The sequence below is a fragment of the Calonectris borealis genome, chromosome W, assembly GCF_964195595.1.
Source record: "Calonectris borealis chromosome W, bCalBor7.hap1.2, whole genome shotgun sequence".
NCBI classification, from domain to species: Eukaryota; Metazoa; Chordata; class Aves; order Procellariiformes; family Procellariidae; genus Calonectris; species Calonectris borealis.
The window spans coordinates 40,596,220-40,884,577 of NC_134351.1; the positions used below are offsets into that span (position 1 = coordinate 40,596,220).

General features: G+C 45.6%; 1 protein-coding gene across 1 annotated transcript; it reads left to right on the forward strand.

Annotated features, from left to right (window-relative positions):
- Positions 1-19,694: 19,694 nt before the first annotated feature.
- LOC142074982 (high affinity cAMP-specific and IBMX-insensitive 3',5'-cyclic phosphodiesterase 8B-like) lies at positions 19,695-217,990 on the forward strand. Its single transcript, XM_075135982.1, is given in 22 exon segments — positions 19,695-19,888; positions 19,890-19,986; positions 146,230-146,286; positions 155,108-155,298; positions 157,751-157,810; positions 166,479-166,557; positions 167,088-167,228; positions 169,898-169,986; positions 170,655-170,715; positions 182,935-183,022; positions 203,010-203,045; positions 203,643-203,720; positions 204,643-204,719; positions 205,967-206,131; positions 206,934-206,979; positions 207,401-207,536; positions 209,683-209,881; positions 210,502-210,716; positions 211,680-211,815; positions 214,861-215,028; positions 217,199-217,328; positions 217,878-217,990. Coding segments are annotated over 22 exon segments (2,556 nt in total).
- Positions 217,991-288,358: the final 70,368 nt, after the last annotated feature.

The window sequence follows — 288,358 nt, forward strand, 5'->3', positions numbered from 1 at the left end:
GAAGGAAACGTCTCTGCAGCTGATGACAAAGCAACAGGCCCTGTGGTTACCCCACCCCCACGGCAAGCACAGCGGCTCCACCACACCCCACTGCAAGGCATGGCAGCTACTCTGCCCCCTGCGACAGAGAACCAACCCATGCCGGAATCAGTCGCCCCTATACAAAAAAGAAAATGCACAAGAAAATCAGCTCGTTTAGTAAGGGATGAAGATGAACCAGGGCCATCAGGAGAACAGGAGGAGGAGGAGGCAGAACCCGTAAATAAGATGGTAACCACCCGATCCCTATTCCTGAGTGAACTGCAAGATATGCGAAAGGAATTCAGCTGTCGTCCAGGCGAGCACATTGTCACCTGGCTGCTCCGATGCTGGGATAACGGGGCCAGTAGCCTGGAATTAGAGGGTAGGGAAGCCAAACAGCTGAGATCCCTTTCTAGGGAAGGGGACATTGACAAAGCAATTGGACAAGGGGCACAAGTCCTCAGCCTCTGGAGGCGACTCCTGTCAGGCGTGAAGGAAAGGTATCCCTTCAAGGAAGATGTTATATGCCACCCAGGCAAGTGGACCACCATGGAGAGAGGTATCCAGTACCTGAGGGAATTAGCCATGCTGGAAGTGATTTATGATGACCTGGACAACGAGCAGTTATCCAAAGATCCAGATGAAGTCAAATGCACCCGACCCACGTGGCGGAAGTTTGTATGGAGCGCACCAGCATCATGTGCAAACTCATTGGCAGTAATGACCTGGAAAGATGGAGAGGAACAAACAGTGGATGAATTGGCTGGCCAACTCCGGCAATATGAAGAAAGTCTCTCTTCCTCCCTACGGGCCTGTGTCTCTGCTGTGGAGAAACTGTCTCAGGAGGTCCAGCAACTCAAAGAGGATACAGAATCATAGAATCATAGAATCATTAAGGTTGGAAAAGACCTCTAAGATCATCGAGTCCAACCATCAACGCAACACCACCATACCCACTACACCATGTCCCTAAGCGCCTCATCTACATGTCTTTTAAATACTTCCAGGGATGGTGACTCCACCACTTCCCTGGGCAGCCTGTTCCAAGGCCTGACCACTCTTTCAGTAAAGAAATTTTTCCTAATGTCCAGTCTAAACCTCCCTTGGCACAACTTGAGGCCATTTCCTCTCATCCTATCGCTAGTTACTTGGGAGAAGAGACCAACACCCACCTCGCTACAACCTCCTTCCAGGTAGTTGTAGAGCGCGATGAGGTCTCCCCTCAGCCTCCTCTTCTCCAGGCTAAACAACCCCAGTTCCCTCAGTCGCTCCTCATAAGACTTGTGCTCCAGGCCCTTCACCAGCTTCGTTGCCCTTCTCTGGACACGCTCCAGCAACTCAAAGTCCTTCTTGTAGTGAGGGGCCGAAAACGGAACACAGTATTCGAGGTGCGGCCTCACCAGTGCCGAGTACAGGGGCACGATCACCTCCCTGCTCCTGCTGGCCACACTATTTCTAATACAGGCCAGGATGCCATTGGCCTTCTTGGCCACCTGAGCACACTGCCGGCTCATGTTCAGCCGGCTGTCAACCAGTACCCCCAGGTCCTTTTCCTCTGGGCAGCTTTCCAGCCACTCTTCCCCAAGCCTGTAGCGTTGCCTGGGGTTGTTGTGGCCCAAGTGCAGGACCCGGCACTTGGCCTCGTTGAACCTCATACAGTTGGCCTCGGCCCATCGATCCAGCCTGTCCAGGTCCCTCTGCAGAGCCTTCCTACCCTCGAGCAGATCAACACTCCCGCCCAGCTTGGTGTCCTTCTCCCCACCTGCACGGGCCGGTATCTCAGCCATTAGGAGCAAGCGTCCCTCTGCTCAAGAGAGGAGACATCGTGGGTACACACCCCGGGGCACCCTGTGGTTTTACCTGCGTGACCACGGAGAAGACATGAGGAAGAGGGATGGAAAACCTACCTCAGTCCTACAGGCACGGGTACATGAGTTGCAAGGAAAAACAACCACAAAAGGGGGTTCTTCCAGGAAAACTGCTGCTCCAGTCTCCAGTGAGCAGTTCCCCAGACAGAGTAGAAGGGCTGATTCCACTTCTGACCTTAATAAAGGGACTTCTGATTCATACTTACAAGAAGTGGATAGTGAATATGATGACCAGGACTAGAGGGGCCCTGCCTCCAGCCAGGTGGAGGAAAGGGACAACCGGGTTTACTGGACTGTGTAGGCTCTCGTAGACACCAGGGCACAGTGTACCCTGATGCCATCAAGCTATAAAGGGGCAGAACCCATCTGTATTTCTGGAGTGACAGGGGGATCCCAAGAGTTAACTGTATTGGAGGCCAAAGTGAGCCTAACCGGGAATGACTGGCAGAAGCACCCCATTGTGACTGGCCCAGAGGCTCCGTGCATCCTTGGCATAGACTACCTCAGGAGAGGGTATTTCAAGGACCCAAAAAGGTACCGGTGGGCTTTTGGTATAGCTGCCCTGGAGACGGAGGAAATTAAACAGCTGTCCACCTTGCCTGGTCTCTCGGAGGACCCTTCTGTTGTGGGGTTGCTGAAGGTCCAAGAACAACAGGTACCAATCGCTACCACAACAGTGCACCGGCGACAATACCACACCAACCGAGACTCCCTGATCCCCATCAATGACCTGATTTGTCGACTGGAGAGCCAAGGAGTGATCAGCAAGACTCGCTCACCCTTTAACAGTCCCATATGGCCAGTACCAAAGTCCAATGGAGAGTGGAGACTAACAGTAGACTATCGTGGCCTGAACGAAGTCACACTGCCACTGAGTGCTGCCGTGCTGGACATGCTAGAACTCCAATACGAACTGGAGTCAAAGGCAGCCAAGTGGTACGCCACAAATGATATCGCTAATGCGTTCGTCTCAATCCCTTTGGCAGCAGAGTGCAGGCCACAGTTTGCTTTCACTTGCAGGGGTGTCCAGTACACCTGGAACCGACTGCCCCAGGGGTGGAAAAACAGCCCTACCATTTGCCATGGACTGAGCCACACTGCACTGGAACAGGATGAGGCTCCGGAACACCTGCAATACATTGATGACATCATTGTATGGGGCAGCACAGCAGAAGTCGTCTTTGAGAAAGGGAAGAAAATAATCCAAAACTTTCTGAAGGCCAGTTTTTCCATAAAACAAAGTAAGGTCAAGGGACCTGCACAGGAGATCCAGTTTTTAGGAATAAAATGGCAAGATGGACATCGTCAGATCCCAATGGATGTGATTAACAAAATAACAGCCATGTCCCCATCAACTAGCAAAAAGGGAAACACAAGCCTTCTTGGGCACTGTGGGCTTTTGGAGAATGCATATTCCAGATTACAGTCAGATCGTAAGCCCCCTCTATCAAGTGACTCGGAAGAAGAACGATTTCAAATGGGGCCCTGAACAACAACAAGCCTTTGAACAAATTAAACGGGAGATAGTTCATGCAGTAGCCCTTGGGCCAGTCCGGGCAGGACAAGATGTAAAGAATGTGCTCTACACTGCAGCTGGGGAGAACGGCCCTACTTGGAGCCTCTGGCAGAAAGCACCAGGGGAGACTTGAGGTCGACCCTTAGGGTTCTGGAGTCGAGGATACAGAGGATCCGAGCCCGCTACACTCCAACGGAGAAGGAGATATTGGCAGCATATGAAGGGGTTCAAGCTTCTTTGGAAGTGGTTGGTACTGAAGCACAGCTCCTCCTGGCACTGCCGGTGCTGGGCTGGATGTTCAAAGGGAGGTTCCCCTCTACACATCATGCAACCGATGCTATGTGGAGTAAGTGGGTCGCACTGATCACACAACGGGCCCGAATAGGAAACCCCAGTCGCCCAGGAATCTTGGAGGTGATCACGAACTGGCCAGAAGGCAAAGATTTCGGAATATCCCCAGAGGAGGAGGTGACACGTGCTGAAGAGGCCCCACTGTATAACAAACTCCAGAAAACGAGAAGCAATATGCCCTGTTCACTGATGGGTCCTGTCGCCTTGTGGGAAAGCATCGGAGATGGAAAGCTGCTGTATGGAGTCCTATACGCCAAGTTGCAGAAACTGCTGAAGGAGAAGGTGAATCGAGTCAGTTTGCAGAGGTGAAAGCCATCCAGCTGGCCTTGGACATTGCTGAACGAGGAAAATGGCCAGTACTTTATCTCTATACTGACTCATGGATGGTGGCAAATGCCCTGTGGGGGTGGTTGCAGCAGTGGAAGCAGAACTGGCAGCGCAGAGGTAAACCCATCTGGGCCGCCACGTTGTGGCAAGATATTGCTGCCCGAGTAGAGAACCTGGCTGTAAAAGTACATCTACAGTCATGTAGATGCTCACGTACCCAAGAGTCGGGCCACTGAAGAACACCAAAACAACCAGCAGGTGGACCAGGCTGCTAAGATTGAAGTGGCTCAGGTGGATCTGGACTGGCAACAGAAGGGTGAATTATTTATAGCCCAGTGGGCCCATGACACCTGAGGCCATCAAGGAAGAGACGCAACATATAGATGGGCTCGTGATCGAGGGGTGGACTTGACCATGGACGCTATTGCACAGGTTATCCATGATTGTGAAACATGCGCTGCCATCAAGCAAGCCAAGCGAGTGAAGCCTCTTTGGTATGGAGGATGATGGTTGAAATATAAATATGAGGAGGCCTGGCAGATTGATTATATCACGCTCCCACAAACCCGCCACGGTAAGCGCTATGTGCTCACCATGGTGGAAGCAACCACCGGATGTCTGGAAACATACCCTGTGCCCCATGCCACTGCCCGGAACACCATCCTGGGCCTTGAAAAGCAAGTCCTGTGGCGACATGGCACCCCAGAAAGAACTGAGTCAGACAACGGGACTCACTTCCGAAACACCCTCATAGACACCTGGGCCAACGAGCACGGCATTGAGTGGGTCTATCACATCCCCTACCATGCACCAGCCTCCGGGAAAATAGAACGATACAATGGGCTGTTAAAGACAACACTGAGAGCAATGGGTGGTGGGACATTCAAGCATTGGGACACACATTTAGCAAAGGCCACCTTGTTAGTCAACACTAGGGGATCTGTCACTCGAGCTGGCCCTGCCCAATCAAAACCCTTACGTACTGTAGAGGGGGATAAAGTCCCTGTCGTGCACATAAGAAATATGCTGGGGAAGACAGTCTGGGTTACTCCTGCCTCTGGCAAGGGAAAACCCATCCGTGGGATTGCTTTTGCTCAGGGACCTGGGTGCACTTGATGGGTAATGCGAAAGGATGGGGAAGTCCGTTGTGTACCTCAAGGGGATTTGATTTTGGGTGAAAATAGCCAATGAACTGAATTGTATGATGTTAGTTACTATATAATACTATATGTCATCACTTCTATGGTTACTGTGATAAACTGTGAACTGTTTTGTTCATCAAACTTTGTGTCAGATGCAATTAAGTCCTGTGATATGTGCTAGCAAAAAGTTAATTAAACCGCAGAGTGACATAATATCCTTTGAGCTGGCTGCAATCTATCTTGAATCTTGCATAACCATGTTTGCTAAAGTTCGCTAAAGTTTTCTTAGAGCATTAAAGTTTGGATGGTAATGCTAAGAATAAAGGAGCTGTGTAGTAAGATGGAATGGCGTGATAAGAAATCGTTGCTTAACACCTTGAATACCCCTGGCCACAAGAAAGAACATCCCTGGACATGTCTGGAAACAAGACAGAACCTGCCTGGCAACAAGACAGGACCTGAGGTGTAGGGGGGCGGAGTAGATTGCAATTGGAAGATTCGAAAGAAAACGCGAGTGAAACGGATTATGATTGGAGAAACTGACAACCGACAAGGAGACGAAAAGTATAAAGAGAGGACTGAAAGACTGTTAAGCTGCCGGCCGTTGGTGGAGCAGGAGACTCCCCGGCCGCCCAGCGCTGTTTTGCTTACTTGTCGCTTGCTTTAATAAATCAAAAAAAAAAATTTCTAATTGACTAGTCTCTGTCACTCAATTGGACAGGTAAACTATAACAGTTACCATATGCCATATCAACAGTATTACAGTAAGAATCACCCAGATTAATGTAGAATGAACTCTGATGAAACTGAGCAAAGTGAAACGATGATAGAACCAGACGAGCGCCCAGAACTGGCCTCCGCATGCATCAGTCCAACACCACACACCATCTCTCCTTCCCTGAAAGACTGTTACAATAGATGGAACCCGAAGTCATGGACTAAATGAAATAAATGGACATTTTAGAGGGATGGCCCATGGACTTAGGGAATGATATCTCTCTGTGCGTATGTATCAAAAGGCAGGGAAAAGTAGTGGTGACTAATTGGAATGTATGGGAAAATGTGAGACCTGGGCATGATGTAGATGGTATAGAATAAGGGGTGGATATTGTCCTGGTTCCGGCTGGGACAGAGTTAACTTTCTTCCCAGTAGCTTGGGGGGTGTGCTGTGTTTTGGGTTTAGTGTGAAAGGAGCATTGATGGCCCATTGATGCTTTGGCTGTTGCTGGGTGGTGCTTGCACGGGGGAGGGGGAACACAGCCAGGGTGGTGGACCCAGCTGACCAACAGGGTATTCTATACCATGTGACATCATGCTCAGTATAAAAACCAGGGGTGTGGGGGGGCTCGCCCCCATTCTTGACACGCGGTCGGCGGTCGGTGAGCAGTTGCATTGTGCATTGTCTGCTTTGTATATTCTGTTATTGTTGTTGTTCTCATTGTTATCATTACTCTTCTACTTTGTTTTATCTCAATTATTAAACTGCTTTTATCTCAACCCAGGAGTTTTCCTACTTGTGCCCTCCCGATTCTCTCCCCCATCCCACCCGAGTTGGGGGGTGAGCGAGCAGCTGGGTGGGGTTTATTTACTGGCTGATGTTAAACCACGACACTCTCACAAATCATGCTGATACAAAGGACAGTGCCAAGTTGGCCCATTCTAGGGAAAACGACTGCAGGTGTCTGTCCCCAGGAGGGAATCTGCATCCCTGGGGCAGCTTGCCACCTGGGCTTCTGTCCATGTCAGCAGTGAGGAGCAAAAGCCCAGGACTGCATCTTTTCCTGCTCCTGGGGAGAGAGAAACAGCTGCAGAGAGAGGAGGGGAGGAACTGTAGCTCTTCCTTGCTCACATAGAAAGGGTTGGAGAAGGTAGAGAGCAGAGGAAGGCCCCTGCCCCTCCATGCACTCTCAACATAATCTGTGCCTAGCAGCATTTACGGCAGCACAGACTGCTAGTGGAAAGGGAAAGGGACTGAGTTCCCTCTTCAGCTCTGCTCCCTCAAGTGAGCTTGGCAACAGACTTCTCTGTGACTCGGTTTCCCCACTTGCAAAATATCCATAGTGCAAAGTATTTTATGTACTTCTGGTGAAAACTGAGATAGCTGGTATTATCCAAGCCAGTCAAAATCTGCCTGTAAAAGAAGGCCAAAGTCAGGTTTTACAGTGTGATTAGCAAGCAAACCCATTCCATCTGAGCAATACCTACCTGAGGGTTTCTTATTGTAAGGTGTTGCTATTGGGAGATTTTTATTCATAGCACTCACAGAATTTAGTATGCAAACATAGTATAACAAACCTATGGTAAATTAAAACATAGTTTTGCTGCAACAAATAATTTTTCAAAGTTATGAAATTAAAGTAGCTTTGGGCAGGGAAAATATATAGGACTTGATTTTGCTTTTTGGTTGAGTTGGAGGAAGTTCATTGCTTTCAGTGAAGTTACTCTTGATTACATTGGTATGAGAGTCATCAGATTTGTGGACTGAAAAATACATTCTGCTCTTCCTCAGGCAAAATAAATAAGCTTCACCTCTTGTATTTAACATCTTTTTGTTTTCCAAGCACCATCATTTCTTGTATTGTTGATGAGTAAAAGCACGAGGTTAGCATTTGATAATCTATTATTATAGAGGTGGGTTTTTTTAACAAAATAGAGGTATACAGAGAAGGCTTCTATTCTAGCTGCCATGATTATTTTCCTTATATCTATTTTAAGTTAAAAACACAGCACGTAGTCTGGATAATTTAAATTATTTTTTAGCTATTTACTTTGCTCTAATCTGGGTATGCAGCATGTTAGTTTTTACTGTAGTTTAGAAATCTGTTGGACCAAAATGAAAGGACTGAGAAACTGCTGAGCCTCCTAAGAGCCTAGTATTTTTTTTTATACAGGCTTATTTATACATTCTTAAACTAGTTTTACAGTAAATGAACCGTGAATAGAGGTAACTGTCTTCAGAAGCTGGTTGTCAAGTACCAGATTTATAAGTCTCTGTAAAATGCGACCTCTGAAGTAGTATATTCTTACTGCAATGAACTGGGATTTACAGATGTTACTTCCAATAATGCCAACATAAACTTACCAATCTACTTGTAACATTGAGACTTAATATTGAGGTCAGAGTGAAGCCTATGACTGGCTTTGGAAGGGTTATAAAGTTTGGAGGCGTATATTTTCCTCATTGTGGAGGGATTTGCAGGTGTAAATGCCATACAGAATGTGTATCCACTGCTTTTTACTGGAAAAAAGAATAGATGCTTCAGGATTCCACTGATGGCTTCCAGAATCGCTCATATGCTTAAATTCATCATGCTGAAATTAGTCACGTGTAAGAAATCGGTTTCCTGTAAGTGTAAAATTTGTTAGGATTTATACAGTTGCAACTAAAGCCAGTGAAGGCTCTTAAGTAGTGGAAAAATTGGTGCATGTGAATATCTTCCAGTGGTCGGATGCACTGGCTTAATTCTGGGGCCATATTAAATATGCGTTTCTGAGGGCAGAGTCTGCTTCAGTACATTAACTGTCCCTCCTGTAAGCCCCTGGTTGAATTAGTATGTGCTGCTCACAGTAAGGCCTTCCGTTTTAGTGCACATCAGTCAGTGCAGACTGCAGCAAGATGACTGCAGGAGTATCATTTGGTGGGGAAGAGCATACTATAAGAGGTGGTGCAAGCGTGCATGCGTGTCTATTAAATATTCCCTCTTCCCCCCATGTCCAGTAAATCCAAAGTTGTCTTCTCACAGGCAAGATGCAGCAAGAGTACCGATGTTAGGAAGAAGAGAATCTTTAACTTTCCATTTCTTCACCTCCTATTTCAGCTGTAGACAGTCATCCTTCTCCTCTGCACCTGCTCACTTTGCCCCACTCCAGCCTCTGCTCATGCTAATCATCAATACTTGTACCATCTCTCAGTTCCTTCTGAGCATCTCGCGTATGAGGAGAGGTTGAGACAGCTGGAACTGTTCATCCTGGAGAAGGCTCGGGGGGGAATCTTATTAATGATCCATGATTGCAATGGACACCGGAGCAATGCGAGGAGCATCAGCAGCGTCGGCAGCAAGCAGCAGCGACAGACACACAAGGGATACGCGAAGACAAGGAGAGATTGCGACTGAACAGGGGGCGTTCCTTGAGCCACTGAGCCCGGACCCGCTGATTGGATGAGCCAGCAAGGGGCGGAGTGTGTACCAGGCTGCGTGGGTGATTTAAACAGGCTAAAATAATCAGCCCAGCTGATTGCAACGGATGCATATATTTTTCCCAGCAGGCAGGTGTGTGGCAAAAAGCCATGTCCTCTGCTTCTCCTGAGTGTCTAGCACCCGGTAGAACCAATACAGCCACACAGACAGAGCTCCTGTCAAAGCACGCGACCACCTAGGTTTCTGGCTGTGGGGTGTGTGCAGAGATATTCCTGGAGATGGAGGGTGATAGCAAGCAAGCCTGTGGGAGGTGTGACCAGGTAGATGAACTGCTCTGCAGGAGGAGGTGGGCAGACTAAGGGGCGTCCGAGAGCGAGATTGACCAATGGAGCTGTGCTCTGCCATCTCTGATGCACACAAGCCAACTCAGTGAGGCCACTACAGACACAGGTCCAGGATCTGTTTTGTGCTGGGAGGAAGGCAGCATTACGAGAGATAGGGAGGGGCGGAAGAAGGTTACTGCACAGAGCTGTAAGAGAAACTTCTTACAGTCTCAGATATCTTTACAGAATAGGTATGAGGCCCTGGCTATGGTAGACGAAGTGCATAATGAGATAGAAGAGGAGGAACTTATGCAAGCATTCTCGACAAGGTCAGATCGACCAACCCCTCGCAACAAGACCTGCATTAAGACCAGTGCTGAGAAGAAACAATGGCGAGTTATGGTCATCGGTGACTTCCTCCTGTGCAGAACGGAAGCATCCATTTGCAGACCGGGCCCTCTTTTCAGGGAAGTTTGCTGCCTCCCTGGGGCCCGAATCAGGGATGTCACCAGGTGACTGAAGAGCTTAGTACAGTCTTCGGACTATTATCTACTCTTGCTCTTTCATGTGGGTACTAATGATGTTGCAACAAAAATTCTAAGGTTGATCAAAAGAGATGTCAGGGCCCTGGGAAGAATGCTAAAAAATTCAGGAGCACAGGTAGCATTTTCCTCAATCCTCCTAGTAACGGGGAGAAACTTTGGAAGAAACAGGTGAGCCCAAAATATCAATACCTGGCTCCAGGAGCGGTGCCTCTGCCAAAAATTTGGGTTTTACAACCATGGGAGAGCCTTAGAGACACAAGGTATGCTGGGGCCTGATGGGATCCACCTGTCCCAATGGGGAAAACACGTCTTTGGATGTAAGCTAGCAGGACTGATTGAGAGGGCTTTAAACTAGAATTGATGGAGGAAGGGGATACCAACAGGAGAGCTGAAGGTAAGCCAAGGGTTGGCATGGCATTGCCTGAGCATAGCAATGATGCTGGGAACATTTACACTGCTCCAGGGAGCACGGAAGGTTCAGGAGCACATCTGAAATGCTTGTACACCAACGCACGCAGTATGAGAAACAAGCAGGATTAACTGGAAGCGTTGATCAGTTCCCAGAGCTATGATATCATTGGTATTAGCAAGACTTGGTGGAATGACTTCCACGACTGGAGTGCTGGGATGGAGGGCTACAGGCTGTTCAGGAGGGATATGCAGGGCAGGCGAGGTGGAGGAGTTGCACCATATGTAAGGGAGAGGTTTGATTGTACAGCCCTTACAGTTAGTGATGATGTGGTTGAGAGCCTCTGGGTGAGGATTAGGGGGATGGAAAACAAAGGAGATATTGTAGTGGGTGTCTGCTACCGATCGCCCAGCCAGGATGATAGAATCATAGAATCATAGAATCATAGAATCATAGAATCATACAGGTTGGAAAAGACCTCTAAGATCATCGTGTCCAACCGTCAACCCAACACCACCATGCCCACTACACCATGTCCCTAAGGGCCTCATCTACACGTCTTTTAAATACGTCCAGGGATGGTGACTCCACCACTTCCCTGGGCAGCCTGTTCCAAGGCCTAACCACTCTTTCAGTAAAGAAATTTTTCCTAATGTCCAATCTAAACCTCCCTTGGCGCAACTTGAAGCCATTTCCTCTTGTCCTATCGCTAGTTACTTGGGAGAAGAGACCAACACCCACCTCGCTACAACCTCCTTTCAGGTAGTTGTAGAGCACGATGAGGTCTCCCCTCAGCCTCCTCTTCTCCAGGCTAAACAACCCCAGTTCCCTCAGCCGCTCCTCATAAGACTTGTGCTCCAGGCCCTTCACCAGCTTCGTTGCCCTCCTCTGGACGCGCTCCAGCACCTCCATGTCTTTCTTGTAGTGAGGGGCCCAAAACTGAACACAGTATTCGAGGTGCGGCCTCACCAGTGCCGAGTACAGGGGCACGATCACCTCCCTGCTCCTGCTGGCCACACTATTTCTGATACAGGCCAGGATGCCGTTGGCCTTCTTGGCCGCCTGAGCACACTGCCGGCTCATGTTCAGCCGGCTGTCAACCAGTACCCCCAGGTCCTTTTCCTCTGGGCAGCTTTCCAGCCACTCTTCCCCAAGCCTGTAGCGTTGCCTGGGGTTGTTGTGGCCGAAGTGCAGGACCCGGCACTTGGCCTTGTTGAATCTCATACAGTTGGCCTCAGCCCATCGATCCAGCCTGTCCAGGTCCCTCTGCAGAGCCTTCCTACCCTCCAGCAGATCAACACTCCCGCCCAACTTGGTGTCGTCTGCAAACTTACTGAGGGAGCACTCGATCCCCTCGTCCAGATCATTGATGAAGATATTGAACAGGACCGGCCCCAGTACTGAGCCCTGGGGAACACCGCTCGTGACCGGCCGCCAACTGGATTTAACTCCGTTGACCACAACTCTCTGGGCTCGGCCGTCCAGCCAGTTTTTTACCCAGAGAAGAGTGTACCTGTCTAGGCCGTGAGCCACCAGCTTCTCTAGGAGAATGCTGTGGGAGACAGTGTCAAAGGCCTTACTGAAGTCCAAGTAGACCACATCCACTGCCTTTCCCTCATCCACTAGGCGGGTCACCTGGTCATAGAAGGAGATCAGGTTGGTCAAGCAGGACCTGCCTTCCATGAACCCGTGCTGGCTGGGCCTGATCCCCTGGTTGTCCTGGACTTGGCTCGTGAGCGCCCTCAAAACGAACCGCTCCATGATCTTCCCCGGCACCGAGGTCAGGCTGACCGGCCTGTAGTTCCCCGGATCCTCCCTCCGGCCCTTCTTGTAGATGGGCATCACATTGGCGAGCCTCCAGTCGTCCGGGACCTCCCCAGTTAACCAGGACTGCTGGTAAATGATGGAGAGCGGCTCGGCAAGCTCCTCCGCCAGCTCCCTCAGAACCCTCGGGTGGATCCCATCCGGCCCCATAGACTTGTGAACGTCCAGGTGGCATAGCAGGTCATGAACTTCATCCTCTTGAATTATGGGGGGTTTATCCTGCTCGTCGTCCCTGTCTTCCAGCTCAGGGGGCTGAGTACCCTGAGGATAACCACTCTGACTACTAAAGACTGAGGCAAAGAAGGCGTTGAGTACCTCAGCCTTTTCCTCGTCCTCGGTGGCAACGTTCCCCCCCGCATCCAATAGAGGATGGAGATTCTCCTTGGCTCTCCTTTTGTCATTAACATACTTATAAAAGCATTTTTTGTTGTCTCTCACGACAGTGGCCAGGTTGAATTCTAGCTGGGCTTTTGCCTTTCTAATTTCCTCTCTGCACGACCTAACGCGATCCCTGTACTCTTCCTGAGTTGCCTGACCCTTCCTCCACAAGTGATAAACTCTCCTTTTTTCCCTGAGTCCCAGCCAGAGCTCCCCGTTCAGCCAGGCCGGTCGCCTTCCCCGCCCGTTCTTCTTGCGGCACATGGGGACAGCCCGCTCCTGCGCCTTTAAGACTTCCTTCTTGAAGAACGTCCAGCCTTCCTGGACCCCTTTGCCCTTCAGGACCTCAGGAACTCATAGCACTGATGAGTTATTCTATAGGCAATTAGGAGAAATCTCTGGATCGGTAGTCCTTGTCCTTATGGGAGATTCAACTTCCCAGGCATCAACCGGGAATACCGTACTGCTGTGACGAGCAAGCCTGGGAAAAGACATGAAAGCAGAGAGAAGACACAAAAGGCCAAAGCTCAATTAGAGTTGAAAGTGGCCAGTGTCGTGTCAGACAACAAGAAGAGCTTTTTTAAGTACGTTGATAGCAAGAGGAGGTCTAAGGTAAACATTGGACTGATACTTGTTGAAGATGGTCATCTGACTAATAGGGACGAAGAAAAAGCGGAGGCATTCAATGCTTTTTTTGCCTCGGTCTTTAATAATACTGATAGACCTTGGGCTGTCCGGTCCCCTGAGTTGGAGGACCATGAGTGTGGGAACAGTGACTTTCCATTTGTGGACACTGAAATTGTAAGGGATCAGCTGTATCAGCTGAATGTTCACAAGTCCATGGGGCCTGATGGGATTCATCCCAGAGTACTGAAGGAGATAGTGGATGTTATGACAGGACCCCTCTCGATCATCTACCAGAGGTCTTGGGAGTCTGGGGAGGTCCCCGCTGGCTGGAAGCTAGCCAACGTTATTCCAATTTACAGGAAGGGCATGAGGGAAGACCCAGGGAACTACAGACCTGTTAGTCTAACCTCCGTTCCTGGAAAAATTATGGAGAAGATCATACTGGGTGCTATTGAAAAGCATTTAAACAATGCAATCATCAGGCACAGTCAACATGGGTTCACAAAGGGAAAGTCCTGTTTAACTAATTTGATATCCTTCTACGATAAGGTCACCCACCTCGTGGGTGAAGGGAAGGTGGTGGATGTGGTTTTTCTGGATTATAGTAAGGCTTTTGATACTGTTCCTCACAGCATCCTTCTGGACAAGTTGTCCAACTGTGAGATGAGCAGGTACGCAGTGCACTGGGTGAAGAACTGGCTGAACGGCAGGGCTCAAAGGGTTGTAGTGAAGGGGGCTACATCTGGCTGGCGACCATTCACCAGTGCGGTGTTCCTCAGGGTTCAATTCTAGGGCCAGTTCTGTTCAATATATTTATCAATGATCTGGATGCAGGAATTTAATGCACCATTAGTGAGTTTGCTGATGATACCAAACTGGGAGGTGCTGTTGACACTCTCTTGAGGGACGAGAGGCCTTGCAGAGGGATCTAGATAGGTTGGAGCACTGGGCAATGAAATTTAACAAGTCCAAATGCCAGATTCTGCACCTGGGATGGAGTAATGTCGGGCACAAGTATAGATTGGGAGAGGAGTGGCTGGAGAGCAGCCCTGCAGAAAGGGATCTGGGGGTGCTAACAGCAGGCTCAGTATGAGTCAGCAGTGTGCCCTGGCAGCCAAGAGGGCAAACCTCATCCTGGGGTGCATCAAACACAGTATAACCAGCCGGTCAAGAGAAGTGATTATCCTGCTGTATTTAGCATTGGTGTGGCCCCACCTTGAGTATTGTGTGCAGTTCTGGGCCCCACAATTTAAGAAGGATGTTCAGGTCCTTGAATGTGTGTCCAGAGGAGGGCAACAAAGCTGGTGAAAGGGCTGGAAGGAATGTCCTATGAGGAGTGGCTAAGGACTCTGGGCTTGTCTAGTTTGGAGAAAAGGAGGCTGAGGGGTGACCTCATTGCTCTCTGCAGCTTCCTGAGGAGGGGAAGTGGATAGGGAGGGGCTGAGCTCTTCTCCCTGGTATCCAGTGACAGGACGCATGGGAATGGTTCAAAGTTGTGTCAGGAGAGGTTCAGACTTGACATTAGGAAGCATTTCTTTACTGAGAGGGTGGTCAAACACTGGAACAGGCTTCCTAGAGAGGTGGTTGATGCCCCATGCCTGTCAGTGTTTAAGAGGCATTTGGACAGTGCCCTTAATAACATGCTTTAACTTTTGGTCAGCCCTGAATTGGTCAGGCAGTTGGACTAGATGATTGTTATAGGTCCCTTCCAACTGAAATATTCCTATACCTGAAGGGAGGGTGCAAAGAGGACGGAGCCAGGCTCTTTCCAGTGGTGCCCAGTGACAGGACCAGAGGCAATGGGCACAAACTGAAATATGGGAGGTTCCCTCTGAACATCAGGAGGGAACTGTGAGGGTGACTGAGCACTGGCACAGGTTGCCCAGGGAGGTTGTGGGGTCTCCATCCTTATAGATGTTAAAAAACTGTCTGGACATAGTCCTGGGCAACTGGCTCTAGGTGGCCCTGCTTGAGCAGGAGGGTTGGACCAGATGACCTCTAGAGGTCCCTTCCAACCTCAACCATTCTGTGATTCTGCTGTCAGACAAAGCATTAAGTTCCTCTCCCCTTTTCTGTTGCTTTTCGGCAGTCCACATAGTTCCCCATCCTGCAGCCTCCACTCCTCTCAAGCACTCTGGCACTTTGCACAGGCAGGCTTATACCCTTCAGTGGCAATCCTTCCCCGTTACCCTGAAATCAACAGCACAGGGAGAGCTACTCAAGAGCTGCATTTAGCAAAGATTCTCCAGAGCTGTGACCTCTTATTCCTATGACTTATTCTCAGACATCATCTCAAATGTTATACCCAAACAAGGGAAATCCACATGAGAATGGGCAGGTGCCTGCAATGCTGGCTGAAATCAATAGCAAAGTTGTTACGGAATTCAGTAGGAACAGGGCAGAAACTTGAGCATTGATGAAATAACGACACACTGATATCAATTTGGAAAAATGGACTGAATAGCTAACACCACAGTTTAGGGTGTGATGTGACATTTTCACCAAGCTCACTCTGCAAAGTCAAAATACAGTTCACTTTCACATTCTTTATTACAATTCTAGATGCTGTTGATACCTGGGGTGGGTAAATTCCTATGAACAAAGTCTCAAACTAGGTAGTCAACAACTCTTAGTGGTCTTTTTGGGCAACTTCATTTACAACCAATGTGTGGATTCTGAGTGGCATTCCTGACCTCTGCTCCTGGTTCTGTTGCAAATCTCAGGCGTGGCCTAGGGCAGGTAACTCAAATCCCCAACTTTAGTTTCCCAACCATTAACAGAAAGGTTAGTTCTTTAGTATAATAAAACTAAAATGAAGAGGGACTTGAAAATACTGCAAGGAATAGCATCCTGGCCTGTATCAGAAATAGTGTGGCCAGCAGCAGTAGGGAGGTGATCGTGCCCCTGTACTCGGCACTGGTGAGGCCACACCTCAAATACTGTGTTCCGTTTTGGGCCCCTCACTACAAGAAGGACATGGAGGTGCTGGAGTGCGTCTAGAGAAGGGCAACGAAGCTGGTGAAGGGTCTAGAGAACAAGTCTTATGAGGAGCGGCTGAGGGAACTGGGACTGTTTAGTCTGGAGAAGAGGAGGCTGAGGAGAGACCTTATTGTGCTCTACAACTACCTGAAAGGAGGTTGTATCGAGGTGGGTGTCAGTCTCTCTTCCCAAGTAACTAGCGATAGGATGAGAGGAAATGGCCTCAAGTTGCACCAAGGGAGGTTTAGATTGGACATTAGGAAAAACTTCTTCACCGAAAGGGTTGTCAAGCCTTGGAACAGGCTGCCCAGGGAAGTGGTTGAGTCACCATCCCTGGAGGTATTTAAAAGACGTGTAGATGTGGCACTTAAGGACATGGTTTAGTGGTGGACTTGGCAGTGTTAGGTTTACGGTTGGACTCGATGATCTTAAGGGTCTTTTCCAACCTAAATGATCCTATGATTCTATGAATACATACAACTTAAATCCAGTTGGCGGCCGGTCACGAGCGGTGTTCCCCAGGGCTCAGTACTGGGGCCAGTCTTGTTCAATATCTTTATCAATGATCTGGATGAGTGGATCGAGTGCTCCCTCAGTAAGTTTGCAGATGACACCAAGTTGGGCGGGAGTGTTGATCTGCTGGAGGGTAGGAAGGCTCTGCAGAGGGACCTGGACAGGCTGGATCGATGGGCCGAGGCCAACTGTATGAGGTTCAACAAGGCCAAGCGCCGGGTCCTGCACTTCGGCCATAACAACCCCAGGCAACGCTACAGGCTTGGGGAAGAGTGGCTGGAAAGCTGCCCAGAGGAAAAGGACCTGGGGGTGCTGATTGACAGCCGGCTGAACATGAGCCGGCAGTGTGCTCAGGTGGCCAAGAAGGCCAACGGCATCCTGGCCTGTATCAGAAATAGTGTGGCCAGCAGCAGTAGGGAGGTGATCGTGCCCCTGTACTCGGCATTGGTGAGGCCGCACCTCGAATACTGTGTTCCGTTTTGGGCCCCTCACTACAAGAAGGACATGGAGGTGCTGGAGCGTGTCCAGAGGAGGGCAACGAAGCTGGTGAAGGGCCTGGAGCACAAGTCTTATGAGGAGCGGCTGAGGGAACTGGGGTTGTTTAGCCTGGAGAAGAGGAGGCTGAGGGGAGACCTCATCGCGCTCTACAACTACCTGAAAGGAGGTTGTAGTGAGGTGGGTGTTGGTCCCTTCTCCCAAGTAACTAGCGATAGGATGAGAGGAAATGGCCTCAAGTTGCGCCAAGGGAGGTTTAGATTGGACATTAGGAGAAATTTCTTTACTGAAAGAGTGGTCAGGCCTTGGAACAGGCTGCCCAGGGAAGTGGTTGAGTCACCATCCCTGGAGGTATTTAAAAGACGTGTGGATGAGGCCCTTAGGGACATGGTGTAGTGGGCATGGTGTGTTGGGTTGACGGTTGGACACGATGATCTTAGAGGTCTTTTCCAACCTGTATGATTCTATGATTCTATAACTTGTTACTCTATTGATATTAAAGGCAATTTTAGGACATGTTCATCTGCAACTAAGTGCATTATGCTCTGGTAGACTGGAAGGTCTCATCCAGAACTGCAGCCTAAGCAGCAACAAAGGCTGCACAATTGGGTGATGAAGCATAGTCTGCTTCATTTCGCTCATACTGAGCCTGTCTTCAAGGTGGTCCTCAAAGACAGCCATCAGCAGAGCAGCGTGGAACCATGCAAACATGCAGCATATGCAGGATATGAGCCACAACTTGGTTTGTGAACTTTGACAACTAGTGGGGAAAAAAATTACCTAGAGAAATTTGATTACTAGGGCCAACACAGGCTCTCTCTGGTAACTGGAAAACCATAGTTTGTCAACTAGGTTGGTGATCTCAGTTCAGTTCTTGATGGATGAGTGAATATCCATATTGCTGACTGGATCAGCAGAGACGGAGGCGAAAGGCTCAAACAGTCTCTCTAAACTGAGGCATTTTAGCTGTGAAGCCATCACTTCTGAATAAACTGTTCTCTAATCATGAAAGCACTTTCAGGTCTGGATGACGCTCTTAGTCATATGGTTTAGTTTTAGGTAGTCCTGCAAGGAGCAGGGAGTTGGACTCTATGATCCTTATGGGTCCCTTTCAACTTGAGATATTCTATGAGTATTACGAGCCAAAATAAAATGCTCAGAGCATTTTGTCATTCAGCATCACAATCCTTGCACCAACTGTGCTTCATGTTTCTAGTATTTTTACATCACTTACTAAAAACTAGATGGGGAAACAGTGATCAAACATCAGGTAACATTCCAAGGAGAAGAAAAGGTGTATACAAAAGTTTTGGTTGGTAACTGGGTGTCAGAGAAATGCTTTATTAGGCAGGGAGCATACCACTTGGATGACTACCAATTCTTGAAAGATTTATAACGTGCCATTGAAAACAGAGGGATTTAAACTAAAATCTTGCAAAGACTTAAAAACCACATGTTTAGCTTTATACCTCATAGGTAGTTTCACTGAGGTCAATGAAACTATTCACTGTAGAAAGCTAAGAAGGTGTGTAAATCTCTGCAGGATTAAACATTTTGCTTGATTATCTCCTCAGGGACTGGAAACAGGGATTGGCAGCTATCAGACATATAGGCTAAAATAGCAGCTTGTGTTTTTGAATATTGGCCTAATTGAAAACCAGCATTAAAAATTGTTGAACAGTCCTGGCCTTTTTTCTAAACTTGCAGCGGGTGCTGTGTGTCTCCAAGCTCCTCCCCCAAACAATTGAAAATTGCTCACCCATGGCTAAGAAAAGTAGGCACGTTTTGACTTTCAAAATAAGTATTTTTAACAGCTTTAGAAAAGAAAAAAGTATTTGACATAATTGGGGGGGGGGGGCGGCATGTTGTACGTACCAAAGGCTTGAAACCAGGCCCTCCACCAGGGTCGGGAGGAGGCTGTACCACCGATGATGCCTCTCTTCCCCGGCAGAAGGACCCGGTGGCTGCACAGACGCGGCGCTTCATAAGACGCTTAACAGGTCTGGGGGCCCTGGAGGCAGCGCGGGGAGGCGGGGGTGCCGGGGAGGCGCCGCATGGGCGGGAGCGGCCGGGGCAGTGCCGCCGGCGCGGTGGCGTGGGGTGGTGGTGCTGGTGCCGCCGCGGGGTGCGCGGCGCAGGGGCGGTGGCCTCGCAGCCCGGGCGGGCGGCAGGTGTGAGCGGAGCGGGCTGGGCCAGGCGGCTAGCAGTGCAGCGGGGCGGCGTGGGGAAGGAAAGGGATGGGCTGCGCCCCCAGCATCCACGTCTCGCAGAGCGGCGTGATTTACTGCCGGGACTCGGATGAGTCCAATTCTCCTCACCAGACCACCTCCATCTCGCAGGGTACTGCCACCCTGCACGGCCTCTTCATCAAGACAGACGCGGCCGACTCCATCCCCTCCGTCCTCGCCTAACAGAGCTAGCGGCCGCCGCCGCAAGGAGCGCAGGGAGTCCGGCGCCTCCGCCCAGGCCAGGGCGCCCCGCTGCTACGGCATCGAGGCGGAGACCCAGACCAGCAACGCCAGCGTCAAGGTAAACCGCGGCCGCTCCAGAAGGGGTCCCCGGTGGCGTTAGGGGGGGAAGGGGGCCAAGCCTCTCCCCCTTCCCCGCCGGCCGCGGCAGAGGGAGGACGGAGCCACAGCATCCCCTGCCTCAACTGGTGAGGGAGATGCTTTGGCACACGGGATGCAGCTGCGAGGAGCGGTTTGCCCTGGTGCCCACTGACTCACCGCAGCTGCGGCGGCCGGGCCGGGCCGGGCCGGGCTGGCACTGCTGCGGGGGGGGGGCCGCGTCGGGGGATGGCTCGCCTGGATCCCCCCCGGGGGCGAGCACCGGCCGCCGGGCCTCTCGGGCTCCCTCCGCCCCACGTTCTCAGCCCTCGGGGTGGCATCGGTGTGCCCCTGTACTGAGATAGCTCATGGAGTTACAGCTAGGGGGAAATGGATTGTTTCGAGCTTTGTGGTTGATGGCAGGGAGTGGGTGTGTGGGAGAGGTGTTAATATGCAGGAATAAAATTTCCCCCAGCTTAATTCTCAACGGCAAAAAGCCTGTACTTACTGTTGGGTTTTCTTCATCCCTTTTTCTTCTCCCCGTATCTGGTTAAAATGAACTGTTGCTGCTAGGTGTGAATGTTCAGCTGAGAACCGAACCGTTTGGATTTGCACACATAGGGAAATACACTTTGCTTTTGTAGAGCTAGTGGTTACTCCAGGGAGGGGCGGACAGGGGCTGTGTCTGTAGGGTCTTCTCACTCCAAATCTGGAAGGCTTGTGTCCTCCCGTCCGTGGCTGGGGCAGGTGCTGCAGCAACCCGCACATCAACATCTTCACTTAAGTTTAGCAGTTAAAAGAGATGGTTGTTCTGATTTTTTTTTTTTTTTATAACATCACAGTAGATTTTTCATCAATTTCCCTGAAAGTTTTCCAAGAACTACATTTTGCTGTGTTGCCCTATTCCAAAGCTTGCTATCAAAACAAATGGTGTCATGATCCCAGCTGCACCTTAGGTTACTTTTCTGTTGTACTAATAAAGCGGGATATCATGTCACAAAGTAATTCCATGGGCTTAAATAGATCCTGGTATTTTGTTAGAATATAATTAAGAAATTAAAAGATTACTGTAAACAAAATATAAACAACTACTATAATTTAAAAAATCCAGAAATCATCTGAGGAAAACATAAGTGAGAGAGATCACAGAGGTGAAAAAAACCACCACCACAACCCGTAGTCAGTTTGTTTGTTCAAATGCTGAGAAACTTGCAGAATTGTCTGTGGTTACATGGACTGTTTTACTCATTCAGAAGCAGAACCTGTGTAATCAGCGATAAGGACAAAGTCTGAGCAGGACTGGAGTAAAAAAATTCGTTACATTTCTTGGATTTTTGGAAATTTTTTTACATTTCAGAGTGGAATACTTAAGACAAAAAATGATTTTTTTTTTAATGTAGAGGAGAGCAAAACAAATTTTTGCACAATTCTTTAAATTGAGAAAGTCGAGATTTGAAAAAAAGATTTTTTTTTTTTTTTTAAAGTGGTAATGCCCTTTTCTGTTCTTACGAATTGTTTATTATTTGTTATTACATCATGTGCTCTTATAAACAAATATTTGTCAACATTTCTGGTTATTAAAAGTGAATGTATTTCAGATGCTTTTGAACTTCATAATTGGCACTGTGATATCATTTTGGATAGTTTCAATTCTTTTAACAATTTTAGAGTCCCAAGCACCTAAGGGAAAGGATGCTTTTATTTATTTAACAACTGCTTCAATGATATAGTAGAAATGTTTCCATTCTTATAAGATTTAAGATCTGTAAAATATTTTATATCATTTTTAAACAGACTTAGAGCCTCCATTCTTGCTGCTACTCTTGCCACGATTTCCTACAGGGTCATATCATACTTAACTATTTGTGTGACCAAAGCGAGGTTTGAATATTACAGAACTATCATAAAGGCAAAATAGTACTTGATATCTGATGGGCTATAAGAAATGGAAAAGTATGGAACTATAGTTTTCCAATAGTACATAACAATATTTATTTCCATAGGAGTTAAAAGGTGAAGAAAAATAATAGTTATTTTGGTACAGAAAAAGTGTCTAGTAATACCTCATGGCTTTAACATCTATAGTGCTTGGTTGCACATATTAGCTGCGTTGAAATCTCATCTAACTGTATTTAGCGGGGGAAACAAATACACAGGTCAAGTGGCTGTTAGCACTATTATAAATTAATATAATATTCCAGTTGTGTAACTATTCAACCCACTTAAACCATGCTGCTTCATTTGTTTTCATTTTCTGTTCTAAACTGTTCTTTAGTTGTTTACACAGTCAAGTATTGCATTATTTGCATTTGACCCTATCTTTATAAAATGTTTTAAAACTCCTCCATATCATAATATTTAACTGGCATTAAAAGAAATCAACTTGTAATGATTTCAACCCAATGCAATTCAAATAAAAAAACAAAAAAGATCCCATGTTGCTTAAAATATGTCTTGCCTAAACCTTACCTTTTAAGTCTATCTAATCTATGCTCATTGGGGTGAGATCAGTGTTACGAAGATAATTTGTTTTGTTTTCTTTAATAAAAAGTTCTGAATTGTTCAGATGGTTGGTCACATCCTACTCATACTGGTTATGAGTAACCATTTAGTAGTTCTAGTGTGTATACATTTCTTTGTGGATCTCAAAAGCTTGGTAACAAATATCTACAAGCTAATTGAAAAAGATGTTAAGTGGATTTGTTAAGTATTACAAGATAAGTCTGCGCCATAATTTGAAATAGGACACACGGTTTCTGATGCCCAGTCATATGCTATGTTACTAAGGTACTAGGGCAGAAACACTCAAGTAGAAAACGGACATTCCTTGCCCACGTTCCCTCCTTAATAAAAATGAACAGTATCATGGCAGCAAACAGTATTAATATCTTAAACCCTACATTGGCTTTATATAAAGATACAAGGCATTTGACTTACATCATTGAAGCATAACACTGAGCATGAGATGATACTGAGTGTATAATGGCTGCTTGACCCATTGCTCAACTATTGCTGGTTCTGAAGTGCAACAGTACAGCTGTTTAGCAATAAGTAAAAAGCTTGTTGAACACTTCCTTGGGGATTTGAAAAGATAAAAGTTTACCTTATTTATATTTACAAATACATCTTTTAATTATGGCCAAATATAAATCTTAAGCAAAAGTGTGTGCATACATGTGATTTTCTTTAACATCTTAATACTTTAAGTTTGGCTAAAGTTTAAGACAAGAACAAACAAGTTTTAAAGGCTCTTATTGCTAACATGTAGCCTAGTGAAGAAAAAAACAAACCAAAAAACCCCAAAACCAACTCCGCAGCCTTCTTTTGATTACTTTACCTTCTTTTTCTTTAAATTACAAGAACACCACCAGATGTAATGGTTGGGGGGTTCTTATGTCATGTTCTTTGTGGAACAGAAGAATCTGTTTACGAAGCTCTCCTGAAAGTCAGTCACACTAGAAACAGTTTTTGACAGTATGGAGAGCATTGAGAAATCCAGGTACTGAGAAAGTTGCATCAGGTCCACAGGCCCTGGAGAAATGCAACCCTAAGCATTGCCTTGATTTAAAATATGATTCAAAGCAGTATCATGTCCAAGAAAAGTCACTGTACTTCTTGTACAGTTCAAACAAAACAAGAAGTGCTACTGTTTAACTGGCTACTAGTATGTTCTGCAAAGTGTGGAACATACTAGATGTAGGGTAAACTTGGAAAATAAATCTCCTGACTCTGACTTAGTGTGATGGAGGTCCATTTTGCAACTTGATATTGTTGTCCAAAAAGCAGATTCATGCCCAGCCTGCAAGTAACCAATTCCACATGCTCAGGAGAGATATTGTTTTATTCAGGCCTGGGTGCTCGGTGGACTTGCCACAAATCAAGCACACCTGGTCTAGTCACCTTTCTGTTTATATCCATGCTTCTCATACATATTTTAAATTTCTCTTTTACATATTCATTACATTTCCAAGAACTAATTATAATATTACATCATCCTAAACACATGCGCACTAAAGCCTTTAGGGTCTCCTTGAGGGTCTCTGGTGGTCGGCAGGGTAGTGAACTCTTCATGAACCTGTTCCTTTCTTTCCTTATAAGGTTGAGGTTTGTCTCCGAGCCATGTCTGGACCACGTTCATTTATGGTTCTTAATTTCAAGGTTAATCATTACTAGGGTCTAACAATACTACACACCTGCAAACACAATACCTGCTAGTTACCTAACTTCTAAGCAACAAGTCTTCATTGTTTAGAATTACAGAAGCGAGCAGTATGGAATAAGAGGTACTGTAACAGACTGTACCTACTGCATCAATTCCCCCCTTTGAGACTTATGATGTTGAGCATCACAACTCTCACACCATTCACTTATAAGCATTTGGTCTACAAAAAGACATACACTGAATCATACAACAAGTAATTATAGCTAAGATGATGACCAGTATTGCAAATAAGAACAACTGTCTGACTTCTCAGGCTAAAAGATCCCAGATATTTTGATTTCTATCCCATTTTGGCAATAGAAATTGGGATTCAGCTTTACTGATCACCATAACTAATATTAACAGGCTCCACATTTTCTACTCCTAAACCCACAATTCCTAATTAATTTGGTTTCCCTTCTAACAATAAATATTTTAAATATCACAAATAATTCAGCAACATCTCCGGTGACTCATCAAGTATGTCTTGAAGTTAATTTCAATGGTTCCTTAGTTGTAGATGTCCACGGTCTAGGAGGTATTTTCTTTATTCTGGTGTAATGAATCCAAGAGTCTATTTCTTCTAATTTTACAGCAGTGTTTGTTGTCAGTAACACTTGGAAGGGTCCTTTCCACTTTTCTCCAAAGGGGTCGTCCTTCCACATTCGCAGGTAGACTTGGTCTCCTGGACTGAATGAACGTACCAGAAATTCAAGGGGTAAAAGTGTCCTCAAAAGAACATATTAGTGTAAAGAACTCATCATCTTACTGAAAGACAAGAGATATTCAGTTAACACTTTTTCTCCTATTACGTGCATTTGTTCAAACCTCCCTGTTAGATTGACATTATAAGGTTTACCATACAGAATTTCAAATGGACTTATTTTTTCTCTAGCTCTCGGGGTCACCCTAATTCTTAACAAGGCAAGTGGTAAAGCTTCAATCCATTTCAACTGAGCTTCCTAACATATTTTAGAAATTTGTCTCTTTAATGTTTGGTTCATTCTCCCTATTTGTCTACTAAATTGCAATCTTCTTGGTGTCTTACACACATTCTTAATAACCTCCGCTACAAAATGTGGGCCTCTATCAGGACAAATGTCAAATGTGGACATCCCTAAAGGGACTCCAAATCTTGGAATAATTTCTTTTAATAAGTGTTTTGTTACCTCTTTTGCCTTGTTGGTTCGACACAGGAAAGCTAAATACCAATAAATATCGGTATTGGTTGCACCTTGGTAACTCTGAAAAAATCTATTTGCCAATACTCACCAGGAGTTATGCCTTTCCTTACCTCTCCAGGAGGGGGGCGGATTTGTATTTTCGGATTATTCCTAAGACAAATTTCACATTTATTACTCACACTCTTAGCAATCAATAACATTTTAGCCCCTATTGCATATCGTTTTACCGACTCAACCATTGCTTCTGCTCCCATATGTGTCTCAGCATGGGTTTTGACCATCAATTTCTTCATGATTTCAGGAGTTACTATACATTGTCCATGTGAAGTTATTCACCATCCTTGATCATTCTTTTTGCATTGTAGTAGTTCAGCCAACTTATTCTCTTTTTCGTTATAATTTGGGGATTCTAGATGAATTACTTTTGAGGGAATCAAAACATAGATTGTGATACTTAGCGCTACACACTTGGCAGCTTCATCTGCCTTTCAATTTCTTTGTATTACTTTTGAGTTTCCTCTTTGATGCGCTTTACAATGAATCACAGCAACTTCTTTGGGTTTTTTTTGTACTGCTTCCAATAAATTTAAAATCTCTGCTCCATACTTTATAGGTGAGCCACTGGCAGACAAAAGTCCTCGCTCTTTCCATATTGCTCCATGGGCATGAACAACTCCAAAAGCATATTTAGAGTCTGTATAAATATTAACTCTTTTACCTTTAGCCAGATCTGAAGCTCTTGTCAAAGCTATTATCTTCTGGGAGGATGTATTTGGAGGTAATGCTTTTACTTCTCGATCTTCAGTTAAAATTACCACAGCATAGCCAGCCCTCCTTTCTCTTTTCACAACAAAGCTGCTTCCATCAGTAAATAATTCTTCATCCAGAGTCTGGAGAGGGACATCTCTCAGGTCTGGCCTGCTGGCATATACCTGTTCAATGACTTGTAAACAATCATGGTTAAGATCACTCTCTTTTTCACTTGGCATTAAAGCAGCAGGATTTAAAATTGCACTTGCTTTCAAAATGATGTCATCCTGTTCCACTAACAGAGCTTGATATTGTAGATTGAGGGGGTGCCATCTTGCAAATGGCCTCTTTTCTATCATTTCCCAATCTTCGCCGTCCTTGGGAAATCTCAAACCCCAAATAAATTACAGTTTGTTTTGCAATTTGTGCTTTCTTCTCTGACACCCTATACCCGGCCATTCCCAAAAAGTTTAGGAGGCTAACAGTCTTTTCTTTGCAGATCTCAGTAGTATCTGCTCCCAATAGGATGTCATCAACATATTGAAGGAGGGTGATTTGATCTTCCTTATCGGACCACTGTTCCAGTTCCTTATTCAGGGCTGCTCTAAAGATGGTTGGGCCATCTTTAAACCCTTGTGGCAGCAAGGTCCAGCAGAGCTGAGTCCTCCTCCCAGGCAACGGATCTTCCCATTCAAAAGCAAAAATCTTTTGGCTGTTTTCTTCCAGAGTTATACAAAGGAAAGCATCTTTCAAATCTATAACAGAGAAATATGCATTTGATTCATTGATAGTTGTTAGCAGCGTATATGGATTAGGGACTACTGGATGAATGTCCACCACTAACTGGTTTATTGCTCTTAGATCTTGAGCCAACCTATATCCTTGGTTATGTGGCTTTTTCACTGGAAGGATAGGAGTATTATAATCAGATTGACATTCTCTTAAAAGTCCATATTTAAGAAAATTATTTATTATTGGTTCCAAACCTTTTCTGGCTTCTATACTAATAGGATATTGTTTCTTTCTTACCGGTCGAACTCCTGTTTTCAATTCAACTTTTACCAGTTCCACATTTTTCACTCTTCCTGGTTTTTCTGTTGCCCAAACAAAAGGGTAAACTGATTTCTTCAGATTCATCTGTGTTTGTCTGTAATAAATAAACTTGGGCTTGCCAGGCATTAGCTTCAGGAAAATGAACTTGGATTCTTCCTTTTTTAAAGTTAATTTGTGCTCCCAATTTATTCAATAAATCCCATCTGTGGCATCTGATAGATACATGCACAGCCTTTATCATAACAGGGCAACCCTACCACCTCTCTCTATTGCCTCTCACTCTCTCACCCAATTCATCTCCCTTATATCTTCCTCCCAGCAGCGATCACATGTCTGCTCACAATTCCCTTCACCTGTTTTGGCTCTTGAATCAGCTGGTGCTCATTAGGCCACCTCTTATTTCTTCTCCACATCTCCCCCTTTTTTGTTTATGATTTTGTAGCATTCTCAATTGCAAGCTGAAAAAAGCAACAACTCAGCAGCTTCAGAACAACCAAGTCAACCACCTGTGTAAGCACTTCACAAGGCAAGGCAGCTCATGCAGCAGGTGACACCCAATTCCCTTCACCTAACATTTCATCTTGCCCATGGGGTAGTTGCAAATTGTCCAAATTGTCCATTACATTCACAAGAACAAGTTCACAATACTCAGAAAACCATACAGAATACTGCACCACTGACAAAACAAGGCATAATGAGCATACTCTGGCACTCTGCCAGGTCAATAAATTACAGGCATTGCCTGGAGAAGCATTACATTCCCTTTTTTTTTTTACTTATTTTTTGCATTTTCCTGTTTTATTTCAGATTATTCTTCATGAAGTTTAACTCACATCTGATTTATCCATCCCCCCAGATGCCAAAGCAGATTTGAAAGATTTGGAGGTTTTTTTAATTATCAGAGTTGGCCAGAATACTTGACACAAAAAAACCCACAAAGTTTGAGCATTCAGAAAATTAAATGGAATCATCAACAATGTAAATTTACAAATATTAATCTTAACTTACTTAACACTTCTAATACAAAGACCTATTTCCTTTTTTAGCCAGACAAATATTAATCTTAACTTACTAAATCTATCTTCTTTTATACAAACTTACAAATATTATCTTAACTTACTAAACCTATCTTTTTATACAAACTTACAAATATTAATCTTAACTTACTTAACACAATCTTACCACTTAGCCAGACAAATATTAATCTTAACTTACTTAACACAATCTTACCACTTAGCCAGACAAATATTAATCTTAACTTACTAAACCTATCTTCTTTTATCATATAATGTTAGTCTACAGAAATTATTTGCGCTACAACACAAAAAAATCAATTCTACTAACAAAACAGCATACAAACTTAACACTTCTAATACAATGTTTAACTTACTAAACCTATTTTCTTTTATACAAACTTACAAATATTAATCTCAACTTACTAAACCTATTTTCTTTTATACATTTTATACAAACTCAACACTTCTAATACAGAGACCTTTCCTGTTCTCCATCACACAGTTCGCTTTCCTCTAGAACATCAGACTCTTTAACCAAAAAATAACAACAATATCAAGGAAGATCAAGTGTTAGATTTAGGATCACTCTACATCACTGAAACAGAACACAAAAAATACAGACACATCTCATCGCAACTGAGGGGGAGAAACGGTTTCCTGTATGCAGGGCTCTTTTAGCTTTTTAGAACAAAAGAAATGGTGTAGTTATTCTTTTTTTTTTACTGTACCTAAAGGCTGATGGGGGGGGGCTGCAAATCCCCACAGCAGATTTTCGGGGTGGGGGGGGGGGTGGGACACAAATGGTGCTGGTTTCACAATGGAAGACCGAAAAAGTGTCTTTAGTCTCTGTCACTGTAAGATTTCATCTGCTGTTGATGCAAGTTCAAACAAATCTTTCTTATCTTCCGATTCTCCCTCCAATATTGCTGAATCAGTCACATTTTGCAACACCTGCTCTGCAGGACACAGCTTCTGCAGAGCTGTATACACAATTTGCTAGGTCACAATAATTCTTCTGGAACTTCTAATTGTAAAGTTTTCTTCGTCTGCAGTTCTTTTCCCACCTTTTGCCATAGGGCTAAATCATAATACCCTATGGTTCCTTCAGAAAGAAACCAAGGACAGTGTTCTCAGCAAGTTGAAGCTTCTGTGACTGAGATGCCGACTGGCCCATAACTAATGTATAAAGTTCATATAACTTCCCCACAGCTGCTCACCTCTGTCCTGCAGAGACAATTATACAACATCACTATCCTGTTTCCTTTCAACAGCTTCTATCCCATTACCTTTTAACAGCTTTTTTCCTGTTTCTTTTCAACAGCTTCTATCCCATTTCCTTTTAACAGCTTTTTTCCTGTTTCTTTTCAACAGCTTCTATCCCATTTCCTTTCAACGGCTTATTTTCCTGTTTCTTTTGAACAGCTTTTGCAGTTCAGCAGGGCTCGCCACCAGATATTTCTATTTCCTTTCTTCAAGACCTTCTTTCTTCAGATTTTCTTCTTTCCGTCCCTGTTCAGGCACCAATTGTGGCATGTGATAGATACATGCACAGCCTTTATCATAACAGAGCAAACCCACAATTACTCTCTCCGTTGTCTCTCACCTCATTCATCTCCCTTATATCTTCCTTCTGGCAACGATCACATGTCTGCTCACAATTCCCTTCACCTGTTTTGGCTCTTGAATCAGCTGGTGCTCATTAGGCCACCTCTTAATTCTTCTCCACAACGTCCTAAGAGAGGCATGGTACATTCCCGTATATATAAAAATTCATGCATCAATGTTTTTCCTCCAATTTTACATTTTAAAGGTTTCAAAAAAGGCCTTACCTCTTTCTTTCCCGTGACCCCAACAATAGATACATTAAATTTACTCATTGGTCCTTTACATGTATTTATAACAGAATATTTTGCTCCAGTGTCCACTAAAAAATCAACTACTTTATTTCCCAGCTTTACTGGAACCAGGGGCTCAGCTGGGAGAATATAATTTTCTGCTCCTGGTCCCCATCATTCAGAATCCTCTCCCATCATAAGTAGATCAGCTTCAGGTGGAATTTGCTGTGGCCGAATCACAGCGACTTTCTTATTCTCTGGACACTCATTTTTCCAGTGTCCTTGCTTCTTACATACAGCACATTGATTGATCCCTGAGGGAGTAGACTGTTTAAATATATTTCCACATCCTCTACCTCTGCCCCTTCAGTACCCTTTGCTTTTACCTCTCAAATATCCTCTGCCACTACCTCCAGCAGATCCTTGGGCATTCACAAAAGCAGCCGCAAGAATAGCAGCTTTCTGTTTCCTATTTTTTTTTCTTTCATTTTCCATATTAGTTTTTTTCCAATACTTTTGTCCGAAAAGCGGATTCGTGCCCGGCGTGCAAGTAACCAATTCCACACGCTCAGGAGAGATATTGTTTTATTCAGGCCTGGGTGCTCGGTGGACTTGCCACAAATCAAGCACACCTGGTCTAGTCACCTTTCTGTTTATATCCATGCTTCTCATACATATTTTAAATTTCTCTTTTACATATTCATTACATTTCCGAGAACTAATTATAATATTACATCATCTTAAACACATGCGCACTAAAGCCTTTAGGGTCTCCTTGAGGGTCTCGGGTGGTCTCTGGTGGTCGTTAGGGTAGTGAACTCTTCATGAACTTATTTCCTCTTTACCTTATAGGGTCGCAATTTGTCCTTGAGCCATGCTTGGACCACGTTTGTTTATAGTTTCCAAGGTTACTCTTCACTAGAGTCTAACGATGCTTCCAGGATACACAATTTAGAATAGTTACAATTCTACACACCTGCAAACACAACACCTGCTACTTACCTAACTTCTAAGCAACAAGTCTTCATTGTTTAGAATTACAGAAGCGAACAGTAGAATTACAGAAGCAAGCAGTATGGAATAGTAGATACTGTACCTACTACATCAATTCCCCCCTTTGAGACTTATGATGTTGAGCATCATGAGTCTCACATCATTTACTTATAAGCATTTGGCCTACAAAAAGACATACATTAAATCATACAACAAATAATTATAACTAAGATGACGATCAGTATTGCAAATAAGAACAATTGTCTAAGCCAATTTAAATTTGGAATTTCTATCTTATTTTGGCAATAGAAATTAGGATTCAGCTTTACTGATCGTCATAATTAATATCAACAGGCTTTATATTTTCTATTCCTAAAACTACAATTTTTTAATTAATTTGTTTTTTTTTTTCCCCCTAACAATAAATATTTTAAATATCACAAATAATTTAACAACATCTCTGATAACTCATCAAGTACGCCTTAAAGTTAATTTCAATGGTCCCTTAGGTATAGATGTCCACAGTTTAGGATATATATTTTTTTTTTATTCTGGTGTAACATTTTTCTCCTATTACATGCATTTGTTTAGATCTTCCTGTTAGATTAAGGATCATAAGGTTTACCATACAAAATTTCAAATAAACTTACTTTTTCTCTAACTCTCGGGGTCACCCTAATTCTTAACAAGGCAAATGGTAAAGCTTCAATCTATTTCCACTGAGCTTCTGGATATATTTTAGGAATTTGTTTCTTTAATATTTGGTTCTTCACATTTTTAATAACCTCCGCTGCAAAATGTGGGCCTCTGTCAGAGGACATTCCTAAAGGGACTCCAAACCTTGAAATTATTTCTTTCAACAAATGTTTCACAACCTCTTTTGCCTTGTTGGTTCGACACGGGAAAGCTTCCGGCCATCCAGAGAAGGTATCTACCAATACCAATAGATATCGGTATTGGTTACATCGCGGTAACTCTGAAAAATCTCTTTGCCAATATTCACCGGGAGTTATGCTTTTCTTTACCTCTCCAGGAGGGGGTCGGATTTGTATTTTCGGATTGTTCCTAAGACAAATCTCACATTTATTACTCACACTTTTAGCAATCAATAACATTTTAGTTCCTGTCGCATATCGTTTTACTGATTCCACCATTGTCTCTGCTCCCATATGTGTTTCAGCATGGGTTTTGACCATTAATTTCTTCATAATTTCAGGGGTTACTATACATTGTCCATGTGAAGTTATCCACCATCCTTGATCATTGTTCTTACAATGTAATAGCATAGCTAATTTATTTTCTTTCTCACTATAACTTAGGGATTCCACCTGAATTTCTTTTGATGGAATTAAAACATAAATCATAGTATTTAATGCTACACATTTAGCAGCCTCATCTGCTTTCTGATTTCCTTGTATTACTTTTGAGTCCCTTTTTGATGAGCCTTAGAATGAATCACTGCAACTTCTTTAGGTTTCTGTACTGTTTCTAACAAATTTAAAATCTTTGTTTCATATTTTATAAGGGTACCACTGGCAGACAAAAGTCTTCGTTCCTTCCATATTGCTCCATGAGCATGCACAACTCCAAAAGCATATTTAGAATCTGTATAGATGTTGACTCTTTTACCTTTAGCCAAATTTAAGGCTTTTGTCAGGGTTATAATTTTTGCCGTCTGGGCAGATGTATTTGGAGGTAATGCTTTTATTTCTCAATCTTCAGTTAAAGTTACCACGGCATAGCCAGCCCTCCTTTCTCTTTTTACAACAAAGCTGCTTGCATCAGTAAATAATTCTTCATCCGGAGTTTGGAAAGGGACATCTTTCAAATCTGGCCTGCTGGCATATACCTGTTCAATGACTTGTAAACAATTATGGTTAAGATCACTCTCTTTTTCACTTGGCATTAAAGAGGCAGGATTTTCTTCAGGGCGTTTGGTTGCCTCATACAATGGTTTTGCCATCAAACCATAATTTGGAATCCAAAGGCGACACCATCCAGCCATTCCTAGAAATCCTCTCAACTCTCTTTTGGATTGTGGGGGTGCCATCCTGCAAATGGCTTCTTTTCTACCATTTCCCAATCTTCGCTGTCCTTGGGAAATCTCAAACCCCAAATAAATTACAGTTTGTTTTGCAATTTGTGCTTTCTTCTCTGACACCCTATACCCGGCCATTCCCAAAAAGTTTAGGAGGCTAACAGTCTTTTCTTTGCAGATCTCAGTAGTATCTGCTCCCAATAGGATGTCATCAACATACTGAAGGAGGGTGATTTGATCTTCCTTACCGGACCACTGTTCCAGTTCCTTATTCAGAGCTGCTCTAAAGATGGTTGGGCTATTTTTAAACCCTTGTGGCAGCAAGGTCCAGCAGAGCTGAGTCCTCCTCCCAGTCGACGGATCTTCCCATTCAAAAGCAAAAATCTTTTGGCTGTTTTCTTCCAGAGGTATACAAAGGAAAGCATCTTTCAAATCTATAACAGAGAAATATGCATTTGATTCATTGATAGTTGTTAGCAGCGTATATGGATTAGGGACTACTGGATGAATGTCCACCACTAACTGGTTTATTGCTCTTAGATCTTGAACCAGCCTATATCCTTGGTTATGTGGCTTTTTCACTGGAAGGATAGGAGTATTATAATCAGATTGACATTCTCTTAAAAGTCCATATTTAAGAAAATTATTTATTATTGGTTCCAAACCTTTTCTGGCTTCTATACTAATAGGATATTGTTTCTTTCTTACCGGTCGAACTCCTGTTTTCAATTCAACTTTTACTGGTTCCACATTTTTCGCTCTTCCTGGTTTCTCTGTTGCCCAAACAAAAGGGTAAACTGCATTTTTAATCTCTTCTGGAATTTCTTCAGATTCATCTGTGTTTGTCTGTAATAAATAAACTTGGGCTTGCCAGGCATTAGCTTCAGGAAAATGAACTTGGATTCTTCCTTTTTTAAAGTTGATTTGTGCTCCCAATTTATTCAATAAATCCCGTCCTAAGAGAGGCATGGTGCATTCCTGTATATATAAAAATTCATGCATCAATGTTTTTCCTCCAATTTTACATTTTAAAGGTTTCAAAAAAGGCCTTATCTCCTTCTTTCCCGTGACCCCAACAATAGATACATTAAATTTACTCATTGGTCCTTTACATGTATTTATAACAGAATATTTTGCTCCAGTATCTACTAAAAAATCGACTACTTCATCTCCCAGCTTTACTGGAACCAGGGGCTCAGCTGGGAAAATATCATTTTCTACCCCCGGTCCCCATCATTCAGAATCTCCTCCCATCATAAGTAAATCAGCTTCAGGTGGTATCTGCTGTGACTGAGTCACGACTGCTTCTTTGTTCTCTGGACACTCACTCTTCCAGTGTCCTTGTTTCTTACATACAGCACATTGATTAAATCCTAATGGGGTATATTGTTTAAACATATCTCTACCTCCTCTACCTTTTCCTCTCAAATATCCTCTACCTCTACCTCTCAAATATCTTCTACCTTTTCCTCCAGCTGATCCTTGGGCATTTACAAAAGCAGCTGCTAGAATAGCAGCTTTTTTGTTTCCTGTCTTTTATTTTTTCTTTTTCTTGATTTTTCTTTTCCTCCTCTTCCCTATTGTTATACACCTTATAAGCAATTTCAATTAACTGTGATATAGTCATTCCTGTAATCCCATCCACTTTCTGCAATTTCTTTTGAATATCTGGAGCAGCTTGCCCTACAAACAAAGTAGTAAATATTGCTCTATTCTCATCACTCTCAGGATCTAAGTCTGTCCATTTCCTAGCTGCCTCACATAATCATTCATAAAAGGTGGATGGGTCCTCTCTTTTTCCCTGAATTATTTGAGTCAATTTCGCCAAATTCTTTGGGCGGGATATTCCATTCTTTACTCCATACAAAATTAATTGTTGATACTGTTTAATCATCAATTTCCCATCATTACTATTAGGATTCCAATTTGGGTCTTGAGTTGGCATAAAATGAGCAGGACCTTTTCTTGCATTTATTCTCTCATTTTTTTATATTTGCTTTTTCTAATACTACCCTCTGTTCTTCAGGAGTAAACAAATTATTCAAAAGAATTTGAATATCTTGCCAATCTGGATTATGATTTTCAATAATTGTTCGAAAGGATCTATACACCTTTTCAGGATTCTTTCTATATGATCCTGCTAAATCCTTCCAATTCATTAAATCAGAAGTTGTAAATGGTACTTTCACAAATACTGGCTCCCCTCTTGGGCCCACTGCCTGGCGAAGGGGTGCTAACAATACAGACCCTTGCTGGGTTCTAGTCCTGCCAGCTATCGGACTAAAAGTATTGCTTCCTCTTGCTTCGGTTTCAGAAGTTTCATTTTTATTTGGTGGTACTAACATTTGTGTATCCTCCTCTTCTTCTCCTAGTTTTAAACATCATTTTCCTATGCTACAAGCAGAACAACAATGCACTTTTGGTTCCTTATTTTCCATCATCATCATCATCACATTAGAATCTGAATCTAAAAGCTTACATTTTTTCCGAATTTCATGATCATTTCTCAAAGAAAAAAACAAATATACATAAGGTACCTCATCCCATTTTCCTTGTCTTCTACAAAATAACATTAATTGTAAAATAGTATTATATTGCAAGGTTCCCAGTTCTGTCCATTTTTCCTCATCTTCCAATTTATACATTGGCCACCATCTAGTACAATATTCAATTAATTTATCCTTTCTCAAAGCATCACCCCCAAATTTTCCCCAATGTTTAATGATGCATCCTAAGGGGGAACAAGGTGTTACTTTTGAGGGTTGAGCTCCCATACCTTTACTTAAAAAGAACGTTCTTAACCACAACTTCATATACTCCAGTCGTCACTGTCAAACGCATATGAATATACCGGTTTACCCCTGGCGCCTACAACTTCATATACTCCAGTCGTCACTGTCAAACGCATATGAATATACCTCTTTACCTGTGGCCACAATTCCTTACCAAATGCATGCACAATTTTATACCCCAGAACAATATCTCATTTACCTTAGCGTTGCACCGTTGAGTCGCTCACCTGCTCTGGTTGGGGAGAATACTCACGGAGTCCCTGATCAAAAATTCGGTGCGCGCTGGAGTCCAGAGAGCAGGGTTTCCCCACCGAGAGCTGGCAAGTCGATCCGGGCAAGGCTTCACAGCAGTCCCACCTGGGTCGCCAAAAACTGTTGTCCGAAAAGCGGATTCGTGCCCGGCGTGCAAGTAACCAATTCCACACGCTCAGGAGAGATATTGTTTTATTCAGGCCTGGGTGCTCGGTGGACTTGCCACAAATCAAGCACACCTGGTCTAGTCACCTTTCTGTTTATATCCATGCTTCTCATACATATTTTAAATTTCTCTTTTACATATTCATTACATTTCCAAGAACTAATTATAATATTACATCATCTTAAACACATGCGCACTAAAGCCTTTAGGGTCTCCTTGAGGGTCTCTGGTGGTCGGCAGGGTAGTGAACTCTTCATGAACCTGTCCCTTTCTTTCCTTATAAGGTTGAGGTTTGTCTCCGAGCCATGTCTGGACCACGTTCATTTATGGTTCTTAATTTCAAGGTTAATCATTACTAGGGTCTAACAATACTACACACCTGCAAACACAATACCTGCTAGTTACCTAACTTCTAAGCAACAAGTCTTCATTGTTTAGAATTACAGAAGCGAGCAGTATGGAATAAGAGGTACTGTAACAGACTGTACCTACTGCATCAATATGACATCTAAGATGTCAGAGTCCTCTTGAATATACTCTGGGGCTGCAAAGCTGGCAGAAAAAAAATTTGTGGCAGGCCGAAAAGTGTTAGTACATTGAACTGTTACAGTGCAGAGCCTTTTCAATTTAGACTAGCTGTTCTCTGAGAGGTGCTGGCCTAAATAACTCTTACCGTAAAGAAGGTCGCTAATGGAGAAATACTTTTCTTGGACTAATCCCAGACTTCTAATGAGTACTGTCCTGGTTCCGGCTGGGACAGAGTTAACTTTCTTCCCAGTAGCTTGGGGGTGTGCTGTGTTTTGGGTTTGGTATGAGAGGAGCGTTGATGGCCCATTGATGCTTTGGTTGTTGCTGGGTGGTGCTTGCACGGGGTGAGGGTGGGGGGGGAAGACTTTTGGTTTCTCTTTTCGGCCTCCCATGCCCTGCCACGTGCAGGGGAAGCTCTAGGGTTGGGGGGAGCACAGCCGGGGTGGTCGACCCAGCTGGCCAATGGGGTATTCTATATCGTGACATCATGCTCAGTATAAAAAACAGGGGTGTGGGGGGCTCGCCCCCCCGTTCGTGACACGCGGTTGGCAGTCGGTGAGCAGTTGCATTGTGCATCGCCTGCTTTGTATATTCTGTTATTGTTATCATTGTTATTATTACTGTTCTACTTTGTTTTATTTCAATTATTAAACTGTTTTTATCTCAACCCAGGAGTTTTCCTACTTGTGCCCTTCCGATTCTCTCCCCCATCCCACCGGAGGGTGGGGGGTGAGTGAGCAGCTGCGTGGGGTTTATTTGCTGGCTGGGGTTAAACCACGACAGTACACTAAAAGGACTTTTGCAAAGATTTGCTGCTCTGTATCTGACCTTTCCATTCCTCCTTCAAATGGTTCAGGTAAACTTCAAGAAGCGCTGTAGTTGTGCTCTTAAGCAATGCTAGACAGGAGAAATGTGTGGATTGAAGTGTTACAGAATGGAGAAAACCATTTCCTTCGAAACAGAGCCGCCTGGTAGATTAAACTTACTTGGTATTGAGTCATAAAATATTCTGGACTTCCAAAACTGTTCTGGGTGACAGGCATTTCTATCATTAAATAGAAAATACATCTTTTTTTTTTTCTCCTTAGTTTGTATAGGAAAAGAGAAGCTTTGGAAACTTGTAAGAGAACAATGTGGCTCAACCATTTAGGTATTCAGAGTCAACAGCCATCTCAGGACCCCTGCACCCCTCTAAGACCTCCAGTAAAAAGTTATTTTGGAACATTTGCTTTCAGTGCCCAAAATACCAAACTGTTTTAGCTAAACTGGGTGTTATTAGCATCTGTTTTCTACTTTGTACCATTTACTATGTGCAAAATGAGACTCTGAGGTTTTACCTTCTGAGGAGTTTGATATGGATCTTTTGACAATTTCTAAAACTCCATGATCATGCTGAATGCAGAGCAGAGGGATTTCAAATAAAACTGCATGCTGAAAGACATAATGCAAGCTGAGATGTTGTCCCATATACCCTGGGGAATAGCACATGTTCTTGGGATGCAAGAGATGGATTTGAATTCCTGCAGCTGAGAATGCTTAATGATCACTAGGGTGTCATACAGAAAATGGGCACATTGTTTCCCCTTCCTCTCCTTCAGGAGAGGAATAATCTAGCCATCTATCATATTTTAAGTAATGGGTTAGACAGCAGAGTAATTGAGCAGTTTTAGGTTGTGAAACTAAACATCACACCTGCTCTGTGGGTAGTCTAAGAGAGAGGCAAGGATACCAGACATCTTTTGTAGGCATTTCCTTTCAGCTGGCTTGAGTGCTCCCTCCTCACCTTGGGCATCTTTCACATAGCTTGCCCTATTTGCTGTAATGAGCACTTAAGCACCTGACTCACAAAAATGTTTCCTGTTCCTGGTGGGGCTACTTCAACTTCTCAGGGAGTTTATTATTTCAGACAGGTTGCTGTACCTCTTCTACTTCCATGGGTTCCTAGATCAGGTAGTTGCACCAGGCTGTATTGTACAGTGCAGGCATTCCTAAAGGAGTAATGTAAGTGTGTATTTTCAATAACTTTGTAATGTTCTGTGAAGTAGTCTTGAATTTTGTGTGATGATATCTAAAGCCCGTAGAAGTTAAAAGGAGTATTTTTACTAGATCCTAGTGATTTCTGAAATGCTGTGTGCTCATGGGTAAGCCTGTCTGATTAATGCAACCAGAGCTGGGGACATTCATAAGCCTTAGTCCTATATGCAAAAAAGAAGTGGAGTTGGGTTTTTTTTTATGAATATCTTCATAGTACAAGGCAGACATGCTGTTTGAGTGACTACTGTATTCTCATTTTGGATTATTTGTGTACTCCCTTAAAGGTGGTGTTGCTTGAAAATTCAAGTCCAAGAGAATAAGATTTGGTGAAAGTGTAAGTAGTGATACGAAGGGGAACCAGAAATGAAAAAGCAACCGTGCTTTTGGTTAAATTTTCCTCTTGCACCACCTGCACTGCTGCCAGATCTCAGGATATTTTATTTTCCATGTAGATCATTCTCTGCTTGTATTTCCTGTCTACCTGTTGGTCACTTTTTTTTTTTTTTGAAAAAGCCTGTAACTGAGACAGACTTGAATCTTTCAAACGTAGCCCAAAGTGAAAGATGCATGGTGTATGTGGAATTTGTAGAATTATCTTTAATGTACATGTAACTTTTTTCTAAAATTGCCTTCAGTGAAGGCTCTATGTACCTGTGTGGTTGCTAGGAAATAGCATGTGAAGTGTTTTGTGGTGTAGCAGAGTTTAACTCTTTTTGGGGAGTGTTGTCATGGTAACCAAACCTGGTATTTTCTGGACTTCAAAATAAGTCAATGGTAGCAGGATTACGGCTTCAGAAAATCAATAGTCACCTTTACAGATGTAAAAATAAATGTATGGAGCATTGTGGAATGCAGCATGTGTGCTTAAAATGCATTATTTTGTGGTTGAGGGCATGAGTTTACAGTAATGAGTGCCACCTGATGATCTCTTGTGTAGTACTGTCTCCCTCTGGTCCAGTTTAGTAGTTGCATTTCTAGCTCAGTAAGTCACCTGTCTTGCAGGGCAGCAACAGCTGACTGTCCCCTCACTTCTCTGAGAGCATCTTCTTTGGGGCAATTCTCACAGGCCATAAAGTACAACGAGCTCATTCTATAGGAGCTCCCACTACTCCCCTAAAACACTCTGGTGCTTTTGAGTCCTGAGTCACCTTTCCTTTTGGGTGAGGAAGAAGTGCTGTCAAGTGCTGTCTGGAGATATGTTATTAATTTTGAGTGAGATAGCATGCTGCACAGCCTTCTGGAGGTAGTGTCTAGTTCAGGTAACTTTCTTCACTTGAGAGGAGCAGTTGGTCCTTTTACTCATGAGATGTATTTTTCCCTTGCAGGTCAACCATTTGTGTCAACCACTACCCCAGCCTTCAGCATCCAATTATTTGTAAACTTATTTCTCACCTGTATTATGTTGTGGTTTAACCTGGCAGGCAGCCAAATACCACGCAGCCGCTCACTCACTCCCCCCACCCCCCCAGTGGGACGGGGAGAGAATCGGAAGGGTAAGAGTGAGAAAAACTCGTGGGTTGAGATAAAGACAGTTTAACAGAACAGAAAAGGGAAAATAATGATAATAAATAATGATAGAATATACAAAATGAGTGATGCACAATGCAATTGCTCACCACCCGCGCTGACCGATAACCAAGTAGCGATCGCTACTTCCTGGATCACGCCTACCGTTCATATACTGAGCATGACGTCACATGGTATGGAATACCCCATTAGCCAGCTGGGCTGTCTGTCCTGATTATGTTCCCTCCCATCTTGTGTACCTAGCTCAGTCAGTAGGCATGGGAGCTGTCCTTGGACTAGGAGGGCACTTAGCAACAACTGAAAACATCAGTGTGTTATCAACATTCTCCTCATACTAAATCCAAAACACAGCACTAGGAAGAAATTTAACCCTATCCCAGCCGAAACCAGGACAATTATCAGCTATGAAAGAACAAAATGTATTAGAGACATTCTGTTCCTTTAGATTACCTCTGATTCTGTGAATAGAGTTACTCTGGAGAATTGTTCAAAAAATCCCTGTATATCTCTACCCACTGATTTGGCCATCCAGTGCCAAATATTTCATGTCTTGAATATAGAAAGGGTAGAGCTTAGATTTATTCTGAGAAGCCCCTCAGCTAAATGGTGCTACTTTAGAATCAGTCTCAATATTAAGCTGTTAATAACTTGGGTTACTCACTCTGAAAATACAGAACTAATTTTGATGTAGATATACAATTTGTTGACCTCTTGCCCTGGATTCATACCACATCTGAAGAGGCAGCATTCTTCCTAAAAGGATGGGAAAATTGGACCAATATCAGTTGGTTTCATAGCATGGAAGAGTGGAGTGGGAGTTGCAGAGATACAGGCCACCTGGACTCCAGTACATAAAATCCCAAGCAGAGCTATTCCAAAATCTAGAATGCCGCAGAGCCACTGTTTCTTCCCTGGTTCCTATGAATTCACAGAGAATGCAGCCAAGTGTGAGTGTGTGTACAGGTACCATTAAATTGCATTTAAATAAGAAATCCAAAGAAATGGCAGTTAGCTGAGAGACTCTGCATTAGTAGAGTCAGTAATGTCCACTGTGAGGTGAGGGAATGAGATGAAATAGGCAGAATGGAGTTTTGAAGCATTGTAGCTATTGGAAAACAAGCTATTAAACAGCTATTTATAAGCCTAGGACAAACTGTGCTCACAGCCAGTTTGCATGCAGAGCTGTAACCTGTTAGAGTTAATTACAATTTATTTGTTTATATTTGAAGGGGCAGGGTCTGATTCCTTTCTCATTTTATGCATGTTTTAATCAAAATAGTGGTATACTTACCAGCAGCATATGGTTTAGTGCTATAAAAAAATCAACTTAATTGAATGTGGAATTGGGCATGAGGTCTCTGAAGTTAGCTTTGGAGCTGCTTCCGGCAATCCATTTTCCTTTTGTTCTTAGGTCAGCTACATTTTTTGCTACAGGGACAGCAAAAGAGGCTTTCTCCTTCCCCTGTCGCTGATTTGGAAGGCTGTCTGAAGGCACTGTGAACTTGAATGTTGTCGGTGATCATCGTTCTCCTGCAGTTACGTTTAATAATCATTGTGTCCATTTATAAAATGCAACTTATCAAGCCATTGTGCTAACCATAAAACTAAGAAATCCCTTTTAGAAAAGGAGGGGAAAAATGAGGCTTTAACTTTTGTGTGTGTTCATTTCCAAAGTGAAGCAAATTTCTTTTGAAACTCTGAGATGGAGACTTTCCCCAGGGTAGGTGGTAACGTGGTGGCTAGGGTGCTTTCTGGAGATGAGATGCCCAGGTTCAATTCTCTGTCTTGAAAGAGTCTGCAGAGGTTCTCCCATATGAGTCCTCTGCCTCCTGTACTGTTGGCTATCACAGGTTTCTCTTTCTCTAGGCTCTGAGACAGCTTCCCTGAAATCCATCCATTTCCAAAGAGCCCTGTCCTGATGAACCACTACTTCCTCCTGTCGCAAAGAAAACTGTTTCCTAAACAGATCTTTAATTATATTGGAAAATAACACAGGCTTTCAGGAAAAGCTGACATGTTCCATTTCAGAACAAAACCATTCACGTACGTTAAATGGTTAGGGCTGTGTTTATGTGCCAGGCCGTGTTGTGACTCATGGAAGAGGTGAGTAACTGCCATGTTGAACACCTTGCCACGCCCTCGTTTCAGGCTGCTTCCCTTTACCTCAGAGAGCACAGTGAAGGAGGCCAGGATGGCAAGACAAGACATCTCAAAAGTTTTGATTTCTTAAGTTCTCGTGGATGTGGTGCAGTGGCGGTGGGGCTGGCTGCAGCTGCTGGACAGCACTTGCTCATGGAGCTCCGGCCAGTGGCTGCAGTGCGCTGGTGGAAACCTGGGAAATCTTTGGCTATCCGTGTTCTGGGGTTTTTTGCAGACATTAAAAGGTCAATTAGAGTACTATGAGGATGCAGTGGATGGTTAGAGAAAAGATAGACGAAGTGAAGATTTGAGATGGGCTAATGTCCTAGTTTCGGCAGGGATAGGGTTAAATTTCTTCCTAGTGCTGTGTTTTGGATTTAGTATGAGGAGAATGTTGATAACACACTGATGTTTTCAGTTGTTGCTAAGTGCCCTCCTAGTCCAAGGACAGCTCCCATGCCTACTGACTGAGCTAGGTACACGAGATGGGAGGGAACATAATCAGGACAGCCAGCCCAGCTGGCCAATGGGGTATTCCATACCATGTGACGTCATGCTCAGTATATGAACGGTAGGCGTGATCCAGGAAGTGCCGATCGCTACTTGGTTATCGGTCAGCGCGGGTGGTGAGCAATTGCATTGTGCATCACTCATTTTGTATATTCTATCATTATTATTATCATTATTTTCCCTTTTCTGTTCTGTTAAACTGTCTTTATCTCAACCCACGAGTTTTTCTCACTCTTACCCTTCCGATTCTCTCCCCGTCCCACTGAGGGGTGGGGGGAGTGAGTGAGCGGCTGCGTGGTATTTGGCTGCCTGCCAGATTAAACCACGACAGCTAAGCAGAGTGGGACATCATTGTTCAAATGAAAAGGAAGTAATCAATCTAGCCTAGGTTGGGGTGGTTGTGGGAAAAGCATCTCTTATGGGCTGGAGGAGGCCAGGACAGACGCTTAAGCCAAAGGGAGTGGGGCTGAAGAAGCACATGGGTAGAGAGGTGTTTTGGGAAAAAATATTTGCCTTGGTGGCACAGAATGCTGATGACACTTGGAAGTCTTGAGGAGATGTGATGTCTGAATCTAGTGATTTCTGTCCAGATCTTATAGCTACACAGCAAAAAAAAATAGCTTGCAACTCGGTGCTAAGAAATTTTGTGGATTATAACAATCGTCTTGAAAACGCTACTTCTGCAGTTTATTTGTGGTAGTCTTAATGAGCTTCTAAAACAATTCAATTATACATCTGTTTCACTGCAACAGGGAATGCATAGATGGTTGTCCTGGTTCTGGCTGGGACAGAGTTAACTTTCTTCACAGTAGCTGGGGGGTGTGTGTGTGTGTGCTGTGTTTTGGGTTTGGTGTGAGAGGAGCGTTGATGGCCCATTGATGTTTTGGTTGTTGCTGGGTGGTGCTTGCACTGGGGACTTTTTGGCCTCCCATGCTCTGCCAGGTGCAGGGGAAGCTGGGGGTGGGAGGGAGCATAGCCGGGGTGGTTGACCCAGCTGGCCAATGGGGTATTCCATACCATGTGATGTCATGCTCAGTATATAATTAGGAGGCATGGTCCGGGAAGGGAGGGCTCCCGTGGTTCGGGACACACGGGGCGTCGGTGGGCGGGTGGTGAGCAGTTGCATTGTGCATCGCCTGCTTTGTATATTCTGTTGTTGTTGTTGTTCTCATTGTTATTATTACTGTTCTACTTAGTTTTATTTCCATTATTAAACTGTTTTTATCTCAACCCGGGAGCTTTCCTACTTGTGCCCTCCCGATTCTCTCCCCCATCCCACCGGGGGGGGTGATCGAGCGGCTGCATGGTGTTTAGTTGCTGGCTGGGGTTAAACCACGACAATGGTGTTCTGTGTTACAAAGTTGTAGTAATGTATCCACTGCTGCCTAAAGTCACCTAATAGTCTGTGCTTTTCTGTGGTTTTATTTTTTCCCCTATCACAACAGCAGAGGACTCCTCCTAAATCTATACAATTTTATATTTGAGAGCAAGAGAGAAGTATCTAATATTTATCCAGACAAGTTGAAGGCTATTAACCAGTCAGTTTGCCCGTGCAAGCTGTACACTCTTGAAAGGAAAACATTTCTTAGCTTCATGTTTTCTGTTTTTTTTTTTTTTTTTTTTTTTTCCTTGTCTGGAGTACTGCTCCAGACAAACCATGCTGGTTTGTTGTAGGACTGTCGTGGTTTAACCCCAGCCAGCAACTAAACACCACGCATCTGCTCGCTCACCCCCCAACTCTGGTAGGATGGAGGAGAGAATCGGGAGGGCACAAGTAGGAAAACTCCCGGGTTGAGATAAGAACAGTTTAATAATTGAAATAAAACGAAGTAGAACAGTAATAATAACATTGAGAACAACAACAATAACAGAATATACAAAGCAGGCGATGCACAATGCAACTGCTCACCACTCACTGACCGTGTGTCATGAACGGGGGGCGAGCCCCCCTGCCCCACCCCTGTTTTTTATACTGAGCATGATGTCACATGATATAGAATACCCCATTGGCCAGCTGGGTCAACCGCCCTGACTATGCTCCCCCCCACCCCCAGCTTCCCCTGCACCTGGCAGAGTGTGGGAGGCCAAAAAGTCCCCGGTGCAAGCACCACCTAGCAACAACCGAAGCATCAATGGGCCATCAACGTTCCTCTCATACCAAACCCAAAACACTGCACCTCCCCCCTGCTACTGGGAAGGAAGTTAACTCTGTCCCAGCCGGAACCAGGACAAGTGTCATGATAGTTGGGGAAAAAATGTTTATAGCTATATGGGTGCTTTTACTATAAGACAGGAAAGGGAGCTTGCTGGGAGGGTCTTGTTGCCCCAAAGAGAGTGTTGAAAAAGCAAAAAAAAAAAAAAGAAAAACAAACCACACAAACCCCAAAACCACAAAGCAGGGTGTAAAAATCACAATTGTTGTAATATGGAGATACTTCTGGTACAACTTTGTGAAATGACAGCATGCACTCCTATATTGCAGGAGAGGACTTACACAGTGTATTGACTCTGTGGATCTGGTGCATGGGAATGAATTTAATCTTAATGGCAGTTTCTTCTTTCAAAAGTGACTTTGTATAAATTTTGTCACTTTCTTTGGTGCAACAGTTTCTTTGGTGCATTCTGGCATTTTTGCTCATTTCAGTGTGACAGAGCTACATTTTACTACTCTGGTCCTTCAGGTGAGCTTGGAATGAGCAACAGAACTTGTTTGTTTCTTGCACCATTAGTAGAATTGTTCACATTCCAAAAAGATCTTATTTTCTAATGTGATTGAAAACCATGCATTTGATAGATATTACTAAAGATGCAAGCTCAAGACAAGAGTTGTGCCAATCTTAAAAATATTATACTTAAAATTTCATCATTTTAAGTTAGGTTCTGTACATTCTGGTGTTATAGATATCAGACTTTTTCTTTCAGGCAGCAAGTTTAATTATTTAACTGAAATATTCAGGTATGAAGCCAGATGCTTAAGAAAGTGAAATATCATAACATCAGCAATAAAATAAAAACTAGTGGGACTGATCAGTGTTAGACTCAACCAGAAAGTGTGAGGATATTGTATAGTCTTTAGTAAGATCCTGCAGTGTATTAGATCTATATTGCTGCTTTTGGGGATTTGGGTCCCCACTAATGTATGTGGAATGAAGTCTTGTATTTCAGTGCGTTACTGGGTTTTGTCCTAATATCTACCATTTTGTCCCAACACATGCTTACAGAGTTGAGGAAAAAAACCTAGCAGGTGGTGAGAAACTCTCTTAAAAATAGTTCAAACAAACAGTTTTAGACTTTGAGCTTAAATTTGTTTGTTTCTTTCCTACCCTATCAACTTACAAGGTTCCTTTGTTGTCTGTTTGCAGATATCCATTAACTGAAACAGCTGATATACACAGAGAGCTTTTTTTGCCCTCTGGCGTTTGAGGCTTAGGGACCATCCATACAGTTCAAAGAGTTCAGTAATGAATCATCTTCAAAGAAGGGAATCCTTTTCATGGGTTCCACCAGATTTATACAAGAGGCTATTTTTAGATCAAGGATTTTTCCCCCTTAGAGCCATAAGACATCTGTGGCCTCACCTTAGATTTGAAAAATATCCTGTGTGGAAAATAAGTCCTTTACGGCTATTCCTTCATGTTCACTTTATTGTTATTTTTGATTTGATTGCAAATAGTCTGTAGACAGCTTAAAATTTAAAAGGGCTCAGTATTTCTATAGCTTGCATGTAAAGTCTTATCAGAGAACACTGGTTTCCTGTATGGTTAACTGTCGTGGTTTAACCTGGCAGGCAGCTAAATACCACGCAGCTGGTGGGACGGGGACAGAATAGGAAGGGTAAGAGTGAGTAAAACTCATGGGCTGAGATAAAGACAGTTTAATAGAACAGAAAAGGGAAAATGATAATGATAGAATATACAAAATGAGTGATGCACAATGCAATTGCTCACCACCCGCGCTGACCGATAACCAAGTAGCGATCGCTACTTCCTGGAACATGCCTACCATTCATATACTGAGCATGACGTCACATGGTATGGAATACTCCGTTGGCCAGCTGGGCTAGCTGTCCTGGCTGTGCTCCCTCCCAATGCTTGTTGTGTTGTGTGTTTTTTTTTTTTTTTTTTTTCTTAGCTGAATGTCCTTGATTAGCAGGGTACTTAGCAACAACTGAAAACATCAGTGTGTTATCAACATTCTTCTCATACTAAATCTAAAACACAGCACTAGGAAGAAATTTAACCCTATGCCAGCCGAAACCAGGACAGGATCCACCCCTTATTCCATACCATTTATGTCGTGCTTAGGGTTCAACAGTTTCTAATACATTCCAATTAATCACCACCACCTTTCTTGTCTTTATATATATATTTTATATATACACACAGAGATATCATTCCATTAGTCTATGGGCCATCCCTCTAAAATGTCAACTGAGTTCATTTAGTCCATGACTTTGGGCTCCATCTGTCATAACAGTCTTGCAGGGCAGGAGAGATGGTGTGTGGTGTTGGCTTCAGGATGCAACAGCCCAGTTCTGGTTTCATAGAAATAATGACATACAACATCATATAACAATTAACATCATACAATTCAGTTCATTGGCTATTTTCACCCAAAATCAAATCCCCTTGAGGTACACACCGGACCTCCCCATCCTTTCTCATCACCCACCAAGTGCACCCAGGTCCCTGAGCAAAAGCAATCCCACGGATGGGTTTTCCCTTGCCAGAGGCAGGAGTAACCCAGACTGTCTTCCCCAGCATATTTCTTATGGGCACGACAGGGACTTTATCTCCATCTACAGTACGTAAGGGTTTTGACTGGGCAGGGCCACCTCAATTGGCAGATCCCCTGGTGTTGACTAACCAGGTGGCTTCTGCTAAATGTGTATCCCATTGCTTGAATGTCCCACCACCCATTGCCCTCAGTGGGGTCTTTAGCAGTCCATTGTATTGTTCGATTTTCCCGGAGGCTGGTGCATGGTAGGGGATGTGATAGACCCACTCAATGCCATGCTCTTTGGCCCAGGTGTCTATGAGGATGTTTCAGAAATGAGTCCCGTTGTCTGACTCAATTCTTTCTGGGGTGCCATGTCGCCATAGGACTTGCTTTTCAAGGCCCAGGATGGTGCTCCAGGCGGTGGCATGGGGCACGGGATATGTTTCCAGCCATGCGGTGGTTGCCTCCACCATGGTGAGCACATAGCGCTTGCCGTGGCGGGTTTGTGGGAGTGTGATATAATCAATCTGCCAGGCCTCCCCATATTTATATTTCAGCCATCGTCCTCCATACCAAAGAGGCTTTACTCGCTTGGCTTGTTTGATTGCAGCGCATTTTTCACATTCATGGATAACCTGGGCAATAGCGTCCATGGTTAAGTCCACCCCTCGATCACAAGCCCATCTATATGTTGCATTTCTTCCCTGATGGCCTGAGCTGTCATAGGCCCACCAAGCTATAAACAGTTCACCCTTCTGTTGCCAGCCCAGATCCACCTGAGCCACTTCAATCTTAGCAGCCTGGTCCACCTGCTGGTTGTTTTGGTGTTCTTCAGTGGCCCGTCTCTTGGGTACGTGAGCATCTACGTGACGTACTTTTACAGTTAGGTTCTCTACCCGGGCAGCAATATCTTGCCACAATGCGGCAGCCCAGATGGGTTTACCTCTGCGCTGCCAGTTGTTCTGCTTCCACTGCTGCAACCACCCCCACAGGGCATTTGCCACCATCCATGAGTCAGTATAGAGATAAAGTACTGGCCATTTTCCTCGTTCAGCAATGTCCAAGGCCAGCTGGATGGCTTTCACCTCTGCAAACTGACTCGACTCACCTTCTCCTTCAGCAGTTTCTGCAACTTGGCGTATAGGACTCCATACAGCAGCTTTCCACCTCCGATGCTTTCCCACAAGGCGACAGGACCCATCAGTGAACAGGGCATATTGCTTCTCGTTTTCTGGTAGTTTGTTATACAGTGGGGCCTCTTCAGCACGTGTCCCCTCCTCCTCTGTGGATGTGTCAAAATCTTTGCCTTCTGGCCAGTTTGTGATCACCTCCAAGATTCCTGGGCGACTGGGGTTTCCTATTCGGGCCCGTTGTGTGATCAGTGCGACCCACTTACTCCACGTAGCATCGGTTGCATGATGTGTAGAGGGGACCCTCCCCTTGAACATCCAGCCCAGCACCGGCAGTTGGGGTGCCAGGAGGAGCTGTGCTTCAGTACCAACCACTTCCGAAGCAGCTCGAATCCCTTCATATGCTGCCAATATCTCCTGTAAGATAGGGCTTACGTAAGAGCCCTATTTTCTTCCCTTTCTCAAAAACTTCTTCTGCTGTGTTGCCCCATACTATGATGTCATCAATGTATTGCAGGTGTTCTGGAGCCTCACCCTGTTCCAGTGCAGTGTGGATCAGTCCATGGCAAATGGTAGGGCTGTGTTTCCACCCCTGGGGTAGTCGGTTCCAGATGTACTGGACGCCCCTCCAAGTGAAAGCAAACTGTGGCCTGCACTCCGCCGCCAAAGGGATTGAGAAGAACGCATTAGCAATATCAGTTGTGGAGTACCACTTGGCTGCCTTTGACTCCAGTTCGTATTGGAGTTCTAGCATGTCTGGCACGGCAGCACTCAGTGGCGGCGTGACTCCGTTCAGGCCACGGTAGTCTACTGTTAGTCTCCACTCTCCATTAGACTTTCGCACTGGCCATATGGGACTGTTAAAGGGTGAGCGAGTCTTGCTGATCACTCCTTGGCTCTCCAGTCGACAAATCAGCTCATGGATGGGGATCAGGGAGTCTCGGTTGGTGCAATATTGCCGCCGGTGCACTGTTGTGGTAGCGATTGGTACCTGTTGTTCTTGGACCTTCACCAACCCCACAACAGAAGGGTCCTCCGAGAGACCAGGCAAGGTGGACAGCTGTTTAATTTCCTCCGTCTCCAGGGCAGCTATACCAAAAGCCCACCGATACCCTTTTGGGTCCTTGAAATACCCTCTCCTGAGGTAGTCTATGCCAAGGATGCACAGAGCCTCTGGGCCAGTCACAATGGGGTGCTTCTGCCACTCATTCCCTGTTAGGCTCACTTCGGCCTCCAATACAGTTAACTCTTGGGATCCCCCTGTCACTCCAGAAATACAGATGGGTTCTGCCCCTTTATAGCTTGATGGCATCAGGGTACACTGTGCCCCGGTGTCTACGAGAGCCTTATACTCCTGTGGGTCTGATGTGCCAGGCCATCCAGTAAACCCGGTTGTCCCTTTCCTCCACCTGGCCAGAGGCAGGGCCTCTCTAGTTGTGGTCATAGTATCCGTTTCTCACTTCTTGCAAACGCGGGTCCAGAAATTCTTCATTACAATCCTAAGTAAGATCAGCCCTTCTACTCTGTCTGGGGAACTGTTCACTGGAAACTGGACCGTCATGAGACAGGTTTTTCCTGAAAACTGGAGCAGCAATTTTCCTGGGAGAACCCCCTTGTGTGATTGTTTTTCTTTGCAACTCACGTACACGTGCCTCTAGGGTCAAGGTAGGTTTTCCATCCCACTGCCTCATGTCCTCTCCGTGGTCACGCAGGTAAAACCACAGGGTGCCCCAGGCTGTGTACCTTCTATATCCTCTCTCTTGAGGAGAAAAACGCTGACTCCTAATGGCTGAGATACTGGTCCGTACAGGTGGAGAATAGGACATATCCTCTTTGAGTTGCTGGACCTTCCGCGACAGTTTCTCCACAGCCGAGACAAGGGAGGAGGAGACAGTTTCTTCGTATTCCCCGAGTCTGCCAACCACCTCATCCACCGTTGGTGCTTCTTCCTCTTTCCAGCACAGTGCTGCCAACGAATTGGCATGTGACGCTGGTGCGCTCCGTACTAATTTCCACCACATGGGTCGCATGCACTGGATTTCGTCTGGATCTTTGTGTACTTGCTCGTTGTCCAGGTCACTATAAACTACCTCCAGCATGGCTAATTCTCTCAGGTACTGGATACCTCTCTCCATAGTGGTCCATTTGCCTGGGCGATATATAACATCTTCCTTGAAGGGATACCTTTCCTTCATGCCTGACAGCAGTCGCCTCCAGAGGCTGAGGACCTGTGTCCCTTGTCCAATTGCTTTGTCAATGCCCCCTTCCCTAGCAAGGGATCCCAGCTGCTTGGCTTCCTTCCCCTCTAATTCCAGGCTACTGGCCCCATTATCCCAGCATCGGAGCAGCCAGGTAACAATGTGCTCGCCTGGACAACGGCTGAAATCTTTCCGCATATCTTGCAGCTCACTCAGGGATAGGGATCGGGTGGTTTCCGTCTCGTTTATGAGTTCTTCCTCTTCCTCCTCCTCTCCTCGTGATGGCCCTGCTTTTCCATCATCCCTTTCTAAACGACCTGACTTCTTCTTCAAAGATTTCTTCTTCTGTACAGGGGCGATGGATACCAGCAAGGGTTGGTCCTCTGGTTCAGCTGTAGTACCCATCGCGGGGATTTGGGTAGCCGCAGTGCTCGTCGCAGGGTTTGGAGTAGCCGCAGTGCCCGTCGTTTTTTCATCAGGTCTGGAGACCTTCTCTCCCCCTTGAGGGTTCTGAACAGTGTTGAACAGGGCTCGGTAGGCATGGGCCAGGCCCCAGCACGTTGCAGCAATCTGGGTCTCTCTGGAATTGCCAGGGTCACAGCATACTTTTTCGAAATATTCTACTAATTTTTCAGGATTCTGCACTTGTTCAGTGGTGAAGCTCCAAAACATTGGAGGTGCCCACCGTCCTAGGTACTTGCCTGTACTATCCCACACACACTGCCATTAGCAGGCTAATGATTACAGCAACATCAGCTGTAAAACACACACTGGGAGGCTGGATATATGCTTCAGCAGCTGGCTGCATGGCATACACCTAATTACAGCCCAACGATGTACGCTTTTGAGGGTGGAAGCATGGGACTCTTCTTACTGAGATACAGTCAGCCTTGTACTAAGGGGCCTGACCAGGTGCCTAAATACCTCAGTTTTGCCACTATTGTAAAGGACAAGTAGGTGGCCTTGGACAAATAGATCAGATCTACAAAGGCCCAGTGGCTCCACAAATAGGATTGCAGTGCTTGCTGCTGCTCTTCCTCCTCATTTGTTAACTGACTTGATTTTCTTACTTTTTGCAATGATGTATCTTGCATCTTTGGTAGAGGTTGCACTGTTAGATCAAAATTCAGAATGAAAAATAAAATGAGTGATTATTTACTCTTCTTACAGTCTGCCATAACATCATTTGTATTGTTACAGATTTGGCTTTGCTGTCTGTGTTGAATGCTTGCAAATGTGTTCAATGAGCACATATGGAAATGGAAAATCCTTCCCTTTGAAGGAAAAGATGAAGTGGAGCACTAAGGTGAAGAATTTAGAAAGCGATCTTTAAATAAATATGGTTTCTGACTTGGTTTGCATCTCAGTCCAAATCAGTCAAAAGAAGCCAAGCAAGGTTTCAAATTGGACTAGTAGGCTGTTACTCAATCTGTTGTTATGTTTCTTTTCATGGAGAACCTAGTCATATGAGGAAGCATATGAATGAAATGCTTATCTGCTATTACTGTCAGCAACAGAAATGTAAAGTGACTGACAGTCAATGGCGTGTGTTCTGCTGTACATAAAAATTCACAGACTTTTTTTATTGGGTTTGTGTGGCAAGGTTTTGGTACCGAGGGGGGCTACAGGGGTGGCTTCTGTGAGAAGCTGCTAGAAGCTTCCCTTATGTCCAATAGAGCCAATGCCAGCCGGCACCAAGACAGACCCGCCACTGGCCAAGGCTGAGCCAATCAGCGACGGTGGTAGCACCTCTGTGATAACATATTTAAGAAGGGGAAAAAACTATTGAGCAACAGCAACTGCAGCCAGAGAGAGGAGTGAGAATATGCGAGAGAAACAACTCTGCAGACACCAAGGTCAGTGAAGAAGGAGGGGGAGGAGGTGCTCCAGGCACCGGAGCAGAGATTCCCCTGCAGCCAGTGGTGAAGACCATGGTGAGGCAGGCTGTCCCCCTGCAGCCCGTGGAGGTTAACGGTGGAGCAGATATCCACCTGCAGCCCGTGGAGGACCCCACGCCGGAGCAGGTGGATGCCCAAAGGAGGCTGTGACCCCGTGGAGAGCCCGTGCTGGAGCAGGCTCCTGTCAAGACCTGTGACCCCATGGAGAGAGGAGCCCACGCTGGAGCAGGTTTGCTGGGAGGACTTGTGACCCCATGGGGGACCCACGCTGGAGCAATCTGTTCCTGAAGGACTGCACCCCGTGGAAAGGACACATGGGAAGGACCCACACTGGAGCAGTTAATGAAGAACTGCAGCCCGTGGGAAGGACCCACATTGGAGAAGTTTGTGGAGGACTGTCTCCCGTGGGAGAGACCCCACGCTGGAGCAGGGGAAGAGTGTGAGGAGGAAGGAGCGGCAGAGACAACGTGTGATGAACTGACTGCAACCCCCGTTCCCCGTCCCCCTGTGCCGCTATGGGGGGAGGAGGTAGAGAATTTGGGAGTGAAGTTGAGCCTGGGAAGAAGGGAGGGGTGGGGGGAAGGTGTTTTAAGATTTAGCTTTTATTTTCTCATTACCCTACTCTGATTTGATTGGTAATAAATTAAATTAATTTTCCTTAATTCAAGTCTCTTTTGCCCGTGACAGTAATTGGTGAGTGATCTCTCCCTGTCCTTTTCTTGACCCACGAGCCTTTCGTTATATTTTCTCTCCCCTGTCCAGTTGAGGAGGGAGAATGATAGACCGGCTTTGGTGGGCACCTGGCGTCCAGCCAGGGCCAACCCACCACACTTCTGTACTACTTCATGCTGTACACATTTTAGTGATAAATAATAATCTCAGATGGAAATGTCTGTAGTCTACCTTTCAACAGCAGCATAGACAATCGTTAAATCAAGCCATCTTAAATAAGATAGACGCTCTTGCAGCTTTTTCATTTTCTTAGAATGAGTCTTTTCACTAGAGCTCATTTATAAATCCTTGCCAAGTAGAGTGTATTTATTCTATTTCTTTACACAGTCACAGCATCTTCACTAGTCTTCCAAAGATAATAAAATAATTTGTGATGGGTACCAGTGAAATTACTTTGTTCATAGTATAATCTAGTTACTTGAACCTGCATACAATTTCATTGCAATTTATAGCAAGTGTCTTACGCAACAAAGAAAAACGCAAAGTAACTGAAATGCATGAGCAATGGAGGAACGGTTCTTATTTGCTGTGAGCATAGGTAAGGTTTCTATTCTAACATCATATTTTCACTTTCTTAATCTGATAACATGATCAATAACTAAAAAATCATAAGTTTTATTACATGTAGAAATAGGGTAACCTTTTTTCTGATCTGATATATGCAAAGTCAGTTCGAGACTTCTGTGTCTGAAGTTCTGAGATGGCCTGGTGTCTTAAATGCTGTGTCTTTTGCCTCCTCCAAGATGGCTGGCTGCAGAGAGAGTACCTGCTTTGCAATGAGGATTCCTGTGCCATCACAGAGGTTGTCTCAGTGTCGCTAAGTGGGAGGAAGATCCTAGCTGACTCCTGCTTGGCTGGAAGGATAGTTCCCAATCCAGAGATGAAGATCCCACTCTGGAGAAAAATGGGAACTGTGTGTAGAGTTGCTTATTCTCTGAAAACTTCCAAATGTATATTCCTTAGATGGCTCATGGTAAGTGTTCTGAAGCGATCATATTTTAAATGCGATAAGAGTGACTGTCCTGGTTTCGGCTGGGATAGGGTTAAATTTCTTCCTAGTGCTGTGTTTTGGATTTAGTATGAGGAGAATGTTGATAACACACTGATGTTTTCAGTTGTTGCTAAGTGCCCTCCTAGTCCAAGGACAGCTCCCGTGCCTACTGACTGAGCTAGGTACACGAGATGGGAGGGAACATAATCAGGACAGCCAGCCCAGCTGGCTAATGGGGTATTCCATACCATGTGACGTCATGCTCAGTATATGAAGGGTAGGCGTGATCCAGGAAGTACCGATCGCTACTTGGTTATCGGTCAGTGCAGGTGGTGAGCAATTGCATTGTGCATCACTCATTTTGTATATTTTATCATTATCATTATCATTATCATTATTATTTTCCCTTTTTTTTCCTGTTCTATTAAACTGTCTTTATCTCAACCCACGAGTTTTTCTCACTCTTACCCTTCCGATTCTCTCCCCGTCCTGCTGGGGGTGGGGGGAGTGAGTGAGCGGCTGCGTGGTATTTGGCTGCCTGCCAGATTAAACCACGACAGTCCTTTTTGGCGCCCAACGTGGGGCTCGAAGGGTTGAGATAACGACACATCTGACCCGAACGGGTTAAAACAAATTTGTTATAAGCATTCATTATATCAGTTTAGTACTCGATGTTCACAATGTTGATTTATTTGCTCTCAGAGTTTTTGGATCTGTTCTTGCAGTTGTGGTATATAGCACCTTACTGGCTGTCTATACTGCTGATTATCAGTTTTTATGTGGGGTTGGTCATCTCTGGGAAATGGATTAAGGTCATTGCTTTGCTATACTGTGTGACCTGGCTTTATGTTATGATAAAATTATTGGTCACGAGCCTGTACTCAGCACTGCCATCATTCCTGTTCTTTGGGAGCTATCTTTTGGAAACTATTAATAATTACACTTCTTACGTCTTCACCTCAGAGGATGAATTTAGGGGGGAGACAGGATGGGACACTTTCTCCCACTTGTTCACCTTCCCCTCCATATCTTCAGAAACTCCTTTTTCTTCTATCCTCTTCATGAAGACGTCTACAATATTCCCTGAGAATTTTGAATATCCTTGGGATGTTCAAACAAGCATGTTCATATTGCTATGTCTTCTGAATGTGGTTCAGGCCTTGTTTAGAGTTAAACAACTATTCAGGAATACTGTCCAGAGATCAACCCCAGCAACAGATACAGTGACTACTCAAACCCCCACGACAGGCACTGTAGCTCCTTCAACCCGCACGACAACCACTGTGGCTACTCAAACCCCTGCGACAGGCACCGTGGCTACTTCAACCCCCACAACAACCACTATGGCTACTCAGACCCCGGCAACAGTCACTACAGTTACTCCAACCCCCGCAACAGGCACTGCAGCCACTCAAACCCCGGCAACAGTCACTACAAATACTCCAACCCCCGCGACAGGCACTGCAGCTACCCAAACCCTCGCGACGGGTACTACAGCTGAACCAGAGGACCAACCCTTGCTGGTATCCGTCGCCCCTGTACAGAAGAAGAAATCTTTGAAGCGGAAGTCAGGTCGTGTAGAAAAGGATGATGGAAAACCAGGGCCATCACGAGGAGGGGAGGAGGAAGAGGAAGAACTCATAAACGAGACGGAAACCACCCGATCCTTATCCCTGAATGAGTTGCGAGATATGCGGAAAGATTTCGGCCGTCGTCCAGGCGAGCATATTGTTACCTGGCTGCTCCGATGCTGGGATAATGGGGCCAGTAGCCTGGAATTAGAGGGGAAGGAGGCCAAACAGCTGGGATCCCTTGCTAGGGAAGGAGACATTGACAAAGCAATTGGAAAAGGGACACAGGTCCTCAGCCGCTGGAGGCGACTGCTGTCAGGTGTGAAGGAAAGGTATCCCTTCAAGGAAGATGTTATATATCGCCTAGGCAAATGGACCACTATGGAGAGAGGTATCCAGTACCTGAGAGAACTAGGCGTGCTGGAGGTGGTTTATAGTGACCTGGATGACCCCCGAACACCCAAAGATCCAGATGACATCCAGTGCACGCGACCCATGTGGCGGAAGTTGGTACGGAGCGCACCAGCGTCGTATGCCAGTTCGTTGGCAGTACTGTGCTGGAAAGAGGAAGAAGCACCAACGGTGGATGAGGTGGTTAGCAGACTTCGGGATTTTGAAGAAACTATCTCCTCCTCCCTTGTCTCGGCTGTGGAGAAACTGTCCCGGGAGGTCCAGCAACTCAAAGAGGATATGTCTTATTCTCCACCTGTACGGACCAGTATCTCAGCCATTAGGAGTCAGCGTTTTTCTCCTCAAGAGAGAGGATATAGAAAGTACACACCACGGGGCACCCTGTGGTTTTACCTGCGTGACCACGGAGAGGACATGAGGCAGTGGGATGGAAAACCTACCTTCGTCCTAGAGGCACGTGTACGTGAGTTGCAAGGAAAAACAATCACACAAGGGGGTTCTCCCAGGAAAAATGCTGCTCCAGTTGTCAGGAAAAACCTGTCTCACGACGGTCCAGTTTCCAGTGAACAGTTCCCCAGACAGAGTAGAAGGGCTGATCTTACTTTGGATTGTAATTGCAATGAAGAAATTATTGACTCACGTTTGCAAGAAGTGAGAGATGGATACTATGACCAGAACTAGAGGGGCCCTGCCTCCAGCCAGGTGGAGGAAAGGGACAACCGGGTTTACTGGACTGTGTGGATTCGATGGCCTGGCACATCAGAGCCACAGGAGTAGAAGGCTCTCGTAGACACCGGTGCACAGTGTACCCTGATGCCATCAAACCATAAAGGGGCAGAACCCATTTGTATTTCTGGAGTGACAGGGGGATCCCAAGAGTTAACTGTATTGGAGGCTGAAGTGAGCCTGACTGGGAATGAGTGGCAGAAGCACCCCATTGTGACTGGCCCAGAGGCTCCGTGCATCCTTGGCATAGACTACCTCAGGAGAGGGTATTTCAAGGACCCAAAAGGGTACCGGTGGGCTTTTGGTATAGCTGCCCTGGAGACGGAGGAAATTAAACAGCTGTCCACCTTGCCCGGTCTCTCACAGGACCCTTCTGTTGTGGGGTTGCTGAGGGTTGAAGAACAACAGGTACCAATCGCTACCACAACAGTGCACCGGCGGCAATACCGCACCAACCGAGACTCTCTGATCCCCATCCATGAGCTGATTCGTCGACTGGAGAGCCAAGGAGTGATCAGCAAGACTCGCTCACCCTTCAACAGTCCCATATGGCCAGTGCGAAAGTCTAATGGAGAGTGGAGACTAACAGTAGACTATCGTGGCCTGAACGGAGTCACGCCGCCACTGAGTGCTGCCGTTCCGGACATGCTAGAACTTCAATACGAACTGGAGTCAAAGGCAGCCAAGTGGTACGCCACAACTGACATTGCTAATGCCTTCTTCTCCATCCCTTTGGCGGCAGAGTGCAGGCCACAGTTTGCTTTCACTTGGAGGGGCGTCCAGTACACCTGGAACCGACTGCCCCAGGGGTGGAAACACAGCCCTACCATTTGCCATGGACTGATCCACACCGCACTGGAACAGGGTGAGGCTCTGGAACACCTGCAGTACATTGATGACATCATCGTATGGGGCAGCACAGCAGAAGAAGTTTTTGAGAAAGGGAAGAAAATAATTCAAATCCTTCTGAAATCTGGTTTTGCCATAAAACAAAGTAAGGTCAAGGGACCTGCACAGGAGATCCAGTTTCTAGGAATAAAATGGCAAGATGGACGTCGTCAGATCCCAACAGATGTGATCAATAAAATAACAGCCATGTCTCCACCAACTAACAAAAAGGAAACGCAAGCTTTCTTAGGCGTTGTGGGTTTTTGGAGAATGCATATTCCAAATTACAGTCAGATCGTAAGCCCTCTCTATCACGTGACCAGGAAGAAGAACGACTTCAAATGGGGCCCTGAGCAACGACAAGCCTTTGAACAAATTAAACAGGAGATAGTTCATGCAGTAGCCCTTGGGCCAGTCCGGGCAGGACAAGATGTAAAGAATGTGCTCTACACCGCAGCCGGGGAGAATGGTCCTACCTGGAGCCTCTGGCAGAAAGCACCAGGGGAGACTCGAGGTCGACCCTTAGGGTTCTGGAGTCGGGGATACAGAGGATCCGAGGCCCGCTACACTCCAACTGAGAAGGAGATATTGGCAGCATATGAAGGGGTTCAAGCTGCTTCGGAAGTGGTTGGTACTGAAGCACAGCTCCTCCTGGCACCCCGACTGCCGGTGCTGGGCTGGATGTTCAAAGGGAGGGTCCCCTGTACACATCATGCAACCGATGCTACGTGGAGTAAGTGGGTCGCACTGATCACACAACGGGCCCGAATAGGAAACCCCAGTCGCCCAGGAATCTTGGAGGTGATCACAAACTGGCCAGAAGGCAAAGATTTTGACACATCCACAGAGGAGGTGATACGTGCTGAAGAAGCCCCACTGTATAATAAACTACCAGAAAACGAGAAGCAATATGCCCTGTTCACTGATGGGTCCTGTCACCTTGTGGGAAAACATCGGAGATGGAAAGCTGCTGTATGGAGTCCTATATGCCAAGTTGCAGAAACTGCTGAAGGAGAAGGTGAATCGAGCCAGTTTGCAGAGGTGAAAGCCATCCAACTGGCCTTGGACATTGCTGAATGAGAAAAATGGCCAGTACTTTATCTCTATACTGACTCATGGATGGTGGCAAATGCCCTGTGGGGGTGGTTGCAGCAGTGGAAGCAGAACAACTGGCAGCGCAGAGGTAAACCCATCTGGGCTGCCGCATTGTGGCAAGATATTGCTGCCCGGGTAGAGAACCTGACTGTAAAAGTACGTCACGTAGATGCTCACGTACCCAAGAGTCGGGCTACTGAGGAACATCAAAATAACGAGCAGGTGGACCAGGCTGCTAAGATTGAAGTGGCTCAGGTGGATTTGGACTGGCAACATAAGGGTGAACTATTTATAGCTCGGTGGGCCCATGACGCGTCAGGCCATCAAGGAAGAGATGCAACATATTGATGGGCTCGTGATCGAGGGGTGGACTTAACCATGGACGCTATTGCGCAGGTTATCCATGAATGTGAAACGTGCGCTGCAATCAAACAAGCCAAGCGAGTAAGGCCTCTTTGGTATGGAGGACGATGGTTGAAGTATAAATATGGGGAGGCCTGGCAGATTGATTATATCACGCTCCCACAAACCCGACACGGTAAGCGCTATGTGCTCACCATGGTGGAAGCAACCACCGGATGGCTGGAAACATATCCTGTGCCCCATGCCACTGCCCGGAACACCATCCTGGGCCTTGAAAAGCAAGTCCTGTGGCGACATGGCACCCCAGAAAGAATTGAGTCAGACAATGGGACTCACTTCCGAAACGCCCTCATAGACACCTGGGCCAAAGAGCATGGCATTGGGTGGGTCTATCACATCCCCTACCATGCACCAGCCTCTGGGAAAATCGAACGATACAATGGACTGCTAAAAACTACGCTGAGAGCAATGGGTGGTGGGACATTCAAACATTGGGACACACATTTAGCAAAGGCCACCTGATTAGTCAATACCAGGGGATCTGCCAATCGAGCTGGCCCTGCCCAATCAAGACTCTTACGTACTGTAGATGGAGATAAAGTCCCTGTCGTGCATATGAGAAATATGCTGGGGAAGACAGTCTGGGTTACTCCTGCCTCTGGCAAGGGAAAACCCATCCGTGGGATTGCTTTTGCTCAAGGACCTGGGTACACTTGGTGGGTGATGCGAAAGGATGGGGAGGTCCGGTGTGTACCTCAAGGGGATTTGATTTTGGGTGAAAATAGCCAATGAACTGAATTTTGATGTCAACTGTTACATGATATTGTATGTCATTATTTCTATGATATAGCAGTGGTATAGCAGTGAAAATCACCCAGATTAGTGAAGAATGAACTAACTCCGATGAAACCGAGCGAAGTGCAACGATGATAGAACTGGACGAGCGCAGCAGTACTGAAATGAGAACTGGCTTCAGGATGCAACGGCCCAACACCGCACACCATCTCTTCGGCCCTGAAAGACTGTTATAACAGATGGAGCCCAAAGTCATGGACTAAATGTACTCAGTGGACATTTTAGAGGGATAGTCCATAGACCGAGGGAATGATATCTGTGCGTGCATATATATATGTGTGTGTATATATAAAGAAAGATAGTGGTGGTTAATTGAAATGTATTAAAAAAGATGTGAGACCTAAGCACGACGTAAATGGTATGGAATAAGGGGTGGATACTGTCCTGGTTTCGGCTGGGATAGGGTTAAATTTCTTCCTAGTGCTGTGTTTTGGATTTAGTATGAGGAGAATGTTGATAACACACTGATGTTTTCAGTTGTTGCTAAGTGCCCTCCTAGTCCAAGGACAGCTCCCGTGCCTACTGACTGAGCTAGGTACACAAGATGGGAGGGAACATAATCAGGACAGCCAGCCCAGCTGGCTAATGGGGTATTCCATACCATGTGACGTCATGCTCAGTATATGAAGGGTAGGCGTGATCCAGGAAGTAGCGATCGCTACTTGGTTATCGGTCAGCGCGGGTGGTGAGCAATTGCATTGTGCATCACTCATTTTGTATATTTTATCATTATCATTATCATTATCATTATTATTTTCCCTTTTTTTTCCTGTTCTATTAAACTGTCTTTATCTCAACCCATGAGTTTTTCTCACTCTTACCCTTCCGATTCTCTCCCTGTCCCACTGGGAGGTGGGGGGAGTGAGTGAGCGGCTGCGTGGTATTTGGCTGCCTGCCAGGTTAAACCACGACAATCATTAAAAAATATTTCTGCATACATCATGATTGAAATTAAAATACCAGATTAAGGAATTACTTTTTTTATATATATTTTTAATGGCAAAGTGGATAAGGATATTTTTTTGGGCTCTTTTCATAAAGTAAAATACAAAAATGTCAGTTAATGCAAATGTATTTCATTAGAATTTTTACGGGAAGAACTGTATCTGCAAATGTATGTACTGGAAGCTGTGAGAGGAATTAAAAAACAAGAAACTTCTAAAACATGAAATATTAAGCATAACCCAGCACTCAGACTTTTATAGGGGAATGGCACTCTTTCAGCATTTTATATGTATTCATTGCACGTTTTTTAAAAAAATTGACCCTGAAATGGGTGAAAAAATGCACCCTTCTATAAACTCCCTACAGTTCTCGTCACTAGCAAAATGACTTCTTACCTTCTTTCTCATCTTATTGCTGACTTTTTGGGGTGCTCCTTTCCTAAGGTCTCCCTAAAATCAAATTATCCTAATTTGGATCAGAGGAGCAACCTTCTCAGTTTCCATTGGGAAAAAAAAAAACACTGGACAAGATGCACATAAGTGGTATATCAAGGGTGCTTTTCTTTTAGAGTACACAAGGCAAACTCCCATTTCAGAACAGAGCTATCTGCAAGTTAAGTTCATCGTGCTGACTGTTAAATTGCCTTAAAGGCTATCAGAGCTATTGTCTCAGACCTGCTGTAGTTTCAGGAATGTGTTGATTCATGCTAACTTTGAAAATGCAACTTTATCTACCTTGAGGACTTAAAAATGGCTTTGCTTTATTTTTAATGAAAGTTTTCTGAGTAATCTGTATCCCATATATGTCAGTTTCTGTGAAAAACATAATGATTGCAAATTATAGAATGTGTCAGACTGTGCCTTGTTTTATAGCTATAAATACAAAAAGGAGGTAGTGTTCCACAGAACACGTAATATGAGTTCACTGGGATACTGAAAAACTAAGTGAGAGAGAGATCTTTTGAGGATTAATAAAGCAAAAATTACTTCTATGTATTTAGGAAATCTCTGAGGCCTGCAGTGGGGAATGGATGCAGGAGGTATCATATGTGCTTGCCTCGGTCTTGTATGTGTTATCCAGTGTTGCCCATTCTCGGAGACACAATGTTAGTTTGGTGGTTTGATCTGACCCAGTACACCTGTTGTTATGTATTTGCAATCCTGGCCTCCATTGAAGCCTGACTTAGCAAAATATTTAAGCGCACGAGTAGAACCATTCAGCTTGACTGGAAAGACCAGAGCACCAGTTTGACTTTACATTTCTATAGGGTCATTGCACTTGGAAGAAGTCTAAAAGAACCTTGGTGTGGTTATAACCTGTGTCTGGCAGCTAAATATAGAACAGTCAGTTAGCTCTGTGTCACTACAAAGGTCTAAAAAGGAGTACAATGAAAAGTGGTATTTCTCCAAGAAAAGCTGCGTATGTGAAAATTTCTTGTTCTGATAATGTTCTGTGGATCTGAAGATTTGAGGTCTAAATTCTGTAGTGAGCAGTACTAATATATTTGCAATACCATGACGGAAATAATCAATGATGTTCTTGTGTTACTCAGTGTGGAGAATCCGGCTATCCATACTGCGTTATCACTTAATCACGAGGTTTCCGCAGACGTGACCAGTGAGCTAGTCAGACTGTTTTATATGTGCCCAGAAATGGGCTTTTTATGTTCAATGACCGTAACAATTACAGATATTTCATTACAGATGTATTTTGTTAGGAGGCCCCCAGCCCGACGTGTCACATTTATTTTTGGAAAAGCATTTAAACTTTAATGGTAACTTGCTATGTGAAGTAAAATGCAATTTCTGGAAAGGACTCTTCAGTCAGAGAGCTGGCCCCTGCAATTGTAGGAAGTCACCTTCTATAACCCCTTTAATTTTCTCAAAGCCTTGAAAAAGTTTACTTCTGGTCCTCTCTGACTTTACTGACAGGAGTCTCTGCTTTTTCTGTTGTATTCAGCTAAGAAGCTTCCAACATACAGTAACACACCTAAGTGCCCAGTGTGGCACTTGGTATTGTTTGAATTTTAGCCCATTTGTATGACTCCTGCCCTCAAGGTTCTCTGCTACCCTACCTACCTTACAGTTCTTTTATTCATCCCATTTACTGTAGCTTTTTTAATAGCTTTGCCTTTGGCATCCCAACAAATGCCTTTCAGCAGTCTTGAACAGGACAGGTTTATTAAGTTTCCTTTCTCTAGAAAATAATTTTTCTTCTATAAGCACTCATATTAGGCTGACCCAGTAAGTTTGGTAAAATGATATTGAATTGCATCTTCTGTTTAATATAACTCAATGTCTTTATTCTTCCATACAACTCTGGCACAGATTTTTAGCATGAATGCCAATATGATGGGCCTATGCTTGCCCAGATCACTTTTCCTGCTCTCTTGGCAGCTCATTTCCCCCAGCTTATGTCAATCAAATGTTTCTCAACTTCTTTAAAAACTGACTGTGACTCAGCAAGAAATTTATAGAAGTTACTATTTTCTGTATCGTGATATGCACTTGTGAATAAGTATAATATTAAGAGGAAATACAACATATTTCTCTTCAGAGCCTATCCAGAGACAGTTGTAAAATAAAGAGATATATGAGAGAGAACTCCGGCAATATATTTTTCTGTGGTAATCTCATAGACTGTAGTGTTAGACTGGGAATAATTTATGCATAAGTAGTTCTTCAGTGGAGCTGTATGTGATACTGAGTCTAATCCACTAAAAGGTGACATTACGGTGGGGGTCTGCTACAGGCCACCCGACCAGGAAGACCGAGCAGATGAGGCCCTCTATAGACAGATAGGAGCAGCCTCATGTTCACAAGCCCTGGTCCCCATGGGGGACTTCAACCACCCCAATATCTGTTGGAGGGACAACACGGCAGGGCATAAGCAGTCCAAGAGGTTCCTGGAATGCATCAATGATAACTTCCTTCTCCAAGTGGTAGAGGAGCCAACGAGGAGAGGTGCTATGCTGGACCTTGTTCTCACCAACAAGGAGGGGCTGGTGGGGAATGTGAAGGTCAAGGGCAGCCTTGGCTGCAGTGACCATGAAATAGTGGAGTTCAAGATCCTCAGGGCACCGAGGAGGGCGCACAGCAAGCTCACTACCCTGGACTTCAGGAGAGCAGACTTTGGCCTCTTCAGGGATCTGCTTGGTAGAGTGCCATGGGACAAAGCCCTGGAGGGAAGTGGGGCCCAAGAAAGCTGGTTAATATTCAAGGATCACCTCCTCCAAGCTCAGGAGCGATGCATCCCAACAAAGAGGAAATCGGGCAAAAAAGCCAGGAGGCCTGCATGGATGAACAAGGAGTTCCTGGACACACTCAAACACAAAAAGGAAGCCTGCAGAGGGTGGAAGCAAGGACAGGTAGCCTGGGAGGAATACAGAGAAATTCTCCGAGCAGCCAGGGATCAGGTTAGGAAAGCTAAAGCCCTGATAGAATTAAATCTGGCCAGGGACGTCAAGGGCAACAAGAAAAGCTTCTATAGGTACGTCGGGGATAAAAGGAAGACTAGGGAAAATGTGGGCCCTCTCCAGAATGAAATGGGAGACCAGGTTACCCGGGATATAGAGAAGGCTGAGGTACTCAATGACTTCTTTGCCTCGGTCTTCACTGGCAAGTGCTCGAGCCTCACCGCCCAAGCCACAGAAGGCAAAGGCGGGGACTGGGAGAATGAATAGCCACCCACTGTAGGAGAATCATAGAATCATAGAATCATTAAGGTTGGAAAAGACCTCTAAGATCATCGAGTCCAACCGTCAACCCAACACCACCATGCCCACTACACCATGTCCCTAAGCGCCTCATCTACACGTCTTTTAAATACTTCCAGGGATGGTGACTCAACCACTTCCCTGGGCAGCCTGTTCCAAGGCCTGATCACTCTTTCAGTAAAGAAATTTCTCCTAATGTCCAATCTAAACCTCCCTTGGCGCAACTTGAGGCCATTTCCTCTCATCCTAATGCTAGTTACTTGGGAGAAGAGACCAACACCCACCTCGCTACAACCTCCTTTCAGGTAGTTGTAGAGTGCGATGAGGTCTCCCCTCAGCCTCCTCTTCTCCAGACTAAGCAACCCCAGTTCCCTCAGCCGCTCCTCATAAGACTTGTGCTCCAAGCCCTTCACCAGCTTTGTTGCCCTTCTCTGGACACGCTCCAGCACCTCCATGTCTTTCTTGTAGTGAGGGGCCCAAAACTAAACACAGTATTTGAGGTGCGGCCTCACCAGTGCCGAGTACAGGGGCACGATCACCTCCCTGCTCCTGCTGGCCACACTATTTCTGATACAGGCCAGGATGCCGTTGGCCTTCTTGGCCACCTGAGCACACTGCCGGCTCATGTTCAGCCGGCTGTCAACCAGCACCCCCAGGTCCTTTTCCTCTGGGCAGCTTTCCAGCCACTCTTCCCCAAGCCTGTAGCGTTGCATGGGGTTGTTGTGGCCCAAGTGCAGGACCTGGCACTTGGCCTTGTTGAACCTCATACAATTGACCTCAGCCCATCGATCCAGCCTGTCCAGGTCCCTCTGCAGAGCCTTCCTACCCTCGAGCAGATCAACACTCCCGCCCAACTTGGTGTCGTCTGCAAACTTGCTGAGGGAGCACTCAATCCCCTCATCCAGATAATTGATAAAGATATTGAACAGGACCGGCCCCAATACTGAGCCTTGGGGAACACTGCTCGTGACCGGCCGCCAACTGGATTTAACTCCGTTGACCACAACTCTCTGGGCTCGGCCGTCCAGCCAGTTTTTTACCCAGCAAAGAGTGTACCTGTCTAGGCCGTGAGCCGCCAGCTTCTCTAGGAGAATGCTGTGGGAGACAGTGTCAAAGGCCTTACTGAAGTCCAAGTAGACCACATCCACTGTCTTTCCCTCATCCACTAGGAGGGTCACCTGGTCATAGAAGGAGATCAGGTTGGTCAAGCAGGACCTGCCTTCCATGAACCCGTGCTGGCTGGGCCTGATCCCCTGGTTGTCCCGGACATGGCTCGTGAGCGCCCTCAAAACCAACCGCTCCATGATCTTCCCCGGCACCGAGGTCAGGCTGACCGGCCTGTAGTTCCCCGGATCCTTCTTCCGGCCCTTCTTATAGATGGGCGTCACATTGGCAAGCCTCCAGTCGTCCGGGACCTCCCCAGTTAACCAGGACTGCTGGTAAATGATGGAGAGTGGCTCGGCAAGCTCCTCCGCCAGCTCCCTCAGTACCCTCGGGTGGATCCCATCCGGCCCCATAGACTTGTGAGCGTCCAGGTGGCATAGCAGGTTGTTAACTTCTTCCTCTTGGATTATGGAGGGTTTATCCTGCTCCCTGTCCCTGTCTTCCAGCTCAGGGGGCTGAGTACCCTGAGGATAACTGCTCTGACTATTAAAGACTGAGGCAAAGAAGGCGTTAAGTACCTCAGCCTTATCCTCGTCCTCGGTGGCAACGTTCCCCTGAGATCAGGTGCGAGACCATCTGTCCTGGTTCTGGCTGGGACAGAGTTAACTTTCTTCCCAGTTACTGGTGGGGGGTGCTGTGTTTTGGGTTTGGTATGAGAGGAGCGTTGATGGCCCACTGATGCTTTGTTTGTTGCTGGGTGGTGCTTGCACAGGTGACTTTTTGGCCTCCCATGCTCTGCCAAGTGCAGGGGAAGCTGCAGGGGGAGCATAGCTGGGGCAGTTGACCCAGGTGGCCAATGGGGTATTCAATACCATGTGACGTCATGCTCAGTATATAAACTAGGGGTGGGGGGAGGGGGCCTCCCCCTGTTCGCAACACGTGGGGTTTATTTGCTGTCTGGGGTTAAACCACGACAGTCCTTTTTTGGTGCCCAACGTGGGGCACGAAGGGTTGAGATAACAACAGATTAACTGGAGCGTATTAAGGAATTTATATCTGTTAACAGTTGCTGGTCACAATATTGATTGATCTGTTCTCGATATTAGTTTATCTGATCTGCACCATGCTCTTGTTTTTGCTGTACAGGCTAAAGATTGGTGTTGGGATTTGTAGTCTGCTGTGCTCTGCAATGATTTAGGATGTTTTGCCTGGGAGATTTGTTACTAAAATGCTGGCATTGGGGGTTATTATTTGGGATTTGTAATGAACCCATTACTGTATTTCAAGTACCACCTCATGGAGACCATTAGCAATTATACCTCATCCTCTGAGAGATTTTTTATGGAGGAAATAGAGAATGGCCCCTTCACTACCTTCCTCTATGATGTCATCTCCTTGGTTAAGATAACTTATCAGTACCTTGAACATCCCTGGGTAGTTAAGATATATCTATTGGTACTCCTTGGGAATATTATTTTGGTTTTGTCCAAGGCTAATAAGCAATTTAAGAATGTCATCCAGAGATCTGCCCCAAGGCTGGATAGTTATGAGTGGCAGGGTGAGTGGGATAGCATGGGCAAATGCCTAGGATGGTGAGTATTGTGGCATACATGCACAGCCTTTATCATAGCAGGGCAGCCCTCCCATCTCTTTCTCATTGCATCTCTCCCCTCTGTCTCTCTCCATTGCCTCTCTTATATCTTCCTTCCAGCAACAATCACATGCTCACAATTCCCTTTACCTGTTTCTGTTCTTGAATCAGCTGGTACTCATTAGGCCACCTCTTAATTCTTCTCCACATCTCCCCTTTTTTTGTTTATGGTTTTATAGCATTGCCAAAGTCCTCTCCGAAACTCCCGATTCCAGAATTCTTCTCCACATCACCCCCTTTTTTGTTCTCAATTGCCAAATTGTCCATTACATTCATTAGTACAAGTTCATATTCAAATGAAACCTGTGACCCATATTCTTTTATTGATTTGCGTACCTCCTTAATCACCTCATATGGTAGACAAACTTAACATTCCTAATTCCTTTTCCTATTCTCCATAACCCATATTCTTTTATTGATTTGCATACCTCCTTATACAAACTTAACATTTCTAACTCTTTTTCCTATTCTCCATCACACAGTTCACTTTCCTTTAGAACATCACTGATGTGTGTGTGTGTGGGTACGAATCCCCGCAGCAGATCTTCTTGGGGGGGGGAAGGCGGGAACAAATGGTGCTTTAGCCTCTACCACTGCAAAACTTCATCCACCATTGGCGCAAGTTCAAATAAACCTTTCTTATCTTTTGATTTTCCCTCCAGAATTGCTGCCATTACATTCACTAGAACAAGTTCATCTTTAGCCTCTGTTTCTGTAAAGCTTCATCCGCCATTGGCGCAAGTTCAAATGAATCTTTCTTATCTTTTGATTTTCCCTCCAGTATTGCTGAATCAGTCACGTTTTGCAACACCTGCTCTGCAGGACACAACTTCTGCAGAGCTGTATACACACAATATTCCTTCTAGAACTTCTAATTGCAAAGTTTTCCTCTTCTGCAGTTCTTCTGCTGAGATGCCGACTGCCCCATGACTAATGTATAAAGTTCATATAAATTCCCTGCGGCTGCTCACCTCTGTATCCGTTTCCTTTCAATGGCTTTTTTCTTTTATCCCATTTCCTTTCAACAGCTTTTTTCTTTTATCCCATTTCCTTTCAATGGCTTTTTTTCTGTTTCCTTTCAACAGCTTCTACCCCATTTCCTTTCAACGGCTTTTTTTCTGTTTCCTTTCAACAGCTTCTATCCCATTTCCTTTCAACAGCATTTTTCCTGTTTCTTTTCAACAGCTTTTGCAGTTCAGCGGGGCTCACCACCAGATATTTCTATTTCCTTTCTCCAAGACCTTCTTTCTTCAGGTTTATCTCTTTCAGTCCCTGTTCGGGCGCCATTTGTTGCGGCATACATGCAGAGCCTTTATCATAACAGGACAGACCACCTACCCCTCTCACTCTATTCACTGCATCTCTTCCCTCTGTCTCTCTCCGTTGCCTCTCTTATATCTTCCTTCCGGCAACGATCACATGCTCACAATTCCCTTCACCTGTTTCTGTTCTTGAATCAGCTGGTACTCATTAGGCCACCTCTTAATTCTTCTCCACAGGTGAGCACCGCCAGTGTTTTGGAACTTCACCCCTGAACAAGTGCAGAATCCTGAAAAATTAGTAGAATATTTCGAAAAAGTATGCTGTCACCCTGGCCATTCTAGGGAGACACAAATCACTACAATGTGCTGGGGCCTGGCCCACGCCTACTGAACCCTCTTCAACACCACTCAGAACCCTCAAGGGGAAGTAAAGGTCTCCGGATCTGATGACAAAACAACAGACCCTGTGGCTACCCCTCCCCCCACGTCAGGCACGGTGGCTACTCCAACCCCTGCAACAGAACCAACCCATGCCAGTATCAGTCGCCCCTATACAAAAAAGAAAACGCACAAGAAAATCAGCTCGTCTAGTAAGGGATGAAAATGAACCAGGGCCATCATGAGAACAGGAGGAGGAAGAGACAGAACCCGTAAATGAGATGGTAACCACCCAATCCCTATCCCTGAGTGAGCTGCGAGACATGCGAAAAGACTTCAGTCGTCGTCCAGGCAAAGCACATTGTCACCTGGCTGCTCCGATGCTGGGATAACGGGGCCAGTAGCCTGGAGTTAGAGGGTAGGGAAGCCAAGCAGCTGGGATCCCTTTCCAGGGAAGGGGGCATTGACAAAGCGATTGGACAAGGGGCACAAGTCCTCAGCCTCTGGAGGCGACTCCTGTCAGGCGTGAAGGAAAGGTATCCCTTCAAGGAAGATGTTATATATCGCCCAAGCAAATGGACCACCATGTAGAGAGGTATCCAGTACCTGAGGGAATTAGCCGTGCTGGAAGTGATTTATGATGACCTGAACAACGAGCAGTTATCCAAAGATCCAGATGAAGTCAAATGCACCCGACCCATGTGGCGGAAGTTTGTACGGAGCGCACCAGTGTCGCATGCAAACTCATGCAAGGCTCTGTGCATCACTGGCATATTAACTGTATTGAAGGCCGAAGTAAGCCTAACCGGGAATGAGTGGCAAAAGCACCCCATTGTGACTGGCCCAGAGGCTCCGTGCATCCTTGGCATAGACTACCTCAGGAGAGGGTATTTCAAGGACCCAAAAGGGTACCGGTGGGCTTTTGGTATAGCTGCCCTGGAGACGGAGGAAATTAAACAGCTGTCCACCTTGCCTGGTGTCTCGGAGGACCCTTCTGTTGGGGGATTGGTGAGGGTCGAAGAACAAGAGGTGCCCATCGCTACCACGACGCTGCACTGGTGGCAATATCGCACCAACCGAGACTCCCTGCTTCCCATCCATAAGCTGATTCGTCGACTGGAGAGCCAAGGAGTGATCAGCAAGACTCGCTCACCCTTTAACAGTCCCATATGGCCAGTGCGAAAGTCCAATGGAGAGTGGAGACTAACAGTAGACTGTCATGGCCTGAACGAAGTCACGCCGCCACTGAGTGCTGCCGTGCCGGACATGCTAGAACTTCAATACGAAATGGAGTGTTGTGGTTTAACCCCAGCCAGCAAATAAACCCCGCGCAGCCGCACGCTCACTCCCCACCTCCGGTGGGATGGGTAACAATCGGGAGGGCACAAGTAGGAAAACTCCCGGGTTGAGATAAAAACAGTTTAATAATTGAAATAAAACGAAGTAGAACAGTAATAATAACAATGAGAACAACAACAATAACAGAATACACAAAGCAGGCGATGCACAATGCAACTGCTCACCGACCGCCGACCGCGTGTCACAAACGGGGGCTGAGCCCCTGCCACACACCTGGTTTTTATACTGAGCATGATGTCACATGGTATAGAATACCCCGTTGGGCACCTGGGTCCACCACCCCGGCTGTGCTCCCCCTCCCCAGTGCAACCAGCACCCAGCAACAGCCAAAGCATCAATGGGTCATCAACGCTCCTTTCACACCAAACCCAAAACACAGCACACCCCCCAAGCTACTGGGAAGAAAGATAACCCTGTCCCAGCCAGAACCAGGACAATATCCACCCCTTATTCTATACCATCTACATCATGCCCAGGTCTCACATTTTCCCATACATTCCAATTAGTCATCACCACTTTTCCTGCCTTTTGATATATACAAACACAGAGATATTCCCTAAGTCCATGGGCCATCCCTCTAAAATGTCCATTGAGTTCATTTAGTCCATGACTTGGGGTTCCATCTGTCATAACAGTCTTGCAGGGCAGGAGAGATGGTGTGTGGTGTTGGGCTGTTGCATGCTGAGGCCAGTTCTGGGCGCTCGTCCAATTCTATCATCGTTTCACTTTGCTCAGTTTTATCGGAGTTCATTCTACATTAATCTGGGTGATTCTTACTGTAATACTGTTGATATGGCATATGGTAACCATAGAAGTGATGACATATAGTATTATACAGTAACTAACATCATACAATTGAGTTCATTGGCTATTTTCACCCAAAATTATATCCCCTTGAGGTACACACCGGAATTCCCCATCCTTTCACATTACCCACCAAGTGCACCCAGGTCCTTGAGCAAAAGCAATCCCACGGATGGGTTTTCCCTTGCCCGACGCAGGAGTAACCCAGACTGTCTTCCCCAGCATATTTCTCATATGCACGACAGGGACTTTATCCCCCTCTACAGTGCGTAAGGGTTTTGATTGGGCAGGGCCAGCTCGAGTGACAGATCCCCTAGTGTTGACTAACCAGGTAGCTTTTGCTAAATGTGTGTCCCAATGCTTGAATGTCCCACCCATTGCTCTCAGCGTAGTCTTTAGCAGTCCGTTGTATCGTTCGATTTTCCCAGAGGCTGGTGCATGGTAGGGGATGTGATAGACCCACGCAATGCCATGCTCTTTGGCCCAGGTGTCTATGAGGGTGTTTCGGAAGTGAGTCCCGTTGTCTGACTCAATTCTTTCTGGGGTGCCATGTCGCCATAGGACTTGCTTTTCAAGGCCCAGGATGGTGTTCCGGGCAGTGGCATGGGGCACGGGATATGTTTCCAGCCATCCTGTGGTTACTTCCACCATGGTTAGCACATGGCGCTTGCCTTGTCGGGTTTGTGGGAGTGTGATATAATCAATCTGCCAAGCTTCCCCATATTTATATTTCAACCATCATCCCCCATACCAAACAGGCTTTACTCGCTTGGCTTGCTTGACTGCAGCGCATGTTTCACATTCATGGATAACCTGTGCAATAGCGTCCATGGTCAAGTCCACCCCTCGATCACGAGCCCATCTAGATGTTGCATCTCTTCCTTGATGACCTGAGGCGTCTTGGGCCCACCGAGCTATAAATAATTCACCCTTATGTTGCCAGTCCAGATCTACCTGAGCTACTTCGATCGTGGAAGCCTGATCCACCTGCTGGTTGTTTTGGTGTTCTTCAGTGGCCCGACTCTTGGGTATGTGAGTATCTACGTGACGTACTTTTACAGTTAGGTTCTCTACCCGGGCAGCGATATCTTGCCACAATGCGGCAGCCCAGATGGGTTTACCTCTGTGCTGCCAGTTGTTCTGCTTCCACTGCTGCAACCACCCCCACAGGGCATTTGCCACCATCCATGAGTCAGTACAGAGATAAAGTACTGGCCATTTTTCTCGTTCAGCAATGTCCAAGGCCAGCTGGATGGCTTTCACCTCTGCAGACTGGCTCAATTCAGCAGTTTCTGCAACTTGGCGTATAGGACTCCATACAGCAGCTTTCCACCTCCGATGTTTTCCCACAAGGCGACAGGACCCATCAGTGAACAGGGCATATTGTTTCTCGTTTTCTGGTAGTTTGTTATACAGTGGGGCCTCTTCAGCACGTGTCACCTCCTCCTCTGGGGATATTCCAAAACCTTTGCCTTCTGGCCAGTTCGTGATCACCTCCAAGATTCCTGGGCGACTGGGGTTTCCTATTCGGGCCCGTTGTGTGATCAGTGCGACCCACTTACTCCACGTAGCATCGGTTGCATGATGTGTAGAGGGGACCCTCCCTTTGAACATCCAGCCCAGCACTGGCAGTCGGGGTGCCAGGAGGAGCTGTGCTTCAGTACCAACCACTTCCGAAGCAGCTCGAATCCCTTCATATGCTGCCAATATCTCTTTCGCAGTTGGAGTATAGCAGGCCTCGGATCCTCTGTATCCCCGACTCCAAAACCCTAAGGGTCGACCTCGAGTCTCCCCTGGTGCTTTCTGCCAGAGGCTCCAGGTAGGGCCATTCTCCCCGGCTGCGGTGTAGAGCAGATTCTTTACATCTTGTCCTGCCCAAACTGGCCCAAGGGCTACTGCCTGAACTATCTCCCGTTTAATTTGTTCAAAGGCTTGTTGTTGCTCGGGGCCCCATTTGAAGTCGTTCTTCTTCCTGGTCACGTGGTAGAGAGGGCTTATGATTTGACTGTAATTTGGAATATGCATTCTCCAAAAGCCCACAGCACCTAAGAAAGCTTGTGTTTCCTTTTTGCTAGTTGGTGGGGACATGGCTGTTATTTTGTTGATCACATCCATTGGGATCTGACGATGTCCATCTTGCCCTTTTATTCCTAAAAACTGGATCTCCTGTGCAGGTCCCTTGACCTTACTTTGTTTTATTGCAAAGCCGGCCTTCAGAAGGATTTGAATTATTCTCTCCCCTTTCTCAAAAACTTCTTCTGCTGTGTTGCCCCACACGATGATGTCATCAATGTACTGCAGGTGTTCTGGAGCCTCACCCTGTTCCAGTGCAGTGTGGATCAGTCCATGGCAAATGGTAGGGCTGTTTTTCCACCCCTGGGGCAGTCGGTTCCAGGTGTACTGGACGCCCCTCCAAGTAAAAGATAACGGTGGCCTGCACTCTGCCGCCAAAGGGATGGAGAAGAACGCATTAGCGATATCATTTGTGGCGTACCACTTGGCTGCCTTTGACTCCAGTTCGTACTGAAGTTCTAGCATGACCGGCACGGCAGCACTCAGTGGCGGTGTGACTTCGTTCAGGCCACGGTAGTCTACTGTTAGTCTCCACTCTCCATTGGACATTCGCACTGGCCATATGGGACTGTTAAAGGGTGAGCGAGTCTTGCTGATCACTCCTTGGCTCTCCAGTCGACGAATCAGCTTATGGATGGGGATCAGAGAATCTCGGTTGGTGCGGTATTGCCGCTGGTGCACTGTTGTGGTAGCTATTGGTACCTGTTTTTCTTGGACCTTCAACAACCCCACAACAGAAGGATCCTCCGAGAGACCAGGCAAGGTGGACAGCTGTTTAATTTCCTCCGTCTCCAGGGCAGCTATACCAAAAGCCCACTGGTACCCTTTTGGGTCCTTGAAATACCCTCTCCTGAGGTAGTCTATGCCAAGGATGCACGGAGCCTCTGGGCCAGTCACAATGGGGTGCTTCTGCCACTCACTCCCGGTTAGGCTCACTTCGGCCTCCAATACAGTTAACTCTTGGGATCCCCCTGTCACTCCAGAAATACAGATGGGTTCTGCCCCTTCATAGCTTGATGGCATCAGTGTACACTGTGCACCAGCGTCTACGAGAGCCTTCTACTCCTGTGGGTCTGATGTGCCAGGCCATCGAATCCACACAGTCCAATAAACCCGGTTGTCCCTTTCCTCCACCTGGCCGGAGGCAGGGCCCCTCTAGTCCTTGTCATAGTATCTGTTTCTCACTTCTTGCAAACGCGAGTTAAGAATTTCTTCATCACAATTACAATCCAAAGTAAGATCAGCCCTTCTACTCTGTCTGGGGAACTGTTCACTGGAAACTGGACCGTCATGAGATAGGTTTTTCCTGAAAACTGGAGCAGCATTTTTCCTGGGAGAACCCCCTTGTGTGATTGTTTTTCTTTGCAACTCACGTACACGTGCCTGTAGGACTGAGGTATGTTTTCTATCCCACTTCCTCATGTCCTCTCCGTGGTCACGCAGGTAAAACCACAGGGTGCCCCATGGTGTGTACTTTCTATATCCTCTCTCTTGAGCAGAAGAACGCTGACTCCTAATGGCTGAGATACCGGTCCGTACAGGTGGAGAATAGGACATATCCTCTTTGAGTTGCTGGACCTCCCGGGACAGTTTCTCCACAGCCGAGACAAGGGAGGAGGAGACAGTTTCTTCGTATTCCCGGAGTCTGCCAACCACGACATCCACCGTTGGTGCTTCTTCCTCTGCCCAGGAAAATGTTGCCAACGAATTGGCATACGACGCTGGTGCGCTCCGTACCAACTTCCGCCACATGGGTCGCGTGCACTGGATTTCGTCTGGATCTTTGGGCATTTGGTCGTTGCCCAGGTCACTATAAACCACCTCCAGCATGCCTAGTTCTCTCAGGTACTGGATACCTCTCTCCATAGTGGTCCATTTGCATAGGCGATATATAACATCTTCCTTGAAGGGATACCTTTCCTTCACGCCTGACAGCAATTGCCTCCAGAGGCTGAGGACCTGTGTCCCTTTTCCCATTACTTTGTCAATGTCTCCTTCCCTAGCAAGGGATCCCAGCCGTTTGGCTTCCTTCCCCTCTAATTCCAGGCTACTGGCCCCATTATCCCAGCACCGGAGCAGCCAGGTAACAATATGCTCGCCTGGACGATGGCTGAAATCTTTCCGCATATCTCGCAACTCATTCAGGGATAGGAATCGGGTGGTTTCCGTCTCGTTTATGAGTTCTTCCTCTTCCTCCTCCCCTCCTCGTGATGGCCCTGCTTTTCCATCATCCTTTTCTAAACGACCTGACTTCCGTTTCTAAGATTTCTTCTTCTGTACAGGGGCGATGGATACCAGCAAGGGTTGGTCTTCTGGTTCAGCTGTAGTGCCTGTTGCTGGGGTTTGAGTAGCCACAGTGCCTGTTGCAGGGGTTGGAGTAACTGTGGTGACTGTTGCAGGGGTTTGAGTAGCCACAGTGCCTGTCACAGGGGTTGGAGTAACTGCGGCGACTGTTGCTGGGGTTTGAGTAGCCACAGTGCCTGTCATGGGGGTTTGAGTAGTCACAGTGTGTGTTGCCGGGGTTGATCTCTGGACAGTATTCCTGAATAGTTATTTAACTCTAAACAAGACCTGAACCATATTCAGGAGACATAGCAATATGAACATGCTTGTTTGAACATCCCAAGGATATTCAAAATTCTCAGGGAGTATTGTGGACGTATTTATGAAGAGGACAGAAGAAAAAGGAGTTTCTGAAGTTATGGAAGGGAAGATGAATAAGTCGGACAAAGTCTCCCATCCTGTCTCCCCCTTAGTTTCATTCTCCGAGGGGAAAAAAGTGCAATTCCTAATAATTTCTAAGAGGTGGTTCCCGAGGTACAGAGGTGATGGCAGTACTGAGTGCAGGTACCAGATTAGACTTACAACCAACGATTTTATCACATCATAAAACAGCAGCAAAATGATATTCTTGGCCCAGTTCTGAATATCAATAAACAGCACAACCGGGAACAAATACTGCAAGCAAGGTATTACATATTGCAACATTGAGAGCCAGCCCCACAACTTTGACAGCCAATACATCAACATTGTGACCAATAAATATAATGAATGTTTATAACAATTTTTCCTTAACACACTTGGGTGAGATCTATCGTTATCTCAACCCTTTGTGCCCCACATTGGGCGCCAAAAAGAACTGTTGTGGTTTAACCTGGCAGGCATCCAAATACCACGCAGCCGCTCGCTCACTCCCCCACCCTCAGCGGGGCAGGGAGAGAATCGGAAGGGTGAGAGTGAGGAAACAAACTCGTGGGTTGAGATAAAGATAGATTAATAGAACAGAAAAGAGAAAATAATAATAATAATAATAAATAACATATATAAAATGAGTGATGCACAATGCAATTGCTCACCACCTGCGCTGACCGATAACCAAGTAGCGATCGCTACTTCCTGGATCACGTCTACCATTCATATACTGAGCATGACGTCACATGGTATGGAATACCCCGTTGGCCAGGTGGGCTAACTGTCCAGGGCTGTGTTTCCACCCCTGGGGCAGTCGGTTCTAGCTGTACTGGATGCCCCTCCAAGTGAAAGCAAACTGTGGCCTGCACTCTGCCGCCAAAGGGATGGAGAAGAACGCATTAGTGATATCAATTGTAGCGTACCACTTGGCTGCCTTTGACTCCAGTTCGTATTGAAGTTCTAGCATGTCTGGCACGGCAGCACTCAGTGGCGGCGTGATGTCGTTCAGGCCACGACAGTCTACTGTTAGTCTCCACTCTCCATTGGACTTTCTCGCTGGCCATATGGAACTGTTAAAGGGTGAGCGAGTCTTGCTGATCACTCCTTGGCTCTCCAGTCAACGAATCAGCTTATGGATTGGGATCAGGGAGTCTCGGTTGGTGCGGTATTGCCGCCGGTGCACTGTTGTGGTAGCTATTGGTACCTGTTGTTCTTGGACCTTCAACAACCCCACAACAGAAGGATCCTCCGAGAGACTGGGCAAGGTGGACAGCTGTTTAATTTCCTCCGTCTCCAGGGCAGCTATACCAAAAGCCCACCGATACCCTTTTGGGTCCTTGAAATACCCTCTCCTGAGGTAGTCTATGCCAAGGATGCATGGAGCCTCTGGGCCAGTCACAATGGGGTGCTTTTGCCACTCATTCCCGGTCAGGCTCACTTCGGCCTCCAATACAGTTAACTCTTGGGATCCCCCTGTCACTCCAGAAATACAAATGGATTCTGCCCCTTTATAGCTTGATGGCATCAGGGTACACTGTGCACCGGTTTCTACGAGAGCCTTATACTCCTGTGGGTCTGATGTGCCAGGCCATCGAATCCACACAGTCCAGTAAACCCGGTTGTCCCTTTCCTCCACCTGGCTTGAGGCAGGGCCCCTCTAGTCCTGGTCATCATATTCGCTATCCACTTCTTGTAAGTATGAATCAGAAGTCCCTTTGTTAAGGTCGGAAGTGGAATCAGCCCTTCTACTCTGTCTGGGGAACTGCTCCCTGGAGACTGGGGCAGCAGTTTTCCTGGAAGAACCCCCTTTTGTGGTTGTTTTCCCTTGCAACTCATGTACCCGTGCCTGTAGGACTGAGGTAGGTTTTCCATCCCTCTTCCTCATGTCTTCTCCGTGGTCACGCAGGTAAAACCACAGGGTGCCCCGGGGTGTGTACCCACGATGTCTCCTCTCTTGAGCAGAGGGATGCTTGCTCCTAATGGCTGAGACACTGGCCCGTGCGGGTGGGGAGTAGGACATATCCGCTTTGAGTTGCTGGATCTCCTGAGACAGTGTATTGTCCTGGTTTCGGCTGGGATAGGGTTAAATTTCTTCCTAGTGCTGTGTTTTGGATTTAGTATGAGAAGAATGTTGATAACACACTGATGTTTTCAGTTGTTGCTAAGTGCCCTCCTAGTCCAAGGACAGCTCCCATGCCTACTGACTGAGCTAGGTACACAAGATGGGAGGGAACATAATCAGGACAGCCAGCCCAGCTGGCTAATGGGGTATTCCATACCATGTGACGTCATGCTCAGTATATGAAGGGTAGGCGTGATCCAGGAAGTACCGATCGCTACTTGGTTATCGGTCAGCGCGGGTGGTGAGCAATTGCATTGTGCATCACTCATTTTGTATATTTTATCATTATCATTATCATTATTATTTTCCCTTCTTTTTCCCTGTTCTATTAAACTGTCTTTATCTCAACCCACGAGTTTTTCTCACTCTTACCCTTCCGATTCTCTCCCCGTCCCGCTGGGGGTGGGGGGAGTGAGTGAGCGGCTGCGTGGTATTTGGCTGCCTGCCAGGTTAAACCACGACAGTCCTTTATGGCGCCCAACGTGGGGCTCGAAGGGTTGAGATAACGACACATCTGACCCGAACGGGTTAAAACAAATTTGTTATAAGCATTCATTATATCAGTTTAGTACTCGATGTTCACAATGTTGATTTATTTGCTCTCAGAGTTTTTGGATCTGTTCTTGCAGTTGTGGTATGTAGCACCTTACTGGCTGTCTATACTGCTGATTATCAGTTTTTATGTGGGGTTGGTCATCTCTGGGAAATGGATTAAGGTCATTGCTTTGCTATACTGTGTGACCTGGCTTTATGTTATGATAAAATTATTGGTCACGAGCCTGTACTCAGCACTGCCATCATTCCTGTTCTTTGGGAGCTATCTTTTGGAAACTATTAATAATTACACTTCTTACGTCTTCACCTCAGAGGATGAATTTAGGGGGGAGACAAGATGGGACACTTTCTCCCACTTGTTCACCTTCCCCTCCATATCTTCAGAAATTCCTTTCTCTTCTATCCTCTTCATGAAGACGTCTACAATATTCCCGGAGAATTTTGAATATCCTTGGGATGTTCAAACAAGCATGTTCATATTGCTATGTCTTCTGAATGTGGTTCAGGCCTTGTTTAGAGTTAAACAACTCTTCAGGAATACTGTCCAGAGATCAACCCCAGCAACAGATACAGTGACTACTCAAACCCCCACGACAGGCACTGTAGCTCCTTCAACCCGCACGACAACCACTGTGGCTACTCAAACCCCTGTGACAGGCACCGTGGCTACTTCAACCCCCGCAACAACCACTATGGCTACTCAGACCCCGGCAACAGTCACTACAGTTACTCCAACCCCTGCAACAGGCACTGCAGCCACTCAAACCCCGGCAACAGTCACTACAAATACTCCAACCCCCGCGACAGGCACTGCAGCTACCCAAACCCTCGCGACGGGTACTACAGCTGAACCAGAGGACCAACCATCGCTGGTATCCATCGCCCCTGTACAGAAGAAGAAATCTTTGAAGCGGAAGTCAGGTCGTGTAGAAAAGGATGATGGAAAACCAGGGACATCACGAGGAGGGGAGGAGGAAGAGGAAGAACTCATAAACGAGACGGAAACCACCCGATCCTTATCCCTGAATGAGTTGCGAGATATGCGGAAAGATTTCGGCCGTCGTCCAGGCGAGCATATTGTTACCTGGCTGCTCCGATGCTGGGATAATGGGGCCAGTAGCCTGGAATTAGAGGGGAAGGAGGCCAAACAGCTGGGATCCCTTGCTAGGGAAGCAGGTATTGACAAAGCAATTGGAAAAGGGACACAGGTCCTCAGCCTCTGGAGGCGACTGCTGTCAGGCGTGAAGGAAAGGTATCCCTTCAAGGAAGATGTTATATATCGCCTAGGCAAATGGACCACTATGGAGAGAGGTATCCAGTACCTGAGAGAACTAGGCGTGCTGGAGGTGGTTTATAGTGACCTGGATGACCCCCGAACACCCAAAGATCCAGATGACGTCCAGTGCACCCGACCCATGTGGCGGAAGTTGGTACGGAGCGCACCAGCATCGTATGCCAGTTCGTTGGCAGTACTGTGCTGGAAAGAGGAAGAAGCACCAACGGTGGATGAGGTGGTTAGCAGACTTCGGGATTTTGAAGAAACTATCTCCTCCTCCCTTGTCTCGGCTGTGGAGAAACTGTCCCGGGAGGTCCAGCAACTCAAAGAGGATATGTCTTATTCTCCACCTGTACGGACCAGTATCTCAGCCATTAGGAGTCAGCGTTTTTCTCCTCAAGAGAGAGGATATAGAAAGTACACACCACGGGGCACCCTGTGGTTTTACCTGCGTGACCACGGAGAGGACATGAGGCAGTGGGATGGAAAACCTACCTTCGTCCTAGAGGCACGTGTACGTGAGTTGCAAGGAAAAACAATCACACAAGGGGGTTCTCCCAGGAAAAATGCTGCTCCAGTTGTCAGGAAAAACCTGTCTCACGACGGTCCAGTTTCCAGTGAACAGTTCCCCAGGCAGAGTAGAAGGGCTGATCTTACTTTGGATTGTAATTGCAATGAAGAAATTCTTGACTCACGTTTGCAAGAAGTGAGAGATGGATACTATGACCAGAACTAGAGGGGCCCTGCCTCCAGCCAGGTGGAGGAAAGGGACAACCGGGTTTACTGGACTGTGTGGATTCGATGGCCTGGCACATCAGACCCACAGGAGTATAAGGCTCTAGTAGACACCGGTGCACAGTGCACCCTGATGCCATCAAACCATAAAGGGGCAGAACCCATTTGTATTTCTGGAGTGACAGGGGGATCCCAAGAGTTAACTGTATTGGAGGCCGAAGTGAGCCTGACCGGGAATGAGTGGCAGAAGCACCCCATTGTGACTGGCCCAGAGGCTCCGTGCATCCTTGGCATAGACTATCTCAGGAGAGGGTATTTCAAGGACCCAAAAGGGTACCGGTGGGCTTTTGGTATAGCTGCCCTGGAGACAGAGGAAATTAAACAGCTGTCCACCTTGCCCGGTCTCTCACAGGATCCTTCTGTTGTGGGGTTGCTGAGGGTTGAAGAACAACAGGTACCAATCGCTACCACAACAGTGCACCGGCGGCAATACCGTACCAACCGAGACTCTCTGATCCCCATCCATGAGCTGATTCGTCGACTGGAGAGCCAAGGAGTGATCAGCAAGACTCGCTCACCCTTCAACAGTCCCATATGGCCAGTGCGAAAGTCTAACGGAGAGTGGAGACTAACAGTAGACTACCGTGGCCTGAATGAAGTCACGCCGCCACTGAGTGCTGCCGTGCCGGACATGCTAGAACTTCAATACGAACTGGAGTCAAAGGTAGCCAAGTGGTACGCCACAATTGACATTGCTAATGCCTTCTTCTCCATCCCTTTGGCGCCAGAGTGCAGGCCACAGTTTGCTTTCACTTGGAGGGGCGTCCAGTACACCTGGAACCGATTGCCCCAGGGGTGGAAACACAGCCCTACCATTTGCCATGGACTGATCCACACTGCACTGGAACAGGGTGAGGCTCCAGAACACCTGCAGTACATTGACGACATCATCGTGTGGGGCAACACAGCAGAGGAAGTTTTTGAGAAAGGGAAGAAAATAATTCAAATCCTTCTGAAATCTGGTTTTGCCATAAAACAAAGTAAGGTCAAGGGACCTGCACAGGAGATCCAGTTTTTAGGAATAAAATGGCAAGATGGACGTCGTCAGATCCCAACAGATGTGATCAATAAAATAACAGCCATGTCTCCACCAACTAACAAAAAGGAAACGCAAGCTTTCTTAGGCGTTGTGGGTTTTTGGAGAATGCATATTCCAAATTACAGTCAGATCGTAAGCCCTCTCTATCAAGTGACCAGGAAGAAGAACGACTTCAAATGGGGCCCTGAGCAACGACAAGCCTTTGAACAAATTAAACAGGAGATAGTTCATGCAGTAGCCCTTGGGCCAGTCCGGGCAGGACAAGATGTAAAGAATGTGCTCTACACCGCAGCCGGGGAGAATGGTCCTACCTGGAGCCTCTGGCAGAAAGCACCAGGGGAGACTCGAGGTCGACCCTTAGGGTTCTGGAGTCGGGGATACAGAGGATCCGAGGCCCGCTACACCCCAACTGAGAAGGAGATATTGGCAGCATATGAAGGGGTTCAAGCTGCTTCGGAAGTGGTTGGTACTGAAGCACAGCTCCTCCTGGCACCCCGACTGCCGGTGCTGGGCTGGATGTTCAAAGGGAGGGTCCCCTCTACACATCATGCAACCGATGCTACGTGGAGTAAGTGGGTCGCACTGATCACACAACGGGCCCGAATAGGAAACCCCAGTCGCCCAGGAATCTTGGAGGTGATCACGAACTGGCCAGAAGGCAAAGATTTTGACGTATCCACAGAGGAGGAGGTGATACGTGCTGAAGAAGCCCCACTGTATAATAAACTACCAGAAAACGAGAAGCAATATGCCCTGTTCACTGATGGGTCCTGTCGCCTTGTGGGAAAGCATCGGAGATGGAAAGCTGCTGTATGGAGTCCTATACGCCAAGTTGCAGAAACTGCTGAAGGAGAAGGTGAATCGAGTCAGTTTGCAGAGGTGAAAGCCATCCAGCTGGCCTTGGACATTGCTGAACGAGAAAAATGGCCATTACTTTATCTCTATACTGACTCATGGATGGTGGCAAATGCCCTGTGGGGGTGGTTGCAGCAGTGGAAGCAGAACAACTGGCAGCGCAGAGGTAAACCCATCTGGGCTGCCGCGTTGTGGCAAGATATTGCTGCCCGGGTAGAGAACCTGACTGTAAAAGTACGTCATGTAGATGCTCACGTACCCAAGAGTCGGGCTACTGAGGAACATCAAAATAACGAGCAGGTGGACCAGGCTGCTAAGATTGAAGTGGCTCAGGTGGATTTGGACTGGCAACATAAGGGTGAACTATTTATAGCTCGGTGGGCCCATGACGCGTCAGGCCATCAAGGAAGAGATGCAACATATAGATGGGCTCGTGATCGAGGGGTGGACTTAACCATGGACGCTATTGCACAGGTTATCCATGAGTGTGAAACGTGCGCTGCAATCAAACAAGCCAAGCGAGTAAAGCCTCTTTGGTATGGGGGACGATGGTTGAAATATAAATATGGGGAGGCCTGGCAGATTGATTATATCACACTCCCACAAACCCGACACGGTAAGCGCTATGTGCTCACCATGGTGGAAGCAACCACCGGCTGGCTAGAAACATACCCTGTGCCCCATGCCACTGCCCGGAACACCATCCTGGGCCTTGAAAAGCAAGTCCTGTGGCGACATGGCACCCCAGAAAGAATTGAGTCAGACAACGGGACTCACTTCCGAAACGCCCTCATAGACACCTGGGCCAAAGAGCACGGCATTGAGTGGGTCTATCACATCCCCTACCATGCACCAGCCTCCGGGAAAATCAAACGATACAATGGACTGCTAAAAACTACACTGAGAGCAATGGGTGGTGGGACATTCAAACATTGGGACACACATTTAGCAAAGGCCACCTGGTTAGTCAATACCAGGGGATCTGCCAATCGAGCTGGCCCTGCCCAATCAAGACTCTTACGTACTGTAGATGGAGATAAAGTCCCTGTCGTGCATATGAGAAATATGCTGGGGAAGACAGTCTGGGTTACTCCTGCCTCTGGCAAGGGAAAACCCATCCGTGGGATTGCTTTTGCTCAAGGACCTGGGTACACTTGGTGGGTGATGCGAAAGGATGGGGAGGTCCGGTGTGTACCTCAAGGGGATTTGATTTTGGGTGAAAATAGCCAATGAACTGAATTTTGATGTCAACTGTTACATGATATTGTATGTCATTATTTCTATGATATAGCAGTGGTATAGCAGTGAAAATCACCCAGATTAGTGAAGAATGAACTAACTCCAATGAAACCGAGCGAAGTGCAACGATGATAGAACTGGACGAGCGCAGCAGTACCGAAATGAGAACTGGCTTCAGGATGCAACGGCCCAACACCGCACACCATCTCTTCGGCCCTGAAAGACTGTTATAACAGATGGAGCCCAAAGTCATGGACTAAATGAACTCAGTGGACATTTTAGAGGGATAGTCCATAGACCGAGGGAATGATATCTGTGCGTGCATATATATATATGTGTGTATATATAAAGAAAGATAATGGTGGTTAATTGAAATGTATTAAAAAAAGATGTGAGACCTAAGCACGACGTAAATGGTATGGAATAAGGGGTGGATACTGTCCTGGTTTCGGCTGGGATAGGGTTAAATTTCTTCCTAGTGCTGTGTTTTGGATTTAGTATGAGAAGAATGTTGATAACACACTGATGTTTTCAGTTGTTGCTAAGTGCCCTCCTAGTCCAAGGACAGCTCCCGTGCCTACTGACTGAGCTAGGTACACAAGATGGGAGGGAACATAATCAGGACAGCCAGCCCAGCTGGCTAATGGGGTATTCCATACCATGTGACGTCATGCTCAGTATATGAAGGGTAGGCGTGATCCAGGAAGTACCGATCGCTACTTGGTTATCGGTCAGCGCGGGTGGTGAGCAATTGCATTGTGCATCACTCATTTTGTATATTTTATCATTATCATTATCATTATTATTTTCCCTTCTTTTTCCCTGTTCTATTAAACTGTCTTTATCTCAACCCACGAGTTTTTCTCACTCTTACCCTTCCGATTCTCTCCCCGTCCCGCTGGGGGTGGGGGGAGTGAGTGAGCGGCTGCGTGGTATTTGGCTGCCTGCCAGGTTAAACCACGACATGTATCCACAGCAGAGACACAGGCCTGTAGGGAGGAAAAGAGACTTTCTTCATATTGCCGGAGTTGACCAGCCAATTCATCCACTGTTTGTTCCTCTCCGTGACTTGCGGAAACCGGACTCCACAATCTATGAGATTGTAAAGTAGGTATGTTTATTCAGCGCTGGGCGGCACGGGGGAGTAATCCCACCAAAATCATGCACGCCTCAATGCGGCACTCACCATAAATATATACAGTAAAATATTACATATTCATAAAGTTTTGTAATACGCCTATACATATGCATGACCTGTCCCCGCTTTGTATTAAAATGAGTTCCAAGAAGTCATTTCCATAGACCCCTCCCATCTGCGCTTGCGCATTGCCTCCTAGTGGTGGTCGTCGGGGGTCGTGGGGATGAAGGCTGATAGTTCCTCTTCGTCACCGCTAGTAACCTTTTGTTCTTGCGCAGGCTCAGTTGTCTTCTTACTTTTGTCCATACCGCAGGGTCAGTTTTAGCTGGCTTCTTGAGACAAGTTTTTAGGCTTTATCAGGAGCTGTCCTTGTGAGGCGCCTCAGTTAATTTACACCATAGCTAAGTCGGCCTTATCAGGCTGAGCCGGCCTTGTGAGGAACAAAGTATCAAGCCCCTACCTACTGATTCAATCTTCTACCTACTATTAATCATTCAACTACTAAAATTCCTTAATCCCTTGTCTCATCCGTCTTTCCAGGTCATTATTGTCAATGAGTTTGCACGTGATGCTGGTGCGCTCCGTACAAACTTTGGCCACATGGGTCGGGTGCATTTGACTTCATCTGGGTCTTTGGATAACTGCTCGTTGTTCAGGTCATCATAAATCACTTCCAGCACGGCTAATTCCCTCAGGTACTGCATACCTCTCTCCATGGTGGTCCACTTGCCTGGGTGGCATATAACATCTTCCTTGAAGGGATACCTTTCCTTCATGCCTGACAGCAGCTCACCCAGGGATAGGGATCGGGTGGTTACCATCTCATTTACGGGTTCTGCCTCCTCCTCCTCCTCCTGTTCTCGTGATGGCCCTGGTTCATCTTCATCCCTTACTAAACGACCTGATTTTCTTGTGCATTTTCTTTTTTGTATAGGGGCGACTGATACCGGCATGGGTTGGTTCTCTGTTGCAGGGGGCAGAGTAGCTGCCCTGCCTTGCGGTGGGGCGTGGCGGAGCCACTGGGCCTGCCATGGGGGGTGGGGTAGCCACAGGGCCTGTTGCTTTGTCATTAGCCGCAGAGACGTTTCCTTCCCCTTGGGGGTTCTGAGTGGTGTTGAACAGGGCTCGGTAGGCGTGGGCCAGGCCCCAGCACATTGTAGTGATTTGCGTCTCCCTAGAATGGCCAGGGTGACAGCATACTTTTTCGAAATATTCTACTAATTTTTCAGGATTCTGCACTTGTTCAGGGGTAAAGTTCCAGAACACTGGGGGTGCCCACCATCCTCGGCATTTGCCCATGCTGTCCCACTCACCCTGCCACTCATAACTATCCAGCCTTGGGGCAGATCTCTGGATGACATTCTTGAATTGCTTACTAACCTTGGATACAACCAAAACAACATTCCCAAGGAGTACCAATAGATGCATCTTAACTACCCAGGGATGTTCAAGGTACTGACAAGATGTTTTAACAAAGGAGAAGACATCATAGAGGAAGGTAGCGAGGGTGCCATTCTCTATTTCCTCCATAAGAAATCTCTCAGAGGAAAATGTATAATTGCTAATGGTCTCCGTGAGGTGGTGCCCGAAATACAGAAACGGCTTCATTACAAGTCCCAAATACCAAATAATAACCACCAATGCCAGCATTTTAGTAACAAATCTCCCAGGCAAAACATCATTAATCACTGCAGAGCACAGCAGACTACAAAACCCAACTCCAATCTTTAACAGATACAGTAAAAACAAGAGCATGGTGCAGAACAAATTAATATGTTAACAGATATAAATTCCTTAATATCCTCTAATTAATCTGTTGTTATCTCAACTCTTTCGCTGCCCCACGTTGGGCGCCCAAAAGGACTGTCGTGGTTTAACCCCAGCCAGCAAATAAACCCCACACAGCCGCTCGCTCACTCTCACCCTCTGGTGGCATGGGAGAGGGAATCGGGAGGGCACAAGTAGGAAAACTCCTGGGTTGAGATAAAAACAGTTTAATAATTGAAATAAAACTAAGTAGAACAATAATAATAACAATGAGAACAACAACAATAACAGAATACACAAAGCAGGCAATGCACAATGCAACTGTTCACCAACCGCCGACCGCGTGTCACAAACGGGGGCCGAGCCCCCCCACACACCTGGTTTTTATACTGAGCATGATGTCACATGGTATAGAATACCCCGTTGGCCAGCTGGGTCAACCACCCCGGCTGTGCTCGAGACCCACTATACTCCAACTGAGAAAGAGATATTGGCAGCATATGAAGGGATTCGAGCTGCTTCTTAAGTGGTTGGTACTGAAGCACAGCTCCTCCTGGCACCCCGACTGCCGGTGCTGGGCTGGATGTTCAAAGGGAGCGTCCCCTCTACACATCATGCAACCGATGCTACGTGGAGTAAGTGGGTCGCACTGATCACACAACGGGCCCGAATAGGAAACCCCAGTCGCCCAGGAATCTTGGAGGTGATCACGAACTGGCCAGAAGGCTAAGATTTTGGAATATGCCCAGAGGAGGAGGTGACGCGTGCTGAAGAGGCCCCACTGTATAACAAACTACCAGAAAACAAGAAGCAATATGCCCTATTCACCGATGGGTCCTGTCGCCTTGTGGGAAAGCATCGGAGATGGAAGGTTGCTGTATCGAGTTCTATACGTCAAGTTGCAGAAACTGCTGAAGGAGAAGGTGAGTCGAGCCAGTTTGCAGAGGTGAAAGCCATCCAGCTGGCCTTGGACATTGCTGAACGAGGAAAATGGCCAGTACTTTATCTCTGTACTGACTCATGGATGGTGGCAAATGCCCTGTGGGGGTGGTTGCAGCAGTGGAAGCAGAACAACTGGCAGCGCAGAGGTAAACCCATCTGGGCTGCCGCATTGTGGCAAGATATCTCTGCCCGGGTAGAGAACCTGGCTGTAAAAGTACGTCATGTAGATGCTCATGTACCCAAGAGTCAGGCCACTGAAGAACATCAAAACAACCAGCAGGTGGACCAGGCTGCTAAGATTGAAGTGGCTCAGGTGGATCTGGACTGGCAACATAAGGGTGAATTATTTATAGCCCAGTGGGCCCATGACACTTCAGGCCATCAAGGAAGAGATGCAACATATAGATGGGCTCGTGATCGAGGGGTGGACTTGACCATGGACGCTATTGCACAGGTTATCCATGAATGTGAAACACGCGCTGCTATCAAGCAAGCCAAGCGAGTAAAGCCTCTTTGGTATGGAGGATGATGGCTGAAATATAAATATGGGGAGGCTTGGCAGATTGATTATACCACACTCCCACAAACCCGCCACAGCAAGCGCTCTGTGCTCACCATGGTGGAAGCAACCACCGCATGGCTGGAAACATATCCCGTGCCCCATGCAACCACCCAGAACACCATCCTGGGCCTTGAAAAGCAAGTCCTATGGTGACATGGCACCCCAGAAAGAATTGAGTCGGACAACGGGACTTGTGGAGGGATTTTTATTAAATAACGGTCATCCCGTGAACATTCCAAGCACTGAGGATTTGTTAGCAATAGTATAAGGCTGCTAAAGAGCAATTGTAGTTTTAGAGTCTCTGAAGTGATAGTAGAATAGGGAAAAACAGGCTGAGGAATGTAAATATCAGTAGATTATGTAACGGAATGCAGGCGCAGGAAGCGTTCGCGTGGACACCTGCTTTTGACCAATCTGTGTATGTTAAGATTCGTGTGCTTGCTGACTGTAAACCAATAGAGGATTCGTAGGTGCGCGTGTTAGTGTGGCTAGCTTATAAAAGTAGCACAATATCTTGAAATAAAGGAGAATGACCATACCCACATTGGGACTCATCATTACTCCGGGAACGCGCTCCTATTCCGACCCATGGTCACTCCGACATCTGGTAGCAGAGGATGCGGAAGCATGCTGGGCTCGTAACCCAGAGGTCTGGTAGCAGAGACTACAATTCTTCGAGACTGCGGTAAGCGCAGCGAGAGAAGGGGAGTGGGAAACAAGCGACTGGGAGTTGTACTATTCTGTCGCTTAAATAGAATAGATATAGGTGCAGAGTGGCCAACTGCCTCCCAGAGGGTGCGCTGCTATTATGGAGAATGAGGCAGCAGCTGCGTTGCTCGTAGGACTACTCTCTAAGAGAGGGATCGAGACAACGGTGAAACAGCTTATCAAGCTAATTAAGTTAGGGCAACGTTTGGGACATTTTAAGGACACTCACACGTTGTTTTCTGTGCTTGAATGGCGGGAGCTGGGAGAACTAATGTGGCAGAAGCTTACTGAAGGTGATAAAAAATTGGAGAAGGAGATTAAGTCTGTTACAGACTTGTGGGGAGACGTACTAGACACTTTAAAAGCTATGAAAGCTGAACGGGAGGTGGCGTGTGCGGCTGTTCAGATGCTGGCTCCGGACCCCATGCCGGAACAGTCTAAGAGCATGGAATCCAAGGCGGGACCGATCGCGTGATTTTTTGGGCTGCCTGCTGTGAAGGGTATGACGGGGTCCACCTGTAAGACTGTTGCCGAATTGCGCGATAAAGTTGAGCAGGACTTAAAAACGCCCAACAGTCTATGTTCGCCATCTAGCAGGACTTAAAAACGCCCGACAGTCTATGTTCGCCATCTTGCCCGACAATATCATCTGTGCCACAGCAGCCGGAAGTTGCCGGGGCTAAAGCACAGCAGCAGTGTGAGGCAAAAGCGGAAGAGCAACCGCTGGGCATGAAGGGGGAGGAGTGGCCAGCTCCACCCACCCCCCCGATTCAAGGCGGGGAAACGTGCCGCCCTCCTCCCACTGCCCCTCCTCTCCACCCCCCCTTGCCACTCTCCAATGATTCCTCCGGCGCAGCCACACCGCCATCTAGCGGAAAAGAGAAAAATTCGACAGAAAGTATTAATCAGCTATTAAAAGACGTTGTGCAACAACTAAAGGACTTAACTACACAGACTCAGCAAAAAGGAGAACCTTGGTCAACCGCCGGTTCGAGAGACAATTTGCCACCCTGTTTCTCCGGACCTACTGCAGCTACCCGTCCCGGACGATGGAGTGGAGTTGTTCGGGATGCTATTTTGGATGGACAGTGGGGAGTTGCATCCAACATTGGCCCCATGGCTTTTCCGGTGGTACAGGACAACGGTCAAGGAAAATGGGAACCGCATGATTGGAAGATTCTACAACAAGCCAAAAATACTATATCGCAGTATGGTGTTAAATTGGAAGCCTCGCGACAAATTGTTATTTGGAATTTTCCTGCTGATTTGATGTGTCCCTATGATTGTCAAAGTCTGATGAGACTTCTGTGGACACCTACACAGTTTTTGTTATGGGGATCGTCATGGTCCCAGAGGGCAGTGAATGCTGCTGCCCAACATCAACAACAAGGGGATCCATTATATGGGATCACAGCAGAAATGCTCATTGGTGGGGGACGTTATGCGGATATAAATGTCCAACTAACTTTTCCTGTCAATATGTTACAGTTATCTTCTAAGCTTGCTTTAGATGCGTTTCTTTCCTTACCAGGATCGGAAGGCCCTTCTTTCAGCTCGGTGACGCAAGGTGCAACTGAGAAGTATAGCAACTTTATTGATAGGCTTTGGGATGCAGTAATGAACCACCCAGATTTGGGAGAGAACAATAAACAACAAATGTTTAGAATTTTGGCCTTTGATAACGCCAATAACACTACCAGGGCCATTCTAGCCACTCTGCCCAAAGGGGCAGGAGTGGAAGAAATGCTTTCTCGAGTGGAAAGAGCAGGGGTTCAAAAACAAAATGAGTCGATGGCAGCTGTGCTGCAAAGTGCTGTCAAAGAAGTAGTACAACCATTGGCAGCTGTTGTTAGGCAAAAACACTCTCCAGGAATAGTTCAGCCCTTTAAAGGCATCTGCTATCATTGCGGGGAACAGGGGCATAGCAGGCGAAATTGTCGTGCTCCCGTATGGTGTGATAGGTGTCAAAAAAATACCCATGCTACTAAGGTCTGTTCGGGAAACTTCAAATTGAGCGCGAGGAGAGGCCGCGTGCAGACACAAATGCCCCCTCAGAACAACAGCAGCAATCAGGGTTTTTACAAAAACACTCGGCTGCCACCAAAGGAAGTTTGGGGGTCGACCTGGAAACAACAATAGATTTCACTTTAACCAATACAGAAGTGTGCAAAATCCCGAGCAATGCAGTAGGGCCTTTAGTAGCTGATAGTAGTAGGATAGGTGGAATCCTTTTAGGTCGATCTTCTGCAGGAATAAAAGGATTGATCGTAATTCCTGGAGTCATTGATGCAGACTATACTCGTCAAATTCATATTATGGCCTATACAATAAGTCCTCCTCTCTTCGTCCCAAAAGGCAGTCGGATAGCCCAGATATTAGCTTTTAAAAATCCTTTAAATCAATCAAACCAAGATTGGGAAGAACGTGGGTGTAAAGGATTTGGTTCTACTGGACCTGCTGTATGTTTCACTACAAAATTAGACCATCACCCACTCGAAACTGTGACTTTGAGTCAGGATAACCTTTCAATAAGAATAAATGCAATGTTAGACACTGGGGCCGACATAACTATTATAAATCGAGCAAATTGGCCGTTGCAGTGGGAAATAGAAACCCCAAAGGCATTAATTGCAGGAGTGGGAGGGAACTCAGCCCCGTATATAAGTAGTAAACCGGTTCAAGTGAGTTTCCCAGAAGGCCAGAGGGCAACACTGAAGGTCCATGTTTTGTCACTCCCTGGAAATTTGGAAGCATTAATTGGACGTGATGTTCTCAGTCAGATCGGGGCAGTACTGACTACAAACCATTTTTAGTCATGGGCACTGGGGAGCAATCGCCCAACCCACCGTTAACATGGATCTCCAATGACCCTGTTTGGGTTGACCAGTGGCCCGTGACTAAAGAGCGATTGCAAATAACTAAACAACTGGTATCCGAACAACTTATAGAGGGACATATCAAACCGTCTGTCAGTCCATGGAATACTCCTATTTTTGTTATTCCTAAGAAAAGTGGGAAGTGGCGTTTACTACATGATTTGAGGAAAATAAATGACCAAATGTTGCCTATGGGAGCCTTACAACCTGGAATGCCATCACCTAATATGCTACCCGAAAATTGACACATACTTATAGTTGATTTAAAGGACTGCTTTTTCACAATCCCACTGCACCCTCAGGACACTCAGAGATTTGCCTTTTCCATACCCTCGATAAATAAAGCAGCACCAGCAGAGCGGTATGAGTGGGTGGTACTTCCACAAGGGATGAAAAACTCTCCTACATTGTGTCAATTATATGTCGCCTGGGCGCTGCAACCGATAAGAGAAAAATGGCCTGAAACTATCATCTATCATTATATGGATGATATTTTGTGTTGTCAACAAGTTCCTTTTGAAGTGCATCATATACAACAATTAACAACCATGCTAGCAGACAAGGGACTTGTAATTGCACCAGAAAAGATTCAAAGGTCTCCACCTTGGCAATACCTAGGGTGGACCATTGAACAGGCAAAAATTCGTCCTCAAAAAATAGCATTAAAAACTCCACTTAAAACATTGGCTGATGTGCAGACGGTCTTAGGCGACATCCAATGGGTTCGCAATTGCGCTGGCATTACCAATGCAGACATTAAACCACTAATTGAATTACTGCGTGGCACTCAGCCTGCAGCTGAAATTCATATGACGGACAAACACCACGTAGCCTTACAGCACATTATAAACAAACTTACTATAGCCTGGACTGCAAGAAGAATCCTTGAACTGCCACTTTCTTTGCTTATCTGTAACACCGAAGAATCACCTTTTGCTGTTATATGTCAATGGCAAAACAAGAAGGGGGAGATGAAGGGACAACAGGGAATGAACTCCGTGACTGCCATTGACAACAAGAATAATGATAACTTGCCAAATTCCTCCTTTTTTCAAATTTTGGAATGGGTTTTCTTACGGGTACAACCACGTTTCAGTATACAAACTCGTCCTGAAGCCGTAGGGGAATTAATCCGAAAAGGGAGAAGGCGAATTATAGAGCTGACAGGACAGGAACCAGCAGACATCAGTATTCCTGTTAACGCTGTAGATTTAGAACGGTGGATACGCCACATGCTGGCCATTCAAGAATCTCTGTTAGGATTTAGCGGAAAGGTGCATTCTCAGCAACCTCAAGGGAAATCGTGGCAGATTCTAAAACGAAATCAGTGGCTAGAAAAACCTAAAGTGATTGTTAACCCGATACTCGAGGGGTTGACGGTATACACAGATGCGGGAAAACGCTCTAGACAAGCTGCATGCGTATGGTGGGAAACAGATCAATGGTGCAAAAAGATTTTGCAAGGGCAAGCTGGAGATACCTTACAGACTTTAGAATTAATAGCGGTGGTATGGGCATTAGGGAACTGGCCTGATCATCCTTTGAATGTGGTGACTGATTCTCTATATGTAGCTGGGCTTATACCAAGAATTCAAGACGCGCTGATTAGGGAAACAAATAATCCTCAGCTAGGGAAACTATTTATTCAATTAAGATCAACTATCTCTCAGCGAGCGGCTCCGTGTTGTGTTATTCATATCCGTAGCCATCAATGGGAGTTGGGTTTAGGACAAGGTAATCAGATAGCGGACAATCTTGTCAGTCCAGCGTGTCATGTACCACCTGTAGATAAATTTTTACAAGCTAGGCAGGGTCATGAAATATTTCATCAAAACTCAAAGGGTTTAAGAAGGCAATATGGGTTATCAGAAAACGAAGCTCGCTCTATCATACAGGCCTGTCCCAAGTGTGGAAATCATGGACCTGGAATAGGGCTGGGCGTTAATCCAAAAGGTCCCAAGGCTTTAGAGCTCTGGCAGACTGACGTCACTCACATCGCTGAATTTGGGCAGCTCAAATATGTGCATGTCACCATAGATACCTTTTCTAAAGTAATATGGGCCACGGCTTTATCGGGTGAGAAGGCTCATCATGTGTGTAAGCACCTCCTTGCTTGCTTCGCAGTGTTGGGTGTGCCAGAACAACTGAAAACAGACAATGGCCCTGCTTACACCAGTCAGAAGTTGAGAACCTTTCTGATGAGATGGGGGGTCAAGCATATTACTGGCATCCCATGCTCACCGACGGGGCAGAGCCTTGTAGAACGCACGCATCAGGTATTGAAGGACTATCTAGCAAAGCAAAAGGAGGAAGAAAAGGACCTGCAAATGAGACTGCATAAAGTCCTATTTACTCTAAATTATTTGTGTCTGATGGGAGACAGAGAAGAGCCATCGATTATAATACATCACCAAAACCTTAAGTTTAACTCTCATACAACGCTTCCGAAACTAAAAGTAATGTATCGAGACCCAATCACTGGCATGTGGCTGGGCCCAGTTTCGGTAATATTTAATGGGAGGGGATACATGTGTGTTTCCACAGATAAGGGACCAATATGGGTGCCTAGCCGAGCGGTGAAGCCTGCACTCTCACAAGAAGGGGTTACCTGGGCAAACAAAACAGATCAATCTGCGTTTTGTTTTGTCTCTTGCTACGGCAACTGAGCCTTTCAGAACCTGTTTGGTAGGCGTGCCTGGTTTCTGGGTAGAAGAGTTTATGTGTTGCATGAACCTATCCGATCATGGTGAGTCTACACATAAACAATTACAATGGTTAAAAAACCATGTAAGCATGATACCACAAAATCATGGCATTTTAGATGAATGGCTCATGAATATTTTTAGAGAGTTGCTGCAATGGCTGATAGCTTTGTTAAAAGAAGGCTTGCGTATATTGATTATCATCTTAATATTGTGTGTATGCTTTTGTATTGCTTTTAGTTGTATAAAAAAGGCTGCATCGAAAGTAGTAAATCAGGCTTGGATTGTTCAAAAACAAAAAGGGGAATTTGTGGAGGGATTTTTATTAAATAACGGTCATCCTGTGAACATTCCAAGCACTGAGGATTTGTTAGCAATAGTATAAGGCTGCTAAAGAGCAATTGTAGTTTTAGAGTCTCTGAAGTGATAGTAGAATAGGGAAAAACAGGCTGAGGAATGTAAATATCAGTAGATTAAGTAACAGAATGCAGGCGCAGGAAGCGTTCGCGTGGACACCTGCTTTTGACCAATCTGTGTATGTTAAGATTCGTGTGCTTGCTGACTGTAAACCAATAGAGGATTCGTAGATGCGCGTGTTAGTGTGGATAGCTTATAAAAGTAGCACAATATCTTAAAATAAAGGAGAATGACCATACCCACATTGGGACTCATCATTACTCCGGGAACGCGCTCCTATTCCGACCCCGGGTCACTCCGACAGGGACTCATTTCCGAAACACCCTCATAGACACCTGGGCCAAAGAGCATGGCATTGAGTGGGTCTATCACATCCCCTACCATGCACCAGCCTCCGGGAAAATCGAACGATACAACGGACTGCTAAAGACTCCGCTGAGAGCAATGGGTGGTGGGACATTCAAGCAATGGGACACACATTTAGCAAAAGCCACCTGGTTAGTCAACACCAGGGGATCTGTCAGTCAAGCTGGCCCTGCCCAATCAAAACCTTTATGTACTGTAGAGGGGGATAAAGTCCCTGTCGTGCATATGAGAAATATGCTGGGGAAGACAGTCTGGGTTACTCCTGCCTCTGGCAAGGGAAAACCCATCCGTGGGATTGCTTTTGCTCAAGGACCTGGTTCCGCTTGGTGGGTAATGCGAAAGGATGGGGAGGTCCGGTGTGTACCTCAAGGGGATTTGATTTTGGGTGAAAATAGCCAATGAACCGAATTGTATGATGTTAATTGCTATATAATACCGTGTGTCACCACTTCTATGGTTGCTAGATGACATATCAACGGTATTGCACTAAGAATCAGCCAGATTAATGAAGAAGGAACTCTGATGAAACCGAGCAAAGTGCAACAATGATAGAACCGGACGAGCGCAGCAATAATGGAAACAGAAGTGGCTTCAGCATGCAAGAATCCAACACCACACACCATCTCTCCTGCCCTGAAAGACTGTGTCCCGGTTTCAGCTGGGATAGGGTTAAATTTCTTCCTAATGCTGTGTTTTGGATTTAGTATGAGGAGAATTTTGATAACACTGATGTTTTCAGTTGTTGCTAAGTGCCCTCCTAGTCCAAGGACAGCTCCCGTGCCTACTGACTGAGCTAGGTACACGAGATGGGAGGGAACATAATCAGGACAGCCAGCCCAGCTGGCTAATGGGTTATTCCATACCATGTGACATCATGCTCAGTATATGAAGGGTAGGCGTGATCCAGGAAGTACCAATCGCTACTTGGTTATCGGTCAGCGCGGGTGGTGAGCAATTGCATTGTGCATCACTCATTTTGTATATTTTATCATTATTTATTATTATTATTTTCCCTTTTCTGTTCTATTAAACTGTCGTTATCTAAATCCACGAGTTTTTCTCACTCCTACCCTTCCGATTCTCTCACTGGGGGGGCGGGGGGAGTGAGTGAGCGGCTGCGTGGTATTTGGCTGCCTGCCAGATTAAACCATGACAGTCCTTTTTGGCACCCAACGTGGGGCTCGAAGGGTTGAGATAACGATAGATCTGACCCAAGTGTGTTAAGGAAAAATTGTTATAAACATTCATTATATTGATTGGTCACAATGTTGATGTATTGGCTGTCAAAGTTGTGGGGCTGGCTCTCAATGTTGCAATATGTAATACCTTGCTTGCAGTATATGTTCCCGGTTGTGCTGTTTATTGCTATTCAGAACTGGGCCAAGATTATCATTTTGCTGCTGTTTTATGATGTGATAAAATCGTTGGTTGTAAGTCTAATCTGGTACCTGTACTCAGTACTGCCGTCACCTCTGTACCTCGGGAACCACCTCTTAGAAATTATTAGGAATTGCACTTTTTCCCCCTCAGAGAATGAATTTAAGGCGGAGACAGCATGGGACACTCTCTCCCACTTGTTCATCTTCCCTTCCATATTGTCAAAAACTCCTTTTTCTTCTATTCTCTTCACGAAGATGTCCACACTATTCCCTGAGAATTTTGAATATCCTTGGGATGTTCAAACAAGCATGTTCATATTGCTATGTATCCTGAATGTGGTTCAGGCCTTGTTTAGGGTTAAAAAACTATTCAGGAACACTGTCCAGAGATCAACCCTCAGGAAGAAGAAAAGAGGGAGGGCAAACGGCGTTGCCTTGTCTGGGCGGGCGGAGAGGCGAGTCTCAGGGGCGGTGGGCAGCGGGAGAACAACCCCAGCAACAGACACGGTAGATACTCAAAACCCCACGACAGGTACTGCGGCTACTTCAACCCCCATGACAACCCCTGTGGCTACTCAAACCCCAGTAACAGTCACCGTAGCTTCTCCAACCCCTGAGACAGGCACTGCAGCCACTCAAACTCCGGCAACAGGCACTACAGTTACTCCAACCCCCATGACAAGCACTGCAGCTACCCAAACCCCAGCAACAGGCACTACAGCTGAACCAGAGGACCAACCCTTGCTGGTATCCGTTGCCCCTGTACAGAAGAGGAAATCTTGGAAGCGGAGGTCAGATCGTTTAGAAAGGGATGATGGAAGAGCAGGGCCATCACGAGGAGAGGAGGAGGAAGAGGAAGAACTCATAAACGAGACGGAAACCACCCGATCCCTATCCCTGAGTGAGCTGCGAGATATGCGGAAAGATTTCAGCCGTCGTCCAGGCGAGCATATTGTTACCTGGGTGCTCCGATGCTGGGATAATGGGGCCAGTAGCCTGGAATTAGAGGGGAAGGAAGCCAAGCAGCTGGGATCCCTTGCTAGGGAAGGGGGCATTGACAAAGCAATTGGACAAGGGACACAGGCCCTCAGCCTCTGGAGGCGACTGCTGTCAGGCGTGAAGGAAAGGTATCCCTTCAAGGAAGATGTTATATATCGCCCAAGCAAATGGACCACTAAGGAGAGAGGTATCCAGTACCTGAGAGAACTAGGTGTGCTGGAGGTAGTTTATAGTGACCTGGACGATGTCCGAACGCCCAAAGATCCAGATGGAGTCCAGTGCACGCGACCCATGTGGCGGAAATTAGTACGGAGCGCACCAGCGTCATATGCCAATTCGTTGGCAGTACTGTCCTGGAAAGAGGAAGAAGCACCAACGGTTGATGTTGTAGTTAGCAATCTCTGGGAATACGAAGAAACTGTCTCCTCCTCCCTTGTCTCAGCTGTGGAGAAACTGTCCTGGAAGGTCAAGCAACTCGAAGACGATAGGTCCTATTCTCCACCTGTACGGACCAGTATCTCAGCCATTAAGAGTCAGCGTTCTTCTGCTCAAGAGAGAGGATATAGAAGGTACACACCACGGGGCACCCTGTGGTTTCACCTGCATGACCACGGAGAGGACATGAGGCAGTGGGATGGGAAACCTACCTTGACCCTAGAGGCACGTGTACGTGAGTTGCAAGGAAAAACAATCACACAAGGGGGTTCTCCCAGGAAAAATGCTGCTCCAGTTTTCAGGAAAAACCTGTCTCACGACGTTCCAGTTTCCAGTGAACAGTTCCCCAGACAGAGTAGAAGGGCTGATCTTACTTTGGATTGTAACGAAGGAATTCTTAACTCGCGTTTGCAAGATGTGAGAAGCGGATACTATGACCAGGACTAGAGGGGCCCTGCCTCCGGCCAGGTGGACGAAAGGGACAACCGGGTTTACTGGACTGTGTGGATTCGATGGCCTGGCACATCAGACCCACAGGAGTACAAGGCTCTCATAGACACCGGGGCACAGTGTACCCTGATGCCATCAAGCTATGAAGGGGCAGAACCCATCTGTATTTCTGGAGTGACAGGGGGATCCCAAGAGTTAACTGTATTGGAGGCCAAAGTGAGCCTAACCGGGAATGAGTGGCAGAAGCACCCCATTGTGACTGGCCCAGAGGCTCCGTGCATCCTTGGCATAGACTACCTCAGGAGAGGGTATTTCAAGGACCCAAAAGGGTACCGGTGGGCTTTTGGTATAGCTGCCCTGGAGACAGAGGAAACTAAACAGCTGTCCACCTTGCCCGGTCTCTCGGAGGACTCTTCTGTTGTGGGGTTGCTGAGGGTTGAAGTACAGCAGGTACCAATCGCTACCACAACAGTGTACCAGTGACAATACCGCACCAACCGAGATTCCCTCATCCCCATCCATGAGCTTATTCGTTGAGTGGAGAGCCAAGGAGTGATCAGCAAGACTCGCTCACCCTGTAACAGTCCCATATGGCCAGTGCGAAAGTCCAATGGAGAGTGGAGACTAACAGTAGACTATCGTGGCCTGAACGAAGTCACGCCACCACTGAGTGCTGCTGTGCTGGACATGCTAGAACTTCAGTACTGTCGTGGTTTAACCTGGCAGGCAGCCAAATACCACGCAGCCGCTCACTCACTCCCCCCACCCCCAGCAGGACGGGGAGAGAATCGGAAGGGTAAGAGTGAGAAAAACTCGTGGGTTGAGATAAAGACAGTTTAGTAGAACAGGAAAAAAAGGGAAAATAATAATGATAATGATAAAATATGCAAAATGAGTGATGCACAATGCAATTGCTCACCACCCACGCTGAACGATAACCAAGTAGCGATCGGTACTTCCTGGATCACCCCTTCCCTTCATATACTGAGCATGACGTCACATGGTATGGAATACCGCATTAGCCAGCTGGACTGGCTGTCCTGATTATGTTCCCTCCCATCTTGTGTACCTAGCTCAGTCAGTAGGCACGGGAGCTGTCCTTGGACTAGGAGGGCACTTAGCAACAACTGAAAACATCAGTGTGTTATCAACATTCTCCTCATACTAAATCCAAAACACAGCACTAGGAAGAAATTTAACCCTATCCCAGCCGAAACCAGGACAGTATCCACCCCTTATTCCATGCCATTTACGAACTGGAGTCAAAGGCAGCCAAGTGGTACGCCACAATTGACATTGCTAATGCGTTCTTCTCAATCCCTTTGGTGGCAGAGTGCAGGCCACAGTTTGCTTTCACTTCGAGGGGCGTCCAGTACACCTGGAACGACTGCCCCAGGGGTGGAAACACAGCCCTACCATTTGCCATGGACTGATCCACACTGCACTGGAACAGGGTGAGGCTCCAGAACACCTGCAGTACATTGATGACATCATCGTGTGGGGCAACACAGCAGAAGAAGTTTTTGAGAAAGGGGAGACAATAATTCAAATCCTTCTGAAAGCCAATTTTGCCACAAAACAAAGTAAGGTCAAGGGACCTGCACAGGAGATCCAGTTTTTAGGAATAAAAGGGCAAGATGGACGTCATCAGATCCCAATGGATGTGATCAACAAAATAACAGCCATGTCCCCAGCAACTAGCAAAAAGGAAACACAAGCTTTCTTAGGCGTTGTGGGTTTTTGGAGAATGCATGTTCCAAATTACAGTCAGATCGTAAGCCCCCTCTATCAAGTGACCCAGATGAAGAATGATTTCAAATGGGGCCCCGAGCAACAACAAGCCTTTGAACAAATTAAACGGGAGATAGTTCATGCAGTAGCCCTTGGGCCAGTCCGGGCAGGACAAGATGTGAAGAATGTGCTCTACACCGCAGCTGGGGAGAATGGTCCTACCTGGAGCCTCTGGCAGAAAGCACCAGGGGAGACTCGAGGTCGACCCTTAGGGTTCTGGAGTCGGGGATACAGAGGATCCGAGGCCCGCTACACTCCAACTGAGAAGGAGATATTGGCAGCATATGAAGGGATTCGAGCTGCTTTGGAAGTGGTTGGTACTGAAGCACAGCTCCTCCTGGCACCCCGACTGCCGGTGCTGGGCTGGATGTTCAAAGGGAGGGTCCCCTCTACACATCATGCAACCGATGCTACGTGGAGTAAGTGGGTCGCACTGATCACACAACGGGCCCGAATAGGAAACCCCAGTCGCCCAGGAATCTTGGAAGTGATCACGAACTGGCCAGAAGGCAAAGATTTTGAATATGCCCAGAGAAGGAGGTGACGCATGCTGAGGAGGCCCCACTGTATAACAAACTACCAGAAAATGAGAAGCAATATGCCCTATTCACTGATGGGTCCTGTTGCCTTGTGGGAAAGCATCGGAGATGGAAGGTTGCTGTATGGAGTCCTATACGCTAAGTTGCAGAAACTGCTGAAGGAGAAGGTGAATCGAACCAGTTTGCAGAGGTGAAAGCCATCCAGCTGGCCTTGGACATTGCTGAACGAGAAAAATGGCCAGTACTTTATCTCTATACTGACTCATGGATGGTGGCAAATGCCCTGTGGGGGTGGTTGCAGCAGTGGAAGCAGAACAACTGGCAGCGCAGAGGTAAACCCATCTGGGCTGCCGCATTGTGGCAAGATATTGCTGCCCGGGTAGAGAACCTGGCTGTAAAAGTACGTCACGTAGATGCTCACGTACCCAAGAGTCAGGCCACTGAAGAACACCAAAACAACCAGCAGGTGGACCAGGCTGCTAAGATTGAAGTGGCTCAGGTGGATCTGGACTGGCAACATAAGGGTGAATTATTTATATCTTGGTGGGCCCATGACACCTCAGGCCATCAAGGAAGAGATGCACCATATAGATGGGCTCGTGATTGAGGGGTGGACTTAACCATGGACGCTATTGCCCAGGTTATCCATGAATGTGAAACATGCACTGCAATCAAGCAAGCCAAGCAAGTAAAGCCTCTCTGGTATGGAGGACGATGGTTGAAATATAAATATGGGGAGGCCTGGCAGGTTGATTATATCACACTCCCACAAACCCGCCGCTGTCTATGTCATTGATGAAGATATTGAACAGTACTGGTCCCAATACGGACCCCTGAGGGACACCACTCGTCACCGATCTCCGTCTGGACATTGAGCCGTTGACCACTACCCTCTGGATGCGACCATCCAGCCAATTCCTCAACCACTGGACAGTCCACCCATCAAATCCATACCTCTCCAGTTTAGAGAGAAGGATGTTGTGGGGGACCATGTCAAAGGCCTTACAAAGTTCCAGAGAGACGACATCGGTAGCCCTTCCCATGTCCACTGATGTAGTCACTCCATCATAGAAGGCCACTAGGTTGGTCAGGCAGGACTTGCCCTTGGTGAAGCCATGCTGGCTGTCTCGAATCACCTCCCTGTCCTCCATGTGCCTTAGCATAGCTTCCAGGAGGATCTGTTCCATGATCTTACCAGGCACAGAGGTGAGACTGACTGGCCTGTAGTTTCCCGGGTCTTCCTTTTTTCCCTTTTTAAAAATGGGGGTTACGTTTCCCTTTTTCCAGTCAGTGGGACCTTCACCAAACTGCCACGACTTCTCAAATATGATGGATAGTGGCTTAGCAACTTCGCCCGCCAGTTCCCTCAGGACCTGTGGATGGATCTCATCGGGTCCCATGGATTTGTGCACCTTCAGGTTCCTTAGACGGTATCGTGGTTTAACCCCAGCCAGCAACTAAACACCATGCAGCCACTCGTTCATCCCCCAGCTCGGGTAGGATGGGGGAGAAAATCGAGAGGGCACAAGTAGGAAAACTCACAGGCTGAGATAAAAACAGTTTAATAATGGAAACAAAACAAAGTAGAACAGTAATAACAACAATGATAACAACAATAACAGAATATACAAAGCAGGCGATGCACAATGCAACTGCTCACTGACCTGCTGACCGCCTGTCGTGAATGGAAGGGAGCCTACCCCACCCCCCACACCTAGTTTTTATACTGAGCATGATGACACATGGTATAGAATACCCCATTGGCCAGCTGGGTCAACGACCCCGGCTATGCTCCCCCCCACCCCCAGCTTCCTCTACACCTGGCAGAGCATGGGAGGCCGAAAAGTCCAGGGAGCAAGCGCCACACAGCAACAACCAAAGCATGAATGGGCCATCAAGGTTCCTCTCATACCAAACCCAAAATGCAGCACTGGCCCCCAAGCTACTGGGAAGAAAGTTAACTCTATCCCAGGCGGAAACAGGACAGTATCCACCCCTTATTCTATACCATCTACGTCATGCCCAGGTCTCACATTTTCCAGTACATTCCAATTAATCACCACCACTTTGCATATATACACACAGATATCATTCCCTTAGTCTATGGGCAATCCCCCTAAAATGTCCATTGAGTTCATTTAGTCCATGACTTTGGGCTCCATCTGTCATAACAGTCTGTCGTGGTTTAATCTGGCAGGCAGCCAAATACCACACAGCCGCTCACTCACTCCCCCCGCCCCCCACAGTGGGACGGGGAGAGAATCGGAAGGGTAGGAGTGAGAAAAACTCGTGGGTTGAGATAAAGACAGTTTAATAGAACAGAAAAGGGAAAATAATAATAATAAATAATGATAGAATATGCAAAATGAGTGATGCACAATGCAATTGCTCACCACCCGCGCTGACCGATAACCAAGTAGCGATCGGTACTTCCTGGATCACACCTACCATTCATATACTGAGCATGACGTCACATGGTATGGAATACCCCATTAGTCAGCTGGGCTGTCTGTCCTGATTATGTTCCCTCCCATCTTGTGTACCTAGCTCAGTCAGTAGGCACGGGAGCTGTCCTTGGACTAGGAGGGCACTTAGCAACAACTGAAAACATCAGTGTGTTATCAACATTCTTCTCATACTAAATCCAAAACACAGCACTAGGAAGAAATTTAACCCTATCCCAGCCAAAACCAGGACAGTATCCACCCCTTATTCCATACCATTTACGTTATGCTTAGGTCTCACATTTTTCGATATATTTCAATTAATCACCACTATCTTTTGTTATATATTGTCGCGAATGAGTGGTTTAGAGGCCGCTTAAAGAATCACCGTCAAAGAAATTAGCAGAAAGTGATTTTAATAGAGATTTATAAAGGTGCGACCTAATAGGATTCGATGGCAAAGTTCACTCTATTACTTATTACACGGGTGAAATATATAAGGAAAATCGTCTAAGGGTTTATATTTCAGGGACAGTCTAGGTTTCATTCACAATTTAGCAACACTTAATTATCAACTAATCATTAACAAACTTTAGTAACACTTAATCATTAACTATTCACTATTTGCAAAGTAGGTTAGTAAGTCTACTACAATCACAACTTAATTACAGATTATGCTTACTATTAGTGCACACACAGAGAAATATATATATATATTATGTACAGAAGGTATACCTGTTAAAAATTCCCCTCGATTTCAGTGAAGAAATACTCACGTCGAATGTCTAGGCATTCCCTCTCAACGGGCGAACGGTTGAGCTTCGAAAGGGACTCACCCAGGACCCAGCGGTCCTCCGAATATCGTAGGCCTGAAAGATCGCAACCTCTGAGAGGCGTCCCACTCAGAGGGAGATGCTGGGTGCAGCCCGCTGCGGTCCAGGAGAGCTCAAAGGGCCTCACTTAGGACCACCGTTTATAGGCTCACAAGATGGTTGGCTTTTAGTCATCTGTAAATTTCCACTCTGGCCACAGTCCCAGGTGGTAATTACTAAAGAATTCTCAAGGTTTCGGTGTTGTTCTGCTGGACACCTGGGCCGGACAGTAGGACTATGTTCCCAGCCTCAGCTATGCAGAGTTTCTGATACAGTCAAGGAGTGCTCAACTGCCAGACTCAATACACCAAGGCCGAGGTTTCATGGAAATTTCTGAGATCAACAAGCGGCCCAGATCAACAAGTGGCCCAGGGAAGAAGGGGGGTATGAATGCACCACCACATATATACATATATATATATGCACACACAGATATCATTCCCTTAGTCTATGGACTATCCCTCCAAAATGTCCATTGAGTTCATTTAGTCCATGACTTCGGGCTCCATCTGTCATAACAGTCTTTCAGGGCCAGAGAGATGGTGTGTGGTGTTGGGCTGTTGCATCCTGAAGCCAGTTCTCATTGCGGTACTGCTGCACTCGTTCAGTTCTATCATCGTTGCACTTTGCTCGGTATCATCAGAGTTAGTTCATTCTTCGTTAATCTGGGTGATTTTCACTACTATACCATTGATAGCAACCATAGAAATAATGATATACAATATCATATAACAATTAACATCATACAATTCAGTTCATTGCCTATTTTCACCCAAAATCAAATCCCCTTGAGGTACACACCGGACTTCCCCATCCTTCCGTATTACCCACCAAGCGGAACCAGGTCCTTGAGCAAAAGCAATCCCACGGATGGGTTTTCCCTTGCCAGAGGCAGGAGTAACCCAGACTGTCTTCCCCAGCATATTTCTTATGTACACGATAGGGACTTTATCTCCATCTACAGTACGTAAGAGTTTTGATTGGGCAGGGCCAGCTCGATTGAAAGATCCCCTAGTGTTGACTAACCAGGTGGCCTTTGCTAAATGTGTGTCCCAATGCTTGAATGTCCCACCACCCATTGCTCTCAGCGTAGTCTTTAGAAACCCATTGTATTGTTCGATTTTCCCGGAGGCTGGTGCATGGTAGGGGATGTGATAGACCCACTCAATGCCGTGCTCTTTGGCCCAGGTGTCTATGAGGGTGTTTCGGAAATGAGTCCCGTTGTCTGACTCCATTCTTTCTGGGGTGCCATGTCGCCATAGGACTTGCTTTTCAAGGCCCAGGATGGTGTTCCGGGCAGTGGCATGGGGCACAGGATATGTTTCCAGCCATCCTGTGGTTGCTTCCACCATGGTGAGCACATAGCGCTTGCCTTGTTGGGTTTGTGGGAGCGTGATATAATCAATCTGCCAGGCCTCCCCATATTTATATTTCAACCATCGTCCTCCATACCAAACAGGCCTTACTCGCTTGCCCTGTTTGATTGCGGCGCATGTTTCACATTCATGGATAACCTGTGCAATAGCGTCCATGGTCAAGTCCACCCCTTGATCACGAGCCCATCTATATGTTGCATCTCTTCCTTGATGGCCTGAGGCGTCATGGGCCCACAGAGCTATAAATAGTTCACCCTTCTGTTGCCAGTCCAGATCCACCTGAGCCACTTCAATCTTGGCAGCCTGATCCACCTGCTGGTTGTTTTGGTGTTCTTCAGTGGCCCGACTCTTGGGTACGTGAGCATCTACGTGACGTACTTTCACAACCAGGTTCTCTACCCGGGCAGCAATATCTTGCCACAATGCGGCAGCCCAGATGGGTTTACCTCTGCGCTGCCAGTTGTTCTGCTTCCACTGCTACAACCACCCCCACAGGGCATTTGCCACCATCCATGAGTCAGTATAGAGATAAAGTACTGGCCATTTTTCTCATTCAGCAATGTCCAAGGCCAGCTGGATGGCTTTCACCTCTGCAAACTGGTTCGATTCACCTTCTCCTTCAGCAGTTTCTGCAACTTGACGTATAGAACTCGATACAGCAACCTTCCATCTCCGATGCTTTCCCACAAGGCGACAGGACCCATCAGTGAATAGGGCATATTGCTTCTCGTTTTCTGGTAGTTTGTTATACAGTGGGGCCTCTTCAGCACGTGTCACCTCCTCCTCTGGGGATATTCCCAAATCTTAGCCTTCTGGCCAGTTCGTGATCACCTCCAAGATTCCTGGGCGACTGGGGTTTCCTATTCGGGCCCGTTGTGTGATCAGCACGACCCACTTACTCCACGTAGCATCGGTTGCATGATGTGTAGAGGGGACCCTCCCTTTGAACATCCAGCCCAGCACCGGCAGTCGGGGTGCCAGGAGGAGCTGTGCTTCAGTACCAACCACTTCCAAAGCAGCTCGAATCCCTTCATATGCTGCCAATATCTCCTTCTCAGTTGGAGTGTAGCGGGCCTCGGATCCTCTGTATCCTCGACTCCAGAACCCTAAGGGTCGACCTCGAGTCTCCCCTGGTGCTTTCTGCCAGAGGCTCCAGGTAGGACCATTCTCCCCAGCTGCGGTGTAGAGCACATTCTTCACATCTTGTCCTGCCCGGACTGGCCCAAGGGCTACTGCACGAACTTAGAATCATAGAATCATAGAATCATACAGGTTGGAAAAGACCTCTAAGATCATCGTGTCCAACCGTCAACCCAACACCACCATGCCCACTACACCATGTCCCTAAGGGCCTCATCTACACGTCTTTTAAATACCTCCAGGGATGGTGACTCCACCACTTCCCTGGGCAGCCTGTTCCAAGGCCTGACCACTCTTTCAGTAAAGAAATTTCTCCTAATGTCCAATCTAAACCTCCCTTGGTGCAACTTGAGGCCATTTCCTCTTGTCCTATCGCTAGTTACTTGGCAGAAGAGACCAACACCCACCTCACTGCAACCTCCTTTCAGGTAGTTCTAGAGCGCAATGAGGTCTCCCCTCAGCCTCCTCTTCTCCAGGCTAAACAACCCCAGTTCCCTCAGCCGCTCCTCATAAGGCTTGTGCTCCAGGCCCTTCACCAGCTTCGTTGCCCTTCTCTGGACATGCTCCAGCACCTCCATGTCCTTCTTGTAGTGAGGGGCCCAAAACTGAACACAGTATTCGAGGTGCGGCCTCACCAGTGCCGACTACAGGGGCACGATCACCTCCCTGCTCCTGCTGGCCACACTATTTCTGATACAGGCCAGGATGCCGTTGGCCTTCTTGGCCACCTGAGCACACTGCCGGCTCATGTTCAGCCGGCTGTCAATCATCACCCCCAGGTCCTTTTCCTCTGGGCAGCTTTCCAGCCACTCTTCCCCAAGCCTGTAGCGTTGCCTGGGGTTGTTGTGGCCGAAGTGCAGGACCCGGCACTTGGCCTCGTTGAACCTCATACAGTTGGCCTCGGCCCATCGATCCAGCCTGTCCAGGTCCCTCTGCAGAGCCTTCCTACCCTCGAGCAGATCAACACTCCCGCCCAACTTGGTGTCGTCTGCAAACTTACTGAGGGAGCACTCGATCCCCTCGTCCAGATCGTTGATAAAGATATTGAACAGGACCGGCCCCAGTACTGAGCCTTGGGGAACACCGCTCGTGACCGGCCGCCAACTGGATTTAACTCCGTTGACCACAACTCTCTGGGCTCGGCTGTCCAGCCAGTTTTTTACCCAGCAAAGAGTGTACCTGTCTAGGCCGTGAGCCGCCAGCTTCTCCAGGAGAATGCTGTGGGAGACAGTGTCAAAGGCCTTACTGAAGTCCAAGTAGACCACATCCACTGCCTTTCCCTCATCCACTAGGCGGGTCACCTGGTCATAGAAGGAGATCAGGTTGGTCAAGCAGGACCTGCCTTCCATGAACCCGTGCTGGCTGGGCCTGATCCCCTGGTTGTCCCGGACATGGCTCATGAGCACCCTCAAAACCAACCGCTCCATGATCTTCCCTGGCACCGAGGTCAGGCTGACCGGCCTGTAGTTCCCCGGATCCTCCCTCCAGCCCTTCTTGTAGATGGGCGTCACATTGGCGAGCCTCCAGTCGTCCGGGACCTCCCCAGTTAACCAGGACTGCTGGTAAATGATGGAGAGTGGCTCGGCAAGCTCCTCCGCCAGCTCCCTCAGTACCCTCGGGTGGATCCCATCCGGCCCCATAGACTTGTGAACGTCCAGGTGGCATAGCAGGTCATTAACTTCATCCTCTTGAATTATGGGGGGTTTATCCTGCTCGTCGTCCCTGTCTTCCAGCTCAGGGGGCTGAGTACCCTGAGGATAACCACTCTGACTACTAATGACTGAGGCAAAGAAGGCGTTGAGTACCTCAGCCTTTTCCTCGTCCTTGGTGGCAACGTTCCCCCCCGCATCCAATAGAGGATGGAGATTCTCCTTGGCTCTCCTTTTGTCATTAACATACTTATAAAAGCATTTTTTGTTGTCTCTCACGACAGTGGCCAGGTTGAGTTCTAGCCGGGCTTTTGCCTTTCTAATTTCCTCTCTGCACGACCTAACGAGATCCCTGTACTCTTCCTGAGTTGCCTGCCCCTTTTTCCACTATCTCCTGTTTAATTTGTTCAAAGGCTTGTTGTTGCTCAGGGCCCCATTTGAAGTCGTTCTTCTTCCTGGTCACGTGGTAGAGAGGGCTTATGATTTGACTGTAATTTGGAATATGCATTCTCCAAAAACCCACAATGCCAAAGAAAGCTTGTGTTTCCTTTTTGTTAGTTGGTGGGGACATGGCTGTTATTTTGTTGATCACATCCATTGGGATCTGATGACGACCATCTTGCCATTTTATTCCTAAAAACTGGATCTCCTGTGCAGGTCCCTTGACCTTCCTTTGTTTTATGGCAAAACCGGCCTTCAGAAGGATTTGAATTATTTTCTTCCCTTTCTCAGAAACTCTGCTGTGTTGCCCCATACTATGATGTCATCAATGTACTGCAGGTGTTCTGGAGCCTCACCCTGTTCCAGTGCGGTGTGGCTCAGTCCATGGCAAATGGTAGGGCTGTGTTTCCACCCCTGGGGCAGTCGGTTCCAGGTGTACTGGACGCCCCTCCAAGTGAAAGATAACGGTGGCCTGCACTCTGCCACCAAAGGGATTGAGAAGAACTCATTAGCGATATCAGTTGTGGCGTACCACTTGGCTGCCTTTGACTGCAGTTTGTATTGAAGTTCTAGCATGTCCAGCACGGCAGCACTCAGTGGCTAGGAAGAAATTTAACCCTATCCCAGCCGAAACCAGGACAGGCTGCTCTCCAGCCTCTCATCCCTCAATTTGTACGTATAACCAGGATTACCCCATCCCAGGTGCAGAATCCGGCACTTGCTCTTGTTAAATTTCATACGGTTGGTGATTGCCCAGCTCTCTTGTCTATCCAGATCTCTCTGTAAGGCCTCTCTACCCTCGAGGGAGTTCACAGCTCCTCCTAGTTTGGTATCATTGGCAAACTTTCTTAATGTACATTCGACTCCTGTGTCCAGATCATTTATAAAAACATTGAGCCCTGGGGAACCCCACTGGTGACTGGCTGCCAGCCTGATGTAACCCCATTTACTAGAACTCTTTGAGCCCGACCTGTCAGCCAATTGTTCACCCACTGTATTATGGACTTGTCTAGCTGTGTGCTAGACGTTTTGTCCAGAAGGATGCTTTTAGCTTTGCTAAAATCCAAATAACCCACATCTACTGGCTTCCCTTGGTCAACTAGATGGGTGACCTTGTCATAAAAGGAAATTAAGTTGGTTAAGCAGTTCCCCTCGTGAACCCGTGCTGGCTATGACCAATGACTGCATTGTCTCTCAAGTGTTTTTTCAATAACTCCCAGAATAACCTTCTCCATAATTTTACCAGGCACTGAAGTGAGACTGACAGGCCTGTAATTACCAGGGTCTTCCTTCTTACCTTTCTTGAAAATTGGGACAACATTTGCCAGCTTCCAGTCGACTGGGACCTCTCCAGACTCCCAAGACGGTTGAAAAATAATGGACAGAGGTCCCACGATAACATCGGCCAGCTCTTTCAGTACCCTGGGATGAATGCCATTGGGCCCCATGGATTTATGCGCATCCAGCTGGAGCAGCAAGTCTCGAACAAGTTCAGGGTCGGCTGGGAGTTTATCATCCCCCCAGTCACGGTCTTCCAACACAGGGCTCCGGGGGTCCCAGGGCCCATCATTGTTTTTAAAGACAGAGGTGAAGGCGGCATTAAACATCTCTGCTTTGTCTATGTCCCTATTTGTGAGGTGACTGACCTCATCAAGTAATGGACCAATGTTATCTCTGATCCTCCTTTTGCTGTTGACATATTTAAAAAAGCCCTTTTTGTTGTCCTTCACACTGCTGGCCAGTGTCGTGGTTTAATCCCAGCCAGCAACTAAGCACCACACAGCTGCTTGTTCACTCCCCCCACAATGGGATGGGGGAGAGAATCGGAAGGGTAAAAGTGAGAAAACTTGTGGATTGAGATAAAGACAGTTTAATAAGTAAAGCAAAAGCCGCACACGCAAGCAAAGCAAACCAAGGAATTCATTCCCTACTTCCCATCGGCAGGCAGGTGTTCAGCCATCTCCAGGAAAGCAGGGCTCCACCACACGTAACGGTTACTTAGGAAGACAAACGCCATCACCCTGAACGTCCCCGCTTCCTTCTTCTTCCCCCAGGTTTATATGCTGAGCATGACGTCATATGGTATGGAATAGCCCATTGGCCAGTTAGGCTAGCTGTCCTGGCTATGTTCCCTCCCAGCTTCTTGTGCACCTGGCAGAGCATGGGAAGCTGAAAAGTCCTTAACTTAGTATAAACACTACTTAGCAACAACTAAAACATCAGTGTGTTATCAACATTCTTCTCATACTAAATCCAAAACACAGCACTATACCAGCTACTGGGAAGAAAATTAACTGTATCCCAGCCCAAACCAGGACACCAGCTTGAACTCTAATCGAGCTTTGGCCGCACGGATTTTCTCCCTGCAGTGGCAAACAGCATCTCTGTAGTCCTCCCATGTCGCCTGTCCTTGCTTCCAATGTCCATATACTTTCCTTTTCCACCTAAGTTCTAGAAGAAGATCCTTGCTCATCCATGCCAGACTTCTGCCCTGCTTGCTTGACTTCCGACACTTTGGAATTGCCTGCTCCTGCGCTCTTAAGAGATGGCTCTTAAAATGTGACCAGCATTCATGGACCCCAATACCTTCCAAAGCAGATTCCCAGGGGACTCTACTAACTAGCTCCTTCAGCAGCCTGAAGTCTGCACTCCCCATATCCAGGGTTGAAGTTTTGCTGGCAGCTTTTCTCCTATCTCCAATGATTTGAAACTCAGCTACTTCATGGTCACTGTGACCAAGACAGCCACCAATCACCACTTTGCCCAGGAGTCCCTCTCTGTTTACAAACAACAAATCTAGGAGGGCACCTTTCCTAGTCGGCTCCCTTAGCACCTGCACCAAGAAGTTATCTTCAACGTGCTTCAGGAATTTCCTGGACCTGTTTGTGTCTGCTGTATGATATTCCCAGTTGATGTCCGGGAAGTTAAATTACCCATAAGGACGAGGGCAGCAGATCTAGAGATATCCCTTAACTCCTTGTAGAATAATTCATCGGTGTCGTTGTCCTGGCTGGGTGGTCGATAGTAGACTCCCACAACAATATCCGCTTTATTTGCTTTCCCCTTCATCCTTACCCAGAGGCTCTCAACCGTGTCGTCGCCAACTGCAAGCGCCATACAGTCCAACCCCTCCCTTACATACAGCGCCACCCCCCCGCCTCGCCTGCCCTGCCTATGCCTCCTGAGGAGCCTATAACCGTCCATCATGGCACCCCAGTCACAGGACTCATCCCACCAGGTTTTGCTTATGCCAATGATGTCGTAGCTCTGGGACTGGGCCAAAGCTTCTAGCTCCTCTTGTTTATTCCTCATGCTGCGCGCGTTAGTATAAAGACATTTCAAATGTGCTCCAGTGTACTCAGCACATCGTGGAGCAGACCGAAGGACCTCGCTAGCACAAGTACTGCTTCCACTCTTACTCACTCTTCATCTGCATTTGGGTAGGGCTTATGGGATCAGTCAGCCTGTGTGCCCTATTGTACAAGGTATTATAAAAGTTAGAGGTGATCTTTGCCTCTGAGATTTATAACCTAAATAGATGAGACAAGCTTCATAAACACTTTAGTCTTGAATGACAAAACACAGAAGTTAAAAATGCTAGTTCTGGGTAACATCCATGTGGCTCAGATGACTCACCAGTGAGTAAGGCATTGTGCACTTCCCAGAAGGTGATATCCAGATGTCAGTATTGGACTCTTAGATTCATACACTACTGCTGCTGTCTAGTTTATCTGCAATGGCTTTGTCAAAATTAAAATAGAAATTTAAACTGAATTAAATGTGATTGTGAATTATTCAGTCAGTATGAAAGCCTCTGAGTTGTTTATTTTGATGAGAATTTGGCTTTGATTTTTGTTGTCCACACAATTTTCAGTGTGAGACATGGCACTGACTTTCGTGTTGATAATTTGTAACTGCACAATAACAGGTGGTGTTGAGCTGGAGCCTTTGTTACTGGAGACAACATAATTCTTGATACTTGAGATGGTAGGGTCTGCTCTGGGAATAATTCTTGTATCTGTGGGTTTCTGATAAAAGGATCAACAGCAAAATAGTTAATTTTGACATATTTAAATGCTGTTTTTGGATTTGAGAGTCAATGTTAGATCGTAATGGAAAAAGTGCACATACATATCTGTTAACCTGAAAACTTTGGAAGATTTAATTTTTACTTTATTGGTGGTTGTGCTGTGTATTTGCAATTTGGAGGAGTTGTTGGGTTTTGTTTTGGGGGTTTTTTTGTTTGGTTTTTTTTGTTTGTTTTTTAATAGGAATACCCTATTCTTTACTAGAGTTTATTTTGGTATTTTTGTAAAATATAGACCAAAGTTCACATCTGAGTTTTCTAAGTGAAAGACAACTCAGAAAACTTCAAGAAGTGACTAACGCTCATCAGACCATCTTTGTTCTGTTTTGTTGTTGTTGTTGTTGTTGTTGTTGTTTTTTGTGTTCCAGCAAGAGGAATATAGTGTTGGTTTGGGGCTGAGATAATATGTAGATGCCTTACAGTAGCTGGCAAAGGAAGGTATAACCAGACCTTGATGAACCTGGAAGGAATTCTTTCCAGCTATGCCCACCTGGGATAAGAAATAAGAGGAGGTGATACTAAGCCAAAGTTCTGATGGTGATGTCCGTCACGCGTCTCTGAAGAAGAAGCCTGCTAACCACTCCAGCTTAAAGTTGATATTGATAGCTAGTAGTACCTGCATTGAATAGTGTTGGAGAAAAGGTAGACTAAAAACAGTGCATACCTTAGGTCAAAAAGTTGTCTTCCTTTTAACCCTTGGAGTAGAGTCCGTAATACTTATGTGTGCATTTGCAAACCAGTATTTGAGGCCCTGCTTCCGACTGCTCTCAGAATATTGAGAGACATAGTCTTAGTGTTTTTGAAAGCAAGAGAGAACCTGTGAATTCAGCTCAATCTTAATTTGATCACTTTCTGTAAAATACTGTATGGTTTATGTTAGATAAACAGTGGAAGCCAAGACAACTAAAATTTTCTCCTTGGGTAAGAAACCAGGTAGGTTATCTACTACTGTAAAAGCAGTGTTAAATTATTTGAGAACCCGCTGTTTCTTGTCAAAATCTCCTTGAACTAAAATAATCCTCCAACAAGCAGCAGCCAAAGTCAGCAATACATTGAATGAAGAGAAAGGAGACAGATTGCCCTTTTCTAGTAAAAGTAGAGTTGTGGAAAACTCCTGAATATTCATTGTATTAAAATATTTAACGTCCTCCTTCGCTAATTTCCAGGAGAAATTTCAAATATGATAACTGTCTTCCAGCAAACTCTTACTGATGTCACAGAGCCCTGGAAGTATGCCCCCCCACAACCCAGCACAGAAGTGGGACTTGAAATTTCTTTTGGCGGCACCTTCCGTGTGAGATGGAGGGAACTGAACAGGCTGTAGAGCAAATGCTGAGCTGGCTGGTGTATGCAGACAGCCTCTTGATGGTTTTTTTTTCTTAGTCAGTCTTTGGAAGACAAAGTTAATTTTACATTTTAAAATTATTTATTTGATTGAAGACTAACAGTATGTTTCATAAGTTATGAATATTTACCTAGGCCAAGAGCTGATGGAAGAACATCAGGATTATTTAGTTAGCAGCTTGCTGCAAGTTAATGTTCTAGAGGTTTCCATTCATATTTACATGATCGTATTACCTAGATCTTCCAGTATTGAAACTCACTTCATATCTTTTTGTATCAACTTTAATAGCCATCCCCAAGAATTGCTATACTCTATTGAACCATAGGTCTGTCAGCCCATTATCTTGTCTTGGACAAGAGCAAAGAGCTTTGTGCAACAGGCAGAAAAGAGGGCACATGGAGAGGGATCTCTCCCTGGGTCTGTCTCCTCTGCCTCTCTTAGCCTATAACTTAGGGGCTTCTGAGTTGAGGTTATGTTCCTACTGTTGTGTTTCACAGCAACACAAGGGTTTACCTTTGGTAAATTTTGTTCAATTGCTTTTTGAACAACCCCCCCTCCACTGGCCTGATAATTTAAGTGAAAGCATCGTATTTCTTGTATTGTGAAGACTATTGACAAGTCATTCTTCATTCAGCTCTACACCATTCATGATTTTATAGATGCCTATACTGTTCCTCTTTAGTTACCTCTCTTCCTGGCAGAAGCAGCCTAGTCTTTTTACTTCTATGGAGATGTCTTGGAATATCTGTGATTATTCTTGTGGCTTTCTCTTTAATTTTTCTAGTTTTGGTTAACTTATCTCAAGGGAAACAAAAGATGTCATACAACTTTGAAAGTGTGGGTTCACCATGCATTTAAATGGCAGCATAAAGTTTTGTTTGGCTCTTTGTTCCTATCCTCACATTGGTTGCTTTTTTGACTAGCTGAACATACAAAGATGAAAATAAGATTAATTTTTAAATCTTGATGTGTCTATAGTTTTGGATTTTGCTCTCTCCTAAACACCAGTGCGTGTATTTCTGAAACAATTCAGACTTAGTTGCTGTGTTTTTTCCCTAAGGTTGATGTAATGAGATTTGACTGGATTCTCCAGTAATGTGTGTGACTCATGCTCTTGCGAAGTTGAGAATGAACAGTAATGACAAATGGATTTACAGAAAGAGGTCTCGTCATGCCACGATCCACAAGTCTTGGGCAGATTCTACTTACTTTGACAGATGTTTGGAAAAGTTTGTTTTCCCCATGCCTCTTCATACTGCAAGGACACTAACATAACTTACCTGTCATGTATTTAGTGAAGTGAAATGTGCGTGCTAACAAAATAAATATACTTTCAGAGAAACTTCTGTTGACAAAGTCAATATTCAAAATAAACCCCATGTCATTGGGGACTGTATTCTGTAATTGGTTTTCTTTCCGCAAGTCTAAAAATGTTGCTGTTTGTGACACGAGTCTATCTCTTTTTCCCTGTGTGCTGCTGGATTAAAATGCGGAAGTGTATTTTTCTTAAAGAAGCCATCATTTATGAACTTGCCACAACAGTTATACTGAGAGTTACTGAATTTTCCTATCTCTAGAGGAGTCCATAGGGTCTGTTCAATGTTCACTTTTAAAAGTATTTTAAAGTGAAATTTGTTGGCATGTTTTCCAAAAAAATGTGCCATTTTGGTCTGAATTTACTCAATATTACAGGTAGGGGAAATGAGTGAAATAAAACAGGGCTACATTATGATAGCAGATATTTCTCTTACACAGTAGTTCAGAAGTTAAAGCACTTGGCCAGTCTATAGATTTTAATTCCGTTCTCATCAGTACAGGCTGGGAGGTGATTGCCTGAGCAGCAGCCATGCTGAAAAGGGATAGGCAAAGGCATGATTGACCTGATCTAGCATTGTGATAGCACCACTTGGAGGGACTAGATGATCTTCAGGAGTCCCTTCAAGCCAACAGTTTTGTGATTTTTTTACTCATTGGTGTTTCATTCAGCATCTCTAAGTGTTAGTCAGGGCCCTTCTTCCTATTCAGGTTTTGAATACCTAGGGGGAAGGGGAGGAAGTTTCCTACTGTTGTAGACCTTGAGGCCCTGTAGATAGTCAGGGGAGAAAAGTATGCTCTTAATTTATGTGCTCTGCTGCTCTGTGAGCAGGAAAACCTAGTCAAAATACTATTGGAAATTGATGCGTTAGATTTTCGCCATGACTTATTCCCCCAATTAGGAAAAAATGTTGCAAAGTGGTTTTTGGTTGTTTTGTTGTTGTTGTTGTTGTGTGTTTTTTTTTAAACAAATTAACAGCATCTGTGGATAAGTAGCTGTTATCTTGAAAAGATACCTTGTCACAGCCAATTTGGTTTCTCAAATATTGTATTCCTACGGTATATAAATCCAGCCAATTCTAAGTAAACTTACCTCTAAACTTCTACTTAAACATAAGAATAAGAAATCTGCAATACCTAAGAGTAGTTTAATGTAAAAACGAATAAATGCTTAGCTTTCTCATCAAAATATAGGAAATAAGCCAACTGTGCTGTATTTTTCTTGTTTCTGTAGACTTGATTGTAAAACATTAACCAGAAAGCCCATTAAGGAATATGATTTTTTTCTTAAAATTGATACTGAATTTAGAGTGAGAAAGACAGGATCCATCAAAGATAGAATTTCTTGAAAGAAAAGTGTTTGATATCAGACTGTGATGCAGCATTTTGTAATTTGATGTCTTCCTGGGTGTATATTTTACCTATTAAAATTAATTTATAACATTTTTGTTATACTTTTTTTTTTATGTCACTGACATAAAAACTTCACTGACAGTGAGTACACTGATAATGATAACTATATCTTTTGAGACCGTGCCCTTCTCAAGCAATGCAAATATCTGACAAGTCATCTGAGCTACCTCTCTGGGCACTCTGCTCTTGAACAAGAGACATGTGGATAGCAGATCTGGGGATGTGGGACATTTTATTGCTCTGCTGTAGGGAGGAGGTGAAGGAGAAGGAAAGATTGCCAGGACTCAGTTGGCATATTCACCCAGGAGTTCGCAAAGAACGTAAATCTGAAATTGCTGAACTACTATGATGTGTCACCTGTTCTTTAAACTGATCTCAGTGCCAGAGGAGTGAAAATCAGATAATGACACATTACTCTTCCTTAGAGGGTTCCAAAAATCATCTAGGAACTACGTTCTGTTTCCATAATGAGCAAGACACTATGTCTAGAGATAAAACGTAGTACAAGAAGATGTGGTAGGTAATTGGACAATATGATGTGCTAGAGAAGAGTTAGCATGGCTTTTCCGTAGGGAAAGCGTAAGCTGACATGAGCTATCAGCATCGAGCTTAGGTGGTATATAAGGGACAGTGTCACTCTGTGCTCGCCCTATTCTTGCATTCTTCAGTATGTCATCTCTGTTGGCCACTTCTGCAGATAGGATGTTGGGCCAAAATTGGTTTGGTCTGACCAATTTTGGCTGTTCCTCACAGGGCTTTTAAAAGGACATGGCGATGTGTTTAGAAATCTCCCCAGAGATTTGTGGGTTTTCATTAAGGGACATCCTAAGCAGATGTGTTTAACCAACCATCTAGCCTTTACTTGGACACCAAATCTATTTTGTGCTAACATCAAGAACCAGAATCCTGGTACTGGTCTTAGTAGGACCAATGTGCAGATGATGGGCCTTGAATGCATGTAAGAAAAATGTGTGTGGGGAGAGATTATATGTACAAACCTGCAGGATTGCTTCCAGATTCTTTTGGAAGCCTTAATCTACAAATTATAGGAATAAATGGAACGCAGACTACTCTTTATGGATTGTGGGATTTTTGTATCTTACCTTCCCTTGACAGGTCTCAAAGCAGCTGCTGCTGTGAGCAGAATTGAGAACCAATTGACAATGGCAGCTTGTATGCCCAATTTAACAAAATAATGGCCAAACTAGTATCTTTTCTACTTGATTGTGCTATTTCTTATTATGATAATGTATTCATAAAGAAGTTGCTACCAAAATGTGAACAGAATGCAAAAAGTCCTAATGTAATATTCTTGCTTCAGTTATCATTTTATATCACGCATACATTTGTTATGTTAGAGCTCACAGAATTATTTTACAAGTGTCAGCTTGCTTGTTGAAGAGGTTGCCTAAAATCACTAGCAATTTGACACTGGTAAATTTTGTCTTTCTCAATTCCTTTTCTCTTAAGGATGATCCAAGTTTTGTGATCTGTTTGTGCTAGCTGCCCTTTGTTCCCCATGTCTTTCAGAGGTTTACTTGAATCCCATTGGTTTGCTTTTCTTCCCTTACCACTGATTTTAGATTGAAACAGCAAAATTATACTATCCCTACTGTCTGTAATTGCTTAAAAATAGATGAATTACGTTGTAGGGGAAAAAAGGAGTGAGAAATAGAGAAGAAACAAATCTGTGTTTTTGAATACTTACTTTCCTAATTTCTTATTTGAAACACAAGCCAGGAAACCACATAGAGCGGAATGAGGATGAAGGAAGAAAGAGAGAAATCTTAACATCTGTTCCTGAAGCTGACACTGATCAGACAGCTCTTTGCAGCTTTGTGCAGAATCAGTTATAGGAGCAGACTCTGAGAACCAAACTAAAAAAAACCCAAATTAAGCATCCAATCTGTTATCAACTGTGTGATTCACAGAAATTCAACTTTAGCCGTTTGATCCTTAGACTTTGAAGTTTTTATGAGGACTTCTGCTTATCTCCAGAACTGATGCCGATCTTAGCACTGCTAAGATACGTGATCTTGGCACATACCTCATACTGAAGAATATGTGGAGTTCGCAGCCAGAGACATAGAATCATAGAATAGAATCATAGAATCATTTAGGTTGGAAAAGACCCTTAAGATCATCAAGTCCAACCGTAAACCTAACACTGCCAAGTCCACCACTAAACCATGTCCCTAAGCGCCACATCTACATGTCTTTTAAATACTTCCAGGGATGGTGACTCAACCACTTCCCTGGGCAGCCTGTTCCAAGGCCTGACAACCCTTTCACTGAAGAAATTTTTCCTAATATCCAATCTAAACCTCCCCTGGCCCAACTTGAGGCCGTTTCCTCTCGTCCTATCACTTGTTACTTGGGCAAAGAGACTGACACCCACCTCCCTACAACCTCCTTTCAGGTAGTTGTAGAGCGCGATGAGGTCTCCCCTCAGCCTCCTTTTCTCCAGACTAAACAACCCCAGTTCCCTCAGCCGCTCCTCATAAGACTTGTTCTCCAGACCCTTCACCAGCTTCGTTGCCCTTCTCTGGACACGCTCCAGCACCTCAATGTCCTTCTTGTAGTGAGGGGCCCAAAATGGAACACAGTATTCGAGGTGCGGCCTCACCAGTGCCGAGTACAAAGGGACAATCACTTCCCTACTCCTGCTGGCCACCCTATTCCTGATACAAGCCAGGATGCCGTTGGCCTTCTTGGCCACCTGGGCACACTGCCGGCTCATGTTCAGTCGGCTGTCGACCAACACCCCCAGGTCCTTTTCCTCTGGGCAGCTTTCCAGCCACTCTTCCCCAAGGCTGAATATAAGCCGGCAGTGTGCCCAGGTGGCCAAGAAGGCCAACGGCATCCTGGCCTGTATCAGAAATAGTGTGGCCAGCAGGAGTAGGGAGGTGATCATGCCCCTGTACTCGGCACTGGTGAGGCCGCACCTCGAATACTGTGTTCCGTTTTGGGCCCCTCACTACAAGAAGGACATTGAGGTGCTGGAGCGTGTCCAGAGAAGGGCAACGAAGCTGGTGAAGGGCCTGGAGCACAAGTCCTATGAGGAGCGGCTGAGGGAACTGGGGTTGTTTAGTCTGGAGAAGAGGAGGCTGAAAGGAGACGTCATCGCGCTCTACAACTACCTGAAAGGAGGTTGTAGCGAGGTGGGTGTTGGTCTCTTCTCCCAAGTAACTAGCGATAGGACAAGAGGAAATGGCCTCAAGTTGCGCCAAGGAAGGTTTAGATTGGACATTAGGAGAAATTTCTTTACTGAAAGAGTGGTCAGGCCTTGGAACAGGCTGCCCAGGGAAGTGGTGGAGTCACCATCCCTGGAAGTATTTAAAAGACGTGTAGATGAGGCCCTTAGGGACATGGTTTAGTGGGCATGGTGGTGTTGGGTTGACAGTTGGACTCGATGATCTTAGAGGTCTTTTCCAACCTCAATGATTCTATGATTCGATTCTATGATTCTATAGCGTTGCATGGGGTTGTTGTGACCCAAGTGCAGGACCCGGCACTCAGCCTTGTTGAACCTCATACAATTGACCTCGGCCCATCGATCCAGCCTGTCCGGATCCCTCTGTAGAGCCTTCCTACCCTCAAGAAGATCAACACTCCCGCCCAACTTGGTGTCGTTTGCAAACTTACTGAGGGAGCACTCAATCCCCTCATCCAGATCATTGATAAAGATATTGAACAGAACTGGCCCCAATACTGAGCCCTGGGGAACACCACTTGTGACCAGTCGCCAACTGGATTTAACTCCATTCACCACAACTCTTTGGCAGGTCCCCTGAAGGACCCAGTCAGGTTGGTGTTCTCAGACCGCATGGGACATGCACGGACAACAGCAGGCTGGTGCATCTGGTATATGATAGCCTATGCCCAGCCTAGCTTGGAAGGTTTCAAATGCCTTTCTCCCAGGTGAGTGCTCCCCCACCAGGTGAAGGCAAGGTTGATGAGGGAGAGGGAGGTGGGAAAGGAAGTTAGACAGTGCTTGAGGTTCCTGTTCAGGCTCAGGCCACTGCATACAGGAGTGCAAGGGTCATGGGTGAGGGAGAGAGTATGCAACAAGAGCCTGACTTCATTGCCCAGAGGTGAGGGTGGTCATGGAAGGGAAAGCTCTTCCTCCCTTTGACTTTCTCCCTCTCCACCAGAAATATTCCATTCCCTTGTGTGCAGTGACATAGCGTTAACAGGAGGCATTGAGAGGGCCTCATCCGAATTCTGCTTGCTTTTGGGAAGTAGAAGAACCAGTTGCAGGTTTGTGCACTCTGCCCTTGAGCTAGGTGCATGAAAGTACAGCAGAGCTTGCGAGACCTATGTGTCTTTGTGGATTTGGTTCCAGTTTATTGCCTGTGTATGTAGTGTTTTCGTGCTCCATGCCTCTGTGTATGGTGTCCTGAGCTGAGGATTTGGCCCAGTTGTCACTGAGTAGTTGTATGTGTGATAGCTACTGTCCTGGATCCGGCTCGGACAGAGTTAACTTTCTTCCCAGTAGCTTGGGGGGTGTGCTGTGTTTTGGGTTTAGTATGAGAGGAGCGTTGATGGCCCATTGATGCTTTGGCTGTTGCTGGGTGGTGCTTGCACCGGGGAGGGGGAGCACAGCCGGGATGCTGGACCCAGCTGGCCAATGGGGTATTCTATACCATGTGACATCATGCTCAGTATAAAAACCAGGGGTGTGGGGAGGCTCGGCCCCAATTCGTGACACGCGGTCGGCGGTTGGTGAGCAGTTGCATTGTGCATTGTCTGCTTTGTATATTCTGTTATTGTTGTTGTTCTCATTGTTATTATTACTGTTCTACTTTGTTTTATTTCAATTATTAAACTGGTTTTATCTCAAACTGTGAGTTTTCCTACTTGTGCCCTCCCGATTCTCTCCCCCATCCCACCGGAGTTGGGGTGTGAGCGAGCGGCTGCGTGGGGTTTATTTGCTGGCTGGGGTTAAACCACGACAGTCCTCTTTGGCGCCCAACGTGGGGCAGCAAAGGGTTGAGATAACAACAGATTAATTAGAGCGTATTAAGGAATTTATATCTGTTAACATATTAATTTGTTCTGCACCATGCTCTTGTTTTTACTGTATCTGTTAAAGATTGGAGTTGGGTTTTGTAGTCTGCTGTGCTCCGCAGTGATTAGTGATGTTTTGCCTGGGAGATTTGTTACTAAAACGCTGGCATTGGGGGTTATTTGGTATTTGGGATTCGTAATGAAGCCGTTACTGTATTTCGGGCACCACCTCATGGAGACCATTAGCAATTATACCTTTTCCTCTGAGAGATTTTTTATGGAGGAAATAGAGAATGGCACCCTCGCTACCTTCCTCTATGATGTCATCTCCTTCGTTAAAATAATTTGTCAGTACCTTGAACATCCCTGGGTAGTTAAGATACATCTATTGGTACTCCTTGGGAATATTGTAGTGGTTTTATCCAAGGTTAGTAAGCAATTTAAGAATGTCATCCAGAGATCTGCCCCAAGGCTGGATAGATATGAGTGGCAGGGCGAGTGGGATAGCATGGGCAAAAGCCGAGGACGGTGGGCACCGCCAGCGTTCTGGAACTTCACCACTGAGCAAGTGCAGAATCCTGAAAAATTAGTAGAATACTTGGAAAAAGTATGCTGTCACCCTGGCCATTCTAGGGAGACACAAATCACTACAATGTGCTGGGGCCTGGCCCATGCCTACCGAGCCCTGTTTAACACCACTCAGAACCCCCAAGGGGAAGGAAACATCTCTGCAGCTGATGACAAAGCAACAGGCCCTGTGGCTACCCCACCCCCCACGACAGGCACAGCGGCTACCCCACCACCCACGGCAGGCATGGCAGCTACTCCGCCCCCTGCGACAGAGAACCAACCCATGCTGGTATCAGTCACCCCTATACAAAAAAGAAAATGCACAAGAAAATCAGCTCGTCTAGTAAGGGATGAAGATGAACCAGGGCCATCACGAGAACAGGAGGAGGAGGAGGCAGAACCCATAAATGAGATGGTGACCACCCGATCCCTATCCCTGAGTGAGCTGCGAGATATGCGAAAAGACTTCAGTCCTCGTCCAGGCGAGCACATTGTCACCTGGCTGCTCCGATGCTGGGATAACGGGGCCAGTAGCCTGGAATTAGAGGGTAGGGAAGCCAAGCAGCTGAGATCCCTTTCTAGGGAAGGGGGCATTGACAAAGCGATTGGACAAGGGGCACAAGTCCTCAGCCTCTGGAGGCGACTCCTGTCAGGCGTGAAGGAAAGGTATCCCTTCAAGGAAGATGTTATATGCCACCCAGGCAAGTGGCCCACCATGTAGAGAGGTATCCAGTACCGGAGGTAATTAGCCGTGCTGGAAGTGGTTTATGATGACCTGAACAACGAGCAGTTATCCAAAGACCCAGATGAAGTCAAACGCACCCGACCCATGTGGCAGAAGTTTGTACGGAGCGCACCAGCGTCACATGCAATCTCATTGGCAATAATGACCTGGAGAGATGGAGAGGAACAAACAGTGGATGAACTGGCTGTCCAACTCCGGCAATATGAAGAAAGTCTCTCTTCCTCCCTACGGGCCTGCGTCTCTGCTGTGGAGAAACTGTCTCGGGAGGTCCAGCAACTCAAAGAGGATATGTCCTGCTCCCCACCTGCACAGGCCAGTGTCTCAGCCATTAGGAGCAAGCGTCCCTCTGCTCAAGAGAGGAGACATCGTGGGTACACACCCTGGGGCACCCTGTGGTTTTACCTGCGTGACCACGGAGAGGACATGAGGAAGTGGGATGGAAAACCGACCTTGACCCTAGAGGCACATGTACGTGAGTTGCAAGGAAAAACAATCACACAAGGGGGTTCTTCCAGGAAAACTGCTGCTCCAGTCTCCAGTAAGTTCCCCAGACAGAGTAGAAGGGCTGATTCCACTTCCGACCTTAACAAAGGGACTTCTGATTCATACTTAAAAGAAGTGGATAGCGAATATGATGACCAGGACTAGAGGGAGCCTGCCTCCAGCCAGGTGGAGGAAAGGGACAACCGGGTTTACTGGACTGTGTGGATTCGATGGCCTGGCACATCAGACCCACAGGAGTAGAAGGCTCTCGTAGACACCGGGGCACAGTGTGCCCTGATGCTATCAAGCTATAAAAGGGCAGAACCCATTTGTATTTCTGGAGTGACAGGGGAATCCCAAGAGTTAACTGTATTGGAGGCCGAAGTGAGCCTAACCGGGAATGAGTGGCAGAAGCACCCCATTGTGACTGGCCCAGAGGCTCCGTGCATCCTTGGCATAGACTACCTCAGGAGAGGGTATTTCAAGGACCCAAAAGGGTACCGGTGGGCTTTTGGTATAGCTGCCCTGGAGACAGAGGAAACTAAACAGCTGTCCACCTTGCCCGGTCTCTCGGAGGACTCTTCTGTTGTGGGGTTGCTGAGGGTTGAAGTACAGCAGGTACCAATCGCTACCACAACAGTGTACCAGTGACAATACCGCACCAACCGAGATTCCCTCATCCCCATCCATGAGCTTATTCGTTGAGTGGAGAGCCAAGGAGTGATCAGCAAGACTCGCTCACCCTTTAACAGTCCCATATGGCCAGTGCGAAAGTCCAATGGAGAGTGGAGACTAACAGTAGACTATCATGGCCTGAACGAAGTCACGCCGCCACTGAGTGCTGCCGTGCCAGACATGCTAGAACTTCAATACGAACTGGAGTCAAAGGCAGCCAAGTGGTACGCCACAACTGACATTGCTAATGCGTTCTTCTCAATCCCTTTGGTGGCAGAGTGCAGGCCACAGTTTGCTTTCACTTGGAAGGGCGTCAGTACACCTGGAACCGACTGCCCCAGGGGTGGAAACACAGCCCTACCATTTGCCATGGACTGATCCACACTGCACTGGAACAGGGTGAGGCTCCAGAACACCTGCAATACATTGATGACATCATAGTATGGGGCAACACAGCAGAAGAAGTTTTTGAGAAAGGGGAGAGAATAGTCCAAATCCTTCTGAAGGCCGGTTTTGCCAAAAAACAAAGTAAGGTCGAGGGACCTGCACAGGAGATCCAGTTTTTAGGAATAAAAGGGCAAGATGGACGTCGTCAGATCCCAATGGATGTGATCAACAAAATAACAGCCATGTCCCCAGCAACTAGCAAAAAGGAAACACAAGCTTTCTTAGGCATTGTGGGTTTTTGGAGAATGCATATTCCAGATTACAGTCAAATTGTAAGCCCTCTCTATCAAGTGACCAGGAAGAATAACAACTTCAAATGGGGCCCTGAGCAACGACAAGCCTTTGAACAAATTAAACGGGAGATAGTTCATGCAGTAGCCCTTGGGCCAGTCCGGGCAGGACAAGATGTAAAGAATGTGCTCTACACCACAGCCGGGGAGAACGGCCCTACCTGGAGCCTCTGGCAGAAAGCACCAGGGGAGACTCGAGGTCGACCCTTAGGGTTCTGGAGTCAGGGATACAGAGGACCCGAGGCCCGCTACACTCCAACTGAGAAGGAGATATTGGCAGCATATGAAGGGATTCGAGCTGCTTCGGAAGTGGTTGGTACTGAAGCACAGCTCCTCCTGGCACCCCGACTGCCGGTGCTGGGCTGGATGTTCAAAGGGAGGGTCCCCTCTACACATGCAACCGATGCTACGTGGAGTAAGTGGGTCGCACTGATCACACAACGGGCCCGAATAGGAAACCCCAGTCGCCCAGGAATCTTGGAAGTGATCACAAACTGGCCAGAAGGCAAAGATTTTGAATATGCCCAGAGAAGGAGGTGACGCATGCTGAAGAGGCCCCACTGTATAACAAACTACCAGAAAACGAGAAACAATATGCCCTGTTCACTGATGGGTCCTGTCGCCTTGTGGGAAAGCATCGGAGATGGAAAGCTGCTGTATGGAGTCCTATACGCCAAGTTGCAGAAACTACTGAAGGAGAAGGTGAATCGAGTCAGTTTGCAGAGGTGAAAGCCATCCAGCTGGCCTTGGACATTGCTGAACGAGAAAAATGGCCAGCACTTTATCTCTATACTGACTCATGGATGGTGGCAAATGCCCCGTGGGGGATGGTTGCAGCAATGGAAGCAGAACAACTGGCAGCGCAGAGGTAAACCCATCTGGACTGCCGCATTGTGGCAAGATATCTCTGCCCGGGTAGAGAACCTGGCTGTAAAAGTACGTCACGTAGATGCTCACGTACCCAAGAGTCAGGCCACTGAAGAACACCAAAACAACCAGCAGGTGGACCAGGCTGCTAAGATTGAAGTGGCCCAGGTGGATCTGGACTGGCAACATAAGGGTGAATTATTTATAGCCCAGTGGGCCCATGACACTTCAGGCCATCAAGGAAGAGATGCAACATATAGATGGGCTCGTGATCGAGGGGTGGACTTGACCATGGACGCTATTGCACAGGTTATCCATGAATGTGAAACATGCGCTGCAATCAAGCAAGCCAAGCGAGTAAGGCCTCTCTGGTATGGAGGACGATGGTTGAAATATAAATATGGGGAGGCCTGACAGATTGATGATATCACACTCCCACAAACCCGACAGGGCAAGCGCTATGTGCTCACCATGGTGGAAGCAACCACAGGATGGCTGGAAACATATCCTGTGCCCCATGCCACTGCCCGGAACACCATCCTGGGCCTTGAAAAGCAAGTCCTATGGCGACATGGCACCCCAGAAAGAATGGAGTCAGACAACGGGACTCATTTCCGAAACACCGTCATAGACACCTGGGCCAAAGAGCATGGCATTGGGTGGGTCTATCACATCCCCTATCATACACCAGCCTCTGGGAAAATCGAACGATACAAGGGACTGCTAAAGACTACGCTGAGAGCAATGGGTGGTGGGACATTCAAGCATTGGGACACACATTTAGCAAAAGCCACCTGGTTAGTCAACACTAGGGGATCTGTCACTCGAGCTGGCCCTGCCCTATCCAAACCCTTACGCACTGTAGAGGGGGATAAAGTCCCTGTCGTGCATATGAGAATTATGCTGGGGAAGACAGTCTGGGTTACTCCTGCCTCTGGCAAGGCAAAACCCATCCGTGGGATTGCTTTTGCTCAAGGACCTGGGTGCACTTGGTGGGTGATGCGAAAGGATGGGGAAGTCCGTTGTGTACCTCAGGGGGATTTAATTTTGGGTGAAAATAGTCAATGAACTCAATTGTATGATGTTAGTTACTATATTATACTATATGTCATCACTTCTATGGTTACCATATGCCATATTAACAGTATTACAGTAAGAATCACCCAGATTAATGTAGGATGAACGCCGATGAAACTGAGCAAGGTGCAACGATGATAGAACCGGACGAGCGCCCAGAACTGGCCTCAGCATGCAACAGCCCAACACCACACACCATCTCTCCTGCCCTGAAAGACTGTTATGACAGATGGAACCCCAAGTCATGGACTAAATGAACTCAATGGACATTTTAGAGGGATGGCCCATGGACTAAGGGAATTATTTCGCTCTGTGTGTATATATCAAAGGCAGGAAAAGTAGCGGTGACTAATTGGAATGTATTGGAAAATGTGAGACCTGGGCATGACGTAGATGGTATAGAATAAGGTTTGGATACTGTCCTGGTTCCGGCTGGGACAGGGTTAACTTTCTTCCCAGTAGCTTGGGGGTGTGCTGTCTTTTGGGTTTAGTGTGAAAGGAGCGTTGATGGCCCATTGATGCTTTGGCTGTTGCTGGGTGATGCTTGCACCGGGGAGGGGGAGCACAGCCGGGGTGCTGGACCCAGCTGGCCAATGGGGTATTCTATACGATGTGACATCATGCTCAGTGTAAAAAACCATGTGTGGGGGCGGGCTCGCCCCCCGTTCGGTGAGCAGTTGCATTGTGCATCGTCTGCTTTGTATATTCTGTTATTGTTGTTGTTCTCATTGTTATTATTACTGTTCTACTTTGTTTTATCTCAATTATTAAACTGTTTTTATCTCAACCTGTGAGTTTTCCTACTTGTGCCCTCCCGATTCTCTCCCCCATCCCACCGGAGTTGGGGTGTGAGCGAGCGGCTGCGTGGGGTTTATTCGCTGGCTGGGGTTAAACCACAACAGCTACATAAGTAAAAGACTTCCCCCCCCCGCTCCCAAGGGAATTTTGAGCTTTGTTGCTTGTCAACAAAATTGCATATAGTATCTGGAAGAGTAGATTCAATTGCAGATCATGAATTTTGCTTATATATATGGGAAGAGTATGCTCAAAACTACACAGTAAAATGTTCCTGACCCATAGATAATCTTTAAATGATTAAATCATTAGATTGGGGGAATGCTACACTGCATGAGTTAAAACTAAGATGCAAATATATCGCAGACCTCCTAAATGAGTGCTCAATTAATATAATAAGGAAAAAATTATGCTTATATTAGAGTTTTGTAGTGAAACTGTTTAATACTGTTCTTCATGGATTATGCTGTAAAAATGATTTTGATTTTGAGGGTTTTAGAGCATTAAGGTATTTCATGTGCCACATTTTAAACATCAGCTCTGTTGTGGTTTAACCCAGGAGGCAGCTAAACACCACGCAGCCGCTCGCTCACTCCCCCACAGTGGGATGGGGGAGAGAATCGAACAATAAAAGGTAAAACTCGTGGGTTGACATAAAGGCAATTTAATAGGACAGAAAAGGAAGGGAAAATAATAATAATGATAAAAGAATATACAAAACAAGTGATGCACAATGCAATTGCTCACCACCCGCTGACCGATGCCCAGTCAGTTCCCGAGCAGCGGACCCCCGGCCAGCTTTTCCCCTCATTTATATACTGAGCATGATGTCATATGGTATGGAATATCCCTTTGGTCAGTTGGGGTCAGCTGTCCCGGCTGTGTCCCCTCCCAACTTGTTGTGCACCCCCAGCCTACTCGCTGGTGGGGTGCTGTGAGAAGCAGAAAAGGCCTTGACTCTGTGTAAGCACTGCTCAGCAGTAACGAAAACATCAGTGTGTTATCAACATTATTTTCATCCTAAATCCAAAACACAGCACTATACCAGCTACTAGGAAGAAAATTAACTCTATCCCGGCCGAAACCAGGAAAAGCTCCTTAAAAACAGAAAGCATTCTGAAATTTAACTGAAAGTTTGCAAACCAAAAAGACCTAAAATCCAAAGTCAGATCCCATTTGCCTCAATCTGGAGCTCTATAATTATGAAGAAGAGAGGAGATATTGTTTTCAAAACATTCTAATTTCCTTTAGGGAGAGTCTGGTTCTGATTGTATTTTCTATGGTAATAAGAGCTGGACTGATTCCTGAAAACATGGAAAATACCGCTGTGGAGGAATCAATGCCTGAGAGTACAAGCAGTATCATAGCGTTGGTAAACAAGAAGCCATGGGAAGATGGAAAGTGAAAGAAGCCGTGGGAAAAAGGGAGATAAGAGGTGGCAGTTAACGGTTCTGAGGGCGTGACAAAGATAAGGAAATTAGCGGAAGAGTGTCGAGATGACCTTTGCTTAGGGGATGTACTAGGGAATTCTTTGAAGTGCATACGTGGCATAATGTGAGGTATAAAAAGGCGCTTGTGCTGTATAATAAGGGGATTTTCGTCTTCGTCTTTGTGCCCTCTCAGATGGAGTCCGTGTCCTTATTCGCCACAAAAGGCGCCCGAACAGGGACAGGGACATTCTGTCTGAAGGGCCATAAAGTCGGCACTCGCCGATCCGGTGGCGAGCCCCGCTGAACTGCCAAAGCTGTTGAAAAGAAACAGGAAAAAAGCCATTGGAAGGAAACGGGATAGAAGCTGTTGAAAAGAAACAGGAACAAAAGCTGTTGAAGAGAAACAGGAAAAAAAAGCCGTCGAAAAGAGACAGGAAGAAAGCAGTTGAAAGGAAACAGGATAGTGACGTCGAATCGTCTCTGCAGAACAGAGGTGAGCAGCGGGGGGTGGTAGTCATGGGTTCAAACATGACAAAGGAGGAAAAAACTGTTTGCAGGACCATGGAATTGATCCTGAAAAAATATCAAGTAACCATGGATAATGGGGACTTGAGACGACTCCTGAAGTGGGTGACAACCACCGTTAAGGGAGTCGATTCTACTAACATTTATGATCCAAAAATTTGGGATGAAGCAGGCACCCAGCTTTGGGATGCTGCCACTCGTTCGGACTCGGTGGCTGCAGCACTGCTAGCGCCTTGGAGGACTCTGAATGAGACCCTAAAAAAGCATGTCAGTGCTAAAGACAAGCTGAGAGGTGAAAACTCGGGAGGGAGTGCATCTGTGGCCAAAGAGCCTTCTGCGCCCCCGGCCACTGAGGCTGGAGCGGTGGCTGCCTGCGGGGAGCAGGGTAGCGGCAGTGATGATCCCAATCCGTTCGATCCGGGACCGGTCGACCCAGAGAAAGAGCCGGATTTATATCCCCCGCATGTGCATGATATGTGGAAGGGGATTCAAAGGGAGGCAGAGAAAGAAGGGGACTCTGACCTCGCGGTTAAGCTCCGTGAGGTCCGGGCGTTCCCGGTGATTTATGAAGCTCATCAAAGGCCCTGGTGGGAGACTCTGAATTTCCAAGTAGTGAACGAGTTGAGAAGGGGAGTGATTGAATTTGGCCTTAATGCCCCCTACTCTGCGAACATGCTGGGGTCGGTCATGAGGAGTTATACGTTATGTCCGCTCGATTGCAAAACGCTGGCGCAATTGTTGCTCTCCTCTGCTCAGTTTATGCTCTGGAATGGGGAGTGGCGGTGACTCTGTGAGGCAAAAGCACTGGAATATTTGGAGCGTCCCGCGGCAGATCCAGTGAGATTCTTGGGAGTTGACGCATTGGTAGGAGAGGGTCGATATGCCACTGCCCATGTCCAGGCACAACTCCCGATGGAAGCCCTAAATGATTCAAAGAATCTTGCCTACCTAGCATTTATGAAGGTCCCCGATGTAGGGAAGCCCCAACGCTCGTTTACTAATATTAGGCAGGGACCGCAGGAACCGTATATGAAATTTATCGAGACATTAAAAGATGCTTTGGACAAACAAGTAGAGAATGAGGAAGCGCGGCAAATATTATTACAAAAATTGGCAATTGAAAATGCTAATGCAGATTGCCAGAAGGTGCTCCGTCCATTAAAAAACCCTACGGTAGTTCAAATGATAGAGGGATGCAACCGTGTGGGGACCACGGAGCACCAGGCTGTGGCGATGGCTGCTGCTTTTGCAAACTCTAAGTTTAGCCAACAGACGTGCTTCACCTGTGGCCGTCCCGGTCACTTTAAGAGACAGTGCCCGCAGGCAGGCAGGCGGAGGTTGGAACTGGCTGACTCACAACTGGGAACGTGTCCAAAATGTAGGAAGGGCCGGCACGTTGCGAATCAATGCCGGTCGCAGTATGATAAAGACGGTCAGCCTATCCAGGGAAACGGTTGCAGGAGCGCGGGGAGGGGCCGCGCGATGACACAAGCAGCCCCCCATGCGATGATGGAAACTGCCCCCAGCCCCCCGCTGGCATCCGTGCCTCTGAATTATCTGCCCAGACATGGGGAAGTGCCGGCGTGGACTTGGCCCCCTCCCACCCAGTGAACCTGACTTCTACGGCTGTTCAAGCGGTGCCCACCGGAGTGTGGGGGCCGCTAGGTGGCGGTTACAGCGCACTCTTACTGGGACGTTCATCCGCCACGTTACAGGGCTTGTTCGTTCTCCCTGGGGTTATCAATGCAGGCTATATGGGAGAAATTAAAATCATGTTGTGGACGCCTACTCCGCCCTGTTACGTGCCGGCAGGAGCACGAATAGCACAGCTCGTCTACTTTCGAGCTGCCCCTCCTGCAGCGGAGCCTCAGGAATGGGCGGGTGAAGGTTTTGGTTCCACCGGCACGCCACAACTGTGGTGGGCGCAGCCTGTCGCTGCGGGGCGACCGCAACTGACTTGCTGCCTGTCAGGCGGTGGCCCTCAGCAGTCTGTGTGCATCAGCGGCCTTATTGATACCGGAGCTGACGTGACAGTCATTGCGCAGTCACACTGGCCAGCTCAATGGCCGACGAAACAGGTCCCGATTGCCCTTACAGGTATCGGAGGGCAAACAGCACCACTGCAGAGTGTTCAATTAATTCAAATCGAGGGACCGGAGGGTCGGCGGGCCAATGTCCGACCGTTCGTTCTTCCGGCCCCTCTCACGCTGTGGGGACGAGATTGTTTGTCACAATGGGGAATCATGCTGGGGACAAATTTATCCTAGGGGCTACTGATCGGCAGCACACCCTGAAGTTGCAATGGTCCTGTGAAAAGCCTATATGGGTGGATCAGTGGCCCCTCCCCACGGACAAGCTGCATCACTTGCAGGACCTAGTTGCTGAGCAGCTGCGCGCTGGGCACATTGTGCCATCCACGAGCCCATGGAACTCACCAGTTTTTGTCATCCGGAAGAAATCAGGAAAGTGGAGGCTCCTTCACGATCTAAGACGTATAAATGAGGCTATAGAGGACATGGGAGCTCTACAGCCAGGTCTCCCTTCACCAACCATGATACCTATGAACTGGCACATCACTATAATAGACCTTAAGGACTGGTTTTTTACCATTCCGCTACACCCAGATGACGTGTCGCGGTTTGCTTTTACTGTACCCGTGACCAATGTAGCCCAGCCGAGTCAACGGTACCATTGGACGGTGCTCCCGCAAGGCATGAAAAATAGTCCCACCATATGTCAGTGGTTCGTGGCTCAGGCCCTTAGTCCAGCCCACACCCAATTGCCTGAAGTCGTAATTTATCATTATATGGATGATATCCTTGTAGCAACCCCCTCTGAGGCCATGATACGAGGGGCCATGGAGGTTGTTGTAACGAGCCTCCAGCATAACGGCTTGATAGTTGCCCCAGAAAAGGTGCAGCAGACCGCTCCCTGGAAATATCTAGGGTGGCGCATTACTGAGCAAACTGTGATACCGCAAGGGCTCAAGATCGGTAGTCAGGTCCACACCCTGACTGATTTGCAGAAATTATTGGGCACCATCAATTGGGTAAGGCCTCTGTTGGGAATCAACAACGAGCTGTTGAGACCTCTGTTTAATTTGCTAAAAGGTGATCCTGCGTTGGGGTCTCGACGAACGTTAACCCCCGAGGCTCAGCAAGCGTTGCAGCGGATTGCTACAATGATATCGGCTCGGCAAGCACAGCGCTGTGATCCAGAGCTTCCTTTTCAGTTAGCAATAGTGAACGCTGACTTCCAACCATATGGTTTGTTGTTTCAATGGAAGCCAACACCCAGTGGCGAACAGTTGTTGGTCATAGAATGGGTGTTTCTTCCCCATCAATTTCGAAAAACCATCACCACTAGAGCAGAAATGTTTGCATCCCTGGTCATGAGAGGGAGGCAACGGTTGATAGCGCTGTGCGGAAAAGAGCCATATACCATTTACATTGCTGTCGTGATGCCTATGTTAACTTGGTTGATGCAAATGTCTGTACCTTTTCAAATGGCTATGGAAGGTTTTACAGGAGCGATTTCTATTCACCCTCCCAGTCATAAACCCTCAGAGAACACATTCATCGAAGGATCCACTCTTTTTTTATATTGCATATCAGATCTCATATTGCATTGCCGGGGCCCCTGGTTGAGGGAAACCGGTTGGCTGATTCGCTTGCAGGGGCTGTTGTTGTCCTGGGGAAATTTGAGCAAGCGAGGCGTTCACAAGACTTTTATCATCAGAACGCTAAGGCCTTGGCTAGAATGTTTCATTTACCACTTACACAAGCACACCAAATTGTCACTGCATGCCCTGAGTGCCAGTGTGCGGGCCCTCCACAGCCGGGGGGAGTCAACCCTCGTGGCTTGCAGGCACTCGAACTTTGGCAGACTGATGTTACACATCTTCCCGACTTTGGTCGACTCAAATACATCCACGTCTCAGTGGATACCTTTTCGGGAGCAATTGCAGCCACAGCCCACACTGGGGAAAAGTCCCGGGATGTCCGAAAACATTTTCTTCTTGCTTTTTCCATTCTCGAAGTACCGAGCAAAATAAAAACAGATAACGGCCCCGGGTACATTGCCCAAGCCACACGGACATTCCTGCAAACGTGGGGAATCACTCATATCACGGGAATTCCACACAGCCCCACAGGGCAAGCCATTGTTGAGTGCGCGCACCGTTCGCTCAAAGACATGTTAACAAAACAAAAAGGGGGAGTAGGGGATTTGACCCCACAGGAAAGATTAGCAAAAGCCGTTTATGTTCTTAATTTTCTCAATCGGTGGGCTGAGGAAGGTGGACCCCCGATTTGCAGACATTTTGATTCTGTTGAAGGTCATGAGGCAATCATAAGGGACAAGGCATGGGTAAAGGTGAGAAACCTGGAATCTCATGAGTGGGAAGGCCCGTTTTCATTGATAACCTGGGGTCGAGGGTATGCTTGTGTCTCCAAAGATCGAGGACCAAGATGGGTACCAGCGCAGTTCGTCAAGCCGTCTTTTTCGCCGTTGTCACAGGCGTAAGCGCGTTTTGGGCCCCACCGCAGCCCAAAGAGAACATCTGGATCGCCCTTGCGAATCAGACAGGCCAGGAGACCATTTGCCTTTTGCTCTTGTCACCTGGAGATCCTTTTTCCACCTGCTTAGAGGGACTCCCGTGGAACAATTGGACCCTAGGTCTCACGGAGCCGCATGCAACACTTTGTAATGGCGGCCGCAATGTGACTGACAATTGGGACGGATGTTTGGTGTACCGTCCGCCCCTGAGCGTAGAGCCACAAGAGAGAGAATTATTGGGGCTTGGCAAAATGGGTAATGAGTTTGATTGAACTGGGAATTATACGTTTGATTGTATTCGTATGTATTCTTGTGTGTGTACTATGTTTATTGCAATGTGTGAAACGAATAATAGAAAAGTCAGTTAGCTTAGTGTTTGTTGTAAAAGAAAAAGGGGGAGATGTGGAGGAATCAATGCCTGAGAGTACAAGCAGTATCATAGCGTTGGTAAACAAGAAGCCATGGGAAGATGGAAAGTGAAAGAAGCCATGGGAAAAAGGGAGATAAGAGGTGGCAGTTAATGGTTCTGAGGGCGTGACAAAGGTAAGGAAATTAGCGGAAGAGTGTCAAGATGACCTTTGCTTAGGGGATGTACTAGGGAATTCTTTGAAGTGCATACGTGGCATAATGTGAGGTATAAAAAGGCGCTTGTGCTGTATAATAAGGGGATTTTCGTCTTCGTCTTTGTGCCCTCTCAGATGGAGTCCGTGTCCTTATTCGCCACATACCGCTTTTTTGTGAGGTTTATAAAAATTCAGGGCTGTACTTTTAATATATCAGTATACTGAAAAAGGTTGCTTGCACTTTCCATCCTATCTTACAAAATTTTGTTCTCTAATGCTTTATACAAAATATGTGTGGATGTGGGTTTTGTCCTTTTTTTGCCTTTTTTTTTTCTTTTTAGGTAGAAATTTCATTAACATTTCCTTGGGCAGAGAAAGCATAAAGCGTGATAATAAATTTTAGTCAAGAATCCAAATATGCAGATACTATTTGAAAGAATAAACCTGCAAAATAATAAAAACATTGCAAGCACTAACTTTTTTGCATATGCTGGCCCTGGGTGTGTTTGCTATTCAACAAAGCAAAAAAACACAGCCTCGAATATCTGTTCTTTCTTCCTTATATTATCTTATTGTGTAAAAGACCAGGACACCACTGTGGAAGGGCTGTATAACACAAACTGGAAATAGTGTTGCTGCCTTTGACAGACTACCCTGTAACTGTTGATGGAGTGTTAACAGAGGCACAGATGAGAGGAGTGAGACAGTGTAGAGTAGAGTATATGTAAGAGTGTTGTGGTTTAACCCGGCAGGCAGCCAAACACCACACAGCCACTCGCTCTCTCCTCACCCCCACAGTGGGATGGGGGAGAGAATCAAGAAAAAAAAAAAGTAAAATTTGTGGATTGAGATAAAGACAGTTTAACAGAATAGAAAAGGTAGGTAAATAATAATAATAATAATAATAATAATAATAATAATAATAATAGTAATAATAATAATAATGGTAGAATATACAAAATGAGTGATGCACAATGCAATTGTTCACCACCTGCTGACCGATACCCAAGCAGCGATCACTACTTCCTCGACCATGCCTCCTATTTATATACTGAGCATGATGTCATATGGTATGGAATACCCCGTTGGCCAGTTGGGCTAGCTGTCCTGGTTATGCTCCCTCCCAGCTTCTTGTGCATCTGGCAGAGCATGGGAAGCTGAAAAGTCCTTGACTAGCAGGGTACTTAGCAACAACTGAAAACATCAGTGTGTTATCAACATTCTTCTCATACTAAATCCAAAACACAGCACTAGGAAGAAATTTAACTCTATCCCAGCCAAAACCAGGACAAAGAGTGACACCATCATATCTACAAACCATCTAAGCACTTGGAGGCATGGCTTTTTGGGTTACTTTTTGTAGTTGTTTGTGCGCATTGCAAAAATGCAGAGATCATGAAAACTTGGAAACTTGAAAACTTGACAGGCTGCACAGCCTGACATCCCAGGCAAAGGGAGGGGGGATAATTCACACAGGAATAAGAAATAGGCTGGGAAGGGTCTTCAGAGTGAAGACAGGTTTGTTTGATGCAGCCCTTTTATTTTGTTTTCTCTGTTGCTTTCATCTGCAGAGAAGATTTTGTCCGTGCCTTCTGCATCCTTCTGCAAGTTGAATGTAAGCTTGGCAAGTTTTCCTATGTCACAGCTGAAGAGAAGGATGCTGTAATAATCTGCAGGCAAGATAAGAGAACTGGATGAAAAGAGTGGAAGTGGTTGAGAAGGAAAGGTCACATTTTATAGATAACGTAGAATGAGCAAGATTTAGAAATAGCCAGGGTGAGAGGACTTAAGAGAAGCTCAAGTGGACGATGACTTACAGATTGTGGGTATGAGCAGAAGAAGGTTGGTTGCAGTACTCACAGTGACCAAGAGAGGGTTGCAGATAGAGGTTGATGGGGGAGACATGGGTTTGGAAGGCAGGTTTACTTGAAATGACAGCTAAACATGTGTATTGAGAAAAGCTAAGATTTCTGTTGCCGAAAGTGGAAAGAGATCTGGAGCAGAGATGTATAGATGTAAGTCCTTAGTGGAGCTGTGTTTTTGGAGCAAATTGTTTGTTTCTTGCGATCAAGAAAAAGAAGAAAAAACAAAAGAAAATCTATGTTTCCCATTCCAGGTAAATGGGCCTTTAGGTCAGTATTTTTAAGGCACACTCCCTGCAGTGATACATGCGGAGGGAAAAAGAACCCAAGACCTTTGTCAAAGTTAAAGGGTATTCTATGGAGGTGTCGTGGTTTAACCTGGCAGGCAGCCAAACACCACGCAGCTGCTCGCTCACTCCACCCCACCACAGTGGGACAGGGAGAGAATCGGAAGGCTAAGAGTGAGAAAAACTTGTGGGTTGAGATAAAGACAGTTTAATGGAACAGAAAAGGAAGGGAAAATGATGATGATGATGATGATGATGATCATGGTGATGATGATAATAATAATAATAATAATAATAATAATAATGATAATAATAGAATATACCCGTGCTGACGGATAACCAAGTAGCGATCGCTACTTCCTGGAACACGCCTACCATTCATATACTGAGCATGATGTCACATGGTATGGAATACCCCGTTGGCCAGCTGGGCCAGCTGTCCCGGCTATGCTCCCTCCCAACACTTGGTTTTTTTTAAGCTGAATGTCCTTGATTAGGAGGGTACTTAGCAACAACTGAAAACATCAGTGTGTTATCAACATTCTTCTCATACTAAATCCAAAACACAGCACTAGGAAGAAATTTAACTCTATCCTGGCCAAAACCAGGACAGGAGGACCTTCTGAAGGGGTGAAGAGAAAAGCAGAAAGGGTCTTAGGGTAGACGAGATTTCTGAAAGCCAAGGTCAGACTAGATTTCAAACAATAGAGTGTCAGTGATGTGAAAGGCAGCTGATGGGAGCATGGGAGAGGACTGTGGAGTACTGCTGAGCTTTGACTCTAAAGAGAGACACTTAGAGACTTCTCTTTGAGTGGAGTGCGAAGAGAAGCTGAGTTCAAAATAGTTAAGGAAGGAAAGGCATGAGCGTTTCTGTAGGCTGAAACTAAAGCCTAGATAATTTTGTGGTCTTAGCAGTAGATGTTTGAATTTGTAGTCACTGACCTATATGATCTTACTAACAAGGCTTATGGCATACAGCCAGCTATTTCCATGGTGTTACCACAAGTGGAAGCCTGTGCAAGGGTTATTGATACATTGAGGGTCTGCACTGGTCTTGATTTCTTGGTTCCAGACTGTCGTGGTTTAACCTGGCAGGCAGCCAAATACCACGCAGCCGCTCATTCACTCCCCCCACCCCTAGCGGGACGGGGAGAGAATCGGAAGAGTAAGAGTGAGAAAAACTCGTGGGTTGAGATAAAGACAGTTTAATAGAACAGAAGAGGGAAAATAATAATAATAATGATAAAATATACAAAATGAGTGATGCACAATGCAATTGCTCACCACCCGCGCTGACCGATAACCAAGTAGCGATCGGCACTTCCTGGATCACGCCTACCATTCATATACTGAGCATGACGTCACATGGTATGGAATACCCCATTAGCCAGCTGGGCTGTCTGTCCTGATTATGTTCCCTCCCATCTTGTGTACCTAGCTCAGTCAGTAAGCATGGGAGCTGTCCTTGGACTAAGAGGGCACTTAGCAACAACTGAAAACATCAGTGTGTTATCAACATTCTCCTCATACTAAATCCAAAACACAGCACTAGGAAGAAATTTAACCCAATCCCAGCCGAAACCAGGACACAAACACCCCACAAAAAGTTCATACTTGCTGTTTTTGAAAATATTTGTGACTTACACAAAGCTTATGTCACACGTTGTGAATAGGCTAGCTCTTCAAAATGCATATGCATATTTTTTTACCAGTTCCTACATATCCGATGGGTCAGTCTTCTGTTATGGATGCTTGCAGAGTTTGTAGTGGCTAAGTCAACAATGATGAAACCTTATTTCTTTTAAATGGTATGTGTGTTTGATCATTATTTTCTGTTAATAAAATAGCATGACCTTACATTAACCTTCGAGTTGAGCTTTCTAACTATTTAATGCTCCTCTGGACTCCTTGGAAAAAGTGGCAGCTGGCTGGCATGAGGGGAGCAGAGTGAGTTGGCAGCCCTCTAGTGGGAGCCAGGGAAATGCAAGGTATGAGCAGCTGGGAAAGCAGAAGCACAAGTCAACTGGAAGCCACAGTAAGGGGAGAATAAAAAAAACAGGTGGGAATGCTCTGAGTGACTAGGCAGAACTTGACAACAGAGGTAGCAGAGAGCAGTGCTCCCTGAAAGAGAGTTGGGAGAGTAGCTGTGTTGGTGGGAGGAGAGGATGACCCAAGGTAGCTGGTCAAATGAATGACTCGGGGAAGGATGGTGCCTGGAAAAGCCATGGAGGTCAGGCCAAAAGCCATCTAGCTCAGGACTGAGTCTCCAGCAGCAGGAGCCCTGGGAGGAGTGTGTAGTGATCAATCCCGTTTATTCTCCCAGCCTTTGCCAGCTTATGATTAAGGGGCTTCTTGAGTCAGAGGTGGCATCTTTGTGAAAAGAGCTCTTAATTTTTCTCCTGTAAATCTGTCCCTTCTTTAATCCACATAAATTGCTAGACAGGTCAAGTGATATTCCCTGTAACAGTTGAAGCTGACAAAGAAGCATGTGGGAGGCTCCAAACAGAAAGAGTGGCCAGGTGTTAACCTATAGAAAAATGCCAGTGGATGGGAGTTGAATGGACCAGAAGTGATAAAAAAGTAAAAGAAGAGGAGAAAGATTGGGATATAGTTCTGCTATGACAGACAAGACAAAGAAAAGAAGGGAAAGAAGAGAGGGGCATAACATTGTTGAACAGTGGAAGAGGAGCTGGACACCCTAGTCAGATGTGTTGGAGCAGGAAGAGGAGCAGGACACCAGCTCCAGGCCAGGGATGTTGGAGTATCTCGTAAATGAATTCAAGCCCCTGAGAGAATGCAAGGCTAAGACCAGTGCTGAGGTCTTAGTGCCCCTGTACTCGGCACTGGTGAGGCCACACCTCGAATACTGTGTTCAGTTTTGGGCCCCTCACTACAAGAAGGACATTGAGGTGCTGGAGTGTGTCCAGAGGAGGGCAACGAAGCTGGTGAAGGGCCTGGAGCACAAACCTTAGGAGGAGCGGCTGAGGGAACTGGGGTTGTTTAGTCTGGAGAAGAGGAGGCTGAGGGGAGACGTCATCGTGCTCTACAACTACCTGAAAGGAGGTTGTAGTGAGGTGGGTGTTGGTCTCTTCTGCCAAGTAACTAGCGATAGGACAAGAGGAAATGGTCTCAAGTTGCGCCAAGGGAGGTTTAGATTGGACATTAGGAGAAATTTCTTTACTGAAAGAGTGGTCAGGCCTTGGAACAGGCTGCCCAGGGAAGTGGTTGAGTCACCATCCCTGGAGGTATTTAAAAGACATGTAGATGAGGCCCTTAGGGACATGGTGTAGTGGGCATGGTGTGTTGGGTTGACGGTTGGACACGATGATCTTAGAGGTCTTTTCCAACCTGTATGATTCTATGATTCTATGAGGTCACTCATCGTTGTAATCCTTTTCAGGACTGGAGTTTGGCCAGGGAAAAAATAGGGAAGGGATTTGAGGTTGAAAATAGTGGTATAATTGAATATGGAAATGGTAATAATAGACAAAGGATGGGCTGAGGTGTCAACCCTTGCCAGTGGTGTGGATGGGAAAAGCTGAGCTGGAGAGAAATGCGAATGAGCCCTAGCAAAGAAGGGGAGATGAAGGCAGGGGAGTGCAGTGGTGTGATGAGAGCTGAGCCTAAAAGAGAGTCCTGTTACCCACTGCACAACCAAAGGGACAGAGGTCTGAAAGCATACTAACAAAGGTGAGGGAATGGGTCCATCAGTGTGGGAGTCCTAATGACTGTCAGTGAGTAAAGGTGGAAGGAGATAGAGTGGGTAGCAGGGAGGAATCTTCAGGGCAAAAGGGTGTCTGTAGAGCCCTTGGTGTCTGTGCAATGTCCGTTACAAGTACAGCTTCTCAACCGGCACATCTGTCCTGAGCCTTTCCAGGAGGCTGAACTCCCCAACACCTTTGCTTCACCCCTTAGTTGGCTCTAGTTGCTGTTGTTTCTCTGGTGCAATGAAGAATTGTTCAAGAAGGTTTTGCTGTACTAATTAGTCATTATCTTTACAGTAGTTGTGATACTAATTGTTGATGATTCATAAACTGCAGGGGCTGTAAGTGTTCAGTCATATGGGAAGGGAAAAGATTTTTCTATTGGTGATTTAAAAGGGTGGGACTTTAATGAAGTGGTAAGTACATTTTGCTTAATGGTACTGCTATGATAGTGGGGGGGGGGGAGGGCGGAGAAGCGAGAGAGACCCTGATTTTTAGGTCCTTCTATTCAGGTATTTGCTATTCATGAAGTTGACACGGAAGCAGCAGAGAGAGAAACCGCAAGTCACAGTTGTGTGGAATTTTTTTTGTTGTTTTAAAATACCCAGGCTAAGAGAAGTGGCTACTCTATAAAGGAATCTCTGTAATGGGATTGATAGACTTGCCTGCATTGATCTATGTCTTAGACACAGTTATTCCATCTTGGACAAAACACAGTAATTAAAGCTGGATGTCCTCTGAAGTGGTAGCAAAGCAGAAGGTATTCACAGTCCTGAAGGGCAAAGGGGTCCAGGAAGGCTGGACATTCTTCAAGAAGGAAGTCTTAAAGGCGCAGGAGCGGGCTGTCCCCATGTGCCGCAAGAAGAACGGGCGGGGAAGACGACCGGCCTGGCTGAACGGGGAGCTCTGGCTGGGACTCAGGAAAAAAAGGAGAGTTTATCACCTTTGGAAGAAGGGGCAGGCAACTCAAGAAGAGTACAGGGATCTCGTTAGGTCGGGCAGAGAGGAAATTAGAAAGGCAAAAGCCCAGCTAGAACTCAACCTGGCCACTGTCGTGAGAGACAACAAAAAATGCTTTTGCAAGTATATTAATGACAAAAGGAGAGCCAAGGAGAATCTCCATCCTCTATTGGATGCGGGGGGGAACGTTGCCACCAAGGACGAGGATAAGGCTGAGGTACTTAACGCCTTCTTTGCCTCAGTCTTTAATAGTCAGACCAGTTATCCTGAGGGTACTCAGCCCCCTGAGCTGGAAGACAGGGATGGCGAGCAGGATAAACCCCCCATAATCCAAGAGGAAGAAGTTAACAACCTGCTATGCCACCTGGACGCTCACAAGTCTATGGGGCCGGATGGGATCCACCCGAGGGTACTGAGGGAGCTGGCGGAGGAGCTTGCCGAGCCACTCTCCATCATTTACCAGCAGTCCTGGTTAACTGGGGAGGTCCCGGACGACTGGAGGCTCGCCAATGTGACGCCCATCTATAAGAAGGGCCAGAAGGAGGATCCGGGGAACTACAGGCCGGTCAGCCTGACCTCGGTGCCAGGGAAGATCATGGAGCAGTTCGTTTTGAGGGCGCTCACGAGCCATGTCCGGGACAACCAGGGGATCAGGCCCAGCCAGCACGGGTTCATGGAAGGCAGGTCCTGCTTGACCAACCTGATCTCCTTCTATGACCAGGTGACCCGCCTAGTGGATGAGGGAAAGGCTGTGGATGTGGTCTACCTGGACTTCAATAAAGCCTTTGACACTGTCTCCCACGGCATTCTCCTAGAGAAGCTGGCGGCTCACGGCCTAGACAGGTACACTCTTTGCTGGGTAAAAAACTGGCTGGACGGCCGAGCCCAGATTGTTGTGGTGAACGGAGTTAAATCCAGTTGGCGGCCGGTCACGAACGGTGTTCCCCAGGGCTCAGTACTGGGGCCGGTCCTGTTCAATATCTTTATCAATGATCTGGATGAGGGGATCGAGTGCTCCCTCAGTAAGTTTGCAGATGACACCAAGTTGGGCGGGAGTGTTGATCTGCTGGAGGGTAGGAAGGCTCTGCAGAGGGACCTGGACAGGCTGGATCGATGGGCCGAGGCCAATTGTATGAGGTTCAACAAGGCCAAGTGCCGGGTCCTGCACTTGGGCCACAACAACCCCATGCAACGCTACAGGCTTGGGGAAGAGTGGCTGGAAAGCTGCCCAGAGGAAAAGGACCTGGGGGTGCTGATTGACAGCCGGCTGAACATGAGCCGGCAGTGTGCCCAGGTAGCCAAGAAGGCCAACGGCATCCTGGCCTGTATCAGAAATAGTGTGGCCAGCAGGAGCAGGGAGGTGATCGTGCCCCTGTACTCGGCACTAGTGAGGCCGCACCTCCAATACTGTGTTTAGTTTTGGGCCCCTCACTACAAGAAGGACATTGAGGTGCTGGAGCGTGTCCAGAGGAGGGCAACGAAGCTGGTGAAGGGCCTGGAGCACAAGCCTTATGAGGAGCGACTGAGGGAACTGGGGTTGTTTAGTCTGGAGAAGAGGAGGCTGAGGGGAGACCTCATCATGCTCTACAACTACCTGAAAGGAGGTTGTAGCGAGGTGGGTGTTGGTCTCTTCTCCCAAGTAACTAGCGATAGGACGAGAGGAAATGGCCTCAAGTTGCGCCAAGGGAGGTTTAGATTGGACATTAGGAGAAATTTCTTTACTGAAAGAGTGGTCAGGCCTTGGAACAGGCTGCCCAGGGAAGTGGTGGAGTCACCATCCCTGGAAGTATTTAAAAGACGTGTAGATGAGGCGCTTAGGGACATGGTGTAGTGGGCATGGTGTGTTGGGTTGACGGTTGGACACGATGATCTTAGAGGTCTTTTACAATCTTAATGATTCTATGATTCTATGATTCTATGATTTACAGTGTCAATTCCCTAGTAGCATTAATAAATGAATAATAAAATAGATATCTGTTTCCTGTCTTTTGTGAAGGGTCCCAGGCTCTTGATCAATACCTTTTGGGACAGAGCTGTGCATTTTTAAAAAAAGAAGCTTTTGTGCTGATACTGACCCAAGTCTGTTGTATATTCTTACAGATTCATTTAATGAGACTACTTTAAAACATATTTTTTTTTTAAATCAAAGTGAATAATGATAAAAAATGTATGTAAGAGTTTCCTATATAATATCACTGGAGTGTGAATGTGCTGTTTTTCTTTTTTTTGGGGGGGGAACAGGGGCCGGGAGCTTTCAGAGAACTCTGTTTCTCTAACCTTACTCATAACCTTGTGGTTGATGATTGATGCTAACTTTCATTTCTATTCTGATACTCTTACTTGCATTAAGTTCCATTCCAGTATGGCAGGTGCTCAAGTGGGAAGTAAAGCTTTTGTGTGAGAAAAGGAGAGGTTAACTACACTTATATTGGAGGCAGGTTTTGCTTTGGAAAACAGTAGCAGGCTTTATAGTTTAATCTTTTGGAGTACTGCCTGTTACCACCTTCTGATGTACGTTGTTGGGCTGAGAAGAATCGATGCTCAGTGGTGCATGAAAGTCCAATGTGTCAGTTGTAGCTATACATAATTCCACTGTCTCACATGCAGGGCAAGGCTGTTAATACTTAACACGGTACTGTATTCTCTAAGGAAAAAAGCTGAATACTGGTAACTTCATCCATTTTGAATATTTATACACATTCCTTTGAAAAATACTAAATTTAAGAATAAGGTAATACCTGGACAAAAGGCTCGAACTAACGAGCACCGCAGAGCAAAATGCTGCAGAAATAAGGTTCCAGGATTCCTGGGTGTCAGGGAAAGTCCTGGGGATCTGCCTACAATTAGGGTTTTGTTCAAATACACGTCTTGGAGGGCAATTGCTTTAACTCACCTACACCAGACACCTGGGGTAACTGGTACTAGGAAAGCAGAGAATCTGCCCTTTCGGAGATCGCTAACTTGCAAATATTCCTCCATATGCATGAGGGGAGCAATATTTTAAGGGTTCAAAGACTCTTTTCCTTAAGTACATGCATCTGTGGGAGGTCATAGGTATTCTTCAGTTGCTTAACAACCTTCTGTAACTAATGATCTGAAGTGAAACAAATCAGTAGTCTACAGAAGTGTACTGAAATGTATCAAGACACAAAAAGCATTAAGGTAGTCCAACTCCTAGGAAATATGGCAACAAAGCAGCTGGCTTTCTTGCGGTAGCTTTAAATTATGATGTGCTCTCATGTTTTCTGAAAATGTCATGAATCGCATGGGAGCAATGTTTTTTCCTACAAACTAAAGGCTATGGTTCTGGAAAACAATTTTAAATCTGCAATCCAAACAAGTTATTTTGTCTGAAAAATCATTTTTTTTCTAACCAAACCCATTAAAATATTATTATCAAATATATGTCACAAGACCTTGAAGTTCTGTATTACATTCAAATGAATAAGGCAATTTTTGGCCAGAAAAAAATAGCTTTCCATAGTCTCAAGCAAAATATAAGTCCTTTTGTGTAACCAAGGTACTCTGTTGGGGAAAGGAAGAGATGTTTCTTTTTTCATTATTTAAAGCCCTACGATTTTTAACTTAGAGACAAATAAAACAAAATTAGGAGTTTGGTAAAATATGTTCATAAAAGATACACTTCAAAGCAACTAAATCAAGGCTGCTAGTCATATGCCTGCTTTTCTTTGAGAGTCTTTCATGGTTCTGTTTGGTCTTTCATTCTTCAGTGTAAAATGCTATCTTGTTAAGAACTCTTCTTTAGCAGGCTTCAACTACAGAGGTACAAATTGGGCCCATGAGACTGACACAAGAGCCAATTCAGGTAAGATTTTCTTTCAGTTTCTTGATACAGTCAATACAGTGTTAATGGGTGAAGAAATTAAGGTTCAACCCCTATAGTTAAGTATAATGTTTTCATTTTACTTGTGCAAGGACTGTGAGATGGGTAATTGGTGTTTTTGTTTATCTGATTGCCTGAGAAGAGATCTATGAGTAAATTAAATTGGTAAACAAGGTGCTTAGATTTCCATTAACATTAAATCATTCCTTTTATATGTCATGTGAATAGGAATGTGTGTGTGTGTGTGCATTAGCAGGGGAAACAGGTGCCTCTCTGGATGTTAAAAACCATTCAGTTCTCGTATACCATAGCAGAGCGCTCCATTATAAAGTTTAGGTACCAGGAGAGTTTTACTGGGTTTTGCACAACAGGACAGAGAACTTTGCTTTTACAGGTCACAAATCCAAGAAATCACACCAGTTCCAACAAGAAAGATTGAACTTTGGCTTAACAAGCAACAGCTCTTACCTGTACTTGCTACCGTTTCTGTACATTTTGTTCCTGCGCCAGTAAACAGACAGATGCCAAGAGGTGTTTTTTTTTTAGCTTATAGTGTGTTTTAGAGCTCTCAGGTGATAGCAAATGATATCATCTTAGTCGTTAACATTGCTCGGGTGATGCAACGTTCATTTGAATTAACTTTTTGGGTCACTTAACTCTGTAAAATACAGAGATATTTAGTCACCAGTCACCTTTTCTGGTTTTTTTTGGATTTTTTTTCATATCTGGCTATGAGAGGAAAAACCTACATGTGGAAGAAATGCTTTTCTCAAGGAGAATAAATCATATGTATATGCATCATAAAGCTTTACATTTTTATTTCTGTATTAAGAATTCAGTCTTAATGACTTGATCTGATGAAACTATTTGTTTATGTTATAAGATGACTGTGGAACGGTGGCTTCAGCAGTAGACCAGTCTTCATTTCTGCAAGGATTTTCAACATAAAAGTGTGGAACTCTTCACAGAAAAATGTTCTTTAAACTGTGATCATCTTCAGAAAGATGGTCTAGAAGATATTTAGCAAGTACAAATACTCTCAGTGCTTATATCAGCGTTGTACTTTGTTGAAAATGGATTTGCCAAAATATCATAGTACCAGTGTTAGCTGTTATGATATAAGTGAAGATTCTTCATATAAGAAGAGAAAGTGTTGTGGGTTTTGTTTTAAAAAGTGTTTGACATTCTTCTTGGTATCTTGTCAGGTGTGGATGTTATTTTGTCCTTACATTAGACAAGAGAGAATCTATGGTGCTACCATAGAAGACTTTAAGTAAAGCAGAAAGTAGACCTTAAGTAAAACTGTTAAATGAAGAGTTTTCTGTAAAGACATTGCCATACACTAACTTATTTAAAGTAAAGGGAAAACACTTTATGTAAACTCACCTCCTTTGTTTGTGGAACAAGCCACATTACCTCAGCTAATTTGGCAAGTATTGCACACATCCATGCATTTTAAAAAAATGTGTGTTAATCTTTTATTCCATCTTGACAATAGAGCTACGTATTTCTCTGTGCAGTGCAAACAACTACTGAATATTGCATTTTAAATGTCTATTTGTGGGTACTTAATCATATTCACAATTGTCTGATAAGTTAATTTAGTTTGTTAAAACAATTGTCACCAGGGCTTTTCTTAGCAATGTTCATTTTATTCTGGTGTGTGTTTTAAGCTGTTATTTGGCACCGAGACATCTGTGCCAGCATGGAAATGGCCCATATTTTTTGTCTGAGAGGTGACCTTAGTTGTGACTGTGACCTGCCATAAACCATTTAATAGATTCCTCACTGGACTTTATGACCATCTGTGTTAGAGGACAAATCTGATTTGGTTTGTACTAGATCATGACCCAGGTGCTGCCAGCCTTAAGGGGAAAGGGGAAGAGTCCAAAGCAAACCTACCAGCTCCTACCCTCCAAACGCCCTCCCAACACACAGCTTGCGTGTCTGTCCCGATTTTGCACCAAGGCTTGCAAATAGGCATAGTTTGGTTCTGAGACCTTAGAAACGACCTGGACAAAAGTTCATGTAAATGCACTGTTTCTCCAGAGGACACAGGAGAAAGGTGGTTTGTAAACATTTAGTGCACATAAAAAAGCTGTCTTATCCTTTTGCAAAGTGTTTACTAGGGCTGATAAAGGTTTGGATGTAGTCCTTTTATATACAGTTTTTAAGCCAGTGCCCTACATGTTTTAAAGATCAGGAGATAACACTAAAACAGGCCAGATGATAATCTGGGAAAATCAATGGATATGATCAGTCTTGAAACTTCTCTTGGATTTGGCCCTTTGATAGAGGATGATTCCTTAATGACCAAGAAGCTGACTTGTATCCAGTCCCATTCACGCATGCAGTTAAACTTTTTCAGCAGTTGATTAATGTGAGCTTAGCTCATGAGACTGGACCATAGATAAAACCCATTTTCACTTTCTGTGGAGAACCTTGCAAACCGAGAAGCCAATCTCCATCTGCAACCGTTAATAACTGTTAAAATAAGGCCAGAGAGAGAACGACAGACTATGTCATGTGTCATCATACAATCTGGATTTTTTTAAGGCACTGATCAATGGAAAAATTATTGCAGTTTTATTTTTATTTGGTATTAGAGTGAAACCATGTATGTGCTGGTAATTTCCCTAATGACAAAAGGGTTAAGGGTTTGGCGTGGGAAGAAGGGAAAGGTGAGGCAAGGCACAGAAATTATAATAATGACTCCTACCAGCATTTAAGGTGAAGTTTTTCATCATCTCCTTACAACTTTTCATACACGTGTATGAACCTGGTTGTGTACTAGTGTTACTGTGGTGCTTTTCTGCATTCATGAGCTTACTGAGGACACTGAAACGCTTACACTTTTTTCCTCACTGCCCTTGACTTGTATATTAGTAAGTGCAATTCCTCCTTGTCTGGTCGTAGCAAATGCCTCTTGCTTTCTTTCAGAGAAGTGCTGTAAAGTTTTTTTTTTTTACCATGTAATCCTACCCCCATTCAAATACTGAATTTTCTCCCCTCTTAAGACATTCATTGGTCATCATCTCTTTGACATCATTGACATCAATCTCCATTTCTGTTCTGCTGCTACTGATCTTTCCTGTTGAGCTGTAACTGAAGCATGATGACGCCCAGTATTTAACTGTTCTCCCATGCCAATTTTAGATGTAACAAGAGCTCCCCCCGAACATAATTCAGAGCCACTATGTGTTTTTGTCCTGGTTTCAGCTGGGATAGAGTAAAATTTCTTCCTAGTGCTGTGTTTTGGATTTAGTATAAGAAGAATGTTGATAACACACTGATGTTTTCAGCTGTTGCTAAGTGCCCTGTCAGGGACAGCTCCATGCTCTACCAAACACAACAACAAGCCTTTGAGCGGGAGATAGTTCAGGCAGTGGCCCTTGGGCCAGTCCAGGCAGGACAAGATGTAAAGAATGTGCTCTACACCGCAGCCGGGGAGAATGGCCCTGCCTGGAGCCTCTGGCAGAAAGCACCAGGGGAGACTCGAGGTCGACCCTTAGGGTTTTGGAGTCGGGGATACAGAGGATCTGAGGCCCGCTACACTCCAACTGAGAAGGAGATATTGGCAGCATATGAAGGGGTTCGAGCTGCTTCGTAAGTGGTTGGTACTGAAGCACAGCTCCTCCTGGCACCCCGACTGCCGGTGCTGGGCTGGATGTTCAAAGGGGCGGCCCCCTCTACACATCATGCAACCGATGCTACGTGGAGTAAGTGGGTCGCGCTGAACACACAACGGGCCCGAATAGGAAACCCCAGTCGCCCAGGAATCTTGGAAGTGATCACGAACTGGCCAGAAGGCAAAGATTTTGGCATATCCCCAGAGGAGGAGGTGACGCGTGCTGAAGGGGCCCCACCATATAACAAACTACCAGAAAACGAGAAGCAATATCCCCTGTTCACTGATGGGTCCTGTCGCCTTGTGGGAAAGCATCGGAGGTGGAAAGCTGCTGTATGGAGTCCTATATGCCAAGTGGCAGAAACTGCTGAAGGAGAAGGTCAGTCAAGCCAGTTTGCAGAGGTGAAAGCCATCCAGCTGGCCTTGGGCATTGCCGAACGAGAAAAATGGCCAGTACTTTATCTCTGTACTGACTCATGGAATGTGGCAAATGCCCTGTGGGGATGGTTGCAGCAGCGGAAGCAGAACAACTGTCAGCGCAGAGGTAAACCCATCTGGGCCGCCGCATTGTGGCAAGATATTGCTGCCCGGGTAGAGAACCTGGCTGTAAAAGTACGTCACATAGATGTTCACGTACCCAAGAGTCGGGCCACTGAAGAACACCAAATCAACCAGCAGGTGGACCAGGCTGCTAAGATTGAAGTGGCTCAGGTGGATGTGGACTGGCAACATAAGGGTGAATTATTTAGAGCTTGGTGGGCCCATGACACTTCAGGCCATCAAGGAAGAGATGCAACATACAGATGGGCTTGTGACCGAGGGGTGGACTTGACCATGGACGCTATTGCACAGGTTATCCATGAATGTGAAACATGCGCTGCAATCAAGCAAGCCAAGCGAGTAAAGCTTCTTTGGTATGGAGGACGATGGTTGAAGTATAAATATGGGGAGGCCTGGCAGATTGATTATATCACACTCCCACAAACCCGCCACGGCCAACGCTATGTGCTCACCATGGTGGAAGCAACCACCGGATGGCTAGAAACATATCCTGTGCCCCATGCCACCGCCCGGAACACCATCCTGGGCCTTGAAAAGCAAGTCCTATGGCGACATGGCACCCCAGAAAGAATTGAGTCAGACAACGGGACTCATTTCCGAAACACCCTCATAGACACCTGGGCCAAAGAGCATGGCATTGAGTGGGTCTATCACATCCCCTACCATGCACCAGCCTCCGGGAAAATCGAATGATACAACGGGCTGCTAAAGACCACACTGAGAGCAATGGGTGGTGGGACATTCAAGCATTGGGACACACATTTAGCAAGAGCCACCTGGTTAGTCAGCACCAGGGGATCTGTCACTCGAGCTGACCCTGCCCAATCAGAACCCTTACGTACTGTAGATGGAGATAAAGTCCCTGTCATGCACATAAGAAATATGCTGGGGAAGACAGTCTGGGTTACTCCTGCCTCTGGCAAGGGAAAACCCATCCGTGGGATTGCTTTTGCTCAAGGACCTGGGTGCACTTGGTGGGTAATGCGAAAGGATGGGGAAGTCCGTTGTGTACCTCAAGGGGATTTGATTTTGGGTGAAAATAGCCAATGAACTGCATTGTATGATGTTAATTGCTATGTGATATTTTATATCATTATTTCTGTGGTTGCTATCAATGGTACTGCAGTAAAAATCACCCAGATTAATGAAGAAGGAACTAACTCTCATGAAACCAAGCAAAGTGCAACGATGATAGAACCGGACAAGCACAGCAATACTGGAACCAGAAGTGGCTTCAGCATGCAACAATCCAACACCACACACCATCTCTCCGGCCCTGAAAGACTGTTATGACAGATGGAGCCCAAAGTCATGGACTAGATGAACTCAGTGGGCAGTTTAGAGGGACGGCCCATAGACTAAGGGAATGATATCTGTTTTTGTGTATATATATATATATATATAGACAAGAAAGGTGGTGGTGATTAATTGGAAAGTATTGAAAAAAATGTGAGACCTAGGCATGACGTAAATGGCATGGAATAAGGGGTGGATACTGTCCTGGTTTCGGCTGGGATAGGGTTAAATTTCTTCCTAGTGCTGTGTTTTGGATTTAGTATGAGAAGAATGTTGATAACACACTGATGTTTTCAGTTGTTGCTAAGTACCCTGTCAAGGACAGCTCCATGCTCTACCAAACGCAGAGGCTGGGAGGAGGGAGCACAGCCAGGATAGCTAGCCCAGCTGGCCAACGGGGTATTCCATACCATGTGACATCATGCTCAGTATATGAATGGTAGGCGTGTTCCAGGAAGTAGTGATCGCTTCTTGGTTATCAGTCAGCGCGGGTGGTGAGCAATTGCATTGTGCATCACTCATTTTGTATATTCTATCATTATCATTATTATTTTCCCTTTTCTGTTCTATTAAACTGTCTTTTTCTCAACCCACGAGTTTTACTCACTCTTACCTTTTCCGATTCTCTCCCCGTCTCTCCCTGGGGGGTTGGGGGGGAGTGAGCACACGGCTGCGTCGTATTTGGCTGCCTGTCAACGTTAAACCACGATAGTTTTCCACCTTAAAATTCTTTTGCTGGGATACCTGCAATAACATGAAAATAATTAGGTAACTTGTTTTATGACTTCATAATTTGCTTTTTGTAATTTTCTCAGTTTTCTTACGGTACCCTATGTGTCTGTACTCAGCTGTTGTATCTTGTTTTATTTTGAGGTCTTTAAAGAAGATCTCTGTCCATTTTCTGTATTTGTATGATAAACTGGGAACAAGACATGCAGTAGTTGTGCGAAGCAAATACTTAAAAAGATGGTAAGAATTCCAATACATCACCAAAAAATGTAAATGTCTCCGCAGAAGTCCGCAGTGCTCCTTAGCCAGGGCAGCACTGAGTAAAATGATCTTTTAACAGTAAAACTGACAAATTATACACCAAAAAATAGCTACCTGTTTTTTTGCCAAGAAACACAGATTGAATTCAAGTTTTTCCTTGACTGTGTTGTTTATACGGATTGTTATATTTTTATCTTGACTTTGAGAGCATATCTTGCAATATACTTACATAATTCTAGTTACGTTATGTTTTGATGGTTTATGGTAAGCTTCATATACATTTTAATGAGAAGGCATGGTAGTAATACTTTAAAAAAAACCTTTTTAAGTTAATATTCTCAGGATTCACACACTGATAATTAGCTACCAGTGAGGGATTGGGTGGTTTAATTAAGCTCCATTATTTTACCGCTGGTAAATGATTGAATTTTGCAATCCTTTATTTCCAAACTGGGAATGTTGAGAGAAGGAAGATATCAAAAAATGTGCCCCAAAAAACCTGTTTTCTGACCACATTGTATCGATCAAACTAGGAACAAAATAAAACTAATAGCAGTTGGAACCAAACAGAAGATTGTATCTAGTCTGCAGCTTAACCATGTATCTGCTTTCGAACACTTCAATAGCTGGAAAAGAATCAGGGATTAGGTAGAGTGACAACAGTTACCTTGGATGTTAAGTGTTGGTAACCCAAATCTGCTTATTGTTAACTGCAATTAAAAATACTCTTTCTAATAAATTAAAATTCCCAGATGTTATTTCTTCATATTTATGGAAATTCCAAGCATATAATTTTTTCCATTGTTCAACGAAGCCTTGACTGATAGTCCTGCCACAGTAACATTAATTGCTTTGTTTATTGTTTAAAATTCAACAATCCAGACAGCTCAAGATAAGCGAAAAAGTTATGGTCACTTTGTCTAGCTTCTAGGTTGATGGCATTGAATTTCATGTGGTGACACCACAGCCGCATAGAACAGCACAGATGAAAAGTTATTGACCTTTCTCATGGGCATTTTGGGCAAAATTTTGCATATTTTGCTCAGGTTGTTTCAGTGAGGTTGGGGGATGACTTTTATTTGTGAAATGAACAGGATTTTGCTTTATGCATAGATTATTCTCTGGCTGCTGCCTTTCTGTCCAATTTTAATAGCTGTGGATAAACTTCTGACTTATTGAGGCCTTTCTTTTTCACAGCATATTTGCGCTAAATTAACCTTTTTCTTCATCAGTCACACAGGGTGGCATGGTTAGTGATCAATTGCTATGGTAAATATGTGCAAATTGTGAAGGGGAGTGTCTACATGACTCATGTTGCTAGCTGTGTAATTTGTACGCTGATAATATGCATTATAGGGCAAGACTGAAAAATGTGTTCCCTCCTAAAAACACTCTATCTTTAACACAAGAAGCACACAAATACAGCTATTTTCAGCCTATATTCTGTGTGTCAGTTAGCAAACAGACTTCCTACAGCGTCAATTTGATTTTTAGAATAGCACCTCAACAAGCATCCTACCTGATCTTGTGTGAGCAGTTCCTTAAGTGTTCAGTTGATGTTGTCAAAACTACTTCATATATTTACATAATTAAGGACAATTTATTGGGTAAAAATTGTGATGTTTGAATCAGTTTTTTTTCCCCTACCTGGCCCTGTCCATACCTGCTTGTCTGCTGTTCTTTTCAGTTTTGAAAGAATATGGCTTAACTCCATTTTGTTGTACATCAAAGGAGAAAATGAAGAAAACCATGTTATGTTAATTGTTTGTCCCTGAAGAGTGATAATTAAGGCAGTTATATTTCAGACAGTTAAAACTGTGTAGCTGGGATGGCCTGATGAGAGTGGCAATGATGTTTGAACATCTACCCACCTACTCTGAGTGGCTGCTGATTGAATTTGAACATGAGTTAGAAGAGACTCATCATCTGGCAGCTGTTTTTGTGGTCTCAGTCCTAATGGATGGGTGCACGTGTGACAAAACTACCTTAACAGTAGTAATGCTCCTGAAGCTGTGATGCTCAAAGAATGAGCAAGGCAAGGTAACCTGTCATCACCTAAACTAACAACAGGCACATTTACATCCAGAACAAACACAGATTATTTGAAAGCAGAAAATTTCAGTCCTACACAGTTAACTCTCTACTGATAATCATTCGATCTATTAAGAAAGTCGTGCTACTGTGTCAGCTGTTTTACAGTCTATAGTTCAATCTTTCCATTTCGAAGTAGACTCAATCTTTTGTATAGCAGAAGTGTTTAAGATTTGCACCGTGCAGAGAACTATTTTGTATGTTTAATGTGGTGCTGCTGTTTTGCATGCTTTGCAGGTTTTGCTGATCTTTGCAAAAGAAGACAACCAAAGTGATGGCTTCTGGTGGGCTTGTGACAGAGCTGGATACAGGTGCAATATTGCCCAGACTCGAGAGTCAGCGCTTGAATGTTTTCTTGATAAGCACCAGGAAATAATTGTTATAGATCACAGGAACTCCAGATATTTTGATGCGGAAGATATCTGCAGGTAACCTAAAGGACCTTATGCTTTTCTTGAACTTCAGAATATATTTGTCGTGGTTTAACCCCAGCTGGCAACTGAGCACCACACAGCCGCTCGCTCACTCCCCCCACAATGGGATGGGGGAGAGAATCAGAAGGGTAAAAGTGAGAAAACTCGTGGGTTGAGATAAAGACAGTTTAATAGGGAAAGCAAAAGCCACGCACGCAAGCAAAGCAAAACAAGGAATTCATTCACCACTTCCCATCGGCAGGCAGGTGTTCAGCCATCTCCAGGAAAGCAGGGCTCCATCACGCGTAACGGTTACTTGGGAAGACAAACGCCATCACGCCGAACGTCCCCCCCTCCTTCTTCTTCGCCCAGCCTTATATGCTGAGCATGACGTCATATGGTATGGAATAGCCCATTGGCCAGCTGGGTCGGCCGTCCTGGCCACGCTCCCTCCCAGCTCCCTGCACACCTGGCAGGGCATGGGAAGATGAAAAGTCCTTGACTAGCGTAAACATTACCTAGCAACAACCAAAACATCAATGTGTTATCAACATTATTCTCATACTACATCCAAAACACAGCACTATACCAGTTAATAGGAAGAAAATCAACTCCATCCCAGCCGAAACCAGGACAGTATTGTACAAACCCAAACCTCTTGATTATAAAAACAAAGCAAAAAAATAGAAAAAAACCCCAACCAAACAAAAAATGAACCTCCAAAGCTATAGTAAAATGGAAGTTTGGGGATTGAGGCCAGGAGGTTTGCATACATCTGTAAGAGGAGTACAATATGAAAAATACACTTTTGGCAAGGCTGACATTTGACCTGTAGAATTATCTCTTTAGGTCATGGGCTTCTATCAGAGTATAAGCCAGAGCTGTTGTGAAATTATTCCATGCTGTCTGTGTCTGCTTCTTTCCTGGCTTACTGCTGCAGCAAAGTCTGAAGCTGCAGGGCTTCAAAGGAATGTGTTTGTTTGTCCACTGGGTCAGGCACTGAGAGCTCTTCACAAAAGTTCACATCATTCTTATGGTCCACATGACACTGTCTTAGTAGCTCTAAGCTTGCAAGCACTTAGTATTAGGATTCTTTGCTAAAATACACTTTTAAAGCTGAAGCATACATTTTGTATCATACACCATACTGTGCTTCTCAGTCCGTCATGAGCTGAAATTTGCCATGTTTATGACAAGGAGTATTTTAAAGCTCAAATACTTGTGCTGATGGAAGTTCTTCTAAAAGACCAATAAATGAATATAAAGACTGTTTATTCAAGATAGTATGACATGTTTGAAAAAAGTTATCTTTTGCCAGTGAAAGGTGAATGGAGTGTTCTTCAGATAGCTGGTCATATTTTTTTTCAGTTTCTCAATAATATGTAAAGTGGTAAAATTCAGCATTTCATAAATGATAGTCTATCATATACATTTGCTATACCCTCTTTTCTTACTTGCATGCCCCAAAAGCCCTTCCCACCCTTTAAAGAAAATTTTACAGTATCTAGAAGGATGTCGTGGTTTAACCTGGCAGGCAGCCAAATACCACGCAGCCGCTCACTCACTCCCCCCACCCCCAGCGGGACGGGGAGAGAATCGGAAGGGTAAGAGTGAGAAAAACTCATGGGTTGAGATAAAGACAGTTTAATAGAACAGGGAAAAAAAGGGAAAATAATAATGATAATGATAAAATATACAAAATGAGTGATGCACAATGCAATTGCTCACCACCCGCGCTGACCGATAACCAAGTAGCGATCGGTACTTCCTGGATCACGCCTACCATTCATATACTGAGCATGACGTCACATGGTATGGAATACCCCATTAGCCAGCTGGGCTGTCTGTCCTGATTACGTTCCCTCCCATCTTGTGTACCTAGCTCAGTCAGTAGGCATGGGAGCTGTCCTTGGACTAGGAGGGCACTTAGCAACAACTGAAAACATCAGTGTGTTATCAACATTCTCCTCATACTAAATCCAAAACACAGCACTAGGAAGAAATTTAACCCTATCCCAGCCGAAACCAGGACAAAGGACAATGGTAAAGATGGGAGAAGGTGGTGGAGATTCTTGTTTAAATCAGCTAATAGGTACTGAAAATGCATTGTATATACTGACTCTTCTCAACCCATGCATTCAGGGCAGTCTGCCCCAAATAAGCTAGGTAAGCAGGGCAAACCTTTGCTAGGTTGTAAGAGTGGATTTGAAAAGTTGCTGTTCATGCCCTATGTTTTTGGACCTGTTGCCTCTGTTTTCCACTGCGTTGAGCAAAATCTGAGGAATCTGGTAGCAAAATGGAAATGGATTGTCTAAGCAGGGATAGGTAGGTTTTGGCTATGTGATGTCCTATTTTCTAAATTCAGTGGTGTCTTTCAGTCCTGGTTTTTATTTATATTGTCTGTGAAGATATTGAGAGTAACACTGAGAAAGTATGTGGTGTAACTGAGAAATTTTTGTTTTCTTAGGTCTATTCATGCCACAAAGCCATCGGAACACACTGTAATACTTGCTGTGCTTCCATGCATGTAAGTATTACTGCTTTGTGAAATAGTTTTATTTTACTTTATAAGAATGTTATGTATAATAGTTATCTAATAACAGAAAGTACATTATTAGCAAGCCTTATAGAGTAAGTTTAATATTATTTTACCTAAAATGGGTTAGTGATGTTTTATGTGGCCTATGTAAGTATTTGATAACTTTTCATTTATATAGACTAATAGTATCCCTATCACCTTGTCTTCAGAGGATCATAATGTAATGGCTTGTTATCCTGGTTTCGGCTGGGATAGAGTTAAATTTCTTCCTAGTGCTGTGTTTTGGATTTAGTATGAGAAGAATGTTGATAACACACTGATGTTTTCAGTTGTTGCTAAGTACCCTGCTAGTCAAGGACTTCTCAGCTTCCCATCCTCTGTCAAGTGCACAAGAGGCTGGGAGGGAGCATAGCCAGGACAGCTAGCCCAACTGGCCAATGGGGTATTCCATACCATACGACATCATGCTTAGTATATAAATAAGAGGCATTGTCCAGGAAGTAGCAAATGCTGCTTGGGATGGCGGGTGGTGAGCAACTGCATTGTGCATCACTCATTTTGTATATTCTATCGTCGTTGTTATTATTATTATTATTGTTATTATTATTATTTTCCCTTCCTTTTCTGTTCTATTAAACTGTCTTTATCTCAACCCACGAGTTTTTTGGGTTTTTTTGATTCTCTCCCCCATCCCACTGCAGGGGGGGAGTGAGTGAGCGAGCGGCTGCGTGGTGTTTGGCTGCCTGCCAGGTTAAACCACGAGAGTCCTTTTTGGCGCCCAACGTGGGGCACAAAGGATTGAGATAACGACACATCTGACCCGAGCGGGTTAAAACAAATTTGTTATAAGCATTCATTATATCAGTTTAGTAGTCGCTGGTCACAATGTTGGTTTATTTGCTCTCAGAGTTGTTGGATCTGTTCCTGGAGGTTTGGTATGTAGCACCTTACTGGCTGTCTATGCTGCTGATTATCAGTTTTTATGTGGGGTTGGTCATCTCTGGGAAATGGATTAAGGTCATCGCTTTGCTACACTGTGTGACACTGGCTTATGGTATGATAAAAGTATTGGTCAGGAGACTGTATTCAGCACTGCCATCATTCCTGTTTTTTGGGAGCTATCTTTTGGAAACTACTAATAATTACACTATTTACCCCCTCTCCTCGGAGAGCCAATTTATGGGGGAGACACCTTTCTTCACCTTCCCCTTCTCCTCCAGGCTGATTACAATAGCTCTTGAGGATTTTGAATATCCTTGGGATGTTCAAACCAGCATGTTCCTATTGCTATGTCTCCTGAATGTGTTTCAGGCCTTGTTTAAGCTTAAACAACTATTTAGGAATACCACCCAGAGATCTGCCCTGAGGCTGGATAGTTATGAGTGGCAGGGTGAGTGGGATAGTATGGGCAAGTGCCTAGGACAGTGGGCACCCCCAGTGTTTTGGACCTTCACCCCTGAACAAGTGCAGAATCCTGAAAAACTACTAAAATATTTGGAAAACATATGCTGTCACCCTGGCAATTCCAGAGAGATCCAGATTGCTACAACATGTTGGGGCCTGGCCCGTGCCTACCGAGCCCTGTTCAACACTATTCAGAACCCACAAGGAAAAGAGAAGGTCTCAGGATCTGATGACAAAACGACGGGCACTGTGGCCACTCCAACCCCCAGGACAGACACTACAGCTACTCCAACCCCCGTGACAGGCACTGCGGCTACTCCAACCCCCGTGACAGGTACTACAGCTGAACCAGAGGACCAACCGTCGCTGGTATCAGTTGCCCCTATACATAAGAAGAAATCTTGGAAGTGAAAGTCAGGTCGTTTAGAAAGGGATGATGGAAAAGCAGGGCCATCACGAGGAGGGGAGGAGGAAGTGGAAGAACTCATAAACGAGACGGAAACCACCCGATCCCTATCCCTGGGTGAGTTGCGAGATATGAGGAAAGATTTCAGCCATTGTCCAGGCAAGCATATTGTTACCTGGCTGCTCCAATGCTGGGATAATGGGGCCAGTAGCCTGGAATTAGAGGGGAAGGAAGCCAAACAGCTGGGATCCCTTGCTAGGGAAGGGGGCATTGACAAAGCAGTGGGAAAAGGGACACAGGTCCTCAGCCTCTGGAGGCGACTGCTGACAGGCGTGAAGGAAAGGTATCCCTTCAAGGAAGATGTTATATGTCACCCAGGCAGGTGGACCACCAAGGAGAGAGATATCCACTACCTGAGAGAATTCGGAGTGATGGAGGTGGTTTATAGTGACCTGGACAACGAGCAAGTACCCAAAGATCCAGATGAAGGCCAGTGCACGCGACCCACGTGGTGGAAGTTGGTATGGAGCGCACGAGCATCGTATGCCAATTTGTTGGCAATACTGTCCTGGAAAGAGGAAGAAGCACCAACGGTGGATGACGCGGTTGGCAAACTCCGGCAATACAAAGAAAGTATCTCTTCCTTCCTTGTCTCGGCTGTGGAGAAACTGTCCCAGGATGTCCAGCAACTCGAAGAGGACAGCTCCTGCTCCCCACCTGTACGGACCAGTATCTCAGCCATTAGGAGTCAGCGTTTTTCTCCTCAAGAGAGAGGATATCGAAAGTACACACCACGGGGCACCCTGTAGTTTTACCTGCGTGACCATGGAGAGGACATGAGGAAGTGGTATGGAAAACCTACCTTGACCCTAGAGGCACGTGTACGTGAGTTGCAAGGAAAAACAATCACACAAGGGGGTTCTCCCAGGAAAATTGCTGCTCCAGTTGTCAGGAAAAACCTGTCTCACGACGGTCCAGTTTCCAGTGAACAGTTCCCCAGACAGAGTAGAAGGGCTGATCTTACTTTGGATTGTAATGAAGGAATTCTTGACTCGCGTTTGCAAGAAGTGAGAGATGGATACTATGACCAGAACTAGAGGGGCCCTGCCTCCAGCCAGGTGGAGGAAAGGGACAACCGGGTTTACTGGATGGCCTGGCACATCAGACCCACAGGAGTATAAGGCTCTCGTAGACACCGGTGCACAGTGTACCCTGATGCCATCAAGCTATGAAGGGGCAGAACCCATCTGTATTTCTGGAGTGACAGGGGGATCCCAAGAGTTAACTGTATTGGAGGCCGAAGTGAGCCTGACCGGGAAGGAGTGGCAGAAGCACCCCATTGTGACTGGCCCAGAGGCTCCATGCATCCTTGGCATAGACTACCTCAGGAGAGGGTATTTTAAGGACCCAAAAGGGTACCGGTGGGCTTTTGGTATAGCTGCCCTGGAGACGGAGGAAATTAAACAGCTGTCCACCTTGCCCGGTCTCTCGGAGGACCCTTCTTTGTAGGTTTGTTCAGGGTCAAAGAACAACAGGTGCCGATCGCTACCGCAACAGTGCACAGGCAGCAATATCGCACCAACCGAGACTCCCTGATTCCCAACCATAAGCTGATTTGTCGACTGGAGAGCCAACGAGTGATCAGCAAGACTCGCTCACCCTTTAACAGTCCCATATGGCCAGTGCGAAAGTCCAATGGAGAATGGAGACTAACAGTAGACTACCGTGGCCTAAACGAAATCACGCTGCCACTGAGTGCTGCTGCGCTGGACATGCTAGAACTCCAATACAAACTGGAGTCAAAGGCAGCCAAGTGGTACGCCACAAGTGATATCGCTAATGCCTTCTTCTCATTCCCTTTGGTGGCAGAGTGCAGGCCACAGTTTGCTTTCACTTGCAGGGGTGTCCAGTACACCTGGAACCGACTGCCCCAGGGGTGGAAACACCGCCCTACCATTTGCCATGGACTGATCCACACTGCACTGGAACAGGGTGAGGCTCCAGAACACCTGCAATACATTGATGACATCATCGTATGGGGCAACACAGCAGAAGAAGTTTTTGAGAAAGGGGAGAGAATAGTCCAAATCCTTCTGAAGGCTGGCTTTGCCATAAAACAAAGTAAGGTCAAGGGACCTGCACAGGAGATCCAGTTTTTAGGAATAAAATGGCAAGATGGACGTCGTCAGATCCCAATGGATGTGATCAACAAAATAACAGCCATGTCGCCACCAACTAGCAAAAAGGAAACACAAGCTTTCTTAGGCGTTGTGGGTTTTTGGAGAATGCATATTCCAAATTACAGTCAAATCATAAGCCCCCTCTACCACGTGACCAGGAAGAAGAACGATTTCAAATGGGGCCCCGAGCAACAACAAGCCTTTGAACAAATTAAACAGGAGACAGTTCAGGCAGTAGCCCTTGGGCCAGTCCGGGCAGGACAAGATGTGAAGAATGTGCTCTACACCGCAGCCGGGGAGAATGGCCCTACCGGGAGCCTCTGGCAGAAAGCACCAGGGGAGACTCGAGGTCGACCCTTAGGGTTCTGGAGTCGAGGATACAGAGGATCCGAGGCCCGCTACACTCCAACTGAGAAGGAGATATTGGCAGCATATGAAGGGGTTCAAGCTGCTTCGGAAGTGGTTGGTACTGAAGCACAGCTCCTCCTGGCACCCCGACTGCCGGTGCTGGGCTGGATGTTCAAAGGGAGGGTCCCCTGTACACATCATGCAACCGATGCTACGTGGAGTAAGTGGGTCGCACTGATCACACAACGGGCCCGAATAGGAAACCCCAGTCGCCCAGGAATCTTGGAGGTGATCACGAACTGGCCAGAAGGCAAAGATTTTGGAATATTCCCAGAGGAGGAGGTGACGCGTGCTGAAGAGGCCCCACTGTATAACAAACTACCAGAAAACGAGAAGCAATATGCCCTGTTCACTGATGGGTCCTGTCGCCTTGTGGGAAAGCATCGGAGGTGGAAAGCTGCTGTATGGAGTCCTATATGCCAAGTTGCAGAAACTGCTGAAGGATAAGGTAAGTCCAGCCAGTTTGCAGAGGTGAAAGCCATCCAGCTGGTCTTGGATATTGCTGAACGAGAAAAATGGCCAGTACTTTATACTGACTCATGGATGGTGGCAAATGCCCTGTGGGAAGCATAACAACTGGCAGCGCAGAGTTAATGATAGAAGGGGTTAAGGTAGTCGAGTGATTGATAGTAGTTAAAGGATTAGTTTGATACTTTGTTGTGTAAATTAACTGAGGCCCTCACAAGGACAGTTCCTGATAAGAACTAAGAACTTGCCTTAAGAACCAGCTAAAACCGACCCTGCGGTTTGGACAAAAGTAAGAGGACAACTGAGCCTGCACAAGAACAAAAGGTTAATAGCGGTGACGAAGAGGAACTATCAGCCTTCATCCCCACGATCCCCGACGACCACCACTAGGAGGCAATCTGAACACAATCTTGAGCCGGCTCCTCATACCCTGAGTTTTTATTTTCTTGCTTGGGCAAGACTTGGCAGACCAGGAGCACAGATTTTTATCTTAGTGAGAAATTAAATGGCTTTCATTCCATTATCACTTTTTCTTTAATGTGGCTAATTTTATATTTAATACAGGTGCTTATACATGCATGTAAATATGTTTGCAATTCAACTGTATGAAAAAAGAGCCTTTGAAGTTGAATGTCATCCAAAGAAGGTGTAGTGCTCTGCATGTCATAAATGAATTCCAGGTCCATCTACAGAAAATACTATTATTTCTCTACAGGTTTCAGTGTCTGTTTAAGAAGTAGATTTTCCTAAGACCTTCTTTGCAAACCTATCTCAAAGTGACTCCATGTTCAAGTGAATACGTGTTTGTGCATGCAAAATGCAATTATAGTAAAATTTTCAGGGAAAAAAATAGGATTTGGGCTTACACAATTTTTAATAGGTGTTTTCCAAGACTCGGCAGGAAAATAAAGCAGGTCTGAAATTTTAGAAGTTAATTAGGTGTTACAGTGGTCCTGACTTGGTTTGTTGTTTAGTTGTAAATGCAATGTGAAATGTGTGACTTCTGAACTAAGTCAGTATAGGTCAGAAACATCAGTTTATATATAAACATTAAGCTGTCATTCACACACACAATGCCTGTAGCTTATGTTTAAGTCCAATAAACTAGATTTTGTAATAACAGGCATGCTATAGTCTAAAAGGAAACTTTTTCAAGCTGTTGGATACAGTTTTAAAGATTACGCTTCTCACAGTTTAGCCAATACTCCAGTTATAGAACTTTGTTGCCCAGCAATGTTCAAAGTCAGATTCCTGCCAGAAACTGTAAATTTATGCAAATGGCCTCCTTATTTTCTTATCTGAGGGTGTTACAGCATTCATCGCTTTGTATTCTGTATGTAGAAGCTTTTTGGTGTTTCCACCTGTCTCTTACTGTTTACCAAAATGTACAGGAATTAAAACAATCCTTTTTTTTTCATTAAAGTATTAACATATGTGTCAATGGTCTCTTGCTGTATGTTTTGTTTTCATTCATTTCTTTTTCAAATAAACTTTATATCCTTCTCATTCAAAACTTCTTGCTTTAACATATAGAATAACTCATTTAAAGAACAGGATGCAAATACAGTTTGAGCATCTCTACATGAGTAGTATCAATTATGAATGCAAATAATTAAAACTCAAACACAGGGAACATGACTGATATTGGCTACCATATTTTTCTTCTAGTTTATTTAAAGCCATCACCAAAAAAGTCTTGAAATCCATTAAAATTTGAAGGAAACAATGCCAGTCTCTAGAGGCATTTAATCTACTGACAGTTCTTTCATCCATATTGTTTATGGAAACAGTGGTATACCACCCACTTGTAATTCTGCTTGCTTTTGCTCTCTTGAATGTAGTTACATAAACTGTGAGCCTACTTCCTTTTAATTTATGTAAATAATATCATTATATAAAATGTATTCTTTATCATGTCTTTTGTATATTGATAATAACATATTTATGTGTGTGTATAATATATTCACATCACCTCTGAACGTGACTGTTTCCGAAAACGTTGGCAGCATTGCAAAATACTATGAAAAATATCCAGATGTGGTATTTTTGGGTTTGCTACTGCCACTGCCAGATGAAGACCCAGAATAGTTAAATAGTTTAAACAGTTTAATAGATGCAGGCCCAGAATAGTTAAATAGTTAAATACTCCTTTTCATGTAACAAGCACAAATAATGCTTACAAGCAATGTTTGTACTAACATCTGGGGGCGTGAAGTAGTCTTTTAAAAAAGATAAACTTTCTGAAAAGGCTTACTTGTAACTTGGAGAAGCTGATGTCTTGCAACAGAGGATTTCCTCCTACCTCTGCCTGATTAGGCAGGTGCTCTAAATGAATTTGCCATGAAAAACTAAGCAGAACTAGTGTTTGGTAATGCTATTTGGTTATAATTTGTTTTCATCTGTACGGTTTAATTAAGTGGGGAAAAAAGTGGTGCACTGTATGTTTATCCCACTGGGTCTCTGATCTGTTTGCTGTCTCAATAGGTCTTCAATAGAGATTTGTAAATGTAAAAGACAAGAGAGAATATTTTCAGAAAGTTAGTCGATGGAATTAAAACCAGGATATTTCAGGTGTTCAGAAACAAGAGAAACACTGTGAAAAAGTAGGACCAGCCCAAGAAAGCAGTATATAAGGTCATTTCGGTGGTCAGAAGTGTCTTTCTGTTCCAAGCAGGGACTTTGCATAGCTTCTCTGGTTCTCTGTTTTGAAGCTTGGTTGGACATCTGTGGGAGGTGTATATTAATCAAAGAGAATATGGCCCATTTAAACTTGTAATTTTGCTGGATTGCTTGCCAGATCAAATGAAAATACTAAGGTTTAAATAGTGCAAACATAGCTATGTGTTTTCTTGCAGAAAGCTTACTTAATGACAATTGTTAGTGGCTGGTGTACCAGACAGGCATTTATCACTGAGATAAATTAGTTGTTTCACACAGCACAAAATCACACTGTGGAGCTGGCTTGGACTGCTAGAACATCCCTTGTAAAATTACATTGGGAGCTCCTTTTATTGTATGAACCAAAATATAGCTGTTCTCTTCTATATACAACACTTGTTCCTACAAATCTTCATCCACGTGGTTGCATGTATATGTCTTTTGTGTGTATTTCTTTGTGCATCCTATTTGTTTTTGAGTCACTTTCATGATGAGCAGAACTAGCAATGTCCTGTATTTCTTAATCCAGAGGCAGAATGCTTCTCTGCTAATGATTTGCTAGTCATCAGTATTAATTCAAACCCCACCATGTTTTCCTGCATTAGTTCAAGGATAGCCCTGAAAAAAATGGGAAAAGTGATATTTTTCTGATTAGGACTTTGAGATGGCTTAAATTATTTCCTCCAATTATATTGCATTACAACTTTTTTGATAGTGGAGATGTATTTGCTGTGTGGAAAACTGTTCATATATCTGCTGTGGTGATTTTTGTGTTCCCTATCTTTAATGATCACCAAACTTTCTATTCTGATGTAAAAGCTGTTTGTTATTTTTACTGCTAATTGTTAGTTCCTGCTGTCTAGAGCATGTTTGGAGAAAGAAACATACTATTAAGATGCTGCAGTACCCATGAGCAATTTTACAATGTGATCTGCAGTAAAAACATGTGAACAACAGGGATGTCTGAAGCTGAATTTCCTGAAAAAAAGTATGATGGAGATGGTGGCATGGTTTAGTCAAAACAACATGCTACTTTGTGATTCATCTACTGATAAGTACAATGTAATAATATATTTATAGTGAGCAAAATGTTCTAACAATAAAACTAATGTGAATAATTTACTAATTTCAGGGCTTGTAATGAAGTGTTTACAGCATTAGACCATTGTCAGGAAGCTATAGAAATAACCAGTGAAGATCATGTCATTCAGGTAGGGGGGGGAAGTTAACCATTTTGTAGAACTTGGAGAGAGGAACCCCAAAGAGATCTTTGCTCCAGTAGTTTCTGTTCTATTTCAGTAATTTAGTTCTGTTGCCCATTAGAAAGCCCTATACAATGAACTGCCTTATTTCTGGATGCTGCATGTTGATGCTTGCTGAATTTTTAAAAGACCTTTCCTTTAGTAACTTTATTTAAATAATAATTTCCAGTAAAGTAATGTTGCTTATGGTAAAACCAGCATGAAATCTGTAGCAGAACTAGATAACCTGTACAGTAGAGGGTTTTGTTCTCTTTCTGTGTGTTCTGATAACAGTTTACATATCACCTTCTGTGTTCAACTCCTTACTTGAATAAAATATTTCACCGTTACGTAGTATTTTTATATTAAAAACACTGAATTGTAGGGATATGTGGTTATGGCTTTAGGTGTATATCTTGAAACACTTTGATAGTTATATGTGAGTAATTATCTTTTAAGTATGTTCTTCATATTATCCTAAAGTACTTTTGTTTTGGCAGTATGTTAATCCAGCCTTTGAACGGATGATGGGATATCACAAGGGAGAGCTTATTGGCAAGGAACTTACTGAACTACCAAAAAGCAATAAAAACTGTGTGGATCTTTTAGACACTATCAACACATTTATTAAAAAAGGAAAGGTAAGTAAAGAAAATAAACTTGTGCAAAATTGCTTTCGATTTCTGTTCTGCTTTATTTTTAATGCTCTAGGTTTAAAAACACAAGGTGCGGTTTTCATGAGTTGCACATGTATGACCATAATTCTGCTCCTCAGATGTCTTAGGAGCACAATAACCCATGCCTCAGACAAGTGACTACAGATTTCTTTAGCTTTGCTTTTAGGATCTGACTGAACCCCTCTACCAATCTGTTGGTTTAAGATCAACATAAGAACATTTTCCGTGTTTCTGTTTTGGTTAGAGCACATGGAGCTTTTGTTAGTTGGAAGATAACAATTTGTCCCTCAGTCAGTCTCTTGGGTAGCTGCATCATCCAACCAAAAGGTTTAACAGTTCTATCATAACTGCAGAGCCTTCATTAACTGCATGCTCTAAGAACCATGTGGCATAATCAGTTGTGACTAAAATATATCAGCACCCAGTGGTGTTTGTTCTTCTAACTATAGTTAGAATATCTGCAGTGCACTGTGGACTCCTGTCATGGTGGTGACAAGCCACAGAAAGGCTATATGTTCCTGGCCATATGTTCCCCTAATACACGCAACAGTCTCATCCCATCTCCTATGGGTTGCAGAAGTACCTCTCGCCCTTCCCTGCCCCACCCTCTGCTTCATGAACTTTTGGGGTTCATTGAACCTTTGAGTCACTTCCAGCAATGGTCTGAGCTTTGGGGGTGTCGTGGTTTAACCCCAGCCGGCCACTGAGCACCACACAGCTGCTCACTCACTCCCCCCACAATGGGATGGGGGAGAGAATCAGAAGGGTAAAAGTGAGAAAATTCGTGGGCTGAGATAAAGACAGTTTAATAGGGAAAGCAAAAGCCATGTGCGCAAGCAAAGCAAAACAAGGAATTTATTCCCTACTTCCCATCGGCAGGCAGGTGTTCAGCCATCTCCAGGAAAGCAGGGCTCCATCACACATAACGGTTACTTGGGAAGACAAATGTCATCACGCCGAACGTCCCCCCCTTCTTCTTCTTCGCCCAGCTTTATATGCTGAGCATAACGTCATATGGTATGGAATAGCCCGTTGGCCAGCTGGGCCAGCCATCCTGGCCACGCTCCCTCTCAGCCCCCCGCGCACCTGGCAGGGCACGGGAAGATGAAAAGTCCTTGACTAGCGTAAACACTACTTAGCAACAACTAAAACATCAATGTGTTATCAACATTATTCTCATACTACATCCAAAACACAGCACTATACCAGTTAATAGGAAGAAAATCAACTCCATCCCAGCTGAAACCAGGACAGGGGGTCATTTTCTGGAGTTTGCAAGTTCACCTTATGTGGAGGAATCAATGCCTGAGAGTACAAGCAGTATCATAGCGTTGGTAAACAAGAAGCCATGGGAAGATGGAAAGTGAAAGAAGCCGTGGGAAAAAGGGAGATAAGAGGTGGCAGTTAACGGTTCTGAGGGCGTGACAAAGGTAAGGAAATTAGCGGAAGAGTGTCGAGATGACCTTTGCTTAGGGGATGTACTAGGGAATTCTTTGAAGTGCATACGTGGCATAATGTGAGGTATAAAAAGGCGCTTGTGCTGTATAATAAGGGGATTTTCGTCTTCGTCTTCGTGCCCTCTCAGACGGAGTCCGTGTCCTTATTCGCCACAACCTTAGTTCATTAGCAGTATCTGCAGACCACTCTTGCTTTGCTCCTCCTCATTTACATAGGCTGCCCAGCTGCTAGCACTGCCTGGTCAAAGGCCCTGTGTGTCCTCTGCATTGGAAGGTAGTGGTCCCCATCTTTGCCTGTGACAGAGAAGGTATCTACCACCCGTTTTCCTACTTCATCCTACTCTGCTGCCAAGTAGTTCCCGCCTTAAAATCTCTCTTCTTTGAGGTGGTAAGGAGAGACAAGTCTTCTACTTTATCTTCCTTTCTTCCCCAGTCCATACCGGAGGATATCTTTTATCTCTGCATCAGTGGACTGCTTAAGGATGGTGCATATATGGCTCTTGGTTAGCCTGCAGTCCTCTTGATGTTTTCTGTAGCAGTGGAGATGGAGGAAAAATGAATGGCCAGTCAGACAAATGGGCATTTGCATAGGAGAATTGGATAAAAGATGCCATGAAGAAATTGTCTCTTCCTTTTGCTGATCTGGAGTGCCTTGGGTGTCCATGGTCATGGTAAAACAGTCATGGAGTGAGAATAGGCTATTGGTTACCTGAGGTTAGTTGAAGGGGACATCCTTAGGTCAAGGGTTTCTGAAATTTAGCATACATATCGCTTGAGGACTGACAACTTCGAAGCTGTATGGTGTTCAGCACAGAGTTTGGTTCTGCTGCTCCCAAGGAGATATTTTCTGAATGTGTTGCAGCCACCACTGCTTATGGTGGTACGTAGAAAGAACGTTTGTAACCCCTCAAAATAGATGATTCCTAAAGTTCTTTGTAAAAATCATATACTCTCTCACAAAAGAAACATATGAAAAAAATTTACACTGTCCTTAGATAAGCAAATGTCTGTTAAAGGTGCTACTCTGTATTAATACATTTTACACTATTTAAAAAAAATACAACCATGAAACAATATGTAATTATTTACTATGTAAGGACTGTGTAATAATAAATGAATAATTGTCTGCAAGTTATGTATTCTTAGATGCTGTCTCTGTTGTGTGTGTTTGCTTAGGAATGGCAAGGGGTTTACTATGCAAGAAGAAAATCAGGAGACAGTATCCAGCAGCATGTGAAGATAACACCTGTGATCGGTCAAGGAGGGTAACTAACTTGTCCAGAGCATAACTGCTTTCTGTTTTTTAGGGTCTTCTCTCTGCTTTCCCCATCTGTAAGTTTGACATGAACCTCCATGTATTTAGTAGCAGGGTGATGATATAACTACTGACTTCTAGCAATGTGAAAAGAATAAGCGAAGTTGAGAAGGCTGTGTTCTTTGCTGATGTTTGTCCATTTTGATGTCATCATATGCTGGCTAAAAGAACTGTAAAGTCATAACAATTAATAGTGTTACTACTATAGATACCTGAAAGTTGATGTTTAGGTTCTTGTTACCATGCATTTCTTTATGAAGTTATTCTACAGTATCCAAACTGTTGTCAGTTGGAAGGATCAGCAGCTGGGCGATCCTCTTGTTTGTGTGCATGCTTGTATGTGCTTGCACCTTTACATCGTATTATGGACATGTTGCCAAATTCTGCTCCCAGATGTGCAGGTGACTTCCTGCAGGAGCAAAAGAATCAGGTGTCCTGGGACAAAAACACAGCTGTAACACTGAAGGAGTGCTTGTTGCTCAGTCGTCTGTTTGGTGTTGGGTTTGGTATCTTGTTTCATGAGGGCATCGAGAACTCTGCTTTAGAAAATAGCAGTATATCACTTAACTTCTCTCTTAACCATTTGATATGGTAACAATTGATTATTTCTGTTGCTAGGAAAATAAGACACACTGTGTCCCTCAAAAGGCTGCATCGTACTAATGAAAACAACAAACAGGTATTGTATTTCTTTCATGTCATAATTTTCATCACTTTTAGTAAATTGGTATTTTTTGTTTTAGAAATTGATATTTTTCCAAGAGGATGTGATCTATATTGTCAACGAGATTCTCATTGCTTGTTGGAGCAAACAAGAAAACTTTAGCATTTGCTTCAAGTTTAGCTTTTTTCTGATGGGCTTTTCTCCTTTTGTAGAGAAAGGCAGGCTTTTATTCTCTGGAACGTGGATGTGACAGTTGTGTCTGTGATACTGTGGAGCAGCATAGACCATAGTTTGAAGGGAGTTCAGGAGCTTTTTTCTAGAGCTGCTCTTGCCATTCTGATCTGGCACACTTGTGTCTAATAATGACCTATGCTCACCTGTCGCAAGGTTTGCCAATATGTGATTATTGAATAAAGTATAGCCTTCATAGACATCGCATGCTCAACAGAATGTGTGTTGTGGAGGGGTGTAATCCAAGCCATCCTCAGCGATGGGAGGAAGTAAATCAGCAGTAGCAGTTGACCCCGGTGTCTGCAGTCCAGGCACATATCCACCCAAGCAGGTCCTGCAACAAATCTGGTGGCATGGGGAGCTATTTGTTGTCACCTGCTCCTGGTTCACTCCCTCTGAAAGTGTATGAAGCAAATGATTGTATCACGTTTTGCCTCAAAAATACTCTAATACATGGCCTGTAAAGAAGTTTGGACTTCTGTGAGCAAAGAAGTGAAATCTATCTTTAGCCTGTAGTCTGTAGGAGTGAGACAGAAAGTAGGGAGCATAGGAAGTAGCTGGCAACATTTTAGACTGAGGGTGTGCTTGGGAAACATGATACGTTTCCATGTTCTTTGGTGGAGGGGTTATGTATCTTGTTTTATCTAGAATTTTAATGTGCTTTTATCCATGATGTGGCTAAAGACACTTGTGCATAAAAGGTATTTAGAAGGTCACTACTATTTCTAGTTGCCCCTTCTTCAGTATAACAAGCCTATCCTTATTAATACGTTATTGGAAAACTTCTACTATTGGAAGAAGTTCATAGGTGGCTGTCGTGGTTTAACCCCAGCCAGCAAAAATAAACGCCATGCAGCCGCTCGATCACCCCCCTCCGGTGGGATGGGGGAGAGAATCGGGAGGGCACAAGTAGGAAAGCTCCCGGGTTGAGATAAAAACAGTTTAATAATTGAAATAAAACTAAGTAGAACAGTAATAATAAAAATGAGAACAACAACAATAACAGAATACACAAAGCAGGCAATGCACAACACAACTGCTCACCGACCGCCGACCAAGTGTCACGAACGGGGGGCGAGCCCCCACACACACCTGGTTTTTATACTGAGCATGATGTCACATGGTATAGAATACCCCATTGGCCAGCTGGGTCCACCACCCCGGCTGTGCTCCCCCTCCCCGGTGCAAGAATCACCCAGCAACAGCCAAAGCATCAATGGGCCATCAACGCTCCTTTCACACTAAACCCAAAACACAGCACACCCCCCAAGCTACTGGGAAGAAAGTTAACCCTGTCCCAGCCGGAACCAGGACAATATCCACCCCTTATTCTATACCATCTACATCATGCCCAGGTCTCACATTTTCCCATACATTCCAATTAGTCACTGCTACTTTTCCCTGCCTTTTGATATATACACACACAGAGATATCATTCCCTTAGTCCATGGGCCATCCCCCTAAAACGTCCGTTGAGTTCATTTAGTCCATGACTTCGGGTTCCACCTGTCATAACAGTCTTGCAGGGCAGGAGAGATGGTGTGTGGTGTTGGGCTCTTGCATGCGGAGGCCACTTCTGGGCGCTCGTCCGGTTCTATCATTGTTGCCCCTTGCTCAGTTTCATCGGAGTTCATCCTACATTAATCTGGGTGATTCTTACTGTAATACTGTTAATATGGAATATGGTAACCATAGAAGTGATGACATACAGTACTATGTAATAACTAACATCGTACAATTCAGTTCATTGGCTATTTTCACCCAAAATTAAATCCCCTTGAGGTACACACCGAACTTCCCCATCCTTTCTCATCACCCACCAAGTGCACCCAGGTCCCTGAGCAAAAGCAATCCCACGGATGGGTTTTCCCTTGCCGGAGGCAGGAGTAACCCAGACTGTCTTCCCCAGCATATTCCTTATGTGCACAACAGGGACTTTATCCCCCTCTACAGTACGTAAGGGTTTGGATTGGGCAGGGCCAGCTCGAGTGAGAGATCCCCTAGTGTTGACTAACCAGGTGGCCTTTGCTAAATGTGTGTCCCAATGCTTGAATGTCCCACCACCCATTGCCCTCAGTGTTGTCTTTAACAACCCGTTGTATCGTTCAATTTTCCCAGAGGCTGGTGCATGGTAGGGGATGTGATAGACCCACTCAATGCCATGCTCTTTGGCCCAGGTGTCTATGAGGGTGTTTCGGAAGTGAGTCCCGTTGTCTGACTCAATTCTTTCTGGGGTGCCATGTTGCCATAGGACTAGTTTTTCAAGGCCCAGGATGGTGTTCTGGGTGGTGGCATGGGGCACAGGATATGTTTCCAGCCATCCTGTGGTTACTTCTACCACGGTGAGCACATAGCGCTTGCCCTGTCGGGTTTGTGGGAGTGTGATATAATCACTCTGCCAGGCCTCCCCATATTTATATTTCAACCATCGTCCTCCATACCAAAGAGGCTTTACTTGCTTGGCTTCCTCGATGGCAGCGCATGTTTCACATTCGTGGATAACCTGTGCAATAGTGTCCATGGTCAAGTCCACCCCTCGATCACAAGCCCATCTATATTTTGAATCTCTCCCTTGGTGGCCTGAAGTGTCATGGGCCCACCGAGCTATAAATAATTCACCTTTATGTTGCCAGTCCAGACCCACCTGAGCCACTTCAATCTTAGCAGCCTGATCCACCTGCTGGTTGTTTTGGTGTTCTTCAGTGGCCCGACTCTTGGGTACGTGAGCATCTACGTGATGTACTTTTACAGTCAGGTTCTCTACCCGGGCAGCAATATCTTGCCACAATGCGGCAGCCCAGATGGGTTTACCTCTGCGCTGCCAGTTGTTCTGCTTCCGCTGCTGCAACCATCCCCACAGGGCATTTGCCACATTCCATGAGTCAGTATAGAGATAAAGTACTGGCCATTTTTCTCGTTCGGCAGTGTCCAAGGCCAGCTGGATGGCTTTCACCTCTGCAAACTGACTCGATTCACCTTCTCCTTCAGCAGTTTCTGCAACGTGGCGTATAGGACTCCATACCGCAGCCTTCCATCTCCGATGTTTTCCGACAAGGCGACAGGACCCATCAGTGAACAGGGCATATTGCTTCTCTTTTTCTGGTAGTTTGTTATACAGTGGGGCCTCTTCAGCACGTGTCACCTCCTCCTCTGGGGATATTCCAAAATCTTTGCCTTCTGGCCAGTTCGTGATCACTTCCAAGATTCCTGGGCGACTGGGGTTTCCTATTCGGGCCCGTTGTGTGATCAGCACGACCCACTTACTCCACGTAGCATCGGTTGCATGATGTGTAGAGGGGATCCTCCCTTTGAACATCCAGCCCAGCACCGGCAGTCGGGGTGCCAGGAGGAGCTGTGCTTCCGTACCAACCACTTCCGAAGCAGCTCGAATCCCTTCATATGCTGCCAATATCTCCTTCTCAGTTGGAGTGTAGCGGGCCTCGGGTCCTCTGTATCCCCGACTCCAGAACCCTAAGGGTCGACCTCGAGTCTCCCCTGGTGCTTTCTGCCAGAGGCTCCAGGTAGGGCCATTCTCCCCGGCTGCGGTGTAGAGCACATTCTTCACATCTTGTCCTGCCCAGACTGGCCCAAGGGCTACTGCCTGAACTATCTCCCGTTTAATTTGTTTAAAGGCTTGTCGTTGCTCAGGGCCCCATCTGAAGTCGTTCTTCTTCCTGGTCACGTGATAAAGAGGGCTTACGATTTGGCTGTAATCTGGAATATGCATTCTCCAAAAGCCCACAACGCCTAAGAAAGCTTGTGTTTCCTTTTTGCTAGTTGGTGGGGACATGGCTGTTATTTTGTTGATCACATCCATTGGGATCTGACGACGTCCATCTTGCCATTTTATTCCTAAAAACTGGATCTCCTGTGCAGGTCCCTTGACCTTACTTTGTTTTATGGCAAAGCCGGCCTTCAGAAGGATTTGGACTATTCTCTCCCCTTTCTCGAAAACTTCCTCTGCTGTGTTGCCCCATACTATGATGTCATCAATGTATTGCAGGTGTTCTGGAGCCTCACCCTGTTCCAGTGCGGTGTGGATCAGTCCATGGCAAATGGTAGGGCTGTGTTTCCACCCCTGGGGCAGTCGATTCCAGGTGTACTGGACGCCCCTCCAAGTGAAAGCAAACTGTGGCCTGCACTCTGCTGCCAAAGGGATGGAGAAGAGTGCATTAGCGATATCAGTGGTGGCGTACCTTTGACTCTAGTTCGTACTGAAGTTCCAGCATGTCCGGCACAGAAGCACTCAGTGGTGGTGTGACTTCGTTCAGGCCATGATAGTCTACTGTTAGTCTCCACTCTCCATTGGACTTTCACACTGGCCATATGGGACTGTTGAAGGGTGAGCGAGTCTTACTGATCACTCCTTGGCTCTCCAGTCAACGAATCAGCTCATGGATGGGGATCAGGGAGTCTCGTTTGGTGCGGTATTGCCGCCGGTGCACTGTTGTGGTAGCGATTGGTACCTGTTGTTCTTGGACCTTCAACAACCCCACAACAGAAGGATCCTCTGAGAGACCGGGCAAGGTGGACAGCTGTTTAATTTCTTCTGTCTCCAGGGCAGCTATACCAAAAGCCCACCGGTACCCTTTTGGGTCCTTGAAATACCCTCTCCTGAGGTAGTCTATGCCAAGGATGCACGGAGCCTCTGGGCCAGTCACAATGGGGTGCTTCTGCCACTCATTCCCGGTTAGGCTCACTTCGGCCTCCAATACAGTTAACTCTTGGGATCCCCCTGTCACTCCAGAAATACAAATGGATTCTGCCCCTTTATAGCTTGATGGCATCAGGGTACACTGCGCACCGGTTTCTACGAGAGCCTTATACTCCTGTGGGTCTGATGTGCCAGGCCATCGAATCCACACAGTCCAGTAAACCCGGTTGTCCCTTTCCTCCACCTGGCTTGAGGCAGGGCCCCTCTAGTCCTGGTCATCATATTCGCTATCCACTTCTTTTAAGTATGAATCAGAAGTCCCTTTGTTAAGGTCGGAAGTGGAATCAGCCCTTCTACTCTGTCTGGGGAACTGCTCACTGGAGACTGGAGCAGCAGTTTTCCTGGAAGAACCCCCTTTTGTGGTTGTTTTCCCTTGCAACTCACGTACACGTGCCTCTAGGGTGAAGGTAGGTTTTCCATCCCACTTCCTCATGTCCTCTCCATGGTCACGCAGGTAAAACCACAGGGTGCCCCGGGGTGTGTACCCACGATGTCTCCTCTCTTGAGCAGAGGGACGCTTGCTCCTAATGGCTGAGACACTGGCCCATGCAGGTGGGGAGCAGGACATATCCTCTTTGAGTTGCTGGACCTCCCGAGACAGTTTCTCCACAGCAGAGACACAGGCCCGTAGGGAGGAAGAGAGACTTTCTTCATATTGCCGGAGTTGGCCAGCCAGTTCATCCACTGTTTGCTCCTCTCCATCTCTCCAGGTCATTATTGCCAATGAGTTTGCATGTGACGCTGGTGCGCTCCGTACAAACTTCCGCCACATGGGTCGGGTGCATTTGACCTCATCTGGGTCTTTGGATAACTGCTCGTTGTTCAGGTCATCATAAATCACTTCCAGCACAGCTAATTCTCTCAGGTACTGGATACCTCTCTCCATGGTGGTCCACTTGCCTGGGCGATATATAACATCTTCCTTGAAGGGATACCTTTCCTTCACACCTGACAGGAGTCGCCTCCAGAGGCTGAGGACTTGTGCCCCTTGTCCAATTGCTTTGTCAATGCCCCCTTCCCTAGAAAGGGATCCCAGCTGCTTGGCTTCCCTACCCTCTAATTCCAGGCTACTGGCCCCATTATCCCAGCATCGGAGCAGCCAGGTGGCAATGTGCTCGCCTGGACGACGGCTGAAGTCTTTTCGCATATCTCGCAGCTCACCCAGGGATAGGGATCGTGTGGTCACCATCTCATTTACGGGTTCTGCCTCCTCCTCCTCCTGTTCTCGTGATGGCCCTGGTTCATCTTCATCCCTTACTAGACGAGCTGATTTTCTTGTGCATTTTCTTTTTTGTATAGGGGCGACTGATTCCGGCATGGGTTGGTTCTCTGTCGCAGGGGGCAGAGTAGCTGCCGTGCCTGCCCTGGGGGGTGAGGGAGCCGCTGTGCTTGCCGTGGGGGGTGGAGTAGCCACAGGGCCTGTTGCTTTGTCATCAACTGCAGAGACGTTTCCTTCCCCTTGGGGGTTCTGAGTGGTGTTAAACAGGGCTCGGTAGGCATGGGCCAGGCCCCAGCACATTGTAGTGATTTGCGTCTCCCTAGAATGGCCAGGGTGACAGCATACTTCTTCCAAATATTCTACTAATTTTTCAGGGTTCTACACTTGTTCAGGGGTAAAGTTCCAGAACACTGGGGGTGCCCATCGCCCTAGGCATTTGCCCATGCTATCCCACTCGCCCTGCCACTCATAACTATCCAGCCTTGGGGCAGATCTCTGGATGACATTCTTAAATTGCTTACTAACCTTGGATAAAACCACTACAATATTCCCAAGGAGTACCAATAGATGTACCTTAACTACCCAGGGATGTTCAAGGTACTGGCAAGTTATTTTAACGAAGGAGATGACATCATAGAGGAAGGTAGCGAGGGTGCCATTCTCTATTTCCTCCATAAAAAATCTCTCGGAGGAAAAGGTATAATTTCTAATGGTCTCCATGAGGTGGTACCCGAAATACAGAAACGGCTTCATTACGAATCCCAAATACCAAATAACCCCCAATGCCAGCATTTTAGTAACAAATCTCCCAGGCAAAACATCATTAATCATGGCAGAGCCCAACAGACTGCAAAACCCAACTCCAATTTTTAACAGGTACAGTAAAAACAAGAGCATGGTGCAGAACAAATTAATATGTTACCAGATATAAATTCCTTAATATGCTCTAAATAATCTGTCGTTATCTCAACCCTTCGTGCCCCACGTTGGGCGCCAAAAAGGACTGTCGTGGTTTAACCCCAGCCAGCAAAAATAAACGCCACGCAGCCGCTCAATCACCCCCCTCCGGTGGGATGGTGGAGAGAATCGGGAGGGCACAAGTAGGAAAGCTCCCGGGTTGAGATAAAAACAGTTTAATAATTGAAATAAAACTAAGTAGAACAGTAAGGATAACAATGAGAACAGCAACAATAACAGAATACATAAAGAAGGCAATGCACAACACAACCGCTCACCAACCGCCAACCGCGTGTCACGAACGGGGGGCGAGCCCCCCCACACACCTGGTTTTTATACTGAGCATGATGTCACATGGTATAGAATACCCCATTGGCCAGCTGGGTCCACCACCCCGGCTGTGCTCCCCCCTCCCGGTGCAAGCATCACCCAGCAACAGCCAAAGCATCAATGGGCCATCAACGCTCCTTTCACACCGAACCCAAAACACAGCACACCCCCCAAGCTACTGGGAAGAAAATTAAGCCTGTCCCAGCTGGAACCAGGACATTGGCATTCTGTAAAATTTGACTGTTGAAACCACCGCCCTTGCATAAGTTTTTCTGGAAGCAGGTAGTAACAAGTCAAAGGAGAAATCTGCACAAATTTTGGAAGAACTTTGAAAGTCTATCACTGAAAAACAATCATAGAATCATAGAATCATAGAATCATACAGGTTGGAAAAGACCTCTAAGATCATCGTGTCCAACCATCAACCCAACACCACCATGTCCACTACACCATGTCCCTAAGGGCCTCATCTACACGTCTTTTAAATACCTCCAGGGATGGTGACTCCACCACTTCCCTCGGCAGCCTGTTCCAAGGCCTGACCACTCTTTCAGTAAAGAAATTTTTCCTAATGTTCAATCTAAACCTCCCTTGGCGCAACTTGAGGCCATTTCCTCTTGTCCTATCGCTAGTTACTTGGGAGAAGAGACCAACACCCACCTCGCTACACCCTCCTTTCAGGTAGTTGTAGAGCATGATGAGGTCTCCCCTCAGCCTCCTCTTCTCCAGGCTAAACAACCCCAGTTCCCTCAGCCTCTCCTCATAAGACTTGTGCTCCAGGCCCTTCACCAGCTTCGTTGCCCTCCTCTGGACGCGCTCCAGCACCTCCATGTCCTTCTTGTAGTGAGGGGCCCAAAACTGAACACAGTATTCGAGGTGCGGCCTCACCAGTGCCGAGTACAGGGGCACGATCACCTCCCTATTCCTGCTGGCCACACTATTTCTGATACAGGCCAGGATGCCGTTGGCCTTCTTGGCCACCTGAGCACACTGCCGGCTCATGTTCAGCCGGCTGTCAACCAGTACCCCCAGGTCCTTTTCCTCTGGGCAGCTTTCCAGCCACTCTTCCCCAAGCCTGTAGCGTTGCCTGGGGTTGTTGTGGCCAAAGTGCAGGACCCGGCACTTGGCCTTGTTGAATCTCATACAGTTGGCCTCGGCCCATCGATCCAGCCTGTCCAGGTCCCTCTGCAGAGCCTTCCTACCCTCCAGCAGATCAACACTCCCGCCCAACTTGGTGTCATCTGCAAACTTACTGAGGGAGCACTCGATCCCCTCGTCCAGATCATTGATGAAGATATTGAACAGGACCGGCCCCAGTACTGAGCCCTGGGGAACACCACTCGTGACCGGCCGCCAACTGGATTTAACTCCGTTCACCACAACTCTCTGGGCTCGGCCGTCCAGCCAGTTTTTTACCCAGCGAAGAGTGCACCTGTCTAGGCCGTGAGCCGCCAGCTTCTCTAGGAGAATGCTGTGGGAGACAGTGTCAAAGGCCTTACTGAAGTCCAGGTAGACCACATCCACTGCCTTTCCCTCATCCACTAGGCGGGTCACCTGGTCATAGAAGGAGATCAGGTTGGTCAAGCAGGACCTGCCTTCCATGAACCCGTGCTGGCTGGGCCTGATCCCCTGGTTGTCCCGGACATGGCTCGTGAGCGCCCTCAAAATGAACCGCTCCATGATCTTCCCCGGCACCGAGGTCAGGCTGACCGGCCTGTAGTTCCCCGGATCCTCCCTCCGGCCCTTCTTGTAGATGGGCATCACATTGGCGAGCCTCAAGTCGTCCGGGACCTCCCCAGTTAACCAGGACTGCTGGTAAATGATGGAGAGTGGCTCGGCAAGCTCCTCCGCCAGCTCCCTCAGTACCCTCGGGTGGATCCCATCCGGCCCCATAGACTTGTGAGCGTCCAGGTGGCATAGCAGGTCATGAACTTCATCCTCTTGAATTATGGGGGGTTTATCCTGCTCGTCGTCCCTGTCTTCCAGCTCAGGGGGCTGAGTACCCTGAGGATAACCACTCTGACTACTAAAGACTGAGGCAAAGAAGGCGTTGAGTACCTCAGCCTTTTCCTCATCCTTGGTGGCAACGTTCCCCCCCGCATCCAATAGAGGATGGAGATTCTCCTTGGCTCTCCTTTTGTCATTAACATACTTATAAAAGCATTTTTTGTTGTCTCTCACGACAGTGGCCAGGTTGAGTTCTAGCTGGGCTTTTGCCTTTCTAATTTCCTCTCTGCACGACCTAACGCGATCCCTGTACTCTTCCTGAGTTGCCTGACCCTTCCTCCACAAGTGATAAACTCTCCTTTTTTCCCTGAGTCCCAGCCAGAGCTCCCCGTTCAGCCAGGCCGGTCGCCTTCCCCGCCCGTTCTTCTTGCGGCACATGGGGACAGCCCGCTCCTGCGCCTTTAAGACTTCCTTCTTGAAGAACGTCCAGCCTTCCTGGACCCCTTTGCCCTTCAGGACCGTCTCCCAAGGGACCCTCTCGACCAGTGTCCTGAGCAGGCCAAAGTCCGCCCTCCGGAAGTCCATGGTAGCGGTTTTGCTGGCCCCCCTCTTTACTTCACCAAGTATCGAAAATTCTACCATTTCATGGTCGCTAAGCCCAAGCCGGCCTCCGACCACCACATCTCCCACCAGCCCTTCTCTGTTCGTGAACAGCAGGTCAAGCGAGGCATCTCCCCTGGTGGACTCGCTTACCAGCTGCGTCAGGAAGTTATCCTCCACACACTCCAGGAACCTCCTCGACTGTTTCCTCTCTGCCGTGTGGTATTTCCAGCAGACATCCGGAAAGTTGAAGTCCCCCACGAGAACAAGGGCTAGCGACTGGGAGACTTCTGCCAGCCTCTGGTAGAATATTTCGTCTGCCTCCTCTTCCTGGCTAGGTGGTCTATAACAGACCCCCAGCAGGATATCTGCCTTGTTGGCCTTCCCCCTCATCCTTACCCACAAGCACTCGACCTCGTCATCACTACTATCGAGCTCTAGACAGTCGAAGCATTCCCTAACATACAGGGCTACTCCACCGCCTCTCCTTCCTCGCCTGTTCCTTCTGAAAAGCTTATAGCCGTCCATTGCAGCACTCCAATCGTGCGACTCATCCCACCACGTTTCCGTGATGGCGACTAAGTCATAGCTACCCCGCTGCACAATGGCTTCCAGCTCCTCCTGTTTGCCGCCCATGCTGCGTGCATTGGTATAGATGCACTTGAGCTGGGCTATCGATTTCTCCCCCAACATTGGCGTGCGGTCCCTAGGCTCTTCTCTAGAGAGCCTGGTTTTATCCCCGTCCCCCTTCGAATCTAGTTTAAAGCCCTCTCGATGAGCCCGGCCAACTCACACGCGAGAATCCTTTTCCCCCTGGGAGACAGCTGAACTCCGTCCGTCGCCAGCAGGCCCGGTGCCGTGTAAACCTCCCCGTGGTCAAAGAAGCCAAAATTCTGCCGATGGCACCAGCCCCTAAGCCACGTGTTGATCCGATGAGTTTTCCTGTTCCCTTCAGTATTCCTCCCCGCCACTAAAGGGATCGAGGAAAACACTACCTGTGCTCCCGATCCTTCCACCAATAGCCCCAGTGCCCTGAAGTCCCTTTTGATCCCTTCGGGACTTCTCTCTGCAACCTCATCACTGCCAGCCTGTATAACCAGTAGCGGGTAGTAATCAGAGGGCTGTACCAGACTAGGGAGCTTCCTAGTAATGTCCTTAACCCAGGCCCCAGGGAGGCAGCAGACTTCCCTGTGGGATGGGTCTGGCCTGCATATTGGGCCCTCCATCCCCCTCAGAAGGGAATCACCTGTGACAATTACCCTCCTTTTTTTCTTAGCGGAGGCAGTCGTAATGCATGGGGTTGACTGCCTCGCCTTGGGCAACCCCCTGGATGGGCCTTCATCTGCGTCCTCGTTTGTCTGGCCCTCAAGTTCCAGAGCCCCGTATCTGTTCTGTAAGGGCAGCTGGGAAGGTTGAGGTGAGGGAGGCCGGGCAGGGATTCGCCTGGCGCCCTGAGCAGGGACCTGTGTCCATTCCCCTCTGTTGCTTGGGTCCCCTCCTTCTGCCTGGTGGCAAGAGGGCAGGGGATCCTCCGCTTCTTGTGGAGCCTCCATCTGCTGCCCTTGCCTCAGGGATGGTAGGGTGTGGCTCCACCAATCTATCTCCCTCTCACACTCCCTGATACTCCTTAACCTCTCCACTTCCTCCTTCAGCTCTGCCACCAGGCTGAGCAGATCATCCACCTGGTCACACCTCACACAGGCGTTGTCTCTGCTGCCCTCCTGTACAAGGGACAGGCTCAGGCATTCCCTGCAGCCGGAGACCTGGACAGATGTATGTTTGCGTAGGGGCTCGGTCTGAGTCGCCACATTCCTTCTGGCGATGGCTTTCGGCCGAGTGGAAACCATGGCTAGGTCCTCTTCTGGGAGGGTGATGACCACTAGTTGAGCTAGCCTCTAGAGCCTAGAGCGGGGGCTGCGCCCTGTCCGCTCGCCTTCCCTGCACGATCTGCCTGCGCAAACTGCCGTGCAAACTGCCGTGCAAACTGCCGCGCCGCGCCACGCCACGCCCTTCTGCTGCGCCACGTCCTGTTTGCCCGCCCTGTTCGCCGCACTCCCTGGGGGCTGCTCTTGTATGTGAGGGGGTTTGGCCGCCGTCCCTCCTGTCCCCGCCCACGCTGAGTCAGAGCTGCTGCTCGTCAGGAGTTCCCTCCTCCGGCTCGGGGGAGGGGCTGGGGCACCCTCTTGCTCCCTGCGCTTTTGCCTTCGCGGTTTTTGCCGCGGTTTTGCCGCTTCAGGAAGGGTCCCCCGGTGCGATCCTCTGCTCCGGAGTCCTTCACCTCATTGGCTTCCTTGCCTATAGCATGAAATCCATGGTTGCAACCTGTGAGTTTGTCCTGGTTTCGGCTGGGATAGAGTTAATTTTCTTCCTAGTAGTTGGTATAGTGCTGTGTTTTGGATTTAGTATGAGAAGAATGTTGATAACACACTGATGTTTTAGGTGTTGCTAAGTGGTGTTTACAGTGGTCAAGGACTTTTCAGCTTCCCATGCCCTGCCAGGTGCACAAGAAGCTGGGAGGGAGCACAGCCGGGACAGCTGACCCAACTGGCCAAAGAGATATTCCATACCATATGACGTCATGCTCAGTACATAAACTGGGAGTTGGTCAGGGAGAGGCGATCGCTTCTTGGGGACAGGCTGGACATCAGTCGGCAGGTGGTGAGCAATTGCATTGTGCATCACTCATTTTGTATATTCTACCATTATTATTGTTATTATTATTTTCCCTTCCTCTTCTGTTCTATTAAACTGTCTTTATCTCAATCCACGAATTTTACTTTTTTTCCGATTCTCTCCCCCATCCCACTGGGGGTGGGGGAGTGAGCGAGCGGCTGTGTGGTGTTTGGCTGCCTGCCGGGTTAAACCACAACAGAGTTAAAAGGAGAGTACGGCAAGGTTGTGTCCACATCATTTTGTGACACAGCATGCTACAGGGTCCTTACAGGGATTATTCAGGAAAAAAAGGAAAGGAATTATACAAATTCTCTTTTCCATCATTCTTGCACCCCTTACATCTTTTTTTCCTTTTTGCTATCATGGGGAGAAAGGGAAGAGGGTGAACGGGAAAGACAAGAGAACAGAAAGGCAAAAAAACAAAATTCAGGAGTGACTTACTGAGGTGAATGAGAAGAAAAAAAAGAGGGGGAAATCCTGCACTCATGTTCCACATAAATCTTCTTCGAGGGACTGTAAGGAACCACTCACCCCCAGAAAACCGATTTTAAAAGCTTAAACACCTCTCTTGTAATCATGCTGGAACTCTCAGAGAAATCATCTCATCCAAACAGAGTAAGATTGAGGAAGCTCATCAGATATGGTACAGTGACACAAAGCATCTGAGCTGCTCGTTCTGGTCCCAAACTGGAGCTTCTCTCAGAGCCCTTGGATATACCTCTCTCTACTGCACAACTGGCAGAAAACCTTGGCACAGTCCTCTAAATGCTCTACTAAAAAAAAAAAAAACCAAACCACATTTCAGTTCTGAATACTTCTCTTACCCCTTCTGCAGGCATGACCTGAAAGAGTCATGTAAAGTAAGTTATGAGGGCAGTTACACAGTTAATTTTGAACTGATATGTTCTTAAGAGGAGAAACACCACCTCTTGTAAATTTATGAATGTGCAAACACTGGACTCTATCCTACCAGGTCTCAATTCACCAAGGCAGCATTAATCATTACCTAGGCTTCAGCACACGGGAATAGTCACATGAAAGTCAATCCCCATTCATAAATCTTTGCTGTAAGAACACTTACTACACTCTCAGATGTGTGTTTTTTGTTTTGTTGTTTTTTTTTTTCCCCTGCATAAATCTAACATACTTAATCTTTGTATGTGATAAATCTGGCACAGAAATCCACGAAGGTTCCTACACAGTGATCTCTAATCATACTGTGATATCCCTTACGGAGACTGTCGGTAATGCAAAGAATATGTCTACATTTTTTAATGTCAAACAATGTATAATAATGTAAGGATGTTTGTAAGTCTGCATACAGTGTCTGAATGCTGAGATCAAGCATAATTATGGTGATGCAGTGAAACATTAAACATTTGCATCAAAATTTGAATTGTGCCAGCTTTTACTGCCCTGTAACTAAATAAATAGTTTGTTTGATTTCCTTTTAGCCTTCCATAAAGAATTATCTTTGGCTTGAAAAGAAACCTAATATTTGCAGCAGGCCTTGAGGGGGGTCGGCTCCCCCCCGGCAGGTACTTGCTGTCCAGAGCCACAGCCTCGCACCTGCCTGTCAAAGGCTGCTGGCTCATGAGCGCAGCCCAGCACAGAAGGTCATGGAGCCACAAAGTGTATGTCAGTACGCAAACTGACAGCGCTGCAGTGTGGGTTCCTGAGCCAGAAGCCAGGTGGACGTCCTACATAAAGCCTGAATCTCAACAGACCCATGCGCTCACCATTTAGTGCAGTGTTGGAAAAGAAAGAATTTAGGCTGGTCTCAGGGTTTATCTCACAATGTACCAATCCTTCAAGGAAATCAGGGGAGGGGAATGGCAGCCTGAAAGCTTCATGAACTGCACTGCCACCATCATCTGGATAGGACAAAATGGCTCAGCAAGATGTGGAAGCTCAGCACTATATATTCTGGATGTTCCTAATGGGCTGAGACCTCCTGGCCGCAAGAAGCTGTAGTTGAAACGCTGACCTCTCAACACTTGTATGTGGCTCTTTGCCTGAAAGGAAGCCAAGTCAAACCCAAACTATTGGGCTTATTCAAGCCCCACCATGAGGAAAAGTCAAGCAGCACCCTGTTGCACTCTAAGCAATCTACAGTGCCTGCAGGCACATGATCAACTTGCCCAGCTGCTGTGTTGTCAAGGAAGAGGTAAGTTCCTTTTTCAGGAATGTACTGATATCAAACAACAGATGAAAGCAAGGGACTGCCTTTCAGCAGAACCTGAGGATGACTTCTGGGGGGTCTAAATGAATAGATGGGGTAGGTTACTAGCTCTGAAACCGAAGAACAGAAGTGTCTGTGAGGGACTTGCCTGTATTTGGGACTTTGCTCTATATTATCCTTTGATAAGGTCTCATTTTACCCCAGTGCAGCACATCTGCAATGCATCAGGAGTAGGGGAATGGGAAAATGGCTACATCTCAGAAAAAGCTCTAACTATGGTCTTATCTCAACTCCAGTTGCAGGCAGAGTGCTATTAACTGTCTAATTCCTCAGTCCCCAAAAACATTCCTTTCCATCTCACGAATGCAGAAAGCCTACACAGCTAGACATTTGCTCTCCTTTCCCTGACAACTTTTCCAACAGGATGGTGCACTACGTTTGAAAATGCTGCAGTGAACTGAGAATTACAAATACAGGGGGTACCGTAAAAATAACCGAATTAAATTCAATAGCTAATTTAAAACCCCAGGAGCCACTGTATCAACACTATATTTCCATTAATTCAATAACAAACTTAATTTTAATTTTCATCAAGCCTTCATGGATTTTTAGTCTATCCCACTAACTGCTGCAGAAAATGAATCCTTCATGAAAAATTCAGGTTGAGCTTGAGCAGCCACGTAGGAGTTGTGTTTTCTGTTTGGTTGAACCTCTCTTTGCCACCAGAGGGTGCAAACCTGCAGTGTCCAAATGTGGATCAGGGTTAATACCATCACATTAGTACTGCTACAAAAATAACTGTAAGAATTCTTATGAATATAGTATAGATATTCTTATACCTCACCATCACTGCCCATCTAAAATGGAAAAAAAAAACCACAAAAAAACCCAAAAAAATACACAAAAAACCCAAAACAAAACTTCAAGACACTGTTTGAATATTCCATGCAATGCGAGAGCATCCAGCACTCTACTACAGGCAGGAGAGATTTCCACCACAGAAGTGAAACAGAATAATTACCTAGTTCTGTTGGATGTACCTTGTTTTTTCCCTTATGGACCTTAAAGCTCCACAGACCATGTTTTCTGTTAGGCTGTGATCTTTAACCTTTGTGGTAGATCTCTACATCTGTTGAGAACCCTTCAAAGGCTATATTCCCTGGGATCACCAGATGTGTAAGGCTTCCCAGACCTATAGCTCATTGCATTAGGGCTTTATTTACCAATAACTGCTCATGAATCAACACTAAAAAGCATGAATTGAAGGTGCTATCCAAAAGTGCCAGTACAGTGCCAGTAGTATAGAGAATATGAATGTGGCCTTGTACACTAAAATTTGATTCTTAAGCTTGCTTGCTTCAGCAGTGTATTGGGTTTACGTGGCAAGGTTTTGGTAGCGGAGGAGGGGGCTACAGGGGTGGCTTCTGTGAGAAGATGCCAGAAGCTGCCTCCATGTCCGACAGAGCCAGTGCCAGCCGGCAACAAGATGAACCTGCTGCTGGCCAAAGCTGAGCCAATCAGCGACGGTGGTAGCGCCTCTGTGATAACATATTTAAGAAGGGGAAAAAACTGCTGTGCAAGAGCAGCTGGAAGAGAGGAGTGACCATATGTGAGAGAAACAACTCTGCAGACACCAAGGTCAGTGAAGAAGGAGGGGGAGGAGGTGCTCCAGGCGCTGGAGCAGAGATTCCCCTGCAGCCAGTGGTGAAGACCATGGTGAGGCAGGCTGTCCCCCTGCAGCCCATGGAGGTTAATGGTGGAGCAGATATCCACTCTGCAGCCCATGGAGGACCCCACGCCAGAGCAGGTGGATGCATCCTGAAGGAAGCTGTGACCCCGTGGAGAGCCCACGCTGGAGCAGGCTCCTGGCAGGACCTGTGACCCCTCAGGGGACCCACGCTTGAGCAGTCTGTTCCTGAAGGACTGCACCCCGTGGAAAGGACCCACGCTGGAGCAGTTTGTGAAGAACTGCAGCCCGTGGGAAGGACCCACGTTGGAGAAGTTCGTGGAGGACTATCTCCCGTGGGAGGGACCCCACGCTGGAGCAGGGGAAGAGTGTGAGGAGGAAGGAGCGGCAGAGACAACGTGTGATGAACTGACCGCAACCCTCATTCCCTGTCCCCCTGCACTGCTCGGGGGGAGGAGGTAGAGAAAAACAGGAATAAAGTTGAGCCTTTTAAAACATTTCCGCTCGAAATGTTTTAAACTGACATCATCTTAGGACTAAAACATGCATTTCAGTATTAGCAGCAAAGTATCATTTACAGTAGCAAGATTTTTAAAAGTGCTCAGGCTAGAGTGCAAGAGATTTTTTTAACAGAAGCAGTGCTAAAGTTACATGTATTTCTTTTTAATTCATTAATAAAACCTCACAGTTGTTATTGTTTCATTTACAGCTGCTTTGATGTTGATTTGAAAGTGAGATACACTTTGATGTTTTTCTATGATATACACACAGCTGAAAGACTGGTACAGGGAAGTGTAGGTGTGATACTCTTAATGCAAGCTAATCAGTACAAAACAATTAAAAACTTGCAGCCATCTGAAAAAAGCAGCAGTAGGAATATAGATAAAAGTCCTTTTGTTTTCTGTTTATCATCGCTCCGTGCATTGGGCTGCTTGTGGTGGGTTGACTCTGGCTGGATGCCAGGTGCCCACCAAAGCCGCTCTATCACTCCCCTCCTCAGCTGAACAGGGGAGAGAAAATATAACGAAAGGCTTGTGGGTCGAGATAAGGACAGGGAGATTACTCACCAATTACCGTTACGGGCAAAACAGACTCCACTCGGGGAAAGTAATTTATTACCCATTAACAATGGAGTAGGATAATAAGAAATAAGAACAAATCTTAAAACACCTTCCCCCCACCCCTCCCTTCTTCCCAGGCTCAACTTTATTCCTGTTTTTCTCTACCTCCTCCCCCCGAGCAGTGCAGGGGGACGGGGAATGAGGGTTGCGGTCAGTTCATCACACGTTGTCTCTGCCGCTCCTTCCTCCTCACACTCTTCCCCTGCTCCAGCGTGGGGTCCCTCCCACGGGAGATAGTCCTCCACGAACTTCTCCAACGTGGGTCCTTCCCACGGGCTGCAGTTCTTCACAAACTGCTCCAGCGTGGGTCCTTTCCACGGGGTGCAGTCCTTCAGGAACAGACTGCTCAAGCGTGGGTCCCCTGAGGGGTCACAGGTCCTGCCAGGAGCCTGCTCCAGCGTGGGCTCTCCACGGGGTCACAGCTTCCTTCAGGATGCATCCACCTGCTCTGGCGTGGGGTCCTCCATGGGCTGCAGAGTGGATATCTGCTCCACCATTAACCTCCATGGGCTGCAGGGGGACAGCCTGCCTCACCATGGTCTTCACCACTGGCTGCAGGGGAATCTCTGCTCCAGCGCCTGGAGCACCTCCTCCCCCTCCTTCTTCACTGACCTTGGTGTCTGCAGAGTTGTTTCTCTCACATATGGTCACTCCTCTCTTCCAGCTGCTCTTGCACAGCAGTTTTTTCCCCTTCTTAAATATGTTATCACAGAGGCGCTACCACCGTCGCTGATTGGCTCAGCTTTGGCCAGCAGCAGGTTCATCTTGTTGCCGGCTGGCACTGGCTCTGTCGGACATGGAGGCAGCTTCTGGCATCTTCTCACAGAAGCCACCCCTGTAGCCCCCTCCTCCGCTACCAAAACCTTGCCACGTAAACCCAATACACTGCTGAAGCAAGCAAGCTTAAGAATCAAATTTTAGTGTACAAGGCCACATTCATATTCTCTATACTACTGGCACTGTACTGGCACTTTTGGATAGCACCTTCAATTCATGCTTTTTAGTGTTGATTCATGAGCAGTTATTGGTAAATAAAGCCCTAATGCAATGAGCTATAGGTCTGGGAAGCCTTACACATCTGGTGATCCCAGGGAATATAGCCTTTGAAGGGTTCTCAACAGATGTAGAGATCTACCACAAAGGTTAAAGATCACAGCCTAACAGAAAACATGGTCTGTGGAGCTTTAAGGTCCATAAGGGAAAAAACAAGGTACATCCAACAGAACTAGGTAATTATTCTGTTTCACTTCTGTGGTGGAAATCTCTCCTGCCTGTAGTAGAGTGCTGGATGCTCTCGCATTGCATGGAATATTCAAACAGTGTCTTGAAGTTTTGTTTTGGGTTTTTTGTGTATTTTTTTGGGTTTTTTTGTGGTTTTTTTTTTCCATTTTAGATGGGCAGTGATGGTGAGGTATAAGAATATCTATACTATATTCATAAGAATTCTTACAGTTATTTTTGTAGCAGTACTAATGTGATGGTATTAACCCTGATCCACATTTGGACACTGCAGGTTTGCACCCTCTGGTGGCAAAGAGAGGTTCAACCAAACAGAAAACACAACTCCTACGTGGCTGCTCAAGCTCAACCTGAATTTTTCATGAAGGATTCATTTTCTGCAGCAGTTAGTGGGATAGACTAAAAATCCATGAAGGCTTGATGAAAATTAAAATTAAGTTTGTTATTGAATTAATGGAAATATAGTGTTGATACAGTGGCTCCTGGGGTTTTAAATTAGCTATTGAATTTAATTCGGTTATTTTTACGGTACCCCCTGTATTTGTAATTCTCAGTTCACTGCAGCATTTTCAAACGTAGTGCACCATCCTGTTGGAAAAGTTGTCAGGGAAAGGAGAGCAAATGTCTAGCTGTGTAGGCTTTCTGCATTCGTGAGATGGAAAGGAATGTTTTTGGGGACTGAGGAATTAGACAGTTAATAGCACTCTGCCTGCAACTGGAGTTGAGATAAGACCATAGTTAGAGCTTTTTCTGAGATGTAGCCATTTTCCCATTCCCCTACTCCTGATGCATTGCAGATGTGCTGCACTGGGGTAAAATGAGACCTTATCAAAGGATAATATAGAGCAAAGTCCCAAATACAGGCAAGTCCCTCACAGACACTTCTGTTCTTCGGTTTCAGAGCTAGTAACCTACCCCATCTATTCATTTAGACCCCCCAGAAGTCATCCTCAGGTTCTGCTGAAAGGCAGTCCCTTGCTTTCATCTGTTGTTTGATATCAGTACATTCCTGAAAAAGGAACTTACCTCTTCCTTGACAACACAGCAGCTGGGCAAGTTGATCATGTGCCTGCAGGCACTGTAGATTGCTTAGAGTGCAACAGGGTGCTGCTTGACTTTTCCTCATGGTGGGGCTTGAATAAGCCCAATAGTTTGGGTTTGACTTGGCTTCCTTTCAGGCAAAGAGCCACATACAAGTGTTGAGAGGTCAGCGTTTCAACTACAGCTTCTTGCGGCCAGGAGGTCTCAGCCCATTAGGAACATCCAGAATATATAGTGCTGAGCTTCCACATCTTGCTGAGCCATTTTGTCCTATCCAGATGATGGTGGCAGTGCAGTTCATGAAGCTTTCAGGCTGCCATTCCCCTCCCCTGATTTCCTTGAAGGATTGGTACATTGTGAGATAAACCCTGAGACCAGCCTAAATTCTTTCTTTTCCAACACTGCACTAAATGGTGAGCGCATGGGTCTGTTGAGATTCAGGCTTTATGTAGGACGTCCACCTGGCTTCTGGCTCAGGAACCCACACTGCAGCGCTGTCAGTTTGCGTACTGACATACACTTTGTGGCTCCATGACCTTCTGTGCTGGGCTGCGCTCATGAGCCAGCAGCCTTTGACAGGCAGGTGCGAGGCTGTGGCTCTGGACAGCAAGTACCTGCCGGGGGGGAGCCGACCCCCCTCAAGGCCTGCTGCAAATATTAGGTTTCTTTTCAAGCCAAAGATAATTCTTTATGGAAGGCTAAAAGGAAATCAAACAAACTATTTATTTAGTTACAGGGCAGTAAAAGCTGGCACAATTCAAATTTTGATGCAAATGTTTAATGTTTCACTGCATCACCATAATTATGCTTGATCTCAGCATTCAGACACTGTATGCAGACTTACAAACATCCTTACATTATTATACATTGTTTGACATTAAAAAATGTAGACATATTCTTTGCATTACCGACAGTCTCCGTAAGGGATATCACAGTATGATTAGAGATCACTGTGTAGGAACCTTCGTGGATTTCTGTGCCAGATTTATCACATACAAAGATTAAGTATGTTAGATTTATGCAGGGGAAAAAAAAAAACAACAAAACAAAAAACACACATCTGAGAGTGTAGTAAGTGTTCTTACAGCAAAGATTTATGAATGGGGATTGACTTTCATGTGACTATTCCCGTGTGCTGAAGCCTAGGTAATGATTAATGCTGCCTTGGTGAATTGAGACCTGGTAGGATAGAGTCCAGTGTTTGCACATTCATAAATTTACAAGAGGTGGTGTTTCTCCTCTTAAGAACATATCAGTTCAAAATTAACTGTGTAACTGCCCTCATAACTTACTTTACATGACTCTTTCAGGTCATGCCTGCAGAAGGGGTAAGAGAAGTATTCAGAACTGAAATGTGGTTTGGTTTTTTTTTTTTTTAGTAGAGCATTTAGAGGACTGTGCCAAGGTTTTCTGCCAGTTGTGCAGTAGAGAGAGGTATATCCAAGGGCTCTGAGAGAAGCTCCAGTTTGGGACCAGAACGAGCAGCTCAGATGCTTTGTGTCACTGTACCATATCTGATGAGCTTCCTCAATCTTACTCTGTTTGGATGAGATGATTTCTCTGAGAGTTCCAGCATGATTACAAGAGAGGTGTTTAAGCTTTTAAAATCGGTTTTCTGGGGGTGAGTGGTTCCTTACAGTCCCTCGAAGAAGATTTATGTGGAACATGAGTGCAGGATTTCCCCCTCTTTTTTTTCTTCTCATTCACCTCAGTAAGTCACTCCTGAATTTTGTTTTTTTGCCTTTCTGTTCTCTTGTCTTTCCCGTTCACCCTCTTCCCTTTCTCCCCATGATAGCAAAAAGGAAAAAAAGATGTAAGGGGTGCAAGAATGATGGAAAAGAGAATTTGTATAATTCCTTTCCTTTTTTTCCTGAATAATCCCTGTAAGGACCCTGTAGCATGCTGTGTCACAAAATGATGTGGACACAACCTTGCCGTACTCTCCTTTTAACTCTGTTGTGGTTTAACCCGGCAGGCAGCCAAACACCACACAGCCGCTCGCTCACTCCCCCACCCCCAGTGGGATGGGGGAGAGAATCGGAAAAAAAGTAAAATTCGTGGATTGAGATAAAGACAGTTTAATAGAACAGAAGAGGAAGGGAAAATAATAATAACAATAATAATGGTAGAATATACAAAATGAGTGATGCACAATGCAATTGCTCACCACCTGCCGACTGATGTCCAGCCTGTCCCCAAGAAGCGATCGCCTCTCCCTGACCAACTCCCAGTTTATGTACTGAGCATGACGTCATATGGTATGGAATATCTCTTTGGCCAGTTGGGTCAGCTGTCCCGGCTGTGCTCCCTCCCAGCTTCTTGTGCACCTGGCAGGGCATGGGAAGCTGAAAAGTCCTTGACCACTGTAAACACCACTTAGCAACACCTAAAACATCAGTGTGTTATCAACATTCTTCTCATACTAAATCCAAAACACAGCACTATACCAACTACTAGGAAGAAAATTAACTCTATCCCAGCCGAAACCAGGACAAACTCACAGGTTGCAACCATGGATTTCATGCTATAGGCAAGGAAGCCAATGAGGTGAAGGACTCCGGAGCAGAGGATCGCACCGGGGGACCCTTCCTGAAGCGGCAAAACCGCGGCAAAAACCGCGAAGGCAAAAGCGCAGGGAGCAAGAGGGTGCCCCAGCCCCTCCCCCGAGCCGGAGGAGGGAACTCCTGACGAGCAGCAGCTCTGACTCAGCGTGGGCGGGGACAGGAGGGACGGCGGCCAAACCCCCTCACATACAAGAGCAGCCCCCAGGGAGTGCGGCGAACAGGGCGGGCAAACAGGACGTGGCGCAGCAGAAGGGCGTGGCGTGGCGTGGCGCGGCGCGGCAGTTTGCACGGCAGTTTGCACGGCAGTTTGCGCAGGCAGATCGTGCAGGGAAGGCGAGCGGACAGGGCGCAGCCCCCGCTCTAGGCTCTAGAGGCTAGCTCAACTAGTGGTCATCACCCTCCCAGAAGAGGACCTAGCCATGGTTTCCACTCGGCCGAAAGCCATCGCCAGAAGGAATGTGGCGACTCAGACCGAGCCCCTACGCAAACATACATCTGTCCAGGTCTCCGGCTGCAGGGAATGCCTGAGCCTGTCCCTTGTACAGGAGGGCAGCAGAGACAACGCCTGTGTGAGGTGTGACCAGGTGGATGATCTGCTCAGCCTGGTGGCAGAGCTGAAGGAGGAAGTGGAGAGGTTAAGGAGTATCAGGGAGTGTGAGAGGGAGATATAGATTGGTGGAGCCACACCCTACCATCCCTGAGGCAAGGGCAGCAGATGGAGGCTCCACAAGAAGCGGAGGATCCCCTGCCCTCTTGCCACCAGGCAGAAGGAGGGGACCCAAGCAACAGAGGGGAATGGACACAGGTCCCTGCTCAGGGCGCCAGGCGAATCCCTGCCCGGCCTCCCTCACCTCAACCTTCCCAGCTGCCCTTACAGAACAGATACGGGGCTCTGGAACTTGAGGGCCAGACAAACGAGGACGCAGATGAAGGCCCATCCAGGGGGTTGCCCAAGGCGAGGCAGTCAACCCCATGCATTACGACTGCCTCCGCTAAGAAAAAAAGGAGGGTAATTGTCACAGGTGATTCCCTTCTGAGGGGGATGGAGGGCCCAATATGCAGGCCAGACCCATCCCACAGGGAAGTCTGCTGCCTCCCTGGGGCCTGGGTTAAGGACATTACTAGGAAGCTCCCTAGTCTGGTACAGCCCTCTGATTACTACCCGCTACTGGTTATACAGGCTGGCAGTGATGAGGTTGCAGAGAGAAGTCCCGAAGGGATCAAAAGGGACTTCAGGGCACTGGGGCTATTGGTGGAAGGATCGGGAGCACAGGTAGTGTTTTCCTCGATCCCTTTAGTGGCGGGGAGGAATACTGAAGGGAACAGGAAAACTCATCGGATCAACACGTGGCTTAGGGGCTGGTGCCATCGGCAGAATTTTGGCTTCTTTGACCACGGGGAGGTTTACACGGCACCGGGCCTGCTGGCGACGGACGGAGTTCAGCTGTCTCCCAGGGGGAAAAGGATTCTCGCGTGTGAGTTGGCCGGGCTCATCGAGAGGGCTTTAAACTAGATTCGAAGGGGGACGGGGATAAAACCAGGCTCTCTAGAGAAGAGCCTAGGGACCGCACGCCAATGTTGGGGGAGAAATCGATAGCCCAGCTCAAGTGCATCTATACCAATGCACGCAGCATGGGCGGCAAACAGGAGGAGCTGGAAGCCATTGTGCAGCGGGGTAGCTATGACTTAGTCGCCATCACGGAAACGTGGTGGGATGAGTCGCACGATTGGAGTGCTGCAATGGACGGCTATAAGCTTTTCAGAAGGAACAGGCGAGGAAGGAGAGGCGGTGGAGTAGCCCTGTATGTTAGGGAATGCTTCGACTGTCTAGAGCTCGATAGTAGTGATGACGAGGTCGAGTGCTTGTGGGTAAGGATGAGGGGGAAGGCCAACAAGGCAGATATCCTGCTGGGGGTCTGTTATAGACCACCTAGCCAGGAAGAGGAGGCAGACGAAATATTCTACCAGAGGCTGGCAGAAGTCTCCCAGTCGCTAGCCCTTGTTCTCGTGGGGGACTTCAACTTTCCGGATGTCTGCTGGAAATACCACACGGCAGAGAGGAAACAGTCGAGGAGGTTCCTGGAGTGTGTGGAAGATAACTTCCTGACGCAGCTGGTAAGCGAGCCCACCAGGGGAGATGCCTCGCTTGACCTGCTGTTCACAAACAGAGAAGGACTGGTGGGAGATGTGGTGGTCGGAGGCCGTCTTGGGCTTAGTGACCATGAAATGATAAAATTCTCAATACTTAGTGAAGTAAGGAGGGGGGCCAGCAAAACCGCTACCATGGACTTCCGGAGGGCGGATTTTGGCCTGCTCAGGACACTGGTCGAGAGGGTCCCTTGGGAGACGGTCCTGAAGGGCAAAGGGGTCCAGGAAGGCTGGACGTTCTTCAAGAAGGAAGTCTTAAAGGCGCAGGAGCGGGCTGTCCCCATGTGCCGCAAGAAGAACGGGCGGGGAAGACGACCGGCCTGGCTGAACGGGGAGCTCTGGCTGGGACTCAGGAAAAAAAGGAGAGTTTACCACCTTTGGAAGAAGGGCCAGGCAACTCAAGCAGAGTACAGGGATCTCGTTAGGTCGTGCAGAGTGGAAATTAGAAAGGCAAAAGCCCAGCTAGAACTCAACCTGGCCACTGTCGTGAGAGACAACAAAAAACGATTTTACAAGTATATTAATGTCCTGGGTTTGGCTGGGATAGGGTTAAATTTCTTCCTAGTGCTGTGTTTTGGATTTAGTATGAGGAGAATGTTGATAACACCCTGATGTTTTCAGTTGTTGCTAAGTGCCCTCCTAGTCCAAGGACAGCTCCCATGCCTACTGACTGAACTAGGTACACAAGATGGGAGGGAACATAGCCAGGACAGTCGGCCCAGCTGGCTAATGGGGTATTCCATACCATGTGACATCATGCTCAGTATATGAATGGTAGGCGTGATCCAGGAAGTACCGATCGCTACTTGGTTATCGGTCAGCGCGGGTGGTGAGCAATTGCATTGTGCATCACTCATTTTGTATATTCTATCATTATCATTATTATTTTCCCTTTTCTGTTCTATTAAACTGTCTTTATCTCAACCCACGAGTTTTTCTCACTCTTACCCTTCCGATTCTCTCCCCGTCCCACTGTGGGGGGCGGGGGGAGTGAGTGAGCGGCTGCGTGGTATTTGGCTGCCTGCCAGATTAAACCATGACAGTCCTTTTTGGCGCCCAACGTGGGGCTCGAAGGGTTGAGATAACGATAGATCTGACCCCAGAGAGAGATCTGACAAAAGTGTGTTAAGGCAAAATTGTTATAAGCATTCGTTATATTGATTGGTCACAATGTTGATGTATTGGCTGTCAAAGTTGTGGGGCTGGCTCTCAATGTTGGGTCATGTAATACCTTGCTTGCAGTATATGTTCCCGTTTGTGCTGTTTATCATTATTCGGAACTGGGCCAAGATAATCATTTTGCTGCTGTTTTATGAGGTGATAAAATCATTGGTCACAAGTCTAATCTGGTATCTGTACTCACCACTGCCGTCATTTCTGTACCTCGGGAACCACCTCTTAGAAACTGTTACTAATTGTACCTTTTTCTCCTCGGAGAATGAATTTAAGGGGGAGACAGGATGGGACACTTTCTCCCACTTGTTCATCTTCCCTTCCATATCGTCAGAAACTCCTTTTTCTTCTATCCTTTTCATGAAGATGTCCACAATATTCCCTGAGAATTTTGAATATCCTTGGGATGTTCAAACAAGCATGTTCGTATTGCTATGTATCCTGAATGTGGTTCAGGCAACAGTCACCGTAGCTTCTCCAACCCCTGCAACAGGCACTGCAGCCACTCAAACTCCGGCAACGGTCACTACAGTTACTCCAACCCCCATGACAAGCACTGCAGCTACCCAAACCCCAGCAACAGGCACTACAGCTGAACCAGAGGACCAACCCTTGCTGGTATCCGTTGCCCCTGTACAGAAGAGGAAATCTTGGAAGCGGAGGTCAGATCGTTTAGAAAAGGATGATGGAAGAGCAGGGCCATCACGAGGAGAGGAGGAGGAAGAGGAAGAACTCATAAACGAGACAGAAACCACCCGATCCCTATCCCTGAGTGAGCTGCGAGATATGCGGAAAGATTTCAGCTGTCATCCAGGCGAGCATATTGTTACCTGGCTGCTCCGATGCTGGGATAACGGGGCCAGTAGCCTGGAACTAGAGGGGAAGGAAGCCAAACAGCTGGGATCCCTTGCTCGGGAAGGGGGCATTGACAAAGCAATTGGACAAGGGACACAGGTCCTCAGCCTCTGGAGGCGACTGCTGTCAGGCATGAAGGAAAGGTATCCCTTCAAGGAAGATGTTATATGTCACCCAAGCAAATGGACCACTATGGAGAGAGGTATCCAGTACCTGAGAGAACTAGGCGTGCTGGAGGTAGTTTATAGTGACCTGGACGATGTCCGAACACCCAAAGATCCAGATGGAGTCCAGTGCACGCGACCCATGTGGCGGAAATTAGTACGGAGCGCACCAGCGTCATATGCCAGTTCGTTGGCAGTACTGTCCTGGATAGAGGAAGTAGCACCAACGGTAGATGACATGATTAGCAATCTCTGGGAATACGAAGAAAGTGTCTCCTCCTCCCTTGTCTCAGCTGTGGAGAAACTGTCCCATGAGGTCCAGCAACTCAAAGACGACAGATCCTATTCTCCACCTGTACGGACCAGTATCTCAGCCATTAGGAGTCAGTGTTCTTCTGCTCAAGAGAGAGGATATAGAAAGTACACACCACGGGGCACCCTGTGGTGCTACCTGCGTGACCACGGAGAGGACATGAGGCAGTGGGATGGAAAACCTACCTTCACCCTAGAGGCACGTGTACGTGAGTGGCAAGGAAAAACAATCACACAAGGGGGTTCTCCCAGGAAAAATGCTGCTCCAGTTTTCAGGAAAAACCTGTCTCATGACGGTCCAGTTTCCAGTGAACAGTTCCCCAGACAGAGTAGAAGGGCTGATCTTACTTTGGATTGTAACGAAGGAATTCTTAACTCGCGTTTGCAGGAAGTGAGAAACGGATACTATGACCAGGACTAGAGGGGCCCTGCCTCCGGCCAGGTGGAGGAAAGGGACAACCGGGTTTATTGGACTGTGTGGATTTGATGGCCTGGCACATCAGACCCACAGGAGTATAAGGCTCCAGTAGACACTGGTGCACAGTGTACCCTGATGCCATCAAACTATAAAGGGGCAGAACCCATTTGTATTTCTGGAGTGACAGGGGGATCCCAAGAGTTAACTGTGTTGGAGGCCGAAGTGAGCCTAACCGGGAAGGAGTGGCAGAAGCACCCCATTGTGACTGGCCCAGAGGCTCCGTGCATCCTTGGCATAGACTACCTCAGGAGAGGGTATTTCAAGGACCCAAAAGGGTACCGGTGGGCTTTTGGTATAGCTGCCCTGGAGACGGAGGAAATTAAACAGCTGTCCACCTTGCCCGGTCTCTCAGAGGATCCTTCTGTTGTGGGGTTTTTGAAGGTCCAAGAACAACAGGTACCAATCGCTACCACAACAGTTCACCGGCGACAATATCACACCAACCGAGACTCCCTGATCCCCATCCATGAGCTGATTCGTCGACTGGAGAGCCAAGGAGTGATCAGCAAGACTCGCTCACCCTTTAACAGTCCCATATGGCCAGTGTGAAAGTCCAATGGAGAGTGGAGACTAAAAGTAGACTATCGTGGCCTGAACGAAGTCACGCTGCCACTGAGTGCTGCCGTTCCGGACATGCTAGAACTTCAATACGAACTGGAGTCAAAGGCAGCCAAGTGGTACGCCACAAATGATATCGCTAATTTGTTCTTCTCCATCCCTTTGGCAGCAGAGTGCAGGCCACAGTTTGCTTTCACTTGGAGGGGCGTCCAGTACACCTGGAACCGACTGCCCCAGGGGTGGAAACACAGCCCTACCATTTGCCATGGACTGATCCACACCGCACTGGAACAGGGTGAGGCTCCAGAACACCTGCAATACATTGATGACATCATAGCATGGGGCAACACAGCAGAAGAAGCTTTTGAGAAAGGGGAGAGAATAATCCAAATCCTTCTGAAGGCCGGTTTTGCCATAAAACAAAGGAAGGTCAAGGGACCTGCACAGGAGATCCAGTTTTTAGGAATAAAATGGCAAGATGGACGTCGTCAGATCCCAATGGATGTGATCAACAAAATAACAGCCATGTCCCCAGCAACTAGCAAAAAGGAAACACAAGCTTTCTTAGGCGTTGTGGGTTTTTGGAGAATGCATATTCCAGATCACAGCTTGATTCTAAGCCCCCTCTATCAAGTGACCAGGAAGAAGAAGGATTTCAAATGGGGCCCTGAGCAACAACAAGCCTTTGAACAAATTAAACAGGAGATAGTTCAGGCAGTAGCCCTTGGGCCAGTCCGGGCAGGACAAGATGTGAAGAATGTGCTCTACACTGCAGCCGGGGAGAATGGCCCTACCTGGAGCCTCTGGCAGAAAGCACCAGGGGAGACTCGAGGTCGACCCTTAGGGTTCTGGAGTCGGGGATACAGAGGATCCGAGGCCCGCTACACTCCAACTGAGAAGGAGATATTGGCAGCATATGAAGGGGTTCAAGCTGCTTTGGAAGTGGTTGGTACTGAAGCACAGCTCCTCCTGGCACCCCGACTGCCGGTGCTGGGCTGGATGTTCAAAGGGAGGGTCCCCTCTACACATCATGCAACCGATGCTACGTGGAGTAAGTGGGTCGCACTGATCACACAACGGGCCCGAATAGGAAACCCCAGTCGCCCAGGAATCTTGGAGGTGATCACGAACTGGCCACAAGGCAAAGATTTTGGCATATCCCCAGAGGAGGAGGTGATGCGTGCTGAAGAGGCCCCACCGTATAATAAACTACCAGAAAATGAGAAGCAATATGCCCTGTTCACTGATGGGTCCTGTCGCCTTGTGGGAAAACATCGGAGGTGGAAAGCTGCTGTATGGAGTCCTATCGGACAAGTCGCAGAAACTGCTGAAGGAGAAGTTGAGTAGACTCAGTTTGCAGAGGTAAAAGCCATCCAGCTGGCCTTGGACATTGCTGAACGAGAAAAATGGCCAGTACTTTATCTCTGTACTGACTCATGGATGGTGGCAAATGCCCTGTGGGGGTGGTTGCAGCAGTGGAAGCAGAACAACTGGCAGCGCAGAGGTAAACCCATCTGGGCTGCCGCATTGTGGCAAGATATTGCTGCCCGGGTAGAGAACCTGGCTGTAAAAGTACGTTGCGTAGATGCTCACGTGCCCAAGAGTCGGGCCACTGAAGAACACCAAAACAACCAGCAGGTGGACCAGGCTGCTAAGATTGAAGTGGCTCAGGTGGATCTGGACTGACAACATAAGGGTGAATTATTTATAGCTTGGTGGTCCCATGATACCTCAGGCCATCAAGGAAGAGATGCAACATACAGATGGGCTCGTGATCGAGGGGTGGACTTGACTATGGACACTATTGCACAGTTTACCCATGAATGTGAAACATGCGCTGCAATCAAACAAGCCAAGCGAGTAAAGCCTCTCTGGTATGGAGGACGATGGTTGAAATATAAATATTGGGAGGCCTGGCAGATTGATTATATCACACTCCCACAAACCCGCCACGGCAAACGCTATGTGCTCACCATGGTGGAAGGAACCACCGGATGGCTGGAAACATATCCCATGCTCCATGCCACCACCCAGAACACCATCCCGGGCCTTGAAAAGCAAGTCCTATGGCGACATGGCACCCCAGAAAGAATTGAGTCAGACAACGGGACTCACTTCCGAAACACCCTCATAGACACCTGGGCCAAAGAGCATGGCATTGAGTGGGTCTATCACATCCCCTACCATGCACCAGCCTCTGGGAAGATCGAACGATACAATGGACTGCTAAAAACTACACTGAGAGCAATGGGTGGTGGGACATTCAAGCATTGGGATACACATTTAGCAGAAGCCACCTGGTTAGTCAACACCAGGGGATCTGCCAATCGAGGTGGCCCTGTCCAATCAAAACCCTTACGTACTGTAGATGGAGAGAAAGTCCCTGTTGTGCACATAAGAAATATGCTGGGGAAGACAGTCTGGGTTACTCCTGCCTCTGGCAAGGGAAAACCCATCCGTGGGATTGCTTTTGCTCAAGGACCTGGGTGCACTTGGTGGGTGATGCGAAAGGATGGGGAAGTCCGGTGTGTACCTCAAGGGGATTTGATTTTGGGTGAAAATAGCCAATGAACTGAATTGTACGATGTCAATTGTTATATGATATTGTATATCATTATTTCTGTGGTTGCTATCAATGGTACAGCAGTGAAAATCACCCAGATTAACGAAGAATGAACTAACTCCAATGAAACCGAGCAAAGTGCAACGATGATAGAACTGGACGAGCGCAGCAGTACCGCAATGAGAACTGGCTTCAGGATGCAACAGCCCAACACCACACACCATCTCTCTGGTCCTGAAAGACTGTTATGACAGATGGAGCCCAAAGTCATGGACTAAATGAACTCAGTCGACATTTTAAAGGGATAGTCCATAGACTAAGGGAATGATAGCTGTGTGTGCATATATATAATGTGTATATAAAAAGAAAGATAGTGGTGTTTAATTGAAATGTGTCGAAAAATGTGAGACCTAAGCACAATGTAAATGGTATAGAATAAGGGGTGGATACTGTCCTGGTTTTGGCTGGGATAGGGTTACATTTCTTCCTAGTGCTGTGTTTTGGATTTAGTATGAGGAGAATGTTGATAACACACTGATGTTTTCAGTTGTTGCTAAGTGCCCTCCTAGTCCAAGGACAGCTCCCATGCCTACTGACTGAGCTAGGTACACAAGATGGGAGGGAACATAATCAGGACAGCCGGCCCAGCTGGCTAATGGGGTATTCCATACCATGTGATGTCATGCTCAGTATATGAACGATAGGCGTGATCCAGGAAGTACCGATTGCTACTTGGTTATTGGTCAGCGCAGGTGGTGAGCAATTGCATTGTGCGTCACTCATTTTGTATATTCTATCATTATTATTATTATTTTCCCTCTTCTGTTCTATTAAACTGTCTTTATCTCAACCCACGAGTTTTTCTCACTCTTACCCTTCCGATTCTCTCCCTGTCCCACTGGGGGGCGGGGGAAGTGAGTGAGCGGCTGCATGGTATTTGGCTGCCTGCCAGATTAAACCACGACAATGAATAAAATAATTTAACATGCAGTAGTTATGCCCAGCTCTTAGGTGTTGACAGAGGAAAATGCTTTCAGTTTCTCTAGTCTGGACTACAATAAAATAAAAAGTCCCCAGCTTTCTTGTAAATTTGTGATGAAGAAAAGATTTAAGACAGAAACTGTATTTCAGTCATTTTTAAGATTGATATATTTTTAATTCTGGAGGATTGTAAACTAACATTTTGTTTTGTTAAAGACAGGCTGCATATGTTCTGTCTTGTAACATGGTTATGTAAGTTTGTCCTTAGGTTAAGAATATCAATTTTATTATATTTCTGATTCTTCCCACAGTGGTTATCTCCTTTTGAAAGTTTTTTGGGGTCTCTGATCTTTGAGTGGCATTTCATATACGCTGGGTATAGAGACTCTTGCAAAGAGGTGCATAGATGCAGGGTTGCTGTTTTTAAACATAAGGGAGAATGCAGACTGTAATGTTTTGGAGGAAAATGGAATTTTACAGAATCCTTTTTTCTTTTTTTTTTTTGAGGCTCTGTCTAGGCATTTCATCCGGCTTTTGCATTTGTCTGGATGTGATGATTTCTCTTGCTTTAGCAAATGGCAGGTTCAAGAATGACAGCTTGGTGCATGGTTAATTTTCACAGCAACTGAATTGATTGTTTATAATCATTCTCAGTATGTTGGATTTTTCTTAAACACAGGGTACGAACAATTATTGCAATTAAAAGCAAAGCTACCTGAGTATGAAGATGGTGGAATTGTGCTTGGGCTGGAAGAGTGTAGACTGAGATGGGATTTTTCTCACTTGGCTAAATTTCTTGGCAGTTAAACTCGGGCTTGTTCAGTGGTTGGTGGAGAGCAAAAGGGACTTGCAGGAGGGGTTCAACCCACCTGCCTGAGACATCTCTCCTAAAGCAGGATCTTTGACAACTACCTTAGACAAAGACAGCCTGAAAGACTGCTGCTTTTAGGCAGCTGAAGTTAGTTGAAGCAAGTCCCCTGTTCCATAAGTTGTCTTGCCTTTCTTGTGAAACAACTTTCCAGGTGACCTTAGACAAGATAGACACTGAGTCCCTTGTTCTGATGTGTAGAGATTACAGTATTTCCCCCACTTATGTGGTATTGTTAAGATCATTTAATTAAATGTTCAGAATTTTGGATGGAGATGCCTCTGTAGAGGCATTTATTACTTGATGCATTTTTAAAGCTTTTGTTTTGTATTTACAGAATCCTATTCCTTCAAATGCAAGAACAGAAGGAAAGACTCAACTGATGTTAAGTCAATAACATCTCAAAGTAGTGATGGTAAGAAAGTAGAAAACTGTCAAGAATGAGGTTAGAAATAAAGAACAGACTTGCCCTAGGCAATAAAAATGCAGAATGAAAGGGGAACCAGACAGATTCACAGCTAATTAAACAGATTACTCCAAATTTTTATAACTTCTGTAAAATTTCTTTATTCTGAATTGCAAAGCAGCGCCCCAGATGAGTACCAGCATCACTATATGATGCATGGCAGTGTGCAGTGCCTTCACAGAGAGGAGGAGTAGCTGTGCCACAGGATGGGGGGCAGCCTGTTAAGAGTGTGTGGTGAAGCATTAGTTCTGTCTCTCTTGGAAAGCTGCAGCTTGTGCTCCTGAACCAGTATTTTGGTTTCATTAGTGTGGGACATGAAGGGATCTATTGCTGCTGGTTACCTGAGAGCAGTACTTCTACTCCTGATCCCGTTTGTGATTGCTTGCCAGGGCTAGGATGGTGGTGGCAGAGATTTCTTTCTGCCCCAGTATGTAGTAAGAGAAGCACAGCTCATAGGGAGCAGGAATGGGTTTCATTAGAGCAGCTGCATCACTGAGATGAGGGGGACACACACATACTCTCACAGGAGAAGCCATGTCTGACAGAGATCCATTGCAAACAAAGGAAGAGTGGCAAGCGCTGGGCATGACATATAATATAGCATAAGTATAGCTTTATTTCAGTGTAGCTGAAGTGAAGGATGTATGGAAAAATTGACAGCAGAAGTGAGAGGTGGCTGCAAAGGAGGTAGACAAAAGTGCAAGAAATGAAACAGTAAAGCAAGAACTTGCAGGAGGGGAGATGCAGGAGAAATGGGAGGTGAGGCTGGATTCTGTCGTGCTGTTCCCTAATGACAGCCTTCAGCACTCTTTAAATGGTGTCATCTGATTTACACTCTGTGGCATGTAAACGGTACTCTCTTTAATGACAGCTCCAAGTTTACAGACCCGATGGTATTCTTCCATGGCAAGGATCCACTCAATGACAATAGAAGCTCCTATCACAAAGGTGAGTCCTGAGCATTGCCTTTTCCACAAACTCAGAGTTTGGAGTTGCCCTTATAGGGAAGTATGTAGTTTGTGGCAGGACAGCCAGGGGTTTTCTGCACCTTGTATTTAACAGAATGATATAAATCAATCTTTTTCTTTTTTTTTCTTACAACTTTCTGCATCTCATCATCTCATTCCAAGTCCTATTCATAAGGAAAAAGAGAAAAAAAGGGAAAAAGGGTGTCCTTGCTAGGTGCACTGCTTGTGGCAGGAAGGGGACCCTGCTCTGTTGGGCTGTGCATGTGTAGGAGGACATGTGCTTCCAGTCCCACCTTTGCTTTTACCATTGATATTTATAAGATAGCATGCAGAGGAGGGAGCATCTGCACCACATTCTGTCCCCTCACTTTCCTGCACTTCACTATCCATGTTGCACAAACTCTGCTGTCGCAAACCAGCTGCATAATCACTTCTCCCACAAACCAGGGTGCCTGCCATCTCCCACCCTCAAACCATTTTTAACTCTCTCCCCATCTTCTCTTCCTATCATCAAGCTCTTTACTTCCCAGCACCAGCACTACTGTGCCTGTTACAGCAGCTGACTCCTTTCCTTTTCCTTCTCCCCAAGCATACCTGCAGGGAGGCCTGTAGTGCCCCTGCAGCAGCTTCTAGTTGCCAGAGAAGACAGCACTGGGGCTTTCTCCCTCTCAATCCTGGCAGTGCCAGGAGCAGTCCTTGGCACTGCTGTGTCATTGCTGCATTCCCAGAATGCAGCTGGGACACACTGTGGGAGGCAAAGAAGAGCCATCCTCTTCTCCTTCAACCACAGCCCAGCTGTTGCTGCTCTCTTGCCCTTGTTTTCACATTGAGAAAATTAAGGCTTTACATCCAATATTGGAATGAGTCACATCCAGGAGTTCTTTTTTTTCCTCCAGGGACTGAATGATTGCTTCTGAGCAGCCCTGGCTATGCTGAAGGACTGTGACATGGCTAGTTTTTGGTCTACCCACCTGCAACTATTTCAGATATTTCACACCCTTCTGCTTTCACTTCCCAGGAGTTTGCCAGTTACAAACAGCAGATGGGTAGCAGGGAATCAGAGCACAAATTTACATTTTCAGAGTTGTACTTAAAGAGTTGGGGGGAATTAAATAACATTTGCTAAATGGGAAGTAGCATAATCCAGCCAATAATAAAGATTTTGTAATAAGAAAAGAACAAAGTAGCATTCACTCTTCCTCGTTCACCTCCCTAATCTGCTTTCAGGTTATTAACATAATTAATGCTGCCCAGGAAAACAGCCCCATCACAGTAGCAGAGGCCTTGGACAGAGTTCTGGAAATCTTGCGGACAACAGAACTTTACTCCCCTCAGCTAGGTACCAAAGATGAAGATCCTCACGCAAGTGATCTTGTTAGAGGTCTGATGACTGTGAGTAAAAATTAATAAAGATGAAATTACTGCTACCAGTGTACTACATCACAGTTCAGTGCTCTGCTGTGCTAAAATTTCACAAGCAATGGGAAGGGGAGTTGTAATCCATCACCATTTCACTTAAGTATTTTGGCCTCTCTACCAACAGTAGGCACCAAGATGTAGTAAGATATGGCTGTCTCAGTCCATTGGGTGCATTCATCCTCATATATAAGTGAATGCGGTCCAATCTGATTTGTCTTAAGGAGATACTTTTTAGAAACCCTAGAAGCTTAGATGGGATTAGAGGGATTGTTCTACAGCTGTTCCACCTGACAACTAGATGAGAACAGTAAGAGTGAGTTTTACTTTCATCAGGTTCTGACTTTGGTCCCAGAACAGTACCAACACTGTCTTCCAGAGACAGACTGCCTAGATTTCATCATGGATTACCTCATTTTTTTAATGCACACTGAGCTAATCCTTGTCAAAATAATATAAAGAAAATGAAAAAGATATTATAGTGGTTAATTTGAATTATGAAATCCTGCGGGTGCCAATGAAAGGGTCAAGGAGGGCAGTACACTGTATAGTTAATAATATCCTTTCTGGAGATCTTATACTAGTGTTCCTTGGAACCTTCCATGTCTGTTTTGAAAGGCCTTAAAACAAGGATGGTGTGCTTATAGTGTTACAATAGGAGCAGTGTTTTCAGTACCCAGGAACAGTACCTAAAGAAAAATTGCATGTAGTGTTTTTGCAATTAATGATGCATGGATACTCTGTTTGCTTACAATTTACGATAAACCTGCTTTTTCAGGATGGCTTGAGAAGACTGTTGGGAAACAAGTATGTGTTTTCTAAGAGTAAGCCACCATTTTAAACTTCCCTTTGCATGTGTTACTTAATTTGTAGATGCTAGTGACATAGAGCTCCATGCTGTTTTGCAGTGGGATGTATGTCTTTGGAAATGGTTATCTAAGTGACTGTAGAACAAGTGCTAGACTGCCTCCATTTTGGAGTTGAAGCAGGTTCAAATAATTAAAATAATGCATTTCAAAATGTAGAAAATAACTAGATTGGCACTCAAAGAGATGTTCACTGATCTTTTTGGTTTATGTTCAAATCATCTATAATAATATAAACCATATATATTATAGGCTTTTACAGAATTTTTCATGTAAGGAAAAGAGTTGTTTTTCTTGAAAAAAGTTGTTTTCTAAATGGAATTCCACATGTGGAAAAAATATCCAGAAATGATGTAATTCCCAAATTCCATTTCAACAGATATGAATCTGAGCCACAGTCACCTTTCAGTGCCAAATACCATCAGTGATGTTCCACCCTGTATTGCACAGCTCCTGGATAATGAGGAAAGCTGGGACTTCAATATTTTTGAGTTGGAAGCTGTTACAAATAAAAGGTACTGGACTCCTTTCCCTGGGTGCCCGCAAAAAGGTTGTTGAGGAGCTGTAGCAGAAAGTGCTTTGCTCTGGAAAAACTGAAGCAAGACACAGCAAATCTGTGAGAGCTGTCTTTCTTTTTTTTGTGTGTGTGTTGATATCACTTGTCCCATTTAACAAGCCAGGCACACACCATGATCAAGATGCATGCACAGGCCGTGGAGAGCCCTGTACAGACCGTTGTCTTCTCTGACAGCATCTGCAGCCCTCCAAGATTGTTTCCTGTTCAACTTTTACCTTGTTTGACTCCCATCTACTCTGTCCAGGTCACACCATTTGGCACAGTCCAGTGTTGTTACATTCTGGATGTCCCACAGATGCCCCTTTTTCCTGCTGCTGCACAAATGGTCATGCTGGAAAAAGCAAGCCTATCCCATCCCTCACCTAAATCACTCTATGATTTAGGAAGCTCTGAGGTAACTGTGGCTTTTGATTATAGGGATAAAAGACTGGGATAGAGGATAAACCAGCAATAAGCTCAAGAGCCTGAGATTTTAAAGATTATAATGAAAGGAGGCACCAGTAGTTTTGATGTCATGCAGACCACAAAAATAAACATGTCATCCAGAGAGAAAAGTGATTTTCATTCCAAGATGGAAAGAATTGGAGAGACTACCAGGTCTCTTGTACTCTGTTTGAAGAAAGTGGCCATTTTCTGAATTTGTATTTGCCTGGTTTTAATTTGCAGATGTTGGCTTTTGGTTATGCCTTTCTCAGCTCAGGAGCCCCATAGATCATCTTGCAGGAATGAAAAATGTGACTGATAGGACTCTGTCACAGGCAACACAGAATAAACAACCACCCAGAGCGGATCTGGATTTAAGAACCAACAAGATTAGAGACTTTACCCTACTTACTGTTTCCCACACTGGCTCATCGCTCTCCTCCCCCAGCATTACATTCACCAGACCTCAAATTCCCTCCCCAGCCTGGAGATTGCTGCTGGTATGGGAAGGTCAGGCAGACAGCTGGGTTGGTTCATGCTCAGCAGCAGCTCGCAGGTACCAGCCTCCGGCATTACTGGCCAAGGTCCCTAGGCATCCCCTGGCATTCATCTCCACGCAGCTCTCTGAGCTCCAGGATCTTCCCCCACTTCCAGGATCTTTCCTCCAGCCAGAGTCTTCACCTCCTTCTTTCCAGGCACCCTTCTTTCTGAGACCGATTCTTCTTTTTGGGAACCAAACTTTTACAGCACCAGCTCTTTTCTTTTTCAGAACCCCAAGCTGACGGTTTTCCCAATTTAAATAGTCTGTGTGCAGAAACACAGCATGTGATCAGCCCTCCTAATTGGTGGTTTTGTCTCACATCTCTTTGCTAACTGAAGGATTCAGGACATGCCACTTCTGTTTAGTCCAGTCCATACCACTTGGAGCAAGAAAGTAGCAAGCTTCTGCTTGAGAGTTCAGAAGTTCAGTTTTAGACATTAACCCCTGCCACACACACACATACACCCAATTATCCACTGCCTGTTAGCATTTGGAATTTGGGGGGGGGGGGGTTTGCCTATGACAGACTCCTGCCTCAGTTCTAGAAAGTGATCCAGTCCTCCTAAAGCTGGAATGGTTCACATGAAATAGTAACTTGATGCTAAGAGCTTCTCTGAGAAGCAGCATATTGCCAACTTCAAATAGTGAGGAAGTAGAAATCTGGACCCCCTGAAGTCCCAGGATTATTTGAAACAGTAAACATTTGACGCTTTGTCTTATGGCTTTTTATACTTTGGGATGTGCCTGTGTCATGTTCAAAGTGTGCTTTTTCTCCTCAGAAAAAAAATGTATTTTTGATAAATTGACAGATATTCAAAACACGAACTGAGCTTTCAAGAATTTTTTTCTGAAGCCACAAGAATTGGTGAAACTGTAGTGGAACTGCACCATTTCTACAAAACATATTAAAATAATGTCTGAAAGGATGGTAGATGTAATAATTTGTAACCTTGTTGGCCAGGCTTTTGAGAGGTTATAGATGTACAATTAAAAAATGTTTAACATTCCCCCCACTTTTTATTTTTAAGATCTTGTTGGTTTCTTTGTCAAAACCATCATTCTTTAGAACGTCAAAAGTTCCTATTTTACAGTGGTGCTTTTTTCTTCTATTGTTTTTCAGGCCATTAGTGTATTTGGGCTTAAAAGTTTTTGCCTGGTTTGGGGTCTCTCAGTTTTTAAACTGTTCAGAAGCAACACTGCGAGCATGGCTGCAGGTGATCGAAGCCAACTACCACTCCTCCAACTCATACCACAACTCCATGCACGCAGTGGATGTCCTGCATGCTACTGCCTTCTTCCTTGGGAAGGAGAGAGTTAAGGTATAAGTGTCACCTAGGAGTCCTTTGGGCTAGGATTTTGGTGTGCTTGCCATTTTGTGTGTGTCATTCAAAAGTCAGATGTTTACTTAATGGTCCTGGCTTCATAAAGTCTTTTCCTGTGATGCCTGTAGGCCCACACGGTTTCTCTAAAGTCTGTTTATACGAGTAAGGAATTTACATTTTTAAGTAGCAATAATGGGGGGGAAAAACCCTGGTTCTCTTCTCTCTCTTGGTAACTGGCTGTTAGTAACAGTTCTTAATAAAGCTTTGCAAAACACACAAGATCTGTAGGAGTCGAGTCAGTACAGTCATTCAGACAAGCGCACAAAGTGGAACGACACCACTAGAGGATCCATCCACCATTAGAGGATCTAATGCAAAGATATTGCTTAGGTGACAGCACAGTAAAAAACTTTATTAAGGAAAGAGGGTTTGGGTGATGGTGGGAGGGGGAGTTTTGGAGTAGGTAACCTGTGGGCACAGTGAGTGGAAAACGATTGCAAGGAGGTAGGATCCCTGCACTCAAGCTTACACTTACGTATTGGTGGGTACCTGGAAATGATCAGAAATTATTTACTGTAATTTTTGTGACATGTCATAATTTTTCTCTCTTCCTGTAGCAAAGCCTTGACCATTTAGATGAGGTGGCTGCATTAATAGCTGCCACCATTCATGATGTAGATCACCCTGAATGGACCAACTCTTTCCTGTGCAATGCAAGCAGTGAATTAGTTGTCCTTTACAATGATACGGCTGTATTAGAGAGTCATCACACAGCACTGGCATTTCAGCTTATGGCTAAAGACAGCAAATGCAACATTTTCAATATTGATAGGTGGGTCTGCTGGAGAAGGGGAGTGTGTGTGTGTGGATTGCTCGTTTGGGGATTTTAGTTTGGGGCAGATTGAGAGCCTACCTTCTAAACCAGAAAATATAATTTGAATAGAGACATTAATATTTAACCTCTTCCAGAATTCTATGTAGACATTATTTTTAAAAAGGCTTTAATTCTCCCCCTCAGTGCTCCAATTTGTATTGTTTGGAAGCATATAAAGATGTTTGATATAATCTTTTATGGATGACATTGGCATGATCCAGTTGGTAGCCTCAAGGCTGCATCTGACCCACTGCCTTTTCATTGCAGGAGCCTGGAAACGGCTTTTTGGGCCATGCGTTTCCACCCAAGCAGCCAGATGCTGCAAGCTGTGTCTGTGCATGGCCTTGTGGTTGCTGGCACTGCTGCATTCACATGGGATGGAAAGGGGTGGTGTCAGAGAGAGTTGAAGCTCTGGGAGACTTGGAGGCAACCCTGCTGCTGGGCGTATGCATAGCCTGGGAGTTTCCATTGCATCAATGTAGCTTTTGCAGGGGCAGGGTGGGAGGGAAAGGGATCAGGGCCTGACCCCAAACAGGTAATGAGTTTGTTGAAAAATCTGAGATTTGAGTTCCAAGCTAATGTACAGTGTGATGGAAATATATTGGTGCCATTCCTGGAGAAGTTGTCTCAGTATTACAGCATTATGAAATTGAATTTTAATTTTTTATTGACTTCAGGGGATTGTTTTTCATTAGGTAAAAATAACAGAAAAAAGGTGATACAGGAATTCAGAGCTGGAGGAACCTGGAGAGGAGTGGTCTAGTCCATTCCTCCAACACTAGACTATTCATAACTATGAAGGTGCCAGTTTGTGTGGATTAGCCCCTAAGCAGCATTTTGCAGTGCTGTCTGGGAAGGGACGAGGAAAGGATGGAGTTCTGTCTGGCAGGCTTGTGAGCAAGAACTATTTTTCTTTCCTAGAAATCACTACTGGACATTGCGCCAGGCCATTATTGATATGGTTTTGGCAACAGGGATGACGAAGCACTTTGAGCATGTGAACAAATTTGCAAACAGCATCAACAAGCCAATGGCAACTGAGGAGACCAGCTCATACGTAAGTGTTTGCAGGACTTTACGCCTTCAGACATTTCAGTGAAGTTCTTCCGAGACAACTTTAAGTATCATTTTCATTCATGTTGTATTGATTTGCACTGTGGTAATGCCCAAAAGACACAATTGGATTTGTGACCTCACACCTCAGTGTGAAAAAATACTTTTTATTTTCTTAAGTTTTCTGTGTCTGGCTCTGCCCTTAGCTCATTTAAACACTTCATTTTATAAGCCTTGCCTTCAAAGCCATCTTGTATTCAGAAAACATGCGAGTGGATGCTTTTGTACATGCAAAATTCTGTTCATGGAGCCAGGTCAGCACTTATGCCTATGGTCCTGCCTCCGAACAGTGGGATTTGCTTAAGCCTGGGGTTGTAACTGAGGAAACTGCCCTGATGGTTTTGTGTCTATATAATCTGGAGCCTTCAAGCCATAAGGAATAACTCCATTGCTTCTTGAGACCTCTCCACCCCAGCCCCATTCTTGATTGCACCAAGAGATGTCCAGACCACTATTCCTATCAGTTACTTGCACCCTAATGCTCCATCGCCAGCCAGGGCATATTTCATGAGACACCTTCGAGTTTCCCAGCCCAGGCCCCTTTTTACCTTCTCTTGTTGCCTCTCAAGGTTGAATGCTCAGTGTCTGACAGGGTTCTCTAGGGCAGTGTTACTCACCTAAGCAAAGAACATCTTATCACAGCTTGGTGAAAATCATGCTTTGTTATAAACACTGGGGGGAAAAAAAAATCAGACCAAATGGAAGGTCAGTGGTATTAAAAATAAATAAAACAGCTTCTGTCAGTTTTCCGTAACTGGACTTTTTGCACTGTAAACTGTCATGGGTGCAGAAACCAGTCAGGACTGGTGGGGTTTATGACTTTAGGGACAGCATTACGCCAGTTGAACTGACCTGCTTCTAGGGACCACTGAGCTCTGTTCTCCCAACAGTTTGATCTGGAAATCACAAATGCTGCTGAACTTCACTGGCTCTGTGGACACTTTGCACTGTACTCCCCATCACTTCCAAGCTCTGGAGGGCTCACTGGACATGGCACTGGGTCTGAATTAGCCTGATACATCTTCAGTGCCAGAAGTCCCACGGCACAGAGGGACATGGTTTGGGCACCGCTGGGGGCTCCTATCACTGTTTCTGCACTGTGCTTCCAGCACATCGCCTAGCACTGTTTCATAGGTTTGCCCTCATGGCATGGGCTAAGCCAGGACAGCGGAGATTCCACTTTAGATCAAAGCACAGAGGAAAGAAAGGTCCACATTGGTGGGTGGCGTAGAATTAGCTGCTCTTGTATTTCTCTGTACTTACACGTGGACCAGATAGCAGCTTGCTCTGAGCCCATCAATTTCTAAAAAAGCTCTCTGAGGTGGCACTGGGAAATCTGGGTTCTCACAGTGCTTCATTTCTCCCTCTTGACAGCTTAAGCGTTTTCTGAAGTGTTTCCTCCACCTCCCCCCTTTTAAAATCTCTCTGTTTTCTGGCATCCCCACATTGGCCTGTAGGCTTTAGATTCACAAGCCTCACTGAAACCACGATGTTTCCAAGCTCTGAACACGTTTCTGGGAATCTCCCTTTTATCCCACAAATGCATTTGTTCTAGCAGTTGCTAAAGAGCTTTTAAATGTTCTCCATACATTATACTGCAATCAGCATTTTTAACCTATAGAAAACATTTTCTTTGATTCACTCTCCTTTATCTTACCAGAGAATTATCTCCTTTATCTTAGCAGAGGCTATTTTAATATGTACAAGAGTTGGAGAGCAATAAAAGTGCAGCACAGAACCACTTGTATTACAGACTTGTTTTTTTCCCCCAGTATTAGGTTGTTCTATTCCTTATTATTAACGGTGGCTCTTCCTATTTTTGATCTTGAACAGCAGTTAAGGAGCAGGGTTAATTTGGCAGCTCTTTGCTGGGCTACCCATGCTGAAAAAAAATTAACTGTTAAACATAAAGTTAGAAGATTAATGCCAGAATTGGCAAGAGTCACTGCAAAATATCGCCCCATAAACCACAAAGACATTAATTTAGCAGTGGTGGTAAAAAAGTATTTATGTTCAATTTTTGACTCAGAGTTGAATTTAGCAGCAAAGGGAGGCCATAATTACACAAATATATTATTTTGAGAATAGTGTTAATGCCATGGTGAGCTGAGGTGGAGGCTTTTTATTACTCAATAAGGAACATAATATACCTGTGCCTTTCTAAACTGTTCAAGACCCAGAAGATGATGCTACAACAGACTTGTAACAACTACTCCGTCCCCTCCACCTGCTCTCCAGAGCAGTCAATAAGCAGTTCAGTATTTTACTGTCTAACAAGCAAAGCCTTTCTGCAGTCAGTCTGCCTCTCTTGCATTTTCCTACTGTTAATCTCAAAGATTATCTGAGACTTAATCTTAGCTGGTGCCTAAAACCAAAAAGTATTCCAGGCCGAGGGTTCAAAATCCAGCACAAAGGCGGCAGTTTTATTTGAAAACATACTGGAACTGAATGGCACAGACCTGCTTTTCTGCCTCTAAAAGAAACAGTCAGTTGTGCAAGTTGGTTCACCCCTCTGTGCCTGCCTCAGTTTTCCCATCTGGGCATGAAAACTGAACTCTAGAAACTCCCCTAAATGAAGCAGCCCCTACCATCACCGCCCCCAAATTTAAACGCTTAGCAGTGAGGGTGATTTATCAGCTTGCAGTTGGTGGATGCCTCCACCACACTGGTCCTGTTCCAAGAGGGCAAGGCTGGGATGCAGAGAAGGGTAACTCACCCTAGCTGATAAAGAGCCTGTGACTCCTTTATTTCACAAACTTTGCTATTAAGTCTGAGAATCTCCCCAACTGTCTCATGTAATGGGGCTATCATTAGTTACTTAGCAAGGCTGCTGTCCTCAGACATCACTTTTTCCTCTGAATTCCTGGTGCTTTGCATGGAATTAGAAGGCATCGGACTGGGTGCATAAGTGCTGTGGAGCTAATAATGATGTTCTTACTGCTAGCAGGGATGCTGGCCACTGGCCCCTGTAACCAACTCTCTTTTACAGAGTGAAGGCAGTGACTGTGAATGTACAGCCAATATAAAGAATTTTCCAGATAACCAGACACTGATCAAGCACATGATGATTAAATGTGCAGATGTAGCAAATCCATGTCATCCCCTAGAGCTATGTATTGAATGGGCAGGGAGGATTTCAGAGGAGTATTTTGCACAGGTACATATATTTTCATAATTTGATTATTATGTTATGTAAGGAAGTGCATGTTGGCTGGTCTGCTGTTCCACACGGAGTCTGCCTGGCATCGCCATGGAGTCCAGATGTATGCTTTTCATCCCCAGTCAGAACTGGCCCCTCACTTTCATGCAGAAGAATTCACCTCAAAGTTAGCTATTTTGTTTACCCTGAAGCTTGCAGTACAGAATGGTGGAAAGGAGGTTTTTACACTTTTAAATTTCTCCATCTGGTCAAACCAAAATGATTTGATTAACCTTAGTCAATTTAATTGGCTGAAATTCAAGACCATCACCATTCTAGCTTCTAGTCCCAATACCTTCCCTGAAGAGAGCATGAAGATCCATGCCTGACGAAGCCCTCAACTGACTCATCAGGCTGGCCCTTTCTCTTCTAAGATGGTACCTGAACTATTGTCACAGTAGGCAGATGATGTGGCAGGCCAGCACTGCAGACACGTGGGCAGTATAAATGTTTATCACGTGATCCCTCAGAACAGAACTGGAAGCTCAACTTCCTTTCTTAATATTTGGTTTTTCTAACACAAATGTACCAGCTTCCTGAAAGTGAAACACTCTTCTAGTCCTTTATTTGAACAACTGATAGATTTTTAGCTTTTATTTGCCACTAATGGCGTAGAAATCAGCAACTACGACTGGAGAGACAGAAAAGTGGGCATGCCTACCATCCAAATTCAGATTATAGATGTGACAGTTATTACTGAAAGTAGTAGTTAGTACCTGGGACGTGTCTGAATTTCATTTTAATTGTAGTGAATAAATTTGATCACTTCCTGGGTAAGATCAAGGATCACTTAGGTTGTATCACCCTAGCAGTCTAGCTCCCTAGCAAGGTATCATGAGCTAGCTTTAAATTGTCAATCTTAGACACTAGTCTACCTGCAGCAATGCAAGGTGCTGAGAACTGTTCTGCTCTTCATTCACCTCATCTGGTAATTTTGGGGACTGCTCTGCTGCCACTTCCAACATTAGGTACTGCCTAAACTACTTAAAATGGGTTTTTGTAATTAAATTCTAAGACTGTTGAGGTGATTGGCTCCTTCACCATACTGAGAGGAACAAAACCAGCCCTCTTCCATTTGCGGGCACAGAGTTAAAGGGCTGTCATGGTTTAACCCCAGCCACTCACTCACTTCCCCCACAATGGGATGGGGGAGAGAATCGGAAGAGTAAAAGTGAGAAAACTTCTGGGTTGAGATAAAGGCAGTTTAATAGGGAAAGCAAAAGCCACGCACGCAAGCAAAGCAAAACAAGGAATTAATTCACTACTTCCCATCAGCAGGCAGGTGTTCAGCCATCTCCAGGAAAGCAGGGCTCCATCACACGTAATGGTAACTTGGGAAGACAAATGCCATCACTCCGAATGTCCCCCCTTCCTCCTTCTTCCCCCAGCTTTATATGCTGAGCATGATGTCATATGGTATGGAATATCCCTTTGGTCAGTTGGGGTCAGCTGTCCCGGCTGTGTCCCCTCCCAACTTCTTGTGCACCCCCAGCCTACTCACTGGTGGGGTGGTGTGAGGAGCAGAAAAGGCCTTGACTCTGTGTAAGCACTGCTCAGCAATAATGAAAACATCCCTGTGTTATCAACACTCTTTTCAGCACAAATCCAAAACATAGCCCCATACTAGCTTCTATGAAGAAAATTAACTCTACCCCAGCCAAAACCAGCACAAGGGCATACCCTGACTTCTATTCATCTTATAGCCCGATACAAGCAGAGAAAGTAGTGACAGCACCATCCCTCTTACTTAAAAAAGAAATGGTTTGGAACAGCCACCAGAGACATGGAAAAGGAGAGTTCAAATCTGTCCTCTGCTAAAGGGACTCTGAAACCCCATTTTCCATTTTTAGCTGGTGTGCCCTAATCACCAGATTAGAGCGTTCTGCCTCACCGGAACTAAGAGCAATCACAGCACTACAGTAATAGAGTACTTGTAAAAGGGAAGAGATGTTGATTTCAGTTCCTGTTCCAGATGAAATAAAGCACATGAACCTAAGCCAGTTCACCTCAGGGGTTCTAAGTTTTGTCTCAAATCTCTTACTGCAATTCATCTAATCCCCTGGCCTTTGCTATTCCAGCATGAAAGCCAGCAAAGCTCTAGAGGCTAACTGGCGTTTTGTTTTCTTAGACTGATGAAGAGAAGAGATGGGGTCTGCCTGTTGTAATGCCAGTATTTGATAGAAACACCTGCAGCATCCCCAAGTCTCGGATTTCCTTCATTGATTATTTTATAACAGATATGTTCGATGCATGGGATGGTAAGTACTTCTGCTTTTTTCTTCCTTGCTCTGAGACAGAGATTTCTAGAGACTAAAATGAATAATCTCAAGCTGGCCATTAGTTCATTTTTCTCAGGGGCACTACCTGTATATAAGCATTCAGTATTCAGTACAGCATAGGATCTAAGCAACAATGCTGTTGAAGCCGTTTTCACTGCACACAACACCAGTATCACGAAAGCTGAGTGCTTACCAAACAATCTATGTAAAGAAGGAAGGAGTAATGGCTTAAAACTAAGCTTTTTTTCATCTAGGTCCTTTTTTTTCCTTTAGCAATGTATTTCTTCTGAGCAGCAGAAACTGAGATCGCAGTGGTTGCATGCTAGCATAATTTATAAAGTCCTCATACTTTAAGAAAGGGATTTTCTTGAAAGAGAAACAGACTGAAAAAAAATCTTTCCCCTTTTAGCATTAGCTTACAACTGAAGGAGCAAAAGAGATTAGGAGAATACGAATTTCAGATGAGGTTGGGCTGCTCTTCTGCACATTCTGTATATGTAGTACAACTGTTCCTCCTGTTCATTTCAGCATTTGCACATCTGCCTGTTTTGATGCAACACTTGGCTAATAACTACAAACACTGGAAAACACTGGATGAGTTAAAGTGCAAGAGTCTCAGGCTTCCATCAGAAAACAACTGACACTAAGGCAAGAAAAATAGACCTTTTGATCTACCAGTTTCACTGTGAATCACTTACTAACTTGGATACAAGAGGGATGGTGTTTCCTTTCCAGTGAAATTAAGACTGCAGGGCAAGAAGGAAATATTTTATCCATCACTTTTAAGCTTCTCTGAATCCTACAGAAAAATGTTTTCAAAAAGGCTATATAATTCACAGACGAATAAGTGCTCTTTGGAAATAACATTTTGTGGAAGAAAAGGTACTTCTGAAACTAATTTCTAATACTGAATATGCATTTGTCAAACCTTGTAACTGATACAACTGTAGTCACTAACACTTCACACAACTGCTTCTCAGAGGGATAATCTAATCACCAGTAGAATAAGAATAGGTTGACAAATAAGCATAAAACCCTTCCCACTTATCTAGCATAAATTTGCTCCAATTCTGTCGATGTTCTTCAGATCTCTGAACCATAGTTCTAAAGAGAACATGCACAGCAGAACAAGTAACCTTCGAGAAATGGGATGCAGTAAAAACAAACCCTGCACCATTTAAAGCAACCTTCTTCTTTATTACAGAGACTGTCAGAGCACCACCTGCTCTCTCTTCTTTTTCATATAAAATCTTGGTATGAGGAGTCAAATTCCCTTAAAATTGGTCATATAATGGAGGAAAATAAGCATGTTCTGTATAATTGGTGCCATCCACATGTTTCTCTGCCATCTTAGAAATGTTACTGTGTGATGTTTTGTCAAATTTTACATATAAACTATTGTGGCAATTGATCAACATCCTTTTTTATAAAGTGTTTGTATACATGGTCATCAATTTTATTAAACTGATCTAAATTTTATGACAAGGCCATATATTGTGCTACTTATTTATAGGATGAACCTGTAGCTTTTTAAAAAAGTTTCCAGGTTATAATTTATAACAGCATTATAATTTTTCCTTCCTAATAAAATACTGTTTTGTTTTACGATGTAAAAAGTATTTCAGAAGATGTAAATAAGTTAGAAATCAAATATAGTTTTTCATTAGCTTTAAGATATGAAATTTATGCTAAAGCTTCCAAAGCACAAATGCATATTTTTGTACATCTCATTTTAATCATGTGCAGAACATGAGTTAAAATTTTAGACTATTTTCAGATTATTCAGTTAATAAATAGTAGCAGAACTGCTGATTTTTAACACTGTGCACTCCAGGCTGCAGGCAAGAGTGTCAAACCTGTGACTTCAGTTGAAGTAGTCCACTAATTAAAAGGAAAGGTCTTGAGACATACTCTTTACCTCCCCTATGCTGTATCAAGAATTGATCCAGATAAAACAAACAAACAAACAAAAAATAAAAACACCACAACAAAACCAACCAAACAACAACAAAAAAAAAAAACAAAAAAACCTCCAGAGCTTAGACTGCTGTGGAAGAAAAGTGATAGTGATTGTTGTTTACTGCAGGTAGCTTACATAATGTGCCAATCTTTTTTGTATGTTTTGTACCAAGTTCTGAAAACAAAAGGAAACATTCATAAAATGTATGTGCAGAGAAATATATATAAGCTATATTTTTGTTAGAATTGTAATAGAATCTTATTTTTGTCATAGATAAGGCAAGTTGTTGTGTATTAAAATGCTGCATTGTGTATATTTGAAGAATGGTGTTTCTGGTAAAGTATGTTTATTCATTATTTCTTATTATGTAGTACAACATTTTTCAATGGATTTTTATTCAGGTAAGTTGAACCCCTGTTTTTTATACTGTAAACTGTTTGCTTTTACCATTCCTTTTATTTAGAACTCGTGCTCTCAGTGGTTGTACCTTAACTATTCTGATGACTGAATGCTCACTGCAGCTTGCATTAGAGAAAAGAATTTCACAAGATTCAAAGCTTTGTCATCTTAATTTAATTTGTTAAATACAGCAACACTGTAAGACCCCAGCCATGTAAAACATTTAAATTCATTATTTTTATCACACTTCTATTACAAGGAGGGAAATGTGAATGGTGGAAGTTCAGCCTCGGTTCTGGTTCATGAGTTAAGGCTTTAATGTGAAATCAGTATAGTTGTTGCAAGATCCTGTGTTTCTTCCCCCAATCAGAGATTAAGCAAAATAGTAATTTGTGTGGAGAGATGTCCTCTGTAAGAGCAGAAGAAATCAGCATAGCTTAGTCATCATGTGCCAGTTCTGTCAGGTCTACTAGACTCTAACCTGTCCAGTTGACTAACAGCTTGTTGTTTCATGCTCTTCTCAGTGCACGGATACTTAAAACAGCCTCCTCAGAGTTGTACAAGTATTAAGGGTAGGTCTGATAAAGATATTTACTTTCATGAGGTGAACAACATATAGAATTCTGCTTTACTGCACGGTGGAAAAAAAAATTAAAAGGACACTAGCTGGAAGTAAAATTTATAACCTGGTCACCCTAATTCTGCTCGCTGCACTTCTCAACAGCAAGTGACAAACTTTTATTTAACAGGAGTGGGCTATTATAGCCTTACTGTGTTCACTGTTATGCTCAAAGTTCATGTGTAAAACAAAGAACTCAATTTAATACTTTCAACTCAACCATCTTTAAAGGAAGAGACCCTTAGGAGATCTCAGATACACTCCATTGGTAATAGAAAAATGGCACTTTTTATATAAATATTTATACATGCATGTAGGACTATTTAAGGCTGAATTAGATCCCTGTAAAATGCACAGTGAGTTTTGTGACTAGAACTGTTCAGTTAAATAGGTCTGTTTCTCTACCAGGTATTCACTTCAAAACAGTCACATAAAAATGAAATAGTTCTTCCTATACCATGAGAACAAGAGCTAACAAAAAGATGATGTTCCTCTCTCTAGTTATAACTGATGATACCAGTAGTCTCTCAAAAAAAAAACCAAAAAACAAAAAGAACCCCAAAAAACAAAAACCTAACAGTTTTATAAGCTTTCACTGTAAAGTTTTAGTAACGATGTCTAAACACAGTTTATATAGAACTAAACAATTATTTCTCAATTTAAACAAGGAAAAAAGAGCCAATGAGAAACTGATCTCCCCTGCAGCTTGCACCTTTCAAAATGCAACACTTGCTGATGAAAACCAGCTGAAACAATGCATTAGCTACAGACTGACAGGCAGAAAGGCTTAACATGCTGTTGTGGTTTAACCTGGCAGGCAGCTAAACACCACACAGCCGCTCGCTCACTCCCCCCACCCCTCAGTGGGATGGGGGGAGAATCGGGAGGAAAAAAAAGTAGAATTCATGGATTAAGATAAAGACAGTTTAATAAAACAGAAAAAGAAATAATAATAATAATAATAATAATAATAATAATAATAATAATAATAATAATGATAGAATATACAAAATGAGTGAGGCACAATGCAATTGCTCACCACCCGTGCTGACCGATAACCAAGTAGCGATCGCTACTTCCTGGATCACGCCTACCATTCATATACTGAGCATGACATTGCATGGTATGGAATACCCCATTGGCCAGCTGGGCCAGCTGTCCCGGCTTTGCTCCCCACCCAGTCTCTGAAGAGTCCTTGACTAGCAGGGTACTTAGCAACAACTGAAAACATCAGTGTGTTATCAACATTCTTCTCATACTAAATCCAAAACACAGCACTAGGAAGAAATTTAACACTATCGCAGCCGAAACCAGGACAGTATCCACCCCTTATTCTATACCATCTACGTCATGCCCAGGTCTCACATTTTCTAATACATTCCAATTAATCACCACCACCTTTCTTGTCTTTAGATATAGATATAGATATAGATATAGATATAGACACACACAGATATCATTCGCTTAGCCTATGGGCCATCCCTCTAAACAGTCCATTGTGTTCATTTAGTCCATGACTTTGGGCTCCATCTGTCATAAAAGTCTTTCAGGGCAGGAGAGATGATGTGTGGTGTTGGATTGTTGCATGCTGAGGCCAGTTCTGGTTCCATTATTGCTGCGCTCGTCCGGTTCTATCATCGTTGCACTTTGCTCGGTTTCATCAGAGTTCCTTCTTCATTAATCTGGGTGATTTTTACTGCAATACCATTGATAGCAACCATAGAAATAATGATATACAATATCATATAACAATTAACATCATACAATTCAGTTAATTGGCTTTTTTCACCCAAAATCAAATCCCCTTGAGGTACACACTGGACTTGCCCATCCTTTCGCATTACCCACCAAGTGCACCCAGGTCCTTGAGCAAAAGCAATCCCACAGATGGGTTTTCCCTTGCCCGAGGCAGGAGTAACCCAGACTGTCTTCCCCAGCATATTTCTTATGTGCACAACAGGGACTTTATCCCCCTCTACAGTACATAAGGGTTTTGATTGGGCAGGGCCAGCTCGAGTGACAGATCCCCCAGTGTTGACTAACCAGGTGGCTTCTGCTAAATGTGTATCCCAATGCTTGAATGTCCCACCACCCATTGCCATCAGTGTTGTCTTTAGCAGTCCATTGTATCGTTCGATTTTCCCAGAGGCTGGTGCATGGTAGGGGATGTGATAGACCCACTCAATGCCATGCTCTTTGGCCCAGGTGTCTATGAGGGTGTTTCGGAAGTGAGTCCCGTTGTCTGACTCAATCCTTTCTGGGGTGCCATGTCGCCATAGGACTTGCTTTTCAAGGCCCGGGATGGTGTTCCGGGCGGTGGCATGGGGCACAGGGTATGTTTCTAGCCATCCTGTGGTTGCTTCCACCATGGTAAGCACATAGCGCTTGCCCTGTCGGGTTTGTGGGAGTGTGATATCATCAATCTGCCAGGACTACCCATATTTATATTTCAGCCATCGTCCTCCATACCAAAGAGGCTTTACTCGCTTGGCTTGCTTGATTGCAGCACATGTTTCACATTCATGGGTAAACTGTGCAATAGCGTCCATGGTCAAGTCCACCCCTCGATCACGAGCCCATCTATATGTTGCATCTCTTCCTTGGTGGCCTGAAGTGTCATGGGCCCACTGGGCTATAAATAATTCACCCTTATGTTGCCAGTCCAGATCCACCTGAGCCACTTCAATCTTAGCAGCCTGGTCCACCTGCTGGTTGTTTTGGTGTTCCTCAGTGGCCCGACTCTTGGGTACATGAGCATCTACGTGACGTACTTTTACAACCAGGTTCTCTACCCGGGCAGCAATATCTTGCCACAATGCGGCAGCCCAGATGGGTTTACCTCTGCGCTGCCAGTTGTTCTGCTTCGCACAGGGCATTTGCCACCATCCATGAGTCAGTACAGAGATAAAGTACTGGCCATTTTTCTCGTTCAGCAATGTCCAAGGCCAGCTGGATGGCTTTCACCTCTGCAAACTGGCTCGACTCACCTTCTCCTTCAGCAGTTTCTGCGACTTGTCCTATAGGACTCCATACAGCAGCTTTCCACCTCCGATGCTTTCCCACAAGGCGACAGGACCCATCAGTGAACAGGGCATATTGCTTCTCGTTTTCTGGTAGTTTATTATACAGTGGGGCCTCTTCAGCACGTGTCCCCTCCTCCTCTGGGGATATTCCAAAATCTTTGCCTTCTGGCCAGTTCGTGATCACTTCCAAGATTCCTGGGCGACTGGGGTTTCCTATTTGGGCCCATTGTGTGATCAGTGCAACCCACTTACTCCACGTAGCATTGGTTGCATGATGTGTATAGGGGACCTTCCCTTTGAACATCCAGCCCAGCACCAGCAGTCGGGGTGCCAGGAGGAGCTGTGCTTCAGTACCAACCACTTCCAAAGCAGCTTGAACCCCTTCATATGCTGCCAATATCTCCTTCTCAGTTGGAGTGTAGCGGGCCTCGGATCCTCTGTATCCCCGACTCCAAAACCCTAAGGGTCGACCTCGAGTCTCCCCTGGTGCTTTCTGCCAGAGGCTCCAGGTAGGACCATTCTCCCCGGCTGCGGTGTAGAGCACATTCTTCACATCTTGTCCTGCCCAGACTGGCCCAAGGGCTACTGCCTGAACTATCTCCTGTTTAATTTGTTCAAAGGCTTGTTGTTGCTCAGGGCCCCATTTGAAATCGTTCTTCTTCCGAGTCACTTGATAAAGAGGGCTTACAATCTGACTGTAATCTGGAATATGCATTCTCCAAAAACCCACAGTGCCCAAGAAGGCTTGTGTTTCCCTTTTTGCTAGTTGGTGGGGACGTGGCTGTTATTTTGTTGATCACATCCATTGGGATCTGATGATGTCCATCTTGCCATTATATTCCTAAAAACTGGATCTCCTGTGCAGGTCCCTTGACCTTACTTTCTTTTATGGCATATCCGGCCTTCAGAAGGATTTGAATTATTCTCTCCCCTTTCTCAAAAACTTCTTCTGCTGTGTTGCCCCATTCAATGATGTCATCAATGTATTGCAGGTGTTCGGGAGCCTCACCCTGTTCCAGTGCAGTGTGGATCAGTCCATGGCAAATGGTAGGGCTGTGTTTCCACCCCTGGGGCAGTCGGTTCCAGGTGTACTGGACGCCCCTCCAAGTGAAAGCAAACTGTGGCCTGCACTCCGCCGCCAAAGGGATGGAGAAGAAGGCATTAGCGATATCATTTGTGGCGTACCACTTGGCTGCCTTTGACTCCAGTTCGTATTGGAGTTCTAGCATGTCTGGCACGGCAGCACTCAGTGGCGGTGTGGCTTCGTTCAGGCCACGGGAGTCTACTACAGCTGAAACCAGGACACATGCCTTCATCCCCCCACGTTTAATACCCAAAGGTATATTTAATACCATATACCTGGTTTCGGCTGGGATAGAGTTAAATTTCTTCCTAGTGCTGTGTTTTGGATTTAGTATGAGAAGAATGTTGATAATTCACTGATGTTTTTAGTTGTTGCTAAGTACCCTGGTAGTCAAGGACTTTTCAGCTTCCCATGCTCTGCCAGGTGCACAAGAGGCTGGGAGGGAGCATAGTCAGGACAGCTAGCCCAACTTGCCAGCAGGGTATTCCATACCATATGACGTCATGCTCAGTATATAAATAAGAGGCATGGTCCAGGAAGTAGTGATCACTGTTTGGGCATTGCTCGGCGAGTGGTGAGCAATTGCATTGTGCATCACTCATTTTGTATATTCTATCATCATTATTATTATTATTATTATCATTTTCCCTTCCTTTTCTGTTCTATTAAACCGTCTTTATCTCAATCCACAAATTTTACTTTTTTTTTCCTGTTTCTCTCCCCCATTCCACTGTGGAGGGGTGGGGAGTGAGCGAGCGGCTGTGTGGTGTTTGGCTGCCTGCTGGGTTAAACCACAACAGCATATCATCAGCTGTAATCCAAACACCTTTCCTATGCTGGTCTACAGTATAGCCACCCTAAGCAAAGAACATTGCAGCTCAAGGTTTAACACTAACTTAACCTTCCTGAATCAAAAGGAGAGGGTAATTTAACAATTTCACCATCTGTTTTGTGTTTTTGAGATATGCCATTTTGGGCTCTACACTCAAATATGATTAGCTGTACAAGTTGACTAAAGTGGGAAAAAATACAGTCCAAAATTTTAGTATCCCTCTGCTCTGCCTTCCAGGGATGATTATGGTCAGACTCCAGAGGCAAAGCCTGGCTTCTGGGTGGTGGTGGGGGGAAAGGCAAGTGCCCACAGGGGCTTGGGGAAGCAAGTCTAAAAGGCTCTTTGGTTTCTTCTAGGAAGCTGGAGCTTCCTCCTTTTGCTTCTGCTCTTGTCGAGATCAGCTTAGCCCTTTGTTTTAATTGCACTTACTGCAGCCACTGGCTCTTAAGTCCGGAATTACAGCCCTGAAGTCTCCTGTACTGAAAACAATTTTCACTGAATCAAAGGCAAGAGATAGCACTGAAAAGTTCCATGAGAATTACTCCTAAACTGTTCAAGTGCTGGATCTTCTGAGTAGACATTAGGACAGTGGCACCCTATTCTACATGGCTTTACAACCACTAAACTCCCAAACTCCTCCTTTCCCTAGCTCCTCTCTGTTCCAAAAATAACTTACCGCTCATTATCTTATCCTCCCTCCCGCTTTCTTTGTAGCAGTCTTGGTATCACATCCCCCCCCAAAGGTGACTTTTTCATCAGATGATTATAAGAAACAGTTGAACAACTGTTCTGGGTTTAACTTTGCTTATTTTGGCTTTTGGGGTTTTGTCAGTTTGGGGGAGGGGTTGTTATAGTTTGGGGGTGTTTTTTTCCCACTCCTGTTTAGCTTTCAGATTACTGCTTCTATCTCAGACTTGAAAAAGGCACTGTGTACTTAGAGGCTTTGTATTTTAAAACTCTAAAATACTATTTGTCTTTACAAACTTGGTGCAGATTTCTCTGCAGTCAAACTTCAGCTGAGAATTTAGTATTCATCTGGCAGAAGTGTTTTGCTAGTCCTGAACACATCAACTGCTGCTGGTTATGGAAGTATTTTACATCCTGGAAATCCATGGTAAGGCCAGTGCTTTTTATTACAGACAAATGAATTTGATGAATGCACTATGGAAAGATTAAGGTAAACCAATTGCACTTCATGCTAGACATGGCAATGGTGCTATATAAACTCCAGTAGTGTAGGTTAACCCACAGTAAAACTGCAGCTGCTGCAAGCGAGGAGTATCTCTATACTACTACCTTGCTTTGCCAAAAATTAAAACCTGACAAGCTAGTATCACCTACTTTTCTTTCTTCCTCTTACCCTTGGTGCAGGATAGTAACTTCAAATGCAAAAATTCTATTTGAGAACTGTTTGTTTGGGGTTTTTTTGTAGATATATAAATCTGAGCCATCAGTGACTGAATTCCAGCTTCAAGAAATAAGTTACATAAAGCAGGAAGCCTCAGATTTGTTTCTGTGCCTCCTTTCTGCACATAACACTGTGGAATGCCCCCAGCTGCTTTAGTTATGATCCATCTAAGGTTTTTAACAAATCTTAATTTTGACATCCACCCATGATGTTTTTAAACATTAGGAATAATATTAGAAACTATTTATTGAGTCATCATTATCTTCAGTCTTTTAAGAGAACACCATTTCTCCCGACAGAGTAAGCCAAGTAAGTTTCAACATGCAAAATTCTCCTTTGAGAAGAGTAGTAGCAACTAATAAAAATTCCAATATAATACATGACGTTAAGTGTAAACCTTATTGATAGTCACATTCCCAGTAGCTCAGACTTTCCTTTACACTTACATTTAATGCACGTCCAGTTTATGCATATTTAGCCTGTATTAGAGCAATTTAAAGTTTGAGCTGCAAATCACCATTTTGCGCCAATTTCTGAAATAGTGTTAAACTGCAGAGTCTAGATTCTCGTTCACCATCCTTCCACAAAATAATGAGGTGGTCAGGAGAGCACGTAGCCAGTCCCAGTTCACCAAAGTACAGGAACATCTGCAATGTAACCATTGTTATTACCATGATGCTCATGATATTGTTAGCTTGCTTAAATGTTCAGTGTACAGCTAGACTAAAATACATGTGTCTGAAATGGTTCTGTTTGAACATCAGGTGTGCAAAATTACAACATATACTTTCTGTACGTTTGAGACGTCATAAAATCCCTACATGAAAACAACTCTTAAATAGCATTTCACATTGAAAGATCTCAGTTTACAGCCTTTTCCAAAGCTTTACAGATAGGGAAGCTAAGGTACAGAAAATTGAAGAAACTTGTTCCAAGTCAGCAGTAGAAGAGGGATTGACTTGCATGAACTCTGATCTCCTGGTTTCTGCTTAGGAATAGAAGCCACTGTTCTGTTCACTTGGGTACACTGTCCCCTTCCCACACAATACCACAGGCTACCATCACGAGGCCTGGAAGGTTCAAAGAGTAAATACCTGTGACAGAGACATCAGCGTGTGCCTGGTCACACAGAGGAAGCCAGACCAGCGAGAACTTCGACACAGGAGAAAAGTACAGCAGCAGTGGAGGGATTTTGCAAAAGCAATGGAGCTGAGAAGTCACTTAGTCATCCCTGACTTTGGAACCCACCACAAGGCTGCCTACAATCAGCCACTAATTGCAGTTCAACACAACAGCCAGTGGAACCAGGTCACGCGATGCCACTATCACATGCTTGCAGTGTCCTGACTTTTCAGCTGAAGGGATCTGCCCAGGGGAAGCATTCAGGCCAAGGACTGTGCTACAGCCTACCTGCTCTGGGAACAGCCACTTACTAGCTACGTGGTTCCAGTAGAAATACTCTGGCCAAGCCCACATCTTTGACCATCACATTTCATCCACCACTCAACATTTCCAGCTTCAACTGCTCCAGTCTGCCCAGTTTAAAAATGGTATTTTTCCATATGTAGAACACTGCAGAAAATCACATCCACCATCATCTCAGTTACTCCTTGGCCCTGCAGCATCCCAGTAAAGACCAAACCTGTCTCTCTCACCTCCTTTGCTGTGCGCCTCTTGCTGAATTACACACTATGTCCTCTTTCTTAGATAGCTACTTTCCATACTGCTAATAGGGCCTCCTTCAACAGTTTTACAGAAAGAAAGATGGTAGAGAGGGACAGAAAGCTAATAGCTAAGATGATCCTTTCTGCAAGGCTAAAAGCTTTCAGCTTTTGGCAGTACCAGTTCTGAAATCCAGTCAGTCTCATGAATACCTGTGAGCAAAATTACTCCAGAACCACCCCCCTCTTCTCAATCTGCCCCTCCCCCTGCTCCTGCCAAGAATGTCTATAAAAGTCCATTGTAAGAAAGTGATTTGTTACTCCAATAGGTTTGTCAAACACAAAAACATTGAAAACAGGTGTGGAGGGAAAATGCCATTTAAAATAAAAACATACTCTGTTAGGCAGACAGAAGCATGGAATGGTACCTGATCTAAAATTAAAAGACCTCCTTAAGGCTCACAGCACAGAAGACTAAGAAATTCCTGAATGGGTTTTGTTTTATATGAGCCCTTGTTTAGATTGCAAACTTAAGATGAAATCTGGAACAAACATCCAGTTCCCAGCTGTCCCATTTGCAGTCTATAAAGAAACCCAATACTCCACCAGATTATCTGTAGCATTTATGCTATCTACACACACAATTTTATTTGTGTTATCTACACACACAATTTATGCTATCTACACACACAATCCTCAGGCATCAGTCAGTGTTTGAGTTCTAATGAGGACTTTAAGTCACTATATATTATTGTTTTCACATTGCACTAAATATACCACACAATCAATGTGTTATTATTGGTCACTAAGTTTCTGGTCAATTTAGAAAGACCTAAAGCTCAGGCATCCCACACAACTCCACAGTGTGATGAACACATTCCCAGCCTCCAGAGCCAGATAGTAAAAAGTTACAGCTATTTAAGAAACACTTCCAAAATTACATTAATAAGTGAAATTCACTTTTTCTTGTTCTTACTAAAGCTGACCTACCTGCACAGCTGATGAATGACCAACCAAATCACCAACCAGCTCCAAGAAATACATAGCTGTATTCTCCTGCACCTTCTTAGCAGCTTGGTTTGCCTGCTTGTTTGCCCTTCCAAATCCCCATATGTTGAAAAACCCTGGGGGGAGCAGGGGTGGACACAAAACTTTTATTTTGGAAAAAATCACAAATACAATTTATTTCCTCTAGCTAAAAAGACAACTATGAGAGTCACTGAAAATCTAAAAGCAGGACAGTATGCATGGCAAAATGACAGAAGCATTGCACTACGCAGCACTTCTACATCTGGATTATTCATTATTTGACAGTTGGACTCGATGATCTTAGAGGTCTTTTCCGACCTTAATGATTCTGTGATTCTATCTTGAGCAGGGAGGGAAACATAGCCACTTTGTCTTTTGTCCTTACTAGACATAATATGGCAAACGTTGAATTACTTACCTGGATGAGACAATATATGGATTTAGCAAGAAATCCAGGGACTGCCTAAATGAACTAACTGAACAGCAAAGGCAGATGCAGTACAGTGATGTTTACCTTTGCTCTGTCCTCCTAAACTGACTGTTACTTATGCAAAGGGGAGAGAAACGAGGTGCCAATCTCTTTCCTGTGTTTCCTGCACTAACGCACTAGAGTGCTGGCATACAGGTAACAAAAAAGTTTCTGATGCTGAATTGCCTGTTTTTATACTGCCCACTGATTTTCTCCTTCAGATTTAAAACCATCACCCAAACTGGAGTGTAAAGACAGTCCGCCACATGTTCCATTTAGATAGCAAGAAAATACACATCTGTGCCACAGCCTCCAGAGGAACTGTGTAATAATACCGACAGAAGTAAGAAAGTCAGGTTCTGTAGACAATGCAGTACTGACTTTCTTCCTGACCCTTCCCTCAGCCCCATCAGCACACAAAACAAGAAGTGTGCTAGAGCATGGCCCTGGTGCAAGGGAGATAACTGCAGATATGAACAACTACTTAGGGAATTCCTTAGAATGAAATATTTTTGTTAGACCAGCTGATACAACTGGAAACTAAATAAGCTTTATGGCACAGAACTGCTTCAATTGGACCTTCTAACTTCCCATATCAGACCTTGGAAGGCTTGTACACCCAATGTCTTCTTCAGTTTCCCTCCCACACTTATTATCAGTTGGTTAACCACAAGACATTATGTCTTCTTAACAAGCCTGTAAGCCTCTCTACGCCTGTATGGTGAATATTGAGTTCCCTAGTTTTCCTTTTTTAAATGCTCTTTTCACCCCCCACTACAAGCAAATCTGTTTGTCCTGGTTCTGGCTGGGACCGGAACTACCATGGCCTGAACGAAGTTACGCCACCGTTGAGTGCTGCCGTGCTGGACATGCTAGAACTTCAACATGAACTGGAGTCAAAGGCAGCCAAGCGGTACGCCACAAATGATATCGCTAATGTGTTCTTCTCAATCCCTTTGGCGGCAGAATGCAGGCCACAGTTTGCTTTCACTTGGAGGGGCGTCCAGTACACCTGGAACCGACTGCCCCAGGGGTGGAAACACAGCCCTACCATTTGCCATGGACTGATCCAGACTGCACTGGAACAGGGTGAGGCTCCCGAACACCTGCAATACATTGATGACATCATCGTATGGGGCAACACAGCAGAAGAGGTTTTTGAGAAAGGGGAGAGAATAGTCCAAATCCTTCTGAAGGCCGGATTTGCCATAAAAGAAAGTAAGGTCAAGGGACCTGCACAGGAGATCCAGTTTTTAGGAATAAAATGGCAAGATGGACGTTGTCAGATCCCAATGGATGTGATCAACAAAATAACAGCCACGTCCCCACCAACCAGCAGAACGGAAACACAAGCTTTCTTAGGCGTTGTGGGCTTTTGGGGAATGCATATTCCAAATTACAGCCTGATTGTAAGCCCCCTCTATCAAGTGACCAGGAAGAAGAATGATTTCAAATGGGGCCCTGAGCAACAACAAGCCTTTGAACAAATTAAACAGGAGACAGTTCAGGCAGTAGCCCTTGGGCCAGTCCAGGCAGGACAAGATGTAAAGAATGTGCTCTACACCGCAGCTGGGGAGAATGGTCCTACCTGGAGCCTCTGGCAGAAAGCACCAGGGGAGACTCGAGGTCGACCCCTAGGGTTTTGGAGTCCGGGATTGTGATGGTGCATTTCCCCCCTTCCCCTGGGCCACTCTACGATCTCAGGAACTCCTGTTAGGCCTTAGCCACTGTGTAATAAGCTGGGCGGTTGAGCGTCCCTTGACTGCACCAGGCACTCTTGCATGGCTAAGGTGGGGAGCGACACTGATCATACCAGGAACACCGGCTACCTGATGAAGGTAGGGAACAAGAGCAGGGGATAATTTGTCATCTCTGACAGCCCTGAAGCATTCCCTACCTGGGTCATAGCTCAAGTGGAACGATACCATGGTTACCGTGGAACAATACCATAATTACTACCCTGGACCACCCCGGAGAGTGGCCAGGATGGAAATTTACTGTTGACTAAAGCCAATCATCTTGCAAACCTATAAACAGCGGTCCCAAGCGAGGCCCTTTGAGCTCTCCTGGACCACAGCGGGCTGCGCCCAGAGTGGCCCTTTGAGTGGGACGCCTCTCAGAGTTCGCAAACTCTTCAGTTTGTGATATTCGGAGGACTGCCGGGACCTGGGCTGAAACACTCCTCAGCTGATACACTCTTCGGGGCTCAACCCTTCGTCCGTTGAGAAATGCCAAGACATTTAACATGAGTATTTCACAGACTCGAGGGGGATTTTTAACAGGTACCTTTACCTAGCTTTGGGCCTATATGTGTGAATTGATCTAGATCTTTTGCATGTGTGTGTGTTTGTGTGTATTGATTTAGATAACCAGTAATAAGCATAATCTGTAATCAAGTCGCTTTAGTAACTGTAGTAAACTTAATTAGCTCGCTTTGTAACTGCTAAATTAGACAATGATTAAGTGCTGTCAAAATCTAATGATCTACCTTAAAACTGCAAATGCACTTTAAATTGCTGCTAAACAAATATAATCCCTTAGGCATAAACCGTTGTCCAAGTCTGAGACTACGATTGGACCCAGCCAGGTCTTCACTGAATCTCGTGACTCAACGGGAGGGCCTTCCTTACCCTTTTTCTCCTCGGTCTTTCTATAAATCATTCCAACACAATTCTGACTGATTTTCCCTGTGTATACTTAATCCATGTAATGAGTAATAGAGTGAACCTTGCCATCAAATTCTGTTAAGTCGTGCTTTTATAAATTTCTATTAAAAACACTTTTGCTGATACCTTTGCCAGTGATTCTTTAAGCGGCCTCAAAACCACTCATTCATGACAGGGATACAGAGGATCCGAAGCCCGCTATACTCCAACTGAAAAAGAGATATGGGCAGCATGTGAAGGGGTTCAAGCTGCTTCAGAAGTGGTTGGTACTGAAGCACAGCTCCTCCTGGCACCCCGACTGCTGGTGCTGGGCTGGATGTTCAAAGGGAGGGTCCCCTCTAAACATCATGCAACCGATGCTACGTGGAGTAAGTGGGTCGCACTGATCACACAACGAGCCCAAATAGGAAACCCCAGTCGCCCAGGAATCTTGGAGGTGATCACGAACTGGCTAGAAGGCAAAGATTTTGGCATATCCCCAGAGGAGGAGGGGACACGTGCTGAAGAGGCCCCACTGTATAATAAACTACCAGAAAACGAGAAGCAATATGCCCTGTTCACTGATGGGTCCTGTCGCCTTGTGGGAAAGCATCGGAGGTGGAAAGCTGCTGTATGGAGTCCTATACGACAAGTCGCAGAAACTGCTGAAGGAGAAGGTGAGTCGAGCCAGTTTGCAGAGGTGAAAGCCATCCAGCTGGCCTTGGACATTGCTGAACGAGAAAAATGGCCAGTACTTTATCTCTGTACTGACTCATGGATGGTGGCAAATGCCCTGTGGGGGTGGTTGCAGCAGTGGAAGCAGAACAACTGGCAGCGCAGAGGTAAACCCATCTGGGCTGCCGCATTGTGGCAAGATATTGCTGCCCGGGTAGAGAACCTGGCTGTAAAAGTACGTCACGTAGATGCTCACGTACCCAAGAGTCGGGCCACTGAAGAACACCAAAAGAACCAGCAGGTGGACCAGGCTGCTAAGATTGAAGTGGCTCAGGTGGATCTGGACTGGCAACAAAAGTGTGACAGCATACTTACTCCACGTAGCATCGGTTGCATGATGTGTAGAGGGGAATCTTGGGATCCCCCTGTCACTCCAGAAATACAAATGGGTTCTGCCCCTCTATAGCTTGATGGCATCAGGGTACACTGTGCCCCGGTGTCTATGAGAGCCTTATACTCCTGTGGATCTGATGTGCCAGGCCATCGAATCCACACAGACCAGTAAACCTGGTTGTCCCTTTCCTCCACCTGGCCGGAGGCAGGGCCCCTCTAGTCCTGGTCATCATATTCGCTATCCACTTCTTGTAAGTATGAATCAGAAGTCCCTTTATTAAGGTCGGAAGTGGAATCAGCCCTTCTACTCTGTCTGGGGAACTGGTCACTGGAGACTGGAGCAGCATTTTTCCTGGAAGAACCCCCTTTTGTGGTTGTTTTTCCTTGCAACTCATGTACCTGTGCCTGTAGGACTGAGGTAGGTTTTCCATCCCACTTCCTCATGTCCTCTCCGTGGTTACGCAGGTAAAACCACAGGGTGCCCCGGGGTGTGTACCCACAATGTCTCCTCTCTTGAGCAGAGGGACACTTGCTCCTAATGGCTGAGATACTGGCCTGTACAGGTGGGGAGCAGGACATATCCTCTTTGAGTTGCTGGACCTCCCGAGACAGTTTCTCCACAGCAGAGACACAGGCCCGTAGGGAGGGAGACTTTCTTCATATTGCTGGAGTTGGCCAGCCAATTCATCCACTGTTTGTTCCTCTCCGTCTCTCCAGGTCATTACTGCCAATGAGTTTGCATGTGACGCTGGTGCGCTCCGTACAAACTTCTGCCACATGGGTCGGGTGCATTTGACTTCATCTGGGTCTTTGGATAACTGCTCGTTGTTCAGGTCATCATAAATCACTTCCAGCACAGCTAATTCCCTCAGGTACTGGATACCTCTCTCCATGGTGGGCCACTTGCCTGGGTGGCATATAACATCTTCCTTGAAGGGATACCTTTCCTTCACGCCTGACAGGAGTCGCCTCCAGAGGCTGAGGACTTGTGCCCCTTGTCCAATCGCTTTGTCAATGCCCCCTTCCCTGGAAAGGGATCCCAGCTGCTTGGCTTCCCTATCCTCTAATTCCAGGCTACTGGAATTATCATCCCAGCATCGGAGCAGCCAGGTGACAATGTGCTCGCCTGGACGACGGCTGAAGTCTTTCCGCATATCTCGCAGCTCACCCAGGGATAAGGATCGGGTGGTCAGCATCTCATTTACGGGTTCTGCCTCCTCCTCCTCCTGTTCTCGTGATGGCCCTGGTTCATCTTCATCCCTTACTAGACGAGCTGATTTTCTTGTGCATTTTCTTTTTTGTATAGGGGCGACTGATACCGGCATGGGTTGGTTCTCTGTCGCAGGGGGCAGAGTAGCTGCCATGCCACCCGTGGGGGTGGGGTAGCCACAGGGCCTGTTGCTTTGTCATCAGCTGCAAAGACCTTTTCTTCCCCTTCAGGGTTCTGAGTGGTGTTAAAGAGGGCTCGGTAGGCGTGGGCCAGGCCCCAGAACATTGTAGTGATTTGTGTCTCCCTAGAATGGCCAGGGTGACAGCATACTTCTTCCAAATATTCTACTAATTTTTCAGGATTCTGCACTTGCTCAGGGGTGAAGTTCCAGAACACTGGGGGTGCCCACCATCCTAGGCATTTGCCCATGCTATCCCACTCGCCCTGCCACTCATAACTATCCAGCCTTGGGGCAGATCTCTGGATGACATTCTTAAATTGCTTAGTAACCTTGGATAAAACCACAACAATATTCCCAAGGAGTACCAATAGATGTATCTTAACTACCCAGGGGTGTTCAAGGTACTGACAAGTTATTTTAACAAAGGAGACGACATCATAGAGGAAGGTAGCAAGGGTGCCATTCTCTATTTCCTTCATAAAAAATCTCTCAGAGGAAAAGGTATAATTGCTAATGGTCTCCATGAGGTGGTGCCCGAAATACAGAAACGCCTTCATTACAAGTCCCAAATCCCAAATAACCCCCAATGCCAGCGTTTTAGTAACAAATCTCCCAGGCAAAACATCATTAATCACGGCAGAGCACAGCAGACTACAAAACCCAACTCCAATCTTTAACAGGTACAGTAAAAACAAGAGCATGGTGCAGAACAAATTAATATGATAACAGATATAAATTCCTTAATATGCTCTAAATAATCTGTTGTTATCTCAACCCTTTGCTGCCCCACGTTGGGCGCCAAAGAGGACTGTCGTGGTTTAACCTCAGCCAGCAATCGGGAGGGCACAAGTAGGAAAACTCCCAGGCTGAGATAAAAACAGTTTAATAATTGAAATAAAACAAAGTAGAACAGTAATAATAACAATGAGAACAACATCAATAACAGAATATATAAAGCAGACGATGCACAATGCAACTGCTCACGGACCACTGACCGCGTGTCACGAACGGGGGGGCGAGTCCCCCACACACACCTGGTTTTTATACTGAGCATGATGTCACATGGTATAGAATACCCTGTTGGTCAGCTGGGTCCACCACCCCGGCTGTGCTCCCCCTCCCCGGTGCAAGCACCACCCAGCAACAGCCAAAGCATCAATGGGCCATCAACGCTCCTTTCACACTAAACCCAAAAGACAGCACACCCCCAAGCTACTGGGAAGAAAGTTAACTCTGTCCCAGCCGGAACCAGGACACAAGCATACTGGATTATAGTTATTTCACATTGAATTACGATGTATTTTCAAAAATCAGTTTTACAAGCTCTATCTAATAAAAGCAGATCAAACTAAAGATCAAATCCCTGCCCTAGAAATTAGATGTAGCTTTGCAGACTGTCTCTAGCCACCCTTTCAAGTTCTGCATTTCTTTACTGCATTACAAAATGTACCGTGACTCGTACCTGTTTGGAAGCTTCTCAATGTGCAGTACAGAGGAGCTGTGAGCAGTCGTCTGGCAGGTAATCACACATTTCATTTGAAGATTATATATGTATATGACTTTCCCAACAGCAGCAAACACACACTGAAAAGAAAATTCAATGGAACAACTTAAAGAAACAGACACTGAAAGATCACCCTGCGCGTAATAGATTTTCAGCAGTACTGTGATGTCATCTAGCCATCGTTATCTGTCTTGGTTTTGTCCTCATGTTACTGCTTTATCCCAAACATAAGAAAATAGCAAGTTATAGAAAAAATATGGATTTTTTTTGAGGCAATGAGAGATATCCTGCTACACTCTGAGCAGTTGTTTCATTTCTGTATTTTCATCCTGTACCTTTAAACAGTAACCAAGGATACCAACAAATCAAGACATTTCTGCAATTAAGCATTTATATGCTTACACTAAAATAATGCTCTGTGTTTTGACAGACTCTTGTTTTATCAAGAAAGACTGAGAATACAGGAAGATGTTCTGCATTTTTGCCATTTTTTTTGAAAATTTAAGTGAAGCCACACAAAGAGGTCTTGCTCATGCATTTGGGCTCCACTGAGTGGAGCACAGAAAATGAACTCTCTCTGTTGTGGTTTAACCCCAGACGGCAACTAAGCACCACACATGGTGCGATGGGGAAGAGAATCAGAAGAGTAAAAGTGAGAAAACTCAAGGGTTGAGATAAAGACAGTTTAATAGGTAAAGCAAAAGCCACGCACACAAGCAAAGCAAATCAAGGAATTCATTCACTGCTTCCCATCTCCAGGAAAGCAGGGCACAATCATGCGTAACGGTTACTTGGGAAGACAAACGCCATCACTCCGAACGTCCCCCCCTTCCTTCTTCTTCCCCCAGCTTTATATGCTGAGCATGACGTCATATGGTACGGAATATCCCTTTGGTCAGTTGGGGTCAGCTGTCCCGGCTGTGTCCCCTCCCAACTTCTTGTGCACCCCCAGCCTACTCGCTGGTGGGGTGGTGTTAGAGGCAGAAAAGGCCTTGACTCTGTGTAAGCACTGCTCAGCAATAATGAAAACATCCCTGAAAACTGGCCTGGCTGAACAGGGAGCTCTGGCTGGGACTCAGGAAAAAAAGGAGAGTTTATCACCTTTGGAAGAAGGGGCAGGCAACTCAAGCAGAGTACAGGGATCTCATTAGGTCGGGCAGAGAGGAAATTAGAAAGGCAAAAGCCCAGCTAGAACTCAACCTGGCCACTGTCGTGAGAGACAACAAAAAATGCTTTTGCAAGTATATTAATGACAAAAGGAGAGCCAAGGAGAATCTCCATCCTCTATTGGATGCGGGGGGGAACGTTGCCACCAAGGACGAGGAAAAGGCTGAGGTACTCAACGCCTTCTTTGCCTCAGTCTTCAATAGTCAGACCAGTTATCCTCAGGGTACTCAGCCCCTTGAGCTGGAAGACAGGGACGGAGAGCAGGATAAACCCCCCATAATCCAAGAGGAAGCAGTTAACGACCTGCTACGCCACCTGGACGCTCACAAGTCTATGGGGCCGGATGGGATCCACCCGAGGGTACTGAGGGAGCTGGCGGAGGAGCTTGCCGAGCCACTCTCCATCATTTACCAGCAGTCCTGGTTAACTGGGGAGGTCCCGGACGACTGGAGGCTCGCCAATGTGACGCCCATCTATAAGAAGGGCCAGAAGGAGGATCCGGGGAACTACAGGCCGGTCAGCCTGACCTCGGTGCCGGGGAAGATTATGGAGCGGTTGGTTTTGAGGGCGCTCATGAGCCATGTCCGGGACAACCAGGGGATCAGGCCCAGCCAGCACGGGTTCATGGAAGGCAGGTCCTGCTTGACCAACCTGATCTCCTCCAATGACTGGGTGACCCGCCTAGTGGATGAGGGAAAGGCAGTGGATGTGGTCTACCTGGACTTCAGTAAAGCCTTTGACACTGTCTCCCACAGCATTCTCCTAGAGAAGTTGGCGGCTCACGGCTTAGACAGGTACACTCTTTGCTGGGTAAAAAACTGGCTGGACGGCCGAGCCCAGAGAGTTGTGGTGAATGGAATTAAATCCAGTTGGCGGCCGGTCACGAGCGGTGTTCCCCAAGGCTCAGTACTGGGGCCGGTCCTGTTCAATATCTTTATCAATGATCTGGATGAGGGGATCGAGTGCTCCCTCAGTAAGTTTGCAGACGACACCAAGTTGGGTGGGAGGGTTGATCTGCTCGAGGGTAGGAAGGCTCTGCAGAGGGACCTGGACAGGCTGGATCGATGGGCCGAGGCCAACTGTATGAGGTTCAACAAGGCCAAGTGCCGGGTCCTGCACTTGGGCCACAACAACCCCAGGCAACGCTACAGGCTTGGGGAAGAGTGGCTGGAAAGCTACCCAGAGGAAAAGGACCTGGGGGTGCTGATTGACAGCCGGCTGAACATGAGCCGGCAGTGTGCCCAGGTGGCCAAGAAGGCCAACGGCATCCTGGCCTGTATCAGAAATAGCGTGGCCAGCAGGAGCAGGGAGGTGATCGTGCCCCTGTACTCGGCACTGGTGAGGCCGCACCTCGAATACTGTGTTCCGTTTTGGGCCCCTCACTACAAGAAAGACATGGAGGTGCTGGAGCGTGTCCAGAGGAGGGCAACGAAGCTGGTGAAGGGCCTGGAGCACAAGTCCTATGAGGAGCGGCTGAGGGAACTGGGGTTGTTTAGTCTGGAGAAGAGGAGGCTGAGGGGAGACCTCATCGCGCTCTACAACTACCTGAAAGGAGGTTGTAGCGAGGTGGGTGTTGGTCTCTTCTGCCAAGTAACTAGCGATAGGACGAGAGGAAATGGCCTCAAGTTGCGCCAAGGGAGGTTTAGATTGGACATTAGGAGAAATTTCTTTACTGAAAGAGTGGTCAGGCCTTGGAACAGGCTGCCCAGGGAAGTGGTGGAGTCACCATCCCTGGAAGTATTTAAAAGACATGTAGATGAGGCGCTTAGGGACATGGTTTAGTGGGCATGGTAGTGTTGGGTTGACCGTTGGATTCGATGATCTTAGAGGTCTTTTCCGACATTAATGATTCTATGATTCTATGATTCTGTGTGTTATTAACACTGTTTCCAGCACAAATCCAAAACATAGCCCCATACTAGCTACTGTGAAGAAAATTAACTCTACCCCAGCCAAAACCAGCATACTCTCACAGAAAGATATTACAGAATACTGTGAAGACCTGGAAGCATTTTGCATTCAGATCTCTTCAGAAAACTTCAGGGATTCCATCTGATAACCATCACGGCCTAAGAAGCCACAAACAGTTTACAGGTCATTGTACCTGGACTCTCTCATTACTTGTAATTGTTTTAGAGAGGACAAACGTACAGTCGTGTGTATGCACACACGATAAATATTTGGTACCAAACAGGGGAGTGCAAAACGCTCCCATTCAGTAAATTTTTGGGGTTTTTGAACGTACTTTGTTTAGGTGATGGAATGCTGGATCTTTTCCCTGAATGGCCTGCTTCCATCTACACAGCCCTAACATTAATGTCTCATAAGCAGTTCACACTACACACTTGTCAACATTTTGTAAAACTGGTAACCCAGTGTCTTTGACGAAAATTTCCTATATATATTCAATGGTGTTTTGATACCGTTCAAAGCTCTTTGTCCAGGGTGGTGGTTTTGGGGGTTTGTTTGTTTGTTTTAGTTTTTTTTCTTCTTATGCACATCTGTGGTGGGAGCTCTGATAGCTCTGAAATTAAGCTCAGATTTCTGATAGCACTCTACCAAATCAAGGAAAAAACATTGAGCTCATTTTTATTATTTTCCCAGTTTTGTATGAGAGTCAATTCAATCACTCTTCCACTCCTATATCTCAGCCTTTTCTCCCTTACAGTTTTCCACCTTGAGACAGGCTCTTGAGTTTCATATAGTCTTATAGCTTTGCAAAAGGTGCTCTTCACAGATCACACTTTCTTTTACACAAGCCCTGGCAAAACCCTGGTCATCTCAAACCCCAAGAAAATAACAGATTGTCCTGGTTTTGGCTGGGATGGAGTTGATTTTCTTCTTATTAACTGGTATAATGCTGTGTTTTGGATGTAGTGTGAGAATAATGTTGATGACACACTGATGTTTTGGTTGTTGCTAGGTATTGTTTACGCTAGTCAAGGACTTTTCATCTTCCCACGCCCTGACAGATGTGCAGGGGGCTGGGAGGGAGCGTGGCCAGGACGGCTGGCCCAGCTGGCCAATAGGCTATTCCATACCTTATGACGTCATGCTCAGCATATAAGGCTGGGTGAAGAAGAAGGAGGGGGGGTGTTCGGAGTGATGACGTTTGTCTTCCCAAGTAGCCATTACGCGTGATGGAGCCCTGCTTTCCTGGCGATGGCTGAACACCTGCCTGCCGATGGGAAGTGGTGAATGAATTCCTTGTTTTGCTTTGCTTGCGTGCGCGGCTTTTGCTTTCCCTATTAAACTGTCTTTATCTCAACCCACGAGTTTTCTCACTTTTACCCTTCTGATTCTCTCCCCCATCCCACCCGGCGGGGGGGGTGAGCGAGCGGCTGCGTGGTGCTCAGTGGGCGGCTGGGGTTAAACCACGACACAGATGATGAAGCATGAATTGTACACCCATTTAAGATGTTAAAAGTTAAAAACAAGTTAAAAGGCAAGTTAAAAAAAACAAGTTAAAAACAAGTTAAAGGCAAGTTAAAAACATACACACATATCAGGACAGCAGATGCACTCCTTAGAACTGTTTCTTAGTATTGCCAAACCTTTACCATCCCATTTGTTTCTGAATGATGTTTTGCCTACAAGCTCAGTGTCAAATTAGACAAGTGCATCTTCTCCAACTACCTAACTACCAAGACTGCTGACAAAATTCTTAACAGAGAAAACAACAAATTTTTTTAATTTTTTTTTTTAACATGAAGAACAGTGTTTGCTTTTAGATAGCAGGTAACAAAGTAATTCATCAGAGGAATACATTTCTTCACCACTTTCTAAGTAGGAACTTTACAATACAGACAGATCTGCCCTAAAAGCACTTTCTATTTCAGGATGTAGCACTAGAACCACCTTTTCTTCCCACCATTCAGAAGTCTCACAATAAATAAAAAATATACTCAGAAATTCTGCAGCAATTTGTGTTTAGTTCAGTTCCAAAAGCAGAAGAAAGCCCTCAGTAGCCTCAGATTCCACATTCAATGTTTTTAACTATTTCTGAACTTCCCAAAATTCTTTTTCCCTATATTTGAGTTCTTTTTTTCCCCTTAAATCCTATCTTGTGCAGCTTTCAAAGCAGGGAGTTAGAATGTTTTGATGCCAAATCACAGAACTTCTCCTGAACAGGATCAGCTTTTTGCTCCTTCTAGAACTAAGCACCCACAACAAAACCACAGGAAATCCTACCTTTAGGGACAACTACACCTCTTCCCCCATACACACACACAATGTTTCTCTCTCCAGTGTTTTAGGAATGCTCTTTTCACTAACAGACAAGTTCACTGAGTGCCTACTTGGCCCTCAGCCTACATTCAGGCTTTTCCAGTTTTTATTCTGTTATAGCTTGCATCTCTGAATCCATTTCCAGGATTCCCTTTCTTAATCATTCCCCAGCAATGCACCTACAGGCCCTTAAACAGAATCCCACTGTACCCCAACTATGAAACATCTTTTCTTTTGCCACTAACAGTTGGTAACATTTCACAAAAGTAAATAACAACCTGAGGATTTTTAATGTTTCCTGAACGATAACTGGGTTCTGCAGAATATTCTGACCAAGCACTCTTGGATTATCCTTAAACCATGATTACAGTAGACTGCATTTTGGACCCACCTTTGTGCTCTTTACAATTGAATATAGCCCATCTGAGCAGAAGCAGCAATATTTATTTACTACTGCACACAGACGTATGCCTATTCTTTAATTCACTTCATAATACCTTCAGCTGTAACTGTTCAAGCAGCACATTATTCTGGAAACTGCAATTCCAGAACCATGGAATATGAAAGATGTATGATGTCATCAAAATACACACCTCTTGGTTTTTTTTTTCCAGTTGTACTGTAAACAACTAAAAAATCTTCATTTGTCAGTCAAAAAGAAATGCTGTTGTGACAGTCCATTATGTTAGTTCCCATACCATCAACATATTATAACCTTCAGTTAGCTCAATGACCAAAATTTTATATAAAAGTTGTCGACTGTATAAAAATAACTGTGGACATTTTAAAGAAGCCTCGCACATTACTTACAACAACAACCAAATTGAAAACACAAAACACTCGGCCTTCTGTGGTAAGATCATGCTAGCTCACTTGAAGTAGTTTACTCTGTTTAAAGCTTTTTACCTCTTCATCAGATGTTAAGTGTTGAACTGAAGTTTTGTTTGGGCTTTGGAATAACTCTATTTCCGGCTGTGCATCTGGATGGACAGAGGAGTGCCAGAAGTTGCACTCAGATGCCTGCTTTGTCCAGTCAAGTACATCCCAAACTATTAACTCACCCATGTGAGAACCTGTCACAAAAGTCAAGTCTAGAGGGTAAAAACCAAACAAAAAAACAAAAAAACCCCACACATCATAGAAATCATATGATATTAAAAAAAAAATTCATTTCACACAAGGTTACAACCCTAGAAAGTTAGGGTAAGAGAGCCCATTTTAAGAGACACATTTACCTCTCTGACACAGCAAAGTATATCCGCCACAAGCAGAAATACTGATCACAAACTAAATGGATGAGTTAATGGCAAGATTGAAGTAGCTGCTCATGAATTTGTTAATCATCACACATATAAAGGAACTGCTTCAACAATACTTAATACAGGTAGCATATTGTCTTTTTAGGCCCAATGTTGTGGTTTAACCCAGCAGGCAGCTAAGCACCACACAGCCGCTCGCTCGCTCCCCCCACCCAGTGGGATGGGGGAGAGAATCAGAAGAGTAAAAACACTTATGGGTTGAGATAAGAACAGTTTAATAATTGAAATAAAATAATAAAAATAATATTATTATAATAATATGTAATGAAAAGAAAGATAACAAAAAGAGAGAGAAATAAAACCCAAGAAAGACAAGTGATGCAAATGAAAAAAAAACCAAAACCAATTGCTCACCACCCGCAGACCGATGCCCAGGCAGTCCCTGAGCAGCAGCCCCCCAGCCAGCTTTCCCCTAGTTTATATACTGAGCATGACGTCACATGACACAGAATATCCCATTGGCCAGTTTGGGTCAGCTGTCCTGGCTGTGCCCCGTCCCAGCTTCTTGTGTATCTCCAGCCTTCTCAGTTGGTAGAGCATGAGAAGCTGAGAAGGCCTTGACTATGTGTAAGCACTTCTTAGCCATAACAAAAACATCTCTATATTAACAACACTGTTTTCAGCACAAATCCAAAACTTAGCCCCATACTAGCTACTATGAACAAAATTAACTCTATCCCAGCCAAAACCAGCACACCCAATATTGTTTCCCCTTCATAATCAAAACAGGAGAAAATAATGGCAACAGGAAACCCCAGAAGCAACTATCGCAGAATCCAAGTTTTCTTCTTTCCAGCTTCTTATCACCTCTGTACCACAGCCCCTTTGTGCCAACCAGGCTGACACAAATAAGCCCAGGGACAAATATACACTCTCTATCACATCAGGAATAACTTGTCCCAGGCTCAGAGGGCGCTCCATAAAAAAGAGAAAAGACAACATAGAAGGGGTGGGTAGCTGTAGAAGAGTAGACAGAATTTCGGGTAATAGCTCAGTACTGCCCTAATGAGCAGCAGAAATTGCATCCTCTTCCAGAGCCTCTAAATAATGGATCTATATGCAGGCCCACATCCGCACACCCAGAACTTTCAGTTACCATGGGACTACAACTGCAAAGGACATGGTGTTGTATATTCCATTTTAAGAATCAGAAGGAACAAGAAAAATAGCATTTTAAACTTTCCCAACAGGAAGAAGACCCAGAGTTCCATTCTTGTCATTGACACTGCCTCTTTTGAGCCTTTTCTACATTGTAACCTGCCTGGTTTCATTTCACTGTTAATCCACAAATAAAGCCATTATATTGTCATATTTCACTACCTTTGCAGCTACACAGGAAGGTACATCTATGAGTTATGAAGTTTCATTCCAGTTACAAGTTTGGTCCCAACAAAAACTCCATACTTGAAATATCCCACTGATAACTAATGAAACTAGTAACATCATGAAGCCACTTTTGCCATTGAAAATGACAAGATGTTATCCTGATGATCAACAAGGCATTATACTTCAAGGACATTCCAACCTTCATACCCATCATTAGAAGCAATCAACCTAAAAATTACTTCAAAGAGAGAGAGAGAAATTGTCTAAACAAGCTTTATCATTGTCCTGGTTTTGGCTGGGATAGAGTTAAATTTCTTCCTAGTGCTGTGTTTTGGATTTAGTATGAGAAGAATGTTGATAACACACTGATGTTTTAGTTGTTGCTAAGTACCCTGCTAATCAAGGACATTCAGCTTAAAAAAACAAAACAAAACAAAACAAAACAAAACAAAACAAAACAAGCATTGGGAGGGAGCATAGCCGGGACAGTTGGCCCAGCTGGCCAACGGGGTATTCCATACCATGTGACGTCATGCTCAGTATATGAATGGTAGGCATGATCCAGGAAGTAGCGATCGCTACTTGGTTATCGGTCAGCGCGGGTGGTGAGCAATTGCATTGTGCATCACTCATTTTGTATATTCTATCATTATCATTATTATTTTCCCTTTTCTGTTCTATTAAACTGTCTTTATCTCAACCCACGAGTTTTTCTCACTCTCACCCTTCCGATTCTCTCCCCGTCCCACTGTGGTGGGGGGGAGTGAGTGAGTGGCTGCATGGTATTTGGCTGCCTGCCAGGTTAAACCACGACAGTCCTTTTTGGCGCCCAACGTGGAGCACGAACGGTTGAGGTAACGACACATCTGACACAAACGGGTTAAAACAAATTTGTTATAAGCATTCATTATATCGGTTTAGTAGTCGCTGTTCACAATGTTGGTTTATTTGCTCTCAGAGTTGTTGGATCTGTTCCTGGAGGTTTGGTATGTAGCACCTTACTGGCTGTCTGTACTGCTGATTATCAGTTTTTATGTGGGGTTTATCATCTCTGGGAAATGGATTAAGGTCATCGCTTTGCTACACTGTATGACACTGGCTTATGGTATGATAAAAGTATTGGTCAGGAGACTGTACTCAGCACTGCCGTCATCCCTGTTCTTTGGGAGCTATCTTTTGGAAACTCTTAATAATTACAGTTTTTACCCCTTCTCTTCGGAGAGCCAATTTACGGGGGAGACAGCTTCCTTCAACTTCCCCTTCTCCTCCAGGCTGATTACAATAGCTCTTGAGGATTTTGAATATCCTTGGGATGTTCAAACCAGCATGTTCCTATTGCTATGTCTCCTGAATGTGTTTCAGGCCTTGTTTAAGGTTAAAAAACTATTTAGGAATACCAGCCAGAGATCTGCCCCGAGGTTGGATAGTTATGAGTGGCAGGGTGTATGGGATAGCATGGGCAAGTGCCTAGGACAGTGGGCACCTCCAGTGTTTTGGAACTTCACCCCTGAACAAGTGCAGAATCCTGAAAAACTAGTAAAATATTTGGAGAAAGCATGCTGTCACCCTGGAATTCCAGAGAGACCCACATTGCTGCAATGTGCTGGGGCCTGGCCCACACCTACTGATCCCTGTTCAACCCCATTCAGAACCCTCAAGGGGGAGAGAAGGTCTCTCGATCTGATGACAAAATGACGGGCACTGCGGCCACTCCAATGCCCGGGACAGGCAGTGCGGCTACTCCAACCCCCATGACAGGTACTACAGCTGAACCAGAGGACCAACCCTTATGGTATCCATTGCCCCTGTACAGAAGAGGAAATCTTGGAAGCGAAAGTCAGGTCATTTAGAAAAGGATGATGGAAAAGCAGGGCCATCACGAGGAGGGGAGGAGGAAGAGGAAGAACTCATAAACGAGACAGAAACCACCCGATCCCTATCCCTGGGTGAGTTGCGAGATATGCGGAAAGATTTCAGCCGTTGTCCAGGCGAGCATATTGTTACCTGGCTGCTCCGATGCTGGGATAATGGGGCCAGTAGCCTGGAATTAGAGGGTAGGGAAGCCAAGCAGCTGGGATCCCTTTCTAGGGAAGGGGGCATTGACAAAGCAATTGGACAAGGGGCACAAGCCCTTAGCCTCTGGAGGCGACTCCTGTCAGGCGTGAAGGAAAGGTATCCCTTCAAGGAAGATGTTATATGTCACCCAGGCAAGTGGACCACCATGGAGAGAGGTATCCAGTACCTGAGAGAATTAGGCGTGCTGGAGGTAGTTTATAGTGACCTGAACCATGACCAAACGCCCAAAGATCCAGATGAAGTCCAGTGCACGCGACCCATGTGGCGGAAGATGGTACGGAGCGCACCAGCGTCGCATGCCAGTTCGTTGGCAGTACTGTGCTGGAAAGAGGAAGAAGCACCAACAGTGGATGACGTGCTTAGCAGACTCCGAGATTTCAAAGAAACTGTCTCCTCCTCCCTTGTCTCGGCTGTCCTGGGAGGTCCAGCAACTCGAAGATGATATGTCCTATTCTCCACCTGTACGGAACAGTATCTCAGCCATTAGGACTCAGCGTTCTTCTGCTCAAGAGAGAGGATATTGAAAGTACACACCACGGGGCACCCTGTGGTTTTACCTGCATGACCACGGAGAGGACATGAGGCAGTGGGATGGAAAACCTACCTTCACCCTAGAGGCACGGGTACGTGAGTTGCTAGGAAAAACAATCACACAAGGGGGTTCTCCCAGGAAAATTGCTGCTCCAGTTTTCAGGAAAAACCTGTCTCACGACGGTCCAGTTTCCAGTGAACAGTTCCCCAGACAGAGTAGAAGGGCTGATCTTACTTAGGATTGTAATGAAGAAATTCTTAACTCGCGTTTGCAAGAAGTGAGAAGCGGATACTATGACCAGAACTAGAGGGGCCCTGCCTCCGGCCAGGTGGAGGAAAGGGACAACCGGGTTTACTGGACTGTGTGGATTTGATGGCCTGGCACATCAGACCCACAGGAGTATAAGGCTCTCGTAGACACCGGGGCACAGTGTACCCTGATGCCATCAAGCTATAAAGGGGCAGAACCCATTTGTATTTCTGGAGTGACAGGGGGATCCCAAGAGTTAACTGTATTGGAGGCCGAAGTGAGCCTAACAGGGAATGAGTGGCAGAAGCACCCCATTGTGACTGGCCCAGAGGCTCCGTGCATCCTTGGCATAGACTACCTCAGGAGAGGGTATTTCAAGGACCCAAAAGGGTACCGGTGGGCTTTTGGTATAGCTGCCCTGGAGACGGAGGAAATTAAACAGCTGTCTACCTTGCCCGGTCTCTCGGAGGACCCTTCTGTTGTGGGGTTGCTGAGGGTTGAAGAACAGCAGGTACCAATTGCCACCACAACGGTGCACCAGCGGCAATATCACACTAACCGAGACTCCCTGATTCCTATCCATAATCTGACTCGTTCACTGGAGAGCCAAGGATGATCAGCAAAACTCGCTCACCCTTCAACAGTCCCATATGGCCAGTGCGAAAGTCCAATGGAGAGTGAAGACTAACAGTAGACTACCGTGGCCTGAACGAAGTCACGCCGCCACTGAGTGCTGCTGTGCCGGACATGCTAGAACTTCAATACGAACTGGAGTCAAAGGCAGCCAAGTGGTACGCCACAAATGATATCGCTAATGCATTCTTCTCAATCCCTTTGGTGGCAGAGTGCAGGCCACAGTTTGCTTTCACTTGGAGGGGCGTCCAGTACACCTGGAACCGACTGCCCCAGGGGTGGAAACACAGCCCTACCATTTGCCATGGACTGATCCACACCGCACTGGAACAGGGTGAGGCTCCAGAACACCTGCTGTACATTGATGACATCATTGTATGGGGCAGCACAGCAGAAGAAGTTTTTGAGAAAGGGGAGAGAATAATTCAAATCCTTCTGAAGGCCGGCTTTGCCATAAAACAAAGTAAGGTCAAGGGACGTGCACAGGAGATCCAGTTTTTAGGAATAAAAGGGCAAGATGGACGTCGTCAGATCCCAATGGATGTGATCAACAAAATAACAGCCATGACCCCACCAACTAGCAAAAAGGAAACACAAGCTTTCTTAGGCGTTGTGGGTGTTTGGAGAATGCATATTCCAAATTGCAGTCAAATCGTAAGCCCTCTCTATCACATGACCAGGAAGAAGAACGACTTCAGATGGGGCCCTGAGCAACAACAAGCCTTTGAATAAATTAAACAGGAGATAGTTCAGGCAGTAGCCCTTGGGCCAGTCCGCACAGGACAAGATGTGAAGAATGTGCTCTACACCGCAGCCGGGGAGAATGGCCCTACCTGGAGCCTCTGGCAGAAAGCACCAGGGGAGACTCGAGGTCGACCCTTAGGGTTCTGGAGTCGGGGATACAGAGGATCCGAGGCCCGCTACACTCCAACTGAGAAGGAGATATTGGCAGCATATGAAGGGATTCGAGCTGCTTTGGAAGTGGTTGGTACTGAAGCACAGCTCCTCGTGGCACCCCGACTGCCGGTGCTGGGCTGGATGTTCAAAGGGAGGGTCCCCTCTACACATCATGCAACCGATGCTACGTGGAGTAAGTGGGTCGCACTGATCACACAACGGGCCCGAATAGGAAACCCCAGTCGCCCAGGAATCTTGGAAGTGATCACGAACTGGCTAGAAGGCAAAGATTTTGGAATATCCCCAGAGGAAGAGGGGACACGTGCTGAAGAGGCCCCACTGTATAATAAACGACCAGAAAATCAGAAGCAATATGCCCTGTTCACTGATGGGTCCTGTCGCCTTGTGGGAAAGCATCGGAGGTGGAAAGCTGCTGTATGGAGTCCTATACGCCAGGTCGCAGAAACTGCTGAAGGAGAAGGTGAATCGAGTCAGCTTGCAGAGGTGAAAGCCATCCAGCTGGCCTTGGACATTGCTGAAGGAGAAAAATGGCCAGTACTTTATCTCTATACTGACTCATGGATGGTGGCAAATGCCCCGTGGGGGTGGTTGCAGCAGTGGAAGCAGAACAACTGGCAGCACAGAGGTAAACCCATCTGGGCTGCCGCGTTGTGGCAAGATATTGCTGCCCGGGTAGAGAACCTGGCTGTAAAAGTACGTCATGTAGATGCTCACGTACCCAAGAGTCAGGCCACTGAAGAACACCAAAACAACCAGCAGGTGGATCAGGCTGCTAAGATTGAAGTGGCTCAGGTGGATCTGGACTGGCAACATAAGGGTGAATTATTTATAGCTTGGAGGGCCCATGACACCTCAGGCCATCCCGGAAGAGATGTGCTGCAATCAAGCAAGCCAAGTGAGTAAAGCCTCTCTGGTATGGAGGACGATGGTTGAAATATAAATATGGGTAGTCCTGGCAGATTGATGATATCACACTCCCACAAACCCGACAGGGCAAGCGCTATGTGCTCACCATGGTGGAAGCAAACACAGGATGGCTGGAAACATATCCCGTCCCCCATGCCACAACCAGGAACACCATCCTGGGCCTTGAAAAGCAAGTCCTATGGCGACATGGCACCCCAGAAAGAATTGAGTCAGACAACGGGACTCATTTCCGAAACACCCTCATAGACACCTGGGACAAAGAGCACGGCATTGAGTGGGTCTATCACATCCCCTACCATGCACCAGCCTCTGGGAAAATTGAACGATACAATGGACTGCTAAAGACAACACTGATGGCAATGGGTGGTGGGACATTCAAGCATTGGGATACACATTTAGGAGAAGCCACCTGGTTAGTCAACACCAGAGGATCTGTCACTCGAGCTGGCCCTGCCCAATCAAAACCCTTACGTACTGTAGCGGGGGATAAAGTCCCTGTCCTGCACATAAAAATATGCTGGGGAAGACAGTCTGGGTTACTCCTGTCTCGGGCAAGGGAAAACCCATCCATGGGATTGCTTTTGCTCAAGGACCTGGGTGCACTTGGTGGGTAATGTGAAAGGATGGGGAAGTCCGGTGTGTACCTCAAGGGGATTTGATTTTGGGTGAAAATAGCCAACGAACTGAATTTTATGATATTAATTGCTATATAATACTGTATGTCATCACTTCTATGGTTGCTATATGTCATATCAACTGTATTGCAGTAAGAATCACCCAGATTACTGAAGAATGAACTCCGATGAAACTGAGCAAAGTGCAACGATGATCGAACCGGTCGAGCGCAGTGATAATGGAACCAGAACTGGCTTCAGGATGCAACAATCCTGAGAGAAGGGGTTAAGGTAGTCGAGTGATTGATAGTAGTTAAAGGATTAGTCTGATACTTTGTTTTGTAAATTAACTGAGGCCCTCACAAGGACAGTTCCTGATAAGGACTAAGAACTTGTCTCAGGAAACCAGCTAAAACTGATCCTGCGGTTTGGACAAAAGTAAGAGGACAACTGAGCCTGCGCAAGAACAAAAGGTTACTAGAGGTGACGAAGAGGAACTATCAGCCTTCATCCCCACGACCCCCGACGACCACCACTAGGAGGCAATGCGCAAGCGCAGATGGGAGGGGTCTATGGAAATGACTTCTTGGAACTCATTTTAATACAAAGCGGGGACAGGTCATGCATATGTATAGGCGTATTACGAAACTCTATGAATATGTAATGTTTTACTGTATATATTTATGGTGAGTGCCGCATTGGGGCGTGCACGACTTTGGTGGGACTACCCCCCGTGCTGCCCAGCGCTGAATAAACATACCTACTTTACAATCTCATAGATTGTGGAGTCCGGTTTCCGCAAGTCAGTTTTGGCGAGTGTCGTGGTTTAACCCCAGCCAGCAAAAATAAACTCCACGCAGCCGCTCGATCACCCCCCCACCTCCGGTGGGATGGGGGAGAGAATCGGGAGGGCACAAGTAGGAAAGCTCCCGGGTTGAGATAAAAACAATTTAATAATTGAAATAAAACTAAGTAGAACAGTAAGGATAACAATGAGAACAACAACAATAACAGAATACACAAAGCAGGCAATGCACAATGCAACTGCTCACCGACCGCTGACCGCGTGTCACGAACGGGGGGCGAGCCCCCCCACACACCTGGTTTTTATACTGAGCATGACGTCACATGGTATAGAATACCCCATTGGCCAGCTGGGTCCACCACCCCGGCTGTGCTCCCCCCTCCCGGTGCAAGCATCACCCAGCAACAGCCAAAGCATCAATGGGCCATCAACGCTCCTTTCACACCGAACCCAAAACACAGTACACCCCCAAGCTACTGGGAAGAAAGTTAACCCTGTCCCAGCCAGAACCAGGACAGCGAGCCAGCCAGGAGACTCTCTGCTTCACCACGGGATCGGCTGAGGAGCGGACGCCCCTGGGCGCGCCCCGAGCACTTCCTCGGAGGGGACTCCGCTGCCAGCCGCTCACCGTGGGAGTAGACAAGAACCTCCTGAATCCGCGGAAAGGAAAGGTATGTTTTAGGAGAGGGGCCTGTAAGTCGTACGCATGGCTGGGGCTGCTGGTAAATCGCACAGAGACGTCTGGCGTGCAGCATAGTCCCCGTATGGTAGGAGGGTACCCTGCACGGTAGGGGATTCACTGACCGATAGAGCGGCCGCTAGCGATCTTGGGAGTAGATCGAGTGAATCCGCGGTTTCCGCTGCATCCCAGTGGAGGGACAGAAAGTAAAAAGACCCTTATCAAGTATTGTAATCAATGGTGGCCGTTGTATAAATCAGAAAGTGAAGCTAAGTGGCCATTTAATGGATCTATAGATTATAATACTCTCCTACAATTGATGCTGTTTCTAAGGAGAGAAGGGAAGTGGGATGAATTTTCATATGCAGATATGTTTTTCACCCTCCAAAACCATCCGGAGTGGCAAAGGGACTGTGGAATGGTGCCACCACAGGACTCTATGGTACTCGCACTTGAGCGAGAAAATAATAAGAAATTTAAAGGTAAACTGAAGCGGTGTTGCTCGGCATGCAGTACTGGACAAAGGTGTATTAAAGCAAATAAAATTCACCAGGTGCCGGAACCAGATCTAACTGACCTGTTTAAGCCTCCCCCTCGACCACAGGAACAGGATGCGGACTCGGACGAAACTTCCACCCCCCCGGACAGCCCTGTATCTTCCTGCACCAGAAAGAAATCTGTCCCAGCAGCCTTACAGGCACCTCTTCGAGAGGCGGTAGGGACTGATGGCGGGACGATGCTAATCAAGGTACCTTTTTTCCACTACTGATTTAGGGGAATGGAAAAGGGTTGCAAAGGATTACAGGAGTGATCCGGTAGGTGTAACTAAACATTTTCAGTTTATTGTGAAACAGCATAACCCTGATTGGAAGGACATACAGTTATTATTAGAATATATGACTGAGACAGAGAAGCAACTGATTTTAAAAAAAGGCGGGGAATTTGGCTGATGACCACTATAAGACTACAGGAGGGGATGTTAAGGAATATTTCCCTCTCCAAGATCCAAAGTGGGGTGTTAATAGATCTGCATATATGGAAAAATTACAGGGCTATCAGGAGTGGATTTCGAAAGGGAATGGAGAGGGCTATCCCCAAAACTATAAACTGGTCAGCTTTATATGCAGTTAAGCAAGGTCTCTCCGAGTCCCCATCCGAATTCCTGGATCAATTGAGGGATGCAATGCGCCGTAACACACCGCTGGATCCTGGGTCCGAGGTAGGAATACAACAACTAGTCTCTCTGTTCTTAGGTCAGTCCACAGGGGACATTAGGTGCAAGCTCCAGAAGCTACGCACTACAGAAAGTAGAAATTTGGAAGTGTTGCTAGATGAAGCATGGAGAGTATTTAGTAACAGAGAAGGAGGATATAGACAAGGGCAAAGGAGAATAATAGCGGCTGTCAGGGAAGAGGAAGAAAGGAGGCCTTGACGAGAACCGTCTCGGTTAGGCGAGGATCAATGTGCGCTGTGCAAGGAATTTGGTCATTGGAAAAGGGAATGTCCAATAAACTGAATCAAGCCTTAATGCCCCTGGAGAATGATTACATCATGATAAAGGGGGCAACTGGCCAAAGTGAAAAGGCGTATTTCTGTAAACCTTTGAAATATAAACTGGGAAAACAATGGGGAATTCACAGATTTCTATATATGCCCAACTCTCCAAAGGCCCTATTGGGAAGAGACTTGCTAGAACAATCAGGTGCAAAAATTATATTCGAAAAAGGAGAAATTTCTCTGAAAGTAAAAGATCAACAATACATTCAAATCCTAAGTTTATTCTTAACCAGTCCTTCCATAAAAGGAGAAATTAGGGAGGAAGTCTTAAATCAGGTATACCCTGGGGTATGGGCTACCGATGTACCCGGAAGAGCAAAGAATGCATTACCAGTTCGTAAGCCTGACGGGTCGTACCGTGTGGTCCAGGATCTACGGGCTGTAAACAAGGTAACTGAGGATCTCTACCCCCGTGGTGGCGAATCCATATACTCTGTTGACTACACTAACACCTGAATTAGCCTGGTTTACTGTTATAGACTTGAAAGATGCCTTCTTTTGCCTCCCTCTCCATGAAGCCAGCCAAAGATTGTTTGCATTTGAATGGGAAAACCCCAAAACCGGTCGCAAGACTCAACTCACCTGGACGGTGTTGCCACAAGGATTCAAAAATAGCCCTACCATTTTTGGCAATCAGCTTGCAAAGGACTTGGAATCGTGGGAAATCCCGTCTGAAAAAGGAAAACTGCTACAATACGTGGACGATATCCTGATTGCCACCGAAACAGAGAACGATTGTATCACCTGGACGGTGAGTCTATTAAATTTCTTGGGGCTCCAAGGGTACCGGGTGTCTAAGAAGAAAGCCCAAGTAATACAGCGCAAAGTGATTTATTTAGGCTATGAAATCAGTGCTGGGGAAAGAACCTTGGGACAAGCCCGCAAAGAGGCAATCTGCCAAACCCAGAGACCTCGAACAGTGAAAGAGTTACGGACTTTCTTGGGAATGACTGGATGGTGTCGGCTGTGGATTTATAATTATGGACTGCTTGTTAAACCATTATATGCCCTAATAACTACCAACCAGGGACACCTTGAATGGAACAACCAGGCCGTACGAGCCTTTGAAAAACTAAAGAAAGCCTTGATGTCAGCTCCAGCCTTGGGGCTCCCAGATGTGAGTAAGCCATTTCTCCTCTTTTCCCACGAAAAACAAGGGGTTGCACTGGGGATACTAGCACAGAATTTGGGTCCCTATCGACGAGCAGTTGCCTACTTTTCCAAACAGTTGGATACAACTGCGAAGGGCTGGCCTGGATGCTTGCGGGCAGTCGCAGCTGTAATACTAAACATACAAGAAGCCCAAAAATTCACTCTGGGTCAGAAAATGACTGTGCTGGTGTCCCATACAGTATCTGCAGTACTGGAAGCAAAGGGTGGACATTGGCTTTCTCAACAAAGATTTCTAAGATATCAGGCTATATTGGTAGAACAGGATGATGTAGAAATAACAGTCACTAACATTGCCAACCCAGCTTCTTTCCTAGAGGGAAACACAGGAGAACCAGTGCATCATGACTGCTTAGAAACCATTGAAGCAACATATGCAAGCCGGCCAGATCTGAAAGACAGCCCTGTAGAAGACGGAGAAAACTGGTTCACAGACGGAAGCAGCTATGTCCTGAGTGGTAAAAGATACGCGGGATATGCTATTACCACTAGTCAGGAGATAATAGAATCAAAGCCTTTGCCCCTAAATACCTCGGCACAGAAAGCGGAGATAATCGCTCTAACCCGTGCCTTGGAATTGGCCCAAGGAAAAATTGTAAACATTTATACAGACTCAAGATATGCCTTCGGAGTTGTGCACGCACATGGGGCAATCTGGAAAGAAAGAGGGTTATTGAGCTCTCAAGGAAAGAATATTAAACACGCAGAGGAAATTTTGAGACTGTTGGAGGCAGTACAACTCCCTGAGAAAGTGGCAATTATACACATCAAGGCACACCAGAAAGTGAGCTCGGAATTGGAAAGGGGAAATGAGCTGGCGGACAGAGAGGCAAAACAGGCAGCCAAGGCAAAGGTAAAAATAGAAGGGGCTTTAGTCCCTGACGGGCGAATCTCCCTAGAAGGTAAGCCAGAATATACAAAAGAAGATCAGAAGCTTATTGCAGATCTAGAAGGGTCATATAATAAAGAGGGGTGGGCAGGTGGGCTCTCACCCCACAAGGGAAACTAATCATTCCCTCCTATCTAACATGGTCTCTGATAAGGGAAGAACATAAGAAGAGGCATTGGGGGGCAGAGGCCCTATATAAACAACTAATCAAAGAAATCGTAGCTAGGAATCTATACACTACTGTAAGGCAAGTGACTCAGCAGTGCGATCTCTGCCTCCAGACAAATCCCAAGAACACCCCCAAACTAGAAATGGGCCAAATTGGGAAAGGCAATGGGCCTGGGCAACAATGGCAGATCGATTTTTCAGAACTCCCAAGAAAAGGGGGGGTATCAATATTTATTGGTATTAACTGACACCTTTTCAGGTTGGCCGGAGGCATTCCCTACCAGGACAGCCAAGGCTCGGGAGGTAACTAGAACATTAATACAAGAAATAATACCACATTTTGGGGTTCCAGCAACCATATCTTCTGACAGAGGACCACATTTCATCTCCAAAGTAGTACAACAAATTAGCCGCCATTTGGGCATAGATTGGCAGCTTCATACCCCATATCGCCCTCAGTCGAGTGGCCAAGTAGAAAAAATGAATCACTTAATCAAACAGCAGATTGTGAAATTGGGACAGGAAACTAACTTGGCCTGGCCTCAGTCTCTTCCTTTGGCTCTTTTGCGCATACGAACTAGGCCAAGAGCAAAAGAAGGACTGAGCCCTTTTGAAATCTTGTATGGACGACCCTATAGAGTACAGAAAGGGATGACCACGCAAGCCGGGGATGAAATCATGACCTCCTACATGGTTGCATTGGGGAAACAACTCAGGAAAATTGAGAAATATGTGGTTGGGACCTGAAGTAGGGGTTTGGATGGGCCTGTACATAATATACAACCTGGAGACTATGTGTATGTAAAGTCTCTTGCAGAGAAAACTTTGGAGCCGCAGTGGGAAGGACCATTCCAGGTACTCCTCACCTCCTTCACAGCAATCAAAATCAAGGAGCAGAGCGCCTGGATCCATCACACCAGAGTGAAAAAGACACACAAATCTCCATGGAAGGTCACGCAAGCCCAACCGGGAAAATTATTTTTTTCATGGTGTCCTGGTTTTGGCTGGGATGGAGTTGATTTTCTTCCTATTAACTGGTATAGTGCTGTGTTTTGGATGTAGTATGAGAATAATGTTGATGACACACTGATGTTTTGGTTGTTGCTAGGTATTGTTTACGCTAGTCAAGGACTTTTCATCTTCCCATGCCCTGCCAGATGTGCAGGGGGCTGGGAGGGAGCGTGGCCAGGATGGCTGGCCCAGCTGGCCAATGGGCTATTCCATACCATATGACGTCATGCTCAGCATATAAGGCTGGGTGAAGAAGAAGGAGGGGGGACGTTCAGAGTGATGGCATTTGTCTTCCTAAGTAACCGTTATGTGTGATGGAGCCCTGCTTTCCTGGCGATGGCTGAACACCTGCCTGCCCATGGGAAGTGGTGAATGAATTCCTTGTTTTGCTTTGCTTGCGTGCGCGGCTTTTGCTTTCCCTATTAAACTGTCTTTATCTCAACCAACGAGTTTTTCTCACTTTTACCCTTTCCGATTCTCTCCCCGTCCCGCTGGGGGTGGGGTGGGTGAGCGAGCGGCTGCGTGGTATTTGGCTGCCTGCCAGGTTAAACCACGACGGTCCTTTTTGGCGCCCAACGTGGGGCTCGAAGGGTTCGAGATAACGACAGGTTTGATTGGAATGTGCTAGATCGAATTTATAGCTGTTATTGCTGTTTAGCTATTAATTGGCAGGCTCCTGTGCTTGCCATGGGGCTTGCTTGCCTTACTGTATACTAGAGTCTAGTGGTCGTTAGTGGCTTCTTTTTGCTTTCGCTGCTTGCTGTACTGCTGTACCGCTGATCATCTTACTGTGCTGTGCCTGGGAACATGTTGATAACAGCAATGGGGATGCGCCTGGGCTGGCAGACGGCCAGGGCATCGCTGCTGTTTCTGTGCTGCTGTGCTGGACAGGCTGGAACTCCAGTGTGAACTCGAGTCGAAGGGACTGTGACATGAGGATAAGTCCACGCTGGAGAAGATACACCTCGAAGCATCTGTGGCTGTGGATAAGTCCATGCTGCAGCAGGTACACCTTGAAGCATCAGTGGCTGTGCATGAGGTCATGCTGGAGCACCTCAAAGCGTGTGGCCATGGATAAGCCCATGACAGGGGAGGTACACCCCTGGAGAGATTGCAGCCATGGGTAAGGCTGTGTTGGAGCAGGTTTACTTCTGAAGGGACTGTGGCTGTGGGTAAGGCCACGCTGGAGCCGGACAGTTCCTGATAAGGACTAAGAACTTGTCTCAGGAAACCAGCTAAAACTGATCCTGCGGTTTGGACAAAAGTAAGAGGACAACTGAGCCTGCGCAAGAACAAAAGGTTACTAGAGGTGATGAAGAGGAACTATCAGCCTTCATCCCCACGACCCCCGACGACCACCACTAGGAGGCAATGCGCAAGCGCAGATGGGAGGGGTCTATGGAAATGACTTCTTGGAACTCATTTTAATACAAAGCGGGGACAGGTCATGCATATGTATAGGCGTATTACGAAACTCTATGAATATGTAATGTTTTACTGTATATATTTATGGTGAGTGCCGCATTGGGGCGCGCACGACTTTGGTGGGACTACCCCCCGTGCTGCCCAGCGCTGAATAAACATACCTACTTTACAATCTCATAGATTGTGGGGTCCGGTTTCTGCAAGTCAATCCAACACCACACAACATCTCTCCTGCCCTGAAAGACTGTTATGATAGATGGAGCACAAAGTCATGGACTAAATGAATTCAATGGACATTTTAGAGGGATGGCCCATAGACTAAGAGAATGATATCTCTGTGTATATATATATATCAAAAGACAAGAAAGTTGGTGGTGATTAATTGGAATGTATTAGGAAATGTGAGACCTAGGCATGACGTAACTGGTATAGAATAAGGGGTGGATACTGTCCTGGTTTTGGCTGGGATAGAGTTAAATTTCTTCCTAGTGCTGTGTTTTGGATTTAGTATGAGAAGAATGTTGATAACACACTGATGTTTTCAATTGTTGCTAAGTACCCTGCTAATCAAGGACATTCAGCTTAAAAAAAACCAACAAAACAAAAACAAAAACAAAAAAAAACCAAAACAAAACAAGCATTGGGAGGGAGCATAGCCGGGACAGCTGGCCCAGCTGGCTGATGGGGTATTCCATACCATGTGACATCATGCTCAGTATATGAATGGTAGGCATGATCCAGGAAGTAGCGATCGCTACTTGGTTATCGGTCAGTGCGGGTGGTGAGCAATTGCATTGTGCATCACTCATTTTGCATATTCTATTATTATAATTATTATTATTATTATTATTTTCCCTTTTCTGTTCCATTAAACTGTCTTTATCTCAACCCACGAGTTTTTCTCACTCTCACCCTTCCAATTTTCTCCCCGTCCCACTGTGGTGGGGGGGAGTGAGCAAGCAGCTGCGTCGTATTTGGCTGCCTGCCAGGTTAAACCACGACCAGAGTAAAATGTAGCTATGCTTAAATAAAATACATCATTTTCAGAAAGACACAGACTAAAACATATTATAAATGAGACAGTAAAAGATGTATAAAGCCACTTATGACCACTCATAACATAAAAAAAAAAGGAATAATTTATTACAGTGTTTTTATTAACGTCTCGTACTACATCAACTATAGGATAAAACATTTCAGCCTAGTAACTTTGAAATTCAGAGAATCAGTCAACATCAGAAGTTGTAGAAAGCAGAAATGAAAAGTATTAGACATCTTTATGGATAAGTAAGCTCAAAGTGAAACATCTTTCTTAAGAACTCATCTGACTGAAAGCTATTATTCAAAAGTGTCCTGGTTTTGGCTGGGATGGAGTTGATTTTCTTCCTATTAACTGGTATAGTGCTGTGTTTTGGATGTAGTGTGAGAATAATGTTGATGACACGCTGATGTTTTGGTTGTTGCTAGGTATTGTTTACGCTAGTCAAGGACTTTTCATCTTCCCATGCCCTGCCAGATGTGCAGGGGGCTGGGAGGGAGTGTGGCCAGGGCGGCTGGCCCAGCTGGCCAATAGGCTATTCCATACCATATGACGTCATGCTCAGCATATAAGGCTGGGTGAAGAAGAAGGAGGGGGGGCGTTCGGAGTGATGGCGTGTGTCTTCCCAAGTAACCGTTACGCGTGATGGAGCCCTGCTTTCCTGGCGATGGCTGAACACCTGCCTGCCGATGGGAAGTGGTGAATGAATTCCTTGTTTTGCTTTGCTTGCATGCGCGGCTTTTGCTTTCCCTATTAAACTGTCTTTATCTCAACCAACGAGTTTTTCTCACTTTTACCCTTCTGATTCTCTCCCCCATCCCACCCGGCGGGGGGGGTGAGCGAGCGGCTGCGTGGTATTTGGCTGCTGCCAGGTTAAACCACGACAAAAAGGATGCAATATTCTCTAATAAGGCAATCAAAATCTCCAGGAATTAAGACTTTATTTTAACCAGTCTTAGAATTTCTTTTTTGCTATCTCAAGGGCACTACAAAAGAACTGTGGGAAGTTCAGATGGAAGTTTACAGTATACACCAATGTCTAAACACAAGAAGACTATTTTTAATTTGCTCCCGATTCTTTTATCATAATATTGGATTGCTATTTATCAGCTAAGTGTTTAATCATATTGAGCAAAATCTGTTGTTTTGTTGACTCAGTGATCTACTTTCTCTCCTGGATTTTTTTTCCATATTTCAACATTTCAATAATTTTATAACACACTCTTATTTAAAAGACTCTCCACCAACAGCTAGCTAATGATTTACAGTTTGCATACATAGAAAAACCTGTCTCCAAGTGAGCAACAGAAAACATCACATTGTCTCATTATAGCTTTGGATAGTATTTCATCAGCAATATCTCACACTCCTGATCTTGGGATAAGGAGGGTGTAGGGAAGCCTGGTATCTGACAGCTCAGATAATGAGTTCCAGACTTTCTCCTGAAGGACAAATGTAGATCTCCACAGTCAGATCTGGACAGGTGGCATTAACAGTAATAACAAAGAATATAGAAAAGTTTTATCATGCAGATCTCAATAAAATTCCTGAAGGAGATCAGTATTGTCTGCCTCTTTGTCAAATAAGGGAAAAAGGAAGAAGGTTGCTTATCACACCCTAGCACCATTTACTTTTCCTATACAATTCCAGCAGCGTGCTCTGTACACATATTCTGATAAACAGCCAATTATAGAGGAACATGAACATTTAACAGAAATGCAACATACTCACTTAGCTCTTTGCCAACAGCTGCCACAACACAATTTTTAGGCAATTCAACCAAAGCACTGATATCTTTGAAAAAATACAGGAGATAAGGGAGAAAATGATATTCATTGACCCCCAAAAAACACAGTAAAGTGATAATTCCTTATTAATAAATATAAGGTTCTTCATCATCTTCCTTCCACATATAAGTTATTAGCAAAACAAAAGCATATTACCTGGAGTGAAATTAAAACTGCATCGGAAATGAACAGATTACCTCAGATTGAGGCAGAGTCAGGAGGTTTGGTCCTGAATCCAGCAGAATTCTGAACATCAAACCTGATGTGAAGCTGGGAACCAATAATCTTTTTATTTTAAATACAGCTAAGATGTTTGTGTCCTAATGCTGGATAATATTAAGGACACTGTGGTGATTATTGATACTCTAAACATATGCAGTACCAAAGTTATTAGATACTGATACTACTACAGTATGCATGATACTATAATATCGTGCAGAGCCAGCTGAAGCAGAATAGGGCACAAAATAAAGTGTCCAGCTTGCTGTTATTCTGCCTTCATCCTGTACAGAATTCCCACAGTCTGTGCTGCCACATCATTCTGCTTATTCCTTGGGGAATATTCCCAACTTGTCTCTTTCCCCACAAAGAAAGTAAGAGATTAGGAGGGAAAAGAGGGCCCATGCTGCACATCCCATTGACCCCTTGTACAAAAGTTTCAATAGCATCTCATGCTAAGTACTACAGCACCACTTCCAACTGGTATTTGGCATGATAACTCATATTGAACCAAAGAAGTATTAATATCCTCAAAGATTCAGGTTTTGCCTACCACTACTCCATCCTATGACAAAAATAAGGAACATATCTGTTCCAGCTTTGAATTTGATTCACAGCTTTGTAGCTATCTTTGTGAAGCATGGCAATAATATGCAACAATTTTCTTCACGTGGCCAGATAATATATAAGCTTATGTATTGGGTTTACGTGGCAAGGTTTTGGTAAGCGGTGTGGGGGGCTACAGGGGTGGCTTCTGTGAGAAGATGCCAGAAGCTTCCCCCACGTCCAACAGAGCCAGCTCCAGCCAGCAACAAGACGGACCCGCCACTGGCCAAGGCTGAGCCAATCAGCGATGGTGATAGCGCCTCTGTGATAACATATTTAAGAAGGGGAAAAAACTGCTGCACAACAGCAGCTGAGAGAGGAGTGAGAATATGTGAGAGAAAACAACTATGCAGACACCAAGGTGAGTGAAGAAGGAGGGGGAGGAGGTGCTCCAGGCACCAGAGCAGAGATACCCCTGCAGCCCATGGTGAAGACCATGGTGACACACAGGTTATCCCCCTGCAGCCTGTGGAGGACCCCACGCCAGAGCAGGTGGATGCACCCAAAGGAGGCTGTGACCCCATGGAGAGGAGCCCACACTGGCGCAGGTTTGCTGGCAGGACTTGTGACCCCATGGGGAACCCACGCTGGAGCAGTCTGTTCCTGAAGGACTGCACCCTGTGGAAGGGACCCACGCTGGAGCAGTTTGTGAAGAACTGCAGCCTGTGGGAAGGACCCACATTGGAGAAGGTCGTGAAGGACTGTCTCCCGTGGGAGGGACCCCGTGCTGGAGCAGGGGAAGAGTGTGAGGAGGAAGGAGCGGCAGAGACAATGCGTAATGAACTGACCGCCACCCCCATTCCCCATCCCCCTGCGCAACTCGGGGGGAGGAGGTAGAGAAAATCGGGAGTGAAGTTGAGCCTGGGAAGAAGGGAGGGGTGGGGGGAAGGTGTTTTAAGATTTGGTTTTATTTCTCATTACCCTACTCTAACTTTTGATTGGCAATAAATTAAATTAATTTCCCCAAGCTGAGTCTGTTTTGCCCATGATGGTAATTGGTGAGTGATCTCCCTGTCCTTATCTCGACCCACGAGCCTTTCATCATATTTTCTCTCCCCTGTCCAGCTGAGGAGGGGGAGTGATAGAGCGGCTTGGTGGGCACCTGGCAACCAGGTCAACCCACCAAAGCTTATTAATAGAAAAGCATGATTGACATTGAGATCTCAATTACATTTACTGTATTTCTATCAAAACCTGCATTTTCTACATAAAAAGTACTGATTCTTAATAAAAAAAGAAATCTTGACTGCTCTACTACTACAAAGCTTTACTTAGGAATAATAAAACTCCAGCTCCTTCACAGAGAAAGCCAGCCAAAGGATCTAGTCCCCATTACAGCGAACATGTATAAATCAGTAACTGAGGTCTAGCCCTGTAAGTCCAAGCTAATGTAGTTACTGAGATTTGATGTATTCTAAAATTCACACAGCACAGGAGATTAAAAGCAGTCTTAATTTTGAAACGATTAAGTCTGACATTTAAAAAAAATTAGAGTGACTCTAATACATAATGTTATCATTAGAATTAAAGAGAATTTGCCAAGTTGGTTTTGCATCATTATACAGATCCATTTTACTTGCACTTTAACAGCTATAATGAGTCATTTACATTTTTACCTGCATCAGTAAGATGATTGGTCTTACACAAGAGATCTAATTTTCGGTTCCAAACACATAGATCACTCCCTCCAGACAACCATACATCCAGTCTTTGAAGAACTGTCAAACACTGCAGAACAAAAATCAGATATGTCTCCTGCAAAAGTTCTACAGGGAATTTTTCAGTGAAATGATCATGAACTTTAACTAGATAAAGCTGTAAGTACTATGAAATACAGTATTAAAGTGTCACTTTCCTGAGAAATACAGAATTAATTGCATACTATATGTTGCATTTTTCCAGCAACAATGCAAAACCTGATTTTTCAGTGAATTTTTCTACTATTAACATTAAAGAACTAGTTTGACTGTAGGTTACCTTTTCCAATCCAGTAACAAAACTAAGCCATAAAATGACCTTTGTTCTACAGCCTTTCAAAAAGAAAATTGAGGTATTAAGAGTTCCAAAAAGAAATTAAGAATTGTGCCCACTTCTTGGCTGCTCACTATTTAAGGGTTACCCATTCTTAAACCAAACACTGCTGTTCGTTTTAACATACCTGCCCATATGGCCCATGAGCCATACATAATAGATTACAACAAGCCTACAGACATACCTAGGGTTTCCTCAGATTACCTTTACAGTAGAATGGAAACACGACACTTTCTGAACCTGTCTGCCACTAGTGCAGTCCCAAACCTGACTTTATTCATTAAGGAAACCAAAATGATTTTATATATTATAAATTTAACTGCTGTGTTTGTAACTAAATGACAGATTGGGAAATAGGTATGCAGAGACTCAGTCTCCTAAGTCCTGATTGTCTTTTCAAAATTATTCCTACTGGATATTATCAGCCAATAAATTTAAACAACCTGCAGCCAGTCTCAATGCTACCTTGAAAAACAAAAAACAACAAAAAACCCACAGAAATTTTTATCCTCTCCAGATCTAAGGATACAATAACTGATCTATCAGCTGATGCCATTAAAATCAAATGTTTTTTTTTTCCAGAAGCATCTGATGAAGAAAATGGTGCTACAGCTGTAATTTTGTGTGTGTGTCCATGAAGTTCAAAAAGTTTTCTCTCCGGTCTGAAAAAATAAAAACATGGAAAATTTAGGGTAAAATTTGGAAAATGCCTACTGTAGCATATGACATAAATACAAAATTACTTTTGCAAGCAAGAATTTCTAAGAGTCTAAAATCTCCCTTTCTAAAGGCATTTATGGATTTACTTCTTCCTACCTTTAATACTTTTCAAGATCTTACCCTGAATTAAATAACGTATTAAGTATAAATGTAAAGGAATACTACATAATAAAAATTACTCCAAGTGTAAAAAAAACCTCTAAAAGCCTTTAAGAACTAAGTTCTGTATTAAACTCATTTATTTTAATGCAAATATTGGCCATTCACCCTATTTAACTGATACTACAGTAATTCAGAATTGTTGACAAACCCTCTCTTGAAAAAGTAATTTTTTATTTTAATTAGAAAAACTTGACTTATATTTATGGCAAATACAGTACTGCCAATTTTCTGACAGCTTTATTTAGTGTGTACATTATCTATAGCTTCAAGATGGTGGTTTAGATAACTGCAGCTACTTCTGCTCTGTTTAGTTAGATGGCAAAACCCAACAAACAAACATGCAGAAGTATACTGACATTTTAATAATGCAGTTAAAATACAGGGTAGTTATAACTGTATACTTTTTTACACTTGTGGGTTAAGTTTTTGAATTAAAACTACAAAAAGATTTGCTTAAAAACATAATAAAAATCCTACAGAAGTAGAAAATTGAACTCTGTTCCTAAGCTCGACATCTAAATGAGTTTTACATCCACAAACTGCTCAGAACACCGAGTATATATACTCACATATATGTTTTTGAATATTCAAAAAAAATTTCCTTTTCCAAATTATATAATTATAAAAGGCCTTCAACAGCAAAGCACTAACTGAAACTGCTGAAAAGAGAGGAAGAGTTTCAAGTTCCCCCTTCTGTATTTTAAAATTCCACCATCATAAATGTCACATATAAATCTTTCAGAAGGTTTCCACAAAAGTTTACAGTCTGAGATTTCTTTCTTCCTTAATCTGAATGTCTGATACTCCCAGTTTAGACAGCACAGTATATCTCCCTTTTAGACTTCCTATTGAACAATCTAACTTGTATACTAGTCCTCCTTAACACAGGTCTAAAGCTCATCCCTTCTCTATAATTTCGTCAATGATATGGAGACACAGAGCAGAGGAGCAGAACAACTGGTATCACACTTACAGAGCACTATTTCCATGATAAATCTAATGTCTTGGAAGGTTTTCAAAAGTTATAAGAAGATTTTTATCACAGCAAGCAAGGCCGGCCTTGTTTCTGCACTGCATGAAATGTTTAACTTTCACTGACTTTGGTGTCTTTCCAACACAGTTTTGTGTTAGCTCTCCGTTTAGTCTAACCAGTTATACTACAAAAAGATATTGCAAATAGAGCCATTGAAATGTACTTAAAACTAGAGTATAGATATAAATCTTAGCAGGATTGGGACCTTGCTATGTATTTGTTGAATCAGTAGTCAACATCTTAGTGTTTACAGTAAACACCGAACATATTTTAAAAGAAGAATTAAAGTCACAAGTTCATATACACCTCTGCTTTTCATGTCATTATTTCATCTCAAATTTCTCTAAAAATCACTGTCTTCCCAAAGCATTCTAACTTTTAAAACTTATTGTTCTCTTGGGTTCACACAGCTTTTACTTTCCTAGCTCTCCTTTGTAAGCTAAGATTTGACGGACTCCCTCCACTTCTACATTTTCAAACAGCAGCTCTGCTATGAATCTGTGCAATACTTCTTAATTATTCTGCTTTTTCACTAGTAGATATTTCTAACTCCTCTCCCCAACTTCTACCCTCTCCAGAGCACACAAGCTACCCCCCCAAAAAAAAGAGCTAACCTGAGCATTCCACAGAAATAAGACTCCATCATCTCCTGCAGATGAAAACCTGAAAAAAAAAAAAAAAAAGAGTAAAAAAAAAAGTTGTGAAATCTTCAATATAGCATAATGTAGTGGAACAGCAGTAAGCAGTTATGTAAGAAAAATACTTACAAGATATATCAGACTCTGGCTTTAATCTAAAGAATAAATGCATATCCATAAATCCCAATTAGTTTATAAACTGAAGTCAGTACATTTAAATAGGTGTTTATCAACATATACTTAATACAAGAACAAGGCTTAAGATTTCCAATACTTGCTATTATAAATGGAATCCCACAATACAGAACCAATTCTCTTGTTGTTTTAAAATTTAATATGATATCTTATACACCACATAACACCGAACTCTAAAATCAAATATCATCAGTCAGAACCAACTGACTGCAAGACATCTAACAAGTTACAAACCACTCATCTGAGTTCAGCTCAGGAGCAGTGGAGCCCAGTATTTATCATGATATTTTAACCAGTGGCTTAAAAGAACTCCCAAAGGGAGTGCATTTAAGGTGCTGAATATGGCTTCTGGTAAAAATCCAGCTGAAGGGCATACCATATGAGGAAAAAACAGGTTCATTTTAGCGTGTTATTAGTTTGTTAATCTCACATTAACAAAGTCTGACCTAAATTCAGTCTTTTCCCTAGACTAGAGTGAATATCTGCAAACATCTGCCTATATTTGTACCTACCACAGCTGCACTGAAGCTGGAGCACACATACAAGCTTACCCAGTAAGGACATACTATGAGTTGAGAAAGCCTAGAACCTAGCAAGACCTTCCAATAAAATTTAATTCAGTTGTTAGTTGCAAATATACCTACCTTCTAATTTTTTCCCTTTTATTTTAAGCCTTCGTGTCGTGGTTTAATCCAAGTCAGCAACTAAGCACCACACAAACGCTTGCTCACCCTCCCACCCCCCAGTGGGATGGGGAAGAGAATCGGAAGGGCAGAAGTAAGAAAACTTGTGGGTTGAGATAAGAACAGTTTAATAATTGAAATAAAATAATAATAATAATAGTAATAATAATAACAATGACAACAATAACAACAACAATAATAATAAATTGTAAAGAAGAGGAAAACAAAAAGAGAGAGAGAGAAAAGAACAAAACCCAGGAAAAACATCTGATGCAACTGCTCACCCCCCACTGACCAATGCCCAGCCAGTCCCCAAGCAGCGATCGCTGCCCCCCAGCCAACTCCCCCCAGTATATATACTGAGCGTGATATCATATGGTATGGGTCAGCTGCCTTGGCTATGCTCCCTCACAGCTTCTTGTGCACCTAGCAGAGCATGGGAAGCTGAAAAGTCCTTGATTATTGTAAGCACTGATCAGCAACACCTAAAACATCAGTGTGTTATCAACATTATTCTCATACTAAATCCAAAACACAGCACCATACCAACTACTAGGAAGAAAATTAACTCTCTCCCAGCCAAAACCAGGACATTATCCACCCCTTATTCTATACCATCTACGTCATGCCCAGGTCTCACATTTTCCAATACATTCCAATTAAACACCACCACCTTTCCTGTCTTTTGATACATACACGCAGATATCATTCCCTTAGTCTATGGGCCATCCCTCTAAAACATCCACTGAGTTCATTTAGTCCATGACTTTGGGTTCCATCTGTCATAACAGTCTTACAGGGCCAAAGAGATGGTGTGTGGTATTGGACTGTTGCATCCTGAAGCCAGTTCTCATTTCAGTATTGCTGCGCTCATCCGGTTCTATCATAGTTGCACTTTGCTCGGTTTCATCGGAGTTCATTCTTCATTAATCTGGGTGATTCTTACTGTAATGCTGTTAATATGACATATGGCAACCATAGAAGTGATGACATACAGTATTATATAGTATTTAACATCATACAATCCAGTTCATTGGCTATTTTCACCCAAAATCAAATCCCCTTGAGGTACACACCGGACTTCCCCATCCTTTCGCATTACCCACCAAGTGCACCCAGGTCCTTGAGCAAAAGCAATCCCACGGATGGGTTTTCCCTTGCCAGAGGCAGGAGTAACCCAGACTGTCTTCCCCAGCATATTTCTTATGTGCACGATAGGGACTTTATCCCCCTCTACAGTACGCAGAACTTTTGATAGGGCAGGGCCAGCTCGATTGGCAGATCCCCTGGTGTTGACTAAACAGGTGGCTTCTGCTAAATGTGTATCCCAATGCTTGAATGTCCCACCATCCATTGCTCTCAGCGGAGTCTTTAGCAGCCCGTTGTATTGTTTGATTTTCCCAGAGGCTGGTGCATGGCAGGGGATGTGATAGACCCACTCTTTGGCCCAGGTGTCTATGAGGGTGTTTTGGAAGTGAGTCCCGTTGTCTGACTCAATTCTTTCTGGGGTGCCATGTCGCCATAGGACTTGCTTTTCAAGGCCCAGGATGGTGTTCCGGGCAGTGGCATGGGGCATGGGATATGTTTCTAGCCATCCGGTGGTTACTTCCACCATGGTGAGCACATAGCGCTTGCCGTGGTGGGTTTGTGGGAGTGTGATATAATCAATCTGCCAGGCCTCCCCATATTTATATTTCAGCCATCGTCCTCCATACCAAAGAGGCTTTACTCGCTTGGCTTGCTTGATTGCAGCGCATGTTTCACATTCATGGATAACCTGTGCAATAGCGTCCATGGTCAAGTCCACCCCTCAATCATGAGCCCATCTATATGTTGCATCTCTTCCTTGGTGGCCTGAGGTGTCATGGGCCCACTGGGCTATAAATAATTCACCCTTCTGTTGCCAGTCCAGATCCACCTGAGCCACTTCAATCTTGGCAGCCTGGTCATTTTTCTCGTTCGGCAATGTCCAAGGCCAGCTGGATGGCTTTCACCTCTGCAAACTGACTCGATTCACCTTCTCCTTCAGCAGTTTCTGCGACCTGGCGTATAGGACTCCATACAGCATCTTTCCACCTCCGATGCTTCCGTACAATACGACAGGACCCATCAGTGAACAGGGCATATTGCTTCTCATTTTCTGGTAGTTTATTATACAGTGGGGCCTCTTCAGCACGCGTCACCTCCTCCTCTGGGGATATTCCAAAATCTTTGCCTTCTAGCCAGTTCGTGATCACCTCCAAGATTCCTGGGCGACTGGGGTTTCCTATTTGGGCCCGTTGTGTGATCAGTGCGACCCACTTACTCCACGTAGCATCGGTTGCATGATGTGTAGAGGGGACCCTCCCTTTGAACATCCAGCCCAGCACCGGCAGTCGGGGTGCCACGAGGAGCTGTGCTTCAGTACCAACCACTTCCAAAGCAGCTCGAATCCCTTCATATGCTGCCAATATCTCCTTCTCAGTTGGAGTGTAGCGGGCCTCGGATCCTCTGTATCCCCGACTCCAGAACCCTAAGGGTCGACCTCGAGTCTCCCCTGGTGCTTTCTGCCAGAGGCTCCAGGTAGGGCCATTCTCCCCGGCTGCGGTGTAGAGCACATTCTTTACATCTTGTCCTGCCTGGACTGGCCCAAGGGCTACTGCATGAACTATCTCCCGTTTAATTTGTTCAAAGGCTTGTTGTTGCTCAGGGCCCCATTTGAAGTCGTTCTTCTTCCTGGTCACTTGATAGAGAGGGCTTACAATTTGACTGTAATTTGGAATATGCTTTCTCCAAAAACCCACAACGCCTAAGGCAGATTGTGTTGCCTTTTTGCTAGTTGGTGAGGACGTGGCTGTTATTTTGTTGATCACATCCATTGGGATCTGACGACGTCCATCTTGCCATTTTATTCCTAAAAACTGGATCTCCTGTGCAGGTCCTTTGACCTTACTTTGTTTTATTGCAAAGCCGGCCTTCAGAAGGATTTGGACTATTCTCTCCCCTTTCTCAAAAACTTCTTCTGCTGTGCTGCCCCATACAATGATGTCATCAATGTATTGCAGGTGTTCTGGAGCCTCACCCTGTTCCAGTGCAGTGTGGATCAGTCCATGGCAAATGGTAGGGCTGTGTTTCCACCCCTGGGGCAGGCGGTTCCAGGTGTACTGGACACCCCTCCAAGTGAAAGCAAACTGTGGCCTGCACTCTGCTGCCAAAGGGATTGAGAAGAATGCATTAGCGATATCAATTCTGGCGTACCACTTGGCTGCCTTTGACTCCATTTCAAACTGAAGTTCTAGCATGGCAGCACTCAATGGCGGCCTGACTTCGTTCAAGCCACAGTACTCTACTGTTAGTCTCCACTCCCCATTGGACTTTCGCATTGGCCATATGGGACTGTTAAAGGGTGAGCGAGTCTTGCTGATCACTCCTTGGATCTCCAGTCGACGAATCAGCTTATGGATAGGAATCAGGGAGTCTCGGTTGGTGCGGTATTGCCGCCGGTGCACTGTTGTGGTAGCAATTGGTACCTGTTGTTCTTCAACCCTCAGCAACCCCACAACAGAAGGGTCCTCGGAGAGACCGGGCAAGGTGGACAGCTGTTTATTTTCCTCTGTCTCCAGGGCAGCTATACCAAAAGCCCACCGGTACCCTTTTGGGTCCTTGAAATACCCTCTCCTGAGGTAGTCTATGCCAAGGATGCACGGAGCCTCTGGGCCAGTCACAATGGGGTGCTTCTGCCACTCGTTCCCGGTTAGGCTCACTTTGGCCTCCAATACAGTTAACTCTTGGGATCCCCCTGTCACTCCAGAAATACAAATGGGTTCTGCCCCTTTATAGCCTGATGGCATCAGGGTACACTGTGCACCGGTGTCTACGAGAGCCTTATATTCTTGTGGATCTGATGTGCCAGGCCATCGAATCCACACAGTCCAGTAAACCTGGTTGTCCCCTTCCTCCACCTGGCTGGAGGCAGGGCCCCTCTAGTTCTCGTCATAGTATTCGTTACTCAGTCCCTGTAAATATGAGTCAGGAGTTCCTTCATTAAAATCAGGAGTAAGATCAGCCCTTCTACTCTGTCTGGGGAACTGCTCACTGGAGACTGGAGCAGCAATTTTCCTGGGAGAACCCCCTTGTGTGATTGTTTTTCCTTGCATCTCATGTACCCGTGCCTGTAGGGCTGAGGTAGGTTTTCCATCCCACTTCCTCATGTCCTCTCTGTGGTCACGCAGGTAAAACCACAGGGTGCCCCGGGGTGTGTACCTTCTATATCCTCTCTCTTGAGCAGAGGGACGCTTGCTCCTAATGGCAGAGACACTGGCCCGTGCAGGTGGGGAGTAGGACATATCCTCTTTGAGTTGCTGGAACTCCCGGGACAGTTTCTCCACAGCCAAGACAAGGGAGGAAGAGAGACTTTCTTCGTATTGCTCGAGTTGGCCAGCCAATTCATCCACCGTTAGTCCCTCTACGTCTTTCCAGGTCATTACTGCCAATGAGTTTGCATACGACGATGGTGCACTCCGTACAAATTTCCGCCACGTGGGTCGGGTGCATTTGACTTCATCTGGGTCTTTGGATAACTGCTCATTGTCCAGGTCATCATAAGCCACCTCCAGCATGGCCAATTCCCTCCGGTACTGGATACCTCTCTCCATGGTGGTCCACTTGCCTGGGTGGCATATAACATCTTCCTTGAAGGGATACCTTTCCTTCACGCCTGACAGGAGTCGCCTCCAGAGTCTGAGGGCCTGTGCCCCTTGTCCAATCGCTTTGTCAATGCCCCCTTCCCTAGAAAGGGATCCCAGCTGCTTGGCTTCCCTACCTTCTAATTCCAGGCTACTGGCCCCATTATCCCAGCATCGGAGCAGCCACGTTACAATGTGCTCTCCTGGATGACAGCTGAAATCTTTTTGTATATCTCGCAGCTCACTCAGGGATAGGGATTGGGTGGTTACCACCTCATTTATGAGTTCTTCCAATTCCTCCTCCCCGAGCAGTGGCCACCTCTCTTCCTCTTCCTGTCCTCGTGATAGCCCTGCTTTAGAGTAGTCTGTCTCGTCCACTTCTTTCTCCTGCTCCCTCTTAGAAGAAGCTTCTTCATCTGTTTCTAACTGAGCTGACTTTCGCTTCCAATATTTCTTCTTGTGTATAGGGGTGACTGATACCAGCACGGATTGGTTCTCTGGTTTAGCTTTAGTGCCTGTCGCGGGGGTTGGAGTAGCCGCATGCCTGTAGTTGTTCGGGAGTGAAGTTCCAGACCATTGGGGGTAAGAAGTTCTCTAAGTAGCCGCCCATATTCTCCCACATGCCGTGCCACCCATGACCATCCAGCCTCGGAGCAGATCTCTGGGTGATTTTTTTAAACAGTTGTTTAACCCTAAACAAGACGTGAAACACATTCAGGAGACATAGCAATAGGAACATGCTTGTTTGAACATACCAAGGATATTCGAAATTCTCGGGAGCTGGTGTAACTAGCCTGAAGGCGAAAGGGAAGGTGAAAGAATGGGGGAAAGCATCCCCCTCTGTCTTCCCCATAGATTGGCTCTCCGGGAAAAAAGGTGAAGGGTGTCATTATTAATAATTTCGAGAGATGGCGCCCGAAGTACGGAGATGACAGCAATACCAACTACAGATACCAAATCAGGTTATTTACCAATAATATTATCATATCATAAGCCGATGTTACACAGTACAGCAAAGTGATAATCCTGACCCATCTCCCAGAAGCGATAAACAGCACCGCAGGGAATACATACTGCATGTAAGGATTTACATAACACAACCATGTGAACAAATAAAACAACATTGTGACCAGCGACTATTAAATGCTTATAACAAATTTATTTTAACATGCTCTGGTCAGATCTGTCGTTATCTCAACCCTTCATGCCCCACATTGGGCGCCAAAAAGGACTGTTGTGGTTTAACCCCAGCCAGCAAATAAACCCCACTGTCCTGGTTTCGGCTGGGATAGGGTTAAATTTCTTCCTAGTGCTGTGTTTTGGATTTAGTATGAGGAGAATGTTGATAACACACTGATGTTTTCAGTTGTTGCTAAGTGCCCTCCTAGTCCAAGGACAGCTCCCGTGCCTACTGACTGAGCTAGATACACAAGATGGGAGGGAACATAATCAGGACAGCCAGCCCAGCTGGCTAATGGGGTATTCCATACCATGTGACGTCATGCTCAGTATATGAACGGTAGGCGTGATCCAGGAAGTACCGATCGCTACTTGGTTATCGGTCAGCGTGGGTGGTGAGCAATTGCATTGTGCGTCACTCATTTTGTATATTCTATCATTATTATTATTATTATTTTCCCTTTTTCTGTTCTATTAAACTGTCTTTATCTCTACCCACGAGTTTTTCTCACTCTTACCCTTCCGATTCTCTCCCCGTCCCACTGGGGGTGCGGGGGGAGTGAGTGAGCGGCTGCGTGGTATTTGGCTGCCTGCTAGATTAAACCACGACACCCACGCAGCCGCTCACTCACCCTCCCACCCCCCGGTGGGATGGGGGAGAGAATTGGAAGGGCAGAAGTAAGAAAAGTCATGGGTTGAGATAAGAACAGTTTAATAATTGAAATAAAATAATAATAGTAATAATAATAACAATGACAACAATAACAACAACAATAAATTGTAACGAAGAGGAAAACAACAAGAGAGAGAGAGGAACAAAACCCAGGAAAAACATGTGATGCAACTGCTCACCACCCGCTGACCGATGCCCAGCCAGTCCCCGAGCAGCAATCGCTGCCCCCCAGCCAACTCCCCCCAGTTTATACACTGAGCGTGACATCATATGGTATGGGTCAGCTGCCTTGGCTGTGCCCCCTCCCAGCTTCTTGTGCACCTGGCAGAGCATGGGAAGCTGAAAAGTCCTTGATTTATGGTAAGCACCGATCAGCAAGAACTAAAACATCAGTGTGTTATCAACATTATTCTCATACTAAATCCAAAATACAGCACTATACCAGCTACTAGGAAGAAAATTAACTCTATCCCAGCCAAAGCCAGGACACTTCACCAGGGGTTAAACAGTTAATATTTAGAGAACTAAGATTTGTACTGTGTGCAAGAAAGTCGTGAAGAAGAGAAGTTATATCACTTCTGAGATTTTTTCTGTTACCAGCTGTGAATGGTTTCATTAACTACATATATGTCCTTTCTTTTAGACTCTGTCGTGGTTTAACCCCAGCTGGCAACTAAGCACCACACAGCCACTCGCTCACTCCCCCACGGTGGGATGGGGGGGAGAATTGGAAGGGTAAAAGTGAGAAAACTCGTGGGTTGAGATAAAGACAGTTTAATAGGGAAAGCAAAAGCCACGCACGCAAGCAAAGCAAAACAAGGAATTCATTCACTGCTTCCCATCAGCAGGCAGGTGTTCAGCCATCTCCAGGAAAGCAGGGCACCATCACGCATAATGGTTACTTGGAAAGACAAACGCCATCACTCTGAACGTCACCCACTTCCTTCTTCTTCCCCCAGCTTTATATGCTGAGCATGATGTCATATGGTACGGAATATCCCTTTGGTCAGTTGGGGTCAGCTGTCCCAGCTGTGTCCCCTCCCAACTTCTTGTGCACCCCCAGCCTACTCGCTGGTGGGGTGGTGTGAGATGCAGAAAAGGCCTTGACTCTGTGTAAGCACTGCTCAGCAATAACGAAAACATCCCTGTGTTATCAACACTGTTTCCAGCACAAATCCAAAACATAGCCCCATACTAGCTACTATGAAGAAAATTAACTCTATCCCAGCCCAAACCAGCACATACTCATACTTTGCAATTACGATGTTTGTTGAACTTGCTAACAGACTATGTTTCCAAGCATAAAGCCATACGGTTCCCCCCGCTTTCTTCCAAACGCCCTCTTGGTTTTTTTCTATTATAGTAAAAAAAAAGGTGCCAACTTTACTTTTTTCATATCTTTCATTATTTTATATCCAATCAAGCCCCTTCTTTAAAAAGATTAGAGCAAAACCCTATCTTCCATGCACACCTCTGATAACATTAATTTCTTATCTTTAGTTGCCTTTAACTCTATTATACCTTGTTTTGTCACAAGGTCAAGACCTTAAAATAGCAAGACTCTCACATTTCAGCAAGAACCCTTTAAATTCCAATTCCTTTCTCAACCAATATTGGAACTGTGTGCGACTTGAACAAAATTTTGAGAAGAAAACTGGTGTTTGAAAGAAGGCATGAGTGTAATTCATCAACATGGAAGTTCAATAGAGTGCTGTTTTCTGTTTTTTCCTCTTCATCCTCTAACCAGGATTTCTGTTTAAATATAAAGGTATATTATAGAGTCAGTTAACCTACAGATACATTCTGTTCACCAAGGTGGAGTTTCATGGGTCACCTGATTCTTTTCCATTCATGATCACCATCCTCTATAACCTTGTGTGTTTCCTGAAGGAGCAAGGAATGGTCAAACGAGCAACAAAAAAGCTATTCATAAAATGTGTTATGAACTCTGTTTAGTTTAATGTGTCAAATGCTAGAGTATTACATGCAATTTTATCTCAGTCCATTTTTTGGAAGACTCTTGCTGAGGCTTAGCCTTCTTTAGTGATCTTCCAATCACTATGACCCTCACTTCATGTTCAAAAAATATAAGAGGAAAAAAAAAAAAACCCACACAGCTTTCTGTTACATTAATACAGGATTTATTTAGTATCTTCAAAAACCAATCTGAGAAAATTTTCCACTCACTGGTTTTAGCTGAGCCACTGAGAAAACAAGAAAATCCTGCAAAATTCTCAATAAGATGATATTATCTGAAGACCTGAAGCGTGAAACTTGGCTTACAACAGTTGACAAAAAGCACACAATGGAATAGCTGCAGAAACTAAATAAAAACATTTCATAAGCTTATCTGGGGGAAAAAACCCCAAACAAACAAAAAACCCACAAGAATCTTCTATTTTTATATGAATCTTCCGGTGGATTATTTTAATGTAGAAAAATAAATTTTATGGAAATGCATGTAACTTTTCTGATGTATATTTATGACATTAAGAATGAAAACTGACAAGCTAAAGATTCTCCATGGAGTCCTTAAAAACATGCTTTAACTTTTGGTCAGCCCTGAAGTGGTCAGGCAGTTGGACTAGATGATCGTTGTAGGTCCCTTCCAACTGAAAATATTAAAAAAAAAAAAAGTCTTCTGTGAAATTTTATATTTACATATTTACAAGATGATTAGAAAATAAGATTCTGTGGGCATTCCAAATTTGGAAGAGACCACCTGCCCGATCAATGTGCATGAGGAAGGAGAGAATCTTCCTTCACAAAATGCCTGCTGTACACTGCAAGGATATAAACCAAACTCTTACCCATGTTATATTTGTGTAGTGTATTGATAAATATATTAGAAATCCCCTTCTGTGCCTAATCCATAAAAGATATAAATTACTACAGCTCCTTAACAGAGACACTCTTGCCTATTATTTACGTTCTTAGTTCTAAAGGTTTTCTATTTAATTCTCCACATCAGCCAAGAGTCACTACACTTATTGACTAAAAGCTTCACAACCTTACTTTAGGGCAGTTAAATATTTCCTCTCTTGCAGGATTAAGTTAAATGAGAGAACATGCAAGGCTAATTTAGACAAAGCTAGGATAGAAGCAGGTCGTAACGTAAAACTATCATAATTCATTCTCTCAGTCTCACTTCCAAAGTGACAATGGTAAATCTAGTGACTTCATCTCTGCTTCATAAACAGTTTTCCAGTTTTTAGATGACTCCTTCCTCAGAGTTCACAATAAAGTTGGACCTAGTTACAAGTAACTAAGAACAGAACAGATAAAGATTGTCAGGGAATACACAAAAAACGCACAAAGTTAAAAACAGGAAGAGAGAAACAAAGGAACTGTAAGGTTTCAAAGAAGTACAGCAAGTTGAACAATAGCAAATTGAAGGAGATGTGTAATTCAGAGATTAGGCATATGTTAAATTTTAGTAAGTAGTCATTCTGAATAAAGTGGTGAAAATTTCAGAATTCAAGAAGTTCAGAAAAAAGTTGTATTAACCAAAGTTCAAGTGAATTAAGCACTAGAGTTTCAAAACAAAGTATAACAAACACATGGCTTTAGGCAACTCTAAAAAAGTACAGACATGGGAGACTTGACAAAAGATCAGAAAGAAAGGAATAGCAATATTCAACATTGTTGAGAAAGTCATGCTCAGTTGCTACAATCAGTGTATCTGTAGGAGTCTATTACATTCTTCTGAAGAACCAAAAGGTGAAATAAAAGCTATGCTCAATTCAAAAACATAAAACACATGCATCCACTCAAAACAGAAGCAGACACTACTGCATATTTTCCTGGGAGAAAGTGTACATATGCATTTACAGAAGGGAAAGTTCAACCCAGGAACAGTCTGAAAAAGAAGGGCTGAATTAGCTAAAGGAATTTCTTTCAACCAAATGAATTTGTACCAAGAAACATAATTCCATCATGTCCCAGTTTTGGCTGGGATAGAGTTAAATTTCTTCCTAGTGCTGTGTTTTGGATTTAGTATGAGAAGAATGTTGATAACACACTGATGTTTTCAGTTGTTGCTAAGTACTCTGCTAGTCAAGGACTCTTCAGAACTGGGAGGGAGCACAGCCGGGACAGCTGGCCCAGCTGGCCAATGGGGTATTCCATACCATGTGACATCATGCTCAGTATATGAATGGTAGGCGAGTAACAGGAAGTAGCAATCGCTGTTTTGGGCATTGATTGGCGAGTGGTGAGCAATTGCATTGCGCATCACTCATTTTGTATATTCTATCATCATCATCATTATTATTATTATTATTATTACTATTTTCCCTTCCTTTTCGGTTCTATTAAAATGTCTTTACCTCAATCAACGAATTTTACTTTTTTTTCCAATTCTCCCCCGCATCCCACTGGTTGTGGGAGAAGTGAACGAGCAGCTGTGTGGTGTTTGGCTGCCTGAAGGGTTAAACCACAACAGTCCTTTTTGGCACCCAACGTGGGGCAGCACAGCAGAAGAAGTTTTAGAGAAAGGGGAGAGAATAGTCCAAATCCTTCTGAAGGCCAGTTTAGCCATAAAACAAAGGAAGGTGAAGGGACCTGCACAGGAGATCCAGTTTTTAGGAATAAAATGGCAAGATGGACATCGTCAGATCCCAATGGATGTGATCAACAAAATAACAGCCATGTCCCCACCAACTAGCAAAAGGGAAACACAAGCTTTCTTAGGCGTTGTGGGTGTTTGGAGAATGCATGTTCCAAATTACAGTCAGATCGTAAGCCCTCTCTATCAAGTGACCCGGAAGAAGTACAATTTCAAATGGGGCCCTGAGCAACAACAAGCCTTTGAACAAATTAAACAGGAGATAGTTCAGGCAGTAGCCCTTGGGCCAGTCCAGGCAGGACAAGATGTAAAGAATGTGCTCTACACCGCAGCCGGGGAGAATGGCCCTACCTGGAGCCTCTGGCAGAAAGCACCAGGGGAGACTCGAGGTCGACCCTTAGGGTTCTGGAGTCGGGGATACAGAGGATCCGAGGCCCGCTACACTCCAACTGAGAAGGAGATATTGGCAGCATATGAAGGGGTTCAAGCTGCTTCAGCAGTGGTTGGTACTGAAGCACAGCTCCTCCTGGCACCCCCACTGCCGGTGCTGGGCTGGATGTTCAAAGGGAGGGTCCCCTCTACACATCATGCAACCAATGCTACGTGGAGTAAGTGGGTCGCACTGATCACACAACGGGCCCGAATAGGAAACCCCAGTCGCCCAGGAATCTTGGAAGTGATCACGAACTGGCCAGAAGGCAAAGATTATAACTATGTGGACTATACTTGCATTATTTTAAATGGGAACTGCTATTCTCACATTATTGCATAAAATAAGGAACAGTTGCTTCATGAAATGCAGCAGAAAACACAAAACCAAGATAAAATCACAGGAACTAGCTTTTTGATAACCTCTTCATTTTAAAAATGAACATAGATTTCTCTCCCTATTTATTAACTTTGTAATTCTTAACTTAAGAAAATAACTTATTATTCCTGCAAGAAAATATTAAGTTTTGTGAGGATAATATATTTGTCTTTCACGTAGGATTACCTCTCATGTATGCTACATGTGGTACAGTGTTCAGTAATTGCTGTTTTACAATGTAGGTTCTGTTGAAGTCTTCAAAGAAGAGACAGTCCTGGAAGTAAGATGATGTTGGCTGTCGTGTAAAATAAATCTGGAAGCAGGAGCGTGCTGTCACTGAGTTACTACTGAGGTATTTAGATTATTTTTTTTTTTTTTAAATAATGTCTAATAGCAAGTTGTTCCAGAATGCGGAAGACCTTAAACACAAAAAAGTTTTCTGTTGAAACAAATTGATGATTGAGATTAGAATAATTTTCATGCCTTGACACTGCAGTCCTATGCAATATTTTGTTGACCCTGCCTGGTGATCAGCTTGCTCTGAGTGATTGATAGTTCTTTTAATTAATAGTCTAGTTGAGGTAATTGCAGATGCTGTTCTATAAAGTGATTAATCATTCTCTGTGTTATTCTAAGCTGTTGGCTTTGGTATTTTGTGAATAGAGTCCCAACAGATGATTTATATATTACAGAACAGTATTTATTCTTACTTATTTTAAAGATGTCATCTTTATATAGGATTTTAAAACTGAATGGCAGAGGAAAGATGTGAGAGGTTCACAGACCTCTCAGAAGATGTGTAATTTAATGAAAAACTGAATGTATGGTTAATTGAGTCATGAAGCTGGCTCTACATGACAGCTCATGACTAAACTGGGTTTTTGTCTTGGTGTATCAGTAATTAAAGCAGTAGAAAATGTTTTTTTTTAAAAAAAAAAAAAAAACAGAAAATGCTATGCTATAACTTAAAATACATGCTATAGAAGGATATTATTTACTTGAAATAATAAGAAATTATCTTTTGTAATGACTTTCATTAAGACAGAATTATATTTCAGAAAAAATTTAACTTCAAATATAACTATACATTCACACATGAGTCTGTAGATTGTTAGACATTACAAAGACCTGATGAAAATAATTATATCAGTACAAAAGAAATTTGATTTTTTTAATTTTTTTTTTTAATTTTATGAGTTTTAGAAATCTTCTGTACAGACAATTGGTGAAGAACAAATACAGAATCCTTACAAGAAGCTCCTTGTGTTGAAAGGTCATCAAGATATAGTACAATTTCTAGTGCAAATAGATCATTGCAGGTATGAGATTGCATTTCAAATTGTTTCACAGCATCCTTGGGAATACTTCAGAGAATATTTATGAAAATGTAATATTTTTAATCCTCTCTTCTTATTTTTGGTGGGGGAGGGTCAGGAAAAGCCTGGAGTCAAAAAAGGCAAGGGATGAACACTCCCTTTTCTTGGTATGTTACTACATCTTTTGGCTTTTCTTGTAAGTTATACTGTCATGAGAAAAGAATGGTGATTTGTTGTGGTTTAACCCGGAAGGCAGCCAAACACCACACAGCCGCTCGCTCACTCCCCCCACCCCTCAGGGGGATGCGGGGGAGAATTGGAAAAAAAAGTAAAATTCGTGGATTGAGATAAAGACAGTTTAATAGAACAGAAAAGGAAGGGAAAATAATAATAATAATGATAGAATATACAGAATGAGTGATGCACAATGCAATTCCTCACCACTCGCCGAACAATGCCCAAAACAGCTACTTCTTGGACCATGCCTCCTATTAATATACTGAGCATGACGTCATATGGTATGGAATACCCCGTTGGCCAGCTGGGCCAGCTGTCCTGGCTATGCTCCCTCCCAGCCTTTGTGCACTTGGCAGAGCATGGGAAGCTGAAAAGTCCTTGACTAGCAGGGTACTTAGCAACAACTGAAAACATCAGTGTGTTATCAATATTCTCCTCATACTAAATCCAACACACAGCACTAGGAAGAAATTTAACTCTATCCCAGCCAAAACCAGGACAGTATCCACCCCTCATGCTATACCATCTACGTCATGTCCAGGTCTCACATTTTCCAATACATTCCAATTAATCACCACCAACTTCCTTGTCTTTTGATATATATACACACAGATATCATTCCCTTAGTCCAAGGGCCATCCCTCTAAAATGTCCATTGAGTTCATTTAGTCCATGACTTTGGGCTCCATCTGTCATAACAGTCTTTCAGGGCAGGAGAGATGGTGTGTGGTGTTGGATTGTTGCATCCTGAAGCCAGTTCTGGTTCCACTATCACTGCGCTCATCCAGTTCGATCATCGTTGCACTTTGCTCGGTTTCATCGGAGTTCTTTCTTCATTAATCTCGGTGATTCTTACTGCAATACTGTTGATAGCAACCATAGAAGCGATGATATACAATATCATATAGCAATTAACATCATACAATCCAGTTCATTGGCTTTTTTCACCCAAAATCAAATCCCCTTGAGGTACACACCGGACTTCCCCATCCTTTCGCATAACCCACCAAGTGCACCCAGGTCCCTGAGCAAAAGCAATCCCACGGATGGGTTTTCCCTTGCCAGAGGCAGGAGTAACCCAGACTGTCTTCCCCAGCATATTTCTTATGTGCACGATAGGGACTTTATCCCCCTCTACAGTACGTAAGGGTTTGGATTGGGCAGGGCCAGCTCGAGTGACAGATCCCCTAGTGTTGACTAACCAGGTGGCCTTTGCTAAATGTGTGTCCCAATGCTTGAATGTCCCACCACCCATTGCCCTCAGTGTTGTCTTTAACAACCCGTTGTATCATTCAATTTTCCCAGAGGCTGGTGCATGGTAGGGGATGTGATAGACCCACTCAATGCCATGCTCTTTGGCCCAGGTGTCTATGAGGGTGTTTCGGTAGTGAGTTCCATTGTCTGACTCAATTCTTTCTGGGGTGCCATGTCGCCACAGGACTTGCTTTTCAAGGCCCAGGATGGTGTTCCGGGCGGTGGCATGGGGCACAGGATATGTTTCCAGCCATCCGGTGGTTACTTCCACCATGGTGAGCACATAGCGCTTGCCCTGTCGGGTTTGTGGGAGCGTGATATAATCAATCTGCCAGGCCTCCCCATATTTATACTTCAACCATCGTCCTCCATACCAAAGAGACTTTACTCGCTTGGCTTGCTTGATTGCAGCGCATGTTTCACATTCGTGGATAACCTGTGCAATAGCGTCCATGGTCAAGTCCACCCCTCGATCACAAGACCATCTGTATGTTGCATCTCGTCCTTGATGGCCTGAGGCGTCATGGGCCCACCGAGCTCTAAATAATTCACCCTTATGTTGCCAGTCCAGATCTACCTGCGCTACTTCGATCTTGGCAGCCTGGTCCACCTGCTGGTTCTTTTGATGTTCCTCAGTGGCCCGACTCTTGGGTACGTGAGCATCTACGTGACGTACTTTTACAACCAGGTTCTCTACCCGGGCAGCAATATCTTGCCACAACGCGGCGGCCCACATGGGTTTACCTCTGCGCTGACAGTTGTTCTGCTTCCACTGCTGCAACCACCCCCACGGGGCATTTGCCACCATCCATGAGTCAGTATAGAGATAAAGTACTGGCCATTTTTCTCGTTCCGCAATGTCCAAGGCCAGCTGGATGGCTTTCACCTCTGCAAACTGACTCGATTCACCTTCTCCTTCAGCAGTTTCTGCCACTTGGCGTACTGGACTCCATACCGCAGCTTTCCACCTCTGATGCTTTCCCACAAGGCGACAGGACCCATCAGTGAACAGGGCATATTGCTTCTCATTTTCTGGTAGTTTGTTATATGGTGGGGCCTCTTCAGCACGTGTCACCTCCTCCTCTGGGGATATGCCAAAATCTTTGCCTTCTGGCCAGTTCGTGATCACTTCCAAGATTCCTGGGCGACTGGAATTGGTACCTGTTGTTCTTGGACCTTCAACAACCCCACAACAGAAGGATCCTCCGAGAGACCGGGCAAGGTGGACAGCTGTTTAATTTCCTCTGTCTCCAGGACAGCTATACCAAAAGCCCACCGGTACCCTTTTGGGTCCTTGAAATACCCTCTCCTGAGGTAATCGGTGCCAAGGATGCACGGAGCCTCTGGGCCAGTCACAATGGGGTGCTTCTGCCACTCATTCCCGGTTAGGCTCACTTCAGCCTCCAATACAGGTAACTCTTGGGATCCCCCTGTCACTCCAGAAATACATATGGGTTCTGCCCCTCTATAGCCTGATGGCATCAGGGTACACTGTGCACCAGTGTCTACTGGAGCCTTATACTCCTGTGGCTCTGATGTGCCAGGCCATCGAATCCACACAGTCCAGTAAACCCGGTTGTCCCTTTCCTCCACCTGGCTGGAGGCAGGGCCCCTCTAGTCCCAGTCATCATATTCGCTATCCACTTCTTGTAAGTATGAATCAGAAGTCCCTTTGTTAAGGTCGGAAGTGGAATTAGCCCTTCTACTCTGTCTGGGGAACTGGTCACTGGAGACTGGGGCAGCAGTTTTCCTGGAAGAACCCCCTTTTGTGGTTGTTTTTCCTTGCAACTCATGTACCTGTGCCTGTAGGACTGAGGTAGGTTTTCCATCCCACTTCCTCATGTCCTCTCCGTGGTCACGCAGGTAAAACCACAGGGTGCCCCGGGGTGTGTACCCACGATGTCTCCTCTCTTGAGCAGAGGGATGCTTCCTCCTAATGGCTGAGACACTGGCCCGTGCAGGTGGGGAGTAGGACATATCCTCTTTGAGTTGCTGGACCTCCTGAGACAGTTTCTCCACAGCAGAGACACAGGCCCGTAGGGAGGAAGAGGGACTTTCTTCATATTGCCTGAGTTGGCCAGCCAATTCATCCACTGTTTGTTCCTCTCCATCTCTCCAGGTCATTACTGCCAAAGAGTTTGCACGTGACGCTGGTGCACTCCGTACAAACTTCCGCCACATGGGTCGGGTGCATTTGACTTCATCTGGATCTTTGGATAACTGCTCGTTGTTCAGGTCATCATAAATCATCTCCAGCACGGCTAATTCCCTCCGGTACTGGATACCTCTCTCCATGGTGGTCCACTTGCCTGGGTGGCATATAACATCTTCCTTGAAGGGATACCTTTCCTTCACGCCTGACAGGAGTCGCCTCCAGAGGCTGAGGGCTTGTGCCCTTTGTCCAATCGCTTTGTCAATGCCCCCTTCCCTAGAAAGGGATCCCAGCTGCTTGGCTTCCCTACCCTCTAATTCCAGGCTACTGGCCCCGTTATCCCAGCATCGGAGCAGCCAGGTGACAATGTGCTTTGCCTGGACGAGGACTGAAGTCTTTTCGCATATCTCGCAGCTCACCCAGGGATAGGGATCAGGTGGTTATGAGAGAAGGGTTTAAGGAATTTTAGTAGTTGAATAATAGTAGTTAGAAGATTGAATCAGTAGGTAGGGGCTTGATACTTTGTTCCTCACAAGGCCGGCTCAGCCTGATAAGGCCAACTTAGCTATGGTGTAAATTAACTGAGGCGCCTCACAAGGACAGCTCCTGATAAAGCCTAAAAACTTGTCTCAGGAAGCCAGCTAAAACTGACCCTGCGGTATGGACAAAAGTAAGAAGACAACTGAGCCTGTGCAAGAACAAAAGGTTACTAGCGGTGACGAAGAGGAACTATCAGCCTTCATCCCCACGACCCCCGACGACCACCACTAGGAGGCAATGCGCAAGCGCAGATGGGAGGGGTCCATGGAAATGACTTCTTGGAACTCATTTTAATACAAAGCCGGGACAGGTCATGCATATGTATAGGCGTATTACAAAACTTTATGAATATGTAATATTTTACTGTATATATTTATGGTGAGTGCCGCATTGAGGCGCGCACGATTTTGGTGGGACTACCCCCTGTGCCGCCTAGCGCTGAATAAACATACCTACTTTACAATCTCATAGATTGTGGAGTCCGGTTTCCGCAAGTCAGTTTTGGCGAGCCAGGCAGGAGACTCTCTGCTTCACCGCAGGATCGGCTGGGGAGCGGACGCCCCTGGGCGCGCCCCAAGCATTTCCTCGGAGGGGACTCCGCTGTCAGCCGCTCACCGTGGGAGTAGACAAGAACCTCCTGAGTCCGTGGAAAGGAAAGGTATGTTTTAGGAGAGGGGTCTGTAAGTCGTATGCATGGCTGGGGCTGCTGGTAAATCGCACAGAGACTTCTGGCGTGCAGCATAGTCCCCGTATGGTAGGAGGGTACCCTGCACGGTAGGGGATTCACTGACCGATAGAGCGGCCGCTAGCGATCTTGGGAGTAGATCGAGTGGATCCGAGGTTTCTGCTGTATCCCAGTGTTGGGAGCCAGGACGGACCTGCTAATGACTGGTATATAAGAAGCAGGAGAAGGGTAAGCGGACCTCCTTGCAATTTACGGTTGCAGCTGCTGGGTGGGAGTACAACTAGAGGCTGAGGAGTTGTACGTGGCATGGCCATAAATATTACGTGGCATGGCCATAAATATTATCATCTGTTGCAACAATTTATTGTGTGACTGAGTGTCTGTGTTGTATGAGTGAGACGCAGCACAGCTGCGAAGCGAGTGTGGAGTTCTGATCCGCGGTTCCGTAATCTCCGCGAGGAGAGCAGCCGGAGATGAACGAAGTGAATGATAGGATCGAGCCTTTGTCTTTTGTGTACAAAAACATTGTGGAATTTTGTGAAAAAGCAGTATTGTATATCTAGAGGGTTCTATGATAAGAAAACTTCCGATAAAATCACTAAGACAGTGCGGGAAGGAAAACCAGTCCTGGCATCTTATTAAAGGCTAAAAGAAAAGATCAATAAAGGGAAGATACGAAATGGGTAACACTCAAAAGGGAGTCTTGAAGAAAAGCCCCTTGGGCTGTGTGCTTGCTCATTGGAGAGATATTGTTGGGATCGGAGGGACGGAAAATAGAAAGATTCTTATTAAATATTGTAATCAATGGTGGCCATTGTGTAAATTAGAAAGTGAGGCTAAATGGCCACTTAATGGATCAATAGATTACAATACTCTCCTACAATTGATGCTATTTCTAAGGAGAGAAGGGAAGTGGGATGAAGTTTCATATGCAGATATGTTTTTCACCCTCCAAAACCATCCGGAGTGGCAAAGGGACTGTGGAATGGTGCCACCACAGGACTCTATGGTACTCGCACTTGAGCGAGAAAATAATAAAGAATTTAAAGGTAAACTGAAGCGGTGTTGCTCGGCATGCAGTATTGGACAGAGGTGTTTGAAAGCAAACAAAATTCACCAGGTGCTGGAACCAGATCTAACTGACCTGTTTAAGCCTCCCCCTCGACCACAGGAACAGGATGCGGACTCGGACGAAACTTCCACCCCCCCGGACAGCCCTGTATCTTCCCGCACCAGAAAGAAAACTGCCCCAGTAGTCTTACAGGCACCTCTTCGAGAGGCGGTGGCGCCTGATGGCGGGACGATGCTAATCAAGGTACCTTTTTCCACTACTGATTTAGGGGAATGGAAAAGGGTTGCAAAGGATTATAGGAGCGATCCGATCGGTGTAGCTAAACATTTTCAGTTTATTGTGAAACAGCATAACCCTGATTGGAAGGACATACAGTTATTATTAGACTATATGACTGAAACAGAAAAGCAATTGATTTTAAAAACAGCAGGGAGTTTGGCTGATGAATACTATAGGACTACAGGAGGGGATGTTAAGGAATATTTCCCTCTCCAAGATCCAAAATGGGATGCGAACAGATCTGCAGAAATGGTAAAACTACAGGGGTATCAGGAGTGGATTTCGAGAGGAATGGAAAAGGCTATACCCAAAACCATAAACTGGTCAGCTCTATATGCAGTTAAGCAAGGTCCCTCCGAGTCCCCATCTGAATTCCTGGATCGACTGAGGGATGCAATGCGCCGTAACACACCGCTGGATCCTGGATCCGAGGTAGGAATACAACAACTATTCTCTCTGTTTTTGGGTCAGTCCACAGGGGACATTAGGCGCAAGCTCCAGAAGCTACATACTACAGAAAGTAGAAATTTGGAGGTGTTGCTAGATGAAGCATGGAGAGTATTTAGTAACAGGGAAGAAGCATACAAACAGGTACGGAGGAGAATAATAGCAGCTGTCAGGGAAGAGGAAGAAAGGAGGCCTAGACGAGAACCATCTCGGTTAGGCTAGGATCAATGTGCACTGTGCAAGGAATTTGGTCATTGGAAAAGGGAATGTCCAATAAACTGAATCAAGGCTTGATGCCCCTGGAGAACGATTACATCATGGTAAAGGGGGCAACTGGCCAAAGTGAAAAGGCGTATTTCTGTAAACCTTTGAAATATAAACTGGGAAAACAATGGGGAATTCACAGAGTTTTATATATGTCCGACTCTCCAAAGGCCCTATTGGGAAGAGACTTGCTAGAACAATCAGGTGCAAAAATTATATTCGAAAAAGGAGAAATTTCTCTGAAAGTAAAAGATCAAGAATACATTCAAATCCTGAGTTTATTCTTAACCAGTCCTTCCATAAAAGGAGAAATTAGGGAGGAAGTCTTAAATCAGGTATACCCTGGGGTATGGGCTACCGATGTACCCGGAAGAGCAAAGAATGCATTACCTGTTGAAGTTAGACTTAAAAAGGGAAACCAACAACCAGTAAGGATTAAGCAATATCCCCTAAAGAGAGAAGATAAAGAAGGGATTTGGCCAATAATTGAAAAATTTTTACAATTCGGACTATTAAAAGAATGTGAGTCTAATTTTAACACACCCATATTACCAGTTCGTAAGCCTGACGGGTCGTATCGTGTAGTCCAGGATCTACGGGCCGTAAACAAGGTAACTGAGGATCTCTACCCCCGTGGTGGCGAATCCATATACTCTGTTGACTACACTAACACCTGAATTAGCCTGGTTTACTGTTATAGACTTGAAAGATGCCTTCTTTTGCCTCCCTCTCCATGAAGCCAGCCAAAGATTGTTTGCATTCGAATGGGAAAACCCCAAAACCGGTCGCAAGACTCAACTCACCTGGACGGTGTTGCCTCAAGGATTCAAAAATAGCCCTACCATTTTTGGCAATCAGCTTGCAAAGGACTTGGAATCGTGGGAAATCCCGTCTGAAAAGGGAAAACTGCTACAATACGTGGACGATATCCTGATTGCCACCGAAACAGAGAACGATTGTATCACCTGGACGGTG